This window comes from Capricornis sumatraensis, chromosome 6 (genome assembly GCF_032405125.1).
Source record: "Capricornis sumatraensis isolate serow.1 chromosome 6, serow.2, whole genome shotgun sequence".
Taxonomy (NCBI): Eukaryota; Metazoa; Chordata; class Mammalia; order Artiodactyla; family Bovidae; genus Capricornis; species Capricornis sumatraensis.
The window spans coordinates 19,593,106-19,881,463 of NC_091074.1; the positions used below are offsets into that span (position 1 = coordinate 19,593,106).

The following is a 288,358-nucleotide window of genomic DNA, read 5'->3' on the forward strand; positions in this document are numbered from 1 at the left end:
ATGGCAGCTCACCCCAGTGTTCTTGCCTGGAGAATCCCAGGGATGGGGGAGCCTGGCGGGCTGCCATCTCTGGGGTCGCACAGAGTCGGGCACGACTGAAGTGACTTAGCAGCAGCAGCAGCAGTCATGCCAACTAGTTTCCATAGGTGGTTCAGCTCAATGCTCTGTCTCTGGCACACCCTTCTCCCTCTGTTAGTAGTGAACCTCCCCATGAAGTTGCTCACTGTATTAGTTTCTGTACATGTCTGAAACACTAGTTAAAAATTTGTAGGCAAATGTAAAGAAAGCTGAGTGCTGAAGAATTGATGCTTTTGAACTGTGGTGTTGGAGAAGACTCTTGAGAGTCCCTTGAACTGCAAGGAGATCCAACCAGTCCATCCTAAAGGAAATCAGTCCTGAATATTCACTGGGAGGACTGACGCTGAAGCTGAAACTCCAGTACTTTGGCCACCTGATGCAAAGAACTGACTCACTGGAAAAGACACTGATGCCGGGAAAGATTGAAGGGAGGAGAAGGAGGGGATGACAGAGAATGAGATGGTTGGATGGCATCACCAACTCGATGGACATGAGTTTCAGCAGGCACCAGGAGCTGGTGATGGACAGGGAAGCCTGGCGTGCTGCAGTCCATGGTGTCACAAAGAGTTGGACACAACTGAGCGACTGAACTGAACTGCGCCCTCTTAAGCACCTTCACAGATTTTTCTGATCAACATAAGCAAGCATGGTTTTCCCCTTTCCCCTTTTAGAAATAATGATGCCTTGTATAGTGAAGTGAAGTTGCTCAGTCGTGTTCGACTCTTTGTGACCCCATGGACTGTAGCCTACCAGGCTCCTCCCTCCATGGGATTCTCCAGGCAAGAGTACTGGAGATGGTTGCCATTGCCTTCTCCAGGGGATCTTCCCAACCCAGGGATCGAACCCGGGTCTCCTGCATTCCAGGCAGACGCTTTACCCTCTGAGCTACCAGGGAAGCCCTATATCGTATAGTAGGATGATACAGTGTTCTTTAAAGTGGAAGCAGAAGATGAATGAATCTTACTGGGATATAAAGAAATTTACAGGGAAAATAAATATTTTTTCAACAGTAGTCTTAAGCAATACTTAAAATGAAGACAACACAAAGGTTTTAAAATTTTGATTGAAGGAAGGAAAGGGAACGTGGATGTGGAACTCTCATCTCAGTTCCTTCTGGCAGACTCAGACAGGTGCAGGGGTGTTGGTAGGGAGGTGGTTTGCTGCACTCATTTCAGCCTTCTGTCCCACACCATCTAAAATCCACAGCCTCCATTTCACATCTGCCCCAACTAGGGCACTTGCAGCAGTCAAACTGAACTGGGTTTTAAAACCTTAGGTAGAAATACAGACCCTTATTATTGTGTGCTAATTTGCTTCAGTTGTGTCTGACTCTTGGCAACCCCATGAGCTGTAGCCCGCCAGCCTCCTCTGTCCATGGGATTCTCCAGGCAAGAATACCGGAGCAGGTTGCCATGCCCTCATCCAAGGGATATTCCCAACCCAGGGATCGAACCCACATCTCTTATGTCTCCTTCATTGGCAAATGGGTTCTTTACCACTAGCACCACCTGGGAAGCCCACAGACCCTTACTGCTGCTGCTGCAAAGTCGCTTCAGTCGTGTCCGACTCTGTGTGACCCCATAGACGGCAGCCCACCAGGCTCCTCCGTCCCTGGGATTCTCCAGGCAAGAACACTGGAGTGGGGTGCCATTTCCTTCTCCAATGCATGAAAGTGAAAAGTGAAAGTGAAGTTGCTCAGTCGTGTCCAACTCTTAGTGACCCCATGGACTGCAGCCTACCAGCTTACCAGGCTCCTCCGTCCATGGAATTTGCCAGGCAAGAGTACTGGAGTGGGTTGCCATTGCCTTCTCCATGTGGGCTTGTTAAAGAGACCTTATATAAAACCCCATTTGTTAGATTTTATGATTTTTCAGAAAGTTAGAGTGCCCTCTTGTGGGAACATCAGGTAGTTATCCAAGTGCTGCCAACCATCTAAATTTGTGTTACCTTTCCTAGGTGTGTTGAGAGGGACAGGCTCCCCAATTGTGCTTTGTTTTTATTTAACTAATCTCGATGGATTCCACAGCTATAGGTAAATGGAAAGGGGTGGAAATATGGTAGGCATTAACCAGTGGAATAAGATCATATTTTCCAAAACAATACTGATTTCTCCCCCCCCCCCGCCCCCACTTTTTAAATGTGGTGGTGGTGGGAAGTGGGGAAAAGGGTGGTAAATTTCCAGAGCAAGTCAGAATAAGGACCCTCTATTCAAGAAACTACTAGATGTGTTTAATTCTTGGTTGGTTGTTTAGTTGCTAAGTTGTGTCCAAATCTTTTATGACCCCATGGACTGTAACCTGCCAGGGTCCCCTGTCCAAGAGATTTCCCAGGCAACAATACTGGAGTGGGTTGCCATTTTATTTTCCAGGGGATCTTCCCAAACCAGGGACCAAACCCGCATCTCCTGCAGCTCCTACTTGGCGAGTGGATTCCTTACCACTGAATCACCAGGGAAGCCCTGTCTTTACTCACAAAGAAAACACTTATTTAGGCTATCAATGCCTTACACAACCCCTCTGCGAGTAATTAAACACTCAGGGACTTACACAAATATGACTATCAAATGATTGTATCTCATCATAACAGAGATGAGAGCGCTCACCTAAGCTGTTATAAGACAGAATGAGGGTTAATAAGAGCTTAAAGACACAATTTGCTTACTACTTCAAGGCATAAATCTTTTAAAATATTTCATATACAAAATAGTATATGAGAGGAGTATAATTAACCCCCATTTACCTATTAGTCAGCTTCAAGCATTACCAACTCATTACTAATTTTTCATTATTTAGAAGTAAATTGCAGGTTTTCCAGGCGCGCTAGTGGTAAAGAATCCGCCTGCCAATGCAAGACATAAGAGACGTGGGTTTGGTCCCTGGGTCTGGAAGATCCCCTAGAGGAGAGTATGGCAATCCGCTCCAGTATTCTTGCTTGGAGAATCCCACGGACAGAAAAACCTGGCTACTGTCCTTTCATTCATAAGTATTTCAGAAGTTAAATTTAAAAGATTAAGAATGCCCCTTTAAAAATACAACCACAAAATCATAACATATAGAATGAAAAGTAATTTCTTATTATCATAAAAAATTGAGAAAGTGTTCAAATTTCCCTCATTATCTCTCTTTAAAAAAATATTTAGACAAGTTTTAGGTTTACAATAAAATTGAGAGAAAAGTACAGAGGTATACGCCCTGTTTTCACACATGTGTAGCCTCCCCCAATATCCACATCTCTCACCAGAATAGTGCTTTTATTTTAAACCAACAATGAAGCTACATGGAAACATCACATCACACAAAGTCCATGGTGTTTACTCTTGGTGGTGTGAGTTCAGTGGGTTTGGACAAATGTATGATAACACATCCATCATTATAATAGTGTCATACAGAATATTTTTACTCCCCTAAAATCTTCTGTGCTCTGTCTGTTCATCTCCCCCAACCCCCTCCAGCAACCAGTAATCTTTTATTGTCTCCATAGTTTTGTCTTTTAGAGAACGTCATGTAGTTGGAATCATACAGCATGGAACTTTCTCAGTTTGGCTTCTTCCACTTAGCTATGTTCCAGTAAGATTCCTCCATTTTCAATGGCTTGATAGCTCAGTTCTTTTTGGCACTGAATAATATGCCATTTTCTGGATGTGCAGTTCTGCGCTTAGTTGCTCAGTCGTATCCACTCTTGGCGATCCAATGGACTGTAGCCCGACAGGCTCCTCTGTCTGTGGGGATTCTGCAGGCAAGAATACTGGGGTGGGTTGCCATGCCCTCCTCCAGAGGATCTTCCCAACCCAGATCTCCTGCATTGCAAGTGGATTCTTTACCATCTGAGTCACCAGGGAAGCCCAGGAATACCAGAGTGGGTATCCTATCCCTTCTCCAGGGGATCTTCCTGACCTAGGAATCAGACTGGGGTCTCCTGCATTTCAGGACGATTCTTTAGCAGCTGAGCTACCAGGGAAGCTCAATAAAGTATTTTAAAGCTAATGTATTTCCTTTTTATTTTTTTAAAATATAATGCTATTGCACACTTAATGCTATTGCAACTTCGCTCAGTTGTGTTTGACTCTTTCTTTGTGACCCCGTGGGTTGTAGCCCACCAGATTCCTCAGTTCATGGAATTCTCCAGGCAATAATACTGGAGTTGGTTGTCATTTCCTTCTCCAGGAATATCTCTCTGGAGATATTCTCAACTCAGGAACAGAATCCCAGGTCTCTCACATTTCAGGCAGAGTCTTAACCATCTGAGCCGCTAGAGAAGCCCTGCCTGGATGTACCACATTTTATTTAACATTCACCTACTGAAGGACATCTTGGTTGCTTCCAAGTTTGGGCAAGTATAAATAAAGGTGCTGTAAACGTTTGTGGGCAGGTTTTTGTGTGGATGTAAGTTTCTGACTCCTTTGGTAAATACCAAAGAACAAAACTGTAGGATTTTACGGTAAGAGAAAGTTTCATTTTGTAAGAAACCTCCAGTTCCAGAGTGGTGATAACTTTTTGCTTTCCTACTAGCATTGGATGAGAGTTCCTGTTACTCCACATCCCTCTCCCACAGCATTTCGTGTTGTCAGTGTTCCGAACTTTGGCACTTCTAATGGGTGTGTAGTGGCATTGTTTTAATTTGCACTTCCCTGATGACATATGATGTGGAGCATCTTTTCGTACGCTTACTTTCCATCTGTATATCTTCTTGTGCGGTGTCTGCTAAGATCTTTAGCCAGTTTTTAAATTGGGTTGTTTGTTTTCTTATTGCTGTTTCTCTTAATTCTATAGGTTCTCTCTCTCGCCTCCATATACTCTTTTAAAGAATCTGAGCTGCTTGTCTGAAGTTCCTACAAGTTAGATTTTCCATAATGTCTTCATATCATTCTGATGTTATTCCTATGTTTCCTGTAAATGAGTGGTTAGATCTAGAAACTTGATCCGATTCAGGCTCCGTTTTTTGTTTAGCAAGACTCGTTCACAGGCAGTGAGGTAGTCTTCCACCAGGAGGCGCAGTGGCTCTCTGTCAAGGATGTCAACCTCTTGATTTGGGCATTGATTCATTAACAAACTAATGTTTGCAAAATAGTAATATTCTAACTATGCCATCTATTCTTCTTTTACTAGGTTTTTATGATTTTTTGAATAAATTTCTCCTTATCAACTATTTTGTTACTTTATGATTTATATAGAGGCCAGAAAAGTGCTTGATTTTTCCTCTGCTTATTAGTTTTCAAAATAATGAGTTGGTTCCCTAACACCCCATGGACTGAGGTCACAAAGAGTCCTACACGACTGAGCGACTTCACTTTCCGTTTCCCTAACACCATCAAAAAGTGACCAGTAAGGTTTTTTTTTAATCATAGTGAAAAAAATCATGATTTTTTTAAAATCATAAATCATTTTTTAAATCATGTATGTAAATGTATCTGATATTTTTCATTCACCCACTGAAGTCACTATACTTATTGATGCTCAAATCATTCCATCTTTGACCACTGTAAGTCTATTCAAGTTGTCTCCTCAATCATTTTGACACCACCCTATTAGTCTAAAAACCTCCCTGCCTTCAGCTAAGATAAGATGTTCCAGGCTTATTTTACATTTCCAACCCGAACCTGAAATTAGTTATTTCTCCAAAGTGATGGTTTTCAAAGTGTGATTGGGGAGCCCCTGGACGTCCCTGTGATCCTATCATGGGGTTTGTGTGGTCACAATTATTTTCATAAAAATACTAAGATGCTATTTGCTCTTTTAAACTCTCTTTATCTCACAAATACATACAGAGTTTCCCATAGTTACATGATGTATGATATGATGATTGAATGTAGAAGCAGCTATAAGAATTCTGCTGTCATTTATTAAGCCAGACATTAGAAAAATTTACAATGGCACTCTTCTAAGTAGTTTTTGTTAACAGATTTTTAAATTTTTCCATGTTTTTATTTCTAATGCACTAAACATCAATAGATATAACCCACATCAATAATCTCTTTGGGGCCCTCTCACAATTTTAAGAATTTAAAGAGATTTAGGGAACAAAATATTTTGAGACTCTAAGGAGTCTTGGTTCCTTTTAATTGAAGATAGTATCTAGAGATCTCAATCTAGGAGCTAGAGATATTCATGGTTACTGGGTTGGCCATAGTCCCTAGGCCATTTCATAGGCAAATTTATATATAACATTACTACTGTCCTCCCTTTTTTGGATACAAGGTACTATGTACACTTCTCTCCACGTAGCTTTTTTCTCACTGAACAATATTATGTTTCTAGGAACTCACTTCATTGCATTCGTTTACAATTTATTCAACTGGCCATTTGTTGAGGAATTTCCATATTTTATTATATATGGTGCTGCAGTGAACAAATTTGCAATAGTACTTTTACTATTTACTAATAGAACAATAGTACTTTTACTACTATATCTTTAGGACAGAATTCTAGAAATGAGAATACCGGATCAAAGGGTGAATGTGTACAACTCTGCTATATACTGAGATTCTTTTTACTTCTACAGTTCAGATGAAGGAAGGCTTCCCCCAGTGGCTCAGCTGCAAAGAACCCGCCTGCAGTGCAGACCCCAGGGTCAGGAAGATTTCCCTGGAGAAGGGTACGGCAACTCACTCCAGTACTCTTGCCTGGGAAATCCCATGGACAGAGAAGCCTGGCCGGCTACAGTCCAAGGGGTCGCAAAAGAGTCAGACACGACTTAGCAACTAAACAATAACAGCAACCGATGAAGGAACAGACTGAGACAGCTGCTCAGGGTCACTTTTCCAGTCACTGCCAAAAGACTTAATGTCTCCACACACTCTGTAGGTCACAGGAAGAGAAGATTCTAAGGTGGGAGAGCAAATACAGCATTTAACACTTGGACGTCACATTCATTGAGTCACATATTCTCATTCTTCCAATATCCAGCACACCAGTTCTTCCTTAACAGAACCTCTAGTCCTCCGACCGCTCATACCCTTCAGGTAACTAAGCGGCCCCCGGCCCCCGCCCCCGCCGCTTCTGGTAGTTTGGACCAGTACAGCCGCCGAGGTGTGCAGGGCTTTGCGCATGCCCAGCCACTACGCGCAGGTTGGAGTCGCTCGGAGGCAGGAGCAGAGTGACGTTATAATGGCGCGCCGCTCCCAGGCGTCCTCGCAAGGTCGCTTTGCAGAGCGGGAGCGCGCGTAAGTGACAAGACCCTGGTTCGGGTGCGCGCCGACTCCTGCTGCCTTGGTATCAGCAGCGACATGTCGGGGTATACGCCCGACGAGAAGCTGCGGCTGCAGCAGCTGCGAGAGCTAAGAAGGCGATGGCTGAAAGATCAGGAGCTGAGCCCCCGGGAACCGGTGCTGCCTCCGCGGAGAGTGTCGCCTGTGGAGCGATTCTGGAATAAATTTTTGCAAGACGGAGCTCTCTGGAAGAACGTGGTGAGTGACCGCCCTCCCCAGCCCCCACCCACTCTCGTCCCATCGCAGTCCACGGCCTGGCTGCTGAGACAACCTGTTCGCTATAGCCGCGTTAAGGACTAACTCGCTCTGCCCCCGGAAGTTCCCCAAGGGAGAGTCAGGTTCAGTGGAGACTTAGGCTTGTCTGGGACTCCCTCTGGTCCCAGGAGTCATGCGCTGGAAGTCAGGAGTTCGAGCTTGTGTGGCTTTGGGATTGTCTTGCCCTTTGTCTCTCAAGTGTGATGAGAAGGAGGCGAATCTTTGCCTACATTATACAGGACGCTACAGGTTTGGCTTTCTTTTGACTGGGGAAACTTTTCCTCAGAAGGATGGCCAAGGATTCACTAGAGTTAAAATTCAATGATTTTAGTATCCAAGGACACTTGTGTGATTTTTGAGGTTGAGATTACACAGACCAACTAACACTACACTCGACTACCCGAAAGCAGGATAATCCTCTAGCTGGTAATGCAGCTCCATGTTAATTACTGTAAAAGAAGAGGTCCTGTTGATATGCGGTTGATAGCTGTGAAAAGAAGAGAAGTGAAAAGCAAAGGAGAAAAGGAAAGATATACTCATTTGAATGCAGAGTTCCAAAGAATAGTAAGGAGAGATAAGAAAGCCTTCCTCAGTGGTTCCTGCAAAGAAATAGAGGAAAACAATAGAATGGGAAACACTAGAGATCTCTTCAAGAAAATTAGTGATACTAAGGGAACATTTCATGCAAAGTTGGGCTCAATAAAGGACGGAAATAGTATGGACCTAACAAAAGCAGAAGATATTAAGAAGAGGTGGCAGAATACACAGAAGAACTGTACAAAAGGGATCTTCACGACCCAGATAATCACGATGGTGTGATCACTCACCTAGAGCCAGACATCCTTGAATGTGAAGTCAAGTGGGCCTTAGGAAACATCACTATGAACAAAGCTCGTGGAGGTGATGGAATTCCAGTTGAGCTATTTCAAATCCTAAAAGATGATGCTGTGCCAGCAAATTTGGAAATCTCATCAGTGGCCACGGGATTGGAAAAGCTTAGTTTTCATTCCAATCCCTAAGAAAGGCAATGCCAAAGAATACTCAAACTACTGCACAATTGCACTCTTCTCACTCGCTAGTAAAGTAATGCTCAAAATTCTCCAAGCCAGCTTCAACAATACGGGAACCATGAAATTCCAGATGTTCAAGCTGGTTTTAGAAAAGGCAGAGGAACCAGAGATCAAATTGCCAACATCCGCTGGATTATCGAAAAAGCAAGAGAGTTCCAGAAAATCGTCTACTTCTGCTTTCTGGACTATGCCAAAGCCTTTGACTGTGTGGATCACAATAAACTGTGGAAAATTCTTCAAGAGATGGGAATACCAGACCACCTGGACTGCCTCTTGAGAAATCTGTATGCAGGTCACGAAACAACAGTTAGAACTGGGCGTGGAACAACAGACTGGTTCCAAATTGGGAAAGGAGTACGTGAAGGCTGTATATTGTCACCCTGTTTATTTAACTTATATGCAGAGTACATCATGAGAAACGCTGGGCTGGATGAAGCACGAGCTGTATTCGAGATTGCCAGGAGAAATATCAAAACCTCAGATATGCAGATGACACCACTCATATGGCAGAAAGTGAAGAGGAACTAAAAAGCCTCTTGATGAAAGTGAAGGAGGAGAGTGAAAAAGTTGGCTTAAAGCTCAACATTCAGAAAACGAAGATCATGGCATCTGGTCCCATCACTTCATGGGAAATAGATAGGGAAACAGTGGAAAGAGTGTCAGATTTTATTTTTGGGGGGCTCCAAAATCACTGCAGATGGTGACTGCAGCCATGAAATTAAAAGACGCTTACTGCTTGGAAGGAAAGTTATGACCAACCTAGACAGCATATTAAAAAGCAGAGACATTACTTTGCCAAAAAGGTCCGTCTAGTCAAGGCTATGGTTTTTCCAGTAGTCATGTATTGACATGAGAGTTGGCCTAAAAAGAAAGCTGAGTGCTGAAGAATTGATGTTTTTGAACTGTGGTGTTGGAGAAGACTCTTGAGAGTCCCTTGGACTGCAAGGAGATCCAACCAGTGCATCCTAAAAGAGATCAGTCCTGAGTGTTCATTGGAAGGACTGATGCTGAAGCTGAAACTCCAATACTTTGGCCACCTGATGCAAAGAGCCGACTCATTTGAAAAGACCTTGATGCTGGGAAAGATTGGAGGCGGGAGGAGAAGGGGACGACAGAGGATGAGGTGGTTGGATGGCATCACCGACTTGATGGACATGAGTTTGAGTCAACTCCGGGAGTTGGTGATGGACAGGGAGGCCTGGCATGCTGCAGTCCATAGGGTTGCAAAGAGTCAGACACGACTGAGTGACTGAACTGAACTGAACTTCCTTAACCACCAATATGTACATTTAACACATTCTTTTGTTTTAGAATGGCATTCCTGGACTTTACTCTGCAGAAAATCATTCAAGTGTTGTCTTTATTTTCGGGGTCTCTTCACATTTTCTTGAAGCTGTTGTTAAATCACATCATTTATGGGTGATGAATACTGTATCTCAGAATTCCTTGGGACTTTGCCTAAAAATAGTGGTAATAAGTAACGGTTGGGTGCTTACTTTGTGCCTGGCACTTTTATGTGTGTTAAAACTTAAGTTTTTACTGCTGTAATGTAGAAAACTTTTCTCATCCTCATTGTAAATGTGTGGAAATGGAGACCTACAAAATTTAGTGATTTACCCATGGTCACAGGGCTAGTAGTTGAAGGAGTTCACTTTGAAATCCATGTGTATCTACTTTCTTACTGTGCTACAAAGTCTGGTGCAAATTTTTCAAAGAATGTATTCAGTGCGAATGTATGGTGGTAAAATTCAACCCTCCTCCCCTCTCCCACTTTGTATCTCTGATATTACTCACTGGCAGCCACTGATTGAAAGTTGACAGCCAGTGATTTAAGGAAATAATCGTTTGTTGAAATCTGTCTTACCTTACTTAGAGTTAACGTTTTCTTCCATAATCATATCTCTTATAGCACTTATAATGTAGATTATCCATTCCCTGAAAGGATAGGTCTCTTTCACTGAAATTGGCTGCCATGGAAAAACTCCACTTTTAGCTGTCTTATGCCTTTCTTTTTAAAAACAGCATGTGTTTAAAGGCACCTCAAAGTGAGCTTAGGCCACCCTTATCCCAGTAGGTAAAACATTCTTTTTCCAGCATTAGTGTACTCAAGGTTGTCCAACCTACACATGGAATGATACAAATGGTGTTGATCATGCATATCTGAAGTTGCTAAATCAGGGAAATGACTTTACCTGAAAATTCTGTAGTTTTGATTACTCTGGTTAAATCAGTTTTTAATGCCATATTTTATCATAAATTTATATTAAGGATATTTTTAGAAGTCTTTTTAAAGGCATACATCTATGCATATATTACTGTAGTTTGGCAAAAAAAAGTGAGAAATCTATTTATTTCATGTATTTTTTTTCTCCCCCAGATCTATAAGACATACCGCCACAGTATCTTTGCTTTTACTCATGTACTTATTCCTGTCTGGATTATTCATTATTATCTCAAGTATCATGTGACTGTAAGTATGCTTTAAGTATGTGTTTTTCAGAATTTATTTATTTTAAACAATACTTGTTTATTTAAGTGTATTTGACTGCGCTGGGTCTTTGTTGCTGTGGGCAGCCTTTCTCTAGGTGCAGCGAGTGGGGGCTGCTCTCTGTTGCAGTGCACTGGCTTCTTGTGGTGGTGGCTTCTCTTGTTGTGAAGGACAGGCTCCAGGTCAGTGGGCTCAGTAGTTGTAGCACATAGGCTAAGTTGCCCCCTGGCAACTGGGATCTTCCCCGACCAGGGTTGGAACTTGTGTCCCTGGCATTGACAGGCAAATTCGTTACTGGACCACCAGGGAAATCCCAGAAGATACTGTTAATATTGCACAAAATTATTTCCTCTAGGGGTTTGCCTTACCCTCTTCTACTTAGTTGAAATAATCTGCGACTTATAACTTGGTCTTGAATTACTTTGAATCTTTTCAGTAGATGGCTTAATGAAACTTAACTAATGCATGGTTTTTCAGAAAGTTAATTTTTAAAAATAATTGTATTTGTTTATTATTTTTGGCCATGCTGGGTCTCCATTGCTACACGGGCTTTTCTCGCGGGGGTGTTTTCTAGTTGCAGCATGCAGGCTTCTCATTGCAGTGGCTTCTCTTGTTGCAGAGCACAGCCTTGAGGGTGCGCATGCTTCAGTATTTGTGATGCACGGGCATCCCCGCAGCATGTAGGATCTTCCCCGATCAGGGATCGAATCCATGTCTCCTGCAGTGGCAGGCTGATGCATTTAACACAGAGCCACTAGGAATGTCCCAGAAAATTTAATCTTTATGTTAGTTGGTTACAACTTGAATCGTATTTCCTCAGAAATGATGTTTTAATGATCAGGAATGTAGTTGATCTGATAATACTGGTGCAAAATTAGGGTCCTGAGTCTGGAAAGGAGAACAGAATTTCTGCTCCTTTTTTATTGATTACAGATCTGATATAAGATAGAATTCAAAATGGATAAAGGTCTTTGTCATCATTTCCTTTTCCTTTGTTCTATCTGGTTTTTCACAACTTCGTTTCTTTAGAATTCAGTGTGTCCAGAACATCTGCATGTGATGATTGAACTCAGCCTGTTGCCTTATTTTAAAGGCTCAGGATACCCTGGTGGGAGCTCTCCAGGTGGCACTAGCGGTAAAGAACCTGCCTGCCAATGCTGGAGACATGAGACACGGGTTTGATCCCTGGGTCAGGAGGATCCCCCGGAGGAGGGCACGGCAGCCCACTCTAGTATTCTTGCCTGGAGAATCCCATGGACAGCGGAGCCTGGTGTGGGCTACAGTCCATAGGGTCGCAAAGAGTTGGACACGACTGAAGCAACTTAGCACAGCATACCTTGGTGTAGGGTGTTAGATCCCAGGCACGGTGAGGAAAGAGTACATTTCAGGGAGTGGAATGGAAGAAGAGTGGTGATAGTTGCCTGCCCAGCGTGGAGTCTTATAACCCAAAGGGTGAGGAGGATATTCTTTGTACCCAGTGATGAATGTTAGGTCCTGAATGGGTGGGGGGTTGGGGGTTGATGAGTGTATCTGTTTGGATAGCTGCAGCAGCAGCAACCTGGGGTAGGAGATTGGAACCTAAGCATGGAGAGGAGGACATCAGGGAGAAGTGTGGTTTGGGGCAGTGATGGAGTTGGCAAGCCAGAGTAAAGTGTCAGAACCTGAATGAGGTAAGGAGGTTATTTATACTGGAATGTGGTGGTGGTGATGATAGGAGGTTGGTTTTATGCATGTTGAATTCTATGTGGCAGGCAGTGAGAAGCTTTCCACTTTTAAATAGGAGAGTGAGTTGATAAAGTGATATATGTAAGTCTCCTACATATAAACGTATTCCATTCTGAGAGCACATTCATTAAATCCAGTTGTTTTTTTTTTAAGTCCAACCAAGTTAGCCTAGGTACCCAACTAACACAGTGGTCTATGAAGTACTGTACTGTAATAGGTTTATAGTATTTTTCACACAAATAATACATAAAAGTGACAGTGAACAACAAAAGTACCTTGAAAAGTACAGGAGTACAGTATAACAGCTGACATACAGGGGCTGGCATCAGGTGAATGAGTAAGGAGTTACTAACTGGAGGAGGGAGAGGGGGTGGAAGACGATAGGGCTGAAGGATTATCAGCAATAGGAGATGGAGGGCAAGCTGCGATTTCACGCAGGCCTTAGGTGATTGGACATGCAGACACATTTACATCTTTGAAATTTTGTAACTTGAAGGTTTGTGTGTAGGAGGCTTGATCTGTTTTGGAAACAGTGACTTTATTTTCTTGGGCTGAAAAATCACTGCAGACTCCTTGGAAGAAAAGCTGTGACCAACCTAGATAGCATATTAAAAAGCAGAGACATTACTTTGCCAACAAAGGTCCGTATAGTCTAAGCTATAGTTTTTCCAGTAGTCATGTATGGATGTGAGAGTTGGACCATAAAGAAAGCTGAGCACTGAAGAACTGATGCTTCTGAACTGTGGTGTTGGAGAAGACTCTTGAGAGTCCCTTGGACTGCGAGGAGATCCAATCAATCAATCCTAAAGGAAATCAGTCCTGAATATTCATTGGAAGGACTGATGCTGAAGCTCCAGTACTTTGGCCACCTGATGCAAAGAACTGACTCACTAGAAAAGACCCTGATGCTGGGAAAGAGTGAAGACAGGAGGAGAAGGGGATAACAGAGGATGAGATGGTTGGATGGTATCACCAGCTCAATGGACAAGAGTTTGAGCAAGCTCTGGGAGTTGGTAATGGACAGAGAAGCCTGGCATGCTGCAGTCCATGGGGTCGCAGAGAGTCAGACACAACTGAGCGACTGAACTGAACTCATCTATTTAGGAAAACATAAAAACGTAGAACTGTAGGGCGAGTTGGAGGGAGGAAAGTACTGATGTCAGGCAAATCAGCAGAGGCTGTTGCAGTTTACTAGATGTTAGTTGATGAGAATCTGATTAGGGCAGAGATAATAGGAATGAAAAAGTAGTGAGCCAGAAGATACTTTTTAAATAAATAACCCAGGGTGGGGATGAAATAAAATTTCAGTCATTTTGACTCTAAAATTCTTAGCCTTGAAAGTTCAGGGAAGCAAAATTTGCCACTTCGCAATGTCTGTTTGGCATGCAGATTAAAATGATATGCTGCTACTGCTAAGTCACTTCAGTCGTGTCCGACTCTGTGTGACCCCATAGACAGCAGCCCACCAGGCTCCCCCGTCCCTGGGATTCTCCAGGCAAGAGTATTGGAGTGGGGTGCCATTGCCTTCTCCGAAAATGACATAAGCCACTCCCATTATGTTTCTATTGGACAGGGTTAGACAAAAGATAGAGCTTCCCTGGTGGCTCAGATGGTGAAGAATGTGCCTGCAATGCAAGAGACTCCGGTTTAGTCCCTGGGTCAGGATGATCCCCTGGAGAATCCCCTGGAAAAGGGAATGGCTACCCACTCCAGTATTCTTGTCTGGAGAAATTCCATGGACAGAGGAGCCTGGCGGGCTACAGTCTATCAGGTCACAAGAGTTCGTCAAGACTGAGCAACTAACACTTTCACTAACTTCTTAAAATAATGTAGATTAGAAGACCTGTTCCAAGAATGGAACTATTACCATAGATAACTATAATATGAACTCTAGATGTGGTAGACAGGAAGGAACCTAGCAAAGGCTATTGAAATCCCCTACTGTGTCCCATCGTCTCTCATGGTTCAGCAGACGTTTGTTTCCCAAATTTTTGCTTTTCCATCTCCATGTGAATTGCCTTCCTCTCCAATTAAGTCCCAAACACTTACTCCCAGCGTCTGCTTTTGCCTTTAGCCTAAGATGGTATTTAACTCATTTGGGGAGTTACTTGGTTCTCCTGGGTCTCTCTGATGTGTAGATGTTACTGAATTTTGTTTGCTTTTCTCCTATTAATCTGTCTCATGTCAACTTAATTCTTAGACCAACCAGCAGAGCCTAGAAAGGTAAAGGAAAATTTCTTCCTCCACACTAAAGTTATAAGTAGGACTTTGTAAAGGAGGGCTTTCTGGGATGGGGAGGAAGTAAATTTGCTTAGGCGCACGTGCTGCCCTGTCAGTGTCCGTGGCAGTCTGAGTGGACATGGGCTGTCTTACATGGTAGAAACATGAGATGAGTGGAGGCCAGTGGGAATGAAGAGTTGGGGGTTAGTGTTTCACTTTAGAAACCAACAGAAAATCTTTCTTCAGCCACTAAAAGGGGGCAAACAATGTATGGCTAAGGTCAGAGTGTAGTTTACATTTCTGTCACTGATGAGCTTAGACAAAGTTTTATATTCATGTTCACTTACACGTCCACAGCCCGCTTTATATCATGATGGTGGTGGTTTAGTCACTAAGTCGTGTCCAACTCTTGTGACACTATGGACTGCAGCGCACCAGGCTCTTCTGTCCATGGGAATCTCCAGGCAAGATTACTGGGGTGGGTTGCCATTTCCTTCTCCAGAGGATCTTCCCAACCCAAGAATCAAACCTGGGTCTTCTGCACTGCAGGCAGATTCTTTACTGACTGAGCTATGAGGGTAGCCTTGTATCATTATACCTCTTATATTTTTCAATGTCTTAACATGCAGGACCCTAGAGAAGAAAAAAATGTTACTGTCTGTGAAATTTTTTTTAAACATCTAAGAGTGGTGTTTATGTGCAGGAATAACTGTTCCAGTTACCCAAAATATAAATTAATATTCAATTTCTTAGTTTCAAATTTAAAACCTTTTCTTAATTTTTTAAATTCAATTTTAAAATTCTGTTAACTAGATATACATCTAGTAAAATATGAACAGTCTCTTTTCTTTGTTCTTATTATCTTTGGATAATTCAAATTGAATTTCCATAAAACAATTCCACTTACAAACATCATCAAATTCTCTTAAATGTTTTAAGCTGAATTTATATATTTTATATATTCAGTTTTATTTTTAAGTATTTATGACAGGGGTCCCAACCTCAGGACCAACCTCAAGGATCTAATGCCTAATGATCTGAGATGGAGCTGATGTAATAATAATAGAAATAAAGTGACAGTGAATGTAATGTGCTTGAATCATCCTGAAACCACTCCCTGCCTCACCCCCCTGGAAAAATTATCTTCCAGGAAACTGACTCCAGGTGCCAAAAATGTTGGGGACTGCTGAATTTTATAGGACACGTTAATGACCCTTAAAAGGAAAATCTTTTTAAATTTAAAATTCACACATCTAAATGCATTTTAACTAGAATCCTTATTAAATTTGACATTCACCTGTTTATACCCTGGCTTAATTTACCTTGTCATAGCTATATTTAACTGAATATTTCTAGGATGGAAAAAATACTTATCTCCTCAGAGAAAAAGATTTTAACTACCTGCAGTTGCTAGGTTGAGAATTTGAGCCATTAATATGGTGGCTTATCTGAGGAATTCATACTTCTAGATGATTTTTCCTGGACAGATGGACATAATTAAAGGCTTTGTGTCAGTAGATGTCCACAGGCCTCTCCTTTACTTTATTCTTTATGTTTGGTGTGGTATCTTGTACAGATGTGTGTGCTTAATAAGGACGTTTACTTAGCACTTCCTGTGTGCAAGGCACTGTTCTAAACGCTGCAGGGATACAGCACTGAGCAAGGCAGATTGAGTCCCTGTCTTCAGGAAATGTTTGCTCTAGTCTTGGAGACTGGCAGTAAGTAGGTAAGCAAATGTTGTTGTAAGTTAATGTTACAGCAGGTGGTTGAGTCTGTAGAAGAAAACCTTAAGGGTAGAAGACTAGAGAATGACAGGGACTGCTATTCAAATTAAGCTTCTTTGAGGAAATGCTCTTTGAAAAACGTTAGTGAACTGGGGATATGGAGAAAAGCATTTCAGGCAGAGCAGTCATGAAGTGGGAGGGTTCTGAGGCACAAGCAGGCCCCACAGAGTGTCCTAACGCAGACGGGCCCCTGCAAGTACAGTGCAGGCGGTGGGGTGGGGCAGGTAGCATGAGATCAGAGAGCTGGCCAAGGACGCTGGCTTTTTTTCCTTAAGAATTATGAAAGTTGAGCAGAGGAGTGATGCATCTCAATCACTGTAGGAACTTCCGTGGTGGTCCATTGGTTAGGACTCTGAGCTCCCAACGCAGAGGGCCTAGGTTCGATCCATGGTCAGGGAGCTAGATCCCATATGCTGCAGCTAAGAGCCCGCATGCCACAACTAAAGACCCTGCGTGCTGCAACTAAGACCCAGTGCAGCCAAGTAAATATTAAAAAAAAAATCACTCTACTCTTTCTGCAGTGTGGAGAGTAGACGGTAGGAGAGCACAGGCAGAAGCCAAGAGACTAGTAGGTGAAAAAATGGTAGCAGCTTGGACGAGGGTAGCAGTATATTAGAAGTGGTGAGAAGCTCTTAGATTCAGGATAAATCCTCAAGGGGGAGTCAGCAGGATCTGCCAAGCAGTCAGGGTTTTTGGCCTTTGTAACTAGGAGAATGAAAGTGCCGTTGCAGAGATAGGGAATAGTTTGGGGCTGAGGGATGTTAAGTGATGGGCCTGGTTAAGTTTGCAATGCCTGTTTGATCAAGTAGATCTTGAGTAAATAATTGAATGTATGAGCCTGAAGCTTAGTAAAAGTTTGGGATATGATCGCTGTATTTTAGAAAAAACTCTAAAACCATAATTAACAGAGAATTACTTTTATTGCAGACAAAACCATATACCATCGTTGAAAAGAAGCCCAGAATATTTCCAGTAAGTCTTAAAACATCTATTTTCTCTTTTGCTTATATTTCTCTCTCCCTTCCCAAATGATCATTAGACTAAAATTCTTCTTGCTGAAAGTTTTAAGTACCTATTGCATACTCTTAAAAAAAAAAGAAAGAAAAAAGGAGGAAATAGCGTGATGTACCAATTGGAGTTAAACCTGGGACATGGGCACATTCTCTTCACCCTGGCTGTAAAACTTGTGTGACTTTTGTAGTCCTAAAGTGAATTGAAAGTCCCAATAGTTGTTCACTGGTGCCCTGTTTCATGTGGGTTAAGGATTTAGGGCACTGTCCTGAGCAGACACCTGGGCATTGCAAGAGCAACTGAATTCTTCTTTTATTATTTCCAAACTTATTATCATTTCCTGTGATAGTTTGACCATAGCCTCTCCATATGTGAATTTAAAATGTTATTGTGTGCTTTAAATTGTATACTGTGGATATGTAGGCTATAAACCTAATTTAAAATGATCCTTTTTACCATTAAAAGGTTACTTATTAGTCAGTTGGTATTTTGCTGGCTGTTCATGAGGTTACTGTTTAGCAGAGTCAAATACATGTTATGTTCTTTTCCCATTTCTAGTCACAGATAATGAATTAATTACCATCAATCTCTAAGTTATGTACTTCTAGAAAACAAAACTGTAGATTCTTGCTTCCATCAGATGACATAGTCACAATAATCCATTGACAACTGCAGTCGAAGGGAATTTTAGGGAGAACCACCAAAATTGGCTAACTCTTCCAGCTGGAATTCTGCTTTAGGAAATAGGAGATTTCTTCTGTATTTGTGTATAATTGGTGTTTGTCAGTGCCCAGTTCAGTTCAGTTCAGTCGCTCAGTTGTGTGCGACTCTTTGTGACCCCATGAATTGCAGCACGCCAGGCCTCCCTGTCCATCACCATCTCCCGGAGTTCACTCAAACTCACGTCATCGAGTCGGTGATGCCATCCAGCCATCTCATCCTCTGTCGTCCCCTTCTCCTCCTGCCCCCAATCCCTCCCAGCATCAGAGTCTTTTCCAATGAGTCAGCTCTTCGCATGAGGTGGCCAAAGTACTGGAGTTTCAGCTTTAGCATCATTCCTTCCAAAGAACACCCAGGGCTGATGTCCTTTAGAATGGACTGGTTGGATCTCCTTGCAGTCCAAGGGACTCTCAAGAGTCTTCTCCAACACCACAGTTCAAAAGCATCAATTCTTCAGTTAGCCTCATTTATCTTGCTGGTTTCAACCAGTTAGATAATTTATTTATTCTTCCATTTATATGTTTGTTATGTATTTTGCCATTGCTGTTTGAAGGGAAAGGAGGAGGATCTCGACCAGTCTTTTTTGCTACTGTGGTTCTTTCCTGTTTCTGTACCATTGACCCATTTGAGAAGTTACCCCTTTGAGGACCTAAGAGTGCTCATCTGTACATACCTTGGAATAGGATAGACAGTAAGAAATAAACCCCCAAATCACAGTGGCTTACCAAAAGTTTATTTCCTGTTGATATAACAGACTAGTATAGATCAATTATAGTTAGGCCATTGAGAATATGCAGCTCCAAGATCACAGGGTTGAATAACTCAGAGGATGATTTTAAGGTCTAAGCTTGGATGTAGCTTACATCAATCACTTCTATTCAAGTCCTGTTGGCCAGGACTTATTCTCATGGTTCCAGACATCTTTGTGCTTTTCTGTATTTCCCAGCTTCCCATACCTGCAGTTTCTGCCACAATCTATCTTTCTAGTTAACAAATGGCTCTCTGCTTCCTTCTTCCCACACATGTAACACAAGACGTTTTCCTTGGGAGAAACCCCAAGATCCCATTCCATGAATGCAACCTGAGACTGCCAGATGAGGCACAGTATACCTGTCAGGGTTAATCTTAGAGACTCTTCTCTTAGAGACTGGAGGATCAATGACGAGTGAACTGTATCCCTCGTCCCCCCAGCCACACCCATTATTCAGCAGTGGGATGTGGACAACATAGCAGTCCCTTGGTTCTGAAACCCCACTGGTCAAACATTGTGAAGACTCCTAACCCCTGCGTGTGGGAAGTTGCTTGAGTGGGACTGATTTTGCTTCCGGGGGAAACACTTTTGTTCATTGTTCTTCCTGACTCCTGGCAGGGGAGCGCCATGGAGGCGCATCCTTTCTTTTCCTTTCTCAATCTAGACCACATCTAAAATGAGGGCTGGGAAATATGCCCTTCTTAGGGTTGTACAGCCTTTAAAGTCTACCTCAGGTTCACAGAAGGTTGAGGGCCAGAGAAAACAATCGCAGGCTTTTGTTTCGTATGTTTGGTTTCTTAGACCATCTAGTTCTCACAATTGGCAGGCATGGAAAGAAAAACCTGGTAGAAGTCTATGTGCTTCTAGTCAGTCCCACCTGCCAGTATCTGTGGTTTGTACACATAGTTACCAGGTTCTTTCATTCCATTGTCCTCACCCTGCCGCCTCTCTACTCAGTGGCAGCCATGTGGAAGCCACTGAGACATACTGTGGCTCAAAGGCTACCTTGGCTTCAGTCTGATCTTTGCATGGTGCTGGGTCCCTGTGTTGACTCAGCTTTATGGGCTTTTCAGAATCTTCTCAGTGTTAGCTCCTACTCTTTAGAGATTCAGAAACAATCCATCTGATTTTCTAATATTGCATGGTCCTGAATTTTTAGATTCTTATTTTTATTTCTCTTCTCAAATCAGCCACTTCTTACCTGGGCTTACGTTTCTTAAAGTACATTCCTAAGGCAGCCATTAGTGTACTGGTTAAACCCATACTATAACTTTTTTCCAGGTACTTCTCCTAGAACCTCTAAATTATTGGTGCTTCTAAGTGATTAGTGCCTTTTGTTTCCATCTATTAGCCTCCAGTGCCTGTGGCTTGAAGCCAGACTGCTAAGCCAGTGCCATGTAGATCAATTTGTATTACAGCAGCATTCATACCAGTTCAGGTTATTAATTTCTGTGTAAGGGTAAAGCTAGCTGTGGTAACAGGTTTTCCCCAAAATGTATACTGGCTTACACTAATACAAGTTTATAGTCCTGAGCAACCAGGACAGGGAATGGCAGGTGGTGATGGGATAATTCTGCCCTACTCAGTCAATTCATGGACTGTCGGGCTTATGGAATCTGCTATCTTAAACAGAGAGCTGAAATGAAAGCTAAGTACTTTGCCTAAAATTATACAGCTTGTCAGTGGAAGGTTCCAGGATTCACACTACTTGGTTCTAGCTTTGAAGTCCCTTCCTGTTCTGTGACACACGCTGTATCTAGGTTTGGAAAGTTAGACAGCTGGACCAGCTGCCTAGGCAAAGTTTGCAGGTCTGTCTTTAATATCTGTTCTGAGCCAAACAGTAAACTGGTGGCTGCCTACCATATTTAGTTGCTGGGAATATATACCACCTTGTATTAAAGTGATGGAGAAGGAAATGGCAACCCACTCCAGTATTCTTGCCTGGAGAATCCCATGGACAGAGGAGCCTGGTGGGCTACAGTCCACGGGGTTGCAAAGAGTTGGACACGACTGAGCGACTTCACTTTCTTTCTTTCTTTCTATTGAAGTGAAGCTGTTTCCCTACAACTTCTTTCTAGGGCTTCTCCTATTTTTGGGGGCCAAGCAAATAAAGGTCATCCTTCTGTCACTTTGTAAAGACAACTTTCATGTTCTTTGTGGTCGTTTGGTTTGAGTAAAACTTCCCCTATTTGTCCTTATTCCTTAAGATTTTGGATACTGCTTTCTTATCTTCAGACAGCTTCTATTTTACCTATGTCATTTTTAAAGTTTGAATGCCAGAACTGAGCTAGGTTTTCCAGATGAGCTCAGAGGGGAACTGTTACCTCTGCTGACAAGATTTATCACTAATGCACCTTTGTTTTTCTAGGGTGATACAATTCTGGAGACTGGAGAAGTAATCCCACCCATGAAAGAATTTCCTGATCAACATCATTGAAGATTACTTTAAAATTTCAAAGGTGTATGAGCCTAAGTTTGTTGCTACATTACCAACTTATTGAAAGTATTTTCTGGAAAAGTAATAAAATTTACTCACTTATGTGTCATCTGTTTCTTCCCAACCTATGCCATTCTCTCTGTACAATTTGAGACTGAATTATCTAACAATAAGTAAAAACTGGACAGGCTAAATAAAAATAATATGGTCAGTCACCTACTTTTTCTGGCCATTTTTAATCTGGAAAACAGAACGTAGAAAATTGTTTAGTCACATGACAGTTTTTTCTTACACTGTACTTAATCTAGTTGATGTGAAGGTATACAACGGAATGAAATGTTGCAGTAAAAATAAGAACAGAAATTACAGCACACTTTGTTTTAACGGCTTTCTGGAGACATTTCAGAAGTATTTTAGAAACTCTAGATCAAAAGACTGTCAGATTTACTTTGCTTTGTTATCCTTCCTCGTATTCTTTTCCTTCAACTCTTTTTGAACTGTAGCTCGCCAGGCTCCTGTCCGTGGAATTCTCCCAGCAAGTATATTGGACCGGGTTGCCATTCCTGCTCCAGGGGATCTTCCCCACCTAAGGATGGAACTGGTGTCTCCTGCATTAGCAGACAGATTCTTTACAACTGCATCACCTAAGATCCTTGTGCTTTGTTATATGAGAACCTAAAAAGACAAACCTCTTGGCATATGAAAAATCGAGAATTAATGGTTACTATAACGGACGGTATACAAAAGTGAATTTGGAATCATTGTATTAAAGATTTTACTTTAAATCGAGACATGTATCAGACAGAGGTAAAGAACTGTTTATACATGAAATCAAATCCAGAGGAATTACAAATTTTCGTTCATTCCGAAGATTTTGTCTGGGTATTCCTTGCTTAGTTGTCGTCGTGCAGCTACAGTTGATGCATAGATGACGTATCCCCAGGAGAGCAATACGACCGCGAGGAGCAACTAGGAAATGCAAGAGTAGGAGTGAAAACAACCTGTGAGTGGCACGTCCTGCCGGCCCCCATCAGGTTGCCGCGCACGTTGCTAAGGTGGGGATTTTAGTGACAAATTCGAATAAATGTGTTTCCGGAAGCGAGTTCACCCAGTAGCCCTTACGTAAGAAGCGGAAGACCGTGTCCTCCAGGAAGAGGCGGAGTCGAGGTTAGGGAGTGAAAGGCTTAATTCAAGAATGGATTTTAGAGTTTCTGGGCGCTGAAGATATAGGGGACCTTCCACCCGCGGGGCCTCGAACGTAGACCCCCGTGGAGGCCCACCAAGCCCAGGACCTACCGCGGAATAAATCCGGTCTAGGGTGCGGCGACTCACTGGCTTCATGGTAAGGCGGTGGCGGTGGTCCGCGGGCACGGGCGGAAGCCGCAGGCCCTACAGTAACCTCCGGGGCGGTGGCTGCCGGGCGGCGGCAGCCATCTTTCAGCCGGGCGCGAGCGCCCGCCCACTCGCCTCCCCGCGCGTTTCCCATCAGCCCGGCCGGCCTCTTCCGCCCGGAGCTGGGGGCGGTGTCACGTGCCCGGGGGCCTAGCCCGCTTTTAGGGGAGGAAGGGAGAGAAACGAGAAAATAACGTTGGAAATGGGTTTGTTTTGCCGCTGTGAGGGAGAGGCTTGACTCGTCAACCGGTCTTTCAGGTGTAGAGCAGTGTTAATGCGAGATAAGGTACCGTCATGTGCATTTAAAAGTTTATTTGGAAAAATAATCCACGATTTAAGTGTTACGCCGACGTCTAGCACTGAAAGAATTAATATTTCTAACCGGATAACCACGGTAACCAGGTAGTTCGTGTATTCACCTTTTAGAGTACAACCTGCTTTTATATAACTGACGAGTCGTTGTGGGACTCCCTGTTACTGGAGTTTCTTAAAAGTTTTTGAGAACGCAATGGCTTGTTGATAGCAGCTACTTTTAAGAAGAAATAACGTGGCATGAATTACCCGGCATAATGTAGCTGCCAATTAGCAAGTGCTCATCGAGCATTTGTATGCTTAGAACTGTAGCACGATCAAATATGAAGCCAAAGGATGGGGTTTGGCACGCGGGCCGTTTTACCAAGTTCAGCTCTAGAATGTTCGGGATGCTTATATTTGAAGCGTAGAATGGGACAACCGGGCTGCGTTAGGCACCAGACGTTTTGTTTCTGTAATCTCAGCTATCACCTAAAACAGGGTTTTAATACATATTTCGGAGAGCAGGTAAGGAAAAGACGTTATCTGTTTCGGGAAGATTTCAATTCCCACTGATTTTACGTCAGATGATAGTTCATCCTGACTGGAGTTGATCTCTCAAAATTGATTTGGGATTCCATTGGAATCCTGGTGGTGGTTCTTAACTTTTCAGCCCAAGTCCATTCCCTTCCGGATAACTCGGTTCCTTTATCGAACACCAGAGATAGTTTGAGTAACTTCTCGCAGAATTTGGCAAGGTTTAAATGAGACCCCAGCCCTTGTGGCTCAGCTAGTAAAGAATCCGCCTGCAGTGCGGGAGACCTGGGTTCGATCCTTGGGTTGGGAAGATCCGCTGGAGAAGGGGAAGGCTCTGCCCACTCCAGTATTCTGGCCTGAGGAATTCCCTGGAGGTCTCGCAGAATCGGACATAACTTTCAAATGAGACCAAGCTAGTTATCGTGTCTTCCGGGTAAGTTAGAAGCGAACTTTAAGATCCCCTGGTATTTATTCGAGTTGACGGTACGTTAGCGATTTCGTCCTCAGGGGTCACGTCGCTCTCCTTCCGGGAGCGGAGGCAAGTGGGGGAAGGGCCGGGTTCAGGCCGAGCGCGCGAAGGCTCGCCTTCAGTGCGGGCGTCCTCTACTGCGCATGCGTCTCGCGGGCGGGTGCTATGTTTTGACGCGCTGGGGGCCGGCGAAGTGGGTTTTGGTTTCTGCCCCCGCCCCCTGTCTGCCATTGGTGATGAGCGCTTTACGTCACAGGGGTCGCAGCAACCGCCGGGGTCTCCGCTGTCTCGCGAGGAGGGTGAAGCGCCCCCGCCTACTCCCGCTCCGGAGGGCCGGCGAAGTCGTAGAGTTCGCCTTCGTGGATCCTGCCGTCACCGACCCAGCCTTCTGGGCCGCCGGGAACTGGCCACGAGCGCCCCAGTCCGGCCTGCGCCGGCATCCTCTGAGGTGAGTGAGGTCGGGAACAATGGGGCGCGGGGGTCGGAAGGGGGCCGGGACAGCAGGAGCTCCAGCCTGCAGCGAGGCCCAAGGGCGAGAGAGCTGCGGTCCGGGCCTGAGGCGCCGCGGTGAGCCGGCGGGCCAGGCTCCGGGCGAGCGGCTTCTGCGGCGCACCTGTGGATCCGTGCCGGTGGGCGGGGGAGGGCTGCTTTCCGAGAAGCGCTCCCGAAGCGTAAGCCCAGCCGCGTACTGGAAGGAGCTTGGTCTCGGTGGGGGGTTGGTGGGGGGAACCCGACACACAGCACGAAACGTTTGAGTCTTGAGTCGTGGCATCGCTGCTGCCAGAAGTGTGACCTTGGATGGCCCCCTAATCTCTCTGAGCATGTCTGTAAAATGGGAGTAACAGTATTGGAGTTCGTTGTGATTATGTAATGCACGGGGTGCCTACCTTAGATCCTAGCAGGTGGCAGTTCTCAACCAAAGGAAGCGACTGTCTCTGTAACTCTTGTGGTTGTCTGTTACACCCCGTGAGCCTGTGACTTCATCCATCGACTCAGCGCATCTCTCTTCACGGGCTACTTTTGGTAGACTGGAAGGGGGCAGTACTGAGGGGAAGCAAATAGTGCTTTGCGAGGAAAAGTGAATAGAATTTTTGGTAGGTAATTTTGAAGTTAATTGAAGATAAATTCAGAAAGAGTTACAGAAGATTTAATAACGGTGAGAGTTGGGGGTTTTGTTTGCTTTTAGTCTCTGGCTTTGGAAGCTATACAGTCAGCCAAAGAAGTCATACTTAGCTGGAATGGGCGGCTTTAGAGAGTAATGGTTCCCAAGCAGTTCCTTTTATTGTTGGACCTGGAATTAAATTTCGTTGGATCTGGTCAGTGTTTAAATTTTTTAGGGTCTGGTTAGTTGATCGTTTAAATTGTTTGATTTCTTGGTATTGATGATTAGATTGCAGTGCATGGAGGTACACGGTTTCTTTAAGGTCACAAGAGATAAGGACCCAGATTGTTTATAATAGTTGGGACTGTTTAGTTGATCCATCTGTGAACTCTTTTTAGCCATTTTGCTTAGATGCAATAAATACGATAATGATACTGATATGAGGATCATTCGCTTGTCATCCTTTTGGGCATTTATAATCAGTTATGGGTGATGGAAATTACAGAAATTAATTTTATCTTCACATAACATGGGATAACAGTATGAAGTTCTTACTCCCCAGCAAGCACTATGCCAAGGGTTTATGTGGAATATATCTCTTCACACAACCACCTTTTCAGGTGGATACTGTTAACACATTTTAGAATTGAGAAAAATGTAAGGTTTTGAGAAATTGACTTTATGCAGATCACACCACTAATAAGTGTTTTGATTCTCAGCCCTGACTCTGCGTTAGAATTAACATCACTCCATAAAAACATCACTCTGTCAAATTTTTTAAATGTGAGGTGTTTTTAAATGTCCAGTCTATGGTCTAACTTAGATTTCCAGCCTCCTGCTTCTTTTTATCAGCCTCCACCTGCTACCCCTCCCCCCAGTTCCAAAGATGATACATTTTATTTAGAATTCGGGAGGCAGTTAAGGGGAAGGGTTCAGAAGAACTGATTAATCTTCTCTTCATGGGGAAATTAATTTGAAGTCCTAATTCCTAGAGTTATAGGATAGAGAATCTTCTATTGTCATCAGGTCTGCGTTTGCTGCCTAACTCAGAATTCTTCCAGCAAAACTACAAATCTTTTTTTTTTTTTTTTTAAATATGTATTTGTTTGGCTCTGCTGGATCTTAGTTGCATGTGGGATATAGTTGGCTGGTTTGGTATTGAACTCAGGCCCCTTACTCATTGGGAGCGCAGAGTCTTAGCCCCTGGGCCACCAGAGAAGTCCCCCAAATCTTCAAATCTGTCCCCTTGCTATGTCTGTTTTATGCCTTAATTTGTATTTTTGAAACAGCTTTGTTGAGATATAATTTCTATTTCATCTATAAAGTTCACTTCTTTAAAATTTATAATACAGTGATTTTTAATGTGTTTATGGAGTATATTTCTTCAGTTACAATTGAACATTTTCATCATCCTGGAAAGAAACCTTTATAATCTCTACCCAGGCTTTCCCTACACACACCCAGCAATCACTAGTCTGCTGCTGCTGCTGCTGCTAAATCTCTTCAGTCGTGTCTGACTCTGTGCGACTCCATAGACGGCAGCCCACCAAGGCTCCGCCATCCCTGGGATTCTCCAGGCAAGAACACTGGAGTGTGTTGCCATTTCCTTCTCCAGTGCGTGAAAGTGAAATTGCCAGGTAGTGTCCGACTCTTATCGACCCTATAGACTGCAGTCCACCAGGCTCTTCTGTCCATGGGATTTTCCAGGCAAGAGTACTGGAGTGGAGTGCCATTGCTTTCTCTGAATCACTAGTCTAATTTCTATCAATTCTCCTGTTCTGTACATTTCATATAAAATAGCATATAATGTGATATTTTGTGATTGATAATGAAAAGATTTGTCCATGTTGTAGCATACATCAGTACTTTGTTCCTTTTTATTGTCAAATATTCCATTGTATGGATATACCACATTGTATGGGTATACCACAGGTGGAGGCAGCCTCCACCTGCCAGCACCACCACCCTCCCTTCCACCCCCAGTTCTAAATATGATAAATTTTAGAATTCATCAGTTGATGAGCATTTGACACTTTTTAGCTATTAAAACACTTTTTAGCTTCCCAAGTGGCACTAGTGGTAAAGAACCCACCTGCCAATATTGGAGATTTAAGGGACACGGGTTCTTTCCCTGGGTCAGGAAGATCCCCTGAAGGAGGGCTCGGCAACCCACTCCAGTATTCTTGCTTGGAGAATCCCATGGATAGAGGAGCCTGGCAGGCTACAGTCCCTTGGGTCGCAGAGAGTCAGACAGAACTTAAGCAACTTAGCAACAATGGCTATTCATTTAAAAGTTTTTGTGTGGGCATGTGGTTTTGTTTCTTTTGGATAGATAGATGTGGAATTGTTGGGTCATGTGGTAATTCTACTTTATTTGAATTAGCACATATTTTTAGTATTTAGTGGTGATTTACGTTCATTGCCATTGTATGATGATTCTCATGAATACCATTCTTTATAGCTAAAGAAACTCCTATGTAGAAATAGGAAACAGAACTAAGGATTTTTTTTTTTTTACCTACTATACATAATGTTACTCATCATTCTTTATACACTTGTGCTGTCAGATTGGTTAACAGGCTTATAAAACTAGGGAAAGGAGGACTAAAATTCCATCTTAAAAAATTTATAATTAGTGAAATTTTGTTTTATTTGAACTTGGAATTATCAAATAATTTTCTTCAATAAATTCATTCTGGGTTATAAATCTTTGTGTGACCTGGAAATGTTTAGTAAACACCAAAATTCTGCATTTCAGAAAAACAAAGGTAAACTGTATTACCTAGAAATTCTCCAGTTGTTTTAAAAGTCTAGTGATTTCTTATATAGAGAGGCAAACTAAAGTCCAGAGTTAATGTGGATTTCTCCAGTTGACAGTTAGTTTTTGGTGAAACCTGGTCATCAGTCCAGATCTGATGCCCTCTCCACTCTTTTCCCTAATGGCCACAGAGTCTCTTAACATTATTTTTAAAAGATTTCCCCCCCTGAGTCAGAGAATTTAAAAATATGAGAAGGAGGGGGAAATGCTGAGAAATTTATGTCATTGTTTTCAGAGTTTAAAATACATTTGCAAAAATGCAACTAGTATTAATATATTTATAATTCTCTTCTATTTAAGAACAGTGGTAATTTTTGCATTCCCACTGTAGAAGACAGAGGACTGGAGGTATTTGGACCCCCTTGAAGAAACTCATTCAGCATTGATTGGTTTCCTATTAAGATACAGCTCTGAGAAAGCTAAGATGCACTAGATGAGCAAGTTAATTTGAAGTCTGTGGTGAAATACTTATATTCTGCAATCACAGATTTTTGTTGTGGGTTTTGTTTTCTGTTAGAGCTAGATATGGCCAGTGAGTCTCTCGTTTAGAAAATTACAGTTTTATTATTTGACTAGATAGCAGTTGACTGGTCATGAGACTTCCTGTGATAGAGGAGGTGGAGAAAGATGGATAATAGGCCTAGGAAAACATAGAAGAAACTAACATTTAATATTTATAAAATGATTAGTGTAGAAAGCAACTAAACAGGGAACAAGGCCCAGATGTAATGCAACTAGGTTTCAGTTCTTGAAAATTCATTTAGTAAGTTATGGGCCAATGTAAACTGGTAAATTTCAAGAAAACAGAACGAATTTTTAAGATTCTAGTGATTCTAGTGAGAATAGATAAGGGGAGGAGGCTGAAAGCATGATTTCAAGATACTTTGTGAGTGACTAGATTAAACAGAAAGGTGAAGAAAAGCTTCTTAGGGATACTGAAAGGAGTCAGTGATGAACTGAATATAGTAACAATAGTAACAGTAGTTAACATTTACTTAGCAGTTGCTCTAAACCAGGGACTGGCCTTGAATGCTTTTACAGTTATTTCATTTAATAATTTTCACTAACAGGTCTCTTTTGAGTTTGAAAGAATCATCCACAGAACTGTTTCAAATAGGGGAACTTTATGGTATACAAGTTTTCTCACTAAAGGTGTTTTTAAAAGTACATATATAATATCACAAAACAAGTAGTCCATATTGTTTGGAGTGTATGTATGAAAGATATAAAACTATACATAGAAATAACTGAGAATTGTGATATTTTTGGTTTTTGTTTTCTGGAGAAGGATGGGCTTGGAGCGACACATAAAGGGACGGTTTAAAAAATCTGGAATAACCATGAGAAAATGTTAGTTGCTAAATCTGAGTGGCGGATATTTGGCTGCTTGGTGTATTTTCTTTTGCACTTTTTTGTATATATCAAATTTTCCTCAAATTATCTTTTAAAAAGGAATAATAGCATAGTATAGAATATTTGAGAGCTTACTATGTACCAGGCACTTTTTCTAAGACCTTTTTCTTTTTTTAAACATCTTCACAAATCCTGTGAGGTAGGTTCTAGTATTAGTGCTCATCAGATGAAATTGAAGCATAAGGATAATAACTAGTTTATAATCATACTGGTAGTGTGGAACCAGGATATGAACCAGGAAATCTGACTTTAGAGCTTGTGCTTTAAGTACTGTATTACTATGCTATGCTGTCTCTTTATGTTACAGACATGTACTACTTTTCACTGAAGTATGTTTCAGTCATTTGCATTTTTTTCAGATTTAGTCATTTCACTTTTATCAGGTTACTGATGTATTTTTTTCCCTTTTACAGATAATGGCATCAGCCGCTAAGGAATTTAAAATGGACAACTTTTCACCTAAAGCTGGCACTAGCAAATTGCAACAGACAGTACCAGCTGATGCATCTCCCGATTCTAAGTGTCCTATATGCTTGGATAGATTTGATAATGTGTCTTACTTAGATCGCTGTTTACATAAGTTCTGTTTTCGCTGTGTTCAGGAGTGGTCAAAAAACAAAGCTGAATGCCCACTGTGTAAGCAGCCCTTTGATTCTATTTTTCATTCTGTGAGGGCAGAAGATGACTTCAAGGAATATGTCCTGAGACCTTCGTACAATGGCTCTTTTGCTACTCCTGATGTCCGACGATTCCGCTATCGCACAACTATGACAAGGGAACGAAGTGCTTCTGTTTATTCACCTAGTAGTACCGTGAATAGAAGAACAACAACTCCACCAGACAGTGGAGTATTATTTGAAGGGTTAAGCATTTCAGCAAGACCTAGAGATGGTGAAATTCCTCCATTTATGAGGCAGATTTCAATAAGGCCAACTACTACAGACGAGAGATCTTTGCGGAAAATTCAAGAACAGGATATCATTAATTTTAGGCGAACTCTCTATCGTGCTGGTGCTCGAGTTAGAAATATTGAAGATGGTGGTCGCTACAGGGACATTTCAGCTGAATTTTTCCGTAGAAATCCAGCTTGCCTTCACAGATTAGTCCCCTGGTTAAAACGTGAACTGACAGTTCTCTTTGGAGCTCATGGATCTTTAGTGAATATCGTCCAGCACATCATCATGAGTAATGTTACTCGCTATGACTTGGAGAGTCAGGCATTTGTGTCTGATTTGAGGCCATTTTTGCTTAATCGGACTGAGCATTTTATACATGAATTTATCAGTTTTGCTCGCTCTCCATTTAACATGGCCGCCTTCGATCAGCATGCTAATTATGATTGCCCTGCTCCTTCATATGAAGAAGGTAGCCATTCTGATTCTTCAGTCATAACAATATCTCCAGATGAAGCTGAGACCCAAGAGCTGGATGTTAATATAGCCACTGTTAGTCAAGCACCATGGGATGATGAAACTCCAGGACCTTCTTACTCAAGCTCAGAACAGGTGCATGCTGCCATGTCTTCCCTTTTAAATACTTCTGACAGTTCGGATGAAGAACTTGTAACAGCAAGAACTACATCTCAGATACAAGGAGTACAGACCAATGAGGACCTAAATAATGACAGTGATTCTTCTTCAGATAACTGTGTCATTGTCGGATTTGTTAAGCCGCTAGCTGAGAGGACCCCAGAACTTGTTGAACTGTCCTCTGATTCTGAGGTGGAGTTAGGTTCTTATGAGAAAATGGAGACCATGAAGACACAAGAACAAGAGCAGTCTTACAGCTCTGGTGATAGTGACGTTAGCAGATGTTCGTCTCCACGCTCTGTTGTTGGAAAGGATGAGCAAATAAGTAAAGGTCATTGTGATTCTGGTACAAAAATCAACTCAAAGAAGGAAGAGAAACGATCTATATCATTGTCTTCTCTCAGAGACCTGAGCTCATCCCTCAGAGGAGACAGAGTTTATTCCCCATATACCCGCAGACACAGAAAGAGGGGAAGATCAAGAAGTTCAGATTCACATTCCCAGAGTAGGAGTGGGCATGATCAGAAGAACCGTAGAAAGCATCATGGGAAGAAAAGAATGAAAGGCAAGCGATCCAGAAGCAGGGAGAGTAGTAGACCTAGAGGTAGAAGAGACAAAAAGAGATCAAGAACCAGAGATAGCAGTTGGTCAAGAAGAAGCCAAACTCTGTCTCTAAGTAGTGAAAGCTCTAGCAGATCAAGGTCTCGTAGCAGTGATCGTGGTAAAAGAAGATCACGGAGCAGAAATCGAGATCGTTACTATTTGAGAAATAATTATGGCAGCAGATACAAGTGGGAGTATACTTACTATAGTAGGAACAAGGACAGGGATGGCTACGAGTCATCTTACAGGAGGAGGACTCTGTCCAGAGCTCACTATTCCAGACAATCGTCAAGTCCAGAACTTAGAATTCAGTCCTTTTCTGAAAGAACAAATGCTCGGAAGAAAAATAATCACAGTGAAAGGAAATACTACTACTATGAAAGGCATAGATCGAGGAGCCTATCTAGTAGTAGGTCAAAGACTGCATCTACAGGGCCTGACCGGGTGAGAAATGAGAAGCCTGGTGGGAAACGAAAATACAAAACACGGCATTTGGAGGGGACCAGTGATGTTGCTCAACCATCTCATGAATTTGCTTCTAAAGTAAAGGAAGGTCATTATTCAAAATCTTCGTCAAAATTGGATGGAGGCTACAAAAATGAGAGTGATAGCTTTTCAGATAGCCGGTCATCAGACAGAGAGACAAAGCACAAGAGGAGAAAAAGGAGGACCCGCAGCCTGAGTGTAGAGATAGTTTATGAAGGGAAAGCTACCGATACAACCAGACACCATAAAAAGAAAAAGAAGAAACATAAGAGGAAGCATAAGAAACACCATGGTGATAATGCTTCACATTCCCCAGTTGTGATCACCATTGACAGTGACAGTGATAAAGACTGTGAAGTAAAGGAGGACATAGAATGTGACTCTGGTGGTCCTCAAGGCCCTCTCCAAAGTGAAGTTTTGGCTCCCTTTGAATCTAAAGATGTAGTTACAATAGAAGATGAATTTGGTGTCCTGAGCAAGGAGTGTGATATTACCATACTTAATAACAACTTGAATAATGCCAATAAAACTGTGGATAATATATCACCCCAGGCAGCTTCAATTGAACAAACTCTTGATGTAAGAGAAGAGAGCACCTTGGCCTCTGATTTGGAGAACCCACCCAGTAATGTCTCTTTTCAGACTGAGCCATTAAGGACATCATCGTTAATGTCAGTGTCTCTTGGTAGAGACCATGATGTGTCTTAAAACTGCCAAAGCATCTCTTTGAGAATTCTGATGGTATAAAAAGAGAAGAAAAAAGAACAGTGTCATCTAGTGCAGTCTGTTTAGAGATGACACTTGGTGAAAACTCTTTTCCCTCTTAAAAATATTTTGTGATTTTTTTTTTTTTGGTGTTAAAAAAAATTTGTAAAAATCATTATTTGTTCAAAAAGTATGTATGTTCCACCCTCAGAGATATGCACTTTTAAGTGAAGAAAATGATATTGCTAGCAGTTTATTTAAAACTTGGGATCCTTTTTAAATAAAAAATAAAAATTTCAGAAGTTATTTCGTAAAGCCATATGGTATTGCCATATTTTTAAAGTAGCCAATGAGTATTTTTGAATTTCTTTTTGAGAGTATTCTGGAAGTGTGTTATAAGCTAGAAGAATCCCTTTGGACAGTCTTTATTTTTCTTCTTAAAAATTTGTATGATTCAAAACCATTTCTTCAGGTTAAATTGAGGCATTTTAATCTGCACAGCTTATCTTGACATCTGCCAAAAGAAAAATTTAAATATTTCCTTTATATACTTGTTTATCTGGACTGCCAGTAAAGCAAATGTGTATTCAACAAAAGAAAATAATAAAACAGTAACACTTTAAAACAATCCATAAATTTTTTTTATGCAGTATTTTTTAAATCATTTTAGTGGAGGTAAAATCCTGTAAATAGTTAAGGCTATCCTTGTGTTATAAATACTGAATTTCACAGTTTTAATGTGAACTGCATTTAACCTCAAACAGTTTTAATGATTGTTTTAGTTCTTTGATTATGAAGAGTATCTTTCTTGTTTTCTGTCTTCAAAATGCAGTTACAGCTTACTAAAAACAAAACAAAACCCTTGCCTGATTTCTTTTACTTAAATAGTTGTTTTACACAAAAGAGGGCTGTGTTTGTGTTCTTCTGTTTCAGAGGTGATAAAAACTGCTCAATATTGGTAGCCTGATTGATGTACTTTGGGCACCTCATGCGAAGAGTTGACTCACTGGAAAAGACTTTGATGCTGGGAGGGATTGGGGGCAGGAGAAGAAGGGGACGACCGAGGATGAGATGGCTGGATGGCATCACTGACTCAATGGACGTGAGTCTGAGTGAACTCCAGGAGTTGGTGATGGACAGGGAGGACTGGTGTGCTGCGATTCATGGGGTCACAGAGTTGGACACGACTGAGTGACTGAACTGAACTGATTGATGTAGGATTGATTGCCAGTGAACAGTGGAACTTGGATTAGGTCTAAATTTAGGTGTCACTTTGCCTGGCTCCCTGCCATGTTCGTTGATTGTTCAACAGAAATTAGAATGCCTGCTGTGTGGCAGGTTCTGTTTTAGGTTTTTAGAGATTTGGTGACAGAACAAAGCAGGTATGTTCCCTGTCCTCATGGGATATTTATGTATATATATTTATAAACATTACAGACTGTAAGTTATCTAGAGAAAGTATAATTTCCTATAAGAGCATACAGTGGGGGCCTAATCTTAGGTGGAAGTGATGGTTGAGAAAAGTAGCTATTAAGCAGGAGCAGAGTTGTTAGTAAAGGAGATGTACAGAAATCCAGGGGTGAAAAGGAGTCTGGTATATTCTGGGAGTTAAGGCAGGTTTTGTTAAGGGACAAGAGTATGGGACCAAGCTTTGTAGGCTGTGCTTAGCCTACGGGCAGTAGGAAACTGGTTTATAGTGATGAAAATCTAAAGTTGATATTGACAGTTTTGGTAAGCTCAGACATTGAGAGGTTGTGGGATGATTATAGTTAATCAAGAAATATACTTTGAAATTATGAAATGACTAATTTTTCTTAAGTATGTAAGAGTGCTTAAAAATGTAAGTTGTTTTACTGCACATTCTGCTTTTGCATAGTATTTTAATGAAAAAGCTCAAAGCACTAGTGGAAAGCCATCTTCATACATGGCACCATTACATCATTCTGTTCCGGCCCCAAATTTCCAAGTCTTTGATTATTTTTTCTCCTTCAGCCTTCTCATCCAATCAGTAAATCCTGGTTACTAGATATTTTCCTAATGTTTCTAATGTGTCTGTACCATCATCCAGTCTAGAGAGCCCAGATCTCTTCACTTGTGCTACCATGATGGGTCCGCCTGCATCCACTAGTTGCCTCCATCCATTCTTGATACAGCTTTCAAAAGACCTTTACAAACATTTTTTATCATTTCATTCTACTTAAAATCCTTCAGTAGCTTCCTGTTATTCTTAGGATATTTATTAAAAGGAAACGAAAGTCCAAAAACATATGAATTACAAACTTCTGCGTCATTAGAGATTCTAGTCCATCTTCAGCTTTTCTCTCACTTCATTTGTGCCTTGGCCTCACTGACACGCTTTGTGTGTGTGCTGCTCCCCACTAATTACAGCCTTCATGCATAGCAGTTTTCTTCTACTGGAAACTAAACTCTGGCCAAACTAGGTTAGTGTTAGTGTGCCCTTCCACTCCATTCCTGTCAATCATTCGCTCTTTAACAACCCTGGATTCCTTTAGAGCATGCATCGCTGGTTGCAGTTGGTTACTAATGTCCTCTTTCTCACCACTTCCCTTGTGGCTCAGCTCGTAAAGAATCCGCCTGCAGTGCAGGAGACCTGGGTTTGAAACCTGGGTTGCGAAAAATCCCTGGAGAAGGGAAAGGCTACCCATTCCAGTATCCTGGCTTGGAGACTTCACGGACTGTATAGTCCATGGGGTTGCCGAGAGTCAGACACGACTGACTGACTGACTTTATTTTCTCTCACCATTCTGAAAGTTCTTTGGCAACTGTGTGTCTGCTGTATCCCTTTTCTTTCACATAGGATATGCTTAAAACCCTTACTGGGTGGAGGTATAGGTGCTGGAGATTTTAAAAATTGCCTGAGACCTGCTTTCATGAAGCTACATAATAAGCTTTCAACCAAACATTACATTCACTTAGCTTATTCATCCAAATCTATTGTCAACGAGTCATTTTCTATTACCTCAGGATTTAGTTTTTGTGACTTGTGTAAAGGAAATGCAAGCATTTGTGCTTGTACTGATCCTCTGATAAATAGGAAAACTTACTGCTTCTTAGTCTAAATAGTTAAATTCAGCCTTAGCTTGGGGAAGGTAATCCAAGGGCTTTCCTAACGCATCTAGTCTAATAATGGGTGGTGTGTACAAAAGGGCGAGGGTTTATGCAAGGCCATTTCATGGCCTCTGCTTATTGGGAATTATTCTTCCATCATGGAGAATAATTTCAGTCCCCTCTAGCATAGGCTGCAGACAGTTGAGCTAGCCAGTAATGTGTCTGTGAACTTCGAAAGTTTTTTCAGAAGGTGCTTTTGGGTGCTGAAAACCACCACCCATTGTCCCTACCAGTGATGTCAGGGGATGAGAAATGGGAAGGGGTTCTTCACAGAAAACAGATTTCATCAGTATTCAGAGCGTGGATCCATTTCTAACACTAAGCTCAATAGACCTTTGTACTAACGAAATGGTGACTGATTAATCACTCTGATAATGTAGAGACCAGAATTTGTATAGGTCTGTCTGGTGATGGTGCCTTTAGGAAAACCCACTTGGGCATCTGAATCATGATCATGTAACCTACCCTCAAATGGTCCAGAAAAAATACATAGTTGGAGAGGAATAATGATAAATTGTGGCAAAATTTAAAAATTGGTGAACGAGGGTAAAATACAGGAATTCTCTGTACTTTTTTTTTTAGTGATTTTTATGTAAGGATGAAGTAATTTCAAAACGAAAGTGCCTCCAGGCCTTCAGGGTTGCCTGCATATGAGAATATATTAGTTTACCAGCCTTGGATATTTTCCAAAAGGGGGCAAAAATGACAAAAGAAACGTGACTATTAAAGCCACTTTCTCTTCAGGAAAGTAGAAGTCACTAGACAGTTTATAAGGCTAGACCTGTTGAAAGTGAGGGTCTTGTCTGAGACACACAGTTAAATACTCTTGGTTCCATGCTCAGAAGCAAGCTTGTGAGGGTATAAAACCAAAGGAGAGTTTGCTTAATTTTTGAAATTCTGAATGTGTGGGAGACAAGATTTTGGGGAAGGAGCTCCTAGAAGGAAATGGCAACCCACTCCAGTATTCTTGCCTGGAAAATTCCATGGACAGAGGAGCCTGGCAGGTTACAGTCCGTGGGGTCGCAAAGTCAAGACACAAGTGGGCACATGCACACATACTTCTAGGATGGGGAAAGTGGAGAAAGGGGAGGGACAGCTGGCGAAGCAAAGTGGAGAGGGGGTGGTTGCAGGACGCAGGTACCTGAACTAGTAGCAGCAGCAGAGGGAAGGAAAAGTGCACAGAGACGGTGGTGGGTAGAGGGCTGTGCTGAAGTGGTTCATCATCTGAAGCCTCTCCAGGAAGCAGGAAGCGGTGCCATCCTCTGAGAAAGATGCGTGGTCAACAGGATTGGGCTTGAGGAGCGGAGTGGAAAATGCTGCTTAAGGGGTGGGAAGGGGTTAGCCACGAATTGCTGGTGAGTGGTGAGGCCTCAGGGTGATAGTGGGATGTTTATGGGGCCCTGAAGCTTGCGATTTTGCTCTGGTAGCATTCAACAGTGTGGAAATAGAAGCAGAAGTTAAAAGTTGGACATGGAGTATGCCTTCCATATTTACATAGCACATGAACAAATGGATGGATTTATCTATGGTTAAAGTATCGCTGAAAGTAAGTAGCAAAAGAGAGGGTGGGCTAGGGAGCTGAGTGAGATAAATGTAGTTAAATCGGTGTATTCTGGCATCTGGGCTGAGTAGGGAAGGAAGTGAAGTTACGAAATGACCGTTAGGGAACAGTGATTGTCAAGGGAATCGTTTTCCAGTGAGGTTCAAGTATGTATATGTGGGGGTACGCCTTTTTCAGAAGACTGAAAAATGTGTTAGAGAATGCCTAATTCTAGCCTTGATTGAAAGTAACCAACATGACTGGAGGTGAAGGTGATTGGATTTGAGGACAGTGATCTGTGAGGCTAAGTATTATCTACATGGAAGAACACTCTGGATGATGCTGGGACATAACAGGATGGAGAAGAAAATGGTAGTTGTGTCACAGGTATCACGTCTTGTCCTTTAAACTACACTCATTTCTGCTGCAGCAGCTGTCTCATGCACCAAAGGTAACCAAAGCTTGGGAGATGATTGCTAAGTCACTTCAGTCGTGTCCGACCGTGCGACCCCATAGACGGCAGCCCACCAGCCTCCCCCGTCCCTCGATTTTCCAGGCAAGAACACTGGAGTGGGATGCTATTTCCTTCTCCATTGCATGAAAGTGAAAAGTGAAAGTGATTAATTTACTCATTTTGAATTTTCAGTCAATAACTGAATCTTTTAGGTGTTGGGAAAAAGTAAGTGGTATATGGCTGTTTTAAAAAGTAATGTTCAGTGTTAAAACGGCACAGAAATTAGTAAATTTTTTCCTACTTTACTTGGGGGATGAGAAGTACCATTGGATCTGTACCTGAGAAAAGCAGGAGGTGAGAGAGAGTTCAACTTAGACCAAGGTCTGAGTCCAAATTCACCGCAGTAGAAACTGTGGCTGTGATGTTTGCTAGAACACTAGGTGGTATGCTTTCATATGGACATGGGACAAAATTAAAGCCTCCAGTATTTGCCTGGAGTAGGCTGGCTTCTGTTTCCCTGCAAGGTTGTCTGTACTTCAAATAGGTAACAGTTCTCTCCTAGGCAGGAGGCTATGTCTCTGCTTTCCTATCTGCAAAATTCGTTTCTTCATCAGATGCTGTATACTGTCGTCCAAGATTATGCTAAGTGCTAGGGTAATAAGGATGAAAAAGACAGTACTGACAAGAATTTCGGGCTTCCGTGGTGGCTCAGACAGTAAAGAATCCGCCTGCAATGTGGGAGACCTGGGTTCAGTCTCTGGGTTGGGAAGACAAGAATTTTAAAGAAGGTGGGAATGGAACAATCAGGTTGTTATAGAAACAACTAGATATAATGAAGAAGGTTTAGAGTAGGGAAAGTCTCAGCAAAAAACCATCTGAGGAGGACTCTGGTGGTCCGGGGGTTGGAATTCCATGCTTCCAATGCTGGGAATGTGGTTCGATCTTTGGTCAGGGAACTAAGATCCTCATGCCTCTGATTTGGAGAACCAGCCAGTAATGTCTTCTTTTCAAAGAAGCCATCAAGGCTGCTGCCATCTCCATGGACATCACTAATGTCAGTGTCTCTTGGTGTGGCCAAAAAAATGTTTGAGAAGCTCTTTGTAGCAGTTCAGTCAAAAGGACCTATGGGACAGTAGTGACCCAGGGGAGAGGCTGGAGTCAATAGATTTCTGAGGTAGAACAGACAAGATGTGGGCAGCATTTCGATGGGGCTGGGCTGTGAGGGATAGGGAAGAGTCTGATAGGACCTTTTTTTTTTTTTTTTTTTCATGTGAGAGAGAATGCTGCCAATATTCAAGGTAAGAAATACAGGAATTAGCGATAGCTGGGGGAGAAAAATGAGTTCAGTTTGAGGTGTTTGAGTTGCCTAGAGCTATGCTATCCAATAGAGTCACCACTGGCTACATGTGGATGTTGACCACTTGAAATGTGGTTAGTAAAACTGAGGGATTTTTGGATTTCCCTGGTGGTCGTCCAGTGCAGGGAGGGGACATAGATTCGATCCCTGGTCCAGAAAGATTCACATGCCATGGGGCAACTAAACCTGTGTGCCACAACCACTGAGCATGCATGCTGCAGCTGTTGAAACCCGTGCACCTAAAGCCCATGTTTGGCACTCTGCAACAAGAGAAGCCACCGCAGTGGGAAGCCTGGGCACCACAGCTAGAGAGTGGCCCGTGCTCTCTGCAGCTAGAGAAGGCCCGCCTGAGGACCCTGGAGCAGCAACAAAGACCCAGAGCAGCCAAAAATAAAAAGTCAAAAAACTAGAGGACTTTTGAATTTCACTTTAATAGTCACCCAAGGCTTATGGCTGTCATGTTGGCCAGTACAAGTAGAAAGCATGCCCACAAAAATTCTTTGCATAGCATGGAATAGAGGCTACCTATGCAGATGAAGATTTCCAGTGGGTAGCTGGAAGTAGGAGTGTATATCTTGGAAGAACAATTGGGGCTAGAGACAGGATTGAAGAGTCACTGGTAATCAGAGTAGTAATGAGGCTGTGGGGATGGATGAGACCTCCCAGAGAGGGGAGGCAGAGCAAGAAGGGAAGAAGGCATCAGTGAGAAATCTAGAGAATACAACCTAAAGTCCAGTCGCTCAGTCATGTTCGACTTGGCGACCCCATGGACTGCAGCACACCAGGCCTCCCTGTCCACCAACTCCCTGAGTTTACTCAAACATGTCCATTGAGTCAGTGATGCCATCCAACCATCTCATCCTCTGTAGGCCCCTTCTCCTCCCGCCTTCAATCTTTCCCAGCGTCTTTTCAAATGAGTCAGTTCTTTGCATCATGTGGCCAAAGTATTGGAGAATACAACCTAAAGGAGGCTGATGAAACGAGATGCTTTCCAAAGAGACTAAGAAGTGTTTCCTCTAGTTTCCTTTACTTTCTTTTTTTCCAATTTTATCTGGTATCTCCTGTGCCAAATACATACAGTGTCCTACACACGGTGCAACACAAGAAGTGTCTTTTATTTTCAAGTTCTTGAGTACCTCACTGTACCTTCATGTGATCATTGTATCAGGAACTGCTGCTCTGGGTAGATCAGGTTAGACTGCCTCTGAGGACATCTAATATGACTTAGACAGAATTCAGGAAGAGGAGTGACCATCTTTTGACCTTACTAAGTCACCCTTCTTTGCTACACTTCCCTTCATACCCAGCTATGATTTTCTGGATTATACTTAAATCAGCTCATTGCAATACTCTCCAACTTTCTGTCCTCATTCACATCATTTAGGGGTTGGCAGTCGTTTCCTGTAAAGGGTCAAATAGTAAATATTTTCAGCTTTAGGGGCCATACATAGTCTCTGTTGTATGGTCTTTAATAGTATGATCTATAGTTTTTCCCTATAGCGCTTTAAAAATGTAATAGCATTTTTTAGCCTGCAGCCTGTAAAAACCAAGCCACATGCTAGATTTGTCCTGCAAGTAATAGTTTATTAACCTGTTACCTAGCAAGACCTCAATCTGGGTGAACCCATCTCTAGACTTGTCCCTACATACATCCTGCTAAGTGTTCCTGAAGGAAATCAGTAACTCTACAGATTGTTAACATAAAAACAGTCACCAGCCCAAACTTCGTATGATACACATTCAGTTCAGTTCAGTTGTTCAGTCGTGTCCAACACTTTGCAACTCCATGGACTGTGGCATGCCAGGCTTCCCTGTCCATCACCAACTCCCGGAGCTTGCTGAAACTCATTTCCATTGAGTTGGTGATGCCGTCCAACCATCTCATCCTCTGTCGTCTCCTTCTCCTCCCACCTTCAATCTTTCCTAGCATCAGGGTCTTTTTCCAGTGAGTCAGTTCTTTGCATCAGGTGGCCAAAGTATTGGAGCTTCAGCTTCAGCATCAGTCCTTCCAATGAATATTCAGGACTGGTTTCCTTTAGGATTGACTGGTTTGATCTTGCAGTCCAAGGGACTCTCAAGAGCCTTTTCCAGCATCACAGTTTGAAAGCATCGATTCTTTGGTGCTCAGCTTTCTTTATAGTCCAACTCTCACATCCATACATGACTACTAGAAAAACCATAGCTTTGACTAGACAGACCTTCGTTGGCAAAGTAATGTCTGATTTTTAATATGCTGTCTAGGTTGGCCATAAATTTTCTTCCAAGGAGCAAGTGTCTTTTAATTTCCTGGCTGCAATCACAACCTGCAGTGATTTTGGAACCCAAGAAAAGAAAGTCTGTCACTGTTCCCCATCTTTTTGCCCTGAAGTGATGGGACCAGATGCCATGATCTTAGTTTTCTGAACATTGAGTTTTCACTCTCCTCTTTCACTCTCACTAAGAGGCTCTTTAGTTCCTCTTTGTTTTCTACCATAAGGGTGGTGTCATCTGCATATGTGAGCTTATTGATACTTCTCCCAGCAATCTTGATTTAAGCAGGTGACAATATACAGCCTTGACTTACTCCTTTCCCAATTTGGAACCAGTCCATTCCTTGTCCGGTTCTAACTGTTGCTTCTTGACCTGCATACAGATTTCTCAAGAGGCAGGTCAGGTGGTTTGGTATTCCATCTCTTGAAGAATTTTCCAGTTTGTTGTTATCCACACAGTCAAAGGCTTTAGTGTAATCAATGAAGCAGATGTTTTTCTGGAACTCTCTTGCTTTTTCAATGATCAGCAGATGGCAATTTGATCTCGGTTCCTCTGCCTTTTCTAAAACCAGCTTGAACATCTGAAAGTTCTTGGTTCACATATTATTAGTGCCTAGCTTGGAGAATTTGAAAGCCTAGCTTGCCTCCCAAAGAACGGCAATGCCAAAGAAGGTTCAAACTACCACACAGTAGCACTCATCTCACACACTAGCAAAATAATGCTCAAAATTCTCCAAGCCACAGGCTTCAACAGTACATGAACCAAGAACTTCCAGATGATACACATTAGTGGACAAGCTTATTACTCTTCCTCATTGATACAATGAATATTTCCCACCTTTTCCTCTTCAGACCTTCCATTTCTCTCCCACACACTTCATATTGATTGGGCAGACTAGTCAGTGCTAAGCTCAGGCAAAAAAAAAACAAAAACCAAAAAAACCCTCTAGCACATTATCATCAAAATGTATCAAAAATGATAACCTCTAGCACATTATTAGAGACACTGCCTGCCTACTTGGTCTTAACTGGCTTTCTCATGTGTCCAGTTAACTGGTGGGTCTGCTGACCTAGGCTGGCCTCAGCTAGGATTACTTTCCATGTGGTCATTTATCTTGTAGCACATTAGCATGAGCTTGTTCATATCATGGTCATAGGGCTCCGAGAGAAAGCAGAAGCTTGAAACCTGACTCAGTATTGACACACTGTCATTTCCTCATTCAAAGTCGTAATTCCACGCAGACTCAGGGGAGGGAAAAGTGACTCTACTGTTGATGAGGGGAACTGCAGTTACCTGCTGCTGCTGCTGCTGCTGCTAAGCCGCTTCAGTCGTGTCCGACTCTGTGCGACCCCGTAGACGGCAGCACACCAGGCTCCGCCGTCCCTGGGATTCTCCAGGCAAGAACACTGGAGCGGGCAGCTACTTGATAACAGGTTGTAAATACTGAGAAAAGTGACTTGTAATCTTTGCTATCAACCTGTGATAGCACTCATCTTTGCACAATGAAGTTCTCTTTCTCTAGGCCTCTGTTCTCAGACTTTCACACGCATCAGAATCACTGGGAGAGTTTGTGAAAACACAGATTGCTGGGCTCCACCCACACAGTTTCTGATTCAGAAGGTCTGGGATGCCAAGAAATGTGTTTTTCTCACGAGTCTCCAGGTGGTTCCTCTGCTACCGGCCTACACACTAGTTTGAGAACCACTAGTTGAGGCTCATCCCTCCCTGTGTGTTCTGGGTTTCACTTCCGTTCACTTTAATAACAACTTTGATCTTGCAGTTCTCCTCCTTTTCCCTTATCTCTGACTTTGCTGTCCAGACTGAGGTCTGTGGCCCACCACCATCAGCACCACCCGGGAGCTTGTTAGGAATGCAGTCTCAGGTACACTGGGTTAGATCTGTACCTTTATCAGCATGGTTCGTGCGCACAGTGATGTTTGAGAAGCACCACCTGTGGGCTGTCCTCGTCAGCGAGCGAGCCTGTTCTTGATTTCCTCCTCCAAGCTCGCCTCTCTTCCAGCGTCCATGTTAGCAGATGGCACCCCTACTCATGCAGCTGCTCAGGGGAAACTAACGGGCGTTCTCCTTGACTCCTGTCTCACGTTTCCTTCCTCCAGTCCATCAGCAAATTGTCATGGGGGTTTTAAGGTTGCACATCCAGCAACTTCAGCACTGCCACTGCTTTGACCCTAGTTCAAGAGTCCACTCTCACTGGGACCAGTGCTGTAGCTTCTTACCAGGTCGCTGCTCCCACCTTCCCCCTTGCAGTTTGTTTTGCTCTTCTGCTCAAAATCCTGCATTAGTTGCCTAGAGTGCTCAGGATCAAAATCGTCCCTGTCTTCTGTCAGGCCGTGTTTGACCGCCTTGGCCACCTCTCTTTCGCCAGTCCATCCCACTCCCACAGCCCTGCTAACCTTTATTGTTTTTTCCTGCAGACTCAGTTTACTACCGCCTTCCAGACTTTGTAGTTTCTCTTCCTTTGGAGTAGAACGCTCTTCACCCAGTTGGCGTGTTCTCCCTTGATATGAATCTTCCCTGATCAATCTGTATAGCATAAGCAGCCCCCATTTGCTCTTTATTCCCCTATCGTGCTGTATTCTCCTCACTGCTCTTACCTGACATCTAGTTTCTTGTCCGCCTCTCACACTAGAATGTCATAAAGTCTAAACGCACCTTCTCCATTTTAGTCACGGTGCGACCATTTTCAGTCATTCAGACCAGATACCTGAACTGTAGGCTTGATTCTTTTCCCTCTTCTTTTCTGCAGCTAGTGACGCAATCCTGTCTCTAAAATATCTCTCTGCTCCTCTCCACTGCCACTGTCCTTATCTAAGCCTTCATATATCTTACATGAGTCACCTCCCAACTGAACTACTAGTTCTGCATAGGAACCAGGAAGAATGTTATCAGATTATGTTGTTTTGCTTAAAACCTTGCGGTGTGTTCCCACTGCCCTTCGTTCCTTGCATTACAAGGCCCTGCTTGCCTCTTCAGCAGCACTGCCTACTATTTACCCCTTGTTCTTGAAGTTCCAGCTACCAGTGTTTTTCACTTTTTCTTGTTGACCTATTTCTGTTTTCCGTCCCCCTGCATGAAATCCACTGCCCCAGCTTTTTATGAACAGTTGATTCCTTCTCATTCTTAAAGATCCAGCTGAATGAAATGTGGCCTATTCAGAAAAATACACCCTTACCATTGTATTAAAAGTTTTTTTCCCAGTGTCCATTATTTTCTGACTCATGACTTTACTTGCATTCTTTGCATTACTTCACATTGGTCAATTTCTTATTTATGCTTTTCCACCTGAGGGAAACTTTTGTCACTTATCCCCACATACCCAGTTCTTTTCACAATACTCCGCAAATGTGCCGGTTAAAGTTAATGCCCAGGTGAACTAGCAGTTCTGCCGAATCCTTTCTTCTCATCGTTCTGTGATGCTTTCCTTCTTCCGCTTCTTCTCTAACCTCTCAAATGACTCTGTCTATGGAACTTCAGTTCTTTCCGATTCTACACTGTAATTGTTGATGTTTAATCAATTCATTGTTATTCAAAGCTCTGTAGCATAAAAGGAGGCATGTCTTTCTTTTTTTAAGGAATTTTAGATCTGACTTTTCTTCCTCAGTTAAAAATTTAAACCCCATTAGTGGCAGAATAGCTTGTATGAGAAAACAGTGATAAGAATGGACAAAATATAAAGAACAAGTTCTTGGAGGCATTGAAGAAAAAGCAGGAGCTAGAGGGAAGTAGAATACTGAGTGACAGGAGCTGTACTGCATGAGAGCTGCATTTACTGACTTTTCTTCTGAGGGTTCCCACTAGTCCGTCTGGCAGTTTGAACACAAGCAGAGAGTCACTGAATTCAATGGCAAGCCGTCACTGAATTAGAAGCTGAACCCTGGGGCTGCCACAGTGATGATACTAAGGGGGAAATTTCTGAAAGGAAACAGAGGGACCCCTAGAATTTGTGTATAACGTTCACTCAAATCCTTCCATGAAGGGAAGAATGCAAGGGCCCAGGTAAGCAATAGCTGGAAGGCTGGAAAAGCTTAATAAGATAGCTGGAAAGAGAAGCCAGAATTTGGAGTCTGAGTTTCACCAACTTGGAAAGGCAGTGGAAACATGTAGAGCTTTTCACTTAAACCCCTCAGGGCCATACCTTAACAGAACAGACTATATCCCAAATAAGGGAATCACCTTGCATAAAGGCAAGCTTTTAACAGATGTGTGAAACCCACCAGAACTGTGAAACAAGGCCTCTATAATTTCAAAATTAATAGCTGGTAAGTTAATATATTAGACAAAAAGCAACACTTTCGAAAGTAAAATGACAGAATCCAGAGATTCTACAGCATATCTGTGATGTCCAAGGTAAAATAAAAGATTATTAAATGTGTGAGGGAATCCATAGTCAAGAGAAAAAAGTTACAAAACCATAGTGTGGCACCTCCCTGTGGTCCAGTTGTTAAGACTCAGTGCTTCCAATGCAGGTGTGCGGGTTTGACCCATGGCCAAGGAACTAAGATCCCTCATGCTGTGTAGCATAGCCAAAAAAGTAAAAAGAAAGAAAAAAACCCAACCACATACTGTGAGATAATCCACATGGTGGAATTAAGCAGACTCTAAAGATAAAATCAGAAATATATATATGAACTTAAAAGGCAGCTATAGTGATGAACATAGAGTTTCTCAGCTGAGAAATTGAAAGAAGAAAAAAACAGTGGAAATCTTAGAACTCTTCAAAACAATATTAAAAATGATAAATTCACTGGAAGCCTAAACAACATATTGGAGGAACCAGAAGAAATGACATCAGATGGAAAAAAAACATTACAAATGGGAATGAATAACACTAGAAATTGTAAATGGGAAAATAGAAAAGAAAATAATTATTTTATTTAAAAGACAACTGACTTTTTACAATAAAGCTCAGAGCATTGTATTATGTGGTTTATAATGCATAAAAAGTAAAAATTAGGACAATAGCAAAATGATGGGCTGGGATGGGTGCTTGCAAGGATCTTATATTTTTACTTGATGTGGTATAATATTAATTATAAGTAGACTGATATCAGTTAAAGATGCACATTGTAATCAATAGAGCAACCACTATATATGGTTGCTCATACATACACACACACACACACACACACACACACACACACAGGGACAAACTAAAAAGACAATTTATAGCTAACAAAATCAGATGCAACAAACAGCAAAATTGTAGTTTAAAACCCATAAAATGACTAAATATAAATAGATTTAATGTTCCAATTAAAAGGCAGAGATTGTCAGACTGGATAAAAAAGGAACACCTAACTATAAACTGTATCCTAAAGGTACACTCTACATATTAACAGAAGTTGAAAGTAATAGGATGGAAATCATACACCATGCAAACAGTAAGCATGAGAAAGCTGTATAACACACGAAGTTGACTTGATATAACAAGAGTCAATACAGACAAAAAGATTCATAAAGACACCATTTATCAGGAAAGCAACAGTCCTAAATGTGTACACATCTGATAACAGAGCTACAAAATTTATGAAGTAAAAACTGATAGAGCAAAAGGGACACATGGACAAACCAGTAATCATGACTGGAGATTTTAACACCCCCTCTCAGTACTTGATACAGCAAGTAAAAACTATGAATAGTAAAGACAGGAGACTCGAACCACACTCATAAACCAAGCTGACATAATTGAAATTTATCAAATCTTATACTCAAGAACTATAGAATACACATTCTTCTTAAGTATATCTGAAAGGTATATCAAGATAGTCTATACGCTGGGTGATAAAGCAAATTCCAATAAATTCCAAAAGACTGAAATCCTACAATGTATGCTTTTGGATCACAGCAGTTTAAAATCGGAAGTCAGTAACATCAAGCTATTTGGGAAATTCCCAATATTTGGAAAATAAACAGCATACTTCTAGTTAACTCATAGGTTAAAGAAGAAATCACAGGGATATTAGAAACTTTCAAATGGAATGATGTTGAAAACAAAATCTATCAAACTGATGGGATTTAAAACTTCTCAGCTGAGGAAAGGAAAATTTATAGCCTTAAATGTCTTTTATTAGGAAAGAAAAATGTATAAAATTGTGATTTAAACTTCTAACTTACCAAACTAGCAAAAGAAGAGCAAATTAAACCCAGTGGATGTAGGAGAAAATAATGATTAGAGCAGAAATCAGTGAAACAGAAAACAGAAAACAGAATAACAATGAAGCTATCAAAGCCAAAGTTGGTTTTTGAAAAAACAGAGTTGGTAAATTCCTGGCAAGACTGATTTTTAATTGATGTATATTTGAGTCACAATGTGTTAATTTCTGCTATACAGCAAAGTGATTCAGTTATATATATGTTCTTTTTTACATTCCTTTCCATTATCATTTATTACAGGATACTGAATATAGTTCCCAGTGCTGTACAGTAGGGCCTTGTTGTTTATTCATCATATATATAATAGTTTGCATCTGCTACCCCCAAACTCTCAGCTCATTTCTCCACCACCCCACTCCTTCTTGGCAACCACAAGTCTTTGTTCTCTATGTCTGTGAATCTGTTTTGTGGATAAGTCATTTGTGTCATATTTTAGATTCTACAAGACTGATTTTTTTAAGGTAAAAAGATAATAAAGAATATCATGAATAGGTTTATACCAACAAATTTAATGATTTAGAGGAAATGGCCAAATTCCTTAATAAGCACAACTTAACCAAAACTGATTTGATGTCAGGTAAAAAATTAGGGCTTCCCAGGTGGCTCAGTGGTAAAGAATCCGCCTGCCATTGCAGGAGATGAGTGTTCAGTCCCTGGGTCTGGAAGATCCCTTGGAGAAGAAAATGGCAATCCACTATAGTATTCTTTTTCTTTTTTTTTTTTTAGATATTGAAGTCTATTTTATTTTATTTTTTTTTAATTTTTTTTTGTAATAATTTCTTTTCCTTTATTTTAATTTACAATACTGTATTGGTTTTGCCATACATTGACATGAATCAACCACGGGTGTACATGCGTTCCCAAACATGAACCCCCCACCCACCTCCCTCCCCATAATGTCTCTCTGGGTCATTCTTGCCTGGAAAATCCCATAGACAGAAGAGCCTGGTGGACTTCAGTCCTTGGGGTCGCAAAAGAGTCAGACACAACTTAACAACTAAACAACAACAACAAAAAATTAGAATGGCCTTATATCCAGTAAAGAAATCGAACTGTTATGAAGAATCTTCATGTATCAATCTAGAGGGGTGGGATGGGGTGGGAGATGGGAGAGAGGTTCAACAGGGAGGGAATATATGGTGTACCTATGGGTGATTCGTGTTAAGGTTTAACAGAAAACAACAAAATTCTGTAAAGTAATTATCCTTCAATGAAAAATAATAATAATAAAAGAATCTTCAAACAAAACTCCAATCCCAAGTGGCTTCACTGGTGTATTCTGTTAAATATTTAAGGAAGGAACAATACCTGTCTTACACAAACTTTTGTTTTATAAGGTCAGCATAACGCTAACATTACAAGAAAATGTACGACCATAGGTACAAATGTATGACCATAGATACAAAATATTAGCAAACTGAATCCAGAAATATATTTTTTAAAGGGTGCTACTTCATGATCAAATGTGATTTATCCTGAGAGTTCTAGGTTGAGTTAATATTAAAAAATCAATAAATGAAATTCAGTATATTTGAAATTCAATATATGATCACCTCAACAGATATTAAAAAGCTGAGAAATTTGACACCTATTCATGATTAAAAAAAAAATAACTGAGCAAAGTGGAAATGAAGAAAACATCAATCTGATAAAGGGCATCTAGGAAAAACCAATAGCCAACCTGTTTACTGAGTCCAAGCTTGTACCACTCACTGTATGACTGGCCAATAAATTCAGAGACAAGTTGCTGGGGCAGGGAATAATGACTTTGTTTGGAAAGCCAACAGACCAAGAAGATGGTGGACTAGTGTCCTAAGGAACCATCTTTCAAATGTTAAAACTGAGCCGCCTTTTATATTGTGACTTCCCTGGTGGTGCAGATGGTAAAGGATCTGCCTACAATGCAGGAGACCCGGGTTTGATCCCTGGGTCAGGAAGATCCCCTGGAGAAGGAAATGGCAACCCGCTCCAGTACTCTTGCCTGGAAAATCCCATGGACAGAGGAGCATGATAGGACACAATTGAGCAACTTCACTTCACTTCTTTTATATTAAAAGGGCAAGGGGTGTGGCTGGTTGTTGCAAACTTCTTGGCATTGGAATCCTTTGTTCTTACTGCTGTTGACCTAGGTCTGGCATGATGTTCCTACAAACCTCCGACAAGACAAATACTATGCTCTGCTTTCAAATTTTTATCTCTCTATGAATGGAAAGGTGTTAACACCTCTAAAGATCGGAGTCTTGAGAATGGACTGTCCTGTAAATTTCAGGCTCAAGGCAGCATTCTTTTGAGTTTGAGGAGCCCTTGGTACAGAGTCAGTGTGACTAAGCACAGGCAACAGACCACACAAGTTAGAGCTAAAGGAATGGATTCAGTATGGAGTCAGGTTTGTTCTTCTCTGTTACAGAGTTTGTAGTTAAAGTGAACATTGATTGTTTCCCTGCTTAGATTAGTAATAAGGTAAGGGTGTCAACTCACTAGTTTTATTCAGCTTTCTTTTGAAGCCACAGGAGGTGCCATATGGAAAAGAAGCAAAATAAAAGGCATAAAGATTGGGAAAAAAATAAAACCCTGTATTCCCAAATGGCATACTGTTTACATAGAAAATTTTAAGAACTCTACGGAACAGTAACTCTCTAGAGCTAATAAGTGAATTAGTGAATTGCATAATACAAGTCAAATTAGTAAATTCTATATACCAACAACAAAAAGTTTGAAAATGACACTTTAGAAACAATTCAATTTACAGAAGCCTCAAAGAATGTAAAATAGTTAAGAATAAATTTAATAGATATGTAGAAGATCTGTACTTGTAAAACTATAAAATAATGCTGAGGGCAATTAAAGACCCAGATAAATGAAAACTTATGTTCATGGATTTGAAGGCTCAATACTGTTAAAAATGTCATTTCTCCTCAAGTTCATCTGTAGGTTTAATGTAGTTCTGATCAAAATCCCAATATGCTGTTTTAAAAATAGGAGTTGGCAAACAATATTTCATGAAAGTGACAGTCACTCACAGGTGTCTAACTCTTTGTGACCCTACGGATTGCAGCCCGCGAGGCTCCTCTGTCCATGAGATTCTCCAGGCAAGAAAATTTCATATCAAAATCCAAAGATCCCAGAACAGTCAATGTACTTTTTTTTTCTTTCATAGTTTTAAATTTATTTGGCTGTATCAGGCCTCAGTTGCAGCATGAAGGATCTTTAGTTGCAGCATGTGGGATCTAGTTCCCCACAAGGGATCACACCAAGGCCATCTGCACTGGGAGCAAGACTTTTAGCCACTGGACCACCAGGTAAGTCCCAATATAGTCTTTACAAAGAGACAGAAAGCAGTATCAACAAATAGATAAGTGGAAGAGAATAAAGTTAGGAATAGTGCACAGTCGGTTTTTTGACAAAGGTGCCAAGCCTATTCAAAGGGAAAAGTTTTCAAGGAAATAGTTTGTGTGAAACAAGTATGGAAAAAGTGAAAGCTTGACCTCTACCTCCTCCCACAACAAAATTAATTCGAGATGCCCATAACCTAAAGATAAAAGCTGAAAACACAAAGACCCTAAAAGAAAACACAGAATATCTTTAGTAGGCAAAGATTCACCAAAGAGGACACAAAAGGCAGTAAACAACGAAAAAACTGGTAAATTAGGTTTCACCAAAATAAATTTATGCTCAAAAGGCACCTTAAAGAGAATGATGGAAGTCACAGACTGGGAGAGGGTATTTGGACTACATATATTTGACAACAGCGCACTATTTCATACCAGGCAAAAGCCCCAACCAAACCAAACAAGCGAGCAACAAACTGACCAGCGTGTGTATTTCCTGGGCTTGCATCCCCTGAAGCTCTCTCACACTCCAGGTGGGGAAGGCACCACGGGATGGCCACTTTGGAAAACAGGTGACAGTGTCCTGTAAAGTTAAGACACTAGACCACAGGACCCAGACAACCTGGGCAAAGTGGTTACACCCGCATACATCTCCCCAAACTCATAGAATTATAAATTAACATCTATGCATTTTATCGTATCTCAACTTTACGGCCCTAAAAGCAAAACAGAAAGTAAGATGAAGTGAACACCAAAAAGTAACTCGCAGGGGTCCCCTTGGGTCCCTCGGGATCCGCGAGCTGGCGAGGAAACGAAACCGAAACCGCGCGGGGGACCCGCGGTTGATCACGGAGCCTGGGGGGCCCCCGCCCCTAGTTTCAGTTTCGATTTTCCCCCCGCAGCCCGGCTTCCCCTACAGCTCCGCCTTCGCGAGGAGTGCTCAGCTCGGCAAATTTCTCGCGCCTCACAACTGTGTTTTCGCGGAGCGGAGCCGAGCGCAGCGGCGCCGAGCAGAGCGCAGGCGAGGCAGGGGGTCGCGGGGAGCAGAGTCGCCGGCATGACGGCCGAGCAGCGGCGGAATTTGCACGCCTTCCGCGGCTATGTCAGCAGGATCCTGGACCCTACCTACATCCTGAGCTACATGACCCCCTGGTTTAGGGACGGTGAGTGGTTGCCGCCTGCCTCTTGGTGCAAGAAAACAGTTCAGGATTTCTTTCTTATTCCACCCCTCCACCCCCATCCCGGTCTTTCAGTCAACACAGTTAACGCCGGGTTTGTGGCGAGATCGCAATATTTTAGACTGGGGATTGTCAAGAGTTTGAGAAGCCCTTGGAAGCCCACATGGGGAAACTGAGTCCCAGCGAAGTGAAATGACTTGCTTAGAGCTGCACATTTGTTTAGACTTAAAGCTGGGGAAGCATGTCGCTGTCCGTTTCATTTATTTGTGCCAATAGTTGTGTCCGTCTACTGTGTTGGTCTTTGCGCTGACATCAGAGATTCAGAATAAGATACAAGCCCTTCCTTAAAATACTTTAAAGTCCAAGGGGTTGGTGGAGACAGGCGAGGACCGAAGTACACAAATGGTAAGAAAGTGCTGTACTCCGGGAGAAGTTGAGACTCACTCTGCCAGATCTGGATCTTATCAGCAAATGACTGGAAACTTTTATAAATTTGATTTTTATTTTATATTGGGTATAGTTGATTTACAATGTTGCATTAGTTTCATGTACAGCAAAGTGATTCAGTTATACCTATACCATTCTTTTTCAGATTCTTTTCTCATATAGATTATCACAGAATATTGAGCAGAGTTCTAGGTGCTATACAGTGGCACTCCATAGATTACTTGTTTTGTATATAGTAGTGTGCCCACTCCAGTGTTCTTGCCTGGAGAATCCCAGGGACAGGGGAGCCTGGTGGGCTGCCGTCTATGGGGTCGCACAGGGTTGGACACAACTGAAGCGATTTAGCAGCAGCAGCAGCAGCAGTGTGTGTATGTTTATCCGAGACTCTTAATTTATCTCTCTCCCCAACCTTTCCCCTTTGGTAACCGTTAGTTTGTTTTCATAGTCTGTGAGTCTGTTTCTGTTTTGTAAATAAGTTCATCAGTATCATTTTTAAGATTCCACATATAAGTGATATGATACGATATTTGTCTTTGTCTGAGTTCACTTAGTATGACAATCTCTAGGTACATCCATGTTGCTGCAAATGGCGTTATGCCATTCTTTTTTATGGCTAATATTCCATTGCATATATGTACCATATCTTTTTTATCCATTCCTCTGCCATTGGACATCTAGGTTGCTTCCATGTCTTGGCTACTGCAAGCAGTGCTGTAATAAATACTGAGGTGCATGTATCTTTTCAAATTATGAGAGGAGCAAGATTCACTGGAGGGAATGGCTTTAGGCTTCAATTCAGGTGTTTCTCCATAGCATATGAGTCCCGTGATGATGGATAATGGCCATTTTACAGATTTGTATTGAGGTACTTTGTGCCAGAAGTGAGCAGAGCCTTGGGGAGAAGAGAAGGGAGGGGCTGCCCGGAAAGAGTTGAGGTGAAAGAGGGAGTCTGCTCCAAACGCCTACATAACTTTCCTGATGTGAGGCAGTTTTCTGAAACTGTATTAAAACAGACGGGTAACTTGAGTGCTAATTGCTATGCACATCCAAAGCACAGGCTGTGGAGTGAGGAGTGAAAGAATGCCACCAACACAAAGCATTCCCCCTTAGTAGCTGTGCTCGGAGAGAAGTAACAAAATAACATCCTACTGACCGCAGAGTAGTTGGGGCCCTTGAAGAATGTAAGTGGTGCAAGACATCTGTCTCTTCTAGAAATCCTCCAAAGAGTGGAACACTAACAATGATGTGAATCTCATTCTTTCATGTACTGTGTATTGACTTAATAACCAGCAACTCAGCAGTTAAGCTGTGTCAGGCATTAGGCTAGCACTGGCTAGCATTAAAACATACTACTACTGCTGCTGCTAAGTCACTTCAGTCGTGTCCAACTCTGTGCGACCCCATAGACGGCAGCCCACCAGGCTCCCCCGTCCCCGGGATTCTCCAGGCAAGAACACTGGAGTGGGTTGCCATTTCCTTCTCCAATGCATGAAAGTGAAAGTGAAGTCACTCAGTCGTGTCCGACTCTTGGCGACCCCATGGACTGCAGCCTACCAGGCTCCTTCATCCATGGGATTTTCCAGGCAAGAGTACTGGAGTGGGGTGCCATTGCCTACACATATTAGTTAATAGGAAGCATCCTTTCAGGAAATGAAGGATCGATAGGAATGGTTCTGCCCGGAGATTAGAGTGCATGTGTGAAGTCAGGTAACTGAACATAATAAAGTGTGGTGAGTGCATTGATGGAAAACCATAGTATGCTTATGGGAGTGCACAGGTGGGATTGTTTTTTAATATATATTAACTTTAATTTATAGTTATAATACAGCACAATAAAAATATCAAAAGTTTCTGTGGGGTATGTATCTCTCTGAATAAACCTTAAAAAAAAAAGACAATTAACTCCTCATAAAAGAAAAAAAACCCCACAAGGTAAGTTTAAAAAGTGAGCTTGAGTGGCTCAGTGGTAAAGAACTGCCTGCCAGTGCAGGGGACATGGATTCAATCCCTGATCCAGGAAGACCCCACGTGCCGCGGAGCAATGAAGCCCGTGCTCCGCAACTATTGAGCCTGTGCCGGAGACCCCGAGAGCCGCAACTCCTGAGCCATCTGCCGCACCTGCTGAGGCCTGCACGCCTGGAGTGCGCTCCACAGCAAAAGAAGCCGCTGCAATAAGAAGCCTCCGCACAGCTAGACAGTAGCCTCATCTCTCTGCAGCTAGAGAGCCGCCCACGTGGCAGGGAGGACCCAGTGCGGCCAGAAATAAATAATTTTTTAAAAGCAAGCTTAAAAATACTGTGTATAATATTATCTTATTTTTGAATGTTAACAGTACCGTGGAGTTCTCAAGTCCAGCCCCATAGGCAGCTGTTTGCATATAGTTGGTTGACATCCTTCCTGTTCATTCCTTTGTATCATCACATAAACTCTGCTTTTCCACCCACTTTTTCTGTTTCTGTTACACTGATTAAATTCTCTATACCTCCCCCGCCTTGTTTTCTCAGCTCTTTTGGTTAAATCCTAACCCCAGGCTTCAGAATGTGACCTTAAGACCCAGCAATCTTGTGCCTAGCTGTATATGTATTTAAGAGAAATGAATATTTATATCCACACAAAATCTTGTACATGAATGCTTATAACATTAGTGTTCATAAAAGACAAAATGTAGAAACCTAAATGCCCATTAACTGATGAATAGATAGATAAAACTGGTGCATCCATACAATGGAATATTATTCAGGAAGGAAAAGGATTAAATATGATACATGATTACAGTATGGATGAACTTGAAAACATTATGCTAAGTGAAAGAACCTAGCCATGAGGACCACCTACTGTATGATCCTGTTCATATGAAATGTCCAAAATAGGCAAATCCATAGTTACCATGGGGGAAGTAGGAAATGACTGCTAATGGGTATAAGATTTCTTTCTACAGGAAAGAAAAGGCATTAAAATTATATAGTGGTGATGGATTTACAGCTATAAAAGCCATTGAATTTTATACTTTAAAAGGGTTTGTTTTATTGTTGCAGAGACCTTGGCAGAAAAGGGAGGCATTCCTTCCTGTCTTCTTACATGTTCATTCAGCATACCTTTGTTAAGTGTGCATTGAGTACTAGGTCTTCTAAACTCTGAGAATACAGAGGTGAACCTGCCCGACAATTGGAATCACTCCCTTAGAATTTACATCCCACTGGCAATAGGACTTCCCTGGTGGCTCAGACGGTAGAGCGTCTGCTTAATGCGGGAGACCTGGGTTCAGTCCCTGGGTCGGGAAGATCCTCTGGAGAAGGCAATGGCAACCCACTCCAGCGCTCTTGCCTGCAAAATTCCATGGATGGAGGAGCGTGGTAGGCTACAGTCCATGGGGTCACAAAGAGTCGGACATGACTGAGCAACTGACTTCGCTTTGCTTCGACAGTGGGGAAAATGATCAAGTGTCAAGTCATACGAAGGTAACTTTGGTTATCCGCCCAGACGTGGAGTCACTGTGCAAAATCAGTAAGACCACCAGCTGGTTGGTGGATAGTTGTCTGTTACCTGGCCTCACTGTGTTTTCTTTAGCTCCTTTTGCTTTTTCTTTTCTACCATATTTCCTACCATCTGTTGACCTGAAATAAATAGACTGCCAGATATTTCTCCAGCAAAGACAGACTTTTTCAGGATCAGCAGAGAACTGCAATCTGGGATCTACAATTGTGGCAGCTCCATGCAGGTCCCTGCAGGGCAAAGGAAGAACACTTTTATAGAGGAGAAAAGGAGCCTGGGAGGGGCTGTAGTAAACAGTCATTGGCTTTTCCTTGGCTCACTCCTTGCCAGGAAAGAAGTCTGACTTCTTCCTCTTGGGCTCTGCTATGGGCACAGATGCATTGGAGAAGGAAATGGCAACCCACTCCAGTGTTCTTGCCTGGAGAATCCCAGGGACAGGGGAGCCTGGTGGGCTGCTGTCTATGGGGTCGCACAGAGTCGGACAAGACTGAAGCGACTTAGCAGTAGCAGTATGGGCACAGGGCATGAGAGCGCCCCCTTCTGGTCTCCTGACTCTATTGTGATTTCTGTCTACTAATTTTTTTTATATGTCTTAACAAAAGCCTGGAAATAGGACCATAAAAGGACCTCTGTTTATTCTAACTCTGATTGCTGTTCAGTTCAGTTCAGTCACTCAGTCGTGTCTGACTGTTTGCAGCCCCGTGGACTGCAGCATGCCAGGCCACCCTGTACAACAGCAACTCCTGGAGCTTACTCAAACTCATGTCCATCGAGTCGGTGATGCCATCCAACCATCTCATCCTCTGTCATCCCCTTCTCCTCCTGCCTTTAATCTTTCCCAGAATCAGGGTTTTTTCAAATGAGTCAGTTCTTCGAATCAGGTGGCCAAAGTATTGGAGTTTCAGCTTCAGCATCAGTCCTTCCAATGATTTCCTTTAGGATTGACTGTTTGGATCTCCTTGTAGTCCAAGGGACTCTCAAGAGTCTTCTCCAACACCACAGTTCAAAAGCACGAATTCTTTGGTGCTCAGCTTTCTTATAGTCCAATTGGCACATTCATACGTGACTACTGGGAAAACCATAGCTTTGTCTAGATGAACCTTTTTGGCAAAGTAATGTCTCTGCTTTTTAATATGCTGTCTAGGTTGGTCATAACTTTTCTTCCAAGAAGCAAGTGTCTTTTAATTTCACGGTTGCAATCACCATCTGCCGTGATTTTGGAGCCCCCAAAAATGAAGTCTGTCACTGTTTCCCCATCTATTTACCATGAATTGATGGGACCAGATGCCATGATCTTCGTTTTCTGGATGTTGAGCTTTAAGCCAACTTTTTCACTCTCTTCTTTTACTTTCATCAAGAGGCTTTTCGTTCCTCTTCACTTTCTGCCATAAGTGTGGTGTCATCTGCATATCTGAGGTTATTGATATTTCTCCCGGCAATCTTGATTCCAGCTTGTGCTTCATCCAGCCCAGCATTTCTCATGATGTACTCTGCATATAAGTTAAAGAAGCAGGGTGACAATATATAGCCTTCACATGCTCCTTTCCCGATTTGGAACCAGTCTGTTGTTACATGTCCAGTTCTAACTGTTGCTTCCTGACCTGCATACAGATTTCTCAAGAGGCAGATAAGGTGGCCTGGTATTCCCATCTCTTTCAGAATTTTCCACAGTTTGTTGTGATCCACACAGTCAGAAGCTTTGGCATAGTCAATAAAGCAGAAGTAGATGTTTTTCTGGAACTCCCTTGCTTTTTTTCTGTGATCCAACGGGTGTTGGCAGTTTGATCTCTGGTTCCTCTTCCTTTTCTAAATCCAGCTTGAACATCTGGAAGTTCACAGTTCATGTATTGCTGAAGCCTGGCTTGGAGAATTTTGAGCATTACTTTACTAGCGTGTGATATGAGTGCCATTTTGTGGTAGTTTGAACATTCTTTGGCATTGCCTTTCTTAGGGATTGGAATGAAAACTGACCTTTTCCAGTCTTATAGCCACTGCTGCGTTCTCCAAATTGGCTGGTTGCTGTGTCCACTGTAATTGTCACTGATGACAGGAGTGGTCCTATCCTCACACCCTTTTAGTCCTGCGATTAATTCAGACTTTTGAACAAGAAACTTTCAAATGTTAGAAGAAGCCATGGGTTTTCTACCTAACCTGGTGCGACCATGACTTCTCACTTGTTACGAGGAGACTCTTGCAGGCATCTTTAAGAGACTCCTTTTCTTACGGACTGCCCTCCAGCATGCGTCCAGACTTCCACAACAGACTAGGAGAAGTTTCCAGAGAGGCTGGGGGTAGGGGTGATTGACCAAGACGGAGAACTTGCTCTTTCCTGCAGGTCCTTCCATTGCTGTGACTCCCCAGCCCTGTTTGAGAAGATCTGACAACGCTTCCAATGATCAGTGGCTTTACCTCCAGTGATTAGAGGTTCTGAAGTTTGATGAGTCCCTCTTGCCTCTGTTTGTAGATGTGGTGCAGCATATTCAGGCCGAGAGAAACAACAAGGGGCCCATGGAGGCTGCCTCACTTTTCCTCCAGGTCCTATTGGAGCTCCAGGAGGAAGGCTGGTTCCGTGGCTTTTTGGATGCCCTTCACCAAGCAGGTTAGTTCATTCTTTTTACTCACAAATCAGAGTTATTACTTGACTGTTTAAAGATTCTGTAAAGGTGAAATTCTATTAATTTATAAGTATCCACATTTAGTTTGTGTCTGTTAATCTGAAGCAATGTAAAGACCATTTTCAGGCAGATGGTATAACTGCCTACTTGAAATTTCCGAAGGAGTCTACAGAGAGGTTATTACAACTAATGGAGCAGTTTAGCATGTTTATTGGATATAAGATCAGTATACAAAAAGTAGTTGTATTTCCACCCACTGGGAAAAATGGCAAGTGTAATCCAAAATGAAATACCATTTCTAATAGTAACAAAGTTATATTTAGCAATAAATCTAGCCAAAGATGTGTGGAGTCTGAATAGAGAAAATGACAAAAGGGTTTTGAAAAAATATAAAGAAATTCTAGGGAATTCCTTGGTGGTCGAATGGTTAGAACTCTGTTCTTTCACTGCCACGGCCTGGATTCAATCCCTGGTTGGGGAACTGAGATCCTGCAAGCTGTATGGCAAAACCAAAAAAAAAAAAAAAAAGTCCTAGCTAGGTGGAGATATATACCTATGCACGTGGAGAGGAAGACCATAGAAGTGCCAGTTCTCCCTACACTGAGCTATACATTCAATACAATTCTAAATAAAAATCCTGCATGCTTCTTTATGAACTTGACAAGCAGATTCTAAACTGTATGTGGAAGAATTATGACCCGAGCATAGTCAGTACACTTCTAAAGAAGAGTTCAGTAGGTTGGGGGTTCCTTTTTTAGATATCAAGATCTATTAAAAGTCATAGGCATTGATACAGTGTGATGCTGGTCCTGGTATTGAACAACTGACCGATGAGATAGAGTGGAGAGCCTTCAATCAGACTCATATATTTATGGAACTCTGATGTACTGGAGGTCACTGGGAAAAGAGGATTATTCAGAAAGGAGGGACTTTTTGATGCATTGCAGTAGGCCATTTAAAATGGGATAAACCAGGCAAACCCTAGCTTTCATATGCATGTGGATACAAATAAACTTGTCTTCCTTACCTCATTCCATGTACATACATATACTTGCACACACACAATAAGTCAAAAGAATTCAAGACTTAATTCATAATAGCAAAAGGTCAACTATTTTAGACCAGTATATAGAAGAGCATTTTTATGACCTTAGGGTATGACAAGATTTATGAGATAAGACATTAAAACATTAACCTAGATTGATAAATTTGGGGATATTAAAATTAAGAGTATATGTTTATCAAAAAACACTATATAGAAAGTGAAAAAACAAGTGAGAAACTGGGGGAGGATATTTTCAAACTACATTATCACCAAAGAATTAGTATCCATAATATATTTAAAAGGCTTAAAATCAATTTAAAAAAAAAGAAAATATTTACAAGGCAAAAGATGTGAAGTGAGTCTTCAGAGAATAGGAAGCATGAAAGGTTAATAAACATGAGAAAAGATTCTCAGCCCAATTAGCGATTAGGAAGTTGTAAATTAGGAACATAATAGCAAAATCTAGGAAGTCCAACAGTTCAGTTCAGTCGCTCAGTCGTGTCCGACTCTTTGCGACCCCATGAATCGCAGCACATGGGAAGGCTCAAAGAGGATTTTTAATACTGGGAAATCTTAAGGATGACAATCCTTAAGGAGTGTAACTGCTACAACTGTTTTGAAAAACAATCGGCATCAGCTCGTATAGTTACAACTCTCCTCCTATCCATCAGTTTCACTGTTAAGTATATGCCCAGAGAAATTCTTAACACATGTATTCCAGAATGTACATACAAAGAATGTTCATACTGTAATCAGTTGGTAATGCCAAAAACAAGCAGGCAAAGAAACAAAACTAGAAGCAACTAGTATCCTTCAGAAAGAGAATGGATAAATACATTTTGTGATATTCACACAAGAGTCGATTATCCTGCAATGGAGATGTATGAACATAGCTACAGATGACAGCACAGGTGAAACTTAGAAATGTAATATTAAACTTTCTCAAAAGTCAGAGAAAATTGCATTTAGCTAAAACTAGACATGTATTCTTTAATTCTAAGAAATCAAGAGTGATAAATCAAATACAGGATAGTGCTATCTTTGCAGGAAGATAGAAGAGTGAGAGAGAGGAGACACACACCCACTAAGGTACTGGAATATTCCAGGTATTAAGCTGGGTAATAGCTTCATATGTGCTAATATGGTCTTTATAGTCCAGTGAAAAGAGTGTGGGCCTGATAGTCAGACAAGCCTGGTGGTTCTCTGAAGAGAAACTTAGAGCCAAGCATTCCTGGATAATTCTAGTTGGAAATAATTTTTTCACTCAAATTTCCCATTGTACTTACTATTCTTTCCTTGGAATAATGTAGGCAGTAAGGCCCTGAGGGTCAGGAATTAACATTTATATTTCTTTTTGCCCTTTTTTACTACTTTGCACTGAGAAGAGACTTAGCATGATGGTTTGACTCAATTGAAAGAAAGGCAAATCAGAGATTGTAGGTGAAGTCCATGGGATACCTTGGAAGGAAGAGGTCTTACTGAGACCAAATACAAGACCTCAAATTTATTCTCAGTGAAAGTGTTAGTCACTCAGTCGTGTCTAACTCTTTGTGACCCATGGACTGTAGCCCGTCAGGCTCCTCTGTCCATGGGATTTTCCAGGCAAGAATACTGGAGTGGGTAGCCATTCCCTTCTCCAGGGGATCTTTCTGGCTCAGGGATTGAACCCAGGTCTCTCACATCTCCTTCATTGGCAGACAGGTTCTTGCCACTAGCTCCACCGTAAACGCGGGGTGCCTAAATGAATATTGAATTTTCTTTTTGAAAGATCATAAATAATGGAAGTGATTTACAGTTGTTGTCAGTTTTCTCACAATACATTCAAACGTGATTTCTAAATCTTAATCTCAACATATTTTTTTAGTTGATATCCTAACAGCACCATTTTTCCCCTACTTTTCAGGTTATTCTGGACTTTATGAAGCCATTGAAAGTTGGGATTTCCAAAAAATTGAAAAATTGGAGGAGTATAGATTACTTTTAAAGCGTTTACAACCAGAATTTAAAACCACAATCAATCCAAAAGATATCCTTCCTGAAATATCTGGATGTTTAATTAGTCAGGAATGTGAAGAAATTATTCAGGTATTTTAATTACTATTAAATATTGAATTTGGGGGAAAAATTTGACCATGAGGAATGTCTTCTGTTTTCTATGTTATTTTAGAACTGAACAATATCATTAAAATCTACTAAAGTCCTCAAATCTAAGGTATAATTACCTAGAAGGATACTTTTATTTGTGATCTGAGTAATCAATTTGTGTAACAGATTTTTTTCAGGTTTGCCCTATTTTCAGTTAAAATTACTTTATTTTGTGAATAATGTTTTATACAAATTTAAATAAAATCAAACAGTTTAGCAAATAAAAAGAAAAAAGGTTATGGACTCCAGTGGTTAAGTATTCAGTCTCTGGACACAAATCAATTTTGTTAATCCAAGCTCAGCCACTTACTAGTGGTGTGATCTTGGGCACATTTAGTTTCTCTAAGTCTCTGTTTCCTGTATAAAATGGCAATAATAATGGTACCTTATTAGTAAGGTATTTTTATAGGCTTTGAATGAGATGATATAGGTAAAGTGCTTACATATCTCTGGCACATAATAGTAATTGCTCAATGAATTTTAATTATCATGATTAATAATAATAACCATGTAAGTCTCACTATCCAGAAAAAACTATTAGTTAATATTTTGTTATATCTTTCCAAATATGCCTATGCCAGTATACCCATATTTTGAATAGGTGTAAAGTAGTTTGTTTTCCTGATATAGCTGATGTTAATATAATAACATCTCAGAGGAGGTAAGAACACATGGCTTGACATGGTGATACGATGTGTAAGAGGACAAGGATAAAGGGAAGTGTATCTTAAAAGATCAAGTTGCACTGGGGCAAGAACGGTCGTGAAAGAGGCCTAGTGAACCAGAATATCCGATGATTTTAAATTTGATAGTATTTGAATTGACGTTTCTTCAGTAAAACCTCATAAAATGAAAACTTGTGAAACACTTGATCAGTCCACTACAATTGTCTTCCTTAGATAAGTTCCAACAAGGGGCTGATGGCAGGTGCAGAGAAAATGATTGAATGCCTTCTCAGATCAGACAAGGAGAACTGGCCCAAAACTTTGAGACTTGCACTGGAGAAAGAAGAGAGCAAGTTCAGCGAACTGTGGATGGTAGAGAAAGGTAGGATATTTGGAAGGGTGCGAGGGTCTGAAAATAGGTCCTTCTTCATAGTTCTGCTTGGAGCTTCTTGCATTCCTACCTGCTTTTCACTCACTGTCAGAAGCATTTTTCCCTTCAAATAATCTTGGCTATATCTCTAGTGAGAGGCCAGTGTGAAGTTGAGTTCTGGGAGGTAGGTGGTTCTTTTTATCTACAGAATTAGTTGGGTTGTATATATCCCCTGAAAATGGATCAGGACAAACCCTTTCATCCAGAATTAGCCTATCTGCCCAGAGTATTTGGGGGAAAGGCGGAATCTGAGCTCACTCTCTGGGTTTAGATGATGAGAGAAATAGCTTGAAAATTCTAGAGTTAAAGGTTCAAACTCCACAACTCACTGCCTTTTCAGAATAGAATCATCTTAGACACTATCTGGTGGTTCTCTTGCCTAGAATCCATCTGGAACCGAACTAGAACAAGATTGAAAGGAAGAATCTGTTTTGATTAAGTGGCTGAGCTATCTCTTGGCTTCCCGAAGCTAATAACATCTTCTTGGAGCATTTTAAGGGCTGAGTTTGATAAACCATCTGAGTGTCTGGTCTTAGCCTTTCAGAGTCTTCTTTAAGATCATAAATTGTTTCAGAAATTATCTGTCTAAATACACATCTGGTGTCTTGGGTCAGGTCAGGAATGGAAGACAAGAGTGTTTCTGCTAATAGGGCTTGTCTTTGGCGTGGTTGTGGATCGCCTAGGGATCTTGTTAAAATGAAGCTTCTGATTCTTTTGGGGCTCAAGAGTTTGCATTTCCAGCAAGCTCCTAAAGAAGTTGCTGGTCCGTGTTCCACACTTTGAATAATAAAGTCCTAAACAACACTGGAGTTCAAACTTCAAATCAAGATTTCAAGTTCAAAAAGATTTCATTTAGTTGTTTTAAAAGGTAGAGGGAATGGTTATGAGAAATTGTAATGGAAGCTTAAAATTTTATGACCTCTTTGTAGGGCTTTCACCATCAAGATCATAATCAGATAAAGATTATAAGATGTGTTTTGTTTTCATAAAGGTGCAGAAAATGTTCAAATGAAAGATCTTGAGGATGATGACATGAAAACTTTGGACATACAGATTATCTACAAGGAAGAACCAGAAAACCAGAATCTTAGCCAGAATTCCTGTCCTTCTTCAGGTACTCAGCATTGTTCGTTCTTCTCCATAATGATGCTCTTGAGATATTTCGAGTGGAGTCATGTCTTGCAGTGCCAAAAGTCATAGCCTAATAGAAAGGTTTCTAAGGAAAAATCAGAACCAAAAGAGAATATATGTTAAAACAGATATTTTCCCTACGACTAGAAATACCATTCTCTCCCTTCCATAGCGCTTGCCAGCTTCTTCCTTTTTTTTCCTTCTTCTTTTTTTTTTTGTCTTCTTTTATCACTAAGGATGTGCATGTCTACGCTGAAAATGCAAATAGAGTCCTCCCAGAAGCTCAATGCCTATGACCTCTGAAATCAGCCCTGCTTTCTAAAAAAATACTTGCTCTTTGTGAGTCACTTGTTCAGTTTCCTCTCAAGATCCCAGGGCTGCAGTGTATGTTGATAAGTGTGTGCACTGTACAAATGTGTGGGCCTGAGAGGTGGAGCTGGGGCTGAGATCCAGCCTGCGTTGTTTGCCAACACAGTGCGGTGAGGGGCTATATCCTCTAAAAGGGAGTCCTTTCTCTAATTCACACAAAGGCACTATGAGTTAACTGTGTCCCTATAAGGCCCACTTTATGTTTCTAGAAGCATATTTTCCCGAGGAGACCAGAAAGCAGCATCATAAATTAAGTACAGAGTAATTTATAAAAGGCATCAGAGAAAAGAATAAGATCAATAAAGAAGTGTTGGAAGAAGGATGTGATTTGGGGATAAGAGCATAAAGTGAGAATTGATGGACTGTTTCTGCAATAAAATGATACACATTTTTGTCACTCCAGAATAAAATCAGTGAATGTCAATTGCTTTAAGTTTTCTGACAGGTAAAGGTCCTTAGTGAACTCACTTAACCATTTAGAAATTTCCATTTACTTTAAAATAGGTAGGTTAGACTCAACGGATGATTTCCAAGGTCTTTCTAGCTCTTAACATTCTGTACGCTTATCTGCTAGTGAGATACCTCTGATTATTTTTTTAAAACTTCTGATTCTGTTAAGAGAGAATACCATGTGAGAGTCTGCAGAATTATAAAGCATGGTTGCTTGTCAGTAAGAGATTACTTTGGAGTCTGGTATTCAGTTCAGTGTTTTTCAAAGACCTTAGAGGGATTTGTGGTTTTGTCTCATACAGCATTTCCTTTAACTGGTGGTGATCTGTTTTGCCCTGGATTAGGCCATTCTTGCTTTAGTTTCTCCTGATTAGGCTTCCATGATTGTTTCAGAAAGAAATCTTTGAGTTTTTTTTTTTTCTTTTTTTCTCCTTTTTTCCTTCCTGCCATTGGTACTTTGTTATTGAGGGAGAATTCTGTATTTCAAATCAGTGCAGAAGCTGGAATGGTTAATTAGAGACAAGAATTCTAAACTTTCTTAAATGAGGTCTTTCTTGCTACAGTCAGATTTCTTGTCCTTTGGAAGATAGTGTTGACTTGATTCCTCAGAGTGGTCACTGTTTGCTAACTTAGTTTCTGTTGTGTTACAGAAGTGCCTCCTACTTATAGCCCATTGAAACCAAGAAATTTCCAACTAGACCTGGCTTTACCTGCTCAGAAGGGAAAGAATACAATAATATGTGCTCCTACTGGTAAGTGGATGCAATTACTGAAATAGTTTATTTCTCTGTTTGCTTCCTTTTGTCCACTCTATTGAACACTGGGGCCAAGTAGGCAAGTTTCAATTGTTTCATTGTTCCATTGATCTTTTGAAAAAACCGTTATTCATATAGTTTCATAGTGTTTTCAGGGACACGAGGAAGGGGAGAGAATGCTTGCTTTCGGCTTCCTGCAGTCCCTGGCTGTGTGCGAGTGCCTAGGAAGTAGCTTGGTTTTTGCGTCAGAGTGTGAGTTCTACAGTTGTTAATCCACCCTCATCATCCGTTTACTTGTCAGCTCTGTGGTTTTAGAGGAGCCCCCAGTAATGACCTTTCTATGGAAGTATTTTAGTATACTATTAGTTACATGTTGTCTTTCTCTTTATATGTTAAAAGGTTGTGGAAAAACCTTTGTTGCCCTTCTTATATGCGAACATCATCTTAAGAAATTTCCGCAAGGACGCAAGGGGAAAGTTGTCTTTTTTGCTGTTCAACTCCCTCTGTATGAACAGCAGAAATCTGTGTTCTCAGAATATTTTGAAAGACTTGGGTAGGTATAAGTTGGTCCAGCTTTTTTTTCTCTAGGTCATGTAACCGATGTGTTTTGTGCTTTGTTTTGCTTTTAGAAAACCATGATTCAAAAAGCTTATAGTAGATTAAGCTTTTTAATAATTTAGAGATAACTCCTTTATGGATACACCTGAAATCCTAAACTCCTTTGATTAAGATAAATTTTATATTTAAATGGCACATTTAACTTTTTTAATGATTTTATAATTTATTTAATATTACTCTTTTCTCTGTTCTTCCACGGTGGCTTGAAAGAATTATCGTTGGCCCTCTGTATCCTCAGGTACCACATGGAATACATTCTATTAATGCCAGCAATTCTTCCTACATTACGTTTATTGATCACTTACTATATGTCAGACACAGTAAAGAATCTACTGACAATGCAGGAGATCCCAGTTCGATCCCTGGGTCGAGAAGATCCCCTGGAGAAGGGAATGGCAGCCCACTCCAGTTTTCCTGCCTGGAGAATCCCATGGACGGAGGAGCCTGGTGGCTACAGTCCATGGGTAGGAGAGTCTGCATGGCTAACACTTTCCCTTTTTTCACTTTTCTGTGTGTCAGGCTTTGCTCCAAGCACTTACCTTTTCTCCAAATCCATTCCTTTTGAACTTAGGGACAATTTAATTGACATTCTGATTTTTGTGGTTCCTTATTCACATCATGGTTGCTAATGGGAAATTTCTGTCCTCTTCTAGGTACAAAGTTTCAGGCATTTCTGGAGAGATAGCTGACAGTGTCTCTGTGGAACAGATTGTTGAGAACAATGACATCATCATTTTAACACCACAGATTCTTGTGAACAGCCTTAAAGATGGGACTATCCCATCACTCTCCATCTTTACTTTGATGATATTTGATGAATGTCACAACACCAATAAAAACCATCCATATAATATGATCATGTTTAATTATCTAGATCAGAAACTGGGAGGATCTTCAGACTCACTGCCCCAGGTATGTCCAAAGTCAGGTGGATTTCTTCCTAAGTCCTATTTACCTACCCTTGTGGCCATATTGAAGATGTCCTTCTTAGATCCTTGCATACTGTGTAACTCATTAGGTTAGTTTTGATTGATTCATTCATTTATTGACTTAACAAATATGTATTAGGTACCTCCATGTGTCGTGCCCTGTGCTAGGCACTGGGCCACAAATATAAAAAGATAGTCCTTGCCTTCAAGCAGCTTAAGTTTTGTAGGGAGCCAAATATGTGAGAATTATGTCATAATTTATGGTAATAACACACAAGGGAGTCGTACAGAAAAGAAATAAATGTGATCTTAAATGTGCTATGAAAGTAAACCAAGACCTAATAGAAGTTAGGATAGGTAAAAACTAACAAGAGTTTATAAGGAAAATAGCTGGATGGTTTTCAGTAAAGGCTACTGTGTGTCTAGAGGCACAGGGGTATGAAAGTGCATAGGGGCTCGAGAAGCTTAAAGTTTTTTTGGCTGTATGGCTTACGGGGACCTTAGTTCCCCAACCAGGGATTGAACCCAGGCCACAGCAGTGGATGTGTTGAGTCCTAACCACTGGACTGCCAGGGAATCCCCAAGAATCATGACGTTCTTCATATTGCCTGGGTGCAGGGTGTGAAGTTGTGGATAGCCACCCGTGGGGCAGGATGGGAGAGAGGGAATGATTGACAGAACAAGAGGCCAGGAGAGACGAGCGAGTATGGGCTGAGTAGATACCTTAGTACAGGAGAGTGGACGAGGCGATGTTTTTGGTGTCATCAGAGGGGAAGGGCTGAGAGGAGTCAAGACAGAGAATAGTTTATAGGTGGGGGCAGGAAGGGTATGGAATCCCTGGCATTTTCTCTTGAATGAAGGAGAGAAAGATGGTTCACTGAGAATAATCAAGATGAGAATGGAGGTGGGAGCTCAGGGTGCATGGAGAAAATTTGAAATGGGAGACACAACTGAGAGGAACACAGATGAATGGCCTGGTATTATTGAGGCCAAATGAGGTTGGAAACCTTCTGTTTACCAGTCTCACATTTGTGTTGCATTCTCTAGGCTTAACAATTAACCACTGAGGAAGCACAGGTTAGAAGAAATCCAGTATGGTGCCCAAAATTCAGACAGAATTTAGTAGAAATCACATTTCTTACAGTTTTTTCTTCTGGAATAAAATTGATAGTTAACTAGATTCCTTGTTTATTTGAATGATTCACTCAGTCATTCAATATTTGAGTGACTCTTAGAGGAAGAAATAAATATTTATTAGAAGACCATTAAACTAAATTCTTTACAAATGTCATCTTATTGAAGTCACCCAGCTACCATTTTTTAAAAATTGAAGTTATCACTTTTTAAAAATTGAAGCTACCATTAAAAAAAAATTGAAGCATATTTGATTTACAGTATTAATTTCTGTTGCATTAATTTCTGCTGTACAGCAAAGCAATTCAGTTGCTCTCATATTCTTTTCCATTAGGGTTTATCACACAATATTGAATATAGTTCCCTGTGTATACAGTAGGACATTACTGTTTATCCATCCTGTATATAAAAGTTTGCATCTGCTAATCCCAGACTCCCAGTCCATCCCTCCCCTGCCTCTTTCTCCCTCGGCAATCACAAGTCTGTTCTCTGTGTCTCACAACTTCCAGTTTAAATGGCTAAAGTTGCCCAACTTTACAGAGAGATGAAGATTTTTGTCCAAGACACCCAGCCAGTGTGACATGGCTGAGATTGAAATGGAAGTCCGTGCCCTTTCCAGTGTATCGTCCTGTGTGTCACGGGGGAAACGGGTAAAGACGAGAGCAGTCCTGCCTGGAGAGGGTCTCTTCTCTGGGCTCCTGTGCTGACCCGTGCGCAGCTGCAGAGCAGTGCCTCCTGCCTTTACTCGGCGCTTCGCCTAGTGGGGACCTTTCCATTTTTGATGTCGTAGAAAATGTCAGGGGAAAAAAAAAAAATTCTTTATCTGAAGTTAGTTTAAAAAATAAAAACCCTACTTTATCAGGAAAGAGTTACATGAGGGATTGTGGAAACATCTTGCTATTTCCCAGACATCTGACAATTTGGAATGCTCCTCACAGGTCGTTGGGCTGACTGCCTCAGTTGGTGTTGGAGATGCCAAAAATGCAGCCGAAGCCACAGAATATATCTGCAGACTGTGTGCTTCTCTCGACACGTCAGTGTTAGCAACAGTCAGAGACAACTTGGAGGAACTGGAGGAGGTTTTTTATAAGCCCCAGAAGCGTAAGTGGGATCCAGTCACAAGCCCTATGGGACTTTGTTACCCTCTGCTATTCTTAGTTCAGGGTCACATAGATGAACACTGAACTCTTACCCTTTCTCTGTCTAGAGGGAAATATTTATCTGCCAACGTGGAAAATAATCATATTTCCAGCTTCTCTCCCCAGTGAAGCTCAGGAGTGGCCTGTAGAAAGCAATCCTTCTCACTGTTCATTTCCATAAACCTTAACAAAGGTACTGGCTGTGAGAGAGGTGCTGAGAACACCTTAGCATGTAGGTGGCTTGGTCCTTCCTGCCTTCTGGGCCTGAGGACAATACTGAGTTCCTATCTGTTATTTGAATATGTATCTGGAATTTTGGTTGAAGTAAAAGTATCTGAACTCATCCTGTCTTTCCTCAAAAGATCCGAATATGATTTGATTACTAAGATTGACTAACAAAGATTGATAGTTCTTGAATATCAATGCTGTACTAACCCAGCAAGGGAGAGAGGGTACGGAAGACACGTATGACTTCACCCCTCGCTCTCTAAATAGCACACGACCAAATGACTACAAGGCAGAAGAAACATGCCTAAGACAGTCAGGGCGCTGGCTGTAAGGAATGTAGACAAGGTGCTCAACCTATGGCTTTTGATGTCATATGCAAATTTCTTTGGGCTTCCTCAGTGGCTCAGCAGTTAAAAAAATCTGCCTGCTAGTGCAGGAGGCACAGAAGATGCAGGTTTGATCCCTGGGTCAGGAAGATCCCCTGGAGAAGGAAACGGCAACCCACTCCAATATTCTTGCCTGAAAAATCCCATGGGCAGAGGAGCCTGGTGGGCTCCAGTCTAAAAGAGTTGCAAAGAGTTGGACAGGCACAATTTTTTTTTTTATCGTCTGGTCTCTCCCACGTGCTGAGCTTCATCTCCTTTCACTTCCCACAAACCCAACCAAGTTGCATTTCTCTGGGCTCCTGGGATGGAGGAGTCACGTGTGTTCTCCCTCCAAGCTTTGTCCATCCCAGCCTTTGCACATGACTGTGCTCACTCCTCCTTGCCTCTTCCCCTGTTTATCCCCTGACATTGCCGCCCCAGGAAGAATGAGAGAAGACTCCTCGTGCTCCGTGGCACTTTGTACATACTGTGTCACCGCTCTCTGCCTGGTCGTCTGGCTTGTGTATTTTCTCTCCTAAGATGACAGCCTTCTCTGGAGCGCAGCGCATGTTCTTTTCAGCTATCACCAGAACCCAGCATGTTCTGCGGATACTGCAGAAATGAATATTTGGAACATTGTGAACACGCCTGGGGGTTAGGTGGGAAGGGAGAAGATGAAAGAACAGAGACAGGACTTAAAATACGGTATTTGTAGAAACAAAATGGATATCAGCCTAGTCAGAGCAGGAGCTCTGTGTTGAGTTAACAGGAAAGCCCGAGTAAGAAGTTGAATTAGGGAAAGGAAACGCCGGCCCACTCCAGGATCCTTGCCTGGGATACCCCATGAACAGAGGAGCCTGGAGGGCCACAGTCCACGGGGTCACGAATGAGTTGGGCATGACTTAGTGACGAGAAAGCAGCCACGGGGCATTTTTGAGGGAAGAAAATCGTCCCAGGAAAGTTGAGGTGCTCGCCAAAGGCCCCAGAGCTTTTGATGCAGAGTCTAAAGTGTGGCTGAGGACTCCCAGCTCCCAGGTCTCTTGATTCTGACCTCTTTCACCAGATATGCATGTGGAAATCTAGAATCTAAAGTGTGCCTGAGGGCTTCCTTGATGGCTCAGTGGTAAAGAATCCACCTGCCAATGCAGGAGACACGGGTTCAGTCCCTGGTCCGGGAAGATCCCGCATGCCATGAGGCAGCTAAGCCCCTGCACCACAGCTGCTAAGCCTGAGCTCGAGAGCCTGGGAGCCACAACTGCTGAGCCCACTGCTGAAGTCCGCATGCCCTCGGGCCTGTGCCCCTCAACAAAAGAAGCACCACAATCAGAAGCCCACGGACTCCAGCTAGAGAGTAGCCCCTGCTCGCCACAACTAGAGAGAAGCCCAGCAGCAATGAAGACCCAGCACAGCCAAAAATAAATAAACAAAATTATTTTTTAAAAAGTTGAATTTAGACTTGGATCATGAAAAATGTTAGAATGCATGCATTCAACACTAGGGGGTGGCTGCAAGGTGTCTTGAGTGTTTGTTTCATCATTCAGACGACCTGCCTGTGAGCTTGGGGCCTTGGGTTTTACAGAGGAGGTGACAAAGGCAGAGAAAGGTTTGGAGATATCTGCGTTCAACTGTGATGTGTTCTTCCTGAGAAATACTAACTTTCATTTGATGGCTCTAGTTTTCAGGAAAGTGGAATCACGGACTACAGACAAATTTAAATGCATCATATCTCAGCTGATGGCAGAGACAGAGGCTCTAGCAAAGAGTATCTTTGAAGAACTTGGGACCGTAACTCTTGGTGAGAATAACCTCATTTTGTCTTCTCTCCATCTGGGAACGGCCATCTGTTGTTCACTGGGGTCTTTTTGCACTTTTCTTAGTCCAAACAATGTCAAGACCATACCCAGAGTTTAACTTTCTTGTTTATGTTATTCATGAGGCTTATAAGTCCTCCTTTATTTTCTCTTGCTTTTTTTTTTCCTTTTTAAATCCAAAGTAAATCCACCTAGACACACACACCTGAAAAATACCATATTTAATTCAATCCATTCCTTTCTTGACCTTCCAAGTTTAGCTTTCCATTATATGAATGAAACCACCATTGCCCGGAAGTCTTGGATTCAAACCTACGGGTGACCTTTGATTCTTTATTCTTTTGAGACTCTCTTGACGTTGCCAAGTTCTCTTCTCCTTTTTAAAATCAAGTAATTAATTCATCGGGTATTGTGCCAGGTACTATGCTAGGTAAAGGAAGCACCAAGATTAAAGATAGTCTTGCCTTCAAGGAACTCAGCATCAAACAAAGATGTGAATAGTCACTCTGTGGCAAGGCAGGGTTACACACTGCTATTACGGGCGCACAGGGGAGCTTAGGCCGGGACTGGGCTGTAGGGAGGACTTCCTGGGGGAGGTAATGTGTGCGACAGATCTTGAAGTCAGCCAGGTTAAGAAGGAGAGGTGATCAGGTGAGGTCAAAAAGACAGCAGTTGCAGAGGGAAGAGAGAGCACAGTGAATTTTAGAATCTGCAGGATTTCATGCTAATTCTAACAGGTGACTAGTAGAAAGGAGAGTGGGGCTGGGGGAGAGGCCGGGGGCAGACAGTGAAGGTGTCCTGCAGGCCATGCTGAGTTTGAATTTTATCCTAGAAGTGGGACTTCCCTGGTGGTCCAGTGGCTTAGACTCCACACTCAAAATGCCAGGGGCCTGGCTTCCATCTGCAGTCAGGGAACTAGATTCCCACATGCCACAACTCAGAGCCAGTGCTGCCAAATAAATAAATAAATATCCGAAAAGCAAATGGGAAGCAAGGCACGATTTTGAACTGATAAGTTCTGTGATGAGAAATGAAGAGAGCCAAACTGAGGCAGTGGAGATGGGCTAGTGAAGGAAGCAGGCTTGTGCAAACAGAAGTGTTCAGATTTAAGAGCTCCCTGGGTTTGGGTGGGAGTGAGCGAGTGCGGGGCTTCTCTCTTGGCACCTGTGTGTGCACTGGCAGGTGTTACTCGTTCTAGAGCAAGGAGCAACTTGGGCAGGCACAATGAGCTTAGAGTTTCGGAGATGTTGAATTCTCGTCTCCAAGGTAACTTCTGCGTCTGAGCTTCTCTCACGCTTAGTCTCTCTTTCTTTCACAGCTTGATTTCTAACAACTTATTCTAACAGCTGCTTTGCCTGCTTCTACCCTCTTTCCCGTCGAACCCCCATTACGCAGCTCGTCTTCCTGGGATGACCCACTCTATCTAGTCAGTGTCCTGCTGGCGATCCTGGTTCTCCAGGCAGAGCTCTCACGGCGGCCGCTCACCCGGCCGTGCGCGCCCTGCTCGCACAATCTGGTTCTGCTTCCCTCGCCAACTTTCCGCTCCTTGCCTATTAGCAGTTCCCTCGAACAAATTCATTCCCTTGTTTGTTCATTCAGTGCTGGGCTAAGTGCTCGGTGGTGGGAACACAGCGTGGACCCTCAGACACAAGCCCTGCCCTCATGGCGTTTTCGGTTTGGCTACCGGCAGTGCCAAAGGCGGGTGAGTGACAGTGTCGAGGCAACACGGGGTGGGGGAGTGGTGGGGGTGAGCGGTATTTCAGGCAAGGAGACCGGCCGGGAGAGAGTCTGGGGGCTTTCACTAGCCCTGAGAACTGTAGGAAGGAAAGTTAAGCAGGTAAAGGCCAGACCACAGAGCCCCCTGTGGGCCAGACTAGGAGTTTGGCTGGAGAAACCCACTTAACACTTGTGTTTTATTTTTTAAAGCATTTATTATTGTTATTTTTAACATTTATTTCTTTGGCTGTGCTGGGTCTTAGTTGCGGCATGTGGGATCTAGTTCCCTGATCAGGGATCAAACCCAGGCCCCCTTCGTTGGGTGTGCAGAGCCTTAGCTACTGGACCACCAAGGAAGTCCCTCAAGACTTAAAAACAATACATGTATTTATTTATTTGGCTGCACAGAGTCTTAGTTGTAACACGCAGGACTTTTGTTATGTCATTTGGGACCCTGGTTCTCTGACCAGGAGTCAAACCTGCACCCTCTGCTTTGAAGGGTGAAGTCTTAACCCCTGGACTGCCAGGGAAGTCCCTCCCTACAGGCTTTTAATCAGTGGATTAGCATTGTCTCTCACCTGCAATTTTGGAAATTCCCTCCAGTTGTTGAACGGAGACTGGACTGGAGGGAAGGGGGAAGGAGGTAAGGAGATGAGGTAGGAGGAGATCATGGTATTATCCAGAAGCCTTAGGACATGGTCAGGGTTGTGGAGGTGGAGAAGGGTGGGGAGACATGGCTTTCTGCCTTCTTCTTCTTCTCGTCTCTTATACCCTCCCGCCATCTCTTCGCCTGTTCAGATACTGTCAGCTGCTTATTGCCAGATGGCCTAGCTCATTTTTGCACCTACCTAAGTTCAGTAAATACCTGTTGATTACTCTAGTTTATTGATAGTCCCCTTGTTTGTAGATTGGGTTACTGCTACTTGTCTGGGTAACCGCCTTTGTTCCTCTGATTAAAGATGAATGGGTGAGGGAATTTCTCTGGTGGTCCAGTGGTTAAGAATCTCCCTTCTAATCCAGGGGACGAAGATTCAAACCCTGGTCTGGGAGCTAAAATCCCATATGCCGCGGGGCAGCTAACTCCGTGTACCCCAGCTAGAGAAGCCCCCATGCAGCCACTAGAAAAGCCCCTGTGTGCTGCAGCAAAGACCCAGCACAGCCAAAAAAAAAGGCAGGGGTGCAGTTAGGTTTTGTTCCATGGCCGTTGTTTGGCCTCTGGGCTGTTTGGTTGTCAGCTCAGAGAACTGGTAGAGCTTGGGTATAGGACACATCTGGGTTTGAATTCCTGTGCTCCCTCTATCAGAGAAGGCAATGGCACCCCACTCCAGTCCTCTTGCCTGGAAAATCCCATGGACGGAGGAGCCTGGTGGGCTGCAGTCCATGAGGTCGCTAAGAGTCAGACACGACTGAGCAACTTCACTTTCACTTTTCACTTTCATGCACTGGAGAAGGAAATGGCAACCCACTCCAGTGTTCTTGCCTGGAGAATCCCAGGGACGAGGGAGCCTGGTGGGCTGCCGTCTATGGGGTCACACAGAGTAGGATACGACTGAAGCGACTTAGCAGCAGCAGCAGCAGCAGCAGCAGCTCCCTCTGTATACTAGCTGTGTGACTTGGCGTGATGATTTCACTTCTCCGAGCTTTCATTTCCTCATCTATAAAGTGTATCTACGTCATGGCGTTGTGAAATGAAATTATAAATACAAGACATGTTGATTCTTGGTACGTAGTCAGTATTTAGTAAGCAATTGTGTTTGTACGTAGACACACTGCTGAGAACTGTCTCAAGAGAAATACTCTGTGTACAAAGAGTAAGGAATCAAAATTAGAAAGCAAGACATGCTTAGAGCCTTAATGACTAGCCAGATGACACAATGGAAAACAGGTTTGTTTGTTTTTTTTTCAGAAAAGTTATCTCGCATTCAAAATAGGAATTTTGGGACACAGAAATATGAACAGTGGATTATCGCAGTTCAGAAAGCGTGCATGGTGTTTCAGATGCCAGACAAAGATGAAGAAAGCAGAATTTGTAAAGCCCTGTTTTTGTACACGTCACATTTGCGGGTATGTGGCTTCTTTGGAAAAGGATATTTCCATCGTAACACCTACTGGGAGCTGTGCTATGGCAGCTGAGAGAGCATCATTTAGGAACTTTCCTGGTGAAAATTGCTTTCTTATGAAGCAAATGCCAAAAGCTATCCTATTCAACATCTGTCTTTGCTCTCTGAAACCTGGCCCTAGAGGCCGAGGGACAGAAACAAGGGCCGTGAGTCTGTGCTGTACCTCAGTATCCCCAGATTTGACCTCGGGGGTGGGGAATATTACTGTAAATACATGACCAGGGACAGCCATCTTTAAAGTCTTTAAAGTTCAGTAGGTGGGTCGTGTTGCCATAGCTTGAAGCATGTTTTCCTACCTTTGGTCAAACAATGTGCTAGGAAGTCCAGAGTCTGTAGTTGTTTGCTGGTTAACCAAGAACTTAAGCAACAGTTACCACCATCACCTCTGCTTATCGTGCCATTGAAAATATTTTTAAAATACATTCAATCCATATGAATTTGTAGAATTTTAATGGACTTAACTGAATATCTGGTGTAAGGGGTCAGTGCCATCATTCTGAACAGGTGCAATTCAGTGATGGTTTTGGATGTACAAAGAGGTTAAGTTGAATGTCCAAATTAGGAAGGAGGCTGCTGTGGAAGTTACTTTACTTTCATTTTGTGATTTAATCTTTGACATTTGTTTTTCACGTAATTTTCTTTCTCTTCCAAGGATTCTAGGATCCAAAGTGATCCGAATTAATGACTAATTCTAGCTAATTGAGGTGTTTTCTTTTTTTTTTTTTTCTACGGTATGGTTCTAAGGTTTTATTGCAGTACTGTTAGAGATGATTCATCTTTAAAAACTTAAGTTGGAATAGACTTGAGACAAGTTTATTATTAAAATTAATTCTGTGTTAAGTACGGTGAAATGAACTTAAGTACAGCAGTTGTATTAGACATTAGAAACATACTGAAACTTTCCATTTTCAACAGAAATACAATGATGCCCTCATTATCAGTGAGGATGCACGGATGAAAGATGCTCTGAATTACTGAAAAACTTCTTCAGCAATGTCCGGGCAGCAGGATTTGATGCAATTGAGCAAGATCTCACTCAGAGATTTGAAGGTGGGTGGTGTTTCCAGGGGGAGGAAGCCAGTGGAACCTGGAGACTCCAGGGGCAGCGTACACATATGGCGTCACACTTAGCAACATCTGGTGATGCTCAGGGACTTGTCCTGGGCTTACGGAGATAGGATACGTGGCAGGACTGTGAGACTTCAGGGAAATCTGCACTTAGGAAAAGAATCTGCTGCTTACACTATTTCCTGTTTCAAAGAAGGAAAAAATAGGATTTGCAAAGGATACATCCCATAGAAATAGTCAATTGATAGGAACATTTTTTTGGTTTAACTTTTAGTAATTTGATAAAGATTTAAAAAATATAAAAAAAGTTTTAATGATATTAAGACTGTAATTTGAGCTAACTCTGCGAGATAGTGAAGGACAGGGAAGCCTGGCATGCTGCAGTTCACGGGGAGCAAAGAGTTGGACACGACTTGGCGACCGAACAAGATTGTAATTATGTACTTCTATATAAAGAAGAAAACTGATATGGCTCTTGATGCCACTGTGTTCATATTAAGAAAAATATAGGAAAATATTAAGTGAAAAGTAAGTCTTTCTTCTTCCTCTCTCAAATGCCTTTTCCCAAATAATAATTTTTTGGGTCTATACCAAAGTATTAACTATAGATATGCTAAATACTGAACAACTAACTTTTTGGGGGGAAGGGAAATTTATGCATTTATTAGTGTATTCAGTGTATGCATTGCATTGGTGGTTATTTATCGTAAAATTCTGGTCAGAGACTGAGAGATGAAATGTTTGAACTATAGCTAAAGGTTGCAGTGTGTTCTAAATTACTAGAATTTATAAACCTTTTGTGGGCTCCCAGTTGGCACTAGTGGTAAAGAACCTGCCTGCCAGTGCAGGAGATGCAAGACATGTGGGTTTGACCTCTGGGTCAGGTGGATCCTCTGGAGGAGGGCATGGCAACCCACTCCAGTATTGTTGCCTGGAGAATATCATGGACAGAGGAGGCTGGCAGGCTATAGTCCATAGTATAGCAAAGAGTTGGATGTGACTGAAGTGACTTAGCACACGCGCATAAAACTTTTGTAAAATATTCCCCTTTTTGCAGAAAAGCTGGTGGAACTAGAAGATATTTCCATGGATCCCAGCAACGAGAACCCTAAACTCAAAGATCTCTGCTTCATCTTGCAAGAGGAATACCACTTAAACCCAGAGACCAGAACCATCCTCTTTGTGAAAACCCGAGCACTAGTGGATGTAAGCTTCTCCCTCCTTGTGGATAACAAGTTGGCCCAGTGCAATTTCAATTAAAAGATTGTCCATTCTTTACTTCTTTGCAATTAAGCATCCCTATATAGGGTCTGTGTGGGTCTGTTTCTGGGCTCGTTATTCTATTCTGATTTTCTGTTTGTTTATCCTTACACTGATACCTCACTGTCTCAGTCACTCTGGTTTATAATGCCTTGATACCCTCACAGCAAGCATTTCACAAATTTTTATTCCTTCCATCAATTAAAAAATTTTTAGCTGTGTCTGTGGGCACCTAGTGGTACCTCACTAAGGTTTTAATTTGTATTTCACTAATGACTAATACGATTTATCATTTTTTTCATATGCTCGTTAGCCATTCGTGTATCTCCTTTGGTGAAGTATCTGTTTACATCTTTTGCCCATTTTAAAATGGAGTTTAACTGGGTTATTTATTATTGTTGAGTTTTTAAGTTATTGTTGTTAGTTTTTTGAGAGTTCTTTTTTCTGACAAAAATGTCCTCTATCAGAATTGTGATTTGCACGCATTTTTCTTCAAGATCTTTTCATTCTCTTAACCATATCTCTTACTGAAAGTTTTACCCTTTGACAGGTCCATTTTATCTTTTTTTTTTCTTTTTGTGGGTTGTGCTTTTGATTTTGTGTCTAAGCAACCTTTGCCTACCCAAGAGGACAGATTTTTTTCCCATGTTATCTTCTAGAAGTTTTATAGATTTAGATTTTATATTTAAGTCTACAATTCATTTTGAAGTATGGATTGAGATTTTTTCTCTCTTAGCATGTGGGTATCCAGTTATTTCATCATATATGATGAAAAGACTATCCTTTCTCCATTGAATTGCGTTTGTAACTTAGAAAGATCAGTTGGCTCTGTTCTTGTTGGTCTATTTCTGGATTCTGTTTTCTGTTCCATTCATTTGTACATCTGTCCTTTCACCCATCCTACGCGGTCTTGATTACTGTAGCTTTATAGTAATTACGTCTTGAAATCAGGTCGTGTGAGTCTTCCAACTTTTTAATTTTTTTCAGCATTGTCTTAGCTATCTTTCTTTCCCTTTCCATTTTTATTTTAGAATAAACTCATCCACATCTATGAGAAAATCTATTGAATTTCATTTGGGATTGCACTGAACCTATAGATAAAACTGGGGAGAAATTATATCATAACAATGTATCTTTTTTATTTAGGTAGGGGTTCTGTATTAGTTACCTACTGCTGATAACAGTTTATCACAAAACTAAGTAGTTGGAAACCACAGACATCTATAATGCATATGGGTCAGTGATCTGGAAACAACTAACTGGGTGTTTCCGTCTCAGGATGTCTCACGAGGCTCCAGTCAAGCTGTTGGCCACGGCTACAGCCGTCTCAAGGCTGGGAGGATCAACGCCCAAGCCCACTTGTGTGGTTTTTGGCAGAAGATGTGCTTAGCTCATTCACGGGGGCTTCCCTGATCGCTCAGTGGGTAAAGAATCTGCCTGCAATGCAGGAGACACAGAAGACACGGGTTTGATCCCTGGGTCAGGAAGATCCCTTGGAGAAGGAAATGGCAACCCACTTTAGTATTCTTGCCTGGGAAATCCCACTGATAGAGGAGCCTGGAGGGCGACAATCCATAGGGGTCCCAAAGAGAGTTGGACATGACTTAGTGACTAAGCGTGCACACGCGTGCTTAGCTCATCCATGGGGGCCTCTCCACAGGCCGGCCTCACAAAGAGGTGCTGGCCGCCCTTAGAGAAAGTAATCCAAGAGAGGTTGAGAGGCCGCCTAATATCAAGGTCACAGCCATGCTATAGCTTCAGCTTGGAAGCGACTCCCCTCAGGTCTGCCTTATTTTATTCATTAGAAGCAAGTCAGTAAGTTCAGTGCATACGTGAGGGGAAGGGACTGAACAGGATCTGAATTCCAAGGGGTGGAGATCACTCACAGCTACCTTAGAGGCCGCCTGCCACATCTTCTTTGGTTTCTTTTATCAGTGTTTTTGTCATTTTCAGCATACAGATTCTGCACGTGTTTTGTTAAACTTATACCTAAGTATTAATGCTATTATAAATGATACTTCTGTTTGTTGTTGATATTTAGAAATACAGCTAATGTCTGTATATTGATCTTGTGTCCTGAGATCTTTCTAAATTCACTTATTTTCTACCTACTCACTATTCTGAACCTTGCCTTTTTCACTGAAAAAATGTCTTAGAAATTGAATTATATCGGATTACAAAGATAGCTATTTACCATTATAGCTATTTATTGCATAGAATTCAATCACAGGAAGCTTTTGATTCCTCAGGTCTGTTAGTCTGAAAACTACTTCAGCGTACTTGTCTGTATACTTTTAAAAAATTGAAGTAGAGTTGATTTATGGCATCGTATTTATTTCTGCTGTACAGCAAAGTGATTCGGTTATACATATATACACATTCTTTTTAAATTCTTTTCCATTATTGCTTACTTTAAGCTTTTTTTCTACTTGCATTGTTTAGTCACTAAGTCACATCCAACTCTTTGTGAGTGGGACTGCCAACTCATAAAGACTCTCAGTCACTCCCATGGACTGCCACATGCCAAGTTCCCCTGTCCTCCACTGTCTCCCGAGTTTGCTCAAATCCCATGTCCATTGAGTCAGTGGTACTATCTAACCATCCCATCCTCTGCCGTTCCCTCTTTTTGCCTTCATTCTTTCCCAGCATCAAGATCTTTTCCAGTGAGTTAGCTCTCCAAATCAGGTGGCATATATTCAATATTGAATCAATGCAGATAGTATACAAATAGTGACAATTGCTTTGTATTTTCAGGCCTTAAAGAAGTGGATTGAAGAAAATCCTAAACTCAGCTTTCTAAAACCTTGCATATTGACTGGACGTGGCAGAACAAATCAGACAATGGGTATTTATATATAGTGCATTAGATCTAATATATATATAAGAACATATATGATCTATTTTAATTCTGTCTTAGTGCTTGTATCAGTCAGGGTTCAACCAGAGAAGCAAAACCAGTAGGAGATTATAAATACATACATATATACATTCACATATAATATATAGCAACACATGTATATTGTACACAGACAGGCACACAGGGATTTAGTTCGGGGAATTGACATACACACCTGGACTGGCAAAGCCAGTCTGAGTCCACAGGGCAGGTCAGGACCAGGTGGAACCCCACAGGCGGATCACCTCAGTCCTCTTTTCAAGGGCTGCCTTGTTTGGGTCAGGCCTGCCTAAAATGAAGTCCCTATTGAGTAACCGTATCAACTGATTTAAGAAGTTTAATTATATCTGCAAATTCCCTTCACAGAGACACCTAGGTGAATATCTGGGGACTGCAGTTCAGCCTAGCTCAGTGGACACATTGAAATGCCATCACCATGCTCAAATGTCAGAAACTTGTAGACTTTCCTCCTCCCATATGTCCTGCAGACAAAATCGAAGTTTTGTTTTGTTTTCAATATTGTTTAAGTATATTACTCTCTTGCTCAAATGTTCAACCAGTAGATTAACTGGAAATAGAAATACTCTCTTTCTATTTTATTGTTATTCTTTAAAGTGTAAAAAACTTATATGCATTATGTATTTTATAATTAAAAAAAGTCCTAGAGATAATCCTAAAATCTAGGTAGAGAGGGTTAAAGGATGCAAGGCTCCCTTTGATCCTAGGTGGCCAGTCCTCATGCTGACAGTCTCACAGCCTTGCTCCCCACACCTCAGTGACAAGCAATGACAGGTCCTCACTTGTATCTCTTATTTAAGCTGTTTATAAAAAACAGTCCTGCTCTCAGTCCTCAGTCATCACCCTTGAAGTTTCCCTTTATGCAAAATTTAAGCTTCATTAATCTAAAAAGCAAAGTCAGATTTTGAATAGTTGGCTTACCAAATGAGGTCCAACACTACCTTGTGGTTGGAATTAGAGGCTTCTGCCGTATGACTCCAGCATGAGTCCAACTTGATTTTCAAGCTTTGTTATTTGTCCATACATAAGCACCCAGAAGATATTTGTTTGTCCATCCCTCCATTCATCCATCCATTCATTCATTCATCTCTCCATCCACCATCTACCCACATTCATTGAGAACTCACTCTGTGCCAGTAACCGTGCTTCTGCCGGGCAGCCTCCCCCTCCTCCTAAGTCTAGACCACTAGGGCGGAGTCTCCCTCACCCACACCCCACAGCACACAGTTCTGGCTCCATTCATTGTCATTACACTGAATTATAGTTTCCCATATATAGCCTTCTTCCACAAACTAGAAGCTCCCTTTAGATAAAAATGAACCTTTTAACCATTCTATCCTTATAATTGCAGAATAAATGTTTGATGAGCAAATAGTTACATTCAGAAATTAGTGAAGTATGGTGTCTGTCTTGGGCATGTTCATTGTTCAGTAGGTCATGGTGAAAAGAAATTGTTTTGGCCTCAGCAAAATAGATCTCAAGATTTGTGACAGAGTTGGAACTTTTATAAATTCTGTTAACTCTGAGGTGGAGACCACTTAAGCTCCTGCTCTTCTCAGTGTTATCAGTGGCCGGGAACGGCACAGTGGTAGGGTCCTCAACTTAAATCCCAAGCCTGGTTCTGCTAGTAAGCTGTCAGTTCACCATCCCTCCAAAACATCCAGGTCTTCACCTGTAATAAAGGGGAATCATGACATTTGCCATATCAACCTAAAAAGGGCCTTGTGAAGTTCCAGTGAGTAAGTAGATGTGAAAAGGTCTTGTTAGCTGAGAACTCCTGTACGTGCACAAAGATGTTACAGTTAGCTATTGATATATTTTTTTAAATTTTTATTGGAAATAGTTGATTTATTGGAAGTAGTTGCGTTAGTTTCAGGTACACAGCTAAGTGAATCAGTTAGACGTATACATGTAGCCACTCTTTTTTTTAGATCCTTTTCCTATGTAGGCCATTACAGAGTACTGAGCAGGTTCTTACTGGTTCTGTTTTGTATATAGTAGTGTGTGTATGTCAGGGCGAGTCTCTGTTCGTCCCTTCCCCCCTTCCCCTCTGGTAACCACGGTGGCTTTCTACGTCCATGACTCTACTTCCGTCTTGTAAACACTTGCATTTGTACCCTTTTCTTTAGACTCTACACATAAGTGGTATCCTATGATACTTGTCCAGCTGTTGGTATTTTTTCAAAAAATTTAATATTTGTTTTGAGATATCGTGACTGAAACCACATAGCTAATAGGTGCTGCAGCTGGAATTTGAGGTCAGGCAGACTTGTGACAGAGTCCAAGATGTTAGACCCCCAGCTTATCTACTCTCAAGCAAGGACAGGGATAGGCCTTCCCCGAGGGTTGTTGCGAGATCATGAATGTAAAGCACTTATCACAGTACCTGGCATGTCGTAAGCTTTCCATAATTAACAGCTATTTTTTTCAAGGGTAAAGTTCCCTCTTGGTGAGTTATGTAATGCCCTCTGACAGGAATGACCCTCCCAGCACAGAAGTGTGCATTGGACGCATTCAGAACCAACAGAGACAGCAAGATTCTAATTGCTACCTCGGTTGCCGATGAAGGCATTGACATTGCTCAGTGCAATCTGGTCATCCTCTACGAGTATGTGGGCAATGTCATCAAAATGATCCAAACCAGAGGTAAGAAGAGCTTTGATGCCAGGGCTCAAAGGCTACCGTTTTGTCTGACTTGTGAATGTGCCTGTCATTCCAGCCCTTCTCCTTTACTGTGACTGGTGGCACAGTGGACCCTTCTATCACTGGCCCTTACGGTGACCTACTTGGTCAGGATGGGATGGCTACAGTTTTGTCCACAATTTTGTCTTTGTTCTTGTTCACAATGAATACTGCTTACTTGGTTAATATCGGCTGACATGTTGATGGAAGGAAAATTCCGGCTTTGAGGCTTCGGCAGTCACATGTAAGCCGTTTATGGTTGTGCTTAGGTGCTGGTGGGTCCCCTGTGTGCCAGAAAGGACATGCAAGGAGTTCTCCCACTGGAACTAGGCAGCCTCCTAACTAGTCTTTCTTATTTTTTCTTAATTTCCATAACTACAGCTGCCACATTATTTTTCCTGAAAAACAGCTCTGAGCATGTCACCTCCCTGTATAGAAACTCCCATGGTTCCCAAACGTTCTTGATGTTAAAGCGTTTTCAAAATCCGGCACCCTCTTATCTTTCCAACCTTATTTCCCATTCTTCCACTTTGTGCATTATCCACTTCAGCCTGCCTGGCTTCATCTGTTTTCCTTTTTGAAGGGCTTGCTCATGTATTGCTGCTGCTGATCTTTGTTTCTCTTCCCCTGCTTCCACATCACCGGTTCCTCAGTCTCCCAGCTGAGATGATTAGTAATCATCTCTAATTTGAGTGCCCATGGCCCTTTTATCCATCTTTCTTATACCACTTCTCATTTTCCACCTATATTCTGGTGGTTGTGAACACGTCTCTTTTTTAAAAGTTTTGTATGTTTATTTTTGGCTGTGCTGGGTTCTCTCTGCTTTTTGCTCGGGCTTGTCTCCAGTTGTGGTATGCAGGCTTCTCGTTATGGTGGCTTGTCTTATTGCCGAGCACAGGCTCTAGGGTGTGCAGACTTCAGAGCACGGGGGCTCGTAGTTGTGGTGCACAAGCTTAGTTGCCCCGTGGCATGTGGTATCTTCCTGGACCAGGACTTTAACCTGTTTCCCCAGCATTGGCAGGTAGATTCCCATCCACTGAACCACCAGTGAAGTCCTGTGAACATATCTTATTTCCCCATTTCCCCATCTGTTTATCATTCATCTTTGGGGCTGTCACAATGTCATCCTGGAGGTGCCTGCTGGGTTGTCTTTAAGCAGTATCTCTAATAATGTGTCTGTCCCATCACACTGCACCAGGGAGACCGTGAGCAACCAGCCTAAAGTGGGCTCCTTGTTTGTCTGAATGTTTAATGTGCAGCTGCACACCTGCGTTTGACTCCATGCCCTACCAACTCGCTTTTCCAGAAAGTGGGATTCAGTGAACCAAAGCTGAATTTTAGGAACAGCCCTGCTTCTTTCACAATCTCAGATTTGTCAGAGTTTTACATCAAAGGCACCAAGTAAAATGTTTATTTTCTAACAGGTAGAGGAAGAGCAAGAGGGAGCAAGTGCTTCCTTCTGACTAGTAATGCTGATGTAATCGAAAAAGAAGAACTGAACATCTGCAAAGAAAAAATGATGAATGACTCCATTTCAAGCCTGCAGAGATGGAATGAAGCAGTATTTAAGGAAAAGGTAAGTCTTTGCATCCGTGTTACTCCTTCAGAATCTAACTGTAAGCCATGAACAGGGACCGTGAACATGGTTGGTACCTGTTATCATTTTGCTCTGAGTGTTTCTTAGGTTATATTTTTATTTTTTTAAGTATTTGTTTATTTGTCTGCATTGGGTTTAGTAGCAACACATAGGATCTTCGTTGCAAAGTGCAGGCTTCTCTCTAGCTGTGGCACACAGGCTTAGAAGTTGTGGCAGACTTAGTTGCCCCACAGTATGTGGGATCTTCGTGTCTCAACCAAGGATCAAACTCTCGTCCCCGGCTTTGGAAGGTGGGTTCTGAACCACTAGCCTGCCAGGAATTCACCCCACAGCGAATATCAGGTTCATTCTGCTTTACTTCTCAATGAGCTAAAACACATTTTATTAGTGCTAATGCTTGAAGCTATGCTTTTAGATCTAAAAGGGAAACAGCTAGAATAGCTCCTACACGGACAGTTCATTTCGAGGACAGCACCCTAACTGCAAGACGCAGCTCTTCTTAGTCTTTTCTTCACTTCGCTCTCTAACGTCTGGCTCAGGGAGAGGGTCCTGGCGCACTGTGCCTGGAGCTGTGCCCAGTGTTGGAAGGCCTGTTTACACATATGGATGAGAGAGTGGACCTTGATGGAGCGTGTTGGCTCCGTCCAGCCTCTCACTGGTGAACTTAGTTTGACTTTAATTTTCTTTATGACACAGCATGGAAGCAGATTAGGGAAAGAGACACACACACACACAGATATCCCCAAACACAGACACCCATACTTTCTCCAGACTGTTTGCAGAGACTTCATCTCAGACTCTGGAAACACTGGACCCTGCAGGCCTGGGGAAGAACTTTAACGTTAGACAGTGGTTCCAATCTCAACTCTGCCACTTACAAAATGTGTAACTTCAGATAGTTCCTCTTTGAAATTATCATTCTTATATGTAGAACTCACAGGGTAGTTTTCGAGATACAGTGAGATGTATGCATTGCTTCCTACAGTGCCTGGTTTAAGTGCTTAAAATGGGAGTTGTTACAGCACGAGGGTGAGAGGCCTATTTTAACTTCATGAAGATGAGTCTTACAATTCAGTAGACTAATTCCATAGGGTTCATAATTTTGAAAAGTCATAATCTGTATGCTCAAAAAAGTATTGAGAAGGAATGAACTATCGAAAGCAAACTAATGCTTACTGTAGGAAAAAATTACGTTATGTCAGTGTTGACTCATTTTAAAAAACATTTCTTCCTAAAGTTAGGAGAACAAGATATTTGAAAGTACCTCGTCTACATTTTCACTGAGAAGAATTGCAGGGAAATTCTTTAGTTCCTCTTAATTTCCCCCCTTAATTTTACTTATGATAGGGTTTTTTCACTGAGCCACTTCTCCATTTTGTAGAATATAGGGATGATACTGACTAAAGGCTTTAAAACCTTTTTAGCTTTGGCATAATTTTTTTAATCTCCTCCACTAGGTAACGGTGTGCTTACACTCACGTGTGGCAAAAGCAATAGAGTAAAAGCCTGTTGAGGAAGAAGGGGCTGGAACAAACATACAGACATTCTTTTTTTTTAATAGTTTTATTTATATTATTTTTGGTTGTGCTGTTTTTGTTGCTACCAGGACTTTTCTCTAGCTGCAGTGAGTAGGGCTACTCTCTAGTTTAGGCAAGTGGGCTTCTCATTGCTGTGGCTGCTCTTATTGTGGAGCATGGGCTTAGAAGTGAAGGCTTCAGTAGCTGTGGTTCTCAGGCTCTGGAGCACAGGCTCAATAGTTGTGGCACACGGGTTTAGTTGCTCCACAGCATGTGGGATCTTCCTGGACCAGGGATTGAACCTGTGACTCCTGCATTAGCAGACAGATTGTTTAACACTGAGCTGATGGAGAAGCCCTAGAGTTCAATTTTTTTTTTTACTTCTTAAAATTATATTTTAAATTAAAATTTACTTTTCTGTTTTTTGACTTTTTTTTTCAAACTTTCTGTTTTGTATTGAGGTATAGCTGATTAACAATAGTGTGGTAGTTTCAGGTGAACAGCGAAGGTACTCAGCCATATGTTCTTTTGTAGCCAACGCATCAGGTCATAGAGTGCAGTGAGGAGGAAATGGACTGTTGTTAAATATCTGTTGAATTAGGCTATTTAATTCACACAGGGGAATTCCCCTAACATGCATTGAGTGAAAATGGACAGAGATGGTAAAGAGTGAGCAAGGACCCAGCTGCAGGGTGGCCAAGAGCCTCTGCTAGCTGGTAACTCTGTGGCGGTTGGGAGCGCAAAGTCTTGGTCTCATCCCTGTCCTGTTGTGGTGACCAGCGCACACTGCCATGTTGAAAGAGGCAGGCTTTGCTGTCAAGGGAAGAGGCTTAGGAGCAGTATACCAAGGTAGGGGAAACCTTATTCTCTTAAAAGTCAAAGGATTTATGGTTCTCGGGGTGAGCCCCCTGTCTGTGGTGTTTTGAAAAGGGAAAGACTAGAAATCTTGTCAAGAAAACTAGAGATACCAAAGGAACATTTCATGCAAAGATGGGCTCAATAAAGGACAGAAATGGTATGGACCTAACAGAAGAAGCTATTAAGAAGAGGTGGCAAGAATACACAGAAGAACTGTACAAAAAAGATCTTCATGACCCAGTTAATTACGATGGTGTGATCACCCACCTAGAGCCAGACATCCTGGAATGTGAAGTCAAGTGGGCCTTAGGAAGCATCACTACAAACAAAGCTAGTGGAGGTGATGGAATTCCAGTTGAGCTATTTCAAATCCTGAAAGATGATGCTGTGAAAGTGCTGCACTCAATATGTCAGCAAATTTGGAAAACTCAGCAGTGGCCACAGGAGGAAAAGGTCAGTTTTCATTCCAATCCCTAAGAAAGGAAATGCCAAAGAATGCTCAAACTACCACAGAATTGCAGTCATCTCACTCACTAGTAAAGTAATGCTCAAAATTCTCCAAGCCAGGCTTCAGCAATACGTGAACCATGAACTTCCAGATGTTCAAGCTGGTTTTAGAAAAGGCAGAGGAACCAGAGATCAAATTGCCAACATCCACTGGATCATCGAAAAAGCAAGAGTTCCAGAAAATCGTCTACTTCTGCTTTCTTGACTATGCCAAAGCCTTTGACTGTGTGGATCACAATAAACTGGAAAATTCTGAAAGAGATGGGAATACCAGACCACCTGACCTGCCTCTTGAGTAACCTATATGCAGGTCAGGAAGCAACAGTTAGAACTGGATATGGAACAACAGACTGGTTCCAAATAGGAAAAGGAGTACGTCAAGGCTGTATATTGTCACCCTGTTTATTTAACTTCTATGCAGAGTACATCATGAGAAACGCTGGACTGGAAGAAGCACAAGCTGAAATCAAGATTGCCGGGAGAAATATCAATAACCTCAGATATGCAGATGACACCACCCTTATGGCAGAAAGTGAAGAGGAACTAAAAAGCCTCTTGATGAAAGTGAAAGAGGAGAGTGAAAAAGTTGGCTTAAAGCTCAACATTCAGAAAATTAAGATCATGGCGTTTGGTCCCATCACTTCATGGCAAATAGATGGGGAAACAGTGGAAACAGTGTCAGACTTTATTTTTTTGGGCTCCAAAATCACTGCAGATGGTGACTGCAGCCATGAAATTAAAAGATGCTTACTCCTTGGAAGAAAAGTTATGACCAACCTTGACAGCATATTGAAAAGCAGAGACGTTACTTTGCCAACAAAGGTTCATCTAGACAAAGCTATATGGTTTGTAGTCACGTATGAATGTGCAAGTTGGACTATAAGAAAGCTGAGCACCAAAGAATTCGTGCTTTTGAACTGTGGTGTTGGAGAAGACTCTTGAGAGTCCCTTGGACTGCAAGGAGATCCAACCAGTCAGTCCTAAAGGAGATGAGTCCTGGGTGTTCACTGGAAGATCTGATGTTGAGGCTGAAACTCCAATACTTGGCCACCTCACGCGAAGAGTTGACTCATTTGAAAAGACCCTGATGCTGGGACAGATTGAGAGCAGGAGGAGAAGGGGACGACAGAGGATGAGATGGTTGGATGGCATCACTGACTCAATGGACATGAGTTTTGGTAGGCTCCGAGAGTTGGTGTTGGACAGGGAGGCCCGGCGTGCTGCAGCTCATGGGGTCGCAGAGTCGGACACGACTGAGCGACTGAACTGAACTGGACATTGGATCTGAGCACCTGGGCCCTTTATATCAAAAAACTTTGCACAGGTGAGGGAAGAAGTTCAGAGTGCATTAAGGCAGTCCTTGAGTAGGGGGAAAGGGAGCTTGTGCACTCTCTTCTCCACACCCACAGCTGCCTTGTCCATTACCTCCGTGTGGCTGACTTCCCCAGAGCACTGTAGCCCTCGGGGACCTCTGGTTATTCTGCAGCCATCTAGCTGAACCTGTAGACGGCCCAGAACCCTCCAGAAACTTATTTCCATGATGGAAGCCTCAGGATCTGATTGGACTTCATTCTAGAGCAATAAAGTATAAAGGATATTTTTCATAGTTCTAGTTGTGGAGGGTCATTTGAAATCAAAATGAAGAAGTCTACTTTCCTTTCTTAGGAGTAGAGGATAAGATTCAGGGTAAAAGAAAGTTCATTTTGGCTACAGAATTTCCAACCTGATCTCTGCCCACGACTGCATACAATCAGGTATTCATAGTTTTGCTTTTCTCACCTCAGTGTAGGGAGTTAGGCTGCTTCCCAACCACAGGTGGGCGAAGGGGAGACTGTGTGCTCTAGACTTAACTTGTGACTTTGGTTAAACCTCTTTATCCAGTTACTCAGTTTTACTTAGTTTTCAGTATAGAAATAAGAGTTTTAATTTTTAGGATTTATATTTATTGCCTTTAGTGACATTTAAAATATTTGAGATTATTACAATGGAAACAGTGAAAGACTTTATTTTTGGGGGCTCCAAAATCATTGCAGATGGTGACTGCAGCCATGAAATTAAAAGATGCTTGCTCCTTGAAAGAAAAGATATGACCAACCTAGACAGCATATTAAAAAACAGAGACATTACTTTACTAACAAAGGTTCATCTAGTCAAGGCTATGGTTTTTCCAGTAGTCATGTATGGGTGTGAGAGCTGGACTGTGAAGAAAGCTGAGTGTTGAAGAACGGATGCTTTTGAACTGTGGTGTTGGAGAAGACACTTGAGAGTCCTTTGGACTGCAAGGAGATCAAACCAGTCTATTCTAAAGGAGATCAGTCCTGAATATTCATTGGAAGAACTGATGCTGAAGCTGAAACGCCAGTACTTTGGCCACCTGATGCGTAGAACCGACTCATTTGAAAAGACCCTGCTGCTGGGAAAGATTGAAGGCAGGAGGAGAAGGGGACAACAGAGGATGAGATGGTTGGATGGCATCACCGATGCGATGGACATGAGTTTAAGCAGGCTCCAGCAGTTGGTGATGGAGAGGGAAGCCTGGCATGCTGCAGTCCATGGGGTTGCAAAGAGGCGGACACGACTGAGTGACTGAACTGAACTGAACTGAACTATTTAATTGCATTTTAGTATATGATTGAGCATCACTAGATGTAGGTGATTTTTTTTAATTGGATGCCCAAAGGGCAAGTTTATATTTGTACCTTTTTCCCGTCACATTCCCCCCACCCTGAGCCTGCCTTAAGTAATGATCAGAACCATGTCTGAGAAATTAAAATTCCTCACAGGGAAATGTATATCATGTAACCCAGGAATTTCGTTTCTAGAAATTTACCCAGAGGAAGTAACGAGACAAATGCACACATCATGCAGCAGTTTTATAACAGTGAAGATGTGAATTGGAAATAGGGCACATTACGCTTCCTTTATTCTTACAAAGACAATGAAGATAATTACAGGTGGGATGGAGTAGAGGGGAGAATCAGGGGAGAGGAAATCTTATTTTGATTGCTTTCCTGGCCTATATTCCAGGCCTAAATATTTTAATATAAATCAAGTTTGATTTGCGTTTGAAGTGCTTTAGAGATCCATGGCTTCTCAATGGGTGATCAGTAACCAGTACAAGGTATACAGGGCTGGGACATTTCCGCTCACAGTGACAATAACTGACTCATCCATGCAGAACATGGGCTCTCCACCAAGCCCTGCAAATGCTTATTTATATCAACAGGTCTCGCAGTGATCCATGTGGTTGAGCCTCTCATGAAGTCACGCTCTGGGAGGGAAACTGAGGCATGAAAATTTTCAGTGTCAGGAGATCACACAGCTAGGTTGGGGTAGAGCTGGCAGAGTCCATCTGGCTAAACTCTGCATCTGTTGGCCTGACCAGAACTGTTTGAAGCATAAATCAGTTCAGTTCAGTTCAGTCGCTTAGTCGTGTCCAACTCTTTGCAACCCCATGAACGGCAGCACGCCAGGCCTCCCTGTCCATCACCAACTCCTGGAGTTCACCCAGACTCATGTCCATCGTGTCGGTGATGCCATCCAGCTATCTCATCCTCTGTCATCCCCTTCTCCTCCTGCCCCCAATCCCTCCCAGCATCAGGGTCCTTTCAAATGAGTCAGCTCTTTGCATGACGTGGCCAAAGTACTGGAGCTTCAGCTTCAACATCAGTCCTTCCAGTGAACACCCAGGACTCATCTCCTTTAGGATGGACTGGTTGGATCTCCTTGCAGTCCAAGGGACTCTCAAGAGTCTTCTCCAACACCACAAGGACAACTTAAAAAATTTTACCAAGTAATAAAAGGTAAATTAAGACAAAAGAAACCCTGGGACTACCCTGGTGGTCCAGTGGCTAAGGCTCCGAGCTCCCAATACAGGGAGCCCACATTCAATCCTTGGTCAGGGAACTAGATCCCGCATGCTGCAGCTAATACTGGCTGCTGCTGCTAAGTCGCTTCAGTCGTGTCCGACTCTGTGCGACCCCAGAGACGGCAGCCCACCAGGCTCCCCCGTCCCTGGGATTTTCCAGGCAAGAACACTGGAGTGGGTTGCCATTTTCTTCTCCAATGCATGAAAGTGAAAAGTGAAAGTGAAGTCACTCAGTTGTACCCGACTCTTAGTGACCCCATGGACTGCAGCCTACCAGGCTCCTCCGTCCATGGAATTCTCCAGGCAAGAGCACTGGAGTGGGTGCCATTGCCTTCTCCGATGTACTGGCACAGCCAAGTAAAAAACTTTGGAAAAGAAAGAAAAAGAACACCATTTTCTTGAATGGCTGACTATTTTAAAGCTCTGCCTTCACTGCAAATCCAGTTGTGCATTTATCATAGCCCACAATCAAAATAGAAATGAGGCTTTAGCTTTGTAAAATAGCTCCAGAGTTTATATAGACACATGCATGAATGAAAATAGCGATGGCATTTCTGAAAAAATAACTCATGAATAGATATTGCCCTACCCAGGATTGAAGTACAAATCACCATCATTAACATTTTCATGGTTCTTGGCAAAATACTAGCCTAACAGACCAAGATGGGTACAAGGAGCATTAAAGCTGTGCCAGGCAGTCCTGGTCAATTATTAACCCATGTTACCTCCCAACAACCTATGAAGTAAATGCTGTGACTGTTCCCATTTTATATTTGAGGCGCTTGCCCAGAATGACACGGCTATGAGTGGTAGGAACAGGGCTTACACCTAAGCTGTCTGGTTCCACCTGGAACATTGGATAAAACAGAGGCAGCCCCACAGACCAGTGGGGCAGAGCAGACCCTTCCACAGCCAGCTCTGCTCTGTAATCGCCATGCTCTTTCTTCCTTGATGTTTGAGGTTTCAGGGTTTCTTCTTCTGTCATGTTCTTCTCTTTAGAGAACTTCTTTTTGCTCTTCTTTTAGGAAAGGGAACGTCTGCTGGTGCACAAATTCTTAAAATAATTTGTTTTGCTTCACCTGAGAATGTCTTGATTTCCTCTTTATTTCTGAAGTGTATATTGCTGCGAATATAGGCATTTGGATTGACAGGGTTTTCTTTTAGCATTTGAAAAATATTGTGCCACTTTTGTCTGCTGTCCACATTCTCTGGTGAGAAATCTGGTGTCATTCAGATGGTTTTTCCCTTGTAGGTAAGGTGCCATTTTTTTTTTTTTTTCTGTTTGCTCTCAAGATTTTTTTCCTGTGTGTTTAGAGAACAGACTTGTGTTTGCCAGGGAGGAGTGGATTGGGGAGGGAAGCTTGGGATCAGCGAATTAAATGTAAACTGTTATATGTAATAGTTTACACAACAATAGAATAAACAAGAAGGTCCTACTGGATAGCACAGCGAACATATTCAATATCCTGTGATAAACCATACTAGGAAAAAATGTGTCTATATGTGTGTAGCTGAGTCACTTTGCTGTACAGCAGAGATTGGCATAACATTGTAAATCAACTACACTTCAATTGAAAAAAAATTTTAAAAGACAATATAAATCAAATGATCTGGACTTCCCATAGGATAAATCTCTTAAAGGTGAAATTACCATGTAAAAACCACGTAAATCCAGAAATAGATAAATAAATGAAGGTAAGGGGCAAACCATACATACACACCGAAGTTTTTTCCTGTGTCTTTAGTTTCCGGAAGTTTAATTATAATGTGTCTTGGTGTGGTTTCTTTGCGTCCAGCATCTTTTGTCTGTAGGGTTCTGTTACGCAAAATTTGGGAAATGTTTAGTCATTGTTTCTTTGAGTACTTTTTAAGCGCTGCTCTTTCCCCTCTCCTGTCATAACTGTTAGATCTTTTTAAAGTAGTCCTAAAGTTAGCTGAGGCTCTGCTCACTTGTTAATCTTTTTCTGTTTGCTCTCTGTTGTTTAGATTGGGTCATTCCCATTGTTCTGTCTTCCAGTTCACGGCTCTTTCCTTTGTCCTCTCCGTTCTGCTATTGAGCCCATCCACCAAACTTTTTGTTTTGGTTATTGTATCTTTTAGTTCTAAAATTTCCATTCTGTTCTTCTTTATACCTTCCATTTCTTTGTTGAGCCTCTAAGTTTGTTTGCTTCAGGAGTGTTTATGATGACCCATTGAAGCATTTTTATTATAGCTAGTTTAAAGGTTTTGTCAGATGATTCTCAAATCTCTGTCATCTCAGTGTTAACATCAACTGGTTGTCTTTTATTTTCCATTCAATTTGAGATCTTTCTGGTCTTTGGTATAAAGAGTGATTTTAAAATCAAAACCCAGAGGTTTTCATACCAGATGATGAAATTTGGGATCTTAACCTTCCGTGTTAGCTGGCTGCTTCTGATACTGTTCTGGCAGGGGAGGTAGGTGACCCTGTTTCATAACTGCCAGCTGAGGGTAGAAGTCGAGGTTTCCTACTCAGCTTCTGTTGATGTCAGCAAGGGGAGGCTCCTTGTTACTTCCGCTTGGGGATGGACGTTCTGGGGCCCAGCGTGATCTCTATGGATTCTGCAGGCAAGGGGGGCTACCAGGTGGCAGGACTGAAAATCCTGGCTCCCTGTGTGGCATTCTCTGACACCACCAGGGGGGAGTGTTGAGATGCTTCGTATCAGCCCTGCGAAGTGGAATTCTAGGTTCCTCCCCACTAGATTCAGGGTTTCTTGGTTCTTTTTTTTTTTTTTTTTTTTTTGTCATTGTTGTTGATTTCTCTCTGTGGAACAGCTATTGTCTATAAGTTTTCTGTCTTGCTAGTTGCCCCTGTCTTCATCCTTTGGCTAGAGAGACAGGCTTTTGTTCAGACTTTGTGTGTGTGCCAAGAGGTATTTCTGGTTGCCAGCTTCTTCGGCCCCATGTCTGGGATATATACACAAGGCGAAAAAAGACAAACCCCAGGGATCTCACTCACATGTGGTTTCTCGGGCCCCATGGTTCCTAGCTGGTCTGCCTTCTTCTCTTCGTCCTTCAGAATCTTATGTTTATTTTATATCTAATGTTTCAGTGTTTTTAGTTGTACTTAGCCAAGGCCTAAATTTTGAGGTAGAATGTAGTCATCCTAGACATTTAACTTTAATGTAATTCAACAATATTCTTTGTGGTTTGGAAGGGAAGAGAGAACAAAGATTTTAGGTGGTGGGGGACTCTTCTGCCTGCTGTTCTTAGGTTTATACCTTGGGAGTGGGTATTTTATTCCTAAAACAGTCAATGCATATCATATGTCTATTTGTGAAGGATTTTAAAAGTTTTACCAACTACTAATGTAGAAAGCATGGTTCACATGACTATTTTATGGACATCTTTCATGCTTTTATGGATCTTTGATGAAGATATGGAAAGACTAATTGGAGAGGCCACAGGTAAACACTGATAACAAAGAATTAGGAGAATCAAAATTATCTGTGGGATTTTTATAAACAACCAGGTACTGTATGTTCATAGAAGTTGCATAGGAATAAATTATAATGTACGGGTGTGTGTGTATGTATGTATGTATTAATTATACCCAGAGTACACATTTAAAGGTTTTTTGGTCTGCTTTTTTGCACTTAGATTCACCAGATACAGGTTCAAGAAAAATTAATCAGGGATAATCAAGGAAAAGTAAAACCTGTTGTTGATAAGAAAAATAAAAAACTGCTCTGCGGAAAGTGCAAAACCTTTGCGTGTTACACAGCTGATATAAGAGTGGTGGAGGTAAGCAACGTTTTTCACAAAGAGCACTGGGTCATTTTTTAGCACTCATTAAAGCTTATCTATCGGTGAGAGAATTATAGTAAGAATACTCTTATTTCTTTTGTTATCCTGGCCAAGGTCCACGTATTTTTAAAAGGCTAAAACATTTAAAAGAAACCTGAATGTTCAACCGTAAAGGAATACCTTAAAAGTTGCTGCTTAACTAAATATTGTATAGCCATTACAAATAATTGTTATGCTGAATGCAATATGGTATTCTGGATTAGATCCTAAAACAGATAAAGGTATTATTAGAAAAAGTAGTAAAATTTATAGCTTAGCAAATAGTAATGTGCCGATATTAATTTCTTAGTTCTGACAAATATGCTATGATATGTAAGATGGAAGTGCTTATTAAGGAAGCTAGGTGAAGGGTACACAGGACAGTCTTTCCAACTTTTCTGTAAATCTGCAGTTACTCCAGAATAAAATCTTTTAAACAAAATTAGGAAGCTTATGTAGTATAAGGAAAAACTTTTTACAAATTAATGGCAAAGTGGAAAAAAACCCAGGATACAAAGTAGTAAATATGCTATGATCAGAGCAGTGTGAAATAATAGCAACAATACCACCATCACCACCACCAGTGAAAACACTTAAGTTTGTACCAAAAAAGGCTAGCAGAAGTATACCAAAACATACTAACATTTTGCAGTGAGACGGCATGATTCTTTTCTCTTTCTACTATTTTATGTTTTCTTAAAAAAATTTTTTTTAATTGGAGTACAATTGTTATACAGTGTTGTTTGAGTTTCTGCTGTATAACAACCTGAATCAGCCACAAGTACACGTGTCCCCTCCCTCTTGAGCCTTCCTCCCACACCTATTTTAAGAGAAGTTTTCTAAACTTTCTTTTGGGGATATGGATCACTTTTACAATGGAAGCAAAATCACTTGATTTTAAACACATCTGCAGCTTAGCTTTCCTTTTTTTTTTTTTCTTAAAACCTTTAGATAAAGGATTAGAAAAGTCTCCAAAGACAAAAATTGGACATAACTCTGTTGCTGCTGACTGGGGACAGTGGAGGGCCTGGGCTGGTTCACATGATGAGTTGTTACATTAGGGATGTTTAGTCTTCAGAAAGCAGGTCTCTGGTCAGTCCAACACTGGAGCAAGAAACACATTTAGGGCTAATACTAGCAAGTTCCCATACCTTTCTGAGTCTTTTCCTTTAGCTGTAAAAAGTCCTTTCAGCTCCAATTTGGGTGATTTTCTGTTGAAATAGCCCTTTTAGACTCTGTTTTCCTGAGGGCCTGGTTTGTAGGGTCTGTATTTGTTCCGTGCACTGTGAACTTTGTTCTGGTTTATTCTAATGTTGTGGGTGGGGCCAGTGGACAGCTTAGTCCCTGAGACTCTTCAGATACACATTGACCCTTTGTTGTTCTCTGTATCCTTGGGATTCTTCTGTCAGGGCCACTGGTGAACTTGGGCTTCCCAGATCTTCAGCAAATAAATACCCCTTTGTCTCTGAATTAATACCGAGTATCTGTTAATATTTTCAGGGGTTTCCCTGATGGCTCGGTGGTAGAGAGTCCACCTGCCAATGCGGGAGACATGGGTTCAATCCCTGGGTCGGGAAGATCCCCTGGAGAAGGGAATGGCAACCCACTCCAGTATTTTTGCCTGGAGAATCCCACAGAGAGAGGAGCCTAGCCAGCTACAGTCCATGGGGTTGCAGAGCCAGATGTGACTTGGTGACTACAACAGTGACAGTCTATTTTCAGGAGCCAGGTTGCCTGGAAACTTCTTAGTCCTTCTCTGCATGAAGTGTTCCCCATCAACTCACTGGTACCTCCACGCCCACCCTCACCTCCATCTGTGTGGTTGGGAGTCAGACTGCATGGATTCTACTCTGGTCTTGAGGCAAATTCACATTTCCTCCCTACTCCATCTGTAAAAGAAGTGGGATCCTGCCTCCTTCTCATCTCAGATTATTGTGGAATTTTATTTTTTAAATCACAGTTACATTCTGGTTCTAACATTCTGTTTTGGGTGCTATTCAATCCCTTTATCTGTAGGAATGCCATTTCACTGTGGTTAGAGATGCTTTCAGGGAGTGCTTCGTGACTAAGTTACATCCCAGACCGAAGAAATTTGGGAATTTTGAGAAGAAATCTAAGATCTTCTGTGCCAGGAAGGACTGCCTCCATGACTGGGGAATTCACATGACGTACAAGACATTTGAGATTCCAGTTATAAAGATCGAAAGTTTTGTGGTGGAAGATGTTGCGACTGGAGCTCAGACACTGTATGCAAAGTGGAAGGACTTTAATTTTGAGAAGATCCCATTTGATGCTGCAGAAATGTCCGCTGGCGCTCAGGACCTCAATCTGCAGGGAATGAATGGCCTTGAATGAAGAAATTAGACCTGTGGGTAAATCATGGATCTCTTTGTACTACGGTCAAGTTATTTTTCCTATGGCTTGTATCATACTGAGTATTTATCACTCAACTTCTATTTGTTTTCAGCAGTTTGTACTGATACTATATCGTGTCTGTCAAGCACAAGGGGGTGGATTAGAGCACTCGATTCTTTGTTGGCCGGGAGAGCTTGGGAAAAATGAATAAGCCTTAACTTGTTGCCATCCTTCCTTTCAGAACCCACTGCACCCACAGCCAATCAGACACACCGGGATCAGTGAATGAGTGAATGGACCAGTGAAAGGTTTTCCATTCTTCCCTTTCCTTAACCCACTATGAAGTGAAGTGAAGTCACTCAGTCGTGTCCGACTCTTTGTGACCCCATGGACGGTAACCTACCAGGCTCCGCAGTCCATGGAATTTTCCAGGCAAAAATACTGGAGTGGGGTGCCATTTCCTTCTCCAGGGGATCTTCCCAACCCAGGGATCGAACCCGGGTTTCCTGCATTGCAGACTGACGCTTTTACCGTCTGAGCCACTAGGGAAACCCCTATGCTGAAGCTGAAACTCCAGTGCTTTGGCCACCTGATGCAAAGAACTGACTCATTGGAAAAGACCCTGATGCTGGGAAATATCGAAGGCAGGAGGAGAAGGGGACGGCAGAGGATGAGATGGTTGGATGGCATCACCGACTCCATGGACATGAGTTTGAGTAAACTCTGGGAATTGGTGATGGACAGGGAGGCCTGGCGTGTTGCAGTCCATGGGGTCAAAACGACTCAGACACAACTGAGCAACTGAACTGACTGACCTACTGTAAACTGGCTTTTGCCCTTAACTATCTACTGAAACCATTTTTGTCAAGGTCATCAGTGACTCTGGTTGTCAGATCCATTGGGCACTTCTTAGGGTGTTTTTGCTTCTTTTTGCCCTGTTAAATACTTCTTTCTTGGAACTCTGTCTTGGCCACTAGCTCTTGTAACTCTTCCCCAGTCTTTCCTATTGGCTTCTTTTTCTGATCCCTCACGTGTTGGTAATTCCAGAGGTTCAATGTACATACATATCCATAGGCATAAGAGTCACATATACTTGTATTCTCTGTGTAGCAACGTGTGGTATCTATTATTAAAATTTAGCAATGGACTTTTTTGTTGGCTCTTTGACCTTTCTCCTTTAAAGTTTAGTTCTTTTTCTTCTTTTTAAATTTTTAAAATTAATTTTTATTGGAACGTAGTTGCTCTGAAGTGTTAGTTTTTGCTGTAGAGCAAAGTGAATCAGTTTTAGATATACACATAGCCCCTCTGTTTTAGATTTCCTACCCATTTAGTTCACCACAGATGACTGAGTAGAGTTCCGTGTGCTAAGCAGTATGTTCTCAGTCATGGACAATGATTAGTCATGGGGACGTGTACATGACACAGTGATCCTTGCAAAGCTGATCCCTGTTGTTTTAGCTTATTGTACATCTTGCCTAATTAATATTTTTCTTAATCTGTGCCATTGCTCCCTTCGATTGGTCATCTCAAGCCATTTTCCAGTAATAGCGGATGGTCAACATTTGGACTGTGTTCTCAGGTAGGTCCCTTGGATGATACTGAAGGGGCAGTTTGATTTGGCTGTCCATTCTGTTTAAAAAATTAGAATGCGTGCAAAGGTGTCCTGTGCCATTTAACAGGGTTTGCTGATGCTCTGGAGTTTAGTTTGGTGTGTTCCAGACAGAGAGACACCTGAGTTTTGCTGTCTCCACCCAGGCCAAGGTATTGTGTGTTCAGCTCAGGGTAGGCTCTGTAGTAATTTAAGCAAATTCCTAAGACACATGAGCTGTTTGTAATTCACTAGGATCGTCAACGGCTTAAACAAACTTGGCAAACATCATAAAATGTTACTATGCTCAATATAAGGGATCACAGAACTTTTCAAATAGCACCTATTTGTATCTGAAGGCTATTTGGTGTCCAAGAGACCACCCAGACTACCCAGATCAATCCTGGAGATCAGCGGGGTGACGCACAACCACCACCTCATCCTGGTTTTGATCTGATGACTGGTTTTGCAGGCAGAGTCAGAGAACTTGCTATTTACGTAACTACTCCTTGGCTTAATTTTCTTCATCTGCCAAATAAGGATAATGCATACCTGTAAGGACTAATGGAGAGTTTTTAACTGAAATAACATATGAGAAGTCCTTGATTATACATAGTAGTTGCTTGATCATGGTTACTATTAGAAGTATTCTTAGTAAGACATAATAAAAATGCATTATTTAAGCCGACTTACTTGCTGATTTTTATTCATTTTCCATTTGTATTTTATAAGAGTATTAAGGTTCTGATCACCAGTTTTAATGTGGGCTTTTTTCCCACATCACCAAGTAATTTATCAACCGGGTGTCTTACCATTCAACTCAGTTCTGACATTCTCTGCCTGGAGATGGTGTCAGAGCCCTACCGGTTAAGGGCTCAGTCCTATAAGACTGCCCGCCTTCTCCCTACAAAATGTTACTACCTGTGCTTCTGACCAGTTGCCAACAAAGGTCCATCTAGTCAAAGCTATGGTTTTTCCAGCAGTCATGTATGGATGTGAGGGTTGGACTATAAAGAAAGCTGAGCACCAAAGAATTGATGCTTTTGAACTGTGGTGTTGGAGAAGACTCTTTAGAGTCCCTTGGACTGCAAGGAGATCCAACCAGTCAATCCTAAAGGAAATCAGCCCTGAATAATCATTGGAAGGACTGAAGCTGAAACTCCAATATTTTGGCCACCTAATGCAAAGAACTGATTCATTGGAAAGGACCCTGATGCTGAGAAAGATTGAAGGTGGGAGGAGAAGGGGACGACAGAGGTTGGATGGTTGGATGGCATCACCAAATCGATGGACATCAGTTTGAGTAAACTCTGGGAGTTGTTGATGAACAGGGAGGCTTTGCGTGGTGCAGTCCATGGGGTTGCCAAGAATTAGACACGACTGAGTGACTGAACTGGACCGACCAATTGAATACGGATGAAAGTTACAGCAACCTCCTCTGTGGGCTTAATTAATTTGCTAGAGACTCATAGGACTCAGAGATTATTGGTTTATTGTAAAAGGAAATAACTTAGTGTAGGGATTGTTCCTACAAATTAGCCAAGATGGCAGTGGTCAGGCTCTCTTGCCCCATGACCTTTTGCTGTCACTTCACGTTTTGTAAATAGTGCCTTTGCATGGTTATGTAACAGCTGAGGTCACTTATAGAACTGTGCACGCATGCCATGATGTACTTGCGTGGCCTCGGGCCAGTTTTTGTTCTGTAAAGCTATATAAGCCCCACCTGAAAAGCTCTTTGAGGGGAGTAAGAGTTGTATTGAGTTGGGTTGCGTAGTAAAGGATGTCTGCCTTCCCACAGTGAGTAAAGGAAGTCTGCAGTTCCTTCCCAGGTGGCTGCGTGGTAAAGAATCCACCTGCAATGCAGGAGACGTGGGTTTGATCTCTGAATCGGGAAGAGCCCTTGGAGGAGGAAATGGCAACCCACTCCGGTATTCTTGCTGGAAAACCCCATGACAGAGGAGCCTGGTTGGCTACCGTCCATAGGGTCTCAAAGAGTCAGACATGGTTGAAGCGACTTAGCCTGCATGTTCACAGTTCCTACGGCTCCTCGTATCTTCTTCCAGCTTCCTTGCCGTGCCTTGTCTTCCCTAGGTTCATTGAACAGTGAGATGCAGCGAGACAGTTGGCGTAGTCAGCAGGATACAGCGAGACACTCAGGAACAGCCAGATGAGAGAGATGCATAGGGTAAGATATGCAGAGAGAGTTCAGAATTTCCATGTCTTCTCTGAATCGCTCTGTGTTCATACACCTGGAAGCTCTTTGAACCCTGTTCTTTGGGTTTTCTGAAGGCTTCATTATGTAAGCATGATTGATTAAGTCCCTCTCACCTCCCCTGAGGGCAAGGGATGAGACTGAAAGTTCTAACCCTCTGATCCTGTGATTGTTTTTGTGGTAACCAGCCCCCATCCTTAAGTATTAGTTGCTCAGTCGTGTCTGACTCTTTGCGACCCCATGAAGTGTACTACCAAGTCCCTCCATCCTTGGGATTCTCCAGGCAAGAATACTGGAGTGGGATGCCATTCCGTTCTCCAGGGGGTCTTGCCAACCCAGGTCTCCTGCACTTCTCAGGTCTCCTGCACTGCAGGCAGACTCTGAGCCACCAGGGATGCCTGCCCTCCCTTAGGTGTGGTCCAAAGGTCAGTCATTAACATAACCAAGACACCTTTGTTGCTGTTACCACTTATGAAATTCCAAGGGTTAAAGGAGGAGCTTGAGATTTTTAGTGCTGGAAAATCTGCTGGAAATCTAAATAATTCAGTTTGGATGAAGGTGAGTAGCCCTTCCTTCTTGACAGCCAACCGAAGAATGCAGACGAAAGCTGAAACAAGAAAAACTTAGATTTTCCTTGTTTCACTTTAGCCTGAAGTCAAGCCCCTGCAGGTATAGAGCATGGAACCGAGTAGGCATCTGGTCGAGACTTGTTGAAGGAAAGAAAACAGTAGTAAGGATTTAAGAATTGCATACTCTTGACTGATGCCCAAATGGTCACTGGATTTCTAGATCAAAGGCTGCGTTTCAGAACCAACTGGGAGTCTTTTTCTTGGGCACATGCCTAGCCCCCTTAGAACATCCTGGCAGGGCGGTAGCTTTTGAAGTTCCTCAGGTGGTTCTGATATAATCTGATACAACCACTCTTTTGTTAACTGTGGGTCCCCGCCAGTGCTGACCTTGTGATATTTCCCCCAAAATGAAAATTCACTTTCAGTCTAATGCCTGATTGTGTCACAAGGCCAGTAAACTGACTCCCACCCTTAAAACTGATATTATTATTTGAATTTAAAAACAAACAAGCCAGCAGGTCAGTGTTTGCTCAAGTGTGACCCGTAGAATGTGGTGCTGTGCGATGCTCTGCAGAAAGCAGTTCTGCGGGCAAATAGGCTTCCATGTTGTCTGTTACCCCTTCTCCCCTCAAATGAACGATTCCCAGCACACTCTGCCACTGTGTATCCTTGGGTCAGTCCCGCAGTAATAAGGCCCGGGTAACCCCGTGGTTCCCAAATACACTGACCCTGCTGCTGCTGCTGCTGCTAAGTCGCTTCAGTCGTGTCCGACTCTGTGCGACCCCAGAGACGACCCCCGTATTCACGGGACGTTATCAACATCCTGTAGAACCACAGTAGCAGATACTCGTAAGCCCTGATGCTGACCAGATGACTAGAACCAAATTAGAGTATTAATTTCAGGATCATACCAATAACTGTTTTATTATATCATGTAATAAAACTATAAATTCCACTCAACAAATCTGTGTTTAAAATGCAGACCTCAGTTTTGAGGATGCAAATTATTAAAACTGTTAAATATCAACTATAATTATATAGTCTTTGTACAGGTGAACAAAAACAACTTACCTGTTAAATTCTGTTTGTGGTCAGGACATTTAACAGCTTCCGAGGAAGGCAGCCCGTGGAGCTTGGGTTCCTGGTTTTCAGAAGCAGCTCTCATGGCTCTGCCACACTGTCCTAACTCAACCCTGAAAGGCCAGCTGTGCCCAAAATAAGGTTCTTCATTTAGGCGACTAGGAAACTCCCAATATTTTTGGCCTAGGGGACACTGGGATCTAAGATCACAAACTATTAACTGTTATCCCAGAGCTGTCAGTGGCCATATCCCCCAGCACACGGACTGGCCCAGAGTGAGGCCATCACAAATGGAAATGAACTGGAAGGACCTGAGTCTGACTCACTAGATCCAGTCACCCCTGTGGCAATGCCCACCTTGGTTCTTGAGCCCATTTTTTCTGTTTGTTTAGGCAGTTTGAATTGTGCTTCTAACACTGTAACTAAAGTTACATGTGCTTATTCGTTGCAAGAAAAATGTCCCTCAGTGAACTCACTGTGCGCCAGGAGCACTTGTTTCTCTAGGAGGGATCAGGCAGATACAAATTTAGAAAACAGTAGAACAAAGGAGATGGGAACCCCATAGACAGGAAGGAGGGGCTGGGCCCAGCACGCTTCTCAGCTGGAGAGTAAGCACCCAGTGCCTTCTTGAGAAACCAGGTGAAAGGGGTTTATTTGTCCAGCCTGGTTGAGAGCAAGGATGGGACACTGGCCCAATACACTTTATTAATGAACACGATAGAGGGTGTTTGGAAGGGAGAGGAGAGAAATTCAGAGGTGAAGCGACCCCATTCCAGAAGTCATAGCCACAAGAATGTCTCCCCATGAGCACCGAGGGTGGGAAGCCAGGCTGCTCCCAGGCTCAGCAATGGAGGCCTGAGGGGTGGATGTGTTTTTTCAGCCCTTAGTGTTTTTATGCTAGGACTGATTTTAATATGTGGGTCACAGGGTTTTATTGTACAACAGGGTTCTGTTTGTGATTTTTATTCATGAACAGAAGCTAGATCTCAGAATCTCAGAGGCAAGGATGCTTGGGAACCTGCCTTGTCCATTATTTGGGGGAGAGCTGGGGTCAGGATTTGATCCTGGGTGTTCTGGCGCCAGTGATAAAGATTCCGCCTGCCAGTGCAGGAGAAACAAGAGATGTGGGTTCGATCCCTGGGTTGGGAAGATCCCCTGGAGGAGGAAATGGCAACCCACTCTGGTATTGCCTGGAGAACCCCATGGACGGAGGAGCCTGGCGGGCTGCAGACCATGGAGCTGCTGAGTCAGATGTCACTGAGTGAGCACACAGCCCGAGTTCTGCTGACCAGCCCACAGGCCCTGAGTGCTGAAAGCTGAGCCTTAACATTCATTAGAGGGAGATTAATTGGTAAGGTATAAGGTGCCCTGTTACGGACTGAACGTGCCCCCCCTCCACCCCAAATTCCTATATGGAGTCCAACCCCCCGCTGTGACTCTGTGGAGATGGGGCCTCTAGGGTAAGCTTAAATAAAGGTCACGAGAGCCGGGCCCTTGTAGGAAGAGACCCCAGGGAGCTTGTCCTTTCACCCTTTGTCTGCGCACATGCACTGAGGGAAGGCCACTCGAGGACACGGGGAGAGGTGGCTGGCTGCAAGCCAGGATGAGAGCTCGCACCAGAAAATGAATTCGCTGGAACCTCAGTCTTGGACGTCTATCCTGCAGAACTGTGAGAAAATAAATTTCTGATGTTTGAGCCACTCAGTCTATGACATTTCATTATGCGGCTGGAGCAGACTACGACGTGTGCCCTGAAATGACTTCAGTGATGAAAATGAGCAGATGACCCAGCTGAAGAAGAAAAAAATTATGATCTGTTCACCAAGCTACATTGTCACTGCCCCCAGGCTATTGCTACTGTCCTGTGTGCTTGTAAATGAGGTTCAACACAGCCATTTAACCTGCATATTATTGATGTGGTTACAAAAAAGAACTCGAGGGACTTACCTGGTGGTCCAGTGGCTAAAGATTCTGTGCCCCGAGTGCAGGGTGCCTGGGTTCAATTCCTGGTCGGGGGAGATCCCCCCTGCCTCAACTAATTGTTCTCATGTTAAAACTAAGACCTGGCACAGCCAAATAAATATATTTTTGGAGAACAAAACTCAAAGATCACTCAGACTTCAGGAACCTGCAGTCTGAAATTTGCTCTGCTCTAATTATCACAAAATGAGGGCCACGCACACAGCAGAATTCAATACCAAAGTCAAAATTTTTCCTTGAAAATAGATTTAATCTTATTCAAATTAGAAATGTTCTGCATCTCTCTCCAAAACCACCTCCAAAATTCTCCTTTTGATATATGAAAAGTCTTCTAGGGAAGCTTTCTGAAACTACTGAAAGAAATCTCCGTACTTCTCCAGTGTGGATCTGTCAAAAGGTGCGCAAGCAAAAACTTCCACTGTTTGAGCTGCTCACGGGAGGAAAGGGCGGGGTGGAGGGACTAGTCACCCCGTGCGAACACATGCCCCTCTGCCTTGTCAGTTAACACTGGTAGCGCGCACAGAGGCAAAGGACTCTCAAGCGGAAGGTTTCACTGGGCAGAGGGTAACAGAGAGGAGCCAGAAACTGGGCAGGAGACGGACGTGTGTTCACCTGAACATTAGAGGCTAAGAGTGAAAAATCAACATTCAGTGATCAGTGACCTTAAAAGGCTCAACTCTCCCTTCTTGGCACAAGTGACAGTCCTACCATTCTAAGCTCCCAAATTCTAGAACAAGATAAAAAGATTAACAAAAATAGAGCATGTGGGAACCGCTGATTCTGTGTGCAGAGGGTCCACACTGGAACCTCAGGGCGCCCTGGGCAGGCAGCACCCCTGCGTGGAGGGGAGGGCCGGGGGAGGAGGCCAGCGGCGGAGAGGTTGCCAACCCAGGGCCTGCGGGCTGCGGATGCTGTGCTTCCTCCTGCCGCCGGGCAGCTGGGACGCCCCTCTCCCAGGAGACCAGGCCCTACTTGGTCATCTTGCGGATCATGTAGTTGAGGATGCCCCCGTTATGGAAATAAGTGAGCTCCACGTCGGTGTCAAACCTCATGACAGCCTGGAAGGTCTTCCCGGTATCCAGCTGGGAGGACAGAGAAGCAAAGAAGAATTGCTGAGGGAGGAGATAAGCCAGCCCTCAGACTGCCCCTCCAAGTTCAGTCCATGCCCCGGCAGCACCCAGCACCTGGAGCAGGTGCCGGCCGGCCCCAGCCCAGACCCGCTGAGCAGTAAGCTGTGTTTTACTTAACAAGATGCCCCAGGTACTGATCTACAAGGTAAAGCCCTGCAGAGCATCTGTGATGGAAGTGAGAGACACCGGAGAATTAGAAACAGCCTCTCGGGGCAGCAATTACTAGCGATGTTTGGAATATTTTCGAAGCTTACACAAGAGACGGTGGGAGGAAGGAAGTGTTGGCAGCCAGCAGGCGCTTTGTTAAGGCTGTCCCCTAGGCGCTGGCCCAGAGGCTCACCCTGGGACACGGCTCAGCAGCTCAGTCTGCCTGGGCAGCTAGATCACCCTGGGACCACGGTGCCACACTTCATCCTCGCCTTACCCAGGGCTAATCTGTCATTTTCACCTCAGTGCTCATCAAAGCCAGGGCCTGGGGTGAGGTGCAGGGATGGAGTGAGTGTGTCTGTTCACATTTTTATAATAAAAAGGTGTTTTAAATGCCCTGTCCCTGAACTTTTCATCACTATTCTCCCAATGCAGGAGACACGAGTTCGATCCCTGGGTGGGGAACTAAGATCCTGCATGACCTGTAGCATGACCAAATTAAAACAAAACAAAAAAAAAGACTGATGACGAACAGGGGGTCCCTTTTAGCTGGACCTGGCATGGAAAGGCACTGACTTACCTTGATCTGGACTTTCATTCGTGGTTTCAGGGTTTCTGGAATGCTGACAGTGTATCGTTCATGCCCGGTGAGTCCCAGGGTGTCTGCACTCTCCCCAGGGAGGTACTCTAGAGGGATCACCCCCATCCCGACCAAGTTACTTCGGTGAATGCGCTCGTAACTCTCCGCTAGGACAGCTCTGATTCCCTGAGAAACCAAGAGAGTAAGTAGTTCAGACAGTTTTTCTTTAGATACACAGACGCCTTACAAAAGGGTTCTTAGGTCACAACTCGTCTCCTGCCTAAATTCGTAAATACCAATTAATCCTTTACATAAAATGTTGCCATTATGAAGAGCACCGTAGCTGACCGACTGCCTCCACTGGATAAGCAGCATGTAGGCAATGAAATGAACTCTCTGCTTCCACCCGCTCCAACCCTGGATGGAGACACTGGTACTGTGCCCCGCACCCTGGGAGTCAGTGGTCTGTCAGGATATTTGAACCCACAAAGTCTAACCGCACACTTAATTTGTGATACAAACTCTCACTGTGTCTGGAAACCACACTACAAATAAACACAAAGAAAATTCATTTCCCCCCTTGAATTTTGGTATTATTGTAGGCTGTATTAGCAGACATAGAAGATTTAATCAGAACACAACTTTCGGAACATACTACAGAGACAGGAACTGATCACCTGCGGTGTGCTGCTTTTATACCTCCTGTTTCAAGGATCAAATTGCACTGAATATAATCTTGATATAAAGCTTCCTATAAAGTGCATTTTATTGGTAACCTATAACTGACAATATACAGCAATGATCAGTAAACCAGGATACCTGATTAACTAGAACACCCAAATCTCAAATATTAGTTAACTGTAATATATTAAGACACCCGTAAAAGCTCTCAACATCCTTTCAGAGCCCCTAAATCAGGGTCACTCAGGAAGCTTGTTAAAAATGTAGATTCTTGGGTATTTACTACCCCTGATCTACTGTATGAGAATCTCTTGCAGAAGCATGGGTGGGAGAAGATGGGATTCTTTAAGTCTGGAGAACCATGGCTAGACAGAGGTGTTCTAAGACTCTGCTGATATTACAGTCACCAGGGGAGGCTTTTAAAATCCAGACTTCCAGGCCTTTCACCTTACCAACCAAACCAGAACGTCTGGGAATGAGATCTGGGCATAGGTATTTTTTAAATCACAAAGTGTTTCCAAGTTTAAAAACACAGACTTAAAAGAGCAGATTCTTTAGGACAGTAGGTATTTTGTATAGATTTATGTACGTATGTACTATGTATTTATTTGCGGGGGGGGGAAGGGGCAATGGTTGTAAACACAGGTTATTCACGCCCCAAGCTTTGCGAGGAGGGCTGTGTGGGGCTGCAGGTCACGCTGCCCGGCCCTCTCTGCCTGCAGACAACGTGGCTGAGGCTGGCCAGCTACAGAAGGAAGTGTGTGCACGGCCGTCTGGGCAGACAGAACTCAGGGCAGTTCTGTAGAGAGGCTGACACTTGTGGAGTCAGGACCCTAAAAGATGGCTGTTCCCTTGCTCTTTGTATACCCTCTACTCTCCTGGTCGGGCTTCGCCTCCACCCTACTCACCTGCGTGCTTGCCCTCTGCCCCTTAAGCCAAGACGGCCCCACCTGTTAGTTCATTAAAGGGAAACATTTACCCTCTGATGGCTGTTACTTGAGGGGCTATGAGGGACATGCCTCAGCTCTGGTCTCCCTGTAACTGACAGCCAACCTGATGTCAATCCCTGCTCTAATAAATGGGAGGAGCCACCCCCTCCTCCCAGGGGTAGAAGTGTGTCCTGCCTGCATCAGCCGCACCCCATGAAGCTTCAGATGTGTAAGAGCCTCCCTCTGTGAGATCACTGATGCCAGGCTCTTTCCCTGGCCCTGTGGCTGGTACAGCCCCACCAGACTCGAGAGCCCCGTGCCAGGACTCGCCTATCCAGACCTTACTGTCTCCCGCCAGCCCCCAACTGCTCCTGCTCTCACTGCTGTTGGCAGTGCCCGGCTCCCTTCCTAAAAGCCTTCCTTTTATAATTTCTTAGGTTCTTTTCAGCAGTTTCTAGAAAAGGCAGGCCTTCGGCAAATTACCAACTGATAACATATCTTTTCTCCACACTGCCCCCTCCACTGCAAACTGATGGACTTAAAAAAAAGGGGGCCGGTCTTGCTAAGACCTGGGCATCTGGAGGGCTGTCTGCCAGACAGCCATGTATTTTTTACGGCACTTGTGGATATCAACTGACTTAGCGTCTGCCAAGTACATGGATTTGCTCAAGCCATCGTTATTTAAACTGATATCAGCTAATCTACTCTACCCCACCCTGAGGACGGAAGCCAGGCACAAGGAGTGGCCCTGCTTTCAGGGCCAGCAAAGGGGCCAGAGGTAAAAACTCCCTGTGGGGGCCCCTCCCACAGGGACAGCTTACGGTCAAGCCCTGAAACGGCTGAAGGTTCTGAAGAGCTGTCTGTCTACACAAAGAGAGGGCTTCCTTTTCTACTGAGCCTGTACACAGACCATTCACTGGCAGTAAAAAGCAGCTGTAAAAAGTGCATTCCCTGAGTTTATTCAGAGCTCAGGCTCCTGGGCTTCCCTTGTGGCTCAGCTGGTAAAGAATCCACCTGCAGTGTGGGAGACCTGGGTTCGATCCCTGGGTTGGGAAGATCCCCTGGAGAAGGGAACGGCTACCCACTCCAGCATTCTGGCCTGGAGAATTCCATGGACTGTATAGATCATGGGGTTGCAAAGGGTCGGACACGATTGAGAGACTTTCACTTTCAGCCTCCTGATGTTTTCCCTTCTGTGAACCTAACAGTCAAGACAGTAGCATCAGCTTATTCCTCACATTGACCTGGGAAAAGGGTCTTAAATAAGCTTCAGGTGCTAACCTGAGAACATTATGAAAACCATGAAACTTTCCCCATTAAAAAAAAAAAAAAAGACACACATTCCACACTTCTGGATGTAATTTCATAGACTTCAAGATCCTCCAGACACACCCAAAGATCCATGGCTCCCAGGGTAGCAACATGTGATGGCGTGGAACCTGGTGACTCACTTCACTCCGGGAGAGAAGCCCTGATCTACCAAGCAGGAGGTGAGAAAACAGTCCACGCTTCCCCGAGCTTGCTTTGCTCTCCCACAGCATCTTCTTGGAAAGTAAAGCCTTCCCCCCAGCTTCCCTTCTGGTTCAGGGGGGCAGCTGCCTGCAGGGCTGTCTCTGCGTCCTACTCACCAGGAGGAAAGGGCCCTTGGCGGCCCAGTCTCGGGAGCTGCCCGAGCCGTACTCTTTGCCGGCCAGGACAATGAGGGGGAGGCCCGCCTGCTGGTACCGCTCAGCCGCGTCGAACACATCAAGCTGAGGAGGAGAGGAGGAAGGTTTTACCGACAGAGTGAAGGCACAGCGTGCAGACAGAGGCCAGTGAGTCCTGGGGGGACATGCAGGAGTGTCTGTAGTCGGCCAAGCCAGTGTAAAGTCAATGGCAAGCTCAACCAATCAGTTGCCTGGTCTACAAATTTCCAGTTAATGCTGTCTATTAGTACTTACCTCTATCTAATTGAATTTTATACTCTTAAGTGAAATGCCTTATTGCCCTAATTTTAGAAAAACATTCAAATCCAAGGGCATGGGGGAAAAAGGAAATTAGAGCAGTTTTTTTTTTTTTTAACTCTTCCATTGATTAAAATATTTTAAAGCAAAAGCAGAAAATCCCACCTAAATGTGGATTTTGATTCTGTACCAGAGATGATGGTGATGGTCAGTTGTGAAGGGTGGCCTAACACAAAAAAAGGTCATGTATTTGGAAATTACAAAAATGCAGACTTTTATTCATTACCCTTCTGCTGGGAGCCAGCATGGGGAATCCCACCCATGGGAAAGGTCATGAGGAAGGGGGCCTGGCAAAAAGCAAAGGCTGACCTCAGGCCTCATGGGTACCCCTGGATTTTCCTGAGCATCTACCCCCCAAACCAGAGTCTGCCTGCTTTATTGTACTGTGCTTTCCACTCTTCTGACATAATAGGGGGCTATCCCCGACCACCTTTCTCTGGAAAGAATTAACTTAGAGCTCCAGTTAACAGTCTCCTGCATATAAAAGGAGTGTCTCAGCTCAAACCCCTCTGATGGCTCTCTAACTTGCCTGACAGTTAGAGACTTTTACAACTTGTGATTGTTTACAGCCCCTCAACCGCGAGAGGCACGCAGCTTAAAATGTCTTAAAGATATAGAGCCTTTTCTAAAGAGCTAAGAATTATTATTGGTGATGAGTTTTTATTGTTGAGTCAATGACTGCTGCCAGGCCTCCATTTTCTTTATCTTTTAGGCACCTGGAGGATATTAATCAATGTAATTGGGATATAGAAAAAGGAATATAGTAGTTTTGATGTTAGCAACACTAGACTTTTGAGTTAGTGAACTTTCTCTTTGTTATAAATCACTGTACTCCTCCTTCCTTGTTATAAATTGTTGTGTCCTTGCTATATAAGAATGTATCCTTAATTAGTGCTTTCTGAGAGTGGCACCAGACTTTAGTAAGAACAACACTTTTAAAGCAAATAAGTTTTCTGGTTGACAGACCCTTATCAGAAAAGGGCCGTAAAATGCTAATAGGCCTCCTGGCCAGAAGATGAAGTAAATCACCTAAGACTTGTGTATACAGCTAGGTATGCAGAGAGAAAGCCTGGTCTCGATAAGAGTCAGGGATGATGACGCTGCATAATTTTGTATTATCCATTGATCTCTATGTACAACCGAAAGTATAAAAAGCTTTTCTGGACAATAAAGGACAGACCAGTTTCTCGGGCCAGTTCCTGGAAAGACTGGTTCCCCCATGTCTTCTTTTCTTTCTTACTCTATTTTCTGGCTGATTCCCATATGGGGCATAGAGGCTAGCCGTATCTACTTATTTGCCTGGGCTTCTAAGACCCACGCGAGAGGGAGCCCAAGGCGGGGCACCCTCCGCTATTCAAGCAGGTGCCTGTGGCCCTACGTAGATGGTTCAAGTCCCTTGTCTCAGGGCTTTATTGGCTTCCTATGTAAACCAAGGAATACAGCCTTGTTCTCCCCTCTATTCTCTTAACTGCAAACTCTTTCCTTATCTCTCTCTAAATCTATATATCTCTCTCGCCACACTGTCCCTGCTTTGGATACCCTGGATCCAGCCGGGGCTGGACCCCGACACCCTTCTACATGGAGATCAAGGAAACAATAGTAGAAACACTGATGAAGCACCAATCAATACAGGACAAGAAAGGGTTAAGGAATCTCTTAGTATATATGAGAAACAGCTTTAACAAATAGATTCATTTGTTTCTCATAGGAACTCTGAACATTCTGCTGAGCTGAGGCTTCACAAAGACAGGTGATATCATTGATGGCAAATAATGAAACTTTTTTTTTTTGTCGCTACTTAAGTCAGAAAATAAGATCCCTCTAAAGAGGGAGTGTTTGATTTGAAAGGAGTGCTAGAAAGGTATATAATCAAACTCTCAAGTAGGCTTTCACAAATTACTACCGTGGTGAAAGGATGGAGACTGTGGTTAATGTCACACGGCACTGCCTAAATCTAGGTAGGATCTGTCTGTCTTCAGTTGAACAGAACTCACAAATATGGAAACAGTTGGAAAAAAAAGAAAAAACAAAACAGTAAAAGTCTGCTCTAACCAAAAAGCCTGGATGCTTTCAAAGATGAGAAAAGAAACAACCTACCTGATATTTTCAGAGGTATCTATTGCTAGTTTGGATATTAAGAATGTGGGAGTGTGTGCTTTAAAGTGCTTTCAAAACTACCACAGAGCTGACAATCTCCATGGCAGAGACAGGGACTCCATGGCAGAGCCGGTGGTGGAACCCAGCTGTGCGGACTCAGCAGGTTCGAATTCTGGGTCCTGCCTTTTCTCTTGTAGCAAGCAGCTTATAAAGCATCGGCTCCCTGCACTCGCCCTCTCTTCTAAAGCATAAAAGTTACTGGTTTCTTCTGATATCTCACCTCTGGATCCCTAAGTATATAATTGGTCAGTTCATTTCTCCTTTTTTATTATCCATTAAATTCCTAGAGGATTTAGTTCTTTCAACTACCACTCTTGTAGGGCCCTCCCCCTCCCCAACCTCTCCTCTCCAGGGCCTTCTAATATCACTGTCATATCTTTTTTTATTTTTGGCCATATGTTTTGATTACATACATGCTGTTTTATTTACAGCTGAGCCACATAATGGACTCAGATTTCCTTTTCCTGGCAATTAAAAAAAATTTATTTCCCACTGGAAATAATAAATTTGTATGTGTGTGTGTGTGTGTGTGTGTGTGCATTCACCTGTTTCTGTGTCCCTACCCATTAACTAACGAATACACTACCTAAAGTTTCGATGCAAGTCTTTTCTGAAGACATTGACAGCTATCAGGCAATTCGGGGTGTCACTCCTGACGCCCTCATTCCTGTGGCCCACTGGCTCTCTGGGGCGTGTCCATGTGACAGAGGAGTCTCCCTTCCGCAGCACCCTGGCGACTCCCCGCACTTCCTTTTCCTGGACCCTACATCTTCCCCTGTATCTGGTTTATTCTCTCGTTTTGGTGGAACCCAATTACCAAGCAGCTTTCTGAGGCTGGGGCTGGCACATAATTTTTAAGGCTTCTGAATATCTGAATGTGCTGTTGCTTTACCCTCACTCGGCTGGGCGTATGAGGGATACAGATTTTAGAGTGCCGACAACTTTCCTCAGCCCGAGTCTCCTGGGCTGCCTTGAGGGCGTCTGACCCCCAGAAGAGTGCACGTAAGCCTCTTTCCCCCTCTCCGAAGTTTCTCGGTCTTCTCCTACCTCTGCTGTTCTTAATTTCACGGAGATGTGACTTGGAGTGAGCATTACCCATGTGGCTGGGTGGGCTCAGTGGACCTTTCGATCTGGAATCTCAGATTTTGCACTTGAAGAATTGCTTGTGTTAACTCTTAACAATTTCCTCTCCGATCTTATCTGTTCTTTTTAGCATCTTTATTCAGTCAGATGCTGGTCCTCCTCAGTTCAGGCTTTGGTTTTTCTTACATTTCCTATTTTCCCCCTTTGTCTTTCTACCTTCTGGAAGATTTTCTCAACTAGTCAACTTTTCCTGTGAAATTTTTTAGGGACTTTTTTTTTTTTTAAGAGCTCCTTCTTGTCTTCTGATTACACCAACAGAAAATCATCTCTTATCACTCTGACGAAAGAACTGTTTTTCTTAGTTTTCTTCTACTCTGTGCATTACCTGTTTTTCTCTTTATTCCTCTGTTTCTTGTCTAGGTCTGTCTTTCAAGTTCAAGGCCTGACTCCAATGTCTCTTTATCTCTGATGCTGTCTCCTTATTTAAGCTGAGGCACTAACCATCTGACTAGGAGTTCTGCGCACGGTAGGGCTGTCAGTGAGGGGCCCCACCATGACAGCTGGCATCCCGGAGGCCCTCAAAGGCTATTAACTGCGAGTCCCTGCTTCGTCTCTTGGGGATTTTACCATTCATCTGGACCCTTTTCCCTCAGTAGTCTATTGTCCCTGCTAGTCACTGAACAAATATGTCCGGGGCACTCACGTTGTGCTGGATGGGCTTCCCAGGTGGCGCACTGGTAGAGTGCCGATGCAGGAGACACAAGAGATGTGGGTTTGACCCCTGGGTTGGGAAGGTGCCCTGGAGTAGGAAATGGTAACCCACTCCAGTATTCTTGCCTGGGAAATCCCATGGACAGAGGAGCCTGGCAGGCTATAGTCCATGGGGTTGCAGAGTTGACTGAGTGACTGAAGCACGTATGCCACCCAGGGTTAAGCCTCAGAACCTTAAAAAGTAGATATTATTTTACTTTGCAAATACGAAAAGTGAGGCTCAGAGAGGTAGGCAGATTGCTGAAGAAGGCTCCACAGCTGCTCTGAGGTGGAGCTAGGACTTGAACCCAGGCTTGTCTGACTTCAAGGGCAGGCTTTCCCACCTCTCCCCATGCCTGCCCTCTGTGAACAGACAATTCCAGCTCTAATAAACCAACTCCACGTGGTTCCCATTAGGACCCAAGCAGGCCTGCACAGTCCTCTATATTCTTCCTTCCCTGACGGTATGATTAATTAAATTTTACTGAAGTCATAAAACAGCACTTCTTAGTAAATATCCTCTACCTTAACCTGGAATTTCCCCTTCAAGTATTCTGAACCGATGAAACCTCAATTGGAGGCTTTTTAAGCTCAACTCCTAATAAACTAGATTTAGTTAAAGCATGACGCAGAAATCTCTAAGCAGGAAAAGGCCTCCCAGTTTAAAGGGACTCTCCTTTAGGGATGAACTCTGCATATATGGAACACTTGGCAAGAGGGACTATGTAAAGCAAGAGGCAGGAGGAGGTGTGGAAAATAAAAATAAGACCGAAGGGAAAGTGACAGTGCAAGCTCTGAACCACCCAGAGCCTGAGAAATGCTGGCTTCTAGAGGAAGCAGAAGACATCATACTCACAATTTCACCAGAAGGCAGATGGATAGTCTGTGGTGCCTGCTTGTTCAAGAATTTGTTTAATAAGCGGATGTTGGCAAATGTCCCCCGCGCCATGATGGCATCGTTCCCTCGGCGGGAGCCATAGGAGTTGAATTCTCGAGGAGTCAGGCTGGTAACGAAGGCAGGAGAGAAGCTGGTTTAGGGAACTGAGAGATTAAACCTGGCTTACACCATGAAAGGGGGAAAAAAATCACAAACCTAGGTATTTCTGTAAGTCTACTAAGTATTGTTCTCCAAGGTGGAAAAACTGTTTCCATAGCTTCGACTGAGGGCACAATGAGAGGTGGCAGGTGCGATGGTGAATCTATAGCCTCCCAGCATCAACCTACAGTCTTATAAATCTGGGTAGAGCAATTGGGAGGAACTTCAGAAAGAGCATTTTATTTACTCAGTAAGGTAGCCTATAAAGCTTCATTAAAAATAAAATGTTAAGAAAAAAAGGAAGCAAAGGGAATACTCGGGTAGGTCAGTTTGGTGGAGCCAAGAGTGGGGGACACATAAAATACATTCTATAAATTAAACAGAAGAAGGTTCAAATTTGTCCAGGAACTCAATGCAATTAAAAAACATGTAACTGGCAACGTGACTTAGTATTATTGTAAGATCAAAGCAGGGCAGGGACGAAGGAGCGGAACAAGAACTGCTAGTCCTAAAATCAAAGAAAAGTCTGGTCTGTGGGTCTGAATGAAAGGACGTTTTGAGATGTCAGGAAGAACATCTCAACAATGAACAGTGACCAGTTCACTGGGATGTTTCTTAAAATGCTAGGAACCATGTGTGTTGATGATTCATTCGTTAGTGTAATTCTGAAGACTGAGAATCTAAGCATGGGCTTCAGGAGTAGGTGAGTGTCTATGAACCCCTGAAATTAGGTCCAAACTGTGGATATGTATTTTTCGGGAAAGGTGTATTTCCTTTCATTCTATTCTCTAAAGAGTATCAATAACCACCAATCAAAAGAGGTGTTGGTTACTTCTCTCTTCCTAGTTCCTTCTTCCAGCCTCAACTCTGTTTCTCTAGCTTCTCTGTCCTTAGAAGCCTTTCCCATTCATTCATTCAACAGCTTTTCACTGAGCACCAATTACATGCCAGGTACTGTCAGGTGCCTGGGATACAGCAAATCCCTGCTTTCGCAGAGCTTACATCCTAGAAGGTAGAGACAGAGAAGTTTTTTAAAAGAGCATCCTACACAAGTGTTACGAGATTGTGGTTAATACCTAAGGAAAGGTAGGCCAGGGCAAGAAAAGCATGGTGGGCGTGACCTTATGGAGGAAGACTTGAACCTGGCGTGGGAGCTCGTTAAGAGGGTATCTTGGGGAAAGGCATCCAAGAGGAGAAAACAGCTCACCCGAAGGGTCTCAGGCAGAGGGGTACTTGGCCTTGTTTGAACATGCAAGGAACCAGATGGTGGGCAGTGTGTCCCGAGCAGTGTGGGTAACGGGAAGAGCAGGACTCCCAGACCCACCTTGAACATCTGCCTTTTGCTATTTGCTGATGGACTTGCATCTCCCACTCAAGACAGAACCACCCCTTTAAAAGCTCATAATATGAGGACTTCCCTTGGGTGGTCCAGGGGCTAAGACACCACACGTCCAGTGCAGTGGGCCCGGGTTCCATCCCTGGTCGGGGAACTAGATCCCACATGCCGCAACTAAGACCCGGCCCAGCCAAATAAACAAATAAGTGTTAAAATCTCGTATGTATTAGGTTGGCCAAAAAGTTTGTTTGGCTTTTTCCATGCCATCTTAACAGCAGACAACCCTGAGTGAACTTTTTAGCCAACCCACTATCTGTGTATGGGCAGCTGCCATACATTTTAAAAAGTAGTTGCCCCACGTTAAAGAAAAGTCTCGACACGACCACTGTGCATTCACCTCCGCTAGATCTGGGCTGTCTTCTTAAACTCACAACACGCACATCCTGTGGGACAGGAGATATTCTCGGTCTGAGTGAACAGACTGCCCCATGGGGTGCACTGGGACAAGGCAGAGACTGAATGAGCAAGAGAGAAGGGGAAAGTTGTGAGGAGAATGGGTTGCCCGCCCAGCAAGTGAGAGGAGGGGCAAGGGAGCTGCCTCTCCCACAGGGAAAAAAGGAAAAAAAGCTTCAGTGCTGTTTCTCATACTGGCTCTGGGCCCTGTCCCTGACGAAGGTGACTCAGCACGTGGGGATGGGGCCAGGAATGTTCATCTCCCCAGAAGAACCTCAAGGCAAGTCAGGTCTGGGATGGACACTGGCTGGTATCGGTGCACTGTGGTGTGGTTTAGTGTCCGACTCTTTGTGACCCCATGGACTGTAGCCCGCCAGGCTCCTCTGTCCATGGGGACCCTCTGGGCAAGAATACTGGAGTGGGTTGCCATGTCCTTCTCCAGGGGATCTTCTTGACTCAGGGTTTGTTAAATAGCAGTATATAATATTAGTGTGAAAGTGAAAGTGAAGTTGCTCAGTTGCATCTGACTCTTTGCGACCCCATGGACTGTAGCCTACCAGGCTCCTCTGTCCATGGGATTTTCCAGGCAATAGTACTGGAGTGGATTGCCATTTCCTTCTCCAGGGGATCTTCCCAACCCAGGGATCGAACCCGAGTCTCCTGCATTGTAGACAGACGCTTAACCGTCTGAGCCACCAGGGAAGTCAATATTACTGTAATACCTGTTAAAATAGGTATATGACTGAAGGATTGCTGAATGGAGGCATAAATTGCAAATCCTCAAAGCTGCTCTCTGTAAAGAACATGTCTCTCGGGACTTCCTTGGTGGTTCAGTGGATAAGACTCTGTGCTTCCAATGCTGGGTCCTGGGTTCAATCCCCAGCCAGGGAACTAAGATCCTATGTACTGCAACCAAGCCCATATGCCGCAACTACTGAGCCTGTGTGCTCCAGAGCCCACACGCCACAACTAGAGAATCCATGGGCTGCAACAAAGACCCAGCACAGCCAAAATAAATGGTAAACTAAAACACAACACATGTCTGTCAACTAGGAAATGTCAAAGCATTTCTGGTTAAACCCCTGCCAAGTGCTTCAAGTATAACCAGGCCACACAGGGGAAGAGTGGAGCCTTGTACATAAACCATCAGCCAAGCTGGTGGCAGGGATGACAGCCGAGTCTAATAAGTAGACTTGCTCATAAAGAAGGTCTCTACGTGCTGGGGTTCATGTGCTGGTGGATTCTCTAGTAGCTTCAAAGCTACAAACAGAAAGAGTGATTGGTTTTCAGGCTCCAGGGTTCAGTGAAAAACTGGAGTCTGACTCCAAACAGACCTCATGAAAAGAGGACTAATGACCTCATGCTGTCCCTTTTGTCTTCAGGCCTCCCCCCTCCCACCGTTACTTACCCTCTGTTAGTTAAGTAGCGAGCAGCAGGGCTGTTTCTTGCGATGTTTCCAGCTGGAGAGATGTGGTCTGTTGTTACTGAATCTCCCAAGTTTAACAGCACATAGGCATCCACGATAGACTTAGGGGGCTGAAGATCCAAAGTCTAGCAAAGAACACAGTAAGTCAGTGTTTGCCCGGCTTTTCTCCAACGCATCACCAGGGGAGCCTCACAGTAGTGGTATGTGGATCTGACCCTGATGACTGCCCTACATCAACACACAGAGAATTCTAGTTTTATTGGGTTTATCAGGGGTGTTTAGTAAGGCAAAGTGAATTTATGCAAAACATCCATATCTCATCCTTGAAGGAGGTGAAGTATTGGCACTATCCCCCCAAAAACAAAAGGGATGCTGCGGCAAATGACAGTCTTTCTCCACATCCAGAGAAGGTCCCAAACGCTGGGGACAGCAGGAGTCCTGCCTTCTACTCACATCCTCTCATCCCCTCCTCCCACCGGGAGCGCACAGACTCCTGATCATCAGTTTCAGAGAAGATTTCCCTTGTTTGAATGGGTATAAGGCTTAAGTACGGCAGGTCCTAGGGGCTGTTCTCCTGGACAGTCCCCCTCAGATGTTACTGAGTCTCTATCCCCGTGATACGTGATCTCCAGGGGTCTCTCCACAGCCATGTGGAAGCCCTGGACAGACAAACCACAGGCCCACTCCAGCCAAATACCCCAGCTTCCTCAAGCTCTCCTCAGTGTTATCTGCTCAGATGTGTAAAGGTTTCAATGAAGTAGGTAGTCAAAGTGAGGGTACTGGTTAATCAAGTAGATTTTACAAGCCAAGAAACTTTTTGAAGAACTCATTCTGTTAAGGGAAAAAAAAAAAAGTCCTACCAGGTCTTCAAAGAATGGTGGTGATTTAATGTACGTAGATTTGGGATTCCAGCAATATAGCTTATCTGACGGGGCTGCCAAGGCATTCCAGCTCTCATTCACAGTCTTGGGAAGAAAAAGGAGAGGCAGGTCTAAGCACAGTTCATCCTGAGGAAAACTTAACATGTGAACATAATATTCAAGCTAAGAGTACAGTAAGACCAATTCTTAGTCTAAATGGTCACACAACATGTCTATACAAAGATAACACCATGCTAAGTAATTTAAAAATACACATGCCCTGTAACAGGCCATCTCTTAAATGACCCCATGGACCTGCCTCCTGGGAATCCTACCTGTAAATGAACCCCTCCTGCTGAGTGAGGGCTGAGCCTAGTGACTCATTTCCAGGATGAGGTTACAGAGACTGCCTTCTGTCTCTTCACCCTCTTACTTGCTCTTGCTGGCTCTGCTGGAAGCCAGCCACCATGCTGTGAAGAGACCCACCAGTAAGGTCCTGAGGGGGCCCTCTCGCTGACAGTCAGTGAGAAGCTGCAGCCTTCACCCACAGCACGTGAGGTCCTGTATCCTGCCAATGACCACGAGCGGTCTAAGAACTGGCTCCTCCCCAGTCGAATCATCACGTGAGGCCACAGCCTCCGATGATACCGGGAATGAAGCCTTGTGAAGGCAGACACAGCCTGTTAAGCGGCACCTCCGTTTCTGACCCATAGAAACAGATAAGAAATGTTTGCTGTTTTAATTCACTAAGTTTAGGAGTACCGTGTTGCAGAGCAACAGGTAACTAACACATATAATTTAAGGAATAACAATCCAGGTTGAACCCGAGGAGAAATTATTGATGCTCTGAAGATTTGGGGAGGGTAGACTTCTGGTCACAAGAACATTAGATAGTAAGTGACAGCCACTATGCGTTCAAATTGGCTTGAATTTGCTCCACATGTCATTAACTCAGCCTCTGGAGAAATGCATTTAACCCAGTAGCCACCAAACTCCCTTCAACCATTTCCCAACGAGCAGCTTGTGGGATTCAGTGTGTGAGTGTGACTCCCATCTGACTCTGCTCCCCAGTCTGCCCTCATATTTCAAGCCACCAGCCCCAGCCAGAAGCCCTGGGGTCAGCCTAACACAGAAACCAGGGAACAGGGTAACATTCGAGTCTTGGAAAGTGATATGAAGCCCCATATATTTCCCCTGTTTGTAAAATGCACAGCAGGTTTTTCTTTTTTTTTTTTTTTAATTTCAGCAGCTTGATAGTTTGGCGCTTCCAACTGAGTGGCTTTTATTTGTATTACTCTTTGAAGCAGGCAAATAAATCTGAGAGGTGCGTTCAGCCATGTGGCCCCTCAGTGACACACTATAGTGACATCGGGCTCCTCAACCACAGCTCATGCTCACCCCGGGCTGTCAGAGGAAGAGGGGAGCCATGCAGAGCTAGCCAGGAGCCACTTCCATGCCGAGTCCATGCCTCCTGAGCCTGCTGCTCATGTGTCCAAATCTGGGAACATCTGGGGAGAGTTGGGTCTGGAAGAGCCTGAGTTGTAGGAGCAAAATGATTGTCCCACTTTCCCAGTTATCTGAAGAAATGCTACCTTGTCTAGTTGACACCAGCACTAGCCTCAAGGATGGCAGAGAAGACGCAGGGGAGCGACTTCCCCTTGACACTGGGGCGGGGACCTCACCTCTATTTTCTGGTAGACCTCCTTAAACATCCCGGGGATCACGTACTGACGCTCCACTGCCTGGATCTCATCTCTGGTCGGCCAGATATCTTTCAGAAATACTTGCTGTCCCTTGGCATTGACACCTGGGGAGAAAGTGTTTATTAGTGAGATGAACTTCATCTCATATCCAAGTTTCATGGTCACAGGCAGTCAGCCCAGTCTCATTGTTCAGGGCAGTTACGTTCAGAAAATTCTCTGTGCACACTGAGAAAACACTCAGCCACCGCCCGGAAGAAACACACAGGTTAGGCTCCCAAGGGTTATCCACAACACTGCTGTCAACTGGTCAATACGTAACGCAGTTTCACGTGTTTTTGCTTACATACCGTTGATACATTCACACTGAACTCGGGAGCCTGTCTCACATGAGGCCTGTCATAGCCTTCCTGAGCTCAGGAATACTCCACAGCACTTTAGCCCTACTCTCCGGTCATTTTAAACAGTAAAACCACCAAGAAAAAGCACAAATGTGTGAAAAACATCATGCTACCCAGAGCACAAATAGAACCATTTTCAGTAGAGCCTTGAAATAAAAATACAGAGTGTCACCTTGCTTGACCTCAGCTGGGAGCAGGCACAGTGAGTGACTCAGGGATTTCATGCACCTTTGTGCATGTCTGTGAGTGACCATGGGAGGGTGATAAGTACTGATTCTGGGGGTGAAAATCCACTTCAATGAGTAGTCAAATTTAAAAATATGGAATACATATGTAATGAAGATCAGCTGCACGTCTAAGGCTAAGATTTCCTTAAAGTAAATTCCAGGGCACTGTTTTCATATTATCTAATCTGCATAGCATGGACTGAGGAGGGCACACAAGGAGGCCAGTGGAAAGGAAAACAAGCATCATATCCCCCAAGCTTTGAGAAGCTGCACACCGTGGACGTGTTCCTACAGCACAGATATTAAAACCAGGCTACCATGAGACTGAAGCAGGAACTGGAAAGGGAGGGACTGAAGCAGAGGCCAAAATGGCAAGACCTCCGTTACTCTAAGTGTTTCTTTCCCTTTTTGTCCCTTCCCCTTTCGTAAATTCTCGTTTAGCTATTTCAGTTATGTCTTAGCTGTGTGCTGGGAAAGGAAGCAAAGACCCTTCTTCCTCCTCTGATCTTTGGAGGTTCTAGGCTTCATTATTTATTAAGCAAAGCAATAACTATTTTCCAGGAACGTTTTCAAATTCATTGGGGGGAAAAAAATTGTAACCCCGCAAATCAGATCTTACCTAGTGGCTCTTTCTCAAAGTCGATCCTGATGGTCCCAGCAATCGCGTAGGCTATTACTAAGGGCGGAGAGGCTAAATAGTTGGCTCGGGTATTGGGGTGGACTCTCCCTTCAAAGTTCCTGTTCCCAGACAGTACTCCAACAGCTACGAGGTCTCCCTGTGTGCGGCAAGGGGGAAACAGGTCGCAGAGACAACAGACGGCCTGGGCTTCCTACCTATCTGTTTTAGCCCTCCTTTAAGTCAAGGAGCCCTTTAGGCTTCCCCTGCACTTGGGCCTCTCCCCGGGGAAGGAGACCACAGGGTGAGCCTGCGGGAGCCATGCTGGGTCAAAAGCAGCAGAGAGACGCACTGGATGGTTCTGCTCACGAGCAAATACCAGGTGGGTCAGAAGGCAGCATCCTAGTTATTCTGCAGCCGGGGGCCCGAGAACAGGTGGGGAAGATGACAGGTTGACAGTCGGAGGAAGCCACACTGGCTGACAGGGATACCATAATCAATGCAAGCAGATGAAATAGTATTTTTCCACGCTATAGAATTTATGGGACAAAAATCAAGCCAATGAGTTTATGTTCAGTTGTCTGACTTGGAACCAGCCTGCAGACGATAGGAACAAATGATTCTGGCGCCTTCGCATGTGTGGGGCATGCACCGGCCAGGCACCGCACTAAGTCCTTAGCGTCCACTATCACCAGAAAGCTTGCAGCTTTCTGAAACACGTACTATCATCACTTCCCGTTTACAGTTGTGAAAACTGAGGCACAAAGAGGTTCATGAACTTGCTCAAAGATATATAGTTAATAAGTTTAACTCAACTCCAAAGACCATTCTCTTAACCACGTCCCATGCTTCCCTGAACGTTCTTTAAAATTACCAGCATTTCATCACATATCATGTGAAAAAGAAAGACCCACAGGCTGCCCTGCTCATTACCTGTACGATGGCCTCGACCACAGCTTCCGGTAAGGGCCCGCTGTTGCCGATGCAGGTCATGCAGCCATAGCCCACCACGTCAAACCTGGTGCGGGAGAGAAGCACGGGATGCAGAATGACTCTCAGGGGGCCCACCTGCTGGTTCCTGGAGACCACTGATTTAAAGAAGGGTAACACAGGGCTGTTTCTGTGAGGCTTTCATTCTCGGGAACATTTTGATCTACTATTCATCCATCCCAAATCATTCGATTAAGGCTCCTTTTTATAATTCACTTAAAAAAAAAGACTGAAGTATAGTTGATTTTATATTTATATTCTATTTGACCTATTTTATACCTAGTAGTGTGTATCCTTTAATCCCATACTCCTAATCCCTCCCCCTTTCAAATCCCTGATTTCCCCTTTGGTAACAAGTTTGTTTCTGTATCTGTGAGTCTGTTTCTATTTTGTAAAAAGACTCATTTACATCATTTTTTTTTTAAAGTCCACATACTACTGCTAATATATAACATTCGTTTTTCTCTGTTGACTCACTGCATTTAGTACCATATTCTCTGCTGCTGTTGCTGCTAAGTCGCTTCAGTCGTGTCCGACTCTGTGCGACCCCATAGACGATAGCCCAGTAGGCTCCGCCATCCCTGGGATTCTCCATATTCTCTAGGTCCATCCATACTGTGGTGAATGGCAATACTTCATTCTATTTTATGGCTGAGTAGTATTCTGTTATGTATGTATCTTTTTATCCATTCATCTGTTGATGGACACTTAGGTTGCTTCCATGTCCCAGCTATTACAAATAGTGCTGCTGTGAACATGTGGTTGCATTTATCTCTTTGAATTAGTTTTTGTCTTTTCCAGATATAGGCCCAGGAGTGGAACTGCTGGCAATGTAGTAGTTCTACTATTTTTAGTTTTTTAAGGAACCTCCATACTGTTTTCCATATTGGTGACACCAATTTACATCCTCACCTACAATGTAAGAAGGTTCCCTTTTCTCTATACCCTCCACAGCATTTATTATCTGTAAGACTTTTTGGTGATGGCCTTTCTGACTTGCGTAAGGTGATACCTCATTGTAGTTTTGATTTGCATTCCTCCAATTATTAGTGATACTGAGGCTCTTTTCATGTGCCTGTTGGTATCTGTAAGTCTTCTTTGAAAAAAATGTCTATTCAGGTCGTCTGCTCATCTTCTGATTGGGCTGTCTGTCTGATGGTGAGCTGTATGAGCTATCTGTATATTTTGGAAATTCACCCCTTGTCGGTTGCATTGTTTGCAAATATTTTCCTCCCATTCTACAGCTTATCTTTTAATTCTGCTGATGTTTACTTTGATGTGCAGTTTTTTTTTATTCCGATCAGGTCCTATTTATTTTTGCTTTTGTTTTGCCTTGGATACTGTCAGAGAATCTTTGGCCTATGTTCCCTTCTGGTAGTTTTATGGTGTCATGTCTTACATTTAAGTCTTTAAGCCATTTTTAGTTTATTTTTGTATATAGTGTGAAGAGTATCCTAATTTCATTCATTTAAATGAGGCTGTCCAGCTTTCCCAAACCACTTATTGAAGAGAGTGTCTTTTTTCCATTGCATATTCTTACCTCCTTTGTCGAAGATTAATTAACTACAGGTGAATGGGTTTATTTCTGGTCTCTCTATTCTATTCCATATAATTTACTTGTATAATTAATTTACTTTTTAAATTTATAAGTAAATTATGAGGAGACTACCTAAATGATCTGTAATTTTTAAAAGTTGAAATCAGATATCTGATATCTTTATTCACTACTCTTATTATATATTCCCAGGGACTTCCAACTCTTATGAGGTACATGATAAAGATCTACGTCAATTATATTAGTAATAGTGGGTTACTAGGAGAAACTGTACTTGGAAACAAATAATTGACTTCAGTCATAACATTTCATAACATTTCTAGGCATGTGAAATAATTATTTTCATACAGAGGGCAGACTCTCTGTGGCAGAGCCAATATTAGCCCACAGCACACCTTCATGTAACTGAGAAAAGCTGCCCCCTTCCCTAGGAAGGCAGTGCTACAGCGGAGCACGGGCTTGATATCAGCCCATGCTCTCTTCAGATACCCTTGTCTGATGAACAACCAGCACACCTGTACAGGAAGGCCCTGTCTGTTGGAAAGCGAGGGTTTAAGTCTGCACTGATGAAAGACTATGCAGTTAGATACCATCAGATAAGCTTACATCCATTTCAAGCTGACTGAGCAAGGTATCTGCGGAATACAACGCAACAAAAGCAATGGTGTAAGAGACTCCTCCCTCACCCAAGCTGAGACAGGTAAGGCATGACTCCGCTTTCCCGCAGGTAGTAGGTGACCACACCGCTGCCAGGAGACAGGCTAGTTTTGATGTAAGGCTTCACGCTCAGGCCCGCATCCACAGCCTTCTTCGCTAACAAGCCTGTGAAACGGTAAACACGGACATGGTTGCGGGCTGCCCACTCCAGGTGCCACAGACAGTTCAGGAAACACTGATTTTGCTCTGCACTTCCTGCACAGCCTGACAGGACCCCACTCACACTGGTGCTTTCTGCCATTTTTGCTGCCTAATAGAAACCAAAGCCTGGCGTGCTATAGTCTATGGGGCTATAAGAGTCGAACACGACTGACAGACTAAACGATAGAAACCAAATGCTCACTGGCACAAAGTCACTCATGTTTGTTCAGTAAGCTCAAAATGAGCCATGGACATGAATGACATAAAAAGAGAAGTGCTTTTTGTTTTTCAAAGAGATAAACCGTTCATGATTATACTAGAGAGTGGGTTTTTAATTTCTGGAGGGAAAGCAATCTTTCTAATTATATTTAGATAAAAAATAATTGCCAGGGCCCCTTCTTAAAGTATACAAATTGTGTACTAGTTGGTGAGGAGTAGAGTCCATCTAGATGTTAAAAATCTTGCTCTCAGATATTTCTTAAAGTGGAAGATCAAGGGCTGCTGGGTCACTTGATTCTGGGCAAATCCAGAGGCTATGTACTACAGGGACACTTGGGTGCTCTGACTTGGGACATCTCATGGAAGTAGGAAAGAAATAAGGAGTGTGGGTATTAAGAAACAAGAAGCTACAGACAAGCTGGTGTCTTACCTTAAGGAAACACATTTGTCCAAAGCTTAGGGGGCAATAGACGAATTCTTGGACAAAGAAAGTTTTCCTTATGCACCTGTCCACTGCATAAAGAAAGAACTACCTGTGTGTGGACATAAGAGGAACTCTTCGGGATGTTTTAATATTTGGAAACTAAAGGGACCTTACATTAATGAAACTCTGCATGTAAACATTAAATAACCAAAACTGTGTAATAGGCAGATAAATTTGATCAACCAAGTGCCCTGTGTGCTAATTCAGATGCCCTTGACAATGTATCTAAGATTAAATGCCACGGTATAAAAAGGGATTTTATGAAGAACAATCTGCGGCATGAAAACATTTTTTCCTTTTTTTAAATTCTGACACAAGATTCTAGGCTTTACCAGAAATTCATCTTTCTTTCCTCTCTTTCCCTTATTTTCTGTGTTAATTCTAAAGACCATACTACTTTAAATATTTTGTATTGGGCACTGTTTATTGAATAAACATTTCTGGGCCAATTAGTCTCTGCATCTGGGAAGGATAAGGTTCAGAGAACTATGAAAGTCAAAGTGTTAGTCACTCAGTCGTGTCCGACTCTTTGTGACCCCATGGACTGTAGCCCACCAGGCTCCTCTGTCCATAGGACTCCAGCAAGAATACTGGAGGGGGTTGCCATTCCTTTCTCCAGGGGATCTTCCCAACCCAAGGATCAAATCCGGGTCTCCTGTACTGCAGGTAGATTCTTTGCGGTCTGAACCACCAGGAAAGCCCCATACACAGAACTTAATTAAGCCCTTGGGTTATGTCTTGGAAATTCCCACCCACATGTCCACATGACCATCAGATGTATTTACCTGCCCCTAACATCACAGATGGATTACTGGTGTTTGTGCAGCTAGTAATGGCAGCGATTACCACAGAACCATGAGCAAGGGTGAACTTGCTGTTATTATAGATAAATGTCTTATGGTCATTATGATGGTCTGGAGCAACCTGGAATCCTTTAAATCCTTGCTATAGGAAGAAAAAAAGAAGATATATATATATACGGTCAAAAGTTCTCACTTTGGAAGGAGAAGAAACACTTTGGTAATTATAATTCTTAAAACATAAACATCTCAGCTGGTAAACTCTGAAATGCTACAGAAAAATTAAAGTTCCCTTTCCTCTTTTTAAATCTTTATAAAAGGGAGTCTTGATTTCTGAATCTTATTTTGCTTTGAAATTATTAACAATTACCTCCTTCCCACCTTAAATATTGAAATGCTAAAACTACAAATTTAGCTTAAAGTTAGTCTAACTAGAGCAAATTAGTACAGATTTAATGGCGACAGAGGGCACAGACACTAACCATAAGGAAATTCAGAAAAAAGTGCCATGAGAGTCTAGTAAAAGAATCAGACGTGAAAATAATATAAAGTACCGACAATGAAGTTAAAGGGTGTGAAACGCCATCACAGGGGTTTAGACTGATGCCAGAACGTTCAAATGAGGGAGAGATGACTTTGTGCTATGAGATCTGAGGTCATGCTGTGGAGGAGCTGAGAGATTGGGGCATGCTGGTGAGGAAGGGCATGTGGGCAGGGCGGGCAAGAACAAAATTAGTGGCCAGAATAGCTTGTTCACGCAGAGTGAATGCTGTGGTGAGAGTCGGGTGAACAGTGGACATGCTCTGGAAAAGGAGAGTTAGGAAAAATGAAAAGGAGGGTTGAGTGTGTTTATAGGCAATAGAGGGCTGTAAGGAAGCTGCTCAGCTCTTAGCTAAGGTGGGAGGAGGCACCAAGGGGTTCAGTCTGGAGAGGAAATGCCTTCAGTACTAGGCTTCAGGAAGATTCATCATCGAGATGGGTGAAAAGAAGCCTGTGCATGAAGAAGCCAGGCATGGGGAGGGTCTCCACCCACCTCTCCCAGCTCCCTACCTTGGCCCCCAGGCAGCTCTCAAAGTCCTTTTTCATATCAGACACGGCGACTTTGTCCTGAGGCCTTTTGGGTCCGCTGCAGCAAGGCACTACTGTTTTCAAGTCTAACTCCACAACCTGTCCACCCGGAAGAAAAGGAACCACAGAACCGTCATTATGCCCACAAAGGAAAAAAATAAAACCAAAAAACAGCTGTGCCAGAGAATTTACACAGCAATAAAAACAAACCAAACTAACACATTCAAAACCAAGAAAGTCAGGGTCCCTTTTTAACACTGAAGGGAATTTCCAGAGATCCAGATGGGCACTTGGTAGCATGTGATAGGCAGAAGCCTTGCCCACTCTCAGAAAGACCAGGGGGGGGCACTATGGCTGCTGTGGCCTTCCACTTGGCCCTCGTTATAAAGTAGCTCATACATCCTTTCTATTGCTTAAGTTAGTGTGAGATGCGTTTCCTACTGAAATGACAGATAAACCACGGTAATTTTTCTAAGATGACTTGGGGGGATGTTGTCATTAAGTCATCAGTGCCAAGAAATGGGCCCTAGTCTGATGGAGCATTTCCTTCCCTCAGTGTGTTAATAATAGGAAAGGAAATAATAGTCCCACATCTGGTTTACCCTCTGATCTTGGCTGTAGAGAAAAGTGGGGTTTAGTTTGCACTCTAGACAATGAGTGAAGATAAGCAGTGGATAAATCTGAACTAACTGATTGGCTCACACTTAATCAATTGGCTTGCACTTTCATTTCTTTCCCATCTATAATTCTGATGAGCTTATCAGCCTTTAAATAGCTCCAGTCCTTCTAAACTTCTTCTCCAAGGGTCGTCTACATCAGAGGAATAAATCAAAAAAGGAGATACTCAACCTAATGGCCAGGAAGAATGGGGGAAGTTATGTTATTTTGTTATGTCTGCAATTCCTTATCTTTTTTATTTTTTCAGCCTTTAACACCCTGTTCTTTTGTGATAACTTGGCAGTGACTAACTTCCTACAAGTACACTCCCCCTAGGAAAAACTTTCACAATTAAAACCACAGGCTTGAGGAAGAGGAAACATGTTCAATGAGAAGTGCTCCCATACCTGGGCAAAGTCTGGGTCTTGAGAGGAGTCACTGAAGTCCCGAAACATTCCTACAGCCTGAAGATACTGTTTAATATGCTTTACTTTTTCTTTGTCACGACCTAATGGGCATTTTAAGAAGTAGCAAGTAACAGATGTCAGTATTTTCTGATGAAACTAATACCTTTAGTAGCAACTGCATAAACAATGAGGGTTTCACTTAAGACACTCCAAGCCCTCTGCTGACACTGCAGCCTGCAGGCTCATGGTCTGACTTTCCAACTGATGCTGCTGTTTACTAGGGACCATGAACCAACCTGCTGTTCTATCGAAGGGACTGTTTTCTGAAAAGGATTCTAGTCTTAGTTATAAGTACTCCTCTCTCTGGGTTATAGTTCTTTCTTTTTTTTCCCAATTATTTGGCGGCACTGTGTGGCATGTAGGATCTTAGTTCCCTGACCAGGGATGAAACCCATGCCCGCTGCATTGGAAGCACGGAGACTTAAATCACTGGACCACTGGGGAAGTCCTGATTATGGTTCTTAATTAAGAGGCTCCTGAAAGTGAAAGTGAAGTCGCTCAGTCGTGTCCGACTCTTTGCGATCCCATGGACTGTAGCCTACTACGCTTCTCCGTCCATGGGGTTTTCCGGGCAAGAGTACTGGAGTGGGTTGCCATTTCCTTCTCCAGAGGATCTTCCCGACCCAGGGATCGAACCCAGGTCTCCTGCATTGTAAGCAAGATGCTTTACCGTCTGAGCCACCAGGGAAGTAACACTAAGAGGCTCCTAAGGCTTAGCAAATTGCCAAAGTGCCCCTCCTACGCATCTGCCTTCAACTGGCCATAGACCCTCAACATTCTACATTAGCCCTGTTAAAATAGTAATTCCCCCCTTCTCCTACCACAAAACACGAGCTGTGTGCCCAGCACTGTGGGCTACACTTTTTCAATACATTATTTCAATCTCTAATCCTTTATCCTGACCTTCTGAGACAAACACTATTATTATCCTCATGTATAGATGAGGAAATACTGGCTCAAGAAGATTAAATAACTTTTCCATGGAACACAGGCTGTAAATGGCAGAACCAGGAGCCAAAGCTGAGTTTAACTCCAAAGTTCAAAGTTCTAACTCATGGTACTGTATCACAGGAATATGACCCCAAACGCTCTGCTGTTTCATTCAGAAAGCTCCTGGTTGCAGGAGATAATACGCATGGTTTGCCCAAATGGACATGCAGAACTCCCATTTCTCTGACAGTAAATTAAGGCTGCTGGAGAGCTTGATTCTTGGATCCACATCAGATCAGCATTTGTTGTTTGCCTATTCATTTTCACTGAATTGTCAAGGTCATCAGCTGTCAGCAAGGATCTTACAACAGATGACTGTCTGATCTTCATTAGCATATTTATCATGACCTGTTGTTGCGTTCCAGTGTTCACTACACCCCATGTCACCCTCCCCATGAAAACACATGGGAGAAATTTCTCTTAGATTTCCGTTAAGAAAGGGTTCGCCTTCTCTAAAACCATTTGTTTCATTTCAATAGATGTTAGAAATTCAGTACCAGACCAGTAAGAGGTTCAGTGGCCACCTCTAGATCCCAGAACCCGATCTTATCTCTGGTGTAGTTTGCAGCTTTCCCCTCCCCACCGTCCCTTCCCTTCTCTTCTTTAGGGTGATGCCTCTACTGTTTAATTGAGGGACAGAGGCAGAAGGTAGCACTCCGATTGTCAGCTTTCTCTGAACTATACAAAGGACCTTCTGTTCTCAGGGTTCTGCACTTACCTGTCTGCACCAGGTACTTGATACTGACTTCATCAACTGGGAAAAAGGCGGCAGTGGCCCCATACTCTGGACACATGTTGGCAATCGTAGCTCGGTCGGCAATGGACAGTTGGGCTACTCCTGGCCCAAAGAACTCGACAAACTTGCCCACTACGCCAACCTGGCGGAGGTGCTGAGCAACAGGATAATAACAGAATTTGAGATTTGATAACCCACATTTTTTTTCAGCATTTACTTTTTATGGTCATGCCAGGTGGCACGCAGGATTGCAGTTCCCCAATCAGGGACTGAACTCGTGCTCCCCACATTGGGAGAGCAGAGTCTTGACCAGTGGACCAACAGAGAAGTCCTGATAACCCTTATTTAAAATGCAGAACTATCCCCTTGCCATTCTCATAAACTAGCCTTGTGAGTCAACACAAACAATAAATTAGCCCAATATATTTTGGATTATGGGCTTCCCAGCTGGCTCAGTGGTAAAGAATCTGCCTACCAATGTAGGAGACGCAGGCTGGACCCTTGGGTTGGGAAGATCCCCTGGAGTAGGAAATGGCAACCTGCTCTAGTATTTTTGCCTGGAAAATTCCATGGACAGAGGAGCCTGGCAGGCTACAGTCCATGGGGTCGCAAAGAGTCAGACACAGCTGAGCACACATATAGATTACTCTTAAAAATAAAACTCAAAAAGCAATGCAACTAATACAACATGGTATCCTGTAGTAGATCCTAGAACCGAAAAGGGACATTACTACAAAGACTGGTGGAGTTTCTAGTTTAGTTAAAAATGGCATACCAATGTTAACTACTATTTCTGATAAATGTACCATGGTTATGTAAGATGTTAACATTTGGGGGAGCTGAGAGAAAGGTAACAGAACTCTGTATTACCTTTACATTAACTCGCCTATAAATCTAAAATTATTTCAAAACAGTTCTTGAAAAAGAAAAAATAATATAAAATCACAATATTAAGAAAAGTTTTTCAAAATGAGAAAACGTTCTAAGGATTAAATAAGTTCTTTCAACTTAAATTAGTTATGATTTGCACTTACTGAGTAAGCAAATGCCTTGTTTCCAAGTGTATAATGAATGAATATCCTGAACACAGGTATAAGTCAAAGGTAACCAAAAGATTCAGGCAGTCTGACTCCCACATCTTTTCCATACAAGCCATCAGCCAGAGCTGCAGCATCAGTGACCAGCTTGGGTCTGCATGAAATCAGTTTCATGAAGTGTGGACAGCCACGTAGACAGTCTCTTCTGATTATGTGGAATTCTGCCAAATTTTGTGGGTAAAGCCTATATTATTCTACACTTGCACGATGTGGACATCTCTGATAAGCTATAATATTCAAACGCATCCAATTCTGATTTCCATGACAATTAAATCAAAAGTATAGTATCCATCTCAAATAATACCCCAAGCCTCCAAACTATACAACCAGAAAAAACTTTGTGATAATAAAAAAATTACTTTCCTAATAATCTTTCAAAATGAAACTGCCTTCTTTCTGCAAAGCAAGCAAATCATTATAAAAGATTACTTTCAACAAGGGGAAAAAAAAAACAAACAAACAAAAAACAACTAACTAGTATTTTCCAGCTTGGAAAAACATCCGTTACAATAATGTAACTTAAAATACACAGAAAGAAATTTTAAAAGTCAAAAATTATTCATAGAAAGAGTTTTCTATTTACATACACAGAAGAACCACATGGAAAAAGAACAGAAGTATAAACATATGCACGGAAATGATTTTGTACAACCTCAGCACAGTGATTATCTCTAGAAATGAGGAGGGTGGCTTTAGCCATAAACACTGCATTTCACTTCTTTACAAAATGTACATACAGAGAGAGCTCTGAAGCAAAACCAGCAAAATGTTACCATCTGTTAAGTTTATGCGGTGGGCATGTAAGTGTCACTTTAACTTCTGTGTATTTAAACTATTTCACGGTTTCAAAACCTTTTTTTTTAAAGAAAAATATCCATGCAGCAACAGAAGAGTAATGTGAACCTAATGATCTGAAATTTGACCACAGAATTCTCACCTTATCTCGTCGCTTTTAAAGTCATCAACGTACTGTTTCCTAGCATTTCTAGAGCACATGGAAACCAAGAGAGAGTCCATCAAGGACTTCCTTCCAGTTTGTCACTGAGACTCTCTAAGACCCCAGAAGAGGCAGCACTCGGTTACCTTGGTGATGGTGAGCACGATGTCAGTGGATGTTACCAGGGGGTGGGGATTGCCCACCAGCCTGTAGCCGATCACCTGGGGAAGCACCATGCTGATTGGCTGGCCCAGCATCACAGCTTCTGCTTCGATACCACCCACACCTGTATGCAGTAATGGTTTCATGACTCCTCAGGCATAGTTCAGTATCATTAATAAGTAGTCAACCCACCCTCAGTATTTTACTAGTGTAGAGTTATATTTCCATAAAGAACAGTTATCTTTCCTCTATTTCCCTCTACAGAATTTTTAACAAGTGTTTCTCAGAGTGTGGTCTCCCGACATCTAGATCAAAATCCCCACGATTCCACACTGAAAAGGAGAGTGAGGGTCAGGAGTATCCATTTTTAACCAACTCTCCGGGTGGTTTTCATTTATTTTAAATGTCCCTAACCCCTTGTTCCAATTCATTCTTCCAAACATCATACTGACTGCATAAAAGGCACGAAACACTTTCTGGGGTACTGGAAATATAACAGTGAGCAAAACAGACAAAAACACCTCTCTGATATTTGTTGGTCACTCAAATTCATGCTGCTGGAATGTAATGGGATCAAAGTAAATCGAGGTCCATGCCATAGACCAGCACATATGGAATAGGAACCCGAAAGAGCACTCACCCCAACCAAGGACACCCAAACCATCAATCATGGTGGTGTGCGAATCTGTGCCCACAAGGCTGTCTGGGTAGTAATATCCATCCTGATCAAAGACCACTCTCGCCAAATACTCCAGATTCACCTGGTGGATGATTCCTGAGCCTGGTGGAATAATCCTCATGTTGCAAAAGGCCTGAGAGCCCCACTACGGTTGAGAAATGGGAGGGACACTGTGAATGCCAGACACACGTTTATGCAGCTCACCTCTCCCTCGCACCCCACACATATGGAGAATCAATCAGTGGAACCAAGCTCTGCCCGTACCTTTAAAAATTCAAATCGTTCTTTATTTCTTTCAAATTCCAAGTCTTGATTCTTCTTTAAACTGTCTGCCCTGTCAAAGAGAACAACTAAATATATAAATTTTAAGACTTAAAATGTTACCAGTCAAAGCTATTGATGATAATAAGCCAAACGGCATATCATCTGGGTGGTAGTGCATTTCTTCACATGGCAAAGAAGAGTTAACTAAAGAAAAAAGAACTTTATTTTTGATTCAGGTGATTTTTTTTTTACCATGCCTTCAAACATGGTGGGTAGAAAACACTGAGTGAACCTACGTAAAAACTATTCTAATCATAAAGTCTGAGTCTTAGGAACAGACTTAAGACTTTTATGAGGAGAACAGCAGTTTAGATTCTTAAAGAAGCCTTCTTTCCATACACCTTTCTCATCTGTGACTTTGTTACAACACCTCTCTGAGCTGAGCCATGCCTGAGCCTGGCATTTTCATCTATTTTATGTTGGGAGACAGGAACCCAGTGATGCCAGGAGGCACAGGAATTTGTAGGATCACAACCTCCTATCCTCCAAATGGAGGTTTACAGGGCAGATGGTGCTGCCCAAGAACATCTATAAACCCCAAAATACATGCCAAGGTTTGCTCAAAGTCATTCCATCCATCAGGATGGACATGGACAATGCAGAGCATCAGGAAGCTTTTCTAGAATTTTTATAATCAAACTACATTGTTTTGAGTCAAGGTAGTACATCCTAGTACACTGAGGGCTCCAACCCTCTGGTCCCCACCTGTCTTCAGGTCCTCTACCTTCATCCTAGTACACTGAGGGCTCCATCCCTCCGGTCCCCACCTGTGTCTTCAGGTCTTCCACCTTCATGACTCAGAATAAGTCACAGTGGCAACTCTGCGTGATTAGCACACAGGTAGCACGTGTAGACTATGCGTCATGGACTGGGTGCACATAGGAAAGGACACTAAAATTAATAGCTAAGAGCCAAGTCACACCTCACTAATTGATAGTTAACACTTACTGACATTACAAGAGCTAGGCACTAAAGTGCTTTACATTTATTTTCTATTTTTCAAAATAGCGCTTTAAGTTAGGGGCAACTAATATCCACATTTTTTTCAAAAGGAGACAGACAGAAGGTAAGATGCTCAAGACTACCCAGCAAGTAAATGATGGAACTGGTATTGAAACCCAGGCAGTCTGACTCCAGAATCGATGTTCTAAATTCCTATACTGCCTCCTTGCAGTAGTAGTTACAGAAACTGCAGCAGTGGTGCTGGTACTGTAACAGCAACAACTACCATAATAATTGCAGCAGAAGCCAGCATGCAACACTGCATGATGCGTCATGGACTTTACACACATGAACTCATTCAATCATCATAACAACCCCTCACGTAGGTATTACTATTATCCCAACGTACAGAAGAGGAAGCCAAGGCACAGAAAGATTAGATAATTTTTCCAAGTACACTGAGGGCTCCATCCCTCCGGTCCCCACCTGTGTCTTCGGGTCCTTCACCTTCATCCTAGTACACTGAGGGCTCCATCCCTCCACCTTCATCCTAGTACACTGAGGGCTCCATCCTTCCACCTTCATCCTAGAACACTGAGGGCTCCATCCCTCTGGTCCCCACCTGTGTCTTCAGGTCCTTCACCTTCATCCTAGTACACTGAGGGCTCCATCCCTCCACCTTCATCCTAGTACACTGAGGGCTCCATCCCTCTGGTCCCCACCTGGGTCTTCAGGTCCTCCACCTTCATCCTAGTACACTGAGGGCTCCATCCCTCCACCTTCATCCTAGTACACAAGGGCTCCATCCTTCCACCTTCATCCTAGTACACTGAGGGCTCCAACCCTCCAGTCCCCACCTGTGTCTTCAGGCCCTTCACCTTCATCCTAGCACACTGAGGGCTCCATCCCTCCACCTTCATCCTAGTACACAAGGGCTCCATCCCTCCAGTCCCCACCTGTGTCTTCAGGTCCTCCACCTTCATCCTGGTACACTGAGGGCTCCATCCCTCTGGTCCCCACCTGTGTCTTCAGGTCCTCCACCTTCATCCTGGTACACTGAGGGCTCCATCCCTCCACCTTCATCCTAGTACACAAGGGCTCCATCCTTCCACCTTCACCCTGGTACACTGAGGGCTCCATCCCTCTGGTCCCCACCTGGGTCTTCAGGTCCTCCACCTTCATCCTGGCACACTGAGGGCTCCATCCCTCCATCTTCATCCTAGTACACTGAGGGCTCCATCCTTCCACCTTCACCCTGGTACACTGAGGGCTCCATCCCTCTGGTCCCCACCTGGGTCTTCAGGTCCTCCACCTTCATCCTGGTACACTGAGGGCTCCATCCCTCCACCTTCATCCTAGTACACAAGGGCTCCATCCCTCCACCTTCATCCGAGTACACTGAGGGCTCCATCCCTCCAGTCCCCACCTGGGTCTTCAGGTCCAGATCCATATTCCCAATGTATCCTGAGCGTCTACACCAGGAACACTTTGGGCACCACAAATGCAACAGGTCAAATCCTAATGTGTGACCTTCCTCCCTGCATCTCCTCCTTGTCCTTGTCTGTCCATCCCTCATCTAATGATCTCCTCTTCTCCCACTTAGTACCTACAGCTAGCAGAGTATTTATTCCAGAAACAGTCTCCTGCCCAGTTTCTCTCAATCTAGTCAACCTATCTTTTGTACCGTCACCAGAATTTGGTTTTCCAAAATACAGATCATCACAACCCATGTTGAATCTGCCAGGGGATCCCATTTTCTAAATACAGTACAAATCCCTTTCTTTAAAAAACAAGGTCCTTCATTCAGCCTGACCTCAGAATTCCTTCATGCACTCTCTCCCATCCTCCAGTCCAAACTTTCAGCTTCAGCGGCACTGTGGCCTTCATACTCTCCCACACCACACTTTCCTCATGCCTTCGCATGCTCTGTTCTCTCTGTGTAGAATGCCTTTCCAGTTCCTTGTGGTAAACATGCCTGGGGACCTAAATTAAGTGATACTCCTGGAAGAACCTCCCAACTCTCCAAGTTAAAGATTTCGTTCCTACACTTATTAACTGCATTCAAGCTATGCATTCTCTAATCTCTCTGCTTTTTGAGACTAACCTGCTTCTTGAACAAATACTGGCACACAATAGGTCTGTTAAATAGAATTATTTTTAATTAAAAAAAAAGCAAAGGCATCTTGGAACATTATTCTTAATCATGTATGGCCCTGCTCTATCTCTTCGGCTGTACTCTGAGCACACATGGACTCCCAGTCATTATGCCTCCTCATCCTCCTGTTTCTAGAAGGACGTCAGAGCTCCTTACAGCAGAAGCAGGGCTGGAAGAAGACCATTTAACCCGCAGAATTTGGGGACCGTCAGTTTGATATAAATGACACAGTCACAGGACAAGCAGAAGCCAGAATGTTTAGGCTGCTTTATGATATGTTAATTCTAAGTTAAAAAAAAAAAAAAGAAACCCACCAACAACAACCCTTTTAGTCACTGAAACAGAACAACTTTCATGCTAACCTTCACTCTTTCTTTAACTTAGTTCTAGTTACTCAAATGAATAAACAGACCTAGAATTCAGAGTTTTCCACCACTCAGAACTGCCCCACATTTACCCAACCTGGTGAGTTTTTAATAAGATCTCTGAATGTGAATGGCCTCACAGATTAAAGAGGAAATGTTCCCTTATTTACATAAATTGAAATCAGATCTGGATGTAGTTCCAACTTTCTGAGTATTACATTTAATGGTACTCCAGAAATTCACAGAAAATATTTATAGAGGAAATAGTTCGTAGCTCGGACATGCTTGAAATCTGGTTGGAAATTGTTATATTCTTGTTAGGATTTTAAAAAAGATTATTTCTGAGATAACTTTGAAAAACATTATAATAATGCATTAGTTAGATCCTTGATCCCTGAAGATAGTGTGAAGCCAATTACTAATATTCAAACCAAGGAAAGAGCTTAGAAATACTTAAGAGAAAATTCACCATCCTATCACTCCTTACTCAGTTGTACTAACTCATTTCTGGAAATAGCTGGAAATAAGCCCACAGCACAGAGTTCCACAAAAGCTGAGACATATCACATTTAATTCTTTACAAAAATGAGGAAACAGACTGGGAGGTCAAATTGCAAAACCAAACTCAAGAAATAAAAACAAAACATTAGCAATGAAAATGCTTCTCACAGAAATGTTCCTCTCGAATTAAAAAAAAAAAAGTGTTTGCTAGATTTGGGTATCGTTTTAGATTAAAGCTCAACCTTGGACTTTGCGTTTTTCAAAACAATATTTTCAGTATTACAGTGTAAATGAAAAAGGTCCATAAAAAATTGAAACCAGAGTTGATAGATGTCACAGCTTCAAGAGGAAACCAAGTCACAGTTGGTGCTGATTTAGATTCTTTACCTACTTAAGGGTCAGGAGTTCTTTGAGTTTTGAGTCAAATAACTTCAGACATTAAAACAACTGCAATTCTGTCTCCACCAGTACTTTTACCTTCCAGGCCAGGGAAATAAAGGTAAATCCGTGAGGCCAATGAGAGGCTTCAAGAAAGATAAAAGTGGCCCATGATTTTGTGAGGTTGTTGTTCAGTTGCTAAATCAAGTCCGACTCTGTGACCCCATGGTCTTCCCTATCCTTCACTATCTCTCAGTTTGCTCAAATTCACGTCCATTGAGTCAGTGATGCCATCCAACCATTTCATCCTCTGCCACCCTCTTCTCCTTTACCTTTGTGACCTTACTTTTTATTCATTTCTGAAGTGGGACTTTAGGAAACATACTTACTCTTCAGTAGGACAACAGTTTGTGTATTTTTAACTCTTCCCTTTGAAATCACAATATTAGATTGAGCTCATGTAATTTAAGAGGAAAAAAAATAAGCCTAAGGATGGGTTGAGTCCAAAGGAAAGGAAAGAGCTGGCAAGTATCCAGTCTGCTTGTTCCAAGAACTGACAGTTCAGGAGACAAAACAGATTTCTCTCTATTCCTGAATTTTTCTGGTTTGGATATTGTCAATACTAATTTGAGAATGACCAGTTTCTACGTTTCTCTTAAGGCTATATGGAACCCACTTAAATTGCCAAGGAAGCAAATAAAGGTTTTGGGTTTTGTTTTTTTTTTCCCTTTGTGTGGCTGGTTTCACATTCTTAAATGAACTTCTATTATAAAAACAACAGCTTCTTATTGTAAAAATAAAGAATAGTTACAATTGCTTAGCAGTTTGGCACCTCTCTTTCCAATTCCTTAATCTCTGCCTACCTTTTAATTGTGGAGAAGGCAATGGCACCCCACTCCAGTACTCTTGCCTGGAAAATCCCATAGACGGAGGAGCCTGGAAGGCTGCAGTCCATGCGGTCGCTGAGGGTCAGATATGACTTCACTTTCACTTTCACTTTTAACTTTCATGCATTGGAGAAGGAAATGGCAACCCACTCCGGTGTTCTTGCCTGGAGAATCCCACGGATGGGGGAGCCTGGTGGGCTGCCATCTATGGGGTCGCACAGAATCGGACACGACTGAAGAGACTTGGCAGCAGCAGTTTTTCATTGAGCTGGGATCATTCTCACAGGCAATTTCTACCTGGTTCCTTGAGCTAACACATGAGCATGTTCCAAATGTTATTAAGGATTTAAATATAACCCTAAAGGTTACTTACTATATTTATTTTAAGGATGTTATGTAATTTAATAAATCACTCTCCTTTGTTGGGACACCTAGAATGCTTTTAGGTTTTCTCTATTATAAACAATCCTTTAAAGAGCACTATTTAGTCACTAAGCTTCTGCTGAATTTCAGAAATCTATAAAGGGTATGTTTAGAAGCAGAAATCCCAGGACAAAGGATATGGCAATTTCTAAGGACCCAAATACACAGTGCTTTCATTATTTCTAATTTCCAGCACTATCAGCAGTGTATAAAAGTGTCTCCATCATGACACTTTTATAATTAATAACATTTATTTTCTAATCTTAACTATGTTGATAAGAGAAAATGGTATCTCAAGGGTTTAATTTACCTTTTTATTACTTGTAAAGTTGAAAAGGTTGCATATACTGTTTACCATTTTCTTTTACTGTGAAATGTCTACTTTCCTTTGCCCATTTATTTGCTGGGTTTTACTGCTTCTTTTTTTTTTTTTTAAATAGGTTACACGTACTCTGTATATATTAAGGCTATTAACTCTATTGAAAATATTTTTCAAGTTATCTCCTGTTAACTTTGAAGTCCTTACATCTATAGTTTTTGTGCCTTTGTTTCATTCATTGCTTCTCAATCGAGAAAAGTCTTTCTCATCAAGACATTTGATACATATAAAGTTACATTTTCTTCTAAATGTTTGATGATTTAATTTAAAAAAATATTAATGCTTTCAATCATAGGTACTGTTTTTTCTACCAAAGAATTAATTTTCCCAGCATTGTATGCAGAACAGTTATTTCTTTTTAACTAAGGTTCTATCTAAAGTTGGAAATAATTTTACTTAGTTATGTTTCTAGGTGAAGGTATTAGCCTTCTAGCAGTACCTGGCTGCCCTCCCTGTATTCATATCCTTGTTGTATAATCTTGCAGCTACTGGAGTGTATGCCTCCACTCCTGACTTTGGGCTCGACCGCGGGCCTTGCTCTGATTAACATCATTGTGAACAGAAGTGATCAGATGTCAGTCCCTCATCAAGGCCTGGAGAGATACTGCAGGTTTCTGCTTGCTCTCTCAAGCCTCTGTGACGCCCAGACAGCTGCTTTCTCCAAAGCAGCCCACAGAGAATGGGGCAGGCCCAGCTGCCCAACCGCACTCAGCTGAGATTAGCTGACCTCCCAGCTAATTGGTAGATGTGTAAGAGATACATTTTTATCATCTACTGCCACTGAGATTTTACTGGTAGGTTATTGGTAGGGTTATAACAGGAAGAGAGAAGAGGATATCCTGAACTGTAGAAGAAACAGTGGAAAAGAAATGTACAGATATTATGGACACTCATGTGGAGAGGCAGCGATGGCTGGATATAAAATAATTACTTGAAATCAAAAGAGGAATAAGGATCCAGTGGTTAGAAAAAGCAAAACAAAACACCTAAACACTTTTAAGGTCACACACATACTTGTACTAACAAGCCCTCTTGGCAGAAATCTGTTTGTGTTTTTCACCCAAACTTCAAGCTTAAACACAGCCTGCTCCCCTGAAGGAAGTAAATAGAAAGAAAAAAAGATTAATGTCCCCATCACTAAAAAAAACAAAAAAACAAAAAAAAAACTTCCAGGAAAAATATATAGTAAGTTTGAGTTTTTCTGAATATATCTTTCGAAGATTTTTCTTCTCTTATTTAATGATATACACACACACACACAAGAAAGACTTATACTTCAAGATTTTGCACAAAGCAGAAAACCCAAATATTCATCCTAGTCTCTCACCTTCTGTTGAAATCAACCTGGATGGAATGATCAATGACAAGATCAGCAGGACAGATGGGGTTTATTTTCTCTGGATTGCCTCCTAACTTTTTCACAGCATCACGCATGGCAGCAAAGTCAACCACAGCTGGCACACCCCTAAGAAATGGGAGAATTAAGCAGAAAACAAATCTGTTAAACAAGTGTTATGTGGGTTTTTTCCAGCTTTTGTTTCTGCTGAAAATATTGGCAAGAGGGCTATCTCACCAGTGGAGTAAATGATAGATGTCAGAAAAGTGAAAGCTGCTAAATACATTTCCTTGAGTGGAAATCACATCAGTAATGAGCATCATGGCTGAGCAGTACCTCTATATGCAATTTTATTCCTGCATTAAAGGTAACAACCAAAGTGGTTTAGGCAGAGAAACTGTCAGAAAGCTGGCACTTAAAAACTTGGGAACTTTTTCTATCACTGTTCCCTACTCACATGGTGGGCTCGCAAAGTCTTTGGCAAGACATATAGATTACACCCTTCAACTTCAGACCAAATTTAAAGGAATGGATGTAACTCAGAAGAGCAGGCTGTGAATCAAGCTTATATTAAGCGCATCCTTCCTTTTTATTATATTAGAGAATAAAATATGAGTAATCGTCCTCTAAAAAAATGAAATTTGGTCTCCAGAAGGAATAAAATAACATCGTTTAAAAAAATGACAAGGTAGGCTGTGAAGGGGTGAAGGGCTTCCCTGGAGGTCCACTGATTAAGAACCCACTTTCCAATGCAGGGAACACGGCTTCAATCCCTGATCCGGGAAGATCCCATATGTCCCAAGGCAACTCAGCCCGTGTGCCACAACTACTGAGCCTGTGCTCAAGAGCCCAGGCGCCGCAGCTGCTGAAGGCCACGCACTGAGAACCTGTGCTGTGCAAGAAGAGAGAAGCCAGCACACGGCATCGAGAGAGGGCCCCGCTCACTGCAGCTAGAGGCCCGAGGGCAGCAGTGAAGGCCCAGTGCAGCCAAAAGTAAACAGACAAATCAGCAGATTGCCTTTTTAAGTGAGGCTGTGACGGGAAGCAGTTCTTGGGACTAGCAGGGTGTGAGCAGACTTAACAGCAACACATCAGGCCTTGCAAACTACGCATCTCCCCTCCGGTGATACAGATCAACATTCCAAGGATGTCTGTTTAAAACCTGGCTCCCTGGGTGACCGGATGTGGGGGAGAAAAGATTCTAAAGACAGTTCCACTTCATGCTGTCTCTTTCAACTTTTTTGCTAGTACACTGAGGGCTAGGATCATCAAGGCCAAGGACAATGACCTCCGCTGCTGGAAAAGGTGGATGAGTACCGTCCCTGAGATTATCTCTTGCCATCTGGGGTGACCGCCCTCTTTTGCTTTCAAGTGTCTCTGAATATTGAGTGAAAAATCACACAATCACTGTGTTGTTTTTTTGTTTTTGCCTTTAAAAAGCCTTCTCTACAGAGTGACAAGGGAGGGAGAGGAGAGAGTAAGGTGACACGAGGCTCACGTAAAGTCCTGCAGGATGACTCGGGCAGGCTTAAAGGGCACTTCTATGTTCTTATGCTGCATGACCTTCCAATTCAGGATATTTTCAACGTCATTCTTCTTCACCAAAAATTGATCACAGTTCCGAATGGCTGCCTCCAGGAGAACTCTGATAGAAAATGGTAAGGACCCTAGGAATAAAAGGAGAAAGCATAACAAAACAAACAAAAAACCATGAGCCATCTTGTTATCAGAGCTCTTTAAAGCCTGTCTCCATCCAAACTTGATGCAAGGCAACATCCCCTCTAGTCTTTCAACAAGGAAAGAGAGCACAATTAAACTGATTTCAGCGATCTGAAATATCAGAATATTGAATGGGCTTGAGGCATTCAGTTATTAGAAAATACCTACAGCCTAGGCAAAAATAAAATATCACAGTTAATTCTTTCATAGCCAGTGGCTGCCTAGCCTTGGAATCCAGTAATATAGCTTCCCTTAAGTTATCATGAAAGCAATCAGTCTAGATTATTTAATTTGCTGTATTACTGTTAGTGAGTAAAGCACACACATACACACATACAGAGTAGTATTTGTTATGAAACCTCAGTGTGTGAAAAATGAGAAAATAACCCCTTTACAAAGATTAAAATTAGACCAAAGAACAGTCATATATACCTTTCAAAGGAAATAAACACCTAAACTCCACGGAGTATGGTCATCGGTAACCATGTTTTTTAGAGTAACACAATGGTAATTTTTAAGAGAACTTAGTTAGCTTATAAAAGAAGTGGTTCATCTTGATACATAAGAATTATTCACTAGTATTATCCAGAAAAGGCAAGAGTACAAAGGCAGAAAGCACAGGAGTTGGGACCAAAAAGGCCTGTGTTTTCACCCTCTTCCGCTATCTTTTTGTTGCTGTTCAGTTGCCAAGTTGTGTCTCACGCTGCACACCATGCACTGCAGCATGCCAGGCTTCCCTGTCCTTCACTATCTTCCTGAGTCCGCTCAAACTCATGTCCACTGAATCAGTGATGCCCTCCAACCACCTTATCCTGTGTCGTTCCCTTCTACTCTTGCCCTCAGTCTTTCCCAGTATCAGGGTGTTTTCCAGTGAAACAGCATCATGCAGCCAAGGAATCGGAGCTTCAGCTTCAGCATCGGTCCTTCCATTGGATATTCAGGGTAGATTTCCTTTAGGTTTGACTGGTTTGATCCAGTGGATGTTGGCAATTTGATCTCTGCTACCCCTACCTTTTCCAAATCCAGCTTGTACATCTGGAAGATGTACTTACTGCTGAAGCCTAGCTTGAAGGATTTTGAGCATTACCTTGCTAGTGTGTGAAAAGAGTACAATTGTGTGGTAGTCTGAACATTCCTTTGCATTACCCTTTGGGATTGGAATGAGAACTGACCTTTTCCAGTCCTGTGGCCACTGCTGAGTTTTCCAGATTTGCTGGCATATTGAGTGCAGCACTTTCACAGCATCATCTTTTAGGATTTGAAATAGTACTCTGCCTGGAAAATCCCATGGATGGAGGGGCTTGGTAGGCTGCAGTCCATGGGGTTGCTAGGAGTTGGACACAACTGAGTGACTTCACTTTCACTTTTCACTTTCATGCCTTCGAGAAGGAAATGGCAACCCACTCCAGTGTTCTTGCCTGGAGAATCCCAGGGACGGGGGAGCCTGGTGGGCTGCCGTCTATGGGGTCGCACAGAGTCGGACACGACTGAAGTGACGCAGCAGCAGCAGCAGCAGCAGCAGCTAGAATTCCATCACCTCCACTAGCTTTGTTTGTAGGAATGCTTCCTAAGAGCCACTTGACTTCACATTCCAGGAAATCTGGCTCTAGGTGAGTAATCACACCATCGTGGTTATCTGGGTCATTAAGAAGTTTTTCGTACAGTTCTGTGTATTCTTGACACCTCTTCTTAATCTCTTCTGCTTCTGTTAGGTCCTTGCTGTTTCTGTCTTTTATTGTGCCCATCTGTGCATGAAATGTTCCCTTGGAATCTCTATTTTCTTGAAGAGATCTCTAGTCTTTCCCATTCTATTTTTTTTTTTCTCTATTTATTTGTATTGTTCACTTAAGGCTTTCTTATCTCTCTTTGCTTTTCTCTGGAACTCTGCATTCAGTTTTGTGTATCTTTCCCTGCCTTTCGCTTCTCTTCTTTTCTCAGCTATTTGTAAGTCCTTCTCAGACAACCATTTTGCCTTCCGGCATTTCTTCTTCTCGGGGATGGATTTGGTCACCACCTCCTGTACAGTGTTATGGACTACAGTCCATAGTTCTTCAGACATCTGTCTACCAGATCTAATCCCTTGAATCTATCTGTCATCTCCACTGTATAATCATAAGGGATTTGATTTAGGTTATACCTGAATGGTCTAGTGGTTTTCCCCACTTTCTTCAATTTAAGCCTGAATTTGGCAATAAGGAGTTCATGATCTGAGCCACAGTCAGCTCCAGGTCTTGTTTTTGCTGACTGTATAGAGCTTCTCCATTTTTGGCTGCAAAGAATATAATCACTCTGATTTTGGTATTGACCATCTGGTGATGTCCATATGTAGAGTTGTCTCTTGTGTTGTTGGAAAAGGGTGTTTGCTCTAACCAGTATGTTCTCTTGGCAAAACTTTTGTTAGCCTTTGCCCTGCTTCATTTTGTACTCCAAGACCAAACGTGCCTGTTACTCCAGTTATCTCCTGACTTCCTACTTTTGCATTCCAGTCCCCTATGATGAAAAGCACATTTTTTTTTTTTGTTGTTGTTAGTTCTAGAAGGTCTTGTAGGTCTTCATAGAATTGTTCAACTTTAGCTTCTTTGGCATTAGTGGTTGGGGCATAGACTTGAATGTTGAATGGTTTGCCTTGGAAATGAACAGAGATCATTCTCTCATTTTTGAGACTACACCCAAGTACTGCATTTCAGACTCTTGTTGACTGTGAGGGCTACTCCATTTTCTTCTAAGCGATTCATGTCCACAGTAGTCAGTATAATAATCATCGTTATTATATTCTCCCATTCCCATTTTAGTTCAGTGATTCCTAAAATGCCAATGTTTACTCTTGCCACTTCCTTTTTGACCACATCCAATGTACCTTGATGCATGGACCTAACATTCCAGGTTCCTATTCAGTACTGTTCTTTACAGCATTGGACTTTACTTTCACCACCAGACACGGCACAATTGGGCATCCTTTCCACTTTGGCTCAGCCTCTTCATTCTTTCTGAAGCTGTTTCTTTGCTCTTCCCCAGCAGCATACTGGACACCTATAGATCTGGGAGGCTCATCTTTCAGTGTCATTATTTTTGCCTTTTCATACTGTTTATGGGGTTCTCAAGGCAAGAGTACTGGAGTGGTTTGCCATTCCCTTCTCCAGTGGAGCACGTTTTGTCAGGCCCTGACTAGCAGGGACATGTCCTTCTGCTGTCCCACGTAGCTGGAGGACATGCCCAGTGCCCTGGCTGTCCCACTGCTGGTTCTTGTTGAGCATGTAAACCTTCACTGGCTGCTGGGCATGTTGATCACCATTCCCCCTGGGGGCCTGGGCAAAGGCCCTGCTGGAGTTGCTGGCTGGAGCTGACTGATGTTGGAGGAAACCCAGGAGCGCAGGACTCCCCAGCCTCTCTGCTGCCACTGCCCGCCCTAGGGCCAATCCGCCACCCAGTGGCCTGACTGTCGCTGCTGGCTGCCTACTACCTACATAGTTGTTATTTAACCATGTCATTGACTCTTTTGGGGCCTCAGCTTCCTCAGGACTTTTTAATGTTTTTGAATATAGCCTGACAGGCTTGTTATTCAGATTAAATAATATACATGTACAAACACTCTCTATATCAAGTGTTATATAAATGTTATATGTATATAATCATTATCTACTTGAAAATGAGCAATGTAAGAAGGGTGCGTGTGTATTTCTGTGGTTAATCCAAGACCATTCAGCCATTCTCTGCTACTCCCTCTTCCAACTCTGCTAAAGGCTGATTTATTAGGTAGTTTACTTATTATGCAACTGACACGCCAATTGCTATCAGAGCATTTATATCAAAGAGCCAGGTACCTACCATATCTGGAATCCTCCAATTTATTCAAATTGAAGAACTTCTTTCCTGGTTGTGCAGGATCCAAAGGCTCAACAAGGTATGCGAATGGGTTGCTCATGATTCCTGATGACCACGTGTCCCTGAAAAGGACAGAGAGCATTTAATTTCTCCTCTCAAAGCTGGGTCTTATTTATTCCAACGAGTATTTGCCCTCTTTAACAGTTATGATACACACTGACTTCATGAAATCACTTATTATCTTTTCAGAGTGGTGGGAAGGTGGGACACAAATGAATACCAGAATGATATTCTTAGCAAAGAAAATGACCTCTGTGAAGCTCCTGTGAAAGCTAGCATTCACCTCTCAAGAGTGTACAATTCCAAACTTCTTTTGTCTTATATCTACAACTTTCCAACATGATTGCACTGATAAGACATGAGGCAGAAGGGAAATGAAGGAAGTGTCACACGGGAAATTGCAAACACATGAACATCTGAGCTGGATTCATGCTTTGTTTGACAGGAGGTAAGAGGTCGGAGCAGGTGACATTGTACAAGTACATAAAACCTGAACTCTGGGAAAGCAGGCTTGAAAACAGCTGTTTTCTTCTGTAGCTGCCTCTGCAGCATTTTAAATAAACTTGTTAGTTAGAAGTTTTCTGGACTCACTTTTACATAATGGTAGCAAGAGTGTGTTCATATCAAGGAATCTTTAAGATACCTGGTAGATGTATAAAAGGCTAAACTCCCAAATAAGTCTGGAGAGGACCCTCTACCCCAGCTCTGGGCAGAACTTCTCCTGTATCTTTTTATAAATTATAAGTGGTGAACGAAAAAGATCTGGCCTGCACCATACAGATAAACAGCGATTCAAATAACTATACGACTTAGAGCAAAACACTCCAGGGCAGGAGCTGGAAGACTTGCTTTCTAAATCTACCTCTTTGGTGAAAATCCTTATCAGTCCATTCTTCAGTCTTAATTATTATATAAGAATAGTAAAATTTCCCTACTTAATCCAAGGTTTTATGAATAAATATTTAAAAGTTCAACCTATTTTGGGGATGACTGATATGAAATGATCAACATATTACTATAAAATGAGAAAAATGAAAAGATATGTATCTCGATAAACCCATCATAAATTGGAAATACCATAAGCTGAAATGCATTTAATGTACTAAGCTACTGAACATCACAGTTTAGCTAAGCCTACCACGGATATTCTCAGAACTCTTAATGCTAGCTTACAGTTGGGCAAGATAAACTCACACAGAGTTGAATATCTCATGTAATGTATTGACTACTGTATTGAAAATGAAAAACAGAGTGCCTGTTTGAGTACAGACTGGCTGTGAGGTTGTTCATCCCAGGGATGGCATGACTGACTAGGAGCTGCGGCTACAGCTACTCACGATCACAGTAGAGTACTGTACTGCATAGCACCAGCCTGGGCAAGGATCAAAACTCAAAACTCAAAGTGTGTTTCCACTGAATGCCTACTGCTTTTGCACCAAAGTGGTAAAAAACAAAACAAAACCAAACCGTAAGCTGAACCACTGTAAATCGAGGACTGTAGAGAAAAGAGCTGTTTGTAAGGATAAGCAGTGACAGTGGCTCTTGTCTCCAGAGACAGGCCCATGTTTTCATCAAGACACAAAACAGACTGGTTCCTTTAGGGAATGAGTGAGTTAAAGTTGCTCAGTCGTGTCCAACTCTTTGCGACCCCATGGACTGTAGCCTGCCAGGCTCCTTTGTCCACAGGATTCTCCAGACAAGAATACTGGAGTGGGTTGCCATTCCCTTCTCCAGGGGATCTTCCCAACCCAGGGATCAAACCTGGGGCTCCTACACTGCACGCAGATTCTTTACTGTCTGAGCCAAGAGGGAAGCCCCTTAAGAGGGACAGAGGCCTCAAAGTCAGGACCGGGAGGACAACTCACATTTATCGTATATCCTTTGGTATTGTTTGCATTTTAAACTGAGTACAAATAAAGTTATTTGAAAATGAGTTAAAAACTTAAGAGAGAGAATGTGTTCATTCACTCTGTCTGAAGCCCAGTGCTGGGCCGTTCTGATGAGAGGCAGCTGGATGAGGAGTAGCCCTGCCTTCCTGGAGTTCCCCGTGCAGGAGGGCCAGGATGGTCTGGGAACCTGTAATGGACAGGAGAGAATGCAGTGGAAAGGCGTGTGTGTGTGAGAGACAGTGTGTGTGAGTGTGTGTCTGTCTGTGTAGAGGTGGAGCGGGTGGGGTGGGGGTGGGGAAACGGATCTGATTCGCACCTTGTTGCTAGGAGTCGCTTCTTTCCCCTGCATCCATATGGTTTTTTTTTTTTTTAATCTTTATTGAATTTGTTATAGTATTGCTTCTGCTGTGTATGTTCTGGTTTTTGGGCCTCAAGGCATGTGGGATTCTAGCTCCCCAACCAGGGATCAAACCGGTACTCCCTGCATTGGATGGCAAAGTCTTAACCAGTGGGCCACCGTGGAAGTCCCATCCCACGTGGTTTTTGCTGGAGCTGCAATTTGGTGAGGGAGGCTAAAGGCCAAGTGACTGCCTTCTCTAGGAATTCTGGAACTGAAACTACAGAAAGGCCAGCAGGGGACGCTGGGGCATGCTGCAGCTCTATTTACAAAAGCACGCACCCCAGGTCATCTGCAGCAGAATTACCTGGGGATCTTTCTTGTTAAAAATAGACTCCTGAGTCCCAACCCTGCTCCCCAAGCTGCTGAATCAGAAGGGACTGGGGAAGCAGCAGGACCCAATTATCTCCCAGGTGTCTCTAGAAGGTGTCCAGTCTGAGAATCATTGCTGGACAGTGTGGAGGGTCAGGTGAGGAACGCCCACTTACTTCAGAAGGCAGTGAGGTACCATGGAAGGGAGATATGTAAGATGGTGAGGGAATGAAACCAAAATACCACCCCAATTCAGGAAGGGGCCCTGAGCAAGGGAAGCAGGCAGTGCCCGGCCAGGCAGCTCAGGCATTGTTTGCCCAGCCAAGGGAGCAGCACCCACTTGGCTCCAGCCACAGGCTGCATGCAGGAATGCCAGCCCGGTGTGGACAGTGTTCAAGCGAGGCTGGCAATCTGGGTTTCCACTCAAACTCTCTTGATTTACAAATGTTGGTAACTATATTTTCCTAAATGACTGAGTGGGCCTGCACCATGATGGCCAAACCAAACACGCCCATGGGCGAGCCCTGATCTGCGTTCTCACTCAGCCTGGCAGATAATTTGGAGGAACGGTAGGAAACTAAAGAGAAAACTTGGGCAAGGAAACTCTGGAAGTGTTGGGGACCTTTTGCAAAACCAGGCATGGTGGCCAGGTCATATCTTTAATTAGTCTTAAGTCACATTAAATCATTTCTGTTTCTCTGTCAAGCCCTACAAGGGCTCGTTTGCCAAAATTCTATGGGCAAACCAGTTGCTAAATTGTACCCATATGTGCCATGACACGGTGAGAACTCAACATGTCAATTTGCTTCCCTGAAGCTTACAAATGTGGGCTTCCCAGGTGGCGCTAGACGTAAAGAACCTACTTGCCAATGCACAAGGCATGAGTCGCAAGTTCGATACCTGGATCAGGAAGATCCCCTGGAGGAGGGCATGGCAACCCACTCCAGTATTCTGGCTTGGAGAATCTCATGGACAGAGGAGCCTGGCAGGCTACAGTCCATGGGGTAGCAAGGAGTCAGACATGACTGAAGTGACTCAATACAGCTTACAGATGCCCCCAGCAGAACTCTGGAAGTCTTACATGATTCTTGCTGTTCCTACCACCCTACAAAGCCAGCTGGTATTTCAGGATGGATATATGTCTCCCTGGTGGCTCAGATGGTAAAGAATCTGCCCGCAGTGCAGGAGACCTGGGTTTGATCCCTGGTTCGGGAAGATCCCCTGGAGAAGGAAATAGCAACCCACTCCAGTATTCTTGCCAGAATAATCCCGTGAACAGAGGAGCCTGGTGGGCTACAGTCCATGGGGTCGCAAAGAGTCAGACATGACTGAGCGACTTTCACTCATTCACTCACATATGGTGACCAGTGTGGCTCTTGTAGAAAATATGTTGTGTAACACACTATCTGCCTCCTTTTTTCTTTAAAACCTACATAATTATCTAGTTTCAGTACATAAATGAAGGAAATCTTACTTGCAGAAGTTAGGAGACAGACGAACCAATTACTGATTACTAAGTATCAGGATGTACCGTTGACTTCATACCATCTTCTATAACCCTGGCCACAACTCTGTAAATTTCAGCCTACTATTAACTCTCATTTTATAGCAGAGAAGACCGCAGCTCTGAGACATGAATAGCTCGCCACAGGGCAAACATCCAGTTAGAGGCAGAGCTAGGCTTTGATCTCTGGCTTTCTCTACCAGCTCCTTGGGGCCACCTCTCGAGGTGTGGCAACTCCTCATCTGAAGGAGGTGCTGGCTGGAGGCCACCAAGCAACCCCTAGTGTTGATAAAAAGCCAGGAGACTTGCGGGCCTGCAAAATCCTCCTACAAGCCTCAGTTCTGAAAACTAGAGTTGCCTTTCCTTCTTTCTAGGGCTCAGCCAGCACAGTGGCCTGGGCTGGGCATTGATTGCCAAACGTCCCTTGCCACTCTGAGCCCCAGGTCAGTGGAAAGCAAGAGCAGCTGTATTTTTGCAACCCCAAACTGGCTTTGCTTGGAAGTTGGGAAATGTCTACTCCTCACCCTTCTCCCCCAACCCCTGCTTTAAATCTGGAGGGTTCTGGAAATCAGAGCCACTCCAAAGTTTCACTCACTTTATCGTTTGTATTTCAAATGATATTATAGGAGTTCACAGTGTTTCAGGAACCCTAAGAGGGAGCCAAAGTGACCATTCCAAGCAGGGTGTGAGGAGAAGGATCTCTGCCTTGGGGACAAGCCAGACCAGAGCAGACTCTAGGCATCAGGGATATACGTAGGTCTGCCTGACTCTCTCCAGAACCCTCAAACCCCATCCCCAAGCCTCAAGTATTATTACTACAGGACCTGCAGCCCCAAATTATCCCGAGACCTGTGATTTTGCTAGAAACCCCACCAACTGGCCAGGGAATCCTGTCTACTTCCACAGTCACAGAAACCACAGACCTCGTTGCTTCAATTCCTTTCCTATCTGCTCTGCCTTGTTCCCTTTCATCTGTTTTATCTAACCCCTATTCAATACTAGTAAGAGAGAAATGAACAAACAGGATTGTTTTGGAGAGAGTGGAGTGTTATCCTAGGTTTTTTCTTTTATGGAAAGAGGAAAGGTTAGTGTATATATGGAAATACGTTCGGGTTGCTGCCTCTTCTGTTCCACAGAATAAGGTGGTACTGCATGGAGGCAAAGGATAAAAAGAGGAAAAGAAAAGAAGAAAAGAGATTTTTTAAAAAAGAAAGGAAAGCAGGGGAAATGTTATATTTAAGCAGCGAGTTTGCAGCTCATTCAGCACTTGTCCTTCCTGAACGCTTGTGTTGAGAAGGCCAGAACTGCTGACCTTTGCCTCTGAATCAAGCGGGACCCAGGGACAGTTCTTAAACAAAAGGAATCCAGAAAGAGACCTTTGTACTGTCTCTGAAGCCCTTCACTACATCTGTATACATTCTGAAAGAAAAGATAATTGTTTGGTAGAGAAATGGGTGTTTCTCAACGCTAACCCATCCTGAAATACCAGCTGGGTCACTTAGCATGACCCTTACAGGTACATTCTGTGCACGGAGGAGTGAGAGTGGGGTAGGGAGTGCTGGACACCAGCATTTTAAAGTAAATCACTAAAAATACTAAACAGTAGGCATGGGTGGGCAGATCTGAGACATTTACCAAGTGAACTGTGCTCCTTGTAAAAAGCTCAGCGCAGGGATCCTTTCCAGCCGCAGACAGCGCTGCTGCCAACTGATCTTTGGCTTCAGTTTAGGGCGCGGGCGGGAGGCTTGGAGAGGCACCTTCACTTGTGCCTAAGCCACAGGGCACCAGCTCATCACCATGCCCCGTGTGCTTGTGCTCAGTCGCTCAGCCACACCTGACCCTTTCGTGATCCCATGGACTGTAGCCCACCAGGCTCCTCTGTCCATGGCAATTCTCCAGGCAAGAATATTGGAGTGAGTTGCCATGCCCTCCCCCAGGGGATCTTCCCAACCCAGAGACTGAACCCACGTCTCCCGCATTGCAGGCAGATTCTTTTACCATCTGAGCCATCAGAGAAACCCACCACTCCCTAGGTGAGCACAGCAGATGCTGAGGATGTAATGAGATAAATCAGAGATTGTTGAGCCTTCCTTGAAAGAACCTTAGATATCACTAACATTCCCCTGATGAGGAAATAGAGTCCCTAAAAAGAAGCTGATAGCCTGGGGGGTGGTTACAGGATTGTTAAGTGGCAGAACGAGGAAGAAAATATATCTGATTTTCCTTTCAATTAAAAGTACATCTCCCTGGCAGGGGTGAAAAAAAAAGACCAAACAAACTTAAAATCCTCCATAAATAGAGTTTAAAAAGTACTACTTAGACATATTACAGTCTTCTGGCACTTTCATGAGTTAGCTTTATAATCATTCACTGAACCTTCTATGATTCAAAATTCCAGAGAACTGACTGACAGCTAAACTTTGGGAAAACAACTTGTGGTTAAGTTTTTAACTATCTGGATGTTCTGGATGACTGGTTTATTCCAAGAGAGGCAGACGAGTAAGGGTAAATCAATCCTATAGATGTAAATATCAGACTCACATACTATTGTATAAGTAAATAAAAACAAGAAAGATATAAAGTTAAGGTATACAGATGGTTAACAGCCACAAGAAAAGATGTTCAACATGACTTCTTATCAGAAAAACGCAACCCAAGACCACCATGTCAGTGGTTTTGCAAATCAAAACCAGTCTCACACCAATAAAAATGGCTACCATGAGAAGAACACATACGGATGGCTAACAAACACATGAAAAGATGCTCAACATCACTCATCATCAGAGAAATGCAGATCAAAACCACAATGAGGTACCAATTCACACCAGTAGAATGGCTGCTATCCAAAAGTCTACAAGCAATAAATGCTGGAGAGGGTGTGGAGAAAAGGGAACCCTCTTACACTATTGGTGGGAAGGCAAACAAGTCCAGCCATATGGAGAACAGCATGGAGATTCCTTAAAAAACTGGAAATAGAACTGTCTTATGACCCAGCAATCCCACTGCTGGGCATACACACCGAGGAAACCAGAATTGAAAGAGACACATGTACCCCAATGTTCATCACAGCACTGTTTACAATAGCTAGGACGTGGAAGCAACCTAGATGTCCATCAGCAGATGAATGGATAAGAAAGCTGTGGTACATATACACAATGGAATATTGCTCAGCTATTAAAAAGAACACATTTGAATCAGTTCTAATGAGGTGGATGAAACTGGAGCCTATTATACAGAGTGAAGTAAGCCAGAAAGAAAAATACCAATACAGTATATTAATGCCTATATATGGAATTTAGAAAGATGGTAATGATAACCCTATATGTGAGACAGAGACACATGTGTATAGAACAGTCTTTTGGACTCTGACGGAGAAGGCGAGGGTGGGATCATTTGAGAGAATAGCATTGAAACATGTATAATATCACATGTGAAACAGACTGCCAGTCCAGGTTCGATGCATGAGACGGGGTGCTCAGGGCTGGTGCACTGGGATGACCCTGAGGGATGGGATGGGGAGGGAGGAGGGAGGGGGGTTCAGGATGGGGAGCACATGTACACCCATGGCTGATTCATGTCAAGGTATGGCAAAACCCATACAATATTGTAAAGTAATTAGCCTCCAATTAAAAAAATAAATTAAAAATTAAAAATATATATAGCATTAAAAAAAGACACAATCTCATAATCTTACAAGATAGGTGAATTAATAATATAACTATTTTTCAAGAGAAAAAAGAGAAAAGACCACAAATAACAAATGGTGGCCAGGATGTGGGGAAAAGGGAACCGTCATATGCTGTCGGTAGGAATGTCAATGGATACAGCCACTGTGGAGAATAGTATGGAGGTTCTCAAAAAACTAAAACCAGAACTACAATATGATCCAGCAATTCCACTGCTGGGTATATATCCAAAGGAAACACAAACACTAATTTGAAAAGATACATGCACCCCAACGTTCAAAGCAGCATTCTTTACAATAACTAAGATATGCGAGCAACCTAAGTATCCATCAACAGATGAATGGATAAAGAAAATGTGATATATATATATATAATATATATATACACACATATATAATATATATGTTTAATGGAATACTACTCAACGTGAAAAAGAATGAAATTTTGCCACTTCTACCAACTAGACTTGAAGGAAATAAGTCAGACAAATATGATATATTTTCACTTACACATGGACTCGAAAGAATAAAACAAACGAACATAACAGAACAGAAACAGCACAAAATAGACACAGAGATCAACAGGGAAGAACAGAGGGCTCAGAAATAAACTCACACACGGATGGTCAGTTAATCTACAATCAAGGAGTCAAGAATATACAGTGAAGGAAAAACACTCTCTTCAATAAGTGGTACTGGGAAAAGTGGACAGCTACGTGTAAAAGAATAATATTAGGACATTTTCTAATACTATACACAAAATAAACTCAAAGTAGATTAGAAGCCTAAATTTAAGACCAGAAACCATAAAACTCCTTGAAGAAAACATCGGCGGAACACTCTATGACGTAAGCCATAGCAATATATTCTTGGACCTGTGTCCAAAAGTAAAATAAAAATAAATCACGGGACCTAATGAAATATATAGCTTTTGCACAGCAAAGGAAACCATTGGCAAAATGAAGACAACCTATGAAGTTAGAGAAAATATTTGCAAATAATACGATCAATAAAGGGTTAGTTAATATTCAAAATACATAAACAGCTCATACAATTCAATACCAAAAAAAAAAAAACGAAACAACTCAATTAAAAATAAGACCTAGAATAACCTATGTGAAATCTTAAAAATTAAACAAATTAGTGAATATTTAAAAAAAACCTCACAGATATAAACAAACTAGCGATTAATAGTGGGGAAGAGACGGTGAGGAGGGCAAGACAGGGGTAGAGGACTTCGAGGTATAAACTACTATGTACAAAATAAGCTACAAAGATATACTGTACAGCACAGGGACTATAGCCGATATTTTATAGTAACCGTAAGTGGAGTATAACCTTTAGAAATTGTGAATCACTATGTTATACCCCTGAAACCTAGAAAAAGATCAGAAAAATATTGGTAAAGTAAAATAAAAGTTTAAAAACAGATATTCATTGTGGAAACATTAGAATATGCAAGTAAACGAAAAGAAGAAAATAAGTCACCTGTAACACCATGGTGTGGAGTTTCATTTAACATGAATTTTAAATGTATTTGGATTTTTAAAAAATGGATTAGACCTCACATTGTTTTGTAAACTGCTTTCCCCCCCACTTATCAGTAGACCACAAACATCTTCATGGAGCCATCATGTGATTTTTTTTATACGGTATTTTATATCACTTTTAACTACACCATAAAAATCTCTCCTTCAGTCATATAATAATTTATTTAAATTTCTTATTATTAAAATGTGTAGGTGGTGTCCAAGCATTAACATTCAACCACTGCTTGCAATTTTTGTATACACTTCTTCAGATAGGTCCTTAATCCAGTTCCTCAAAATAAACCCTGAGCTTTCAGTTCCTCGAAGTAGGACAGCTGGGTGGAAGGATCCGATAGCTCCATTCGGATACACATCACCAGGCCGCCAGGGAAAGGCTGTACCAATATTATGACCCTTCTCTGCAGCAGAGTAAAAACAAAAGTGCCTAAACCAGGGAACATAATTTGTCTGTATCTTTTCCAAATTGAGAGATTAAAAAGTTAATCTTGGGCATTTGTCTAATGGCTAGTAAAGGTGAGTACTTTTCCATCTTTCTCTTAGATATCTGAATTTCTTCTGTAAGCTCCCTGTCTGCCAGAAAGGCCAAACTGAGTGACGCTGAGATGGCCTCTGGTGACCAAATGTTCTCATACCTGAAGGGACTTTGCTGAGTTATTCCTGTGGATGAGACTCAGCTCTGTAATTCGGGAGAGGCAAGGACTTGCCTCTTGGCCTCTATCTGATCTCAAGACCTGCAAGATTCCCCTTTACAAGAAGGGAGCCCTGACAACCTGATGCATAACCTGACCCCATGCTCAGGTGCACTGTGCACCTCGCTGGTTAGAGCCACGCAAGTGACCGATTCCTGACAGCGTGGGCAAAATCTTTACTGGGATCAGTGAACTCTGCTACCTGTTACCCAGACCATTTTCAAGCCCAGGCAGTAGTCTTACTAATGGCTTTTGTGAGGGAAACTGAGCAGTACACTGCTAAACCATTGCTCTTGCTAGAAGACTGTCGTTGTAGTTGTTTAGGTGCTAAGTCATGTCTCTCTGTGACCCCATGGACTGCAGCACACCTTCACTATCCTTCACTTCCCTGTAAAGGACTGTCTCCCAGAGTCTGCTCAAACTCATGTCCATTGAGTCAATGATGCCATCCAACTATCTCATCCTTTGTTGCCCTCTTCTACTGCCCTCAGTCTTTTCTAGCAGCAGGGTCTTTCCCAGTGAGTCAGCTCTTCATATCATGTGGCCAAAGTATTGGAGCTTCAGCTTTAGCATCGGTCCTTCCAATGAATATTCGGGGTTGATTTCCTTTAGGATTGACTGATTTGATCTCCTTGAGTCTAAGGGACTCTCAAGAGTCTTCTCTAGTACCACAGTTAGAAAGCATCAGTTCTTTGGTGCTCAGCCTTCTTTATGGTTGTCCAACTCTCACATCCATACATGACTACTGGAAAAACCACAGCTTTGACTAGATGGACCTTCATCGGCAAACTGATGTCTCTGCTTTTTTTTTTTTAAAGATTTACTTACTTGGCTGTGGTGGGCCTTTGCTGCTGCACACAGGCTTTCTAGTTGCTGAGAGCGGGGACTACTCTTCAGTTGCAGTGCTTGGGCCTCTCCCTGCGGGGGCCTCTCCTGCTGCAGAGCACAGGCTCTAGGGTGTGCAGGCTATGGCAGTCGTGGCGGACGGGCTCTAGAATGCTGGCATGTGAGATCTTCCCAGGCTAGGGATTGAAACGGTGTCCTGTGCATTGCAAGGTGGATTCTCAACCACTGGACCACCAGGGAAGCCTTGTCTCTGCTTTAGGTCTACGCGTCTAGGTTTGTCACAAACCTAGACACTTGCTCCTTTTATTTCAAGGAGCAAGTGTCTTTTAATTTCATTGCTGCAGTCATCATCTGCAGTGAGTCTGGAGCCCAAGAAAGCAGTCTGTCACTGTTTCCATTGTTTCCCCAACTATTTGCCATGAAGTGATAGGACTGGATGCCATGACCTTAGTTTTTCCAATGTTGAGTATTAAGGCAGTATTTTCACTCTCCTTTTTCACCCTCATCAAGAGGTTCTTTAGTTCTTTTTCACTTTCTGCCATAAAGGTGGTGTTATCTGCATATTTGAGGTTATTGATATTTCTCCCAGCAATCTTGATTCCAGCTTCAGCTTCATCCAGCCTGGAATTTCGCAATATACTCTGCAAAGAAGTTAAATAAGCAGGGTGAAAATATACAGCCTTGACGTACTCCTTTCCCATTTTGAACCAGTTCATTGTTCCATGTCCCGTTCTAACTGTTGCTTCCTAACTTGTATACAGCTTTTGCAGGAAGCAGGTAAGGTGGTCTGGTATTCCTACCTCTTTAAGAATTTTCCAGTTTGTTGTGATCCACACAGTGAAAGGCTTTAGCATTGTTAACGAAGCAGATGTTTTTCTGGAATTTCCTTGCTTTTTCTATGATCCAACGGATGTTGGCAATTTGATCTCTGGTTCCTCTGCCTTTTCTAAATCCAGTTTGTATATCTAAGTTCTTGGTTCACATTCTACTGAAGTCTGGCTTGAAGGATTTAAGCATTACCTTGCTAGCACGTGAAATGAGTGCAACTGTTCTGGTAGTTTGAACATTCTTTGGCATTCTTTGCCCTTCTTTGGGATTGGAATGAAAACTAACCTTTTCCAGTCCTGTGGCCACTGCTGAGTGTTCCAAATTTGCTGGCATATTGAGTGCAGCACTTTCACAGCATCATCTTTCAGGATTTGAAATAGCTCAACTGGAATTCCATCACCTCTACTAGCTTTGTTCGCAGCGATGCTTTCTAAGGCCCACTTGACTTCACATTCCAAGATGTCTGGCTCTAGGTGAGTGATCACACCATCGTGGTTATCTGTGTCATTAAGACTTGTTTTGTACAATTCTTCTGTATTCTTGCCATCTCTTCTTAATATCTTCTGCTTCTGTTAGGTCCATACCGTTTCTGTCCTTTATTGAAGGACAGAAGACTGCCTGGGACCACATACCAGCTGACAGTGATGGTATCTGTTTGGCACAGTCAGATTTGTAGATATGTTTGCAATAGGTGAATGATTTTAGCTAAATGCCAATGATAAAATAAGATTCACCTTTTCAGGTCTCTTTCCAGGCTTTGGAGATATAATTCTAATTACATTTAGCTGCTTCTGCTGTCACAGTTGAATCCTCTTAGGTTATTTTGTGATAGAGAAAGAAGCGTGGATGTGAACGACCCCTATGACCAACCACAGGATTCCCAGGTACCAGCAGGAAGGAGCAGAAGAAAGCTGTAACCCAGGCAGCAGAACTCCTGTCAGTAGTGGGTGGGGTGTCTCTTGTGCCATCCAAACACTTTATTTAGGAAGAGATGGGAAGCTGGGGACAGACAGGTATACACTGTGTATTTAAAATGGATAACCAACAAGGGCCTACTGTAGAGCACAGGGAACTCTGCTCGATGTTATGTGGCAGTCTGGATGGGAGGGGAGTTGTGGGGAGAATGGATACATGTATGCGTATGGTTGAGTCCCTTTGTTGTTCAAATGAAGCTACCACAACACTGTTAACAGGCTATACCCTAGGACAAAATTAAAAATTTAAAAAAATTAAAAAACAACAACTATATCTGGGGAGAAAAGGGTTTGGGGTGGGGTGGAGACTGTGCTTATCAGTTCCCTGTAAAGTTTCTATAGTTTGAAAGGCTTTCAGGTGATTCACTGAGAACCTCTGTGCTATGGTCTAAAGTACAGACAACACGCCCTCTGAATTACTTATTGAGCACATCTAAAACACACAGAGTGGATTTTTTAAATCTGTGCAAACATCAGAAAGAGGTTTATTCTGTAATTCATACGGTTTATTCACCTTGCTTCTCACAGTTTCCTAAATATACCCTTCCTGATTTTTCCTAGCTTGCAATCCAAAGTAACAACATCACTGCATCTCTTAGAGTTTACTTCAGTTCACTTTCAAGATTAGCTGTGCTTCCTTTTCTTCTGTTTAAAGAGAAATTAACTGGTCCTGCTCCCAAACTGACTGCTGTGTATCTAAACATCATGCTACTTATAAACAGCTTTTTGTCAAAAGTGAGATTCCAAGGATGTCTATGTAAATATAAACACGATTGAGGTCAGAACCATTCAGGCCAGCAAACCACCATGCTGGTCAACTTGGTTCTTTTACAAATGAGAGAGCTAGAAATGTTCGTTTTTTTGCTTTATTTGATGCAGATGCATCTGGGAAGCTGAAATAGCTAAATATCTCTGAATATTCCCAGCATGTGTGTGTTAGTCACTCAGTTTTTGTCCGACTCTTAGCGACCCCGGGAACAGTAGCTGGCTAGGCTCCTCTGTCCGTGGAATTCTCTAGGCAAGACTACTGAAGTGGGTTGCCATTGCCTTCTCCATGGGATCTTCTCAACCCAGGGATCAAACCCAGGTCTCCTGTGTTGCAGGCAGATTCTTTACTGTCTGAGCTACCAAGGAAGCCCAATTTTCAGAGACCAAATCATTTCTTTGATCTTCCTAGCTGTTCATAAAAGTACTTGGGGAAAAAAAAGCAAAAAATAATACAAAAATCTCTTAAATGTGATACTTGCAACCAAAAGAATTTTAAAGGAGAAGTCATAAGTGCAATTATCTATTTTGGCAGAGAATGGGGGGAAAAAAAGGTAGTGCTGTTGTATGAAAAATGGGGCAAGAAAGGATGGTCATGTCCTAGGTCTCGAGTGGCCAAGTGAGGGCCCTTGGCTTTGTGCAGGAAAGAATTCAAGGTGAGCCATGGTAAAGTGAAAATGGGTTTATTTAGAGAGACCCACACTCTGTCCATAGATAGAGTATGGGCCATCTCCGAAGGTGAGAGGTGGCCCTAGGGCATGGGGTTCTCTTGGAAAGTTAGACCAGACCCCGAGTGTAGGGGTGGTTAGTTTCTATGGGCTGGGGAATTTCACTGGATACTGAGGAGGAGGAATATTCTAGCTATCTTGGTGAGGGGGTGGGGATTTCCAGGAACTGGGGCAACTCCTGCTTTTTGACTTTCTATGGTTGGCCCTATAACTGTCATGGCACCTGTGAGACATTTAGCATATGCTAATTACAGGGCTTCCCTGGTGGCTCAGATGGTAAAGAATCTGCCTGCAATGCAGGAGACCTGCATTCAATTCCTGGGTCAGGAAGACTCCTGGCGAAGGGAATGGCAACCCACTCTGGTATTCTTACTGGCGAATTCCATGGACAGAGGAGCCTGGCGGGCTACAGTCCATGAGATCCCAGAGTCAGACATGACAGCATTAATGTGTTACAGCGAGTGTACAATGAGGCTCAAGGTCTGTGGGAAACTGAGTCTCCTGCCATCTTGAACCTAGTGGTTTCTACCCAGCTTCTGTCATATCCTCAGAATATGTTCTTTCAAAGGTTGCACCCTGTCCTCTTGCCTCCTGTCTCAGTGCAGAAGGAGGGTCTTGGAGAAGGAATGGCTTTATAAGAATATTAGCAAATCCATCAGCACATTTTTCTTGGGCACTGATTAATGCAAGGTGCACTTTACACCACAGAAATTAATGAGACTCTGCCTTTAGAAGGCTTTGCAGTCACACAATAACTTGTCACTCTGGGTTACAATTTTAACTTATCACAAGTTAACTTATTACAATTTTAACTAACTCTTTTGTCTCATCCTGGACCACTGGCCAGAGTGCTCCACATATATTCCTAGAGTTTTTAAAAAGAGCTGTAACAGTTTTTGAAGAATTTAGTTTCATTCGATGGAGAAGGAAATGGCAACTCACTCCAGTACTCTTGCCTGGAGAATCCCAGGGACAGAAGAGCCTGGTGGGCTGCCGTCTGTGGGGTCGCACAGAGTCGGACACAAATGAAGCGACTTAGCAGCAGCAGCAGTTTCATTCGAAATAAACCACAGAACCTTTCTAGGCCTCAGTTTCCCAGTCTGTAACACAGGGCTACTTGATGATCTAAAAAGTCCTTTCTGGGTGAAAAAGATTCTATAATTCATTCATTCATTTGTTCAATGTATCTTTAGATTAACCATGTAATATGTCTTAGGCACTCAGGAACAAAATTGACAAAGCTCCCTCACGGTGCTTCCATTTCAGTAGGGGGAGACTAAACAAATAAACACAGAAACAGAATGTCAGGCTGTGACCGGTTCCATGGATAAAGCAGGACCAGGCAGTAGGGCATGTTCTGTGAAGCGTTATCAGGAGATCAAAGAAGACCTCACTGACATGGAGCCACTTGAGAAAAACTATGGAGGAAGTGAGGGGAATCTGGAGGAGGGGTCAGATCACATGCGAAGGCCCCGAGGTGGGTCTGAGGGAAGGCAGAAGGGGTGAGCGAGGGCAGGAAAGGAGAAGACTGAGGTTGGGTGTAGCAGAGTCCGTCACCGTAGGAACTCGGACTAAGGGCCGACCACAAAGTGCGCTCCTAACTTTAGAAGTGGTTTAAACTGTACATTTCCAACACCAGAATTTAGGTTTGGTAAGATACTAACTCATAATATGAAAACATCTGATTGTCATTTAAGAAGTAGCTACTTCCTGAAATCTAACCTTTCTGTTCCTCCAAACTTCATTAAGTCACACTGGAAATTTTCAGGATGTATCATAGAAGTGATCATGACTCACTCAGCAGATGTGCACAGCCACAGCCAAAGGCAGTGGTCAGAATTTGGGTGGATCATAGCCCTGTGACCACGGCACTGTCTGAACAAGCCCCCCTCGCCTCTTTGAGGCTCAGTGCCCAAGATGGCACATCACCGCATACAATTTCCAACACAGAAAGCTTGCCTGACACATCTTTTAAGCTCATTTAAAGTTAACTACAGTAGCACAAACCCCAAAGAGCAGAAATAGTTATTTTTATTTTCTGGTATCACTACGAGCTAATATAGATAGGTTCACAAGAAAGTCTTGGTGAACTTCACATTTATTATTCTGGAGATGCACTGAGGAAGGCAAGTCACTGTGGGGTCATGGAACATTTGTCCAGAGAATAAAGGAAGAAGCAGGGCAGGGAGGGGTCTTCCTTGGTGGTCCAATGGCTGACTCTGAGCTCCCAGTGCAGAGGGCTCCATTTCCATCCCTGGTCACGGGACTAGATCACAGGTTGCAACTAAGACCCAGTTCAGCCAAATAAATAAATAAATAAATAAATAACTTTTAAAAAAGGAAGAAGCAGCAGCAGCAAGGGCAGGACCCATCAGAAGTAGGCATCTTAACTAGCCCGCTCTGGCCCTCATCCTCTTCTCTTTGAGGCCAGTCCTCTTTAAGGCTGCCCTCCTTAAATTGTGGTTCCCTACCCTGCAGCAACCCACCATCACCAGCAGGGTTTCCAAAATGACACCTGCAGAGACCCCAGCCAAGCCCTGATATATCTGCGTCCCAAGGGCAAGGGAAGCGACGTGAGTCCCTTGAGCTCCTACCTTACTTAGTAGTTCCTTGGTAATGAACTTCTCTAACTCGAATTTTAGAAATTAGAAAGAGTGTCACCACAAAAGGGTTGGGCATCAGGATGCCAGAGGTCACTCCGGGCAGCATTTCTCTCCATGAATTCACCGAGGTTCTGAGGTGATCTGCCCCCACCCACTTCAGCACTGCTGGGATCCAACAGTGATGACTCATGCTGGTCAATTTCTCAGAAGTCTGAGCTATAAACCCACATTTCTTGGTTTTCCAGAAGAAAGGCAGCAGCAGGGAGGACCTGATGCTACTGTTTTTTTTCCCCACAGTCAGGTGGTTAGGAGTGGGAAAGCAGCTGCCAGATAGCAGGAGTGCTGAAAGGGAACTCAAAGTCAAGTGCATCTGCCCTTAAGCCCAGCTCTTGAGCAATAATGCTCTAACCCCATCTCAGTGGCCCACAGGGCCACGTAGCATCCACATGCAATGGCCACTTCACTGGGTCAAAGATAGGACAAGTATTAGAGCAGCATTTGACGACGACGCATCTGGTTTCTGAGCTGCTGGTCTGTCCAAGAAAAGGGACTATTGCAGATTCAGTTTTACATTCGACCGTGAAAGACACTGGTTTGACTTTGATGGGATAAAGACATAAGTGCTCCCCCCGCCTCCCCGCCATCTTCAGTTACACAGACTGCTCAGGAGGTTATGACACGATCAAGCAGTCCATCCCGCAGCAGTGGTGGATGCAGGCCGATAAAGGGAACTCCACGGGGGATGCCCTGGCGGCCCAGTGGTTAGGGCTCCACACTTCCACTATAGCGGGCACGGGTTCAATCCCTGGTCAGGGAACTAAGATCCCACATGCCTCACAATGCTGCCAAAGACAAACAGACAAAAGAAGCATCGAAGGAGAGCACCTGATCCAGTATGGGAAGGGGTCAGGAAGGCCTCTGGGGACAGGTGACACCATGCAGGAGTCTTGGAGAACTACACTGAGGGAGGGAGTCAGGGAAAAAATATTCCGGGCAGAGAAGACAGCACATGTGAAGGTATGGAAGTGAGACCCCGTGGATGTCACAGAGCTGTTCCACGCGTCTGAAGGGGAGGTTCACGATGGTGGAGCTCAGAGGAGAGGGGAAGGGTGGGGCCCGTATCACGAGGAACCTTGAAGAAAGGTGCAGAAAGACTTGAAGGGAGACATGTTAAAAGGTTCTTAGCTGAAATCTTCAAGACCTGATTGGATATTATACATCCCTCTGGTAGAGGTGGCTTCCCAGGTGGCGCTCATGATAAAGAACCTTCCAATGCAGGAGACATAAAGAGACGTGGGTTGGATCTCTGGGTTGGGAAGATCCCCTGGAGGAGGGTATGGCAACCCACTCCAGTATTCTAGCCTGGAAAGCCCCATGGACAGAGGAGCTCAGTGGTCTACAGTCCATAGGTTGCACAGAGTAGGACACAACGGAAGCGACTTAGCATGCAGGCACGCTGGTTGAGATAGGAGCTGACTCGGGGGAAGGAAGCTAGACTGGCATCAGGGAGGCAGGCTATGGCGCTGTTGCGGTCGTCAAGTCAGAAGTGGGGGGAGGGCAACAGATCCCGGGGGCAGCTAAGAAAGGAGAACGGGCTGGGGGTGGGGGAGGAAGAGAGGTCGCGGATGGCTCCGTGTTCCCCATCTGCGCAACGTGGCAGAGCCAATGACCACGACAAACACCTGGGTACTGCTTTCAGACGGTGAATTTGCCTTGAAGAGGAACGGCAGGCAGCAGCACACATGGGCCTGGAGCTCAGGAGGTCTGGGCTAAGAGAAGTGTGGACAGGCCTCTGCTGTGAGTGCTACATCACTCCATGGCGCTGCAGCCAGCTGACGTGAGCTGAGCCCCTGTGGAGTGCCCGACACTTTGTCCACAGCGTCTAATATGGGCCCTCAACAACTGTGACATAGGGATCGCCCCCCAGCTGCACAGATGAGAAGACCGAGGATCGCAGACGATACGTATTGATAACCTGTCGACACGCCATGGCTGGAAAGTGGCCAGTTTGTGTTTTGTTTTTAGTTGCTCAGTCGTGTCCGACTCTGCAACCCCATAGTCTATAGCCCGCCAGGCGCCTCTGTCCATGGGATTTTCCAGGTGAGAATACTGGAGTGGGTTGCCCTTCCCTTCCCCCGAGGATCTTCCCAACCCAGGGATCGAACTCGTGTCTCCTGCATTGGCAGGCAGGCTCTTTACCACTGAGCCACCAGTGGCCAACTCCCTTGCCCTATGCGTTTCCAAACAAGCAGAGAATCTTATAGTTACTCCTCATCCAAAAACCTACATTAACCAAATAGATTTAAAAAGTTAAATCTCACTTTTTAAAACAATCTTCCAACTCTAAAGTACATATGTGAGGACTAGATAATTTGGATAATTTGAGGTAGTCATGTCCGACTCTTTGTGGACTATAGCCCACCAGGCTCCTCTGTCCATAGGATTCTCCAGGGAAGAATACTGGAGTGGGTTGCCATTCCCTTCTCCAGGGCATCTTCCTGACTTAAGTATCAAACCACGGCCTCTTGCATTGAAGGCAGATTCCTTACCATCTGAGCTACAAGGGAAGCCAATAGAGTAGGGAGGACTAGATAGCTGCCCTCTAATTGCCCCTAAAATACCCTTGATTTCAGTATAAATTTGTATAGATGTATATTTCAGTATAGATGATTACATATAGTAATCATATACATAGATTAAATTACATATAGTATATGTAATTTCAGTACAGATGGCTTCTGAAGTAGGGGTTGATGTAAAAAATCCATTAGCAGGCATCACCAGCCTTAAAATGTAACTGATTCCTTATTTGAGCAGATAAGGTTTTATGAAACATAACAATTCTTATTGTTTTGGCTGTGCCACAAGGCTTGTGAGATCTGAATTCCCTGACCAGGGATAGGATCCGTGCTCCCTGCAGCGGAAACTCAAGTCCTAACCGCTGGACTGCTGGGGCAGGCCCAGCATAACATAGCAAGTGCTGGTCTTGATGCTACCACTATTACACAACTGTCCTGAGTATGTCTGTGTAGTTCTCGCATGTAACCAACTGTCCACAATGATTCGTTCACTTCTCTTCACAATCAAAAGTTCAAACCTGGTAAATCTGTAGCAGAACTCTTTCTTAGACCGACACGCCTCCTTCATGAGCTAAGCCACAATGTGTACTTTGCTTTGTAAGTTTACAGTCATGATCATGAAAGGATGATGAGGCTGAAGAATAATGAAATGCTCCATCCGTGTCAGTTTGAGCAAGAGCCCAGGCAATTCACACAGTTCAAAGATGGGTTTCCTCAAAGTTCTGAAGTCACAGACACAGAAATGAGAGAGAAGCCCACTAGCACTCATACAGAGCAGCCTTGCCAATTCATCAGAAAGTACATCAACTTCTACAACCTGAGGAATTTGGGAAGTGATTGGTTCAGAGTGTGCCATCACTTTGGCAGTTTTATGCATCAGGATATACACACTGACTTCAAGAATCTGGTCTGGCTCCCAAATCCATATCATGTTTAGAGAGTTTCCTGGCTTTGCATGTTCCCCATAGCCAATCCCAGAGAAGGGGGCGACAGAGGACGAGACGGTTGGGTGGCATCGCTGACCCAATGGACATGAGTTTGAGCAAGCTCTGGGAGACAGCGAAGGACAGGGAAGCCAGGTATGCCGCAGTTCATGGGGTCAAAAAGAGTCAGACACGACTTAGCAACTGAACATCCTGGCTTCAAGAACCTGGTCTGGCTCCCCAGTACACGTCCTGTTTAGAGAGTTTGTCTTTGGATGTTCCCAATATTCAATCCCAAAGCCCTCTGGTTTCCAATCTACTCTTAAAATCAGACTCTGCCACTTTCTGTCATAGACAAGATTCACTCTAGCTGTCTAAACCTGTTTACTTTTTGCAGATTTAAGGTAACATTACCTGACTGCACTGCTCTGCCCAGCTCACAAGGGCCACTGTGATTATTAAAGGAGGCACTAGATGAAAAGATGATGAATACTGGAAATGGCTCTACACCCAGGAGCTACCAGTATTCATGACATTGATTGATATCAACTTACTTCATGGGGCGTGTGGACCCTACATGTAGTCTATTTCTTTTCCTGAAGATTTAAGCCTACATCTTATAACATGATAGATATTCTAAAAGAGGGCCACTGTTTCCTGTTGAGGAAGAAAAGCACTCCAGAATCAGAGAGGGCTTCCAGATACACGTGAAAAAATGACAGCAGACCAGAAAGATAATTTCCTCAAAAAAAGTTGCCTTTTTTATGTTGGCTCAAATTGGAGATTCTTTTTGTTGCAGTTCTTTAAAAATTATGTGGATGAGATAAAACATTTGTGGTCCTAGACAATATGGGAAAAATTTCCCTTGAACATGATGCATTTCTCTTGTAATCAAAAATGTTCTCCAGTGAACTTGAGTTAAATTAATTTAGCATCTATTTCTTGAGCATCTTCTCTGCACAAAGTATTGCTTCCCTGGTAGCTCAGTTGGTAAAGAATCCACCTGCAATGCAGGAGACTCCGGTTTGATTTCTGGGTTGGGAAGATCCCCTGGAGAAGGGATAGGCTACCCACTCCAGTATTCTTGCCTGGAGAATCCCCATAGACAAATGAGCCTGGCAGGCTACAGTCCATGGGGTCACAGTCGGACACGACCGAGCAACTAAGCACAAGCAGCACAGGAGAAAGGGAGAAAGGAAAACCTTGCTTTACATGAATATTACAAAGATGATGACCTGGCTAAGGAGACTGAAATAAGCTTGCTGTTTGCAAAGGGTCATAAGAGAGGCCAGAGGAAAGAGACAGCTGTGACTAGGGGAGGTGAGAAAGCCTTAACAGAGCAGAACTGGGAGACAGGAAGAAGAAAGCCCAAGAGGCAAGCAAACGCAGAGGCAGAGAAGCGGGACCACATAGCAAGTGCGTGAAGCCCACTCCAGGGGTTCAGTCATGCTGACTGCAGGGCACAAGACTTTAAGATTTTGCTACAGCAGTCAGCACATGCTTGGTACTAAAAAGACACAACAAAGAATACTTTTTTCATTAGTTTATACAGTTGAACATAAAGATGTTAATGTTCATAACTGTTGAAGCTGGGGATTTATATTCTCCATTTCTTTGTATGTCTGAAGTTTTCCATTAAAAATGGCTAAAAAAAATTAATGAAGGCCAGTGAGTCTGGGGAGGTAGTCAGCTGATGGCTTCTCGGGTGATGGTGCAAATCCAGTAAGAACTGTCTAACCTCTGGGTCACTTGGAAGGAGAGGGCAGGGCTCATTGGAAGGAGAGATTGGAGCTGATCTCACAGGGGGAAGTAGACACCGCACAATGTGACTGAGGGCTGTTTTTGTTTCCCCCGAGTCGCTTTCCACACACTTCTTTCTCCACTTCCCACTGGGAGGAAGGGAGTAGCAAGGGTCTGCTACTGGCCAGGTTGTATGGTCCATCTAAGCAAAACGAAGGCAATTATGTTGTCCTCTGTATACAAGTAACTGTAGGGGCTATTTCTGGTCATATCAAGTTTAATACTTGTTTAGTGGTTGCTAGCAACTATTAATCGGAGAAGGCAATGGCACCCCACTCCAGTGCCATTCTTGCCTGGAGAATCCCAGGGACTGGGGAGCCTGGTTGGCTGCCGTCTATGGGGTCGCACAGAGTCGGACACGACTGAAGCGACTTAGCAGCAGCAGCAGCAACTATTAATACGCAAAGTGAAGATAAATAAAAATCTACTGTACCCCACCACCAAGAGAAAGCCACTTGGCATGTGGGCATATCCTTTGCCCCACTTGGTGCGTGGGCACATCAGAACGTACATGAACATGCTTTCTCTTCTCATAACTTTCTCACAGAGAAACGGTCTTGGGTATCACATTTTTAAAATTTTAAAACTGTACTTTATGACATTTCATGAAATAGCACTTTACAACAGCAGTTTAAGGGGGGTGTGATGATCCACTGAAGAACAGTCTGATCTGGTGGCTTCTAACCTTACATCAAACTATACTGTTCAAGAATGTTTTGATCTCAGAGGGCTCTCTCTTAGTATCATTTTGACTTAATATATATATACTAGTATCACAGATACTAGCTTAGAAATGTGATGTAATAAAGTAATTTGTTTTCTTGGGAGAGAGGGAGTAGTGGTAACATTCTTATCAGAGAAATAATCCTATCTTCTTTGTATGTTGTTGGGATTTCAGTTTTTGTTTTTAGGTTGTAAAAGCAATACAGGAATGCTGCTAAACAGGCGGTCATATGGTATCACAAAGAGTAACAAGGAGAAGGTTCCTGCCTTTTTTCTGACTCCATTGCCCAGAACTGACTGTTAATGGTTTGGGATGTCTGTCTTCCAAACATTTATAAGGCCATGGTGTGTGTATGTGTGTCCAGTTGCTAAGTCGTGTCTGATTCTTTGCAACCCCATGGACTGTACCCTGCCAGGCTCTCCTGTCCGTGGGATTTTCCAGGCAGAAATACTGGTGTGGGTTGCCATTTCCTTCTCCAGGGGTCTTCCCGACCTAGCGATAGAACCCTCATCTCCTATACTGGCAGGCAGATTCTTTACCGTTGAGCCACAACGGTACTCTTATAAGGCTATATATGTACTAATTTCTATCTGGAACTTGTGCTGACAGAGCAAGAAGCCAAGGAAGAAATCCAATGAGAGGTCCCCACCTACCACACAGCAGCCTGCAGGACACTTGGGTCTGGCAGAGGCTGAGGAAGGGCCACCCACAGGGACAAACACCCCCCAACCCCGAAAGTGGAAAGGGAAAGAGCACCAAGACTGGGAAATCATATTCCAATAAATGCAAGGTTGCACAACCACACACAGAAGTGATCATGGAGGAAAGGGAGGCAATAACATGCCTCCCTGTTGTCTTCGAAATCACTTCCGACCCACTTGGAAGCTCTTGAACAAACTCCTCCACACTTGGCACCGGCTCCCTATGGGCATGTCTCTGAACCCATAGGTCCTGTGTGCCACATCCCCGCTACAATCTGAAGGCATACATAGGCCACCTCTGCAGGCACAGAAATAACCCAAGGCATCTGAGAGCCTTGCCAGTTTTCAGGAGGCGTGCAGGGCTCATTATCTTTTACGTGGGGACACAGTACTTGGGTTTCCAGAGTGAGGTCAGCTTAGTTGCAGCTACCAGAGGTTAACCATCCTTCCTTGGGGTGATCCGTGTTCCCATTCAGAGGAAGGATCACAAACAAGAAGCGGGATCAATGACTTGAGCCCCTGAAGCATTTCCTACTCCAGCGGTTCTCAAAGTGTGGTGCAGAGGACTCTAGGGATTCACAAAGTCAAAACCACTTTCATAATAATACCAAGATGCTATTTGACGCTTTTACTCGCACACGTTCAGGAGTACAGAGTGGAGTTTTCCAGAGGCGATATGACATGTAATACCGCAACAGACAATGCAGAAGCGAGATGTAAGAACCCTAGGTGCCACTTATTAAAACTGATAGATTTGCAAAAATATAATACCATGATACTCTTGTCAGTAACATTCTATTTTGAAAGGTATGGTTATTTTCATAAACACATATCAACATATAATGCATGCATGTCTGTGTGCTCAGTCATATCAGACTCTTTGCTACCCCCATAGACTGTAGCCCATCAGGCTCCTAAGTCCACGGGATTCTCCAGGCAAGGATACTGGAGTGGGTTGCCATTTTCATATCCAGGGGATATTCCCAACCCAGGGATCAAACCCACATCTCTTATGTCTCCTGCACTGGCAGGTGGATTCTTTACCACTATTTTCAAATGAGATACTAAATATATTGAAAAATTCTGTTTTAGTTATACATGATAAATATTGAGACACATAACCCACAAAAAGCTCCTTAATATACTAATTTTTAAGAGTGTATAGGGGAGTTTGAGAACTGCTGAGAGGCTGTTTCCGACTCTCTGCCCCCGTTCCCGCAACACACACACACACTCACTCACTCACTCCTCCCTGGGTCTGTGAGTCTTTAGGATGGACTCTGTCCCCACTGCTGAGAGACTGTTTCCGACTCTCTGCCCCCATCCTCGCAACACACACAGAGACACACACACACACACAGACACACTCACTCCTCCCTGGGTCTGTGAATCTTCAGGATGGACTGTGTCCCCACCCCTTCCACCGAGGGTCTCTTCCCTCCTCACTCCATTTCCCCCTTACCACCTGGTGTGGACTCCCCGATCTGTCGGAACCCCAGTGGGAAATGTCCCTTCTTCGCCACCCCCAGCTCGACGAGCACTCCCCGGCGAGGCCCGCACACCCTCCTTGGGGGCAGGACTCCCCGGTTCAGTGTGTCGGGACAAGTCGCAGCGTGGATCCTCCCGGCGGCCCCCACAGCCTCGCCGACTCCCGGCTGAGGCCCGCACAAGCTCGGCGCGGACTCTCCCGGCGGCCGGCATAGCTCGGGCGAAGGAGGCCGAGGAGAGCCATTTCCAGTCCCGCCCCGGTCCTCGGCGCGGCACGGGCTGGGAACAGGGCGGAGGGGTCAGTCCCCAGGAACTAGTCCCGATTCTCCCGGCTGCCTTCCCGCTCCCCCGGGCGGCCCGGCGCGCTGCAGCCCAGCACGGGGAGGCGGCCCGGTGTTCCGCCGACCCGCATTCCCCCGCCGGGGCAGGGCGGCCGGCGCTCGGGCCCGGGGACCCGGGTTGGGCCGCGTCGTACTCACCGCGGGGCGCACGGCGGACTCCGACTGGCGCGGGGAACCAGGCTGGGGGCGCTCTCCCGGGCTGAGTCCAGCCGCTGGCGCCGCTCCGCCCCCTGTCGCCGCAGGGCCGCCAGCCGAGGGGCGGGGCCGGGCCGGGGCCAGCGGACGGGGCGGGGCCTGCGGGCGGGGCGGGGCTTGCGGGTGGGGAGACCTCGCCCGGGAGGGAGCGGGGTAGCTGGGGGTCAGCGGCAGGAAGCCGCCTCAGGACAGGATCCTCTCATGCTGGCCCAGGCCGGGGACACGCTCACTCTTGGGCGTGGAGTGTGACTGCCCAGCTCGCAGGGAGGGAGCTGAAGGGGCAGGTGAGAAATGCAGCTTTTAAAAATGATTTGACCATCACTGTGGAGGCTTCCCTGTCCGACACCCCGGTACGTGGTCACCTCCCCTCTCTCCACTTTGCCCCCACCCCGCCCCCACCTTAGCGCCTGGCAAATCGAGCCGAGTGACTGCCAGGACTTCAGAGTTTCCATGGTTATGGAGTGCAAAGTTTCAGTGGTTTTTTTTTTTTTTTTAATGTCTAGCAACACTTCCTAATGCAGGCTGTTCACCTGTCAGAAGTCAGAGAAATGACTGAGTTGACTCAGCAGGCCTTCCTCACTGCACCTAGTTTCTTCTATAGGTTGGTTGGCGTCGCGCCTGCTCAGGCAAATTTGACTGATTAGATCTTTCTAGAGAAAAGGTGAGGGTTTTGCCCAACTTATATGAAGAGTGATTGTAGTTTTCTATCTTGAGTATATGAATATACGGCTTATAGAAAGAAGTAGTGACTATCCCCATAGGGGCCAACCTGTGTAACGTAGCGTTTTTAGCTTCCCAGGTGAGGCTAGCGGTAAAGAACCTGCCTGCCAATGCAGGAGACATAAGAAAAACGGGTTCATAACCCTGGGTTGGGAAGATCCCCTGGAGAAGGAGGAAATGACAACCCACTCCAGTATTCTTGCCTGGAGAATCTCATGGACAGAGGAGCCTGGTGGGTTACAGTCCATGGGGTTGCAAAGAGTCAGGCACTGCTGAGCAACTAACACTGCTGCTACTATATTCAAGTTTGAAGAAGGACATATTTACTGTGTAGTAAACATTGCTTCCCAGGTGGCTCAGTGGTAAAGAATCCACCTGCCAGTGCAGATGGAGGCGTGGATTGAATGCCTGGGTCAGGAGTATCCCCTGGAGGAGGAAATGGCAGAATCCCCATGGACAAAGCAGCCTGGCGGGCTGTAGTTCATGGGGTCGCAAAGAACTGGACATGACTGAGTACCTGAGCGCACACACACACATAACAAGCACTGTATTTTTACTGTATGGGAGAAGACTTTCTTCCTACCCACTTTCTAAACTGTTACCATTCACATCCATTGAACAAACTTCCCTTGAGTGGACTGGGGTCCCCTTAGAGAGTATGTGGAGAAGGCTGAGGGGTAGGGAGAAAAGACATCCAGCTAAATTTTGATTCTTAACCAAGGCAGCCCTTCACAAAGCAAAATTTCTTAATGTTCAATGATAACATACATGTAATAGGAGAGCTGATTATCCTTGACAGGAAATAATTAAATCAGAACTATAAAAGGAATTGAGATTTATTAGTAAATGCTCTGGCCAAAACTGTGAAGGAAAAAGTTCTCGCATCACCCTATGCTTTTGCTCTTGGGCCTGTCACCAGGAATGTGTGGATTGCAAAACCCAGTGACCTCTCTTCTGTTCTTGCCCTTGCTGACTGCTCTGTGGTATTTGATACTGGTAGTAGGTCTTTCCTTGAAATTTTAACCTCCTTTTGGCTTTAGAGGCTTCTACTCTCATGATTCACCTCTTCTTAATTTGGCCCCTCTTTCTTAGGCTCTTTCAGTGCACCTTTTCTCGTCTCACTTTACATGTAACTAACTCCATACACTGATGAAGTCTTCGTCATCTATTTTCTCTCTATGCAAACTTCCAGCTAAAGTCTGCTCTGTCTCCATCATTGACCTTAACCTTCTTCAGATCTCCACACTCTTTTAACAGCAGCTATTTGTGGAGCATTAGCACTTGAGTAGGAGAAGGCAATGGCAACCCACTCCAGTACTCTTGCCTGGAAAATCCCATGGATGGAGGAGCCTGGTAGGCTGGAGTCTATGGGGTCGCGAAGAGTTGGACACGACTGAACGACTTCACTTTTCACTTTTATGCATTGGAGAAGGAAATGGCAACCCACTCCAGTGTTCTTGCCTGGAGAATCCCAGGGACAGTGGAGCCTGGTGGGCTGCTGTCTATGGGGTCACACAGAGTCGGACACGACTGAAGTGACTTAGCAGCAGCAGCAGCAGCAGCAGCAGGACTTTGCTGGTGATCCAGTGGTTGAGAATCTGCCTGCCAGTACAGAGGATATGGGTTTGATCTCTGGTCTGGGAAGATCCCATGTGCTGCAGGACAGCTGGGCCCAGGTGCCTCAGCTACTGAAGTCCATGCTCTAGCACCCATGCTCTGCAAAAGAGAAGCCACCTCAATGAGATGCCCATGCATTGCCACTAGAGAGTAACCCCTGCTCATCACAATTAGAGAAAACCCTCACGCAGCAACGAAGACCCCGCACAGCCAATAAACGAATTTCAAAAGTATATAATTATTTAAATGAAATCATTGGATACTCTGAGGTTATAAGTTACTAGTTCTTTGCAGACAAGAAGAGGAGCTTAAATGTTCCAGGAGGGAACTTTGGTCTATTCCTGTATGGTCTAAAATTCCTTATTCATTTATTTTCAGGCCTGTGTCTCCCTGTTTGACAGTCCAGAGTTCCCTGCTACAGCTCTGTAATTAAGGTGCACTCAGGTAAAGATGCTCTCCATCCTGGGGATGGAGGTGTTAGAAATCATATCACAGTCATATTACTGTTCTGACTCGGCTGCTACTGACTTATTTAATATTTTTTCTGGATAATGATCTATAATAAGTCTTTCATTGCTGAACATATTGTTGTTATTGTTCAGTTGCTCAGTTTTGTCTGATTCTTTGTGACCCCGTGGACTACAGCACCCCAGGCTTCTTGGTCCTTCACTGTCTCTCAGAGTTTGCTCAAACTCATGTCCATTGAGTCAGTGATGCCATCCAGCCATCTCACCTTCTGTCTTCCCCTTCTCCTCCTGCCTTCAATCTCTTCTAGCATCAGGGTCTGGTCCACTGAGTCAGTTCTTCGCATCAGGTGGCCAAAGTACTGGAGTTTCAGCTTCAGCTTCAGCATCAGTCCTTCCAATGAATATTCAGTACTGATTTCTTCTGGGATTGACTGATTTGATCTCCTTGCAGTCCAAGGGATTCCGAAGAGTCTTCTCCAACACCACAGTTCGAAAGCATCAATTATTCGGTGCTCAGCCTTCTTTATGGTCCAACACTCACATCAACACATGACTACTGGAACAATCATAGCTTTGACTATATGGATATGTGTTGGCAAAGTGATGCCTCTGCTTTCTAATACGCTGTCTAGGTTTGTCATAGCTTTTCTTCCAAGGAACAGGCGTCTTTTAATTTCATGGCTGGACATATACTTGATATTTATGTTGTACCTACTTGTGTTGTAAATGCGCATGAAGTCCAGAAGAGATTCTTGCATTCAGGGACTGTGGCAGGTAGAGAACCTGCCTCTGTTCTCTTCCCAGCAGTCCTGCAAAAGAATGTAAAATCTGAGAGGAAATGGAATTACAGCTTTAAGGATTTAAAAAGTGGCAGCTTGGAAAGGCAGTTTCCCAGTACAATATCGCCACCTGCCGGATCCAGGCACTAAGTACACCCATTTTAAAAGGGGGGAGTAGCAATTGATGTGTTGCCAAGTGCTGGTTGAAGATGAATGCCTGGTCCTTACCTAAAGGCTTAGGCCTCTGCAACCTGATGTCCCCATTCCTGGGTGAGCTAACTCAGACTTGACAACCATTAAGGAAAAAGTCGGGGTTCCCTAGTAGCTCATTAGTACAGAATCTGTCTGCAATGCAGGAGATGTGGGTTTGATTCCTGGGTCAGGAAGATTCCTTGGAGGAGGAAATGGCTACCCACTCCAGTATTCTTGCCTAGGAAATCCCATGGACAGAGATGCCTGGTGGGTTACGGTCTGTGGGGGTCAGAAAAGAGTCAGATATGGCTTAGCAACTTAACAACAGCAAGGAAAAAGTCCAGTCTTACTTGTTAAATGGAGATTGTATGGCCTGGTCCCAGCAGCATCTTAGTTTATTTGAAAAAATGGCAGCTATTGCTGATAGCTTACAGTGAATGGTGCCACTGAATTCATGGTCTTTGAAGGAGAAGATTTAACTCTGGGACCAAAGACAGTCTCAGTCAGTCAATGCTTTGTGTAGATTTTATTTAAAGTGAAAGTGACAGAAAAAGCTTCTGATGTAGACATCAGAAGGGGGCTGGCAAGTACCGGCCTCACTGGTTTAAGCAGGGTCTTATGTACTTCTCAGACTTCCCTGGTGGCTCAGATGGTAAAGCGTCTGTCTACAATGCGGGAGACCTGGGTTCGATCTCTGGGTCGGGAAGATCTGCTGGAGAGAGAAATGGCAATCCACTCCAGTACTCTTGCCTGGAAAATCCCATGGATGGAGGAGTGTGGTAGGCTACAAGTCCATGGGGTCGCAAAGAGTTGGACACGAATGAGCGATCCACCTCACCCATAACATTCATCCAAAGCCTAGAAATTTAAAAAAAAAAAAAAAGGCATGTCCTTGAACAAGAGATATTGCTGCTTACAAGGCCTACTTGTCTAAGGCAAAAGAATGTGAAAAAGAATGTTTGCCTCCTCCTTAAAGGGCCTTAGGCTTGGGCTCCTTATCAGCCTGCCTAAGTTAACCTCTCATTGCTTTGGAGACACTTTATCCTCCATTCAGTTCAGTTCAGTCGCTCAGTCGTGTCCGACTCTTTGTGACCTCATGAATCACAGCACGCCAGGCCTCCCTGTCTATCACCAACTCCTGGAGTTCACTCAGACTCACATCCATCCAGTCAGTGATGCCATCCACCCATCTCATCCTCTGTCATCCCCTTCTCCTCCTGCCCCCAATCCCTCCCAGCATCAGACTCTTTTCCAATGAGTCAACTCTTCACATGAGGTGCCCAAAGTACTGGAGTTTCAGCTTTAGCATCATTCCTTCCAAAGAAATCCCAGGGCTGCTCTCCTTCAGAATGGACTGGTTGGATCTCCTTGCAGTCCAAGGGACTCTCAAGAGTCTTCTCCAACACCACAGTTCAAAAGCATCAATTCTTCGGTGCTCAGCCTTCTTCACAGTCCAACTCTCACATCCATACATGACCACAGGAAAAACCATAACCTTAGCTAGACGGACCTTAGTCGGCAAAGTAATGTCTCTGCTTTTGAATATCCTCCGTTATACCACCTGAAATAAATCTACCAGTTTATTGGGGCCCTTTGTTCACAGAGGTTCATCTTATGCCTGGTTCACTGATGGTTTGGCTAAGTTGCATCCTCTTAGTGCCCACTGGCCTGCTTCCGATGTTCAGTGGCTGCTCAATATATGCCATCTTGAAAACTTGTGTGGTTGTCCACTCACTGGGCAGAACTCAAGGCCATTCTCATAACTCTGACCAATATTCCTTTTGATGAAAGAAATTTTTTTTAATTTTTGACCTGGTCCTTGGGATTTTGCCAACCATTTAGCCGACTGGTCTACTATCTGGCCTGCTACTTGGAGTACGTGTAGATGAAACAACTCTGGCATCTCTGGTGGGAACACTTTAGGCCCCAAATGTGTGAGGGTGGGGACAGTTCATAGTCTGGTTGTCCCGTAGGTCCACCACCAACACTGGAGTCAGATAACAACTGCAGCTGACATTCTGTGGGCGTGGCTGGCCCTGAATTCCTCTGCCTGATGGCAGATGCTCATGCTGTCATCAGTAGCAGCTCTGCACACGGACCCCCCTGTAAGCAGGTACAGCCTTGTTTCATTGTGACTTAGAAATTCACGTGCTTTTCTGATCCTTGAGAGGTCTTTGGTTATGCCGTGTATGGAAAAGGAGTCTACAACCCCTTATAACACTGCCCATGTGATGTAAACACTGCCTTCTGTAATTGTTGGCAATGACCCCAAAGATTTGTAGGTTAGTGTAAACTCTCATGGCTTGTAGTGGATACTAGACAGCCTTACACTAGACTGCATCCTGACTGAAATAAAATCCCTTGGTCTCCCCGAGGACAGTTGCCTGGGCCCCGGAAGGCATATTTAAGTCAATACGGCAGGTTAATTTTATCTTGCCTTTGGAGTCCTAGTGACAGAAGCCTTGATTACATGCAGTGTGAGAACATTTGAACTTAGTTCTAGCTGCTGTTGGTCAGGGTAATGAGAGTGGTCAACAGTATGGCATACTTCTGTGATTTTTGCCAGAAGTCAAGACAGGGAGGAACAGCAGGTGGATTGATGGGGACCGCAGTCTTCCATGGCCCCTGCACATTTTTGCTGGGTATGCCAAGAACACAAGGTCCTGTCTGCTGTTTACACATGCTGTTCCTTAGGGTGGTGTTTACAGAGAGCAGAGATTGTTAGAATTATATAAAGTCAGGCATGTGCCTCAAAATTACTAGGTGAGGAGAGGAATTGAGTGAGACTATAGATGAAACAGTATTGTCTAAGAATTTATGATCGTTGAGTCTGGATCATGGGTGCGTGTGAGTTCAAAGTGCAGACTTTGTTATCACTATGCGTGCGTGCAGTCTCTTTAGTCATGTCCACCTCTTTACAACCCTATGGACCGTAGCCTGCCAGGCTCCTCTGTCCATGGGATTCTCCAGGCAAGAGTACTGGTGTGGTCCCATGGGAGGGAACGATGTGGAAGAGCCTAAGTTCTTGTGAATTCCCAAGTTCATTGCTCCTCCTCTGCAGCACAAACCTACTGTATGTATTACATCCTTCTGGGGTCCTCCATGTCACTCACTCCCATGGGACCCGAGGCAAGGACTTGATACTCATGCCGCTTGCTGTGCCTTGAGTAATCAAGTTTTTCTATGACCCAGGAGTCTCCTGCCCCCTGCCAATATTCATAAATTAGTAACAGTCTCTTATCAGCTTGGAAGTACGATATAATCTCAAACCCTCACAGGTATCTGTGTTTTTTGGGAGGACAAAGGATGTTATGGTTTTTGCTTGAAGTCACCAGGCACAAAGTTAGTTGTGTAACTTTGTTTTTATATTGAGGAAAAGAATTCAGTTCATTAAACTTTTCCTGAAGCTGCACCAAATTTCGCAGAGCTTGAAATCTGGCACTTTTTCATTCAGCCACTTTTTAAGTTTTATTTAAAAACTTTAAAATAATCAAAGGTCTCAGCCATTTACAAAAGTAGAGAGACTAGAATTGTGAGCACCAATATAGATATCCCTCAGCTTCAGCAATTTTCAACTCATAGCTAATCTGATTACTTCTGTATCTGTCTCCCATCCCTGATAACTTGAAAGCACATTTATGAAATCATATCACTTCATTTTTAATATATTTTAATTTAAAATGATTGAATGGAATTTGCTTTGTTTTATAGTATCTGTATTCTTTGAATTTCCAAGAACTATTTTGTGAACATAAGATATATAGCACCATTAATAATAATCGATGGAAAACCATCACAATCCTCCTTCTCCTTGATCTCTGAAATATTTTAGAGGTACCCAAACTGTACATAGTGGTAAATGTATGTTGCTGTTTGGTTGCTAAGTTGCATCAGACCACTGTGACTCCATGGACTGTAGCTCACCAGGCTCCTCTTTCTTTGGAATTTCCCAGGCAAGAATACTGGAGTGGGTTGGTGTTTTCTTCTCCAGGGGATCTTCCTGACCCAGGGATCGAACCCATGTTTCCTGCATTGGCAGGTGGATTCTTTATCACAGAGCCACCAGGGAGGCCCAGTAAATGTATAGGGTTGAGTTTTTTAGTTATTTTAAACATATAAAAAATCACATATAACTTTATAACGAGCTTCCATGTGCCTGTAGACAAAGAGAACACATTGAACAAAGAGTGTCACCTTGATAGCAAAGGGTTAAATAGAAACTCCCTGCAGTCTCCCACCAAGAGCACACAGGAGGAGAATTCTGGGTGGAGAAAGACGTTAGGGGGGTGGCGGGGGTGGGGTGGGGGAAGCATTCTGTGTTTTGCATATTGTGCAGCTAGATGGTTAAGATGCATGTCTAAGGAAGAATTTTAACTACCCCAGATTGTTGCATCTTTCCATTCATAGAAAAACACTAAAGTCATTAACTTGAGAGATCTGTGTTTTTTGTGTGTGTGATTATCAGTAATCTTTTACCAAGATGGATGCTTGACTACATGCATTTTCCTGCAAAAAATTCATACATAAACTAGCTCCCCCCCCACTTCTTCAGAGCAGTTCCTCAGGGCTGAAAGGCTGTCTCCTGGGTTGTTGTCCACAGTAAGGTCCCCTAAATAAAACTGAAACTCACTGCGTTTATGTCATTTTTTTTTTCAGTTGACATAGCCATGACCCAGACTCAAGTCTTTAGACAGTATTGTTTCTTCTATATCCTCACTCAATTCTTCCTCACACCTGATAGTTTTGAAGCAAATACCTGACTTTATACAATTTCATATATTATATATTTTGTTTTAAAAATGTAACCACAGTATCATCACATAACAAAGTTAAAAATAATTTCAGAATATCATAAAATATCTCATCTGTGTTCAAATGTTCCTTTCTTATAAAAAATTTTAAAACAATTTGCTTGTTTAAATCAGGCTCATTCTCTTTTATCTGTTAATTCGCAGGTTTACACCCTATTTTTTGATTTGTTGAAGTAATAATTGTGTTCTACCACCTGCATTTTGCTGATTGCATCTCTATGATGTCATTAATATGTTTGTTCCCTGCAGTAGATGGGCTTCCCTGATAGTTCAGCTGGTGAAGAATCTGCCTGCAGTGCTGGAGACCCTGGTTCAATTCCTGGGATGGGAAGATCCTCTGGAGAAGGGATAGGCTACCCATTCCAATATTCTTGGGCTTAACTGGTGGCTCAGCTGATAAGCAATCCGCCTGTGATACAGGAGACTTGGGTTCGATCTTTGGGTTGGGAAGATCCCCTGGAGAAGGAAAGGCTACCCACTCCAGTATTCTGGCCAGGAGAGTTCCATGGACTGTATAGTCCATAGAGATTGCATCTCTATGAGGTCATTAATATGTTTGTCCCCTGCAATAGATACATGTATATTGAAGTGTGATTAGATTTATGGTTCCCATGTTTTACACAAGAAGACTTCATAGATGATGTGCATATGTGAGTGCTTGCTCAAGCATGTCTGACTCTTTGTGGCCGCATGGACTGTAGCCCACTAGGCTCCTCTGTCCATGAATTTTCTAGGCAAGAATACTGGAGTGGGTTGCCATTTCCTTTTCCAGGGGCTCTCCCCAATCCAGGGACCTCTTGTGTCTCCTGTGTTGGCAGGCTGTTTCTTTAGCAGCTGGGCCACCAGATGACATTATGTAGTTTTATCAGGAGGTATACACTATCTGATTGTCTCCTTTTATGTGTGAATGTGAGCAGGCATTGATGATCAATGGCTAGACTTATTAATCTTTATAAGTTGCAAATGAAGATATTATAATAGAATCAAGTTGACTCCTGAGTTCTTTTGACATAACCCAGTTGTCCTTGATAGTGTCCTTGCTTTCTGGTGTAACAAGAGCTTCCTTACTTGTTTGTATAATATGTTTTCTGTTCCAGATCTAGAACCTGTCATCTCTCAAAAGAGTCCTGGCTCCATTTAGTGGGAACTGGTATTTAAAGATAGAACCTGGGCACTAGAGGTCCTCATACCTGAACGGTCTAATGGTTTCCCCTGTTTTCTTCAATTTAAAGTCTGAATTTGGCAATAAAGAGTTCATGATCTGAGCCATAGTCAGCTCCCAGTCTTGTTTTTGCTAAGTAGCTTCTCCATCTTTCGCTGCAAAGAATATAATCAATCTTGCCAGGGTCCAGCCCCAGTGGATCCAGGGTAATTCGAAGGGGAGACGGAGTCGGCGTCTTAGAAAAGAATTATTTAATTAGAAATATAAAGATTAGGAAAGAATAGTATAGTAGGAAAATTAGTGGAGAAAAGATGCTGAATAACTTGGTTTATGTGGAAAACCAATAAAGTTCCAAGACAAGGGACTTGCACCGTCTACGTGGGCCACCGGCGCCCACTTGAATAAAAGAGGGTGCCCTGCCTTGGGCTCCCTCTCGCGTGGGTCTTAGAAGCCAGGGCAAATAAGTAGACTTGTGAGCCTCTGAGTTCCAAGGGATCAGCCTGAAAAGGAGAGGGTGGGAGAGGGAGAAAGAGAGAGAGAAAGAGTCGACAAGGGGGAGGCCAAGCTTGTACAAAAACCCCATAAATTTATTTTTAAAAGGTGTTTATATACCCTAAGTTTTACATAATGGAAGATACACAGTCATGCAGGGGCAGCAGTCCTGACCCTTTCTGTATATCTTTTTGTACACAAAAGGTCTCAGGTGATTTACATTATCTTCTGGCCAAGAAGCCTGTTAACACTTTATGGCTCTCTTCCTTAATGAATGTTAATCTCATTTCCCCCGAAGTGTTTTTCTTTAATCTGCATCACCCTCAAAGCACTAAAGTTACATCCCTATAGAACAAAGGTGCAGTGGGTTATAACAAAGAAGGAACTTAACTCAAAGATCTATGTTGTTACTTGTTTTTTCTCTATACAAACTATATCAACAAATAAAAGATATGAAAATTTGGCAGCAAGTATTGGCTCAACAGATGAAACCTTCAATCAGTCCTATTCTAATGATTTTGACTCCTTGGAAGCCCCTACATTCCTAGGATGTTTTAAGCTTCCTGTGCCTCTCGCGGTTGGGAGGCTGCAAACAATCACATGCACAGCTGTAAGAGTCCTGTAGGCAGGCTAGAAAGCCATCAGAGGGGTCTTTGGATTGAAACACTCGTATTATGCCCAGGAGACTTATTATCTAAAAGCTCTAAATTAACTTTTTCCAGAAAAAGGTGCTGGGGGGGACAGCCCCCTGTTAATGTCAGAAGAGTAGGCGAAAAGCGCAATGAAGTAAGGCAGGCAGACTCTGGTTTTGGGGCAGATGCATGAGCAGATTCAGCGAGGCTCCCTTAAGGCCGGACTTGCCTTTGCCTGTTGGACCCCTTAACCTCATGACCTTTGCCACGGGTGGGACTCCTTGTGTTGGCTCCCAGCACAATCCGATTTCAGTATTAACCATCTGGTGATGTCCATGTGTAGAGTCATCTCTCGTGTTGTTGGAAGAGGGTGTTTGCTATGACCAGTGTGTTCTCTTGGCAAAACTCTGTTAGCCTTTGGCCTGCTTCATTCTGTACTCCAAGGTCAAATTTGCCTGTTACTCCAGGTATTTCTTGACTTCCTACTTTTGCATTCCAGTCCCCTACAATGAAAAGGACATCTTTTTGGGTGTTAGTTCTAGAAGGTCTTGTAGGTCTTCATAGAACCGTTCAACTTCAGCTTCTTCAGCATTACTTGTTGGGGCATAGACTTGGATTACTGTTGATATTGAATGGTTTGCCTTGGAAACAAACAGAGGTCATTCTGTCATTTTTGAGATTGCATCCAAGTACTGCATTTTGGACTCTTTGGTTGACTATGATGGCTACTCCATTTCTTCTAAGGGATTCTTGCCCACAGTGGTAGATATAATGCTCATCTGAGTTAAATTCACCCATTCCAGTCCATTTTAGTTCACTGATTCCTAAAATGTCAGCATTCACTCTTTCCATCTCCTGTTTGACCACTTCCAATTTGCCTTGATTCGTGGATCTAACATTCCAGGTTCCTATGCAACATTGCTCTTTACAGCATTGGACCTTGTTTCTATCACCAGTCACATCCACAACTGGGTGTTGTTTTTGCTTTGCTCTGTCCCCTCATTCTTTCTGGAGTTATTTCTCCACTGATCTCCAGTAGCATATTGGGCACCTGCTGACCTGGGAGTTCATCTTTCAGTGTCCTATCTTTTTGCCTTTTCCTACTGTTTATGGGGTTCTCAAGGCAAGAATACTGAAGTGGTTTGCCATTCCCTTCTCCAGCGAACCATGTTTTGTCAGAACTCTCCACCATGACCTGTTTGTCTTGGGTGGCCCTACACAGCATGGCTCATAGTTTCATTGAGTTAGACAAGGCTGTGGTTCATGTGATCAGATTGGTTAGTTTTCTGTGATTGTGGTTTTCCATCTGTCTGCCTTCTGATGGAGAAGGACAGGAGGCTTACGGCAGCTTCCTGATGGGAGAGACTGACTGAGGGGGACACTGGGTCTTGTTCTGATGGGCGGGACCATGCTCAGTAAATCTTTAATCTAAATTCTTATTCATGAGTGGGGCTGTGTTCCCTCCCTATTACTTACCTGGGGCCAAACTATGGTGGAGGTAATGAAGACAACGATGACCTCCTTTAAAAGTCCCATGCAGGCACTGCCACACTCAGTGCCCCCGACCCTGAAGCAGACCACAGCTGACCCATGCCTCTGCCAGAGACTCCTGCACACTCACAGGCAAGTCTGGGTCAGTCTCTTGTGGGGTCACTGCTCCTTTCTCCTGGGTCCTGGTGTGCACAAGGTTCTGTTTGTACCCTCCAAGCATCTATTTTCCCAGTCCTGTGTAAGTTCTGGCAGATCTATGGTGGGGTTAATGGCGACCTCCTCCAAGAGGGCTTATGCCATACCCAGGTCCCTGCCCCTGAAGCAGTCCACTGCTGACCTGTACCTCCCGAGGAGACACTCAAACACAGCTCTGTCTCAGTCTCTGTGGGGTCTTTGGGTCCTGGTGTGCACAAGGTTTGTCTGAGCTCTCTGAGTGTCTCTGGCAGGTATGGGGTTTGATTCTAAACGTGATTTCGCCCCTCCTACCATCTTGCTGGGGCTTCTACTTTGCTCTTGGACACAGGGTATCTCCTCAAGGTCACTCCAGCTCCATGCAGCTGCCGCTCCAGACTGGGAGCTGACTGTGGCTCAGATCATGACCTCCTTATTGCCAAATTCAGACTTAAATTGAAGAAAGTAGGGAAAACCACTAGACCATTCAGGTATGACCTAAATCAAATCCCTGAATGATTATACAGTGAAAGTGACAAATAGATTTAAGGGATTAGATCTGATAGAGTGCTTGAAGAACTATGAGGAGGTTCGTGACATTGTTCAGGAGGGAGACATCAAGACCATTCCAAAGAAAAAGAAATACAAAAAGGCAAAATGGTTGTCTGAGGAGGCATTACAAAAAGCTGTGAAAAGAAGAGACGCTAAAGGCAAAGGAGAAAAGGAAAGATATACCCATTTGAATGCAGAGTTATAAAGAATAGCAAGAAAAAAAAAAGAATAGCAAGGAGAGAGAAAAAACCTTTCCTCAATGATCAGTGCAAAGAAATAGAGGAAAATAATAGAAGAGGAAAGACTAGAGATCTCTTCAAGAAAATTAGAGATACCAAAGGAACATTTCATGCAAAGATGGGCACCATAAAGGACAGAAATGGTATGGACATAAGAGAAGCAGAAGATATTAAGAAGAGGTAGCAAGAATACACAGAAGAACTATACAGAAAAGATCTTTATGACCCAGATAATCACAATGGTATGATCACTCACCTAGAGCCAGACATCCTGGAATGTGAAGTCAAGTGGGCCTTAGAAAGCATCACTATGAACAAAGCTAGTGGAGGTGATGAAATTCCAGTTGAGTTATTTCAGATCCTAAAAGATGACACTGTGAAAGTGCTGCACTCCATATGCCAGCAAATTTGGAAAACTCAGCAGTGGCCACAGGACTGGAAGCGGTCAGTTTTCATTCCAATCCCAAAGAAAGGCAATGCCAAAGAATGCTCAAACTACCACACAATTGTACTCATCTCACACGCTAGCAGAGTATTGCTCAAAATTATCCAAGTCAAGCTTCACTAGTTATGTGAACTGTGAACTTCCAGATGTTCAAGCTGGATTTAGAAAAGACAGAGGAGCCAGAGATCAGATTGTCAACATCTGTTGGATCATAGAAAAAGCAAGAGAGTTCCAGAAAAAAAATCTACTTCTGCTTTATTGACTGTGCCAAAGCCTTTGACTGTGTGGATCACAACAAATGTGGAAAATTCTGAAAGAGATGGGAATACCAGATCACCTAACCTGCCTCTTGAGAAATCTGTATGGAGGTCAGGAAGCAACAGCTAGAACTGGACATGGAAAAACAGACTGGTTCCAAATAGGAAAAGGAATACGTCAAGGCTGTATATTGTCACCCTGCTTATTTAACTTATATGCAGGGTACATCATTAGAAACACTGGGCTAGATGAAGCACAAACTGGAATCAAGATTACTGGGAGAAATATCAATAACCTCAGATATGCAGATGACACCACCCTTATGGCAGAAAGTGAAGAACTAAAGAGCCTCTTGATGAAAGTGAAAGAAGAGAGTGAAAAAGTTGGTTTAAAACTAAACTTTCAGAAAACGAAGATCATGGCATCTGGTCCCATCACTTCATGGCAAATAGATGGGGAAACAATGGAAACAGTGACAGACTTTATTTTTTGGGGCTCCAAAATCACTGTGATGGTGACTGAAGCCATGAAATTAAAAGACCCTGGCTCCTCGGAAGAAAAGCTATGACAAATCTAGACAATGTATTAAAAAGCAGAAATATTTCTTTGCCAACAAAAGTCTGTCTAGTTAAAGCTATGGTTTTTCCAGTAGTCATGTATGGATATGAGAGTTGGACTATAAAGAAAGCTGAGCACTGAAGAATTGATGCTTTTGAACTGTGGTATTGGAGAAGACTCTCGAGAGTCCCTTGGACTGCAAGGAGATCCAACCAGTCCATCCTAAAGGAAATCATTCTTGAATATTCTTTGGAAGGACTGATGCTGAAGCTGAAACTCCAATACTTTGGCCACCTGATGCATAGAAATGACTCATTTGAAAAGACCCTGATGCTGGGCAAGATTGAAGGCAGGAGGAGAAGGGGATGACAGAGGGTGAGGTGGTTGGATGCCATCACTGACTCAATGGACATGAGTTTGAGTAAACTCTGGGAGTTGGTGATGGACAATGAAGCCTGGCGTGCTGCAGTCCATGGGACTGCAAAGAGTCAGACAGGACTGAGTGACTGAACTGATCTGAGGGGTCCTCATTGCTGTTGGATTGGCCTTTGTGGAAACAATGCCTTTTCAGTATATAGAGCCTTTGTTTATTGTTTGCAAAATAAATCATTTAGAATATTTAATTTTATTTGTGATTATTTAAATTATTTTAAGGTTTCAATGTTTTGATAGTATTTGTAATAAGAAATATGTATTTGGTCTTTGTCCCTGTTTCTGGCACAGAGCTCCTAAAACCCTTGGCATTTCCTGAGTGATTAGAGCATACATCAATTCAGTTCAGTTCAGTCACTCAGTCGTGTCCGACTCTTTGCGACCTTGTGAATCACAGCACTCCAGGCCTCCCTGTCCATCACCAATGCCCAGAGTTCACTCAGACTCATGTCCATCAAGTCGGTGATACCATCCAGCCATCTCATCCTCTGTCGTCCCCTCTTCCTCCTGCCCCCAATCCCTCCTAGCATCAGAGTCTTTTCCAATGAGTCAACTCTTCGCATGAGGTGGCCAAAGTACTGGAGTTTCAGCTTCAGCATCATTCCTTCCAAAGAACGCCCAGGACTGATCTCCTTTAGGATGGACTGGTTGGATCTCCTTGCAGTCCAAGGGACTCTCAAGAGTCTTCTCCAACACCACAGTTCAAAAGCATCAATTCTTTGGTGCTCAGCTTTTTTCACAGTCCAACTCTCACATCCATACATGACCACTGGGAAAACCATAGCCTTGACTAGACGGACCTTTGTTGGCAAAGTAATGTCTCTGCTTTTGAATATGCTGTCTAGGTTGGTCATAACTTTCCTTCCATGGAGTAAGTGTCTTTTAATTTCATGCTGCAATCACCATCTGCAGTGATTTTGGAGCCCCAAAAAATAAAGTCTGACACTGTTTCCACTGTTTCCCCATCTATTTCCCATGAAGTGATGGGACCAGATGCCATGATCTTCGTTTTCTGAATGTTGAGCTTTGAGCCAACTTTTTCACTCCTTTTTCACTTTCATCAAGAGGCTTTTTAGTTCCTCACTTTCTGCCATAAGGGTGGTGTCATCTGCATATCTGAGGTTATTGATATTTCTCCCAGTAGTCTTGATTCCAGCTTGTGCTTCTTCCAGCCCAGTGTTTCTTATGATGTACTCTGCATATAAGTTAAATAAGCATGGTGACAATATACAGCCTTGACGTACTCCTTTTCCTATTTGGAACCAGTCTGTTGTTCCATGTCCAGTTCTAACTGTTGCTTCCTGACCTGCATATAGGTTTCTCAAGAGGCAGGTCAGGTGGTCTGGTATTCCCATCTCTCTCAGAATTTTCCACAGTTTATTGTGATCCACACAGTCAAAGGCTTTGGCATAGTCAGTAAAGCAGAAATAGATGTTTTTCTGGAACTCTCTTGCTTTTTCCATGATCCAGCAGATGTTGGCAATTTGATCTCTGGTTCCTCTGCCTTTTCTAAAACCAGCTTGAACATCTAGAAGTTCAACTCACATACTGCTGAAGCCTGACTTGGAGAATTTTGAACATTACTTTACTAGCGTGAGATGAGTGCAATTGTGCGGTAGTTTGAGCATTCTTTGGCATTGCCTTTCTTTGGGACTGGAATGAAAACTGACCTTTTCCAGTTCTGTGGCCACTGCTGAGTGTTCCAAAGTTGCTGGCAAATTGAGTGCAGCACTTTAACAGCATCATCTTTCAGGATTTGAAATAGCTTAACTGGAATTCCATCACCTCCACTAGCTTTGTTCATAGTGATGCTTTCTAAGGCCCACTTGACTTCACATTCCAGGATTTCTGGCTCTAGATTAGTGATCACACCATCGTGATTATCCGGGTCGTGAAGCTGTTTTTTGTACAGTTCTGCATATTCTTGCCACCTCTTCTTAATATCTTCTGCTTGTGTTAGGTCCATACCATTTCTGTCCTTTATCGAGCCCATCTTTGCATGAAATGTTCCTTTGGTATCTCTAATTTTCTTGAAGAGATCTCTAGTCTTTCCCATTCTGTTGTTTTCCTGTGTTTCTTTGCATTGATCTCTGAGGAAGGCTTTCTTATCTCTCCTTGCTATTCTTTGGAACTCTGCATTCAGATGCTTGTATCTGTCCTTTTCCCCTTTGCTTTCACTTCTCTTTTCACAGCTATTTGTAAGGCCTCCTCAGACAGCTATTTTGCTTTTTTTGCATTTCTTTTCCATGGGGTTGGTCTTGATCCTTGTCTGCTGTACAATGTCACGAACCTCAGTTCATAGTTCATCAGGTACTCTGTCTATCAGAGCTAGTCCATGAAATCTCTTTCTCACTTCCACTGTATAATCATAAGGGATTTGATTTAGGTCATACCTGAATGGTCTAGTGGTTTTTCCCACTTTCTTCAATTTAAGTCTGAATTTGGCAATAAGGAGTTCATGATCTGATCCACAGTCAGCTCCTGGTCTTGTTTTTGCTGACTGTATAGAGCTTCTCCATCTTTGGCTGCAAAGAATATAATCAGTCTGATTTTGGTGTTGACCATCTGGTATGTTATGTTAATGGAGTGGCTTTGGGAAAGTACATAAGGATGAGACCTGATAGCCAGAGGTGCAAACCTGTGATTAGGTTTGGAATGTTCAGTCCCACCCCTTGACCTTTAGGGAGGGGAGAGGAGCTGGAGGTTGAGTAAGTCACAGCCAAAGATTTAATCAATCCTCTGTCTGTAATAAAACCTCCATAAAACCCCAAAGGGGCAGGATTTGAAGAGCCTCCTGGTTGGTGGACACGTGGAGGTTTGGGAAGACTGGTGTGCCTGGAGAGAGCATAGAGGCTCTGTGCCCTCTCACCTTACCATGCCCTGTGCCTCTCTTCCATCTGGCTGTTCTTGAATTATATCCTTTTGTAAAAAACTGGTGATCTAGGAAGTAAAATGTTCCTCTGAGTTCTGTGAGTCATTCTAGCAAATTAATTGAATTGGGAGGTTGTTGGATCCTCCCATCTACTGTCATTTGGTCAGAAGCACAGATGATAACCCAGACTTGTGAAAGTGAAACAGTGAAAGCCACTCAGCTGTGTCCAGCCACCTGGACTGTAGCCCTGCCAGGGTTCTCTGTCCATGGGGATTCTCCTGGCAGGAATACTGGAGTGGGTTGCCCTTCCCTCCTCCAGGGGAATCTTCCTAACCTGGGGATCAAACTGCAATCTCCTTCATTGCAGGCAGATTCTTTACCCTCTGAGCCACCAGGGGAGTGGGTTGTGACTGGCACCCAAAGTTGGGGGTGTTGAGGGTAGGGACAGTCTTTTAGGACAGAGCCCTTAATCCATGGGACCTGATGCTGTGTCCAGGGACTGGCAGTGTGCAGTTGATTGTAGGGTGCCTAGCTGGTGTTGAAGAATTGCTTGTTGGTGTGGGGACCCATTCCACATATACACCCTCAAGGTGGGTGTAAAGTCAAATCTATGAAACCCGGTATATCCAGAGAAGTCTAGGTTCTGTCCCTGTCTTCTTCAGCCTATTCTTACTACCTCCAATGGGTATCCTGTTTTTTTTTTTTTGTTGTTGTTGTTTGTTTGTTTATCCTTCCACTTAATTTAACAAAAGTAAATATATGACTGTTTTCTCATTCTTTCCTTTCTTAGACAAATAACAGCAACCTACACACATTTTATCCCTCTTGCTTTTATTTTTTTGCCCAACCATGTATCATGGAGATCACTCCATAGTGGTAATAGTGCCTTTTCCCATTCATTTTTGTGACTTTATAATATCCTGTTATGTGTATGTACCATTGGTAAACATTTTTGTCTCCAGTCTTTGCTAAGATAAATAGTCTTTCAAAGAAAGACCGTATATTTTTTGCATAGAGTACTAGCAGTGGTATTGATGGGTCAATGGGTAAATCCATGTTACTTTTGCTAAATATTGCCAAGTTCTTTTCTGTATCAGTTAGGTTTTGCCATGAATTGAATGTTTACATCCCCCCCCCAAGATTTGTACGTTGAAATTCTGATGCCCTAATGTGACAGTATTTGAAAGTGGGGCCCTTGGGAAACGATTAGATCATGAGGATGAGGCCCTCATGAATGGGGTTAGAAGAGGCTAGAGAACTAGCCAGGTCTCTTGTTGCCATGTGAGGCTACAATATTAGCGGCTGTAACTTCTTCGGCAACCTAGAAGAGGACTCCTGCTAGAACCTGACTGTGCCGGCACCTTCTTTTTAGCGTCTACAACCATGAGCAGTATTAACACATATTTGTTGTTTCAGTCACCCAGATTATGGTCACTTGTAATAGCAGCCCAAACTGACTAAGACAAAGTCACATTTGGAAATAGAAACCACACTGTTGTGGTCCAAGCAGACATGGGGCACAATGAGCAAATGAGTGGAGAATAAAGTTTATTAGAGAGCGAGATGCTAATAGTCAATTTTTATAGCCTCAAGACAAAGAAGATTCCTATTGGAATGGTGGCATTAGGTGATTGGTTAGGATGCTATAGGGTGTGTAATTGGATAAGTATTTTACCTAATATGGGGTCAGGGAACTGGCTGGTTTAAATCCAGAGGCTCATGGCAACAGTTGCTATGGAGCTTCATCAGTTCCTCAGATTTTTGTACTGTGACCTTGGTGTAAAGCTCTATACACACCAGCTATTTGAACCAAAAGAATTTCATATAATATAAAGACTTCCTAGGTGGTAATAATGGTAAAGAATTCACCTACTAATGCAGGAGACATAAGAGATGCAGGTTCAGTCTTTGATTTGGGAAGATCCCCTGGAGGACGGCGTGGCAATCCACTCCAGTATTCTTGCCTGAAAAATCCCATGGACAGAGAAGCCTGGTAGGCTATAGCCTATGGGGTTGCAAAGAGTTGGACATGACTGAAGTGACTTAGCAAAGGCTTGTTCAATAGGTGTGTGTTAGTCACTCAGTCATGTCCAACTCTTTGTTGACCCCATGGACTGTAGCCCAACCAGGCTCCTCTGTCCATGGGATTCTCCAGGAAAGCATACTGAAGTGGGTTGCGATTTCCTTCTCCAGGGATCTTCCCAACCCAGGGCTTGAACCTGGGTCTCCCACATTGCAGGCAGTCTCTTGATCAACTGAGCCACCAAGGAAGCCTCACTCCATAAATGTTATTGATTCTTGTTGACTTGCTCAGTCATGTCTGACTCTTTTTGCGACCCCACGGACTGTAACGCTCCAGGCTCCTCTGTCCATGGGATTTCCCAGGCAAGAATACTGGAATAATTTGCCATTTTCTTCTCCAGGGGATCTTCCTTATCCAGGAATTGAACCTGCTTCTCCTGCATTGAAGGTGGATTCTTTACTGCTAAGCCACTAGGGAAGCACTGTAATGTTATTAATCAGTTCAGTTCAGTTCAGTTCAGTCACTCAGTCGTGTCCGACTCTTTGCAACCCCATGAATCACAGCACGCCAGGCCTCCCTGTCCATCACCAACTCCTGGAGTTCACTCAAACTCACGTCCATCCAGTCAGTGATCCCATCCAGCCATCTCATCCTCTGTCGTCCCCTCTTCGTCCTGCCCCCAATCCCTACCAGCAGCAGAGTCTTTTCCAATGAGTCAACTCTTCGCATGAAGTGGCCAAAATACTGGAGTTTCAGCTTCAGCATCATTCCTTCCAAAGAACACCCAGGACTGATCTCCTTCAGAATGGACTGGTTGGATCTCCTTGCAGTCCAAGGGACTCTCAAGAGTCTTCTCCAACACCACAGTTCAAAAAGCATCAATTCTTCGGCGCTCAGCTTTCTTCACAGTCCAAGTCTCACATCCATACATGACCACTGGGAAAACCATAGCCTTGACTAGACGGACCTTAGTCGGCAAAGTAATGTCTCTGCTTTTGAATATGCTGTCTAGGTTGGTCATAACTTTCCTTCCATGGAGTAAGCGTCTTTTAATTTCATGGCTGCAATCACCATCAGCAGTGATTTTGGAGCCCCCCAAAATAAAATCTGACACTGTTTCCACTCTTTCCCCATCTATTTCCCATGAAGTGATGGGACCAGATGCCATGATCTTAGTTTTCTGAATGTTGAGCTTTAAGCCAACTTTTTCACTCTCCTCTTTCACTTTCATCAAGAGGGCTTTTAGTTCCTCTTTACTTTCTGCCATAAGGGTGATGTCATCTGCATATCTGAGGTTATTCATATTTCTCCCAGTAATCTTGATTCCAGCTTGTGCTTCTTCCAGCCTAGCGTTTCTCATGATGTACTCTGCATATAAGTTAAATAAGCAGGGTGACAATATACAGCCTTGACGTACTCCTTTTCCTACTTGGAACCAGTCTGTTGTTCCATGTCCAGTTCTGACTGTTGCTGCCTGACCTGCATATAGGTTTCTCAAGAGGCAGGTCAGGTGGTCTGGTATTCCCACCTTTCTCAGAATTTTCCACAGTTTATTGTGATCCACACAGTCAAAGGCTTTGGCATAGTTATTAATAGTTGAATGTAAAAAGACCAAAAATCAGCAACTGTAGGCAGCTGCTCCCAGCCCTTGGCTGAGGTCACTTAGAGGAGAAGTCCTTTGGAGCTGCACCTCAGACCTCTGAGAAGATGATACTGTTGGACTGGTGGGTGGTTCTGAGTTTGAAACAGGGAGCCTTGTGGGCCCAGGACCCCGACTTGAAGGAGGAGAGGGCCAGTTGATTTTGATGTCTCTATGGGGAGACAGAGGTTTGCAAGTTCAGGGAAAACTGAATTTGCTGCTCTGTGAAGGTTTCTCTGGTGACTTCCCTGGTGGCTTAGAGGGAAAGAATATGTCCGCAATGTTGGAGACCTGGGTTCGATCCCTGGGACAGGAAGATCCCCTGGAGAGGGGAATGGCTACCCATTCCAGTACTCTTGCCTGCAGAATTCCATGGACAGAGGAACCTGAAGAACTGCAGTCCTTGGACACAACTGAGCGACCAACAATTTCACTTTCACTTTCTGTGAATGTACTGCCACTGCAGAGTGAAAGCTCTGCAGGGCTGATTCCTGGGAACTGCAAACAGACAGGATGCTCCCCAGAAACAGACAGGACGCACCCCAGGAAACAGGATGCCCCCAGGAAACAGGACGCACCCCAGGAAACAGACAGGATGCCCCCCAGGAAACAGACAGGATGCCCCCAGGAAACAGGACGCACCCCAGGAAACAGACAAGAGGCACCCCAGGAAACACACAGGACGCCCCCCAGGAAACACACAGGACGCCCCCCAGGAAACAGACAGGACGCCCCCCAGGAAACACACAGGACGCCCCCCAGGAAACAGACAGGACGCCCCCTAGGAAACAGACAGGATGCCCCCCAGGAAACAGACAGGATGCCTCCAGGAAACAGGATGCCCCCCAGGAAACAGAAAGGATGCCCCCCAGGAAACAGGATGCACCCCAGGAAACAGACAAGAGACACCCCAGGAAACACACAGGATGCCCCCCAGGAAACAGACAGGATCCCCCCCCCCCCAGGAAACAGACAGGATGCCCCCCAGGAAACAGACAGGATTCACCCCAGGAAACAGACAAGAGGCACCCCAGGAAACAGGACACCCCCAAGAAAACAGACAGGATCCCCCCCCAGGAAACAGACAGGACGCCCCCCAGGAAACAGACAGGATGCCCCCCAGGAAACAGGATGCCCCCCCAGGAAACAGACAGGACGCCCCCCAGGAAACAAGACAGGATGCCCCCCAGGAAACAGACAAGAGGCACCCCAGGAAACAGACAGGACACCCCCCAGGAAACAGACAGGATCCTCCCCCGCTCCAGCAAGCAGACAGGATGCCCCCCAGGAAACAGACAGGATGCCCCCCAGGAGACAGACAGGACCTTAGCAACAGAATATTTTGTCAGACTTGCAGATTTTTGCCATCAGATGATTTTTTTTAAACAACAAGCTATTATCTACCTTATAAATTGTTGTAAAGTATAGCAAAACATGGAAGATATAATAGTTCTTACTGCTTTTATGCTTATTACATATAATGACTTTAACAATGCTTGTAAAACAATACACAGCTATACAGAAATGCAGCTGACACAGACTAATGGACAGTTCTGTGACCAAGGATAAAATGACTGCTCAAGATAGCTTGAACCATCAGCTGGCAAAAGTGAACACTAGCATCTTTTGTATTTTTTTCCTTGGAAATTTATAGTTTATCCTGCTCAGATTTACGCCTCGAACAGCTTTTGCTATAAAACAAAAATCTTTGTTTAAAAAAAGTTTTTACTCCTTGCTTTATTTTAAGATTGGGCTTCCCTGGTACCTCAGCTGGTAAAGAATCTGCTCACAATGCAGGAGACTTGGGTTCAATCCCTGGGTTGGGAAGATCCCCTGGAGAAGGGAATAGCTACCCATTTCAGTACTCTTGCTTAGAGAATTCCATGGACAGAAGAGCCGGGTGGGCTATAGTCCATGGGGTTGCAAAGAGTAGGACATGACTCTTTGATTAACACAAAGAGGATTGATTAACACACTTATTTTAAGATCACCTACATAAAAGGGAACATCTAGAAGACACCCTTGTCGGTTGTTTTCATTGATACATATTTTGACATTACATATAGAAAGCCAATTAGTCATCTGTAATTTCTATACCTTTACTGATAAAATAATTGTTTCCTTACCTCTCTAGCTAGGTATCCCAGTCTTTTAAGTATATTGAGGATCAAAACATGCTTCCTGCTGGGGAAAATCACTCAGAGATACATCCTCTTACATTCTAGACACATTCTCCATTAAGTTTTGGAACCTTTGATTGAAATCTGCAAAGGTTAAGTCATCATGTAAATAGCAGTGCTATTAACAATCACAAAATTAATGAGAATAATAATGAGTTCAAGTGTGTAAAATGCCAGAGTTAGTATAAACATTGTAATGCCTCTGTGTATGACATTTTTGTTTTGCCATAGGGAAAAGTTCTGTGAGCTGGTTGCCTAAGTGGAACTGATACATTATTACTACAAATAAGCTTCTCATTATCTATCACTTTTTGCAGCTTTTGGAGAAAGCAAAATGATGTATTCATGAAGGAGACACTTATGGCTGTGCAATAAAATAAAAAAAAAAGCTGGCTTTAAACAGATGAAATTTAAAACACTTCTGTATATCACTTTCATTATCACTGTGAAACTAAGACACATTCACTGCAAAAAACTTAAAAAATACCTCCATGTGCTCATTCATGTGTATGCGCACACACACCCACATACACACATACATACACACACTCCATTAAAAACTGCCCACAATTCTTCTACCCATGAATGACATGAATGACTTATCACTGATGGTATGTTTAGTTCTATAGGTCTCTGTCTTATCTCAGTAAGTGAGGAACACACAATATGTATTTTTATTTGTTGTGTTTTTGTCAAAATATATCATAAACTTTTCTCAAGCCATTAAAATTTAATTGAAACCATGATTTTTATTCTGCTGCATAATATTGCATCACACAAATAGGTTGTATTGTACTTAACCTTTGATCATTCCACATTTTTAACTATGTAAAAATTTCCTTATTTTTCATTATAAAGATGAACATTTTTATGCATAAAATTTTGACCACACTTCTCATTATTTCCTTTGCGCAAATTCCTAGAAGAATTGCTGGATCAAAGGATTTGTACTTTCTGAAAACTTTTAAATTGTGTTTACAAATTATCCTTCAGAAACTTTGTATTAGTTTAAATTTCCACCTTCTGAGTCAGAATAACTGTCTTTTGGGATCCTTCATAATGCTGGATATTAATTTTTAAAAAATTTGATGGGGTAAATTGGTAGTTTGTCCTTGTTAAAAATTTCTATATCTTGGATATTAATTTATAAATAAAATTATAAGACCAACATATTCCTGATTTAGCTTTGATCAAAATGATAGTTGAAATCAGAGGCCATGCATTTCAGCATCAGAAATCTTGAGAGGAAAAATAATTGCTGACATGATGGTTTGAAGGTGTAAAGAATCAAGATAGTCATTTTATGCTGTTAAGGAGATGAGGGCAAAATGATAAAAGTGTGATGTTTTTCAAGTGTAATATTAGCCAGAAATACACTGTTTTGATTACTATAGCTTTGTAATATAGTTTGAAAGAAGAAGATGTGATACCTTGAACATTGTTTTTCCTCGTTTGCTTTGATATTTGGAATCTTTTGTGGTTCCATATGAATTTTAGGATAGCTTTTTCTGTTTCTGTGAAAAATGCCATTGGAATTTTCTTGGGGATTGCATTGAATCTCTGGATTGCTTTTAGTAGTATGTCATTTTAACAATGTTACTTCTTCCAGTTCACAAACATGGGAAATCTTTCCATTTATTTGTGTCTTCCTCTGTTTCTTTCATCAATATCTTACAGTTTTATTGGCTAAGAGAGTAGATCTTAAGCATTTTCACCACACACACACAAAGGGCAACTATATGAGCTATTGGATGTGATCATTAGCTTGATTGTGGTAATAATTTCTCAATATATACATATATCAAATTGTGTAACTTAAAATATAGAATTTGTATTTGTCAATTGTACCTTAATACAGCTGGAAAAAATGGTTTAGCCTTTTGGAAAAAAAGGATAAATATTAATTAGGTTGGGGAATAAAGTTCTGGTCAAAATTTACATATATGTATATATATATATTAGTGTAGGAAATATTCTTGCCTGGAAAATCCCATGGATAGAGGAGCCTGATGGGCTACAGTCCATGGGGTTGCAAAGAGTCAGATACAACTGAGTGATTGAGCATATATATATATATATATATATACATATATATATGTCATCATGAATTTGGATCTGGCTAGTTTTTCAGCAACATGTTCTTTAGTGACACACTGATCTTTAACCTTGAGATTTTTTTAAAAATTGTTTTAATTTTGTATTGGGATATAGCCAGTTAATAAACAATGTTGTGATAGTTCCAAGTGAACAGCAAAGGGACTCAGCCATACACACACATGTATCCACTCTCCCCCAAACTTCCCTCCCAGCTAGGCTGCCAATTTATTATAATTCTTGGCTGTGTTGGGTCTTTGCTTTTGTGCTTGGGCTTCTTCTGGTTGTGGTGAGCAGGGGGTGCTCTTTGTTGCGATGTGCAGGTTTCTCATTGTGGTGGCTTCTCTTGTTGCAGAGCATGGGCTCCAGGCATGCAGATTTCAGTAGCTGCAGTATATGGGCTCAATAATGTGGCTCATAGGCTCTAGAGTGCAGGCTCAGTAGTCGTGGCACATGGGCTCAGTTGCCCTGTGGCATGTGGGATCTTCCCGGACCAGGGATTGTACTTGTGTCTCTTGCATTGGCAGGCAGATTCTGGACCACTAGGGAAGTGCCCATCTTTGAGATTAGTTTAGAAAACTATTTTGGAGTGGAGAATTTTATTTATTTAACACAGGTTATAGACATTTATATTTGAATTTTGTATATTTCATTAACAGTTTATGAATTTATTGACCTTGTGATAATTAAACAAGCCATACAAAAATTCTTTTGGAAATACATGGATTATATAATAGAAATATATGGTATTACAAACATTTAAAAGCTAAATACAATTAAAAGTTACAGAAAATAAGTAGTATTGATCAGGATGTGGAGAAATTGGAACCTTTATACACTGCTCGTGGAAATATAAAATAGTGCAGCCATTTTGAAAACAGTGGAAGTTTTTCAAAATGTTATATATACTTATCATATGACCCAACAGTTCTGCTTGGGTATAGGTATATACCCAAGAGACGTGAAAACATATGTCCATATAAACATGTATACATAAATGTTTATGGAAACATAATTTATGAAACAACTCAAATGTCCATCAGTTAAAGGATTCATAAACAAAAAGTGGTATATCCCATTTAATGGAATATTTTTGTTGTTTAGTTTGTTGCTAAGTTGCGTCCGACTCTTATGTGACCCCAGGGACTGTAGCCTGCCAGGCTCTGTCCGTGGGATTCTTCAGGCAAGAATACTGAGTGGGTTGCCTTGCCCTCCTCGTTGAGGGGATCTTCCCAACCCAGGGATTGAACCCATGTCTCTTAAATCTCCTGCATTGGCAGGTGAGTTCTTTACCACTAGCATCACCTGGAAAGCCCCACTAAATGAAGAGAGTCAGTCATAAAAGAACACATACTGTATGATTCCATTTGCATGAAATGTCCAGAGCAGGCAAATACTCAACATAATATTAGCCAATCAAGTTTATCAGCATATAAATAGGATAGCATACCATGAAAAAGAGATTTATCTTAAAAAAGCAGGAGTAGTTCAACATTTGAAAATTAACCACTGTAATTCACTATATTAACAGATTAAGAAAAGCTACAACCATCTTAATAGATGGAGAAAAGATTCAGCATTCACTCATAATAAAAACTTTGGCAAACTAGGAACAGAAGGGAACTTCCTCAACCTGATAAAGGGCAGCTACAGTAAACTTATAGCTAATGTCATGCTTAATGGCAAAAGACTGACTGCTTTCCCTGTAAGATCAGAGACAAGGCAAGAATGTCCACTGGCACCACTTCTATTCAATTTTTTTCCAGATTCAAGTCAGTGAAATAAGCCAGGAAAACGATAGAGTTTATAAAACCTGGAAAGAAAGAACTGTATTCTATTTGTGAAAAGTGAAGGTGAAGTCACTCAGTCATGTCCGACTCTTTGTGACCTCATGTACTGTAGTTTACCAGGCTCCTCCATCCATGGGATTTTCCAGGCAAGATTACTGGAGTGGGTTGCCATTTTCTTTTCCATTCTATTTGTAGGTGACATGAATAACTATGAGGAAAATCCCAAAGAATTTACAAAAGGATTATTAGAACTAAAAAGTCGGTGTAGCAGGGTTTTAGGATACAAGGTCAATATATAAAATTCAATTGTATTTTATGTATTAACAACAAATGGTAGGAAATTAAAATTAAAGATCAGTACTATTTGAAAAAGTACAAAAATTATAATAGGTATAAATCTCAAAAAAATACATGTGGAATCTGTGTGCTGTAAACTAAGAAACACTGATGAATAAAATCAAAGAAGAACTAAATAGAGAGTCATACAGTGTTCTTGAATATGCAGCTTCAATATTATTAGGATATCAAATCTTTCCAATTTGAACTATAGATTCAATGTAACATCAATCAAATCCAACAGGATTCTTTAGGTAGAAGTTGATAAGCTGATTTTAAAATTTCCAATGATGGAAAGGCAAATGAAATAGAGTATCTGTAACAGTTTTGAAAAAGAAGATTCAATCTGAAACGTTCATTGTATGTGATTTCAAGATTTATTTTAAAACTGTTTCAGTTAAGATAGTATAGTATTGATGAAATAATAGATACATCGATCAATGCAAGAGAATAGAAAGTCTGGAAATATACATACATATATATATATGTATTATTAAAAGACAGTTGATTTTCAACCAAGATGCAAATGCAATTCAATGGAAAGAAGGCAGGAAAAATTATGTATTCATATGTAAGAAAATTATTTTCAATCCATACCTCAGATTACAGTCAAGAATTACTCAAAATAGATCATATCTTTAAATCTAAAATCTTAAACTATAAAAGTTCTAGAGAACAACATAGGAGAAAATACTTACGTGGGTTATTAGTAAACTTCCAAAAAAAAAAAAGCATAGATTTCTTAGATATGACACTAACCACACAAATCATAGAACAAAAATATTGAGAACCCCCCACCAGACACATACCTCTTTATTTCCTTGAAATATGAAAGTATATTTGATGATTTATTGATTGTTATTTGTCAGAGAAACTAACAGGAACTTGAACACTTTAAGAGCCATTTTAGGTCCACAGAAAAATTGAATGGAAAGTACAGCATTCTCAGGTACTCCTTGTATTCACTCTTTCACTAAGTGACTTGCATTTAAGATTATTCCATGTCTTTTCATGGTTTGATAGCTTAATTCTTTTTAATGCTGGATAGTATTTTGTTATCTAGTATACCACAGTTCATTTAATCATTCATCTATTGAAGGACAACTTGGTTATTTCTAAGTTTTGGCAATTATGAATAAAGCTGCTTTGGGGGCTTGGCCTCCCTGGTGGTTCAGTGGTAAAGAATCTGCCTGCTAAAGCAAAGGACACGGATTTGATCTTCGGTCCAGAAAGATTGCATATGCCATGGGACAAATAAGCCCACAAGCCACAATTACTGAGCCAGTGATCTAGAACCCATGAGCTGCAACTACTGAGTAAACCTTACTTGCCACAACTAGAGAAAGCCCACGTGCAGCAAATGAAGGCCCAGCACGGCCATAAGCAAATAAATAAATCTTAAAAATAAAATGCTGCTTTAAACATCCACATGCAGGTTTTTATGTGGACATTAGTTTTCAGTTCATTTGGGTAAATATCAAGAAGCGCAATTGCTGAATTGTGTGATAACAGTATGATTAGCTTTGTAAGAAATTGCCAGTTGGCTTCCAAAGTGGCTGTACCATTTTGCATTCCTGCCTACACTGAATGAGTTCCTGTTGCTCCACATCCTCTCCAGCATTTGATGTCAGTGTTCTGAATTTAAGTCATTTTAATTTAGGCATGAAGTGGTATCTCCTTGTTGTGTAAATTTGCAGTTCCCTGGTGACATATGATGTTGAGCATCTTTTCATGTGTTTACTTGCCATGTGTATATCTTCTTTGGTGAAGGTCTTTTGTCCATTTAAAATCAGAGTGTCCATTTTCATATTGTTGAGTTTTAAATGTTCTTTGTATACTTTGGATTACAGTCCTTTGTCAGATGTGTGTTTTACAAATATTTTCTCCTAGTTGGTGTCTTGTCTTCTCATTCTCTTGATGTTATCTTTTACTGAGCAAAATTTTTTAACGTTAGTGAGTTCTTTTATCCATGGGTCAGGTCTTTGGTGGTGTATCTAAACAGTCCTTGTCATACCTAAGGTCATCTAGATTTTCTCCTACATTATCTTTTAATTTTATAGTTTTGATTTTACATTTAGGTCTGTGATCCATGTTGAGTTAATTTTTGTGGAGGGTGGGAAGTGGTGTTTCAATTTTTTGTGTTTGCATGCAGATATCCAGCTGTTTCAGCACCATTTGTTAAAAAGACTGTCTTTGCTCCACTGTGCTGGCTTTGCTCCTTTGTCAGAGATCAAATGTTGCTGTATTTATGCGGGTCTATTTCTGGGCTCTGTATTCAGTTCCATTGATCTTTTTGACAATTCTTTTACTGATATTAGAGTCTTGATTACTGTAGCTTCATAGTAAGTCTTGAAGTCAGGTAGTTAGTCCTTTAATATTGAATTGGCTATTTTGGGTCTTTTACCTTTCTATATAAACTTTAAAATCTGCTTGTGGGTATCCATAAAATAACTTGTGCATACCTGGGGTAAGTCCCTTTTGGTTGTGGTGTACCACATTCTTTTTATACATTGTCAGGTTTGATTTGCTATTATTTTGTCAAGGATTTTTTCATCTATGTTCATGAGAGTTATTGATCTATAGTTTTCTTGAATGTTTTTGTCTGGTTTGATTTAGGGTAATGCTGGCTTTGTAGAATGACTTGGGAAGTATTTCCTCTGCTTTTATAATTTCTTTCTTAAATGTTTAGCAGAATTAACCAGTGAACCCATCTGAACTTAATGCTTTTTTTTTTTTTTAGAAGTTTACTAATCATTGATTTACTTTTGTTCATAGCTAAAGTCCTCTTCAGATTTTCTACTTCTTTTTGTGTGAATTTTGGCAGATTGTGTCATTCAAGGACTTGGTTGATTTGTGGGCACAGAGGTTGATGGTTTCCCTTTGTTATCACTTCGATGTCCATGAGATCCATAGTGATGGTCCTCTTCCATTTCTGATATTAGTAATTTGTGTCTTCTCTCTTTTTTGCTTAGTTACCCTGGCTAGCGGCTTATCAATTTTATTGACTTTTAAAAAACCTAACTTTGTGTTTTGTTTATTTTCTCTATTGATTTCCTATTTTCAAGTTCACTGATTTCTGTTCTAATTCTTCTTGTTTTCTCTTCTGTTCCCACTTGTGTCTTCCTGTCTGAAACTTCATAGTTTTCATTAAGGCTCTTCTTTCTTGCTGTTTATGAACCTCTCTGATTTTAGGTCCTCTTAAGTTGTTTCTTCAGGTCAGAGATTCAATTTGTGAAAGATTAAGAGGACTTGTGGGAAAAACTTCTCTTCTTCCTACAACTACTCCTATTACTATAATCTCCCACTTATTGAATATTTAGTATGCACTTAAAGGTATTTAAAGGAATTTTAAAGGTATTTAAAGGAATGATGCTGAAGCTGAAACTCCAGTACTTTGGCCACCTCATGCGAAGAGTTGACTCATTGGAAAAGACTCTGATGCTGGGAGGGATTGGGGGCAGAAGGAGAAGGGGACGACAGAGGATGAGATGGCTGGATGGCATCACTGACTCAATGGACTTGAGTCTGAGTGAACTCCTGGAGGTGGTGATGGACAGGGAGGCCTGGCGTGCTGCGATTCATAGGGTCGCAAAGAGTCGGACATGACTGAGCTACTGAACTGACTGACTGACTGACTGAGGTATTTAAAATGATATCTTATTTAATCTTCAAAATAGTCCTACAGAGTAATTAGTATTATTTTACATGAGGAAAGAAGATTCCAGAGGTAAAACAACTTGCTCAAGTCTGCATACTTTGTATAAGTGAAAGAATTGGGTTGTAAATTCACTGCAGATATATAGTCATAGAGATACTACAACATCACAGGCATTTTTAAAAACATCTTACACTTGAAAAAGTTTTAAGGGTAGTATATTTTGTTTATGAGACAGTGGTGTTGCTTTGTCAAATGGAGGGAATGACTTATTCAAAGGTAGATATTTGTTGATGGGTGAGGAACGGGGAGAGTTCTATCTCAATTTTTAGTATTAGTCTATGATACAAAACTGACTGGCCCTTTTGGATGCCCGTGTTTTGTCACTTATAAACTATAAGAAATGAGAATTGAAATGTTATGTCCCATATTTCACTTGGCCTTTAAACTATGATTTTTTTTTTAATGATCATATCCTATATTGGTTTAGATGAAGTCTATGCATGATACTTCTTTATTCCTTTATATTTTATTTTGGAAAATCTGGCTTGACTTCCTTTAGGAGGTGAGATTGTGATCCAGGAAAGCTCTCAGGCCAGCGATAGTGCCATGCACTCAATGTCAAGTTTAATAGCTCCTAAAAGCAGAGAGCTTAAAGCTAGGGAGATATACTTAATTACTAACAGTGGAAGCTTTTTTGAGGTTCTTAGTGGCAGAGAAGTTTCCATAGGATAGCAAGGGAGCACTTCATTCCCAGGTAGTATTTGCAGTATTAAATCGTGCCAATAGATGGAGAAGTTGTTCCATACAAATCAGAATGCTTGGTTTTTCCGAAAAGACTAAAGAAATTCAGGTTTCTGGCAAGTGGAAAATGGATTTCCGCAATAAAAATGTGAAACAGGAAAAGTGGATTACTTATAAATTTTAATAAGAAATAACTTTTAACGGGGACAGGAATTTCACTAATTTCAATTATATCTACATGGAACCCTTAGTACCGCCACTGTTTTTACAATTTAACTGTGGTACTTTTAGATTTGTACATATGCATGTGGGTATGTGTGTGTTTATTTTATACAAAATGCGCTTGTACATAAAGGATTTTTAACAACGTACAAAATTTTATAGGATAAAAAAGATAAAACATAACAATTTTAAAGTGGAGCAGGAAAGAATGAAATGAACCTAGAGAAATAGCATGTCTTGACTTGGTTCACAAATCTGACCGGGAGCTTCCTAGCAGCTAATGCTAGTAGGAAGACAGGATCAGTGCATAATCCAGTGTCTATGTCATAAGAACATGACAAGTGCTAGGAGAGCTATAATAATTCTGAGGTATAATGAATATTCTGGAGCTCCCCAGGTAGCTCAGTGGTAAAGAATCTGCCTGCCAATGCAGAAGACACAGGAGATGAGGGTTCAATCCCTGGGTCGGGAAGATCCCTGGAGGAGGAAATGGCAACCCACTCCAGTATTCTTGCCTGGAGAATTCCATGGACAGAGGAGCCTGGTGGGCTCATGGGGTTGCAGAGTCCAACACTACTTAGGGACTAAGCACACCCACACACATAATGATGCTAAGATCAGAAACTATGTTACTTGCGGATTCAGCAGGAGGATGCTATGTCACATAATACATACTATTCTTACCTTAAGCGCATTAATACTTAAAAAATAATTGCATTTATTTATTATCTTTGGCTGTGCTGGCTCTGTGTTGCTGCGTGGGGCTTTTCTCTAGTTGTGCTGAGCAGGGGCTCCTCTCTAGAATTCTCATTGTGGTGACTTCTCATGTTGCAGAGCACTGGCTCAATAGTTCTGGCACATGGGCTTAGTTGTTCTGAGGCATGTGGGATCTTCCTGGACCAGGGATTGAACCTGTGTCTTCTGCATCAGCAGGTGAATTCTTCACCACTGAGCCACCAGGGAAGCCCACATTAATACTTTTAACATGACTGCAAGTCATCTAGTGTCAGGTGGTGGTCAGTGCTATTCAGCTGAAGGAGTTGGAGATACAAGAGGGAGGGTTAACACCAGATACTCCCATACCTGTTGTGGAGCTTTCTGATTTAGTTTAATTGAAGGATATAATTTCGAATCCACCAATCCTCCATAAATATTATTTCTCTGAGGGGTTTGCTAAGGATGGAGGATTGCTGTGAAGACGAGATCACGTGTTATATGAAGAACACTGGGCTCTGAATCTGGAGAGAGTCCTCACTGAAAGCCATCTACAACCAGCCTGAGCCGTGCACCAGTCTCGGCCAAAGGACACACAGTACCAGCCATGGCTGCCCCGTGGTTATCTGGGTGGTCTCTTAAGCATAGTAGTGTAGTTTTCAAAAGTGGTTTGAACTGGAATAGCTTTGACGTCCCTTTCTAGAAGGAATCCCTCCGGCCTCATGTTCTCACATACATCCTAGTTTCAGACCTCTTGTAGGCTCCTGGGTCCTGTTCACGTTCCTAGGCTCTCTGCACATCTTCTCTAGCTTGCTCTTTCTCTTACGCTGTCTGTGATGTCCCAAGGACATTGCTGCTTCAGATCCTGAAACCCAAGCCAGACTTCTGCTGTCCCAACCATTTAAAAATACCACTGTCCAATGAGGTTTCCCTCTCTTTCCAGGAAGGAAGGTTAGACCACAGACTTAAGGTTTTATGGCTTTATTTTTGGTCAACTTCCTACAATCTGTGAGTCTGTGACATATTTATAAACTTTTCAGAGCAGCTTCTGGGGCTGGAAGCTGATTTGAGAAAAGTCTTTCAGCTCCATCCAGTCACTGCTTGCTTTATTCACATGCAGACCCTGTACCTTCAAATATGGAATCATTACAGCCTCAGGCTGGACGTGACCAGCAGTCATTTATCCCCTCTATCCAATCATACACGTGTCCCCCTACATCTAATCTTACTCAGTTCTCCACTGTATTGCTTGCATATCCTACTACATAGAATGTTGCAAAATAATTTTGCATTCTATAGCCAGATGATACGCTAAAGGTATATTTTTGCTTATATTTCTTCACGCTGTTTGGGAGAACGTGCCCCAAATTCTGTTTTGTTTCCATTAACCTTTTTCTGAGAAATTACTGACCCTGAGTATTGGAATCTGCAAATGGATTCTTTTAACAACTATCCTGTCAGGATGCAACCTCCGTGTGTTATGTGGCTTTTAGTCTGCAAATGCTTCCTCTTAATGCATCGATTACCTTAAGAAGTATTTATTTGAATGATTTTCCCTGCATTAGGATTTCAGGAATATATCCATCTCTGCTGTTTTAGGAAAGCTCCAGTCAGAAGGATTTACAGTTCACTTACTTTTATAGCTGGCAGCAGCTATTTAAAACCTTGCTTCTCACTCTTACCTGTCTGAGATCGTCCCAAGTCAGTGATTCTTTGGATTTCTCTATAGACTTCGCCTTGATCCTGTGCACTCAGTCTTAAGTAAGATATTTGTGTCCTGACATATTTTTGCATATTTCCATCATCCTTGAGAAAATCATGCAAACTCTTTCCCAGCTCCATGCCAAACAGAGGTGCACCACTATCATTTAGCCTTGAGTGAGGCTGTGTTGATGGAAAGATCAAAGGATTTTGATCTTATGTATCCACATGGTAGTCTCTCTATTCTTCAGGGCAGCACTGATATCTGTGAAACAGCTCCCCAGTGTCACTGTTGGAGGACAGGTCAGGATTGGAACCAAAAGTTTCACAGGTGGCTCAGTGGTAAAGAACCCGCCTGCCAATGTAGGAGACATGAGTTCGATCCCTGGATCAGGAAGATCCCCTGGAGGAGGGCATGACAACCCACTCCGGTATTCTTGCCTGGAAAATCCCCATGGACAGAGAAGCCTGGTGGGCTATAGTCTATCGGGTCGCAAAGAGTCAGACATGACTGAGCGACTAATGACAATAGGATTGGATATATTTCTAGAAAACAAATCACAGCACTCAATCTTGGATCGTTTATTATTTTCAGGTGACGTTGCCAACAACTTGGGACACTATAGCAGCAAGCAGCAAGTGGGGACTAGGCCCACGGTGGCTGGCCAGTCCTTTGGGGAGATGTTCAGTGGTCAGGCCTTGGCAGATAAGTAGGGATTTGTCCTCATGATAATGATATTGTTAATTTTCTTCTCTATTTTCTATTATAATAATAAAAAAAAAACAAGCACACACAAAAAGACCTGTTGTAAACAGCACTTGATTCCTCTCAGTAAGTATGCTTCGAAAGCCTTAGAATCTTGGGTATATATTTTCATATGTATGTGTATGTGTGAGAGTGTGTGTGCGTGTGTGTATGTGTGTGTGCATGTGAAAACTAGGGGGCACTCAGGGCACAGAGAAGAGACAGGAGGCACAGAGGACACTGTAGTGGTCAAAAAAATGTAACCAAACTGAAAAACAAGTGCTCCCAACAGTCTTGCTGGAGAGCCAGCCGAGAAGTAAAATGACTTGCATTTCAGACTCCCCCCGCCGCCACTGCCCACCCCCAGCTCTCCCACCTCACCCTAAACTACCCGCATTGTTCTGATTCCTCAACCTGAGTTATTGGTGATGAGTGAAATTAGACAGCCTGGTTTCTAGGTAGCAGGTTGCATTGCAGTGAAATGTCTCTGGAACACCCCAGCCTTTGTCAGATAGCTAAGCAGAGCTGCCTCCAGATGGTATGTGGAGGGTTCACTGTAACATTCTTGTGCTCATTACCTATATCTGCACCCATGAGCTGTAACTGCCGGGGAGCCAGATGTGCACTGAGAGGCTTGAGGAAAGACCCTTTAGCACAAACAACATCATGCTGGTTTTGGTCCTGTGAGGAGGTGGCGGGAGCTGGAGATCACGGAGGAAGAGTGCAGATGAGTGGCAAGTCGGGAATGTGTGCCTGTGTGTGGCAGCAGCTAGCGGGTTCTTCAGATGGGATCTCTTCCCACCATCTCTTTATTACATGGAGCAAAGACTTATCAGCTTCAGTGCCATTAGTTCCTTTACGTGCCAGGAGCAGCCTTGAATGAGCATGCCAGTTCAGGCGCAAAAGAAAGGGAACTTCTCTACCAGGACACAAAGCCGAGCGCTCACACGTTGATGGAGATGGGAATGGGCTCAGGGGGAGGTGCAGTGAACAAAGGGAACAAGAGAAGAAAAGGGAACAAGTATTGTCATGCAGGGACACGAGCAGTAATGGAAACGGTGTGAAAGAGAAGAGAAATGGAAGACAAAGAATTCGAAGCAAGAGGTGAAAAGCAAGAGAGAATGAGATTCAGCCCCTTGTTTAATGAGGCTGTATAAACAAGAGAAAAGATGGTGAATGCGATGTCTGGTCCCAGCAAGACTGAAACAGAGGTCATGAGCTGTGACTTCGAAATGCTACAGAGGGAACACTGCACAGAAAATGGTGCTCTGTATCTCCAATATTAGTGCAACTGAGTCCCGGTCCAACACCAGGGGAAAGTGGGACAGGAAAGCGTCAGGGGGCCGTGATTGGGAACCAGAGGTCTGTGCCCAGGCAGAGGTGGCTCTGGAAGATCTGCCTGGTGCCTTGTTCTCTCAGAGCTGGTCCAGCTAGTTGTAGAGTGATGAGGAGGTTCATGAAGCTGTCTTCTCGCTCTTGATGAGGGTGGTGTAAGGGGAGGAGGAGGAGCAGACAAGAGGCATCACAGGTTATCTCGCCATTTCTGTTTCCTCATTTAGAAAAGGGTAAAATGTGAGAGTGTCTAACTCAGAGTCCTTGTGAAGAGTCAGAGAATGCTAAATTGATTAATAAGGAGGTCATTAGATTGACCTCCTCCTATGGGAGCAAACCAAAATCTAAGCCTGTAAATGCCTCAACATTACTAAAGCTAACGGCAGCCAATCAAAACAGCCACCTAGGCTTTAAGCTATAGCCAATCGACAGTTTTCTTACTTTGCTTCTGCACTTTCTCTGTGTAAGTCTCTCCCCTAACTCTTGTCAGTGGAGTGCTCCTAACCACCTTCACATTGGCGCTGCTAGACTTAAATAGATTTTTGCTTAACTCTGAAAGTGTTTGCTATTGCCTCAGTTTCCCTTTTAACAGGAGATAATATAGCAAGGTTCCTGGCTCAGAAAATGTTACCTATTTTTAGTGCTCAAACATGTGATCTTTTGAAAAAATGTACAAAAACATTTATATAGCAGTTTCAAAAGTAAATGTAATAGTTATAGTATTCAAAACAACAAACACACACACACGCAGAAGCATGGAAGGGAGGAATTGCATTAAAATCTTAACTGTGCTTACTTTCACAGAGTGGATTATTGCCGATTCATCTTTCTGCCACGCTTGTCTTTATTCCTACAGTGAACATGAATTACTTTTGTAATAAGGAACACATTTTTCTTTACAGAGCTGCTAGAATCAATCCCAACAAGATCTGCTATCTGTCCTTTTTCTCATACCTCCTCAAATATGGATTCAAGAAGCTCCAACATCAGCCCTTGTTCTCACCGCTCCCCACCCCCGCCGCATGGATTCATTTAAGTTGGGGGCTTTATGGCCACGCCTCCTGGTTCCTCCTGGGCAGAGGGAGAAGCGTATTTGCATTTTGGTAAGAACTGGGAGAAGCTACTCTGTGCTGTGTTGCTCACCTGTGCTTTTAGAAAGGCACTTGGAATTTATAACAGAAGACCTAATTTGCTCACAACTGTGTTGGCTAAAGGAGCCAGATTTGCAGGCAATCTTGTATCAGGCATGACTTCCCAGGATCTGCAATAGGAAGGCCAATTATTTGGAGGGCTGTCTCTTTGCCCATGCTTTATTAATCTGTGGGCATTGCCATAAAAAATTGGCTTTTCGCTGAGAAAGCCTTCTCAGGGAGGCTCAGCGGAGCAGCTGCTCTAGGCTGGAAATTGCCTCTTTCCAACCGGGTGTGCATGTGAACCACCTGGGGAGAGCTGGGCGCACCCAAAAGGAAGCATTTGTCAGTGGAGTGATGCTTGCCCTGGGCTCTGTTTGGAAATGTAAGATGTCCCGTTGTGTTTCCATTGCCTTGCTGCTAAAATCCTAGCATCGTATGATGTAGTAGAACCTGGTGATGCTAGGTGGTGCTAATGGCTTTGAGGAGCAGGGAGGAGGGTGGTGATGTGGCATCCAATTAGGTTGCCACAATCCAACTGGAGACTAACTGGGGAAGCCAAGAAAGAGTTAAGTTAGACAGCTGTGCTGTGAATTGCTCTCTACCTCAACTTAAGCACTGCTTCATATTTTGATCTGCTTTGGCACGTTTTGATTTTGGGCAGGGATTCAGTCTTGTCCATGGTGCCAGAGGCTGTGTTTGTAATAGAGGCATCACATGCAGTGAAAGGCTTGTAGAAAAAGCAATCTGTACAGATACAGATCAAATGGGAGCATTTCCATTGAACAGTGCAGCACAGCTTGCTTTTTGCATCCCACTGGTAACATGACTGCTCACAGTCACATTCAGCAGTGTCCAAGTTTGTTTGACACTCAGTGATGCTGATGGGTGGACCTGGCCTCCCCTGGTAGCCTGGTTCTTAGGTGGAGAGGCTGGGTGGGGAGGCGTCTTGAGCAGGAGGTCCAGGACTGGGGATACAGAACCCTGAACACTGGCTGTTCAGGGTTGTTGAAGCCTTGGGCATGACTCTGATCCTTTGTCAGAAACTTGACAGTGCATGACAACTGAAAGCTGAAGCTCTGGGATTATTCACTCCCTTTATTCCTCATTCTTCTTTTGGCTATTGTCAGTTCTCGGGGCTCCCAGAAGGCAGAAGTGGTAGGAGAAGAAATTTAGGGCATGATTTCTTGTCTTTCTTTATTAGTGGTTCTATTGTGGCAGTGGGAAAGCTCATGGTAGGAATAATGAAATGTTGGATAATTTTGGGTTTCAAATTCTCTCTGCTTCCATTTCCTCCATGACTCATTGCTAGTACAAGTGAACCTCTTTCCATGATGAGGGTGGGGTCTTTAGTTGTGAATTACATATTTGGTTGGGAAAATTTGCATTGATCTATTCCCATGTCCAGTTAGATGGATGGGCAGGTTGACTACTCAGTGTTATTCCACTTTGATTTTTGCTAAGGCTCTTAAAATGTGCTATATTGGCTGATTAGTAAATCCATACAAAAGTTCGATGCATGCTTGCTATGCAGCAGACCCTGAGCAAACATACAGGGTAACCTGGCCCAGAGCAGTTCTGTCTTCATGGAATTTAATCTAATTAAAGGGACAGAAAATTAAGCAGATAATTAGGAGGCAATATAATAAGTGCTCTGATAAGTCTTTTGTGTCTTGAAACATGTAGCAGGGACATTGGAAGGAGCAAAGAAGTTGTTCTAGAGGAACTGACTTCTAGGTTAAGACCTGAAGATGAACAGACTTAAGAAAGAGATGGGGGGCTTCCCTGGGTCCAGTGGAGAAGAATCTGCTTGCCAATGCAGGAGACGTGGGTTTGATCTTTGGTCCAGGAAGATTTCACATGGCGTGGGGCAACTAAACCTGCAAGATGCAACCAGTGAAGCTCTTGCAGCTAAAGCCTAGCCTGTGCTCTGCAACAAGAGAAGCCAAGACAATGAGAAGTTCATGCACCGCAGTAAAGAACAGCTCCCACTTGTCTCAACTAGAGAAAGCCCTCAAGCAGCAGCAAAGGCCTAGCATAACTGAAAATAAGTAAAATTATAAAATTATTAAAAAAAATCACTGTGGACAGTGACTGCAGCCATGAAATTAAAAGATGCTTGCTTCTTGGAAGACAAGCTCTGACAAACCCAGACAGCATATTAAAAAGCAGAGACATCACTTGGTTAACAAAAGTCTGTCTGGTCAAAGCTATGGTTTTTCCAGTAGCATGTATGGCTGTGAGAGTTGAACCATAAAGAAGGCTGAGTGCTAAAGAATTGATGTTTTCAAACTGTGGTGCTGGAAAAGACTCTTAAATGTCCCTTGGACAGAAAGAGGGTCAAACAAGTCAATCCTAAAGGAAATCAACCCTGAATATTCATTGGAGGGACTGATGCTGAAGCTCCAATACTTTTGCCACCAGATGTGAAGAGCCAACTCACTGGAAAAGATCTTGATGCTGGGAAAGATTGAAGGCAGGAGGGGAAGAGGGTGACAGAAGATGAAATGATTGGATGGCATCACCAACGCAAGGGGCATGAGTCTGAGTAAACTTCAGGAGACAGCGAAGGACAGGGAAGCCTGTCATGCTGCACACCGTGGGGCTGCAAAGAGTGAGACTGGACTAACTGACTGAACAACAACAACAAAATTAAAAAAAGAGAGAGAGAAGGGGCAGGGAGGAGCCAGTGTTGTAAGCAGAGGGACCAGTCTGGGCTTCACTTCATAATTCCTTTCTAATAGGTGTGTACATATTAAGAAAGAAAAGTCTTAAGTGAGAAAGAATTTATCTGGTAATAATCAGATGCTTATTAACAAATCTCTTATCAAGCAGAGCTTTATTTACCTCCCTCTTATGATCCAGACATCCTGGAATGTTGAGTCAAGTGGGCCTTAGGAAGCATCACTACGAACAAAGCTAGTGGAAGTGATGGAATTCCAGTTGAGCTATTTCAAATCCTGGAAGATGATGCTGTGAAAGTGCTGCACTCCATATGCCAGCAAATTTGCAAAACTCAGCAGTGGCCACAGGAATGGAAAAGGTCAGTTTTCATTCCAGTCCCTAAGAAAGGCTATGCCAAAGAATGCTCAAACTACCGCACAATTGTGCTCATCTCACACGCTAGTTAAGTAATGCTCAAAATTCTTCAAGCCAGGCTTCAGCAATACGTGAACGGTGAACTTCCAGATGTTCAAGCTGGTTTTAGAAAAGGCAGAGGAACCAGAGATCAAATTGCCAACATCCACTGGATCATGGAAAAAGCAAGAGAGTTCCAGAAAAACATCTATTTCTGCTTTATTGACTATGCCAAAGCCTTTGACTGTGTGGATCACAATAAACTTCAAGATATGGGAATACCAGACCACCTGACCTGTCTCTTGAGAAACCTATATGCAGGTCAGGCAGCAACAGTTAGAACTGGACATGGAACAACAGACTGGCTCCAAATAGGAAAAGGAGTACGTCAAGGCTGTATATTGTCACCCTGCTTATTTAACTTATATGCAGAGTACATCATGAGAAATGCTGGGCTGGAAGAAGCACAAGCTGGAATCAAGATTACTGGGAGAAATCTCAATAACCTCAGATATGCAGATGACACCACCCTTATGGCAGAAAGTGAAGAGGAACTAAAAAGCCTCTTCATAAAAGTGAAAGAGGAGAGTGAAAAAGTTGGCTCAAAGCTCAACATTGAGAAAACTAAGATCATGGCATCTGGTCCCATCACTTCATGGGAAATAGATGGGGAAAGAGTGGAAACAGTGTCAGACTTTATTTTGGGGGGCTCCAAAATCACTGCAGATGGTGACTGCAGCCATGAAATTAAAGGATGCTTACTCCTTGGAAGGAAATTTATGACCAACCTAGACAGCATATTCAAAAGCAAAGATACTACTTTGCCGACTAAGGTCCGTCTAGTCAAGGCTATGGTTTTTCCAGTGGTCATGTATGGATGTGAGACTTGGACTGTGAAGAATGCTGAGCTCTGAAGAATTGATGCCTTTGAACTGTGGCGTTGGAGAAGACTCTTGAGAGTCCCTTGGACTGCAAGGAGATCCAACCAGTCCATTCTGAAGGAGATCAGCCCTGGGATTTCTTTGGAGGGAATGACGCTAAAGCTGAAACTCCAGTACTTTGGCCACCTCATGCGAAGAGTTGACTCATTGGAAAAGACTCTGATGCTGGGAGGGGTTGGGGGCAGGAGGAGAAGGGGACGACAGAGGATGAGATGGCTGGATGACATCACCGACTTGATGTATCCGAGTCTGAGTGAACTCTGGGTGTTGGTGATGGACAGGGAGGCCTGGCGTGCTGCTATTCATGGGGTCACAAAGAGTCGGACACGACTGAGTGACTGAACTGAACTGACCTATGATAATACCTTTTGGAGCTGGTGTTATGGCTACTTACGTGCATCACCAAAGGATCTCTGCCGCCTCTGGAAGGCCTTAGGTTTGCTCGTGTCACTCAGGTAGAGCTTTTGTAAGTGACCTTGTTGAATGTTGAATCAAAGAATAATCTGATAAAGAGTATCTTAAAATGAAAAAAAAAGAATAAGCTGATTCAGGGCACATTGGATATCCAGTCTGTGTCCCAGAGCCAGTAGGGAAGGCAATTGATCTTAATGTGTGATCTTGGCTTTTCGGTGTTACCTGGATTATTAACCAGTGGCGTAGGCCTATCTGACCTTCTTGAAGATTCTCTTGGCCTCTCTCCTTTGATCTGATATCCTTCTTTCTGCGAGGCTCACTGCATTTAGCCTAGGGTGGGCATGTTGGCCTATTTCCTCAAGTATCTCCCTTTAGCTATATTTACGTTGTTATGTTTGCAGACTTGTGCGTACATTGCTCATTCAACAGATATTTTAGTTCCACATATTTCAACACAATTAAGAGCTTCCTGTGCCCTGGGCTCTGTGGTACATGCTGACAGTAGAAGAACGGATAAGACAGGATCTCTGCCCCAAGTTACTGGTAAGTATTGTGTGCCAAGATTCAACTAAGCTGCAGATGGTGAGGGCCTGGCAGAGTGGATGGATGGGAAGTCCCAGCATCAAGATTTTAGGTAGCAGTTCTCCATGACATCAAAAGGGAACACGATCTTGGTTCTGGAGCTTCGAAGATAATTTCCATAGGAAATAGGACCTGGTCTCATCAGCTCAGTTCAGTTCAGTTGCTCAGTCTTGTCCGACTCTTTGTGAACCCATGAATTGCAGCACGCCAGGCCTCCCTGTCCATCACCAACTCCCAGAGTTCACTCAAACTCACATCCATCGAGTCAGTGATGCCATCCAGCCATCTCATCCTCTGTCGTCCCCTTCTCCTCCTGCCCCCAACCCCTCCCAGCATCAGAGTCTTTTCCACTGAGTCAACTCTTCGCATGAGGTGGCCAAAGTACTGGAGTTTCAGCTTTAGCATCATTCCTTCCAAAGAAATCCCAGGGCTGATCTCCTTCAGAATGGACGGGTTGGATCTCCTTACAGTCCAAGGGACTCTCAAGAGTCTTCTCCAACACCACAGTTCAAAAGCATCAATTCTTTGGTGCTCAGCTTTCTTCACAGTCCAACTCTCACATCCATACATGACCACTGGAAAAACCATAGCCTTGACTAGACGGACCTTTGTTGGCAAAGTAATGTCTCTGCTTTTCAATATGCTATCTAGGTTAGGATATTATAAATTTTTCTCCAACTTCTTTTTTTCTTTTCCTGGTGGGGATGAAGCTCTTTATATTCTTTCAGACAGTTCTCTTTGGGTCCTTGACTGATGTGTCTGAGGTCATTTGGAAGGTTCGCACCCACCAGATTCTCTTGGTGACTTGAAAGAATTCATGTGCCTCTGTGATACTGTGATAGAAGAAATATATACTTAGTCTTCGTACTCAGTTCCTGACACAGAGCTCTGAAAACTTTTGTTATTTCCTGAGATAATAGGAGCATTGTTATTATAATATTCAGCCTTAGTCCATAGTTCCTGACACAAGAGCTTCGAAGACCCTCAGAATCTCTGGGTTGATAAGGTGTCTCTTTGCATGTTAACGAGATGCCTGGTAGCTGGGGGCACCTAGGTATCTTCAGGGTGGGGGCTGGTTGCCAGAAAGAGCAGCACATGATTAGAGGGTTGGAGCTTTCATCCTTATCCCCTGACCTCTGGGAAAGACTGTAAATTGAATTAATCATTAATAGCTAATGTTTAATCATGCCTACTTACCTAATCCTCCAGAAAAACTCCCAAGACACAGAGATCAGAGAGCTTCTAGGTCAGTGAACTCATGGAGGTGCTGGGAGGGGGGCACACTAGGAGAGGCCTGGAAGCTCTGTGCTGCCCACCCTACACTTCACCCCATGCATCTCCTTCATTTGGCTGTTTCTCAGTTGTGTTGTTTAGAGTAAGCCAGTAAGTAAACTTTTCCTGAGATCTGTGAATCACTCTAGAAAATCATCAAACCTAAGGAGGAGGTCATGGGCGGCCAGTCAAAAGTTTGGGAGGCCCAGGACTGACATCTCAGTCTTGTGTGACTGAGCTCTTAACCTGTGGGGTCTGTGCTAACTCTGGGTAGTTAGTGTCAGAATTGGATTGGAGACACCCAGTTGGTTCTGGAGAGTTAGAAACTTGGTTGCTGTTGGAAAAAAAACCCGTGTGTATTAGGTTTCAGAAGTTTCATGAGTAGAAACAGTTCGTTGTTGTTTTCAGTCGCTGAGTCGTGTCCAACTCTTTTTGTGACCCCACGGACTGTAGCCCACCAGGCTCCTCTGTCCATAGGATTTCCCAGGCAAGAATACTGAAGTGGGTTGTCATTTCCTTCTCCAGGGGATCTTCCTGACCCAGGGATTGAACCTACATCTCCTACAATTGGCATTTGGATTTGTTACCTCTGAGCCACCAGGCAAGCCCCTAAACAGTTTAGAACCTCCAGAAAGAATGATGTATTTTGCTTTCAAGTAAATATATATATATATTTTACAAAAATCTCAAAAATTCATTTGGAGTCTATAACTTTGGAATTTGTGATTCTTTTGGAAACAATTTAGGCTAATTTTTATTTTAACGTTTTCTTAGCAAAAGGGGCTTGGACAGAAGATAATACTGAAAATGTACAAAAGACAGAAGAAATGAACTGTCTTTAGTAACTCTGCTGCTGCTGCTAAGTCGCTTCAGTCGTGTCCGACTCTGTGGGACCCCATAGACAGCAGCCCACCAGGCTCCACTGTCCCTGGGATTCTCCAAACAAGAGCACTGGAGTGGGTTGCCATTTCCTTCTCCAATGCATGAAAGTGAAAAGTGAAAGTGAAGTCGCTCAGTCGTGTCCGACTCTTAGCGACCCCATGGACGGCAGCCCACCAGGCTCCTCCGTCCATGGGAATTTCCAGGCAAGAGTACTGGAGTGGGGTGCCATTGCCTTCTCCGTTAGTAACTCTAGAAGCATGCAAACTGGACATACTAATTAAAAATAATAATTACCTTTTCATAAAGAGAGGTCTGCTAAATAGAAGTCATGCTATTATATATATTGTTAGACCATTTTGGGCCAGCTTTTTGCTCGGGGAGACTTGAGGTACCTAGTGCTGATTTCCAAGTTACAAATCACCTATGTGTTTTATACAAAGAGACAAATGAACAATGACATAAATCTAATGGGTTGTTTATTTCTAGGAGGAGTGAAAGCCAGAAAACCATGGCAACCAATGCAGTCAGAGATGATGTGCAAAGGACTTAGACTCTTGGCAAAAATGAATTAGAAAAAAAGTGTGAAAAGTCTTGAAACACTAACAGTTCTAGGCAATTTAACTTTTCGTTTTTCATTCTGATGGAGGAGTTACATCTCAGCAGGAGTGGAAGTTACAGTGAAGTGTTATTTGTTGCTTCCTCTACTACTGTTATTTTATAATTCTAAGCTCAGTGGTAGAGGCCCAGTTAAAAGCCCATGGACATGTTTTATAGTGAAGATAGTGATAATGATAGCATATGAACAACTCATGAAGAATTCAGTATATGTCGTGTACCTTAAGCTCTCAGATTCTCTCTTTATTAAAGTCATCTCTTGAAATGAAAATCACTCAGTTGTGTCCAGCTCTTTGCAACCCCGTGGACTATACAGACCATGGAATTCTCCAGGCAAGAATACTGGAGTGGGTAGCTGTTCCCTTCTCCAGGGGATCTTCCTGTCCCAGGGATTGAACCCAGGTCTTCCACATCGCAGGCAGATTCTTTACCAGCTGAGCCACCAGGGAAGCCCAAGATTACTGGAGTGGGTAGCCTATCCCTTCTCCAGCGGATCTTCCTGACCCAGAAATCAAACCGGGGTCTTCTGCATTGTATACGGATTCTTTACCAGCTGAGCTACCAGGGAAGCCCTAAAGTCATCTCTTAGGATATATAATATATGAACTCCACTAAGCCATGAAAAAAATTATTGTATAAGTTTGCTTATGGGTAAAAGACTTAGCTGTCAAAGCTGAGTTTATGGATGGTGAAATTGCTTTGCCATTTGATAGATATTCTCAGCTATGTTATAAACCAGTTGATCAACCAGAGCAAACTACATTTATTTGTTCAATGAATAATGGTGCCAACTTTCTGATTCAAAAGAGGACAATAATGGGACAAGCCAAACATCACAAAGTTTGCCCTTTTTATTGAGATTCAGCCATGTTTTTGAATTAATACTTCTTGAATCTTTTCATGCCTTCAGTTAATTTATATCTGAAAAAATTAATTTTGACTTTTTTTGTTTAAAGCCAGTATTCTGGTTGCTTTTATGGAGGAATGGAGTTTCGGAGGTTCTTTACCAAACTGAACTCAGGTTTGCTTTCCCAATACTTGCAGCAAGGCCAATTTTTTGACACAGGACTCTGGTAAAAGAAAGTATAGCAGTTATTTGCAGGACACCAAGCAAGGGGAATGGGGAGCTAATGTTCAAAGGACCTAAACTCCTTCATGGCTTTTAAACATGTGTTTTTAAAGGCAACATTATAGGTGGGACCCTTGGGTGCCTGGGTCAGTTCATGAACACTCTGATTGGCTAGTGGTGAGGTAACAGGGTGATGTTTTGAGAATTTTAATCATCAATATCTGGTTCCCCCCAGTCTAAGGTCTATGTGTTTGTGGTCAACAAGTAGTTAAGGTTGTCCACTGGTTTTCATTGATGAACTGTTGTTCAGAACATTATTACTTTTCTTGCTTGACCGCTTTCCCTTTGTTTCTGCATTTTCTCACCTCTCTAATCATTAACTGTTTTAGTCTGCTCTCCGGAACTTGAGGAGAACTGAGGAGACTAAACTCTTTTACAAACCAGAAGTAGGGGACATGGAGGGGCTGATATCCAGGAAGGTCCTGCAAGGTCCTGCTCAGTTTCGGTTCGTACTCCACAATTCTGGAAGTGCTTCTTTCTAGTCCCTCCATTTTTACTTTGTACATTTATCTGCATTAAAGGTCAGTGAGATTAAACAGGCTCCTGTGTACCCACACAACTCCGCATGTGTGGGACAGTGTTCCTGGGTAATTGCCTGGCCTGAATGGCCTACAACTGTGAGTGTCTGAGCAGCTGCTGTTTCAGCTTAGCTATTCTTCACCTGGAGAGGAGCAAATGGAAGGAGAGCAAAGGGAACACCACTAACCAACAGTGTGGTCATGTGCATAGAATTTCTGGATGAGCGTTAAATATGGTAGCTTCAATTTATTGATTTATTTTTAAAAATATTTATTTATTTAGCTGTGCGTGGTCTTAGTTGTGGCACATGGGGTCTTCAATCTTACTTGTAACATGTAGGATCTAGTTCATGGGGGCTAATGCAGGCGAACCAGGTTCAATCTCTGGGTTGGGAAGATCCTTTGGGGAAGGAAATGGCAACCCGCTTCTTTATTCTTGCCTGGAGAATTCCATGGACAGAGGAACCTGGCGGGCTACAGTCCATGGGGTTGCAAAGAGTCGGCCATGACTGAATGACTAACGTACACACAGTACAATGCACAGGACAGCTCTCCACAACCAAGAATTAACCCTTCCTGAAGGTCAATGATGCTGAGTTTGAGAAACCCTGCTCTAGTCCATGGATTTGAAGGCAGGGAGCTGGTAGCTAGGTATATAGACATAATAAATGGTAAACATAACAACTGGCTAAAGAACAGAGTCTGTTGGTTTCTTATCAGTTTTTGGCAGTTGTAACTAGTGGTCTGAGGGCTTGAAATTATGTATTTGCTTTTCTTCATTTCTTGATTAGTCACTGAATAGGAAATCCAGAAAGATCAAACAGTCCATTTATTTCTACAAATAAACATCAAAAATTCATGAGAAGTGCCAACCAATAAATGCTCAATACAGAGTAACTATTTAAGCTGTCATAAAAGTCCCCATCTCTTCCTAGATCATTTATGCATTAATTCCTCTATGCACACATCCCTTCAGCAAACATTTCTGGTTGTGCGCTTTCACTTTGTATATACACGTATCCAACAGGACACTGATGGATGGGAGATGTGGGTGTGTGTTATCGGGCCCGTGCTGACGTTCTCTGCAAAAGCAGTATCTGAAAGGTGCAGACTGGCCACTGCCGTCTGCTTTCACAGAGACGTCAACTACAGAGCGAGGCCCAGGGATCCAGGGAACAGAGCTATCTCTTCCCCGGGGGCAAGACAGAAAATGCAACCCATATAACGTTTCTTTAGAAAGGCATCATTCAGTCTTACCTGAGCTGATGGGGCTGGCGGTGCTCACCCATCAGAATACGCACAGCCTTTTGTCTGAGTTTTACTCTTTCAGTGTGGCTTTTGGATGCGGACTTGATTCTCTGCCTTCTGGTATGGACAGTCTTGAGATAGGACAATGCAGAAAGATACAGAGAGCCGGGCAGCTGATGCGCAGATGACAGAGGGATGGTAGGGAGGCTGTAAGCGGAAGGGAAACTTTCTGCATCCCATTTATTCTGGTGTGAAAAGAAACCATGCCCTTGCTGTTTCAAGAGAAAAGATAAAGAGCATGGAGGAAGAGATAGCTCTATTCCCTGGATCCCTGGGCCTCGCTCTGTAGTTGACGTCTCTGTGAAAGCAGACGGCAGCGGCCGGCCTGCACCTCTCAGATACTGCTTTTGCAGAGAACGTGAGCACGGGCCTGATAACACACACCCACATCTCCCATCCATCAGTGTCCTGTTGGATACGTGTATACACAAAGCAAAAGCGCACAACCAGAAATGTTTTCTGAAGGGACGTGTGCAAAGAGGAATTAATGCATAAATGATCTAGGAAGAGATGGGGACTTTTGTGACAGTTTAAGTAGTTACTCTGTATTGAGCATTTAGTTTCCCTGGACCTTTGTTAAATACTGTTTTCATTTAATCCTCATATCATTCCTGTGAGTGAGGAATGTTTATCTTCTTTTCACAGATTAAAAAACTGAAATTCAGAGAGGTCAGCTAGCTGGCTTAAGGTCTTTTTAAAAAAGTGATTTACTTATTTTAAGTAGAAAATAATTACTTTGCAATATTGTGATGGCCTCTGCCATATATCAACATGAATTGGCCACAGGCATACATGTGTCCCCTCCCTCCCACCTTCCTCCCTACCCGATCCCTCCAGGTTGTCACAGAGCCTCGGGGTTCAGACCTAGAATGCTAGGTTAGGATTTGAGCCCAGGACCCTGCCGCACTGTCTCAGGGAAGATGCTTTAGCTCCTGTGAAACCTGAGAAAGCAAGGTGGTGGAGGAGGGGAATGGAGTCAGGGCTCCTTCAGCAAGCACCCTCGATCCATGCTTTCCAGCAGAAACCCCAGAAGGTGTTCTCTTAGCAGGTTTTTTAAAAGTGTGTTTTCTTTTGATGTGGACCATTTTTAAAGTCTTTATTGAATTTGTTACAATATTTCTTCTGTTTCTTATTTCGTTTCTTTGGCCCTGAGGCATGTGGGATCCTAGCTCCCTGACCAGGAATGGAACCCATACCCTCTGCACTGGAAGGTGAAGTTTTAACTACTAGACGTTTTCAACTAGAAAGTTGAAAGTTTTCAGCTAGAAGTTTTAACTACTAGCTGTTGTTCAGTTGCTAAGTCATGTCCAACTCTTTGCAACCCCATGGAATGTAGCATGCCAGGCTTCCCTGTCCTTCACTATCTCTGAGTTTACTCAAACTCATGTCATTGAGTCAGTGATATCATCCAACCATCTCATCCTCTGTCGTCCCCTTCTGCTCCTGCCCTCAGTCTTCTCCAGCATCAGGGTCTTTTCAAATGAGTCAACTCTTTGCATCAGGTGGCCAAAGTATTGGAGCTTCAGCTTCAGCATCAGCTGATGCCTTTTTAGCTGGTTTTTAATGAAGATGTAAAAGGATCAGATGACAATGACAGAATCCATCCTCTGTCATAAGAACTGTAGCCTTTTTACAGATATAGTTTGTGAATCTTCAGGCCACAGACTGTGGATATGGTCCACATCACTACCACCATCCATGCATCACACACTAGACCTCACTAGCTAAAGAGGAAACCCAGCCCCCTGTAAAGCTCTCCGAGATTCTCTGCAAATCTTGGATTTTGGATAGGTCCTTATGCATATGGCAGGCAGCTTCCCTGAAACACTCAGACTTTCCTTCCTCTGTCTTTGATCTGACCCTGGTCAAGTACTGTCCGTGCAGCCCAGTCCTGAAAAGTATAGACTCTGGAATCAGACTTCCACCGTTCTTGTCTAACCCCTGCCACTAAGTCACTGCGAGCATGGACAGTTTGCTTACATCCACTTCCCTCATCTATAAAATGATAATAATGATCATGCCTACAGCACAAAACTTGTAAGGATGAAACAAAACAACTAATTCGAAGTGCTTAGCATGGTGTCTTATAAATAGCTCTCCTTTAAGCTTATCTATTAATATTTTAAACTCCACCATACCTTCCAGACATGGTAAGAAATATCTGTTTGGAAACTGCCTGGGAAGAGCGCTCTTTAGAGAACTTTCTGTTGGGGACACAGGAGGTTTATCGATGTGAGAGAAAGTGGGGGAAGATATGACTTTCAGCAAAATGGTCTACCTTTCTCTCACCTTCTCTTCATATCCCCTAGGCATTTTGGAGAATTTTATTGGCCTAAAACTGTGGCTTAAATTTATGACAGTGTTATTCCTGCATGTTTAAACATGTAAGTTGTATTATATACCTGTGATTTCATGTTAAACTTTTAAATATATATTTTCAAGGAGGGGACCTTTGGGAATTCTCTGGTGGTCCAGTGGTTAGACCTCCACATTTTCACTGAAGGAGGCACAGGTTTGATCCCTGGTAGGGGAACTAAGATCCTGTGTGCTGTGTGGCATGGCCAAAAAAAAAAAAAAAAACAAAAAACAAAAGAAGGGCCCTTTTCTGTGGTGTTAATCAAAATCAAAAGAAGGTTAGATACTCAAAAATTTTAAGCGAAAGTTGAAAATGTGAATTTCTAGTGTTTATCCCCAGAGATTCTGATTTAGGAGATCTGGCAAGGCAGAAATAATTTTTAACAAATGTTTCAGGTTTCTTAGAGGTGAGTGGTCTAGAAAGTGCTAGAACAACAACTAAGGTAAAGTTTGAGAAATTATTTGGGAGAGGTCATCAAAATGTACATAGTGGATAATCTACATGATTCCAATTGCTCTTTGGAGGTGAAAATGAGACGTGGCAGTGCTGAGGTGAGGGAATTACTCTTCACTCTCCCCAAGTCTTTTTTGGGCCTCCCATTAGATGCCTCATTGCACAACAAAGTTGCACCCTTCCTACATCCTGAGCTGCAGTGTAATTGGAGTTTGAGGTTGTTTCTGTCTACAGCTTCTATGGATTGGGAGTGGTGGGATTAAATGAAACCTGCATTTTTCACTCCCATGAGGAAAATCACAAACTATAAAGACAGATTTAATGGGAAGCAATATTTAACTCTGCTTACAGTTATGAATCTCTGCCTCAAACAGAATCAACTAGTGCTCTTTTTTGCAAATAAGAGAATTCACTGTATTCAGTCAAAACACAAAAGGGATTTATTAAAGAAGAATGTAAGGAACCTCCAGGTGGGCTTGGAGGCCCTGAAGTCAGTGTTCCAGCACACCTCATGTCTCCTGCTCACGTTGCTAGGCAGGTGGGGCAGACATAGCAACCCATACTATAGGTGCTGGGATGGGACCCTGGAGCCACTGTGTCTTCCACACTCCAAGAGAGGATGGTTCCTCTGCCAGCTTCAGAAGCATAGATTCCTTGTGGAGCTTGCTTCCAATATTTTTCTGTTCTCTCTTCAAAGATTGTGTTTCATGCAGGTGCACCTGATTATGGAATCTGAGTCACCTGCCTGTCCGGTGAAATGTTGAAGCTGGCTGAAGCTAGCTTTGAGAGGTGATGGTTAAGTTTCAGGGATGTTATAGGTTAGTTTATAAACTGTTGGTAACTTGAAGTAGGCCATAGTAGGAGGATTTACACCATGGAAATTGGCAAGTGATACAAAGCAGTGAAACAGAAACATTTGCCATTTGCCATCACCTCATTGCAAAGGATGCTGGGTAGATTTCTTAGTCCCTTTGGACAGGTAGACTGCATAGTGGGTAGAATTCTCTAGACAGGGGAATGCTGTTTAAAATGTGCCACACAACCACTAAAATAGTGAATAATTGGTTTCAGGGTTTCTTCCAAGTGACTCTTGTCAGAGTATCTTTTGGTGTCAGATAATGTGTAGTGAGTTAGAACTGCAAATGTGCTTCAGGTTATAGCCAGAATTTTCAGGTTCATCCCCTCCATTGTGCACCCTGCCAAGCAACTCTGTTTCCTTGAAATTGTTCAGAGTGTTTATTAAAAGACAAAGGGGAACTGTGAGGCCTTTTGAAACATCACTATGGGGCCCTGAGCCATGTCCATTCAGAGTATGACAGTCTTCTAGCTTGGGGTCTCCAGGAATTATTTCTAGAGGGACATAAAGAGAGAGACTCCACAGATAAAATGGTGAGAGAAATGGCCACACAGTAAGGGTGAGAGATGTAGCAGAGAGTACTTCTGTCCCTGAAGGAAGAGTGGGACCTAATTGGCAGACTCAGAAGTGGGAAATCCTCTTGGTGAAGAATCTCTCCATTGGGAATAAAGGAGATTGGGCTGGCTAAGGTTGCGAAGATCCCTTGGAGAAGGACATGGCAACCGACTCCAGTATTCTTTCCTGGAGAATCCCATGGACAGAGGAGCCTGGAAGGCTACAGTCCGCAGGGTCACAAAGAGTTGGACATAACTGAAGCAACTTGGTGCAAGGTGTGAAAGTAGAACTACCGTCATCCTGTCATCCCTTGGGGACCGCAGGAGATTGGCTCCAAATATTACCTCCAATATCAAAATCTGAGGATGCTCAGGTCCTTTGTAGAAAACCTATAGTATTTGCTGGAAAAGGAAATGCAACCCACTCCAGTACCCTTGCCTGGAAAATTCCATGGATGGAGGAGCCTGGCAAGCTACAGTCCATGGGGTCTCAAAGAGTCGGACACGACTGAGCAACTTCACTTTCTTTCTTTCTATAGTTCCTTTTGGAGAAGGAAATGGCAACCCACTCCAGTGTTCTTGCATGGATAATCCCAAGGACGGAGGGGCCTGGTGGGCTACAGTCTATGGGGTTGCAAAGAGTCAGGCATGACTAAGCAACTAACACACACACGTATAGTATTTGCATACAACCTGTGCACATCCTTCTGTATCCTTTAAGTCATTTCTAGATTATTTATAGCACCCCATACAAAGTAAGTGCTATGCAAATAATTAGTGGTATGTGGCAAATTCAAATTTTGCTTTCTGGAGCTTTATGTAATTTTTTTTTCTCTATAAATATTTTTAATCCATGATTGGCTAAATCCTCAGATGCAGAACCTGTGGATATGAAGGGCCAACTGTACCTCTTGGGGCACTAGTAAAGAGTGAGAAGGTGTAGATCCATTGCCTTTTTCCCTCCTCCATCCTGATCTTCTCCAGGCACCAGGAAGAGTCCTGGGGCTTCAGGGAATGCAGGAAAAACTGTAGCCCTGTCCAGGATGAAGAGCTCATGTTGACAGGCCAGACTTGCAGCTGGGTTGCCCCCAGTTAAGATCTTCTCAAACACAAACACTGAGGGATCATTAATCCTGCAGTGGACACACAGAGCAGTGGCCAGGCTATGGAGATGCCCAGTTTGGGGTGCAGAAGTGTCTCTGGAGCCTGGGAGTAGAGACATAGTTGTAGGTTCCAAGCAGAATGTTTGGAGGAGGATTTTTGTGAAGGACACAAAGCCTTCTCTCAGCCACAAAGGACCCCTCCTCAGTGACTGCACTGACAGCAGCTGCTGTGAGGGGTGCATGGTAGGACAGACCACCCAACCCAGATGGTGCTGGAAGGTGACTTAGGGCACCAGTGGGGAGTCCCTGGCAGGTAACAGTCACTTCACCCACTGCCTATTAAAATCAAATAAAAATGCCACTGATTGTAAAAGTAATATGTTTTTGTGGAAATTTTTTGAAATAGTGAGAAATATGAAGAAAAAAAATTTAACTAGTATTACTTTGCATGAGTGTATGCAGGCTCACTCACTCAGTTGTGTCTGACTCTTTGGGACCCCATGGACTGTAGCCCCCCAGGCTCCTCTGTCCATGGGGTTTTCATGGCAAGAACTAAAGTGGGTTGCCATTCCCTTCTCCAGGGGATCTTCCTGATCCAGGGATCGAACCTGGTCTCCTGCATTGCAGGCAGATTCCATCTGAGCCACTAGTGGAGCCCTTCATCGTCATAATTTTATTGATTTATTTTTTTGGCCACCCTGTGCAACTTGTGGGATCATAGTTCCCCCAGCAGCAATTGAACCCAAGGCCCTGCCAGTGGAAGCACTGAATCCTAACCACTGGACCACCAAGGAGTTCCCACAGTCATCATTTTAAATGATTGTATGATACTTTTCTATGTATCTTTACATCTTTTCCATTATAAATAAGACTAGGATAAACATCATTTTTTTGTGTACATTTCTGATTGTTTCCTTAAGTTAGATTTCTAGAATAGAAATAAAATTAATAAGTATTTTAAAGTCTTTGGTATGGCCTCCTGAACTAACTTTCTGAGTTACCATCTAGTTTAATGTGTTGAATATAGCCGAAAATTGTGGGTAAGCATGGGCTCAGATCAGAAAAGAAGCAGAGGAGTCCTTAACCTTGCCACTTCCCAGCTGTCTCATTTTGGGCCTCTAACCCTCATTCCCTTTGCTGTAAGGTGGGCATAGCAATGCCTGCCTTATAGGGAGGATTAAATAAAAGAATGGTGAAACCTTTAGCCCATGCTCTGACCCATCTCAAGTGTACTGGACGCTTCTCAGATCAAACGTGATCCCAATCTTGCCGCTGATGCTGACATGTGGTAACCAGGTCCACCCAGGCCCCCGCCCACCTGGTGCAAACTGGCAGCTCCTTACTGCCCTCACTTCCTGCCTAGGGCTTCTCTGACGCCTGAAGTAGGCACTCTGTGTATGCAGTGGAAAAGTGTGAGATTTAATGTCCTGTAGGCCGGCCCTTGACCACTGGGGAAGCCCTGGCCCCTCACTTCCCTGCCGATAGTTCTGAGAAGTGTTTCCTAAAGCTTCTTAGACGGTGCTATGGGATTAAGTGAGTAGTGGTCGCTGGCGGTGGTCAGTTCTATCCTGCAGGCTGGAGTTGGCTTTCCCTGCTCCCAAATTCCTCCCCTAGTCCACACTCCTGTCCCTCTGGTTGGGTTCCCAAATACACCACCAGCAGCTGAACCTTTGTTTCAGGCTCTACTTCTGGGGAAACCCCGGCTAAGGCAGTTAAGCATCTGTACCTTAGCTTTTGTTAATACTGTAAAATAAGGGAATTCCATAGCGGTCTGGTGGTTAGGACACTGTGCTTTCAATGCCTAAGGTCTGAGTTCAATCCTTGGTCAGGGAACTAAGATCGCATAAGTCACACAGCACTACCAAAAAAAAAAATAAATTGTAAAAACGTATAATTTTATATGTTTATATATATATATATATATATCAGAGAAGGCAATGGCATCCCACTCCAGTACTCTTGCCTGGAAAATCCCATGGACAGAGGAGCCTGGTGGGCTGCAGTCTGTGGGGTCGCCAAGAGTTGGACAGGACTGAGTGACTTCACTTTCACTTTTCACTTTCATGCATTGGAGAAGGAAATGGCAACCCACTCCAGTGTTCTTGCCTGGAAAATCCCAGGGATGGGGGAGCCTGGTGGGCTGCCGTCTGTGGGGTTGCAGAGTCAGACACGATTGAAGCGACTTAGCAGCAGCAGCAGCAGCAGCATGCTGTCATATAGCATATTCTACAGGAAATTCAGTTACCTACCAAATATTTCCAAGACTCCCTAGGAATTCCCAAATGCCCTCTCTTTGTTATTTCTGCCACTTCTCTTGCCTTCTCGGTATCACGGCTCTTGCCTTCTCGGCATCACGGCTCTTGCCTTCTCGGCATCACCGCTCTTGCCTTCTCGGCATCACCACTCTTGCCTTGTGCTGCAAATAGCTCTTGTGCTACTCTTGCCTTCTCAGGTTGGCTTCTGCCCAAACTATGAACACACAGATTATCCCCAAACCCTGCCAGGTACCTTTAACCCAGGGCTCTGTGAATGACAAAGATGCATATGAAAGACCCATGTCTTCACTGAATGAGGATATTTTCCTTTTTCTTGGAACAGAGAATTAACAAACTATGGTTGTTAAGGAAATGATACTAAAATCTGTGTTTCCTTTCCCAGAAGATACGTAATGCGTATTTTAATAAGGGATGAAAACAAATAACCATTTCTGGAGGCAAGGAGACAGCTGATTTACTTTCCTTCTTTGACAGGATGGCTCAAGAGACCAGGCTTTTGTTCTCATTTTCATGTAAGTAACCTCAGATCCATCCTCGACATTACTATCACTCCCCTGGGCCTTTGCTCTAACGTCATCATTTCCTGAGAGGCTGACTGGAACCCGGTTATAACAGCCCTTTCCTTTTACACTTCCACCAGAGTTGCCCTCTGAAAACACAAATGTGATGATTGTACTCTGTAGCTTCAGACCTGTTCAGATAGTGATTGGTCTCTCCGTGGGCCCCAGGGTCCCTTATGATCCAACGTATCCCTGTTTCCCAGCATGCCTTTCTCCACATCTGCTCCCTACCGTGTCATTAGCGTCAGTTGTGAAATTGTTGGAGATGCAAATTCACGGATGCACTTCGAACCTAGTCAGTCAGAGACTCTGGGATGAGGCTTTGCAGTCTCTGCTTTAAGACACTCTCCAGGTGACCCTATGCCTGCTGAAGTTTCAGAACTACCCATCTAAGCAAAACAGGATTGGCCTTGACCCACCAAGGTATCTGGAAATTCCTACCCTCCTTCGAGAGTCAGTTTATCATCACCTCTTCCATGAAGCCTTCTCTGCCTTCACCTGACAGCACATCCCACTCCTTCCTGAGTCCCCACATGACACTTCCATGGTGAGATGTGATACGCAGTTTTGCAATCAATGCAGTTTACTTGTCCATTTCCCTGACTAGACTCTGAGATGCTTGCAAGAATAGGAACTGTCTGAAAGCTTGCTCTAACTTTGATCGTCTGTCTATCTGTCTCTCTCTAAACACACACACACACACACAATAGCTTCTGTAAAGAAGGAGATCACAGGATCTACTAGAAAGACCCTGTTCAAAGTTCATTGGCCATTTCCACCAACTGGAGTCTTTTTGACTGTGTCTCTCTGAGCCCCACCATGAGGCAGTAAAGCCAATTTTGCCCAGGTATCAAAGGCACAGATCTGAGATACCTGAGATACCCTAGCTCTTGAGAAAAGGGGGCTGTTATCAGAAAATGGCAACTATAGATAAGTAGTTCCCTTTTTGCTCCTTGACTCTGACTCTCTTTTTAAAAATAGATCAATTGAAAATGTAATTGATTATGTTTTCTCTTCAATTAGTAGAACTTAAGTCACTTAAAGAAATCTTGGAATTGCCTGTTGAAGGACACTGATTTGTATACAGTCTAGGAGAGCAGACCCTTGACTCTCTTCTCTCTGACTGTGGTCTGAGAGGCAATCTTGGACTAGAGACGGTTCTGCTGTTAACTCAGGAAGGGAGGTAGAGTCCAGGAGAACCAGGGAAGATGGAGTGGTGAAGGCCTTTCCCTTCCTCCTGCAATGTCTCTGCACCTGTAGAGAGGCTGGGTACTGGCTTCCAGTGTTGGCAGCCTGGAGGGAGTTTGGCTATTTCTGTCTCGAGAGACAGATATATTTCAGATATGTGGTGAATGCAAAGACTTGCCAGTGGCTAATGGGCCAGGTCTCACTCTGTGTCCTTTATCTAGATATACCCAGTGACTAGACAGTGCCCAGGTGCATGTGTGCTAAGTCGCTTCAGTCATGTCTGACTCTTTGCAACCCTTTGGACTGTGGCCCACCAGGCCCCTCTGGCTATGGGATTTTCCAGGCAAGAATGGGTTGCCATGACCTCCTTCAGGGGATCCTCTCCACCCAATGTGTCTCCTGCATTGGCAGGCAGGTTTTTTCTTTACCACTAGCTCTACCTGGGAAGCCCCCAGAACAGTGCCCAAAGTATAGCAAATTTGAAATAAATTAAGGCTGAACTTTTACAGTTATGAATACCAGAGTTTGTGGGTGCTCAGATGGTACAGAATCTGCCTGCAATGTGGGAAACCTGGGTTTGATCCCTGGGATGGAAAGATCTCCTGGAGAAGGGCATGGCAACCCACTCCAGTTTTCTTGCCTGGAGAATCCCCATGGACAGAGCAGCCTGGCAGGCTACAATGCATGGGATTGCAAAGAGCCAGACATGACTGAGTGACTAAGCACAGAACTTTTACAGTTATGAGTACCAGGGTTTGTGGCTACGACACTACATAAATTTACTTTTTCCCTGCAATTGGGCTTGGATCCTAGACTTCCATGAAAAGTCTTAATTTAAAAAGAAGAGAAGCAAGCAGCCTGTGGCTGCAATATAGTTTTTCTCCAGGCCAGAAACTTTCCTATAAACCATTTGATGAAGTAGCAGATGGCAAAGCTACAACTTTGTAGCTCTAGGACTTAATAGAAACCACGATCAGCTACAGTAATGGACTGTCTTGGAGCCCAAATTGATACTTTTATTGTGCTCTGATGGGCTTGTCACTTGTTCCGCCCCTTTGTTAATTAGGACAAAAATCCCTATAATTACACATTTTGAACAATAAATCTTTGGCCAGTATCCTTTAGATTCAATTTGTGTAACTGAATACTGTCTTTTGAGTATTGCTTTAAGAACTGAAAAGGAGGAAAGAGATGACTCTGACAAATCCAGGGCATTTCTGAATAAGCATGAATTGGATTATAATAGGCTCAGTGAGAGAGTGAGAATATGCTGGAATACTTTATATTCAGCAGAGCTCATCTGGGTCCTGACAGTCAGGAATTCCGGGACACAGACTCTCTCCAGTGGAACTCTGAATTTATGCCTGTAGTAGGCTGATTAAGGATTGATACGGTTATCATCATATCAGTGGAGTGAGGTGATTATCACCTCAGCTTCTTCAGTCTGAAGTTATAGATCCCAGGAGCCATGTATTCTGTTTTTGTGGGATGTTGTCTGGATGTGGGCCCTGAATGAATGTCCCTCTGGTGGAAGTTGCCCTAGATGAATAGAAAAACCTGCCTTTTGTCAGGGATTATAATCAGCGAGATAAAAGTTTCCTCTATAATACCATTTTTGCTTCTACTTCCAGGATGTTGCAATTATAGGCCAGGACAGAGAATGGGGACATGAATAATAGAGGTGCCCAACATTAGCACAACACTCTATCCATCACTGCCAAAGGGCATAGGGTAACCCTTAAAACAGTCCTGGGGAGAGGGGAGGGGAGGGGACCATGATTTACCAACTCAGCAGAGGAGAGAGCCTCTGCACTAGAAGGGGCCACAGCTTTAGAACTTGTATGTCTATAGTGATATTTATAATATGATCATTATGTGGAGCTGATTCATTGTACAAGTGACAATGTAGAGATTTTCTAGGCAGGCATTTGATTTTAAATATATGTGTTCCCTGTTTGAAGGCAGGGAATGACCTCTTGTGAAGTTTTGCCTGAAAGGCTTTATCAAGGAATGTGTGCATGCATGCTGAGTCACTTCCGTCGTGTCTGCCTCTTTGCGATCCTATGGACTGTAGCCCGCCAGGCTTCTCTGTCCATGAGTTTTTCCAGGCAAGAACACTGGAGTGGGTTGGCAAGCCCTCCTACAGAGGATCTTCTGGACCCAGGCATCAAACCGTGTCTCTTACGTCTTGTCTCCTGCTTTGGAAGGTGGGTTCTTTACTGCTAGCAGCACCTGGGAAGCCCCTATCAAGGAATAATTCTCCAGAAATCAGAAGGAAGGGTTACTCTGACCAACTGGCCATGGATTAAAGAAGTGCATGATAATAGGACTTCCTTGGTGGTCCAGTGACTAAGATTTTGAGCTCTCAATGTAGAGGACCTGGGTTTGATCCCTGGTCAGGAAACTAGATTCCATTTGCTGCAACTAAAAGTTCACATACCCTAAAGATCCCATGTGCCACAAGGAAACCCGGCACTGCCAAATATATAAATATTAAAAAAAGAAGTGTATGACAGTGTGGGCAGCAGGGGATGGGAAAGCCTAGGGGATTGCAGAGAGTGAATTCTCAACCCCACTGAGTGATCATACCACAGGACACATTCTTAGGTAGGTAAGCTCTGCCTACTGGATGCCTCCGTATATCCCATGACACTGGTGCAGCTGAGACCCTGCTGTGTCTGATTCCTGGGCTCTCTGGCTCTCCAGACTGTCTTCTGTGTCCAAGTCAGGAGTGTGTAGAAGACAGTTACCAAACAGGTGATTTGCAGAAAATGATTGCCAGTTTATACCTCTTTTTTGGTTTCCTTGAGCTGAGAGGGTTAAAATGGTGAGAAAGCTCAGAAGGACAGCACCTTGAAGGTAAATTGAAAGTAAGTGTGAAAGTGTTAGTCACACAGTCCTATCTGACTCTGTGAACCTATGAGCTGTAGCCCGCCAGGCTGCTGTGTCCGTGGAATTCTCCAGGCAAGAATACTGGAGTGGGTAGCCATGTCCTACTCCAGGAGATCTTCCTGACCCAGGGATTGAGCTGGGTCTCCAGCATTGCAGGTAGATTCTTTACCATCTAAGCCACCAAGGAAGCTCAGGTAGTAAATTAGGCATAGAGAAAGCCTCATTTTCTGTTTCTGAGAAGTATTCTTTCCTTTCCATTGTCCACTGAGACCTGAAGGCTACTCTTTCCAGAGGGAATGGGACTTTTTGTTTCTGTTGGTTTCTGTGTTGTGTGACTCAGCCCTGGTTGGAGCTGAAATGTGACATAAAGCCACAATGGGCTGAGTCACGTGTGCTGTGTCAGGCTTCCCCTGAAGTACTTTGTTTGGAGAGAATTATAACTGAAAAGGAAATGTTTCTTCTGGCCAGAAACTAGGCTTAGAAATGCTCATTTGGGGAAGCTCTTTTTTTGCTTGCCATTTAAATAAACCCACTGATAGAAATCAGTATTTGTGAGTATTAGAGAAGACAAACAAAGCCCTCCATGTTTATTGCAAACAGAACCTCTGTTGAGGTTTCCTAGGGGAATTGAAGAGTGTGTGTGGGGGTCATCATTTCTTGCATAGAGAATGAACTATTTCATCAGTTTCAATACAAACATATTCTTTTCTGTAAAAATAGTTAAGTAGTGAAACCTTGTTAAATTTATGCCCCTTAGTAGGTATTCAAAACATCAAAAATATTAGATACAAGTAATAGCATTATTCTGGACTCTCACCTCATTTCCACCATCTGGATAGAACTCCCGAAAAGGAGGAAAGCAGTTCCTGACCTTTGAGAACTGGGAGGACACTGACCACCAGGCCAAACGGACATAGAGCATATATCCACATAGAGCATCCACATCAGAGGAGGGCATCCTGTAACTGTGCTGAAGTGAGAGAAAAAACAAATGAGGGAACCTGATAGTTTTGTCTAGCTGCAGACAAAAACAAACCACAAATGGGAAACATTCCCATCCTGGCTAATATGAGTGACTGTCACAGCCCTGGCCTCATTCATACCTTGTAGATCAAGATTTACTGAGAATCTAGGCTAAAATTGCCCTTCTCTCCTGATGGCATCCAATCTATAGCAAAGTTCTTCAACCCTGCCTCAGATCCCCTAACCGATGCCCACTCTACAGAAGTAATCGTTTTGCACACTTTGAAAAAAATTATTTTTATTTAACTATTTGGCTACTCCAGGTCTTAGTTGCAGCATACAGAACCTTTAGTTGCAGCGTGTGGGATCTAGTACCCTGGCCAGGGATTGAATCCCAGGCCCTCTGCACTGGGAGCCCAGAGACTTAACCACTGGAACACCAGGGAATCTCCTGACCACTGTCTCACGGAGCGACCCCACAGTTCCCCATGGTGTGCGTCCCCCTCACTGCAATGAGCCCAGTTAGTTCAACTATAGGTGCATTGTTTTTGGTGATCTTTGGCTAGAAGACATAGATTTTCACTGGTTTCTCGACAGCCAGTCCTTTCATCCCTTCTTTCCTAGAAACAGAACCATGATGTTTAGCAAGTAACACTCTCTTGTTCTCCAGGAAAGTCAGTCTTACTCCCAACCTGAGATGCCTCACGATTGGTCTTTGCAGGTGTCAGGTCTAAGGATGCACATGGGAGCCAAACCTGGTCAATGTGGCCTGGGGGGAAATGGATTCATTGTGCTTTTATCAGAAATACATATTAAAAAATTTAATGACATTTTTTATTTTATTTTAAATTTTGTAAGCAATATATGTTCATGGCCGATAATGAGATATACATAAAAGCATAAAGTAAAAATTAATAGTCACCCATAATCTCTACTCACCAGAGGTAACTATCATTAGCATTTTGATGTATTTCCTCCTGGGGTCTATGTATTTTTTAATTGAAATATCATTGACATACATCATCATGTTAGTTCCAGTTGCACAACATAATGATTCAGTATTTGTGTTTATTACAAAATGATCACTGTGGTATGTCTAGTTAACATATGTCACTGTACAAAGATATTACAATATTGGGAATTCCTTGGCAGTCCAGTGGTTAGGACTTTGCACTTTCACTGCTGAGGGCCTGGGTTCAATCTCTGGTCAGGGAACTAAGATCAATCCTGCAATCCATGCACCATGGCCAAAAAAAAGAAAAAAAGATTACAATATCATTGACTGTATTCCCCGCACTGTACATTTCTTCCCTGAGACTCATTTATTTTGTAAGTAGAAATTTGTACCTGTTCATATCCCTCACCTATTTCACTCCTCCCCAGCCCGCCTCTCCTCTGGCAAACATCTGTTTGTTCTCTGCATCTATGAGTATGTTCCTATTTTGTTATGTTGGTTCATTTGTTTTTTAGATTCCATGTCTTAGTGAAATCACACGGTATTTATCTCTCTTCTTCCCTTCCTCCTTCACTTCTTCCTTCCTTTCCTCTCTTTTCTCCTCCTCCTCTTCTTGTTATATGGTTAACCAACATTTATTATCATGAACAGTAATTCTGAGTCACAATATTTTTGCATTGAATCTTTGTTCATGTTGCTTCTTTGTCTTCTGAATTACTATTTTGGGGAAAAATACTTTTGTCTTAGAATGAATATCTTAATAATTTTAATCTTACAAATATGTAAAAACTCTCTTTGAAAATCCATCAGTTTGCTTCTTGAGTAATTTGTAGAGTCAGTTGAACTATTGGTGAAACTTCCAAGAAAAGGCAGCAAAGCATATTACTTCAAATGTTGCATAGCTAAAAGTCTAATCCTTTTTAACACTTGGCAGTATTTTAAATTTTAGCCATTTTGATGGGTGCATAGTCATATCTCATTGTGATTTTCATTTGTGTTTTCCTGCTGACTCATGATGTTGAACATCTTCTCATGCTTATTGGCCATTTCTTTAACTTTTCTTTTGAAATGTCTCAACTGCTTTGTATATTTTTTGTTGGTTTGTTTTTCTTCCTCTCATTGATTTAAAAGTTATATTTACATATAATCTCTTAACAGATATTTGTTTCACTTTAACATATTGGAGAGTCAATATATGGGTGTGATTTACTGAAAAAGGACTTATGTAACTCCAAACTATGATATACATAAAAAGGTTGGCAGGTGAATAAGCAGCTGTGTGTTTTAACCTGAAATGCTTAATATATGTGTATTCATTTCATATTCAGTTCAGTCGCTCAATCATGTCCGACTTTTTGCGACCCCATGGACCATAGCACGCCAGGCCTCCATGTCTATCACCAGCTCCTGGAGTTTACCCAGACTCATGTCCATTGAGTCAGTGATGCCATCTTCCTCTGTCATCTCCTTCTCCTCCTGCCCTCAATCTTTCCCAGCATCAGGGTCTTTTCAAATGAGTCAGCACTTTGCCAAAGTATTGGAGTTTCAGCTTCAACATCGATCCTTCCAATGAACACTGAAGACTGATCTCCTTTAGGATGGACTTGTTGAGATCTCCAAGGGACTCTCAAGAGTCTTCTCCAACACCACAGTTCAAAAGCATCAATTTTTCTGCGCTCAGCTTCCTTTATACTCTCACATCCATACATGACTACTGGAAAAACCATAGCCTTGACTAGACAGACCTTTGCTGGCAAAGTAATGTCTCTGCTTTTTAATATGCTATCTAGGTTGGTCATAACTTTCCTTCCAAGGAGTATGTGTCTTTTAATTTCATGGCTGTAGTCACCATCTGCAGTGATTTTGGAGCCCCCAAAAATAAAGTCAGCCACTGTTTCCCATCTATTTGCCATGAAGTGATGGGACCAGATGCCATGATCTTCGTTTTCTGAATGTTGAGCTTTAAGCCAACTTTTTCACTCTCCTCTTTCACTTTCATCAAGAGGCTCTTTAGTTCTTCATTTTCTGCCATCAGAGTGGTGTCATCTGCATATCTGAGATTATTGATATTTCTCCTGGCAATCTTGTTCCCAGCTTGTGTTTCCTCCAGCCCAGCATTTCTCATGATGTGCTCTGCATAGAAGTTAAATAAACAGGGTGAGAATATACAGCCTTGACATACTCCTTTTCTTATTTGGAACCAGTCTGTTGTTCCATGTCCAGTTCTAACTGTTGCTTCCTGACCTGCATACAGATTTCTCAAGAGGCAGGTCAGGTGGTCTGGTATTCCCATCTCTCTCAGAATTTTCCACAGTTTCTTGTGATCCACACAGTCAAGGGCTTTGGCACAGTCAATAAAGAAGAAGTAGTTTTTTTTCTGGAACTCTTGATTTTTCGATGATCCAGCAGATGTTGGCAATTTGATCTCTGGTTCCTCTGCCTTTTCTAAAACCAGCTTGAACATCTGGAAGTTCATGATTCATGTAACTGTTGAAGCCTGGGTTGGACAATTTTGAGCATTGCTTTGCTAGCGTGTGAGATGAGTGTAATTGTGTGGTAGTTTGAGCATTCTTTGGCATTGCCTTTCTTTGGTGCTGGAATGAAAACTGACCTTTTCCAGTCCTGTGGCCACTGCTGAGTTTTTCAAATTTGCTGACATATTGAGTGCAGCACTTTGACAGCATCATCTTTCAGGATTTGAAATAGCTCCACTGGAATTCCATCACTTCACTAGCTTTGTTCATAGTGATGCTTCCTAAGGCCCACTTGACTTCACATTCCAGAATGTCTGGCTCTAGGTGAATGATCACACCATTGTTATTATTTGGGTCATGAAGGTCATTTTTGTACAGTTCTTCTGTGTATTCTTACCACCTCTTCTTAATATCTTCTGCTTCTGTTAGGTCAATAACATTTCTGTTCTTTAGTGCGCCCATCTCTGCATGAAATGTTCCCTTGGTATCTCTAATCATCTTGAAGAGATCTCTTGTCTTTCCTGTTCTATTATTTTCCTCTATTTGTTTGCACTGATCACTGAGGAAGGCTTTCTTATCTCTCCTTGCTATTGTTTGGAACTCTGCATTCAAATGGGTATATCTTCCCTTTTCTCCTTTGCTTTTTGCTTCTCTTCTTTTCACAGCTATTTGTAAGGCCTCCTCACACAGCCATTTTGCTTTTTTGCATTTCTTTTTCTTAGAGATGGTCTTGATCCCTGTCTCCCATACAATGTCACAAACCTCTGTCCATAGTTCTTTAGGCACTGTGTCTTTCAGATCTAGTCCTTTAAATTATTTCTCACTTCCACTGTGTAATCATAAGGGATTTGCTTTAGGTCATACCTGAATGGTCTAGTGGTTTTCCCCACTTTCTTCAATTTAAGTCTGAATTTGGCAATAAGGAGTTCATGATCTGAGCCACAGTCAGCTCCCGGTCTTGGTTTTACTGACTGTATAGAGCTTCTCCATCATTGGCTGCAAAGAATATAATCAGTTTGATTTCAGTGTTGGCCATGTGGTGATGTCCATGTGTAGAGTCTTCTCTTGTGTTGTTGGAAGAGTGTGTTTGCTATGACCAGTGCGTTCTCTTGGAAAAACTCTGTTATCCTTTGCCCTGCTTCATTCTGTACTCCAAGGATTCATGGAGGTGCTCAGGAGGAGCACACTTCAGAAAAACACTGGGGACAATCACAAACTCCTTAAGAAGAGATGAGTGACTTAGGTCAGGAAGTAGTTCTGCTGATGGAGGCTGATCCTGAAAATTTCTTACCAGATATCATAGTCTTAATTGAATGTTTGGGTGAATGTGGCCTGGGGATGGTGGTTTACTGTTTAGTTGGGGGTTTTGTTAGTGTGTGATATATGAGTGATACAAGGGTCAGACTATAATTAAAGCATGAAATTCACTACTGTAGAGCACAGGGAACTCTACTTAATAGTCTGTAATAACTTATATTGGAAAAGAATCTGAAAAAGAATAGTTCAATGTACATGTATAACTGAATCACTTTGCTGTATACCTGAAACTAACACAGTGTTGTAAATCATCTATACTCCAAAATAAAAATTAACTTTAAAAATTTTCAAACTAAAACCCCCCCCACAAAAACAAACAGGCAAAATATAGCATTGAGTCCTTGACTGTAAACTTCTGGTCAGTTACTAAGGCAGCCATACTGTAAGACTTATAAATGGACATAAGTGCAATGTATATGCATTATTATACAGGCAAGTATAGCTCCAGTTGAGAACAGATCTATACTTGTATTTTTCCTACTTAAATGTATGTAATTAAAAAACTATTTATTTTTAATTAGAGGATAATTGCTTTACACCATTGTGTTGGTTTTTGCCATTCATCAACATGAATCAGCCATAGGTATACATATATCCCCACCTCTCCTGAACCTCCCTCCCACCTCTCACCCATCCCTATCCTCTAGGTCATCATAGAACAGAGTTTGAGCTTCCTGAGTCATAGAGCAAATTCCCGCTGGCTATCTATTTTATACATGGTAGTGTGTATGTTTCCATGCTACTCTCTCCATTTGTCATCATTCACATGCTTATTTTTAATGGTAGCCAATTGTCTCTTTTTCCTCTGCAGCTTGTTATTAAATGTCTTTGATCCCTTTATTCTAAGCTTACCTCCTATGGAATTGAGCAATAGTCTCCAGGAGCTTCAGGCTCTGCTTTAGAAGGACTGAGCCTCCTGATCAGACTGCAGGTTGCTGTAGAGTGTCCAGGGCCCTGGAGGCTGAGTGGCATGACCTTGCCCTCCTCACTTTTGAGCAGTTTACCTCTTGAGTATCTGAATGTCTCCTGGGCAACAGAGGGGTCTCAGATCAGTGCTAGAGGCCTGAAAAGACCAAGAGAAGAAAGTGACTGCATTTATCTGAGGAGTAGTGATATACGTGAGATCAACACATGCACTCTTAGAGCTGCAATGAGGTTAGTTACATAAAAATAAAATTACGAAGGATGATATCAATATTTAAAAAATTTTTAAAAAATTAAAAGTAAATGAAAAATAAGGCTCTTTTAATGAAGACTAATTGAAAAACAGTACTTCTGAGAATTTAATTTCTTAGCTACTACTCTCTCTCTCTGTCTTGTTCTCTCTTGCTTTCTCTCTCCTTTCTTCCTTCATCTTCTCCACTCTCTTGATTGGCTGCTATTATGAGAAAATACAGGCTGCAAAGAATCCCCTCAAACCCTGAAGAAATTATTGTAGTGTTCAGTTAGTAATACTGAGCTGTTTACCTGTTTTTCACATGAAAGTCTATTGTCTAGGATCACTGAACCAGAGCAAATAGAGCAGACACATGGTTAAAGTGTTAGTATAAGAGCAATAAAAGCTATCGAACACAATTTCTGATTGCCAGGGAGGCTGTATGTTCCCAGGTTTCATTCTGTCACTTGGAATCAATGCTACAGTCTATACCCTGATATTTTCCAGAGCCTCACAGGCAGATTCCTCCTTATGCTTATGAGTCCAGCAGCAAACAGGACATGTGTGCTCTATATTCTCCTGTCCATTTCTCGGATTTTTTTTTTTTTCCCAGATGTCACACAAAACTTCCTTCTTTCATCAGTCAAAATAAAACAACAGCAAGCAACTTACTTGTAAACTGATTCAGGCAAACTACTTTTTGACCGTCAATTATTTCACCAGACATTTGGCTCTCAATTTTGGGCCTATTTGTTATTTTAAAAAATTTCTTTTATAAAAAAATTTTTTTTGGCTGTACCATGTGACATACAGGATCTTACTTCCCTGACCAAGGATTGAACCCATGATCCCTACATTAGGAACTTGGAGTCAGTCACTGGACTACAAGGGAAGTCCTGGGCCTATTCGTTTTTTAATAAAACATTCATTATGCTCACATGCATATGAATTTCTTATCATTTTGGTTTACTGTTTAAACAGAAGTCTGCACTTTAATTAGAGGTTTCGTATGAAATAGTAAAACTGTGTTAATGGCTTTTCACTAAATCACTTTTCCTGTTGGCAAGGTTTGGTTTGTGGTTTGGTAAATGTCAAGGGTACTAGTTATGGTGATTTTGAATGACCCTCAATGGCTCTCAGAATGTGGACAAGACCCATCTGGCTGTTTGAAGATTTCACAATATCAGTCATTGCATATTCAGTGATCATTTGATAGATTCAAGCTGTAACTAGCATTCACACCACTCAAAGGCCCTGGTTTTCTGTTAGTTCTTTGTATGGGCAGTAAGTCTCAGAGCAGATGGTTTTTTCTTGGCCTTGATTATGTGAGGTAAGAGGAGCAGGGTAAATCTGCTTTTCCTTGCGAATTGTCATGGTCTTTAGTCCAGAAGAAAAAGACCAAGTGCTTGTGGAAAGCAGTGTAGAATTCCCATGGGATGAAGTTCATTTAAGTAAGTGAAATATGAATATGTAAGCTATTGCATCAAAACTACAATAAAAAAGTATGATGTAATTCTCATCAGAGGAAAGTTGATGTTTTAGAAACTTTTTGTTTCAGTTTGAGTTCCGAGAAGATTCACTGGCATGAACACACAGGATTGTATCACTCACATGCTGTTATTCTCTCAATCTGGTATCGCTTGATGCCAAAACCACAGAGAATGCTTTTAAGGTGGAATCTAAAGAATATAGACACTAGCTGACCTGTAATTAACCGCAAAGCATCACTTTATTTGAGAGTCTCTCAAGACTATGACACAAGGCTCTCTTTATGACCTGCAGTCATTTGTGTTGTCTCTCATCATACTTAAAAATTGCCAGTCTGCATGAATATGTATTTTGTTTAGCCGTTCCAGTAGTTCTATGAGGGAGAGAGGGCAGATGGTATTATTCTTCCGTGATAAATTAAGGGTCTATCATGGCCTATGAAGGCTCTGAGATTTTATCCTGACTGTAAGCTGATAAGCTAGCCTGCTGCATTCTCTGGCTACTGGTAGCAGACATAGAATTTGAGTTTGAGTTGGTGATGGACAGGGAGGCCTGGTGTGCTGCAGTCCATGGGGTTGCAAAGAGTTGGACATGACTGAGCAGTTGAACTGACTGACTGAATGGAGAAACAGACATAGAGAGCAGACTTATGGACATGGGGAGAGGGGAGGAGAGGGTGAGATGTATGGAAACTCACATTACCATATGTAAAATAGATAGCAATGGGAATTTGCTGTATGTCTCAGGGAACTCAAACAGAGGCTCTGTATCACCCTAGAGGGGTGGGGTGGGAGATGGGAGGGAGGTTCAAGAGGGAGGGGACATATGTATACCTATGGCTGATTCATGTTGAGGTTTGACAAAACAAAATTTTGTAAAGCAATTATCCTTCATTAAAATATATATATATATTAAAAAAAAAAGAATTCCTAGGCAAGAGACAAGGGTAGCACAGCAAACAGCATGAGACTGATGTCAGCTCTATTTCTCCATGTCCTCCATATCCCACGAGATGACATAGATGGACCTAGATGGACACTGCACATGCAGTGGGTTGTGTTATAGAAGAGGAATCTGCTGCTGCTTTTATGCTGAGTGCTAAGCAAGCCTGCTCTCTGTTTGGGTGGAGACATTACCTTATCCTTCAGAATTGCTTGCTGCAAAAACTACCGTGAGAAATGGCCCAGATAAAGAGCCCCCAGGGCATTCTTGGCACACCTAGAGAGAATGTGCAAGGGTGTTCAGGGCCCACAGGGATTATCGTTCTCAACAGAGTCACGGTTGAGCTAATGCTCAAATCTAGATTTTCTGATGCCAGATTCAGTACTCAAATTTTTTTAAAATTAGTTTTTATTGGAGTATAGTTGCTTTACAATGTTGTGTTAGCTTCTATTGTACACCAAAGTGAATCAGCTCTACATACAAATATATCCCCTCTTTTTTGGATTTCCTTCCCATTAGGTCATCACAAAACACTGTGTAGAGTTCCCTGAACTATACAGTAAGTTCTCATTAGTTATCTATTTTATACAAAGTATCAAAAGTGTGTATGTGTGTCTGTATGTGTATATATACATAATGTCAATCCCAATCTCCCAATTCATCCCACCCCCTTTTTAACCCCCTTTGGTGGCATTATATTTGTTCTCTACATCTATGTCTCTGCAAATAAGATCATCTATACCATTTTTTTAGATTCCACATATATGTGTTAATATATATTTGTTTTTTTCTGTTTGACTTACTTCACTCTGTTTGACAGTCCGTAGATTCATTCACATCTCTGCAAATGACCCAATTTCGTTTCTGTTTATGGCTAAGTAATATCCAGTTGTGTATATGTACCGCATCTTCTTTATCCATTCCTCTGTTAATGGACATTTAGGTTGCTTCCATGTCCTGGCTATTGTAAATTGTACTCAGTGAATATTGGGGTACCTGTATCTTTTTGAATTATGGTTTTCTCTGGGTATATGCCCTGTAGTGGGGGTATTTTTTGTTAATATTAATGTCCCTAATGTTAATACTTACACCAAAATGAATAGTAAATACCAATACCAATAATTTATAGAGCATTAAGCCTCTTGAGAAATGTATATGCAGTCAGGAAGCAACAGTTAGAACTGGACATGGAACAACAGACTGGTTCCAAATAGGGAAAGGAGTACGTCAAGGCTATATATTGTCACCCTGCTTATTTAACTTCTATGCAGAGTACATCATGAGAAACGCTGGGCTGGAGGAAGCACAAGCTGGAATCAAGATTACTGGGAGAAATATCAATAACCTCAGATATGCAGATGACACCACCCTTATGGCAGAAAGTGAAGAGGAACTAAAAAGCCTCTTGATGAAAGTGAAAGAGAAGAGTGAAAAAGTTGGCTTAAAACTCAACATTCAGAAAACGAAGATCATGGCATCTGGTCCCATCACTTCATGGGAAATAGATGGGGAAAGAGGGGAAACAGTGTCAGACTTTATTTTGGGCGGCTCCAAAATCACTGCAGATGGTGATTGCAGCCATGAAATTAAAAGACACTTACTCCTTGGAAGGAAAGTTTTGACCAATCTAGATAGCATATTGAAAAACAGAGACATTACTTTGCCAACAAAGGTCTGTCTAGTCAAGGCTATAGTTTTTCCAGTGGTCATGTATGGATGTGAGAGTTGGACTGTGAAGAAAGCTGAGCGCCAGAGAATTGATGCTTTTGAACTGTGATGTTGGAGAAGACTCTTGAGAGTCCCTTGGACTGCAAGGAGATCCAACCAGTCCATTCTGAAGGAGATCAGCCCTGGGATTTCTTTGGAAGAAATGATGCTAAAGCTGAAGCTCCAATATTTTGGCCACCTCATGCAAAGAGTTGACTCATTGGAAAAGACTCTGATGCTGGGAGGGATTGGGGGCAGGAGGAGAAGGGGACGACAGAGGATGAGACGGCTGGATGGCATCACTGACTGGATGGACGTGAGTCTGAGTGAACTCCCGGAGTTGGTGATGGATAGGGAGGCCTGGCGTGCCATGATTCATGGGGTTTCAAAGAGTCGGACATGACTGAGCACCTGAACTGAACTGAACTGAATGTTAATGCTATATTTTTCTTTATGATTTTTGACTTACATGAAATTCCAGGAATAACTGAGAAATGTTCATTTAGGTGCAATGGATTGTTAATGCCATTTACATAAAATAATTATTTCCTGAATAAATTACAGCTAATTTGAGAATAAAATCAATTGCAATTTCTTTGCTTACAGAAGCATTGCTTTATTGCTTTGAAAGCTGGAAATTCCTATTTTGTATCAGTACTGTGCTGGTTCCTAGGCAGAGCACCCCTGTGAAGATAATGTAACCCCTTTGCAAGGAGCCTAATCTAGTGGAAAGTACTGAGGTGAACAGATTAGTAGTTTTAAAATACGAAAATTATAAGAGATGTGAACACATAAAGAAGAAAAAAATAACATGTAATAACTCACTGTTTACAATTTTGATTTTTTTCAGCCTTATGTATGCATTTTTAACATATATACTATATACAGTATATATGTATAAAAGTATCCTGCTTTTTTCTTGACATTATATTGTATTCATTTACTCATATCATTAAATAATTTTAGGAAACATGATTTTAATGGCTAGTATTATCTTATATGCACATATCACAATTCATTTCAATATCACTCTTTTTATTGTAAATTTAGGTTTCTAGCTTTTCACTTGACTATAGCTAAAACATGAGAAATATCTTCTGTACAAGTCTTTGTGTGAATCTCCTATGTTTTCTGCAGCATAATAACTTCTTAAAATGAATACAGATAATGCATACATATTAAGAGTGGACTGGCTAGTTAAAAAATTTGAAATAGATGTTACCAAGTTCCTTGTAGAAAGTTCATATCAAGTTACATTATCAGGAGTTCCCTGTTGATCCAGTGGTTAAGAGTCTGCCTGCCAATGCAGGGGATGGTGGGTTCAATCCCTGGTCTGGAAAGATTTCACATGGCCCGGGGCAGCTAAGCCCGTGTGTCACAATTACTGAAGCCTGAGTGCCCTAGAACCCATGTTTGGCAAGAGAAGCCACTGCAGTGAGAAACCTGAGCACCGCAACTAGAGAATAGCCCCTGCTTGCTGCAACTACAGAAAGCCTACATGCAGCGACAAAGACCCAGTACAGCCAAAAAAAAAAAAAAAAGTGTACTATGAGAAGTGTAAGCAAAGGTAAATTATGCTGCGTTCTCAATAATACATGTTTCATTTTATTTTTGTCAATTTATATATAAAGAAATAATATATCATAGTTTTCATTTTCATTTCTTTAGTCACTCAGTTCAGTTCAGTCGCTCAGTCGTGTTCGACTCTTCGCACCCCCATGGACCGCAGCATGCCAGGCCTCCCTGTCCATCACCAACTCCCGGAGTTTACCCAAACTCATATCCATTGAGTTGGTGATGCCATCCAACCATCTCATCCTCTGTCATCTGCTTCTCCTCCTGCCTTCAATCTTTCCCAGCATCAGGGTCTTTTCAAATGAGTCAGCTCTTTGCATTAGGCGGCCGAAGTATTGGAGTTTTTGCTTCAACATCAGTCCTTCCAATGAACACTCAGGACTGATCTCCTTTAGGATGAACTGGTTGGATCTCCTTGCAGTCCAAGGGACTCTCAAGAGTCATCTCCAACACCACAGTTCAAAAGCATCAATTCTTTGGTGCTCAGCTTTCTTTAGAGTCCAACTCTCACATCCATACATGACTACTGGAAAAACCATAGCCTTGACGAGATGGACCTTTGTTGGCAAAGTATTGTCTCTGCTTTTTAATATGCTGTCTAGGTTGGCCATAACTTTACTTCCAAGGTGTAAGTGTCTTTTAATTGCATGCTTCTGTCTTTGGTCATCTGCAGTGATTTTGGAATCCAAGAAAATAAAGTCAGTCACTGTTTCCATTGTTTCCCCATCTATTTCCCATGAAGTGATGGGATCAGATGCTATGATCTTAGTTTTCTGAATGTTGAGCTTTGGCCAACTTTTTCACTCTCCTCTTTCACTTTCATCAGGAGGCTCTTTAGTTCTTCTTCACTTTCTGCCGTAAGGGTGGTGTCATTTGCATATCTGAGGTTATTGAGATTTCTCCCAGTAATCTTGATCCCAGCTTGTGCTTCCTCCAGCCTAGCGTTTCTCATGATATACACTGCATAGAAGTTAAATAAGCAGGGTGACAATATGTAGCCTTGATGTACTCCTTTTCCTATTTGGAACCAGTCTGTTGTTCCATGTCCAGTTCTAACTGTTGCTTCTTGATCTGCACACAGATTTCTCAAGAGGCAGGTCAGGTGGTCTGGGATTCCCGTCTCTTTCAGAATTTTCCACAGTTTATTGTGATCCATATAGTCAAAGGCTTTGGAATAGTCAGTAAAGCAGGAATAAACGTTTTTCTGGAACTCTCTCACTTTTTCGATGATCTAGTGGATGTTGGCAATTTGATCTCTGGTTCCTCTACTGTTTCTAAAGCTAGGGTGAATATATTTTGTTTATTTGTGTTTTTATTTTAGTTACCTGAATAAAATGGAGATTTTCATTCCTTTTTTGACCCTTTAAATGTCCTTGTTTCTGAATTGCATGTTAACAGCATGTTCTTTATCAAGTCATTCATTACTATATTATTTGTTAATTTAAATTTATCTAATAAGAACATTAAAACTTTGCCATATGTGTGGAGAAGTTTCTCCCCATTTCATATTTTCTAATCTTCAAAGAGAAGAAAAGAATAGACTTAGAGAGAAGCATATGGGACAGCCTGTTCAGGTCCTGAGAGTGAGAAAAAAACTGTTGGTAAGGTAGCTGTAATTGATATTCCCATTATACAGATGAATAAATGGGAGAGAGAATTTGTAAATATTAGAGGCAGCCAGCCAGTCTTTGGATTGCTAATCTCTCATGACAACAGTTACTGTCTGGGTGGGAACTGTAGAGGAGTGACTCTGACATGACTAGATTCATCTGTGTCATTGTATTGCATTATTTCACTGGTTATAATGAACACATTTTTATTAATTTTTCTGTTTGAAAAATATCAATTAAAGGAAGTGTAGTGTATGTAGTCATTGCATCAGTGCACGTCTGTATCTTTGCTTGAAAAAATATGTGTTCTGCTGTAGATGCATGGAGTGTTTTTTTGTGTCAATTAAATCCTGTTATTTGATGGTGCTATTAGGTCCCTCAAGGCTCTTACTGATTGTGTTTAGTAGTTTTTCAGTTATTGAGAGAAGAGTGTTAAAAGCCTGTAACTCTAATTCTGGATTTTCTATTTCTCCTTTTAGTTCTGTCAGTTCTTGTTTCATTTTTTTGCACTCTGTTTTTTTTTTTTTTTTGGCATACATATTTAGGATCGTTCTCTTTGGTGGACTGACTGTTTTACCAGTGAGTAATGTTCCTCTTTGTCTTTGATAATTTTCTTTGTTCTAAAGTCTACTTTTTCTGATATTACTATAAGCAGTATTGCCTTCTTTTGATTAATACTTTATATGTCTTTTTTGTCATTTAATGTTCAATCTGTTATAATTAAAGTGATTTTTTGGTATTTTTTAATTTCTTTTTTAGGATTTATTTTTTAATTGAAGGATAATTGCTTTATAGAAACTTGTTGGTTTCTGTAAAACATCAACATGAATCAACCATAGGTATACTAAATTTAGTTTTTATTAAGATAGCACAGGAATTCAGTCATTTGTTTCTATTTTGTCAATCTTTGTATTTTAATTATATTTATAAGTTATATACATATAATAAATATACTTATTAAGTATAAATTAGACTATTTCCATTTAATGCAATTTTTGATATGTTTGTGTTTAAGATTACCATTTAAGGATTTGTTAGCTTTTCCTCATTTATTTATTTTCTCTTCCCTAATTTTTTGTAACTTGAATATATTTTAGAATTTTTTTAGTTTAATTCCATTTTGATTCAGGTATAGTATTTTTGAGTGCATCTTTTTGTATAGATTCTTTTAGTGATTGCAGTTATGCAGACATAAATTATCAGAGTCTACTGGTGTCAACATTTTTGTAGTTCAAGTGAAGTATAGAAATTTTACCTCCTTTTAGATCCCTTTAATCTCCGATCATATAACATAAGATTATATCATATAATCTTAAAAATAAGAAAAAGACTCTAAATGTAGAGTGGGAAAAGCACACTACTTAGGGATCTTGGATCCAAGAAACAAGATAGTGATGAAATCCCTGAGATTCCTTTTTGCCTCCCATTAGTTGTTCTTGTTCAGTTGCTAAGTCATGTATAAATCTTTGTGACTCCATGGGTTGTATGATGCTAGGCCTCCCTGTCCTTCAATATCTCCCAGAGTTTACTCAAATTCATGTCCATTGAGTTGGTGATACTATCTAACCATCTCATCCTTTGCTGCCCTTTTCTCCTTTTGCCTTCAATCTTTCCCAGCATCAGGATCTTTCCCAGTGAGTCAGCCCTTCACATCAGGTGGCCAAAGTATTAGAGCTTCAGCTTCAGTATCAGTCCTTCCAATGAATATTCAGGGTTGATTTCTTTTAGGATTGACTGGTTTGATCTCCTTTCTGTCCAAGGGACTCTCAAGAATCTTCTCCAGCACCACAATTTGAAAGCTTCAGTTCTTTGGTGCTTAGCCTTTCTGGTCTTCCGTGACTACTGGAAAAACCATAGCTCTGACTATATGGACCTTTGACAGCAAAGTGATGTCTCTTCTTTTTAGTACCCTGTCTAGGTTTGTCATAGCTTTTCTTTCAAGGAGCAAGCGTCTTTTAGTTTCATGGCTGCAGTCAATGTCAGCAATGACTTTGGAGCCTGAGAAAATAGAATCTGTCACTGCTTCTACTTTATCCCTTTCTATTTGCCGTGAAGTGATGCGACTGTATGTCACAATCTTAGTATTTTGAATGTTGAGTTTTAAGCCAGCTTTTTTACTCTCCTCTTTCACTGTCATCAAGAGACTCTTTAGATCCTCTTCAGTTCAGTTCAGTTCAGTCACTCAGTCGTGTCCGACTCTTTGCCACCCCATGAATCGCAGCATGCCAGGCCTCCCTGTCCATCACAAACTCCCGGAGTTCACTCAGACTCATGTCCATCGAGTCAGTGATGCCATCCAACCATCTCATCCTCTGTCATCCCCTTCTCCTCCTGCCCCCAATCCCTCCCAGCATCAGAGTCTTTTCCAATGAGTCAACTCTTTGCATGAGGTGGCCAAAGTACTGGAGTTTCAGCTTTAGGATCATTCCTTCCAAAGAACACCCAGGGCTGATCTCCTTTAGAATGGACTGGTTGGATCTCCTTGCAGTCCAAGGGACTCTCAAAAGTCTTCTCCAACACCGCAGTTCAAAAGCATCAATACTTCAGCGCTCAGCTTTCCTCACAGTCCAACTCTCACATCCATAGATGACTACTGGAAAAACCATAGCCTTGACTAGACGGACCTTTGTTGGCAAAGTAATGTCTCTGCTTTTCAATATGCTATCTAGGTTGGTCAAAACTTTTCTTCCAAGCGTCTTTTAATTTCATGGCTGCAATCACCATCTGCAGTGATTTTGGAGCCCCCCAAAATAAAGTCTGACACTGTTTCCCCACTTTCCCCCTCTATTTCCCATGAAGTGATGGGACCAGATGCCATGATCTTCGTTTTCTGAATGTTGAGTTTTAAGCCAACTTTTTCACTCTTCTCTTTCACTTTCATCAAGAGGCTTTTTAGTTCCTCTTCACTTTCTGCCATAAGGATGGTGTCATCTGCATATCTGAGGTTACTGATATTTCTTCCGGCAATCTTGATTCCAGCTTGTGCTTCCTCCAGCCCAGCGTTTCTCATGATGTACTCTGCATAGAAGTTAAATAAGCATGGTGACAATATACAGCCTTGACGTACTCCTTTTCCTACTTGGAACCAGTCTGTTGTTCCATGTCCAGTTCTAACTGTTGCTTCCTGACCTGCATATAGGTTTCTCAAGAGGCAGGTCAGGTGGTCTGGTTTTCCCATCTCTCTCAGAATTTTCCACAGTTTATTGTGATCCACACAGTCAAAGGCTTTGGCATAGTCAATAAAGCAGAAAGAGATGTTTTTCTGGAACTCTCTTGCATTTTCAATGATCCAGTGGATGTTGGCAATTTGATCTCTGGTTCCTCTGCCTTTTCTAAAACCAGCTTGAACATCTGGACGTTCACGGTTCATGTATTGTTGAAGCCTGGCTTGGAGAATTTTGAACATTACTTTACTAGCATGTGAGATGAGTGCAATTGTGCGGTAGTTTGAGCATTCTTTGGCATTGCCTTTCTTCAGCATTTGAATGAAAAGACCTTTTCCAGTCCTGTGGCCACTGCAGAGTTTTGCAAATTTGCTGGCATATGGAGTGCAGCACTTTCACAGCATCATCTTTCAGGATTTGAAATAGCTCAACTGGAATTCCATCACCTCCACTAGCTTTGTTCGTAGTGATGCTTTCTAAGGCCCACTTGACTTCACATTCCAGGATGTCTGGCTCTAGGTGAGTGATCACACCATCGTGATTATCTGGGTCATGAAGATCTTTGTTTTACAGTTCTTCTGTGTATTCTTGCCATCTCTTCTTATTCTTGTCAAAAGCGCAGGTGGCTACGACAGTGCACAAGCGTGGCAGAGAGGAGCTACCCCACGTCCGAGGTCAGGGGCCATGGCTGAGAGTGCCGGGGTGCGATGGCATAGGAGCCGCTGAGAGGAGCTACCCCACACCCGAGGCCAGGGGCAGCGGCTGGGAGGAGCTACCCTACGTCCAAGGAGCAGTGGCTGCGCGGGTGCAGGATGACCTAGAGGAGCTACTCCACATTCAAGGTCAGGATGGGCGCCGATGAGGAGATACCCCTGGTCCAAGGTAAGGAGCAGTGGCTGTGCTTTGCTGGAGCAGCCGTGAAGAGATACTCCACGTCCAAGGTAAGAGAAACCCAAGTAAGACGGTAGGCGTTGCAAGAGAGCATCGGAGGGCAGACACACTGAAACCATAATCATTTCCTCTTCACTTTTTGCCATTAAGGTGGTATCATCTGCATATCTGAGGTTGTTGATATTTCTCCTGGCAGTATTGATTCCAGTCTGTGATTCATCCAGCCCAGCATTTCACATAATGTATTCTGCATAGAAGTTGAATAAACAGGGTGACAATATCCAGCATTATCATAACTCCTCTCCCAATTTTGGACCAGTCAGTTGTTCCATGTTCAGTTCTTTTTTTTTTTTTCTTCTCATGAACAAGAAAGTGCTAAATTTATTAGCTTTTTCTGTATCTTTTTTCTTTTTTAAATATGAATTTATTTATTTTAATGGAATGTAGTTACTTTACAGTATTGTATGGTTTTTGCCATACATTGACATGAATCCACCATGGGTGTACATGTGTTCCCCATCCTGAACTCCCCTCCCACCTCCCTTCCCATCCCATCCCTCTGGGTCATCCCAGTGCACCAGCCTGGAGCATCCAGTATCATGCATTGAACCTGGACTGGTGATTCATTTCGCATATAATAATATACATGTTTCAACTGTTTCTTCTTGACCTGCCCATAGATTTCTCAGGAGAAGGGTAAGGTAGTCTGGTCTTCCCATCTCTTTAAGGATTTCCCACAATTTGTTGTGATCCACACAGTGAAAGGCTTTAGCGTAGTCAATGAAGCAGAAGTAGATGTTTTTCTGAAATTCCCTTGCTTTCTCCGTGGTCCAATGTATGTTGGCAATTTGACCTCCAGTTCCTCTGCCTTTTCTAAATCCAGCTTGAACATCTGGACATTCTAGATTAAAATACTGCTGAAGCCTATCTTGGAGGATTTTGAGCATAACCTTGCTAGCATGTGAAATGAGTGCAGTTATGTGGTAGTTTGAACATTTTTTGACATTGTCCTTCTTTGGGATTGGAATGAAAACTGACCTTTTCCAGTCCTGTGACCACTGCTAAGTTTTCCAAATTTGCTGGCATAGTGAGTACAGCACTTTAACAGTATCATCTTTTAGGATTCGAAATAGCTCAGCTGGAATTTTGTCACCTCCACTAGCTTTTTCGTAGTAATGTTTCCTAAGGCCCAACTGACCTCACATTCCAGGATGTCTGGCTCTAGGTGAGTGACCACACCATTATGGTTATCTGGGTCATTAAGACCTTTTTTTGTATAGTTCTTCTGTGTATTCCTGCCAAATCGTCTTAATCTTTTCTGCTTCTGCTCAGTTCAGTTCAGTTGCTCAGTCATGTCCAACACTTTTTGACCCCATGGACTGCAGTACGCTTCCCTGTCCATCACCAACTCCCAAAGCTTGCTTCTTTTAGGTCCTTGCTGTTTGTGTCCTTTATTGTGCCCGTCCTTGCATGAAATGTTCCCTTAATCTAATTTTCTTGAACAGATCTTTACTCTTGCCCATTCTATTGTTTTCCTCTATTTCTTTGCATTGTTCTTTTAAGAAGGCCTTCTTCTCTTTCCTTGCTATTCTTTGGAACTCTGCATTCAATTGTATATATCTTTCCCTTTCTCCCTTGTCTTTTGCTTCTCTTCTTTCCTCAGCTATTTGTAAGGCCTCCTCAGACAACCCTTTTACTCTTGCATTTCTTTTTCTTTGGGACAGTTTGGTCACTACCTCCTGCACAGTGTTACAAACCTCTGTCCATAGTTCTTTAGGCACTCTCTCTACCAGATCTAATCCCTTGAATCTATTCATTACCTCCACTGTATAATAATAAGGGATTTGATTTAGGTCTAGTTTTTCCCTACTTTCTTCAATTTAAGTATGAGTTTTGCAATAAGGAGCTGATGATCTGAGCCACAGTTAGCTCTAGGTCTTGTTTTTGCTGAGTGTATAAAGCTTCTCCATCTTTGGCTGCAAAGAATATAATCAATCTGATTTTGGTATTGAGCATTTGGTGATGTCTATGTATAGACTCACCTCCTGTGTTGTTGGAAAAGGGATTTGCTATGATCAGTGCATTCTCTTGACAAAACTCTTAGCTTTTGCCCTGCTTCATTTTATTCTCCAAGGCCAAACTTGCCTGTTATTACAGATATTTCTTGACTTCATACTTTTGCATTCCAGTCCCCTGTGATGAAAAGGACATCTTTTTGGGGTTTAGTTCTAGAAGATCTTGAAGGTCTTCATAGAACTGATCAGCTTCAGCTTCTTTGGCATCAGTGATCAGGGCATAGACTTGGATTACTGAGATGTTGAATGTTTTGCCTTGGAAACAAATCAAGATCACTCTGTCTTTTCTGAGATTGCTGACAAATACTGCATTTTGGACTCTTTTGTTGACTATGAAGTCTACTCCATTTCTTCGAAGGGATTCTTGAGCACAATGGTAGATATAAGGGTCACCTGAATTAAATTTGTCCATTCCTGTCCATTTTAGTTCACTGATTCCTAAGATGTCAGTGTTCACTCTTGCCATCTGCTTGACCATGTCCAATTTACCTTGATCCATGAACCTAACATTCCAGGTTTCTATGCAATATTGTTCTTTACAGCATCAAACTTTACTTTCACCACCAGACACATCCAGAGCTGAGCATCATTTCTGCTTTGGCCCCAGCCTCTTCATTCTTTCTGGAGCTATTAGTAATTGCCCACCAATCTTCCTCAGTAGCATGTTGGACACCTCTGACCTGGGGGATTCATCTTCTGTTGTCATACTTCTTGCCTTTTCATACTGTTCTTGGGGTTCTTGTGGCATGAATACTGAAGTAGTTTGCCATTCCCTTCTCTAGTGGACCACATTTTGTCAGAACTCTTCTCTGTAGCCTGTCTGTCTTAGGTGGCCTTGCACAACATGGCTTATAGCTTTATTGAGTTACACAAGTCCCTTTGTCACAACAGGGCTGTGATCCATGAAGGGGTTGCCTCCCTTATATTCTAGTTTGAGTGTTGGAGAAATTTGCACCCAAGGAAGATCAGTAACCAGGTTAAAAGTCCAAAGAACATCCTTCTCTCTTTACATGGGGAAAAAGCAATTTAGCAAGACCGGAAACAGTAACCACCTATACCAACCAAACATTATGGAAAAGCACATGTGCTCTGCGACTTCAGTCAGCAAAGCCTGAGTAGAGAGCCTAAATTTCCACTCCCACTTGGAAATAATAAGATTTTATATTAAATTTTTAAATTTCAAATTTATATTATAATATGATTTTTATTCTAAATGTGTTAAGTTTCATGATTCAAAGTATAATTATCTTGGCAGTTGTTCCGTGTGCACTTAAAAATAAATTTTGCTGTTAGGTGGAATGTTCTGTACATTATTCAGGTTTTGTTGATTGATAGTGTTGTTTAGTTCCTCTATAATATTTAATGATTTTATGTTTATTTGTTTTATCAGTTCCTGCAGGGAGTACTGAAGTTTTCAACCATAATCATGAATTTGTTAATTTCTTTCAATTCCATCAATTTTTGGCTCATATATTTGAAGCTCTGCTGTTAGATGCATGTTTTATTGGAGGATTGACATTCTTATCATTGTGTATTATCCCTTTTTATTCCCCAGTATTACTTTTCTTTCTGAAGCTTACTTTGTTTGATTTTAATATTGTTACTCCACTTTCCATTTGTATAATATTAGCATGATTTATCTTTCTTCATCCTTTTCCTTTTTATTTATGTCGATCCCTGGGTTGAGAAGATCCCCTAGAGGAGGGAATAGCTACCCACTCCAGTATTCTGGCTTGAGAATTCCGTGGACTGTATAGGCCATGGGGTTGCAAAGAGTCAGACAGGACTGAGCGACTTTCCCTTTTGCTTAAACTTGGAGTAGATTTGTTGTTGATAATGCATATTTGAATCTTGTTTTTAAAAATCCAATTTGAAATTAAATTCACATTTAATGTAATTATTTGTATGATTGGATTAATGCTTTTTTCCCCTAGCTATTTTCCATTTCTTTTATCTGTTCTTTGCTCCCCTCTCCCTTCTCTGCCTAGAGCATTTTCAGTGCTTCTATTTTATCTCCTCTATTAATTTATTATTTATACCTCTTTTAAAATTTGTTTTAATGGTTAAGGTAGGGCTCATCATATGCATATATAACTACTAGCATCTTCAAATGATATTGTACTATTTCATTTGTACTGTAAGGAGCTTCAACTGTATATTCTCAATTGCTTCTTCCTATTCTTTGTGCTATTGGCATACTTTTTACTTTTTTATATGCTATAAACATACAATGCATTACTGTTATTTTTGTTTTAGAATAATTGAAAATAAGAAAATGTTAATTTTATCTTCATTTATTCCAGTTCATTTATTCTTGTTTTTTTGGTAGATCCAGCTTTCAGTCTGATATATTATTTTTGCCTGAAGAAATTTAACAGTTCTCGTAGAGTAAGTATGTTAGCAATGAATTCCCTTAGTTTTGTGTGAAGGTATTTGTTTTTTCTTCATTTTCAAAAGCTAATTTAAACTATTTATTTATTTGGCTGTGTTAGGTCTTTAGCTGCCCCATGTGGGCTCTAGAGTGCACAGGCTCAGTAATTGTAGCAGGCTTAGTTGCCCCACAGCATGTGGGATCCTCGTTCCCCCACCAGAGATTGAACTCCTGTCCCCTGCATTGGAAAATGGATTCTTAAGCCCTGGACCACCAGGGAAGGCCCTGAAAGTTACTTTTGCAGGATAAAGAATTCTGGTTTGACAGCAGTTCCACTCCCATATATATCTGGAAAAACCAAAACACTAATTTGAAAAGATACATCACACACACACACACACACACACACACGAATACTACTAAGCCATGAAAAAGAACAAAAGTTTGCCATTCCAACATGGATGGACTTGGAGAGCTTTATGCTAAGTGAAATAAGTCAGACAAAGATGAATACTGTATGATATCACTTATATGTGGAGTAAAAAAACTACAAAAAACTAGTGAACGTAACAAAGAGAAGCAGTCTCAGCAGATATCAAGAATAAGCTGGTGGTTACCAGTGAGGAGAGAGGAGTGAGAGGGAGGGCCAATATAGGTAGGAGATTAAAAAAAATGTATTAATAGATTATATAAAATCATGTGTGTGAAAGCTGTGAAAGTTTAAAGCAATAAATAATTTAATCTTTCATTCTATTAAAAAACAAAATAAAGTGAATCTACCTTAAAAGGAGGGAAGCTTATTACCATGAAGAGTATTTGCTGAATCAGTAAATGAATTCAATATTAAAAAAATGAATTGTGGGTTGACAGTTTGTCTTTCAGCATTTAAATGGCATTGCCTTCTAGCTTAAAAGTTTTCTGATAAGAAGTTTGCTGCAATTATTGTCTTCATTCCTCTGTATATAATGCTTCTTTTCAAAAATTTCTCATTGTCTTTGTTCTTAGCACTTTGAATGTGATAGATATTTTAAAAAATGTATCATGCTTACTCTTTTCTGGACTTCTTGGATTTGCTGCTTCATAACTGTCACTAATTTCAAAAACTTTTGTGCTTTATTTCTTCAAGTATGTTCTTTTGGCCCTTTGTTTTCTTTGTCCTCTGGCATGTTGTTCAATGGCTCTTGATGTTCTATTACAATTTTTTTCGTTCCTTTTTCTTTTTGGTTAGATTTCAGTTTGAGTAATTGCTATTGACTTTTCTTGAAGTCTATTTGTTCTTTCAAATGTCAAGTCTGTTGATGAGCAGTTGAAGGCATTCTTTATCTCTGTTACTGTTTTATTTATTTCTAGTGCGCCTCTGATGGAATTACCCCTTTGATCTTGGATGTCTTCTACCTTTTAAATTAGAAACTTTAACCTATTAATCAAAATTATTTTAAATTCTCTGCCAAATAGTTTCAGTGTCTTGGGGAGAAGCTAGATTTTGTATAGGATTTTAAGCCATGCTCAGCGTTGCTTATCACTGTGTAAGTTTATAGAGAACCATTGCAGACCAGAAAGTTAGCCAGCTTGTTGGAAATAAAGTTGACATACTAAAACAGAAGAAATGTCTGGCACTCTTTAGAATTTTATTCTTACCGGAACACTTAAATGTGGTAAGTTTAGTTCAGTTCAGTTCAGTTCAGTCACTCAGTCGTGTCCGACTCCTTGCGACCCCATGAATCGCAGCACGCCAGGCCTCCCTGTCCATCACCAACTCCCAGAGTTCACTCAGACTCACGTCCATCCAGTCAGTGATGCCATCCAGCCATCTCATCCTCTGTCGTCCCCCTCTCCTCCTGCCCCCAATCCCTCCCAGCATCAGAGTCTTTTCCAGTGAGTCAACTCTTCGCATGAGGTGGCCAAAATACAGGAGTTTCAGCTTCAGCATCATTCCTTCCAAAGAACACCCAGGGCTGATTTCCTTCAGAATGGACTGGTTGGATCTCCTTGCAGTCCAAGGGACTCTCAAGAGTCTTCTCCAACACCACAGTTCAAAAGCATCAATTCTTCGGCGCTCAGCCTTCTTCACAGTCCAACTCTCACATCCATAGATGACTACTGGAAAAACCATAGCCTTGACTAGACGCACCTTAGTTGGCAAAGTAATATCTCTGCTTTTGAATATGCAATCTAGGTTGGTCATAACTTTTCTTCCAAGGAGTAAGCCTCTTTTAATTTCATGGCTGCAGTCACCATCTGCAGTGATTTTGGAGCCCAAAAAATAAAGTCCTACACTGTTTCCACTGTTTCCCCATCTATTTCCCATGAAGTAAATGTGGTAAGCTTAGTTCCACAGCTCTAAATTCACAATCGCTTCATCACAAGGGCTTTGTCTCTGTTTTAGCTCATAGCAAGTGTTCTGAGCTTAAATTTAAGAATAATTTTGAGAATAATATATTACAGGTTCTTTTTGACCTAATTTGTTAAGAATGTTTCTTTTTATCTGTCATAATCTCTTTCACTAATTTCTACAGGCAATATGTCTCTAGAAAATGCCCCAAAGTCTTCAGCACATGGCCAGACTACTAACACCAATATTTTTTCAAAATACAGTGGTGGTTTTAGTTTCTGAAATAGCTGAAAAAATCATGTGGGTGGCTTTGAGCCATAAACATACACACACAAATAATGCAATAGTTCTTTTAAAAAAAATACTTGAAATTTTTTTGCTCATCTTGATATTGGGGGGTACGTTCTTACCAGGGACTTTTTTTGACATGTGAATAATGTAAAATTTACCTCACAAGCTATTCACCCATCTACCCAGGTCTCTACCCATTTATCCACTCATCCATTCCTTTATTCCACAAACATCTCCTAAGTGCCTATCTGCCAGATACTTCATGAATAATACAAAGATGCTTCTTTCAGGGAGTTTATCATTTACAGGAGGAGATAAGATGTAATAATAAGGAGCAGTAATACCCAATAAAGGGTGATGTTGTTACTGCTTCTTAGAACCAGAGACTGTGTGGAATACCTGTGTGCCCTTTCAATTGCTAGCTAATTTCCTGTCTGCATTCTCACCTGTGTTCAGTTGCATACCTCAGACTCAATATGAATGAGACTGCTGGTGTTCCTTTCATGTTCTCTGGGGTTAAAAATCTCTCCCTGATGTACATGCACAATCCCAATAATATTTATGAGAGTTACTAGTGCCAGCAAGAGGCTCTGCCCCTGAAGCTATTGGAAGGGATTTGAACAACTTTTCATTGAAGATTAATGATTACAGGAGAGAAAAAAATCTTGGTTTGTCAGCTGGAAGTTAACGCAAAGGGATATAACAGAAGAAAACCAGCAAGCATACTTTACAAGAGAGGTGTGTTTGAAGAGTTTATGTTGAAACTGTAGCTTGATGAATTACATGTATAATGCTACTGACAGGAAGGTGTCAAAGCTGGTGAATAACAACAGAGAAAATAATGAGGGTTGCTGTTCCGGAATGCCAACAGTCTTTTGGTCCAAGAGCATAGTAAGCAAATGGCATTTCTGTGGGTTAAATTCATTTGCCAAGACAGACTTAGAAAGAAAGCTGGCTGCAGTAGAACTGTGCTGTGGAGAAGGAGATGGAGATTATACTTCCAGTAATGACTCAGGCTTCCAAACTTCCAGTGAGTAAAGGACCTGGACTTAAGCAGAGTTGCTTGTACTTTGTCTTTTTGGTCTTCCCCTATCTTCTCTCCATTGAGAATCTAGATAGAAAAACACAGTGAAGAATCAAGTTTGTAGAGCCCTGGTTCAGGAGTTTCAATTATTCCCCAAATATATGTTGTATTTTGATCGCTCCTCAGAAACACTGTTGAGACAAATTGCATTATCTGGTTTGCTTTGGAATATTGCCTCTTCTTTTAAAATGAATTTTATTTACTTATTTATTCTTGGCTGCACTGGATCTTCATTGCTACATGGGCTTTCTCTAGTTATGGTGAGCACGGGCTACTCTCTAGTTGCATTGCAGTGGCTTCTCTTGTTGTGGAGGCTCTAGGACGCATGGGCTCAGTAGTTGTGGCCCCTGGGCTCTAGCGCAGGCTCAATCGTGGCACTCAGGCTTAGTTGCTCTGGAGCATGCTCTGATCCTCCTGGATCAGGGATTGAACCTATGTCTTCTGTTCTGCATTGGCAGGCGGTCCCTTCACCACTGAGCCACTAAGGAAGTCTGGAATATTACCTCTTCTTATTGTAACTAAGATGCTTATGCCTTCTCTGCCATAAGGTTCCTTCTGTAAACTTTGACTCAGCAAGTGGATGCTATCTGCAGGTTCCTTCCTTCCCTCACTCATTTTGGTGGTCTGGAATCACAGACATTTTGCTACATTCCACATTATAGAAAGCTGCAGGGAAGAACCAGGCTGAGTGTCACCATCTTTATGAGTAAAACAGAGTTCTCTATTACTTTCCCTGCTATCAATATCCCCTACCTATAATAGAAAGCCATCAACTGAGACAGAATCTGTAGCTAAATGTCCCCATCCTTCCAGAACACTCTGTCCTGCTGTCTTCCAGGGAAGGCAGTGTCATTATGGGTCTGAGCAGATAGTTACCCTCCTTCTCAGAGATGGTGTGGTAACTGTGGTTTTGACACTTTCCCACCCTTACGTTTTATTTTCTTAATTCATCAGAGAAAAAAGTTATTTACGAAGAACACATTTTAATATGTATATGAATACATTTACATTATATAAAAATATGTTTCTATGTTTTTACTTGGATTTCGTGAACCTAATTGAGGTTAATACATTTAAGAGTGAGAATAAAAAATATTGGGTAGGCTTTGAATATTATGTACTACTGGAAACTGCAAATAAGTGCAGAATTAAATTTATTCAGGTTTGAATTTGTGCAAAGCAAGGTCTGAGTGATGGTATTTCCCTGGATATTACAACAAGAAGTTGCCGTGACATGAGAAGACTAGAAATTGTTTTGTAAGCATGACGTGTAAATAACTGTAACAGCAACAAAAATAATTATTTTGTACTACCACTAATAATATTGTGCTATATGTTAAGATTTCTGAACATGTATTATCTCACTTAATTTTCACAGCTGTTAAGATTAAGTATCATTTTGGTAATACACATTTTATAGGGTTTAAAAAAAGTTAAGTGATTTGCCAAAGTCACACAGTGTTGAAACTTAGAGCAAAGACATCACTGAGTCTCATAAAATATCCCATAACATCTACATTTTGAGATTTGTTGCTTGAACAGTGGCCCAGGGCAGGATTATTCACACACAAGTACTTCCAGATGCTAGAGGAATTGCAGAGGATGGCTGGCATGCATTGCTTTGGGTTAAGTGGGTTCTTTTTCTTTGCTCAAAAGTTCATTTATACCCTGAGGTTTATATCTCTACAACTGAGGGCATATTAACAGAACAGCTAAAATCCTGAGAGTAAAATTGATGGTAAATATTAGGTCAAAGGATGATAATGGGATAAATTAACTGCAAAATGTGAGAACAAGAAAGCTTAATTTTGCATTTTGGCAGTGTTTTAAATCCCTTTTTATTCAATTTAGTTCTGCTTTGTTTTCTTTGAACATTTTTGGCTGCATTTACTGCTATATCCTTGAGAGGCTTGCTGATTGTAGTTTCACAATTTACAGTAAAAGTTTGTAGTTAAATTCTTGAGGTGCACTGAAATTTTGGATATTAATATGCCTGCATTATTTTCAAGTTAAGTTTGCTTTTTCCTGGTTTTAGATGGTTTACAAAAATGGTAGTACCATTTACTAAAAAACATTCAGCAAGTTCTCGTAACTCACTTTAAAGGTTGCTTCAGAAAAGCAGAAAGTCCTTCACTGGATCATATTTGCATTTGCCATCCATACACTCATCACAAGGTTTGGATCCAGCCCAGGGTTGTTAAGATGCTTTTCCTTGACCGGCACAAAGTGTTGATTAAAGTTCTGTTTGGCTTGTACTCAGTGGTTAGCCAACTTTTGCAAGCAGTATTCCTAGGAATACTGTCCTCTATGACAACATTTAAAATATCATGTACCAGAAATGATACCTATAATATCTGGGCTAGGGCTTAGTCACTCAGTCATGTCCAACTCTTTGTGACCCCATGGACTCTTTCCTGCCAACTTCTCTGTCCACAGGATTCCCCAGGCAAAAATACTAGAGTAGCTTGCCATTTCCTTCTTCAATAATACCTAGAAGATATTTTTAAAAAAGAAGATCAGAATAATGCAACTACTTGCTTTAACTCAGGGGTTTTTCCCACTCAGGAAATTGCCTCATCTTTTCTTAGCCAGAGCTCATTTTACTTACTTATTTTAACATAATACATTATATTTATTAGCCTGTTTGTTCATCAGTTCTTGCACTCATTTGTGATTTTGTTTCTTCCACCAGTCCTCATTTATTGAAGCCATACCCAGGATCTGGCCCAAAGTAGGTATACAATAAATATTATAAATATTAACTGAATAATAGAAGTATTTTTCCCAACTTTATTGAGGAATAGTTAAATATAACTGCATATATTTAAGTGTACAAAAATAATTTCACATACACATATGTACAATACTTGTATGCACATGTACAGTACTCTGTGGGATTATTACCAAGATGAAAATAATTCATACATCCATCATCTTACATAGCTAAGTTTTTTGGAGTGTGTGGTGAGAACACTGAAGATCACTCACAGTGATTTTCAGGTCCATAATATTGTGTTATAACTGCAATCACCAAAGGTTGTACTTCTTGACCTTGGTTTTGTTGTTCAGTTGCTCAATCATGTCCAACTCTTTGCAACCCCATTAACTGCAGCACACCAGACTTCCCAGTCCTTCACTATCTGCTGGAGTTAGCTCAAACTCATGTCCATTGAGTCAGTGATGCAATCCAACCATCTCATCCTCTGTTGTTCCCTTCTCCTTTTGTCTTCAATCTTTCCCAGCATCAGGATCTTTTCCAATGAGTAGGCTCTTAGCATCAGGTGGCCAAGATATTGGAGCTGCAGCTTCAGCATCAGTTCTTCAAATGAATATTCAGGGTGGATTTCATTTAGGATTGACTGGTTTGATCTCCTTGCTGTCAAAGGGACTTCCCTACCACCACAGTTAGAAAGCATTGATATTTTGGTTCTCAGCCTTCTTTGACCTAGATCTTCTTATTTCCCTCTCCCCCTAGCTACTGGCAATCACCATTCTATTCCCTGTTTCTATGAAATTGACTTTTATTTTCTCTTAGGTTCCACATAGAAATAATACTATACAGTATTTGTTTTTCTATCTGGCTTATATCACTTAGCAGAATGTCCTTCCATTTATCCATGTTGTAGCATGTGGTGGAATTTCCTCTTTTCTGTGGCTGAATAATATTCTATTGTATGTATGTATGTATGTATGTATATGTGTGTATATATATATATACACATATATATATAATTTTTTGTTATATTCACTAGTTTTAATTTTTCAGATTCCACATATGAGTGATAATATTTAGTATTTGTCTTTCTCTGTCTCACTTACCTCACTAAACATAATATCCTCCAGGTCCATCCATGTTGTTCCAAATGGCAAAATTTCATTCTTTTCATGACTGAGTACCATTCCATTGTGTGTATATACCACATCACTTTATCCATTTATTTTTTGATGGACACTTAGGTTTCCTTCATGTTTTGGCTATTGTAAATAATGCTGCTATGAACACTGGGGTGTGTGTATCTTTTCAAATTAGTGTTTTTGTTTTCTTCTGATATATGCCCAGGAATAAAATTGCTGGATCATGTGGTAATTCTAGTTTTAGTTTTCTGAGGACCCTCCATACTGTTTTCCACAATGGCTGCACCAATTTATATTCCTACCAACAGTGTGCAAGGGTTCCCTTTTCTCCACATCCTTACCGACGCTTGTTGTTTCTGGTCTTTTGATGGTAGCCATTCTGACAGGTTGGAGGTGATAACTGATTATGGTTTTGATTTGCATTTCTATGATGATTAGCAATGTTAAGCATCTTTTCTTATGCCCATTGGCCATCTGTATGTCTTTTTTGAAAATGTCTATTCAGGCCTTCTACTCACTTTTTAATCAGGTTGTCTGTCTTTTGATATTAAGTTGTATGAGTTGTTTACATATATTGGATATTAACCCCTTATAAGTCATATCATTTGCAAATATTTTCTTCCATTCAGTAAGTCATTTTTGTGTTTTATTTTGTTTTGTCAATGGTTTCCTTTCCTGTGCCAAAGGTCCCACTTGTTTATTTTTGCTTTTGTTTCTTTTGTTTTAGTAGATAGATCAAAAAAAAAAATTCCTGTGATTTATGTCAAAGACTATGCTGCCTATTTTTTATGTAGGGGTTTAATGGTTTCTGTCTCTTAATCCATTTTGAGTTTACTTTGTATATGGTGTGAGAAATTATTCTAATTTCAGTCTTTTACACGTAGCTGTCCAGTTTTCTAGGCACCACTGGTTGAAGAGATATTGTCTTCTCCATTGTCTATCCTTGCCTCCTTTGTCTTTGATTAATTGATGATGAGTGGGTGGATTTATTTCTGGGCTGTCTATTCTGTTCTGTTGATCTATGTGTCTGCTTTTGTGCTGTATCACATTGTTTGGATTAATGTTGCTTTGTAGTATAATCAGGGAACATGGTTCTTCCAGCTGTGTTCTTTCTCAAGATGTCTCTCTCTCTCTCTTTTTTTAAGATTTATTTATTTATTTTTTGTCTGTACTGGATCTTTGTTACTGCACTCAGGCTTTCTCTAGTTGTGGCAAGCAGGGGTTAGTCTCTAGTTGCAGCACTTGAGCTTCTCATTGTGGTGGCTTCTCTTGTTACAGCTTGTAGGCTGTAGAGAGTAGGCTCAGTAGTTTTGGTTCATGGGCTTAGGTGCCCTGTGGCATGTGAGATCTTTGTGGACCAGAGGTCAGACTGGTGTTCCTTGTGTAGCAAGGTGGATTCTTAACCACTGGATCACCAGGGAAACCCTCAAGATTGTTTTGGCTATTCAGGGTCTATTGTGTTTCCATAAAAATTTTTAAAGTAATTGTCCTAGTTCTTGTAAAAATGTCCTGGGTATTTTGATAGGGATTGCATAGAATCTGTAGAATGTTGGAGGTGCTATGGTCATTTTAACACAGTATGTAGTTCCATTTGTTTGTGTCATCTTTAATCTCTTTAATCTGTCTTACAATTTTCTGAGAAAACCTTTGTATGTTTATTGTCAGATATATATTTTTTGATGTGGTGATAGATGGGATTGTTTCCATTATTTCTTTTCCTGATTTTTGTTTTTTTCAATTTTGTCTGTGCTGGGTTTTTGTTATAGTGTGTGGGCTCCAGAGTGTGCAGGCTCAGTAGTTGCATAGCATGTCATTTAGCTTCCACTTATTTGTGGGCTTTTTTTTTTTTTTCAGTTTTTTCCCTTGTAGTTGGTTTCTAGTCTTATAGTATTGTGGTTGGAAAAGATGGTTGATTTGATTTCTGTGCTGTGTGCTTAGTCACTCAGTTGTGTGTCTGACTCTTTGCAACCCCATGGACTTTAGTCTGCCAGACTCCTCTGTCTGTGGGGATTCTCCAGACGAGAATACTGGAGTGGATTGCCATGCCCTCCTCCAAAGGGTCCATTTACTTAAAGTTCCCAGGGCTTGTTTTGTGTCCTAGCCTGTGATCTCACCTGAAGTATATTGCATATGCGCTTGAGAAGAATGTGTATTTTTCTGTTTTTGGATGGGTGTGCATGTGTATATATATATATAATATGTGTATATTTTATGTATATATATTATGTATATATTGTGTATATATATTATAATTAATTACTTAGCTTTTAAAAATATTTACTTTTTTATTTATTTTTGGCTGCACTGGTCCTTTGTTGTTGTGTAGGAGCTTCCTCTAGTTGCGGAGCGTGGGGTCTACTCTGCTATAGTGTGTGAGCTTCTCATTGCTGTGACTTCTCTTGTTACAGAGAATGGGCTCTAGACATGCATGCAGGCTTCAATAGTTGCTGTACATGGGCTCAGTAGTTGCAGCTCATGGGCTCCAGAGCACAGATTCATTAGTTGTGGCACATGGGCTTAGTTGCCCCACAGCATCTGGGATTTTCCCAGACCAGGCACCAAACTGGTGTCCCCTCCATTGCAGGGTGGATTTTTAACCACCAGACCACCTAAGAAGCCCTGTATATCTATTTAATAGTTGAATAATATTTCTGTATTTCTTTGTGTGCATATGTGGTATGTATTTGTTACATTTTCTTTATCCATTCATCCATTGAAGTACATTTAGATTATTTCCATATCTTGGCTGTTATGACTAATACTGCAATAAACATAGGAGTACAAATATCTCTTCAAGATATGGGATTTACTGATAGAAGTATTTTTAATAAGGACAGTGTCATCAAGAATGTGAGAAGATGGTGGGGATGTATACAGGCATGACTTTATGGAGGGAAACTGACAATATGTGAAAACGTCCTTAACGGTTTCCTTGAGAATTGTAAAGATTTATCCTATGAAAATCATCAGATATTTGATCAAAGATTTGTTATCTTTGACACAAGACATTCATCATATTATTTATAATAGTTAAAAGTTAAAAGCAACTAAAACATCTGATATAAGATAACATGCAATTATTAAAGTGATATTTTTGAAGATATTTAATATCAATGATATTATTAAAATGAAAACTATATATAATTGGATAATTTTGCGTTTGTAGAAAAATTAAAAATTGTATTTACACATGTATAGTATTTGAAGAAAGTTGAGAACAAATGTAGTGGAATATTTAAGGAGGTTATCTCTGGGTGGAAATAGTAGGTATAATTTTAATGTTTATTTTTTAATATGCTCACTATTCCCTCCAAAATTGTTTGCAAAGAGTATGTAATATTTCATGATTACTTAAATGTGTTATATTAAAAAATAGCTTTGTAAGAATAATAACTAATTTTACTTTGTAGAAAATATTTCTTCCAGGCTCATTGAACTTTGAATAATGGTGAGTATAATTTAGAAAGCCAAGATGAGATTTTTAAATTGCTTTGAATTATTTTTTGGTCACTCAACAATAGAACATCAAAGAGAACAAATGTGTCTCTGAAGCTGTAATAAAGTCCATGTATCTTTCTTGTTGTCTTGTTCAGCAGTGTAAGATAATTATATTTATGATTACAGGCTATCGTTTCATTAAAATATCAGCCAGCCTTATATTCTTGAATAAATCAAAATCTTTAACATGAGATGTTGGTTTAATTAAGTTATGCATCATACAGACATTGATCCCTCAGGGGCTGAGCATCTGTCTATACCAGGTTGTGGTGGCTTTTGTGAAGAGCAGGTTTGTTTGCAGCAATATGTGATTCATTTAAGGAAATGTGGTGCTTTTAGACATAGCCTCATGGACTATGTGAATGATATATTGATGCCATTGATATATAACCTGTTGGAGCAGCCCTGAATGCTCCAGAATTTCATTGTTGAAATACACAACAACATTAAGCTCATAAAGGCACATTTAAAAAGAAGAAAAAAATGTACCTAAAAATGGCTCTAAATGGGTTAGAAACATCTTGAGATTCTCAATGAAAAAAGACATTGCTTAAATTTTGGCTATGATACTGAAGGATAGAGAGATGTATAATTGTATGAATAAACATATACTCTTAAAGGTTAGCATTTTTTTTCATTTACATTAAGTTCTCTGTTTTACATGAAGATATAATTGATTGCATTTTATGATGAAAAAATGGTAATCACTCATCTAGAGCCAGACATCCTGGAATGTGAAGTCAAGTGGGCCTTAGAAAGCATCGCTACGAACAAAGCTAGTGGAGGTGATGGAATTCCAGTTGAGCTATTTCAAATCCTGAAAGGTGATGCTGTGAAAGTGCTGCACTCAATATGCCAGCAAATTTAGAAAACTCAGCAGTGGCCACAGGACTGGAAAAGGTCAGTTTTCATTCCAATCCCAAAGAAAGGCAATGCCAAAGAATGCTCAAACTACTGCACAATTGCACTCATCTCACATGCTAGTGAAGTAATTCTCAAAATTCTCCAAGCCAGGCTTCAGAAATACGTGAACCATGAACTTCCAGATGTTCAAGCTGGTTTTAGAAAAGGCAGAGGAACCAGAGATGAAATTGCCAACATCTGCTGGATCATCGAAAAAGCAAGAGTTCCGGAAAAAGATCTATTTCTGCTTTATTGACTATTCCAAAGCCTTCGACTGTGTGGATCACAATAAACTGTGGAAAATTCTGAGAGAGATGGGAATACCAGACCACCTGACCTGCCTCTTGAGAAATCTGTATTCAGGTCAGGAAGCAACAGTTAGAACTGGACATGGAACAACAGACTGGTTCCAAATAAGAAAAGGAGTACGTCAAGGTTGTATATTGTCACCCTGCTTATTTAACTTATATGCAGAGTACCTCATGAGAAACGCTGGACTGGAAGAAACACAAGCTGGAATCAAGATTGCCGGGAGAAATATCAATAACCTCAGATATGCAGATGACACCACTTGCCGGGGTCCAGCCCCGGTGGATCCAGGGAATTCGAAGGGTGGACGGCGTTGGCGTGGAAAGACTTGTTTATTTATTAATATAAGATTAGATTAAGAAACTATAGTGTAGTAGGAAGATTAAGTGGAGGAAGAAGGCTGAATAGCTTGGTTTACGTGGAAGACCAATAAAATTCCAGACAAGGAATTTGCACCATCTACGTTGGGCCACCGGTGCCCGCTTGAATATCTAAGGGTGCCTCGCCTTAAGCTCCCTTTCTCGCGGATCTTAATAACCAGGGCAAATAAGTAGACCTGGCGAGCCTCCGCGCCCCAGATGGAAATTCAGCCTGAAATTAAAGTAAAGAACAGAGGGAAGAAAAGGGAGAGAAAAAGAGAGAGAGAGAGACACGGGGGGAGCCAGATTCCCAAGAAACCAGGCCGAGACTAGTCCGAGAAACTGGTCTGAGAATCTGGTCCGAGAATCTGGTCCCGTCCTTTATTGTTCAGAAGGCCTTTTATACTTTTGATAAAACATGGAGATCAATGGGTAACACAAAGTTATGCAGCGTTAGCAGTCCAGACTCTTATCAAAACCAGGCTTTTCTCTCTGCATACCTAATTGTATACACAAGTCTTAGGTAATTTACATCATCTTCCAGCCAAAAGGGCCAATTTAACATTTTACAGCCTTTTTTCTGATAAGGGTTTGTCAACCACAAGACTTATTTGTGTTGATTTTCCCAAGGTCTGGTGCCACTCTCAGAAAGCACTAAATAAAGTTACATTCTTACACAGCAAGGATACAGCAACTTATAACAAGTAGAGGGAGTACAGTGATTTACAGCAGAAGAGAAGCAATTAACTCAAAAGTCTAGTGTTGCTAACATCAAAACTACTATGTATCTTTTTCTACATCCTGCTTACATTAACATCCTTCCAGGTGCCTAAAAGATAAAGAATAAGGAGGTCTGGCAGCAATCCTTGAGTCAACAGTGAAAACCCTCTACCAATATAATTTTTAACTCTTTAGAAAAGGCTCTGTATCTTTAAGATGCTTTTAAGCTTTGTGCCTCCCGCGGTTGGGGGGCTGTAAGCAATTCACAAGCTGTAAGAGGTCTGGGGAACCTGTTAGGCAGGCTAGAGAGCTATCAGAGGGGTTTAACTGAAACATCCCTTTCAAATGCAGAAGACTAAAACCCTGAATTGACTTTTTCCCAGAGAATACCAGAAAAGCAGAAAAGCAGAGCACAAAAGCCGGCAGATTTTTGTTGGGGTACATGCTTAGGAATTTCCAGAGGGGTCCCTGAAGTCTGAGCACGCCTTGCGTATGTCAGCTTCCTTCCTCATGACCTTGTCACGGGCGGGATTCCTCACACTGGCTCCCGGCAACCACTCTTATGGCAGAAAGTGAAGAGGAACTAAAAAGCCTCTTGATGAAAGAGAAAGTGAAGAGTGAAAAAGTTAGCTTAAAGTTCAACATTCAGAAAATGAAGATCATGGCATCCGGTCCCATCACTTCATGGGAAATAGATGGGGAACCAGTGGAAACAGTGTCAGACTTTATTTTTTGGGGCTCCAGAATCACTGCAGATGGTGACTGCAGCCATGAAGTTAAAAGATGCTTACTCGTTGGAAGAAAAGTTATGACCAACCTAGATAGCATATTCAAAAGCAGAGATACTACTTTGCTGACTAAGGTCCATCTAGTCAAGGCCATGGTTTTTCCAGTGGTCATGTATGGATGTGAGAGTTGGACTGTGAAGAAGGCAAAGCAGCGAAGAATTGGTGCTTTTGAACTGTGGTGTTGGAGAAGACTCTTGAGAGTCCCTTGGACTGCAAGGAGATCCAACCAGTCCATTCTGAAGGAGATCAGCCCTGGGATTTCTTTGGAAGGAATGATGCTAAAGCTGAAACTCCAGTACTTTGGCCACCTCATGGGAAGAGTTGACTTGTTGGAAAAGAGTTTGATGCTGGGAGGGATTGGGGGCAGGAGGAGAAGGGGACGACAGAGGATGAGATGGCTGGATGGCATCACTGACTGGATGGACGTGAGTCTGAGTGAACTCTGGGAGTTGGTGATGGACAGGGAGGCCTGGCGTGCTGCGATACATGGGGTTGCAGAGTCGGACATGACTGAGTGACTGAACTGAACTGAAATCATTAGAATATTATTTCTTCATTTTAAAAATAGTTTAATTTGTTTATTTTATTTTTGGTTCTGTTGGGTCTCATTGCTGCATGGGCTTTTCTCTAGTTTCGATGCATGGGCTTCTCATTGCAGTGGGTTCTTTTGTTGCAGAGCACCAGCTCTAGGGCACATGGGATTCAGTAGTTGTGACTCCAAGGCTTTAGAAGACAAGCTCATTAATTATGGCCAATGGGGTTAGTTGCTCCGCAGCATGTGGAATTTTCTCAGATAGGTGATTGAACCCATGTCTCCTGCCTTGGCAGTGGATTTTTTACCACTGAGCCGAAGGGAAGCCCTATTTCTTCATCTTGCAGGGGAGTAAATGGAGCCTCAGAAATGGTGATTAACTTGGAAGTCATGCATCTCCTAAGGCAAGGTCCTAATTCAGCAAGGTCTGCAAGCTATGGGCTTATCCTAGAAACTCTACAACACTTTGAGGGAACTTGACTCTTTCAAGGACACAGAATTGGCTCGTCAACCTACCCAAAGACATCGTCTTTGCTGAACATGAGCTCAAGGCAGAGGTCACCCAAGGTAAGTCCCTGGATGGGTAAAGCAGTGATATTAACCTCAATTCTGCCATCCGTGGCTGTGAGAAATGTTCCAGGGGAAAGTTGAGTCAGACTTTCTGGTTTGGTTGAGTCAATAGAGTCAACTATTAATAGGGACAAAGGGTAGCTCTCTTCATTTCTGTGCTTGGAGCCTGGCTTCCCAGTGAGGGCCTTTCCACCCATGAAGGCAGAACTTGCCAGATCATTAAAGCTTCAGCTGGGAAGGAAATTATCCAGTATCTTTGAATTAACTATGTCCCTTGGGTCAGTGATGCTGAACTATTTGGACTTAGATTTCATGTTTTAGAGACCCAGAGTTTTCCTGGCAACACTTGAGAACATATTAAGAGTGCCAATTCTCTGTTCACCTGTTCACTTGTAGGTATGACAGACATGCTGTAATCCTGTGGCCTGAGAGGGGCAACTGTGTACACAGTATTTCTCCTAATAATTACCCCTTTGCTTACTTCCTGCTATTTTTCTGCTAACCTTGCCTGTTGTGGATTATCTGCTGGCTTTCTGCCCTACTGCCTTCCCCTGCCAGGTGCTGTGTGTGCATGGGGATCTACTCCTGCTGCAGTGGGAGACCAAGATGCTTCCCTGCCAAGGCTATATGAAGAGGTCCAGGGACATGCACATCGAGAAGCAAGCCAGCCAGGGGTCCTTCATGCAGCACAGATAAACACCCTGGTTAGAACCTGGGGTTTGCATTTATCTCACTTAAGCATTAAAAATCCAGTGAGAAGAGGTGTTGGAACACCTTCCTCTCCATTCTCACCAGTAGGGCATGACCCATGCTAGTTTAAAATTATCACTTTGGGTGACATCAGGAGGGTTTTCCCTTAATTTGTGAGACCCAGGTTTCCAGAAATAGGGTGTGCTTTTGTTGTCGTTGTTTGTTTTTGCTCTTTGTGGTCAGTTGCTTAGAAATAGCTGAAAGAATCAAACCTGCATTGTTTCTTCTTTATTAAAAAGCTTAACTTGGCCATGACCAATGTGAATATGAATGCAGTGGTCCAAATGAAAATTAACTCTTATTTTACCTTGAAAGAGCTCCATCATATAGGTTCTACCATATTATGTGATTTCCATTGCTTTGAGACATCAAACGTTAATGATTCATTTGTGGATTGTTGCTTGGTTGATAGGAAACTGTCTTGGAGGCATTTTTTAAAAATAATACATTCAGGGGAAAAATTTGGCTGTTTTACACTGTCTACTAATAAGAAAAGGATGATAGATTAAACAAGAGTTTCTTTCCCAGGGTAACCATTAAATATTTATGTAGGACACAGCAAATAAGCATAATAAGAATGAGTTTCGGCAAGTTAACAGCACAATTTATCTTTAAAGCGCTTTATAAGAACAAGCTAATTAATCCTCCCACCGTCTGTATGATAGAGTGAAAATATTGTTACCCTTCCTTTCTTTGGTTGCTCATCAGCCTAGTTTTGTTTGAATAACTTTTAGTTTGCATGTGTTTTGGATCCTACTTGATGTTTTCCTCAGTGATAGACCTACTGTTGTTCCCTGGGAGACCCATCTGATGATGTGACACTCTCAGAGAAGAGATTAAGGCAAACTGAGCTGACTGATCACTGCTCCAGAACTCACTTACAACTTTCTGAAGCTGTAAATAAATTGGAGCTTCTCAGAGGACCATGGGTCCAGATGAATAAACAGATTCCTACCATGCATTTCTCACTGATAGGAAAAGATAAAAGTTAGATTTTACCCACACGTGTCTGTCGTGAAAGTGAAAGTCACTCAATTGTGTTCCAAGTCTTTGTGACCCCATGGACTGTACAGTTCCTGAAATTCTCCGGGCCAGAATACTGGAGGGGAAATACCTTTCCCTTCTCCAGGAGATCTTCCCAACCCAGGGATCCAGATTGCGCTAAACCAGTGATCATCATTCTGCTGACTGTGCAGCAGTTTTACAGAAACTGATTTTGTGGTCAGTTTCTCAACTTAACCAATTTTATCAACTTTTTCTCCCCAGTATTGTTGAGATAACTTAATATGTTGAGATATGTCAATAATGTTGACGTATAACATTGTATTAGTTTAAGGTATACAATAGGGTGGTTTGATATATGTATATATCTAAAATGAATAAGGGTTAGTTGGCAACCCACTCCAGTTTTCTTGCCTGGAGAATTCCATGGACAGAGAAGCCTGGCGGGCTACAGTCCATGGGGTCGCAAAAGTGTCAGCTCTGACTTAGCGACTAAACAACAAGGCTTAGTTAACAATGGTGATTGCAGCCATGAAATTAAAAAATGCTTTCTCCCTGGAAGAAAAGCTATGACAAACCCAGACAGTGTATTAAAAAGCAGAGATATCACTTTGGTGACAAAAGTCCATATAGTCAATGTTATGGTTTTTCCAGTAGTCATGTACGGGTGTATGGATCTGAGAGTTGGACCATAAAGAAAGCTGAGCACTGAGGAATTTGATGTTTTTGAATTGTGGTTCTGGAGAAGACTCTTCAGAGTCCTTTGGACGGCAAGGAGATCAAACCAGTCAATCCTAAAGGATATTAACCCTGAATATTCATTGGAAGGATTGATGCTGAAGCTCCAATACTTCGGCCACCTAATGTGAAGAGCCGATTCACTGGAAAAGACCCTGATGCTGGGAAAGATTGAGAGCAGGAGGAGAAGGGGATGAAAGAGGATGAGATGGCTGGATGACATCATTGACTCAATGGACATGAGTTTGAGCAAACTCAGAGAGATAGTGAAGGACAGGGAAGCCTCGGTTCCTGCAGTCCATGGGGTTACAAGGGCTTACCAGGTGGTGCTAGTGGTAAGGTACCCACTGGCTAATGTAGGAGATGTAGGAGACGTGGGTTTGATCTCTGGGTTGGGACGATCCCCTGGAGGAGGGCATGGCAACCCACTCCAGTATTCTTGCCTAGAGAATCCCATGGACAGAGGAGCCTGGCGGGCTACAATCCATAGCGTCGCAAAGGGTCTGACACAACTGAAGCGACTTAGCATGCATGCACACATAGGGTCACAAAGAGTTGGACATGATTTAGCAACTGTACAACAACAACCTCACATAGTTGCATTTCCTTCCTGTGATGAGAACTTTTAAGATTTATTCTCTTAAAAACTTTCAAATGTGCAACTGTTGTTACAATAATTAGCATGCTGTACATTATGTCTCCAGGACGCTTGGAGATTTGTACCTTTTGACTACCCTCATCCATATCTTCCCCAACCCCTGGTCTTGGCAGCCATGGTAACCATTAATCTCTTCTCTGTTTCTATGATTCATTTTTTTTTTTTAAGACTTAACATGTAGGTGAGATCATATGCTATTTATCTGCCTGACTTATTTCACTTAGTATAATGACCTTAAAGTGCATCCATATTATTGCAAATAGCAGAATTTCATTCTTTGTAGTGGCTGCATAATATTTCTCTCTCTGTATCACATTTTCTTTATCCATTCATCTGTCAGTGGACATTTTGGTTGTTCCCATGTCTTGACTGTTGTAAATAAGTGCAGGTATCTCTTTGCAATCTAGTTTTCATATCTTTTGGATCTATGTCCAGAAGTGGAATTGCTGGATTATATGGTGGTCCTATATTTATTTTTCTCATTTTTTGGGTAGTTTTTCATTTTGATATAATTTAAAATATACATGGAAAAGTTGCAAGAGTATTGTAAACAACTTCTCTAGATTCTCTACTTCGATTGTGCCAATTGTTGTGCTTTTGCCCCATTTGCTTTATCATATTCTCTTCTCTTATCCAAAATGGATAAGATACAATCTGATTTTCTCATAATTCTGAGTATGCAGGTATTCAGTATTTGAAAGGTTTAACCTTAAAATGATATTATTAATTTGTTTTAAAGACAAGACTTCAACTAGCAGTCATGTTTAATAGAGTTAAATAACTCAAGAATAAAAGACATACATTTTGAATTTGAGGTAAATCTCTTACATTGAGGGCTAGCTTTGGCACACAGTAGGTATTCAAGTGTCCAGTGAATAAATGATCATAAGTTATTTAAATGCATGAATATTCCAAAATTGTTTCTATTTCCTCTGCTTAATACTCTTTCTTTCTGCAATAAGGAAATGAATAAGAGTAACCTTTATCCTGTAATTTAGAATGTGAGTGTTTAACCTTTCAAATTTGCTTAATAATGAAGTCATAGACAACAAGTTATCTTTACATTAGTGAGTTAAAACTTTGTGTTTTTATCAGCTTCTATTTAAGCTTAATACTGCAAAAAGTCATCATATTCACCACTGAAGTAAATCTTACGTTAATTACTGCCAGTTTGGATTTGGAATCAGGGAATATGCTTATATTTAGGAAGAAGACTATCAGGGACTTCCTTATGGTCCAGTGGTTAAAGCTCCATGCTCCCAATGCAGGGGGCACAGGTTTGATAATTGGTCAGAGAAACAAGATCCTATATGCTGCATGGTACAGCCAAAAAAAGAAAAAAAAAAGAATATTATGACATAAAATGTCTAAAATCTTAAATCTGAAAGCATATGAATTAAAAGGAGCCCTTTGTCATTACTTCATCATATTTGGCAAGGAAAAATGGGATGCTTTACTTGTGTTTATGTCTTTTTTTGAGAGGAATTTGTAATCAGTCGCATTGTAGAAATACTTTCTGGGTCAAGGCACCTGCTTGGTATTCCACTTTCCTTCCAATTAGAGCACAATTAATTTTTATTTAAAAATTTGTTGACATAATTTATCTATATTGTCCTAAGAAATTAAAGTATCTTTAGATGAATATTCTAATCATGTCTATGTGGTCAGATTCTAGAAGACACTATGCTACTTATGGTGGAGATACCTACAGTGATTAATTTTGCGTGTTAACTTGACTGGGCCATGGGGTGCCCAGACATTTGGCCAAATGCTATTCTGAGTGTGTTTATGAGTATGTTTCTGGCGAGGTGAATGTCTGAATTGGTAGACTGACTGAAGCAGACCGGCTTCTGTGATGTTGGTGGGCCTCATCCAATCAAAGACCTGAATAGAACATAAAAGCTAAGTAAGAGGGAAATTTACCTCCTGACTCTTGAGCTGGGACTGTGGTGTTCTCCTGCCCTTGAATCGGAACTTGTACTATCAGCTCTTCTCGTTCTCAAGCCTCTGGACTTGGACTGGAACTGCACCATTGGTTCTTTTGGGTTTCCAGCTTTCTGACTGCAGATCTTCGGGGCTTGTCAGTCTCCATAATTGTGTGAACCAATTCCTTAAAAATATCTCTCACTTTCTTTTTTTTTTTTAATATTTCTTTTTATTTATTTATTTGTACTGCTTCTTCACTGCAGCATGTGGGATCTTGTTAATAGTTGCAGCATGTGGGATTTAGTTCCCTGACCAGGGATTGAACCCAAGCCCCCTGCATTGGGAATGTGGAGTCTTCACCACTGAACCACCAGGGAAGTCCCTCTCTCACTTTCTGTCTGGTATCTAAAGCTCGGATTAGCAAAATATTCTATAGGGTAACTGCCCATCTCATAGTCACTCCTCGTCTTTGGTGTTTGTTTTCCAACCTGCATTGATGGATTCTATAGCCATTTTATCATATTTAACTCTACCTTCTGGTCACAGTTGAATAGTTTAGAGATGAACATCTGGCTCCAAGTGGGCCTTTCACATTATTTGTCTCAAGAATTTGAAATTGGGCCTGAGAAAGAGGGAGAAAGCATAGTTTCCTACTTGGCCAGCATATAACATTGAAACTTGGGAGCTGTGGGTAGCTGTTTTCTGTCTTGCGGGTAAGAAGCAGAGAATGCTACTCTGCAAAGAGAATAATCATCGTCACTAGTGGAAAACAAAGAAGGGGCTCCTGACCCACTTCTCATTCCTGTTCCTGTCACTTCTTCAAGGCAGGATGCTTTTTTCTTGTAATCCTCCTGTATTATAACCCTTCCCCTCCACTGTGTATTTTACTTTTTACTCAAGTTGGCTGAAGTTAGTGTCTGTGTTTGCATCAGTAGCCTATAGTGCAGTACAGTTCACTCACTCAGCTGTGTCTGACTCTTTGCGACCTCATGAACCACAGCACGCCAGGCCTCCCTGTCCACCACCAGTTCCCGGAGATTACCCAAACTCTTGTCCATTGAGTCGGTGATGCCATCTAATCATCTCATCCTCTGTTGTCCCCTTCTCCTCCTGCCTTCAATCTTTCCCAACATCAGGGTCTTTTCAAATGAGTCAGCACTTTGTATCAGCTGGCCAAAATATCGGAGTTTCAGCTTCAACATCAGTCCTTCCAATGAACACTCAGGACTGATCTCCCTTAGGATAGACTGGTTGGATCTCCTTGCAGTCCAAGGGACTCTCAAGAGTCTTCTCCAACACCAAAGTTCAAAAGCATCAATTCTTCAGTGCTCAGCTTTCTTCATAGTCCAACTCTCACAGCCATACATGACTACTGGAAAAACCATAGCCTTGACTAGACGGACCTTTGTTGACAAAGTAATGTCTCTGCTTTTTAATATGCTGTCTCGGTTGGTCATAACTTTCCTTCTAACTGCCTACCTAATACATTGGCCTGGTCTATTTTTACTTCTTCTATTTTTTTTTTTTAACTAGGGCTGATGAGGAAATCAAAGAAAAAGTAGGGTGGGAACCTGAGCTCAGGTGTAGCTCACTGAGAAGCAGCCGCAAATCAATTCTGGTTGGAAGCCAACATCTTCATGGAATTTTCCAAAGTGCATCTTCAGTTTTTGTATTAAGAAAACAATGCCTGAACCAGTAGTATAAGTATGACTTAACTTACTTTTGAAACACTGACTTGGTACTGTCAGAAAAGACTATACCTGTACTGCAAGGATGAGTTTCTCCTAAAAATTATTTAGCATTGTGAATTCAGTGTTAAGGTTCTGGTTCTTCTCTGTTAGACTACTGTTCATTAACTGTGAAGATGTAGATGAAATCCTTCTAAGGCATTATGAGAACAATGCAAAATTCATTGTGAGTAGTACCTGCACTACTCACCTGGGGATTAAATAAGAAATGTGTTCAGTGCCTGATATGTAGCAAGGTTTCTATAAGTGTTAACTGTTATTTTCAGATTTAGACTAAAACAGTTTAAAGTTTTATTTATCTTTGCAATCCCATGTAATTCTTCCCACACATAATTTAAGCAGTATTTTTTAAAAAATTATTTGCTACTCTCTCCATACATCGCACAATAGGTAGCTAATAGGAATTTGCTGTATGTCTCAGGGAACTCAAATAGGGGCTCTGTATCAACCTAAAGAAATAGGATGGGGAGGGAGGTGGGAAAGAGGTTCAAGACTATGGCTGATTCCTTTTGATGTTTGACAGAAAACAACAAAATTCTGTAAAGCATTTATCCTTCAATTAAAAAATAAATTAATTAAGAAAAAAAAATTCATTTGCATCCCGTCTTAGTTGTGGCAAGTGGGTTCTTTGTTGCATCATGCAGAATCTTCCTCTGTGGTGTGTGGGCTCGCTGACTGTGGCTTGAGGGCTTAGAAGTTGTGGCGTGTTGGTTTAGTTGCTCTCTAGCATGTGGAATCTTAGTTCCCAGACCAGGGATTGAACCAACGTCCTCTGCATTGCAAAGCAGATTCTTAACCACTGGTTGTTGTTGTTTATAGTCACTCAGCCGTGTCTGACTCTTTGCGACCCCATGGACTGCAGCACACCAGGCTTCTCTGTCTTCCACTATCTCCTGGAGTTTGCTCAAGTTCATGTCCCTTGAGTTGATGTTGCTATCTAACCATCTCACACTTTGCTGCTTACTTCTCCTTTTGCCCTCAATCTTTCCTAGCCTCAGGGTCTTTTCCAGTGAGTCCGCTCTTCACATCAGATGGCTAAAGTATTATTGGAGCTTCAGCTTCAGCAATCGCTGAAGCACCAGGGAGGTCCCTAGGTGGTGTTTTTTGGCTCTGCACCTATCTGCCTGGAAAAGTACCCAAATGGATGTGAAGTAAATCACTGGGCTTCCTGTCAACATCTAAACCAAGGCATTCCTGCTGCAGAACTTCCAGAGCAGTGCTTTTAAAAATGAGGATACAACATAATTCCTTTTGGTAGCAAAATGAGAGTAGGGTTCTGGTATCCAACAACAGCCTAGAACAGCAGGGCCCTCCACTGCTGTACTTACTCCTTGTCAGTTCTTCCTTCTGCCCTTTCATTATTGACAGTTATGAATGAAGCTGCCAAAGAAAGGAAGGAAGGGAAAAGGCAGGCAGAATTCTTATTAAAGTATTTCTGTTTCTAGCAAATTACTGCTTGTGATTGCTCTACATTATGTGGAGCAACACATTTATCTGGAGGCCTTTTTTTAAAAAAAAAGTGAACGCTGCCTTATAATGCATACTAAATAAAACCAATAGATTCCAGATTAATTTTTAAAGAGCAGCAGTCATGTTCTGCATGTAATAATATTGAAATTAATACATAATTAAAGTAGATTTGTACAGAATAGTTCACTTGAGAGTTGAGTAGTGGAGAACAAAATCGAACGTCTCCAAAGGCGACCCACAGCTCTGTAGTCACATTTTTCAAACAGAGAAATCAGTGTTTCCTTGAGGCAAACTCACACTTCCCAGAGGCATTAGAGATGGTGGAGAACTTTGACCAAGGCTAAAACCTCCAATGTTAGCTCCTCGGAGGTGGCACTGGACACTAATTAGGACAAAATTGGCACATGTCACAGCCTTGGTCGGGCCTCTGATACCCTCATGATGACTTTTTTCTATAATTTCATTGGCTAATGAGTTTCACCTTTCTTAAGGCAGGTCATTGGCTCAAATGTCATTCAGGAAAAGTAAGCAAGCAGTGCTGCCCATCAACATAGCTTTAAATATAACTTGAACTTATGCTATAGATAAAATGGACACCCCCCCAAATGACAGGGCAGTAGACTAGGGGTCTGATTCCTTGCCCTGCAGCTCTACTGCAGTTGCTTTAATAAATGTCTGAGTTTTTTTTTTTTGGAGAGGGCCCCTCTGTAGGGGGAGATAACAGCTATGGACTTCATTTGATAGCAGACAGCAGCTATAGCCTTTGTTGTTGTTGTTTAGTTGCTCAGTCGTGTCTGGCTCTTTGTGACCCCATGGACTGTAGCTCACCTGGCTCCTCTGTCCATGGGAGTTCCCAGGCAAGAATACTGGAGTGGGTTGCCATTTCCTTCTCCAGGGGAACTTCCTCACCCAGGCATTGAACTCGGGTTTCCTGCATTGGCAGGCGGATTATTTACCACTGAGCCAATAGGAAAATGCATTCGTGAATAGCTGTTGCTCTTTTTGGAAAAAAAAAAAAAATCTCAGTATCAATCTCTCCTTCCTCTGCCATCTGCTCCCAGTTTCTTTGAGGAGGGGGTACCACTTCTCCCACACTCTCAATTCAAGTACTTCATGTGACAGTGACCTTATCCTTGGCTCCAAGAGTGGGCTTGAGATGCAGAAGATCACTTCCACCAGGCCACCAGGTGATTGGTTTAGGAATGAGCATGTGACCCAAATTGGAATCGAGGCAATAAAACTCAGATCTAGAGTTTTAGGAAACTTCAGGGAGAGAAGCCTTTTCTCTTTTTTGTGGACTTAGAACTGAGAAGAGGAAGACCTGGAACTTGGAGCTGTGGTAAGACACAAACCTTCCAGAGAAAGAAGCCAACAAAGAGAAAAACAGATGCTGAAAAGGCAGAGGCACCCAGGCTTTTCTATAACACGGCCCCACGGACTGCAACCCCATGCTTTGCTATCTAACCATCTCACACTCTGATGCCGTCTTTTCCTTTTGCCCTCAGTCTTTCCTAGCTGATTTAAATACACAGACCCAGCTGTGCCCGCAGTTGCTCCACACCCTCACTTTTCAGTTAAATGAACTGATAAATTCTTTTTGTTGCTTACTCTTATTTGAACTGGAAATTTTTGCTATTGCAACTTAAAAAGTATTGAAGAATATGGGATTCTTAGAAGTCTGTGCCTTTTCTCTAGTTTTATCTTAATAGAATTCAGATCACCTTCCCCTGATAAGTTTGTGTGGCAGCTTCTGGAATTTGGGGAGGTTGCAGCGCTTCCTTTGGTCTTTGGAATTACCCCAGGCCCCTGCCTTGAAGGGGAACCCTTATGGCCCAGGAAGGTGAAGAGGAGGAGGAGGAACTAGAGGGATGGGAAGCTGTCCCACTTGTCTTCAGCTCCCACTTAGAGAAGATATTTCCAGGGTAGAGCCCTTCTGACTTTAAGAAGATGTGCAAATGACCCAAGGCTTTCGTTAAACAGGGAGACTACGGTTCACTAATTCCAGAATACAGTGTGTGGTTCTGCTTTTCAACAAGCTCCCAGGATGCTGCTGTTCCAAGGACCACACTCTGAGTTACATGATTCTAGCTTGGTCTCCGCCTTCACAGTTCATCTCTGCTCCAATCTAAAGTCTAGACAGGATCCCCAGACTGATGTGATTCTTCAGGGAATCCTACTTGAGAGATTTTCCTAGACCATTTTACTCCCTTCTTGGCAAAGCTGTTGAGCTAAATAGGGTTTTGCCTGAGGTTCATGGGTTATGCTATGGATGAATTGTCTAAAAATATTCCCAGTTTCTTGATGACAAATCACTTATTTTTGTTCTGAAATAATTTACATAACACTTATCTAGCTCTATTAATAAAATGAAAATTTCTACTTGGATTTTTGCTATTAAAGTTTTTCCAGAAGACACAACACTTATTACAGATGATCAAGAGCTAGTTTTGCCCTTCAAAACTGAGACATGCAGTGTCTTTTTCCCTCCAAGGGCTCCATGTAGATTTTCCAGACCAACCACTAACTGGTCCTGGAGGAACCCCAAGCCAATATTATAGTTTTAGGGAAATGGGTCAACAGTCAGTCCTTTAAAAAATAAACACATCAATTCTGAGCCCACAAGTTGTTTTTACTTTTCTACCTGAAATGATAGGCTAAGTAAAATGATAGGAAGAATTCCATGTTAGTACTGAAAGAGCTTCCCTGGTGGCTCAGAGGCAAAGAATCCTCCTGCTAATGCAGGAGATGCAGGCTCAATCCCTGGGTTGGGAAGATCCTCTGGAGGAGGACATGGCAACCCACTCCAGTATTCTTGCCTGGGAAATCCCACGGACAGAGGAGACTCGAAGGCTACAGTCCCTGGGGTCACAAAAGAGTCGGACGTGACTAAGCAACTAAACAACGGCTGAAGGGGAGGGAACAGTGTAAAGAAAGATTTGAATACTTTCTGAAACATCTAAAGCATATGGAAGAAGGCTGAAGAGAAACAAGTAAAGGATCTTTCCCATAAAACAAAGGATCCGCTGCAGAAATGACCAGCTGACTCTAGTCTCAAGCTCAGAAGTGACTGTGCGCCTTGGGCCAGTTTGTTGTGGGCTCAGGGTTACAAGCTAGAACGTTGGCTGTTTTTGTCCATCTACAGAGATATTTTCATAGAAAATTGGTAGCAACTACTATGTTAAACTAGAAGTCTAGTGCAAGTGAAGGCATTACAAAACATGAGAGATGCTTGGATTAGGACAGAATCTGAAGAACTGCTGGAGAGGAAGATAAAGACAGTAGGTAGACAGGTAATAATGATGCAGTGGGGTGTCTGGGTCTGTATTGTATGTGTGTTGAAAATCAGTGACAGTTTCTCCGAAAGAAGGTTAAAAGGAGACAATGCCATAATAATTAGACTTCAGGAATCTGCCTCTTCTTAGAGTTATTAGAATAAGATACAAGCTTGATTAGTATTCCTACTGGGCCTTTTGCTTAAATTCCCAGCAAAGGGTTTTATTTCCCTGAAATATGATTCCAATATGATGATCATAAGTCTTGGTTAATTTTAAGACATTTCTCTTCACTTACAAAAAAGGGCTCATCTGCAGCCCTTGCCAAAAACTCATTAAAATACCTTTTAAGCTCTCCTTTAAGGTCATTTTTAGTATTCGTTGCAGTGTTAATTAGAAAACTGCAGTTTCCTTTATTCTTCCCAGAAACCCTCTCCGCTAGCATCTTTGATGCTGGTATTTTGCTGACTGCCTTGTTTCCCTGAATTGAACTCCAGCAGAATAAATGGCTCTATTTTTGCTCTGCTATATTTTCTTTAGCTATTAATTTTGCAGCCTTGATCGCTGATAAATCTAAAGCCATCATTTATTAATTTATTGGGATGTTCTTTACATTCTCCAGAATCAGAGAAGATGCCAATTAAATTTGTTACTGCTAATGTGAAATCACAGAAAATAAATGTATATGTTCACAGTACTCACTTCCATCATGTTGAATCCCAGTTTCCTAAGATCACAAAATGTCTTATATGCAAATTCAATATGTACTTATTGCTGTATTTTGCAGACATCCAGAAAATATCATTCAGTTATTGCCTACCAGAAAATGCACAGAGGAAAAATGTAAACTTTATGTTGTGTGTGTGAGAGACATTTCCTGAAGAAGATGCAGGAACCTAGCTTTTAGTCCCAACATGGGTCTTTTTCTGCAGCAAGTCAGGGACAAACATGAAGGCAGTCTTTGCAAAACCTGGCCACGCCTGAGAACTACCGAAGAAGCAGTGTTAGTTGTTCAGTCGTGTCCGACTCTTCACAGCCCCATGGACTGTAGCCCACCAGGCTCCTCTGTTCATGGGATTCTCGTGGGTAGCTGTTCCCTTTTCTGTGCACACAGGTCCTTTAATGAGTCATGCCGGATCTTTAGTTGTATGCCAACTCTATAGTTGTGGTACATGGGTTTAGTTGCTCCATGGCATGTGGAATCTTAATTCCCTGACTCGGGGATGGAACTCATGTTTCCTGCATTGCAAGGTGAATTCTTAACAACAGGACCACCAGGGAAGTCCCTAAATCTGTCTTTAAAACCTCCACATTAGTCTATGTTCCCTGCCCTTACCCCCAGTTGTGCAGTGTACAGTGCACACAGCTGCACGTGACAGTCCTGGCTGAAAACTGAAAGGTCAGGGACCAGATGCAGAAGGTAAGAAAAACCTGAGATTACCTGGAGAAGCTCTGAATGAGCAGTGGAGCACAGTGGTTAAGGGCTTCGAATCAAGCATACCTGGTGTGATTCTCAGTGCTTCCACTCTCTAGATTTTACCTGTAATTTCCTCCCTCCCTCCCATTTTATTCAGATAGAACTGACAATAACTTAACATCTTAAGTTTCAGGTTTTTTTTAAAAAAATTATAAAGGGATAATAAGTGGGCAGTAAGTTTGTCAACCCCGTGAGGTCATTTCTCATATTAAATTCTTCTGTGAACCCCTTTAGTTCCATGGCTACAGCACATCTCAGTTTTGCCCACTTTCCTCCACTCCCCCCATTAGCTTCCTGGGCCAAGCCTCCACCATCTCTGATCTGGGTGGCAGTAATGGCCATCTCATTACTGTCCCCACTTCCACTCTCACTTATTTATCTAAAGTTCATTCCCCACACAGCAACCAGTATCATCTTTAAAAAGTAGAAATCAGATCATGCCATACCTCTGCTTAAAACATTCAGTGCTTTCATGTGGCTTTAAAACAGGATCACAATTCCTCACCTTGGACCACAAGGCCCTGCATCATCTGGCTCCCACCTACCTTTCTAGACTCACCTTGGACTGCCCTACCTCTGGCATCTTTTCTGCTCATCTAGCAAGCGGGCTGTTTCCCACCTCAGTGCCTTTGCCCTTGTTCTCTCTGTCCGGGATCTCTTCCTCCAGGTCTATGCATGACTGTCTCCCTTGTGTTCTTCCTTAGCTTGGGTGTCACTATTCCAGACAGTCTTCCCTGATCATGCTCTCTGAAGTAGACATCCCCTCTCTGGGTATTTTTTTTTTTTCCTCTGGGGATTTTTTATATCTTCATTTAATTATTTTGCTTTCTAGTACTATCATCATCATAATCATCTAATTATTATTTGTTTTCTTTTTTATTACTGTCTCCACCCATCTGGAAAGCAGCCTCCATGATGTCAGGGTCGTATTTGGTTTGCTTGTTGTATCCTTAGGGATTAATCCCCTTTCTTGGAAATTAATATACTCAATAAATAACTGTTGAATAAATGAATGAGTGAGAAGACTTGTTAAATGTTTAGCATAATGCCTGGCACATAATCAGTTTAGTTTAGTTCAGTCACTTAGTCGTGTCCAACTCTTTGCGAGCCCATTGCCTGGAGCACACCAGGCCTTGCTATCCATCACCAATCCTCAGAGTCCACCCAAACTCATGTCCATTGAGTCGGTGATGCCATCCAACCATCTAATCCTCTGTCGTCCCCTTCTTTTCCCACCTTGAATCTCTCCCAGTGTCAGGGTATTTTCCAATGAGTCAGCTCTTTGCATCAGGTGGCCAAAGTACTGGAGTTTCATCTTTAGCATCAGTCCTTCCAATGAAACACTCAGGACTGATTTCCTTTAAGATGGACTGGTTGGATCTCCTTGCAGTTCAAGGGACTCTCAAGAGTCATTGCCAACACCACAGTTCAAAAGCATCGATTTTTCGGTGCTCAGTTTTCTTTATAGTCCAACTCTCACATCCAAACATGATTGTTGGAAAAGCCATAGCCTTGACTAGGTGGATCACTGGCAAAGTAATGTCTCTGCTTTTTAATTTGCTGTCTAGGTTGTTCCTAACTTTCCTTCCAAGGAACAAGCATCTTTTAATTTCTTGGCTACAGTCCCCATCTACAGTGATTTTGGAGCCCCCCAAAATAAAGTCTGACACTGTTTCCATTGTTTCTCCATTTATTTGCCATGAAGTGATGGGACCGGATGCCATAATCTTAGTTTTCTCAATGTTGAACTTTAAGCCAACTTTTTCACTCTCCTCTTTCACTTTCATCAAGAGGCTTTTAGTTCTTCTTCACTTTCTGCCATAAGGGTGGTGTCATCTACATATCTGATGTTATTGATATTTCTCCCGGCAGTCTTGATTCCAGCTTTTGCTTCTTCCAGCCCAGCATTTCTCATGATGTACTCTGCATAGAAGTTAAATAACCAGGGTGACAATATACAGCCTTGACGTATTCCTTTTCCTATTTGGTACCAGTCTGTTGTTCCATGTCCAGTTCTAACTGTTGCTTCCTGACCTGCATACAGATTTCTCAAGAGGCAGGTCAGGTGATCTGGTATTCCCATCTCTTTTTTTCCCACAGTTTCTTGTGATCCACACAGTCAAAGGCTTTGGCATAGTCAATAAAGCAGAAGTAGATGTTTTTCTGGAACTCTCATGCTTTTTCAATGATCCAGTGGATGTTGGCAATTTGACCTCTGGTTCCTCTGC

At 42.4% G+C, this 288,358-nt stretch overlaps 5 protein-coding genes and 2 non-coding genes across 10 annotated transcripts; 4 read left to right on the plus strand and 3 right to left on the minus strand.

Moving 5' to 3' along the window:
- Positions 1 to 901: 901 nt before the first annotated feature.
- TRNAS-GGA (transfer RNA serine (anticodon GGA)) lies at positions 902 to 973 on the minus strand. The gene has a single exon. It is a non-coding gene; the product is annotated as a tRNA-Ser (tRNA).
- Positions 974 to 7,190: 6,217 nt separating this feature from the next.
- On the plus strand, positions 7,191 to 22,529 carry NDUFB6 (NADH:ubiquinone oxidoreductase subunit B6). 3 transcript variants are annotated; one of them, XM_068973731.1, is made up of 4 exons: positions 7,191 to 7,480; positions 10,985 to 11,077; positions 17,752 to 17,796; positions 21,675 to 22,521. In XM_068973731.1, the coding sequence occupies exons 1-4, from the start codon at positions 7,301 to 7,303 to the stop codon at positions 21,741 to 21,743; spliced, it is 387 nt and encodes a 128-aa protein (XP_068829832.1). In that variant the 5' UTR covers positions 7,191 to 7,300; the 3' UTR covers positions 21,744 to 22,521. The 3 variants fall into 3 exon arrangements, with proteins under 3 accessions (XP_068829832.1, XP_068829833.1, XP_068829834.1); XM_068973732.1 differs by lacking the exon at positions 17,752 to 17,796 and having other exon boundaries at positions 21,675 to 22,529; XM_068973733.1 differs by lacking the exon at positions 10,985 to 11,077 and having other exon boundaries at positions 21,675 to 22,529.
- SMIM27 (small integral membrane protein 27) lies at positions 22,162 to 23,169 on the minus strand. The gene is made up of 2 exons (XM_068973734.1): positions 23,040 to 23,169; positions 22,162 to 22,712 (listed from the first exon to the last, which is right to left on the minus strand). Exons 1-2 carry the CDS (start codon positions 23,082 to 23,084, stop codon positions 22,590 to 22,592), a joined length of 168 nt encoding a protein of 55 aa, XP_068829835.1. The 5' UTR covers positions 23,085 to 23,169; the 3' UTR covers positions 22,162 to 22,589.
- TOPORS (TOP1 binding arginine/serine rich protein, E3 ubiquitin ligase) lies at positions 22,920 to 33,756 on the plus strand. 2 transcript variants are annotated; one of them, XM_068973730.1, is made up of 3 exons: positions 22,920 to 23,085; positions 24,689 to 24,880; positions 30,179 to 33,756. In XM_068973730.1, the coding sequence occupies exons 1-3, from the start codon at positions 23,083 to 23,085 to the stop codon at positions 33,089 to 33,091; spliced, it is 3,108 nt and encodes a 1,035-aa protein (XP_068829831.1). In that variant the 5' UTR covers positions 22,920 to 23,082; the 3' UTR covers positions 33,092 to 33,756. The 2 variants fall into 2 exon arrangements, with proteins under 2 accessions (XP_068829831.1, XP_068829830.1); XM_068973729.1 differs by lacking the exon at positions 22,920 to 23,085 and adding an exon at positions 23,322 to 23,421.
- Positions 33,757 to 52,369: 18,613 nt separating this feature from the next.
- Positions 52,370 to 100,739, plus strand: RIGI (RNA sensor RIG-I). Its single transcript, XM_068973700.1, is given in 19 exon segments — positions 52,370 to 52,484; positions 58,903 to 59,037; positions 62,002 to 62,183; positions 63,143 to 63,290; positions 64,330 to 64,452; positions 65,939 to 66,040; positions 66,443 to 66,596; positions 67,315 to 67,573; positions 69,663 to 69,825; positions 72,132 to 72,241; positions 75,895 to 76,047; positions 77,019 to 77,076; positions 77,079 to 77,153; positions 78,229 to 78,377; positions 81,186 to 81,276; positions 83,821 to 83,991; positions 85,452 to 85,603; positions 95,993 to 96,136; positions 98,195 to 100,739. Coding segments are annotated over 19 exon segments (2,814 nt in total). The 5' UTR covers positions 52,370 to 52,378; the 3' UTR covers positions 98,534 to 100,739.
- A 5,512-nt stretch (positions 100,740 to 106,251) lies between these two features.
- On the minus strand, positions 106,252 to 173,973 carry ACO1 (aconitase 1). Its single transcript, XM_068973690.1, has 21 exons — positions 173,932 to 173,973; positions 148,411 to 148,529; positions 144,365 to 144,533; positions 142,858 to 142,995; positions 135,441 to 135,510; positions 135,138 to 135,321; positions 134,482 to 134,621; positions 132,284 to 132,455; positions 130,516 to 130,616; positions 129,434 to 129,550; positions 128,369 to 128,528; positions 126,709 to 126,844; positions 124,411 to 124,495; positions 123,481 to 123,637; positions 122,216 to 122,340; positions 120,534 to 120,638; positions 119,656 to 119,798; positions 116,279 to 116,426; positions 111,058 to 111,180; positions 107,820 to 108,005; positions 106,252 to 107,044 (listed from the first exon to the last, which is right to left on the minus strand). The coding sequence occupies exons 2-21, from the start codon at positions 148,505 to 148,507 to the stop codon at positions 106,931 to 106,933; spliced, it is 2,670 nt and encodes an 889-aa protein (XP_068829791.1). The 5' UTR covers positions 148,508 to 148,529; positions 173,932 to 173,973; the 3' UTR covers positions 106,252 to 106,930.
- TRNAG-UCC (transfer RNA glycine (anticodon UCC)) lies at positions 119,067 to 119,138 on the plus strand. The gene has a single exon. It is a non-coding gene; the product is annotated as a tRNA-Gly (tRNA).
- Positions 173,974 to 288,358: the final 114,385 nt, after the last annotated feature.

Bases quoted from the DNA above. Each gene is read 5' to 3' on its own strand.
- NDUFB6 (XM_068973731.1), top strand. From the start codon at position 7,301: ATGTCGGGGTATACGCCCGACGAGAAGCTGCGGCTGCAGCAGCTGCGA. The intron at 7,481-10,984 runs GTGAGTGACCGC...TTTCTCCCCCAG, and splicing joins GAGCTCTCTGGAAGAACGTG to ATCTATAAGACATACCGCCA. The intron at 11,078-17,751 runs GTAAGTATGCTT...CTTTTATTGCAG, and splicing joins ATCTCAAGTATCATGTGACT to ACAAAACCATATACCATCGT.
- SMIM27 (XM_068973734.1), bottom strand. From the start codon at position 23,084: ATGAAGCCAGTGAGTCGCCGCACCCTAGACCGGATTTATTCCGCG. The intron at 22,713-23,039 runs GTAGGTCCTGGG...TGCATTTCCTAG, and splicing joins TAGACCGGATTTATTCCGCG to TTGCTCCTCGCGGTCGTATT.
- TOPORS (XM_068973729.1), top strand. The intron at 24,881-30,178 runs GTGAGTGAGGTC...TCCCTTTTACAG, and splicing joins CTGCGCCGGCATCCTCTGAG to ATAATGGCATCAGCCGCTAA.
- ACO1 (XM_068973690.1), bottom strand. From the start codon at position 148,507: ATGAGCAACCCATTCGCATACCTTGTTGAGCCTTTGGATCCTGCACAA. The intron at 134,622-135,137 runs GTGAGTGCTCTT...TACTGCATACAG, and splicing joins TTTGGGTGTCCTTGGTTGGG to GTGTGGGTGGTATCGAAGCA. The intron at 122,341-123,480 runs GTAAGATCTGAT...CTTTCTCCCCAG, and splicing joins CTTTGAGAAAGAGCCACTAG to GTGTCAATGCCAAGGGACAG.